The sequence below is a fragment of the Anopheles stephensi genome, chromosome 2, assembly GCF_013141755.1.
Source record: "Anopheles stephensi strain Indian chromosome 2, UCI_ANSTEP_V1.0, whole genome shotgun sequence".
NCBI classification, from domain to species: domain Eukaryota; kingdom Metazoa; phylum Arthropoda; class Insecta; order Diptera; family Culicidae; genus Anopheles; species Anopheles stephensi.
In genome coordinates this window covers 83597899-83839803 of record NC_050202.1, presented here as the reverse complement: position 1 = coordinate 83839803, position 241905 = coordinate 83597899, and the positions used below count along the sequence as shown (strand labels likewise).

At 47.4% G+C, this 241905-nt stretch overlaps 21 protein-coding genes across 42 annotated transcripts; 13 read left to right on the top strand and 8 right to left on the bottom strand.

Moving 5' to 3' along the window:
* The first annotated feature begins 76920 nt into the window (after window positions 1–76920).
* On the top strand, window positions 76921–105276 carry LOC118507359 (tyramine receptor 1). 5 transcript variants are annotated; one of them, XM_036045770.1, is made up of 3 exons: window positions 76932–77177; window positions 77874–79016; window positions 97607–105276. In XM_036045770.1, the coding sequence occupies exon 3, from the start codon at window positions 97776–97778 to the stop codon at window positions 99663–99665; it is 1890 nt and encodes a 629-aa protein (XP_035901663.1). In that variant the 5' UTR covers window positions 76932–77177; window positions 77874–79016; window positions 97607–97775; the 3' UTR covers window positions 99666–105276. The 5 variants fall into 5 exon arrangements, with proteins under 5 accessions (XP_035901659.1, XP_035901663.1, XP_035901664.1 ...); XM_036045771.1 differs by having other exon boundaries at window positions 77871–79016; XM_036045769.1 differs by having other exon boundaries at window positions 76932–77529.
* A 2592-nt stretch (window positions 105277–107868) lies between these two features.
* On the top strand, window positions 107869–117201 carry LOC118505324 (delta-1-pyrroline-5-carboxylate synthase). Its single transcript, XM_036040967.1, has 6 exons — window positions 107869–108300; window positions 114380–115370; window positions 115437–115678; window positions 115750–116233; window positions 116295–116576; window positions 116648–117201. Exons 1-6 carry the CDS (start codon window positions 108181–108183, stop codon window positions 116905–116907), a joined length of 2379 nt encoding a protein of 792 aa, XP_035896860.1. The 5' UTR covers window positions 107869–108180; the 3' UTR covers window positions 116908–117201.
* Window positions 117202–117514: 313 nt separating this feature from the next.
* LOC118505328 (nuclear receptor-binding factor 2-like) lies at window positions 117515–119524 on the bottom strand. Its single transcript, XM_036040974.1, has 2 exons — window positions 118638–119524; window positions 117515–118576 (listed from the first exon to the last, which is right to left on the bottom strand). The coding sequence occupies exons 1-2, from the start codon at window positions 118659–118661 to the stop codon at window positions 117827–117829; spliced, it is 774 nt and encodes a 257-aa protein (XP_035896867.1). The 5' UTR covers window positions 118662–119524; the 3' UTR covers window positions 117515–117826.
* On the top strand, window positions 118856–123165 carry LOC118505323. The gene is made up of 3 exons (XM_036040966.1): window positions 118856–119214; window positions 119320–122593; window positions 122749–123165. The coding sequence occupies exons 1-3, from the start codon at window positions 119118–119120 to the stop codon at window positions 122834–122836; spliced, it is 3459 nt and encodes a 1152-aa protein (XP_035896859.1). The 5' UTR covers window positions 118856–119117; the 3' UTR covers window positions 122837–123165.
* On the bottom strand, window positions 123016–125929 carry LOC118505325 (MAPK/MAK/MRK overlapping kinase-like). Of its 2 annotated transcripts, none has more exons than XM_036040969.1 (6): window positions 125788–125929; window positions 125513–125717; window positions 124159–124375; window positions 123631–124085; window positions 123437–123551; window positions 123016–123369 (listed from the first exon to the last, which is right to left on the bottom strand). In XM_036040969.1, exons 1-6 carry the CDS (start codon window positions 125807–125809, stop codon window positions 123151–123153), a joined length of 1233 nt encoding a protein of 410 aa, XP_035896862.1. In that variant the 5' UTR covers window positions 125810–125929; the 3' UTR covers window positions 123016–123150. The 2 variants fall into 2 exon arrangements, with proteins under 2 accessions (XP_035896862.1, XP_035896863.1); XM_036040970.1 differs by having other exon boundaries at window positions 123128–123369; window positions 123443–123551.
* LOC118505329 lies at window positions 125867–127072 on the bottom strand. The gene has a single exon (XM_036040975.1). The coding sequence runs from the start codon at window positions 126838–126840 to the stop codon at window positions 126235–126237; it is 606 nt and encodes a 201-aa protein (XP_035896868.1). The 5' UTR covers window positions 126841–127072; the 3' UTR covers window positions 125867–126234.
* Window positions 127073–127472: 400 nt separating this feature from the next.
* On the top strand, window positions 127473–132064 carry LOC118505326 (DCN1-like protein 4). 2 transcript variants are annotated; one of them, XM_036040972.1, is made up of 6 exons: window positions 127473–127710; window positions 128095–128546; window positions 129179–129276; window positions 129517–129770; window positions 129835–130042; window positions 130522–132064. In XM_036040972.1, the coding sequence occupies exons 2-6, from the start codon at window positions 128455–128457 to the stop codon at window positions 130587–130589; spliced, it is 720 nt and encodes a 239-aa protein (XP_035896865.1). In that variant the 5' UTR covers window positions 127473–127710; window positions 128095–128454; the 3' UTR covers window positions 130590–132064. The 2 variants fall into 2 exon arrangements, with proteins under 2 accessions (XP_035896865.1, XP_035896864.1); XM_036040971.1 differs by lacking the exons at window positions 127473–127710; window positions 128095–128546 and adding exons at window positions 128754–128932; window positions 129025–129069 and having other exon boundaries at window positions 130522–131916.
* On the bottom strand, window positions 132049–133134 carry LOC118505327 (protein FRG1 homolog). The gene is made up of 3 exons (XM_036040973.1): window positions 132975–133134; window positions 132326–132907; window positions 132049–132256 (listed from the first exon to the last, which is right to left on the bottom strand). The coding sequence occupies exons 1-3, from the start codon at window positions 133031–133033 to the stop codon at window positions 132109–132111; spliced, it is 789 nt and encodes a 262-aa protein (XP_035896866.1). The 5' UTR covers window positions 133034–133134; the 3' UTR covers window positions 132049–132108.
* A 2535-nt stretch (window positions 133135–135669) lies between these two features.
* LOC118505849 lies at window positions 135670–167032 on the top strand. 7 transcript variants are annotated; one of them, XM_036042227.1, is made up of 9 exons: window positions 135670–136338; window positions 138452–138717; window positions 157697–158203; window positions 158766–159857; window positions 160286–160416; window positions 163493–163988; window positions 164051–164806; window positions 164924–165015; window positions 165081–167032. In XM_036042227.1, the coding sequence occupies exons 3-9, from the start codon at window positions 158068–158070 to the stop codon at window positions 166068–166070; spliced, it is 3693 nt and encodes a 1230-aa protein (XP_035898120.1). In that variant the 5' UTR covers window positions 135670–136338; window positions 138452–138717; window positions 157697–158067; the 3' UTR covers window positions 166071–167032. The 7 variants fall into 7 exon arrangements, with proteins under 7 accessions (XP_035898120.1, XP_035898118.1, XP_035898116.1 ...); XM_036042225.1 differs by having other exon boundaries at window positions 138347–138717; XM_036042223.1 differs by having other exon boundaries at window positions 138107–138717.
* LOC118505852 (cilia- and flagella-associated protein 157) lies at window positions 160427–163393 on the top strand. Its single transcript, XM_036042231.1, has one exon. It carries the CDS (start codon window positions 161581–161583, stop codon window positions 163354–163356), a length of 1776 nt encoding a protein of 591 aa, XP_035898124.1. The 5' UTR covers window positions 160427–161580; the 3' UTR covers window positions 163357–163393.
* A 205-nt stretch (window positions 167033–167237) lies between the features above and the next one.
* Window positions 167238–172238, bottom strand: LOC118505851 (actin-interacting protein 1). Its single transcript, XM_036042230.1, has 5 exons — window positions 172071–172238; window positions 170285–170406; window positions 168800–170209; window positions 168578–168728; window positions 167238–168515 (listed from the first exon to the last, which is right to left on the bottom strand). The coding sequence occupies exons 1-5, from the start codon at window positions 172084–172086 to the stop codon at window positions 168403–168405; spliced, it is 1812 nt and encodes a 603-aa protein (XP_035898123.1). The 5' UTR covers window positions 172087–172238; the 3' UTR covers window positions 167238–168402.
* Window positions 172239–172363: 125 nt separating this feature from the next.
* Window positions 172364–174324, bottom strand: LOC118505853 (peroxisomal biogenesis factor 3). Of its 2 annotated transcripts, none has more exons than XM_036042232.1 (2): window positions 174139–174324; window positions 172364–174059 (listed from the first exon to the last, which is right to left on the bottom strand). In XM_036042232.1, the coding sequence occupies exon 2, from the start codon at window positions 174045–174047 to the stop codon at window positions 172887–172889; it is 1161 nt and encodes a 386-aa protein (XP_035898125.1). In that variant the 5' UTR covers window positions 174048–174059; window positions 174139–174324; the 3' UTR covers window positions 172364–172886. The 2 variants fall into 2 exon arrangements, with proteins under 2 accessions (XP_035898125.1, XP_035898126.1); XM_036042233.1 differs by having other exon boundaries at window positions 172366–174051; window positions 174139–174317.
* Window positions 174325–175282: 958 nt separating this feature from the next.
* LOC118503247 (protein lozenge-like) lies at window positions 175283–190626 on the bottom strand. Of its 3 annotated transcripts, none has more exons than XM_036036270.1 (6): window positions 189674–190626; window positions 187105–187344; window positions 183524–183637; window positions 179576–180019; window positions 177122–177286; window positions 175283–177046 (listed from the first exon to the last, which is right to left on the bottom strand). In XM_036036270.1, exons 1-6 carry the CDS (start codon window positions 190011–190013, stop codon window positions 176277–176279), a joined length of 2073 nt encoding a protein of 690 aa, XP_035892163.1. In that variant the 5' UTR covers window positions 190014–190626; the 3' UTR covers window positions 175283–176276. The 3 variants fall into 3 exon arrangements, with proteins under 3 accessions (XP_035892163.1, XP_035892164.1, XP_035892165.1); XM_036036271.1 differs by having other exon boundaries at window positions 175283–177037; XM_036036272.1 differs by lacking the exon at window positions 189674–190626 and adding an exon at window positions 188989–189542.
* Window positions 190627–192502: 1876 nt separating this feature from the next.
* On the top strand, window positions 192503–214343 carry LOC118503505 (voltage-dependent T-type calcium channel subunit alpha-1G). 6 transcript variants are annotated; one of them, XM_036036854.1, is made up of 27 exons: window positions 192503–193769; window positions 193913–194024; window positions 194099–194330; window positions 194417–194594; window positions 195275–195334; window positions 198764–198885; window positions 198969–199123; window positions 199198–199290; window positions 199362–199603; window positions 199975–200368; window positions 200453–200495; window positions 200562–200632; window positions 200713–201443; window positions 201535–201738; window positions 206727–206892; window positions 208103–208258; window positions 208338–208520; window positions 208591–208737; window positions 208841–209312; window positions 209394–209970; window positions 210035–210227; window positions 210310–210459; window positions 210536–210697; window positions 210785–211003; window positions 211082–211274; window positions 211334–211797; window positions 211905–214343. In XM_036036854.1, the coding sequence occupies exons 1-27, from the start codon at window positions 193357–193359 to the stop codon at window positions 213558–213560; spliced, it is 7788 nt and encodes a 2595-aa protein (XP_035892747.1). In that variant the 5' UTR covers window positions 192503–193356; the 3' UTR covers window positions 213561–214343. The 6 variants fall into 6 exon arrangements, with proteins under 6 accessions (XP_035892747.1, XP_035892744.1, XP_035892743.1 ...); XM_036036851.1 differs by lacking the exon at window positions 195275–195334 and adding an exon at window positions 196037–196078 and having other exon boundaries at window positions 200453–200632; XM_036036850.1 differs by having other exon boundaries at window positions 199362–199588; window positions 200453–200632.
* Window positions 214344–214626: 283 nt separating this feature from the next.
* Window positions 214627–217206, top strand: LOC118503508 (tRNA (cytosine(34)-C(5))-methyltransferase). The gene is made up of 5 exons (XM_036036858.1): window positions 214627–214802; window positions 214865–216281; window positions 216351–216695; window positions 216761–216910; window positions 216993–217206. The coding sequence occupies exons 1-5, from the start codon at window positions 214731–214733 to the stop codon at window positions 217112–217114; spliced, it is 2106 nt and encodes a 701-aa protein (XP_035892751.1). The 5' UTR covers window positions 214627–214730; the 3' UTR covers window positions 217115–217206.
* A 198-nt stretch (window positions 217207–217404) lies between these two features.
* Window positions 217405–232083, top strand: LOC118503510 (probable 4-coumarate--CoA ligase 1). Its single transcript, XM_036036860.1, has 7 exons — window positions 217405–217811; window positions 218312–218528; window positions 218594–218757; window positions 218818–219004; window positions 219098–219209; window positions 229363–229915; window positions 231705–232083. The coding sequence occupies exons 1-7, from the start codon at window positions 217578–217580 to the stop codon at window positions 231993–231995; spliced, it is 1758 nt and encodes a 585-aa protein (XP_035892753.1). The 5' UTR covers window positions 217405–217577; the 3' UTR covers window positions 231996–232083.
* LOC118503506 (eukaryotic translation initiation factor 4G) lies at window positions 219585–228689 on the top strand. Its single transcript, XM_036036855.1, has 3 exons — window positions 219585–220192; window positions 220608–221137; window positions 221257–228689. Exons 2-3 carry the CDS (start codon window positions 220679–220681, stop codon window positions 227560–227562), a joined length of 6765 nt encoding a protein of 2254 aa, XP_035892748.1. The 5' UTR covers window positions 219585–220192; window positions 220608–220678; the 3' UTR covers window positions 227563–228689.
* On the bottom strand, window positions 229934–232707 carry LOC118503509 (serine/threonine-protein phosphatase 4 regulatory subunit 2). Its single transcript, XM_036036859.1, has 3 exons — window positions 232374–232707; window positions 232102–232290; window positions 229934–231622 (listed from the first exon to the last, which is right to left on the bottom strand). The coding sequence occupies exons 1-3, from the start codon at window positions 232585–232587 to the stop codon at window positions 230133–230135; spliced, it is 1893 nt and encodes a 630-aa protein (XP_035892752.1). The 5' UTR covers window positions 232588–232707; the 3' UTR covers window positions 229934–230132.
* Window positions 232708–232800: 93 nt separating this feature from the next.
* LOC118503512 (glutaredoxin-related protein 5, mitochondrial) lies at window positions 232801–233469 on the top strand. Its single transcript, XM_036036863.1, has 2 exons — window positions 232801–233144; window positions 233216–233469. Exons 1-2 carry the CDS (start codon window positions 232874–232876, stop codon window positions 233380–233382), a joined length of 438 nt encoding a protein of 145 aa, XP_035892756.1. The 5' UTR covers window positions 232801–232873; the 3' UTR covers window positions 233383–233469.
* A 143-nt stretch (window positions 233470–233612) lies between these two features.
* Window positions 233613–237920, top strand: LOC118503511 (probable methylmalonate-semialdehyde dehydrogenase [acylating], mitochondrial). Of its 2 annotated transcripts, XM_036036862.1 has the most exons (5): window positions 233613–233847; window positions 234055–234209; window positions 236015–236218; window positions 236312–236465; window positions 236533–237920. In XM_036036862.1, the coding sequence occupies exons 2-5, from the start codon at window positions 234180–234182 to the stop codon at window positions 237708–237710; spliced, it is 1566 nt and encodes a 521-aa protein (XP_035892755.1). In that variant the 5' UTR covers window positions 233613–233847; window positions 234055–234179; the 3' UTR covers window positions 237711–237920. The 2 variants fall into 2 exon arrangements, with proteins under 2 accessions (XP_035892755.1, XP_035892754.1); XM_036036861.1 differs by lacking the exon at window positions 233613–233847 and having other exon boundaries at window positions 234008–234209.
* Window positions 237921–238271: 351 nt separating this feature from the next.
* LOC118503507 (vam6/Vps39-like protein) lies at window positions 238272–241677 on the top strand. Its single transcript, XM_036036856.1, has 7 exons — window positions 238272–238464; window positions 238566–238843; window positions 238918–239121; window positions 239192–239737; window positions 239812–240719; window positions 240788–240933; window positions 241017–241677. Exons 1-7 carry the CDS (start codon window positions 238395–238397, stop codon window positions 241571–241573), a joined length of 2709 nt encoding a protein of 902 aa, XP_035892749.1. The 5' UTR covers window positions 238272–238394; the 3' UTR covers window positions 241574–241677.
* Window positions 241678–241905: the final 228 nt, after the last annotated feature.

The window sequence follows — 241905 nt, the reverse complement described above, 5'->3', positions numbered from 1 at the left end:
CGATTCGCGAACTGGCACTCGCGTTATCCGGCTCGAAGGACCAAAATGTAGGGTACGGCCTACTCCGGGAGGGGGAAGGAAAAGGATAGACAATACGGCCTTTGGTGGTGGTGGACCGGTACCGGGAGAGAATCAGCAGCGACCGTTGGACACTGCCGAACAGATCCACTGCTGGGGAAGGAATGGCACGAGTTGATGATGAAACCAAGCAGGCCTCGTGCCAAGGGGGGAAAGGAATGGTGAGAACCGTTGGACAATGCCGAACTGGTCACACACCAGGAGTGGAAGGGAATGATGAAGACCGTTGGACAATGCCGAACAGGCCAACACCAGAAGGGAAGGAGAAGGAAGATGTAGCTCGAGCTCAAGGTGGGGTCGGAGAGCGCTAGAGAGTGTCCAATGTTGGTTGCCCGTCAAGGACCTTCAGAGGATTCTTTAGCTGGACTACCTTGGGATGCGAAATAAATTTCAATTCCTAAGCTCTTTGCCGTTTGTCTCAGTCTCCCCTGAATCGCATTTTATTTTCACATAGTCGCTCGAAGCAGCCGTGCTGTACTAGCGATGTTTAGTAAATTACATTCAGGTTCTTTATGGTTCCCTAATCGCACCATAGATGGCGCGACTCGTGTTTAAACAACCCCGGTGTAATGCGGGCGGTCTAACTTTAGGCGCGTTAAAACTCGAACACGTCGAATGCCGTTATCCATCGACATAAAGTGAACAAATGAACGGGAAAAAAGGGTCAGGCTGGCTTTAAGCTGGTAAGGACACACTGGCTGGTCCTTGGACGCGAACGTCCCTTCGGCACTGTCATCACTGCACTGCACACGCCGGAGGCTTTGCATGCGAATGAGATGCTAAGCTTAAATGGCCCATCCGCCACCACACCCCACCCCACTCCAGCCGACCAGCATAATGAAACGTGACGCTGACAGCAGCACAATGAAATTACAGAACCCGGCTTCACCGGGGCTGGGTATCGCACCATGACTTCGGCCGAAGAGGGTCCCGTGGGGCGAATTCTTTCCGTCCGCTCGCTGCAAGAACGCCGCTTGTCCCGCTGGGGGATAAAGCGTGTATGAAATAAAGCGAACTACTGCAAATGGCAACCTTTCCGTTGCAGGTCGTGAACATGCTTAATAGCTCGTACCGAACCTTGTTCACAACTTGATACGCGCCAAGGCGGCCAGTACGGTCATGCCGGTGGTGTATGTGTGTGTGTGTGCATCGAAATGCGCTTCTAGCTGCTGCGTTCCGTCGAACGATCGGTTCCGTCTGTTTCTTTCCCCCTTTTTTTTTTTGCTTCTTTCTCCCCACCGTCACAAAAGATTCAATTTAAACCAACTCTAAAAACCGTTCCCAGTACGCTTTGCATGTGATGTGATAAGATTAGGTGCTTACGGTTTAGTACTTGACGATGATACTTGGCCGGCGTTTCTTTCGACATACGACGCGTGCGAGTCATTCCGCAGCATTCCCCGGGTGGTGATGGAAATTCGATCGATTTGACACATTTCCGTTTGCTCGGATAGGGTGCGGGCAAGTAAGCTGATTTGCGCGCTCGGTTTTCGACATTTGGCAGTGTTCCCGTCTTAGCGTGTCGTTCGGGGCTGGTAGAAAGGATGCAACGCAGCTTCGTGTTTTGTTGGTTAGTACGCTTTCCTGTGAACCAGTCAACCACAAGACTTTTGTGTGTGCGTGTGTGATAACACCATTTATCGTGATCATTCTGGTGAACTGGTTCACATTATGAAACCATTTTAATCTACCCTCTTGGCTGTTGTGGAATGAAGAGGAGGGAAATTTGAATGTGTGGAAAGGGTGGGTTTTTTCCGGCCAAAAAGCTATATTAGTTCAATTGTTGGTAGGATAAGTTCAATAATTCTTATGATGGGGTGTATTGTTATGCGTTTTGCATACTTTAAGGCGTGCTGTTGGTTTTTCTTTCTGGTATGTAATATTACGCTCAGTTTGAAATTGAAATTGACCCATCCAGAAGATGAGCAACGACAAATATTGTGTATCAATATACATCTCTTTTTTGCAAGAATTGAATCGTCTAACATTAGTCTTTCTTTATGTGTTTGTTGGCTTTACAATTTCAAGAAATCTTCGCCTGCCATTACTGGCCTTCTTGAGTTAGTTTGTACCCGTAGATGGATGGTTTGAGCTGCTTACAGCGAGACAGTCCGGGCGGGATTCAAAACCCGGTCATGCCATGTCAGGGGAGCCATCGATTCCTTATCTTGCATAGGGGTATTCTCGATGCTCTTGATCAAGTTGGTCACACATTCGGTTTGGACATTTGGGACAAGAGAATGTCTCTTTCTAGCTTGTTGGAGAGTTTCAGAAAGGGTCATAACTAGAGTAAGAGGACACTGAAAGCTCTTGGAAGAGATTCCACAGAGAGGTCACAGATCTTAGAGCTGATATCAAGTCGGATTCTATCAGAATACTGTCCTCGACTGATGGGAAGCTCTCCTTGGAATCCTTTTTCTATCCTTTTTTGAATGATTCGTTTTGATTATTTGCTTACAATGCTTGCACAAATTGATTTCAATAATTTTTGTTTTCCTTTCCTTTTTTAAGCAAATAAAGGTTTATCCTCCGTTTTTTCTATCAAAATCGAATTAAATTTTTAAAACTTGTATTACGTGTTGCATACCTTTAGGCGCTTTTCGGGCTACTCTCCAGGAGCGAAGATTTTTGCACCGTTTTTGTTACACTTTTTCGCGTACAAAGTGTACGTTCAACAACAATTTTACCTAAAGTGATACAATCCTTACCCCACCAAGACCCATTTTTCATGATTATCAATTTTGCACCATTTGAAAGATGAACTCTGCGCAACAGCTTGAGCGTGGCCGCTTTCATCCATCTGGCCGGATTAACGCTCAATCAAAGATTAATTCATACGCAGTGCATTAACGTGTTGCGAATCTCCCGCGAGGGCCAGCCTTTTATTTCACGTAGACGGGGGGGCCTCAGATAAATTACACACACTCAATCACGCTTCCATGTAGCGTGGCTGAGAAACAGTATGGCGCATGCATGTGTAGGTTTAGCCGGGAGCCGGGTGTTTAATCCTTCCGTCGTTACGCCGTGCGTACGGGGTGCGTTGGGTAACCTTCCTTAAAATCACATAAATTATTGCCCTAACTCGTACGTTTTTGGTGTACGCGCGAGAGAGAGAGAGAAGGAGAGAGATCGCCGAAAGGATAAGTGTATTTAATCGAGTAAACAATCTGCAAGGGCAACAGAGCGCACCACCCCGGTAGGCACATTTAATTGTTGAAAAATAAATGTGATTCGAGTTTCCGGGCTCCACCCTCCCGGGGATGGGGGGGGGGGGGGGGTGAAAAAAGGTAGGTCGACCCTAACACATGAATTCAATTTTAAGGGTTTTTCGCAACTTGCCACCAAACAAACAAACAAACACGCACGCACGTGAGGATCGTTTCAAAGGACTTCAAGGAGGAGGAAAACACGCAGTGGAAAAGCCGGTTCAAGTGGTTTGGAGCACAAATGGAAAGCTTCCGTGTCGAACGAATTGCGAACGTGTGCGAGAGAAGAAAAATCGGAAACTTGCTTAATCCGAATTTTTACCCCTGATGATGTTACGGGAAATGGGAAGGGCAAAAGAAAAAAAAAGGTTTTTCCGATCTTTCCCTCTTCCGATGGGGTTGTGCTTCCGTGCTTCCAACATTTCCATGTCAAACATAATTGCCAAGTTTTCAGTAAATAAAATTTATGAATAAAACCCACCCAATCCACCTCACAGTAAGGGACTTTCTCCGGGTCTCCGGGTGTGTGTGTGTGAGGTTCGTCCGGGTTTTAACTTCGCCAATAAGCACGGGGAATGTTTGAACGTTTTGTAGGCCGTTTCCGGAATGCTTCACCGCGAAACAAATGCGAAATGCGGAAGCGGAACCCCATACACAAGCTTGCTTCTTCTACATTTTTGGGGATGGCGTGGGAAAATCCCGGAGACATAGCCGGGTCGACTTTTCTTCTGCTGCTAGGCTGCTGTTGCGAACCGGGCCGTGGGAAGAATGTTGCCTATTGAAATACTTTTGCCACAATTAAACCATGACTCGGACCTACTCTCTCTCTCTCTCTCTCTCTCTCTCACTGTGTTTTTTCGCCCAGGACTTAACGATCGCTCAAGCACGAACAAGCACGAAACGCATGAATGGCGAATTCATGTCCTCCGTGGGTATGTTCTGCTTTCTGTTTGCGGTGGAGCAAGTTTTCGCCCGCGTTTATGTACATTCCCAATTTTGTTGCGTACAAACTTTCGGAATAAGGGCCGCCGAGTACAAAAAAAAAAAAAACCCCCGCCCGGACGAGTTGCTTGCGGTGAAAGCAGGAGACTGAGTTGTAAGATTTGTAGCTGATTGTAAATTTTTCAACGTTTAAATTTCAATTCCTCAACCGTTTGACCCGTTCCTAGGGTTCGCTTTGTGATTTCTCACTCGGGGTGTCGGGGTTTTGTGGTTTGACCTCGGGCAAACTGGGGTCCCTAGTTTTTCCCCGGGCCCGATGAGAAGAATGAAAATTTATGTTACTCACGCCCGACCGCACTCAACGGGGACGGCGAGCCCATCGACGACGTGTTGTTTGTCCGCACACGGCTAACCGACGAATTGATGTGAGAGAGGAGTTGAAGGAGCGAGTGAAAAGTTTTCCCAATTCATCTTGTTGCGGTTTTCGGCTTGCTTCTGCTCGGACCACTTCTTATCGGACACACACACACACACACACACACACGCAGAAACTTATCCGACGAAGAACGGGCGGGCTCCGTGGGGGAAAAGGTGATACAAAAGGGCGAAACGAAAAGAAAAACGTCAATTAAACTTGGTCCTTTGGAGGTTCGGGTTGTGGGAAAAAAGTGTTGCGAAAGCCGCCATTCTAAGTTGCCTGCCTGCCCACCTAGAAGGAGGAGAAGGACCACTGCTGGAGCACTAGAAATGGTTCCAAAAATTCTCCGTTCAACCGATAAGTGGTTATTTTAGCACAGTTTCTTGTTGCCTTTATTTTATTTTTTCTCCGACTCGCTTGTTTGCCTTAAGGAAAGGCCCAGACCCACTAAGCGCATAAGCATAATCCGTACCGGATTGGGAGCAAGAAGGAAAGCAAAAAAAAACTTAGTCCCATGAGTTGATTGGGCAAATTGCAAAGTGTGTGGTGAGGGGTGGTTTTTGTGTTTTACTTAAGCGTAAAAATTTAATTTACCAACTATCTGGGAAAGAATTATCTGGTGGATGCTTTCAGGGGGTAGCCATTCCGTTTTTTTTTCTCGTCGTAAACTAATCCTAATGGAACCTAATGAGAGGACAAAAAAGAGCGGTGTGCCCAGTTTTCGATGGAAACACACAACCTTCTTCTAATTTAATGTAAGTAAACGGTATTCGAAGAAACACACTTGAAATACGACCGACCGGGCTCGCTGGCGCTCCAGTTTTATGAATCGTTTTCTTCGTACTCTCTGTCGGTTGGATATGGATGATGCACTCCAGCAGCAATGCGCTGCTCATGTTCGCTGCTGTTAAAAATGGCGCACGAATCTTGACACGAGGTTTAATAAAAATTGTTTCTCGTTTAATCTGACCCCCCGTGAAAGGTGTCTCGTATTAGGCACGGAAGGCACAAGCTCACCCAACTAACGTCGCCAGAAGAACGTTTGTGTTGATGTATTTGATAAGAGTACTTCGGCGATGGTCAGCCTCTTGTTTTGTTCATTTCATTTTAAGCTTCGCAATGCTTTATCTAACAAGTATCGTATGTCGAATGGAATTAATCGGAAGCGTCGGAAATAAATACGCCGAACCAGGAGATGTGACACGGACAGCTTTTAGTCGTTTGAGAAGCAATCGGATGTAATGAGGTTTGAAAGAAAATTCGTCGTAAATGAATTACGCTGGATTGGTTTTCCAATGCTTTGGTAGAAACAATTACTGAGAAAGTATTAAGATGTGTAACTTATTGCGTTGAGATTTTTTCGAGAACTTTACAAGATATGGTACGTTGAAAAATTTCTTAAAAGCAGTTAAACAACTTTCAAAATTTCAGGAGTTCTCAGGGAAACGAGTAAGGGCACTCAATCAGTTTAATGTGTTGCGATCCTGTCCCCAAAGAGGTATTTAAATGCAGAGTTCTTCTATTATTAATTTTGCATGTTGCCCATTCACCTCAGAAATTGTAAGGAGCGTTTTCCTGCATGCAGACGTTTAATTTAAAATAAATTGCATACTTTCAGGCGGTGATGTGTTGCTTTATGCACAGTTTTGCTTGATGGATTGTTTTCTTTTGTAGATGGTGTTAGTAATTTATTTATGTATGATGTTTCGAACGGATAAATATGAGGATTAAAAGAAAAGCGTCTGAAATATCTGAATTTGTACTGCTAGTGGCGTTATTCAGACGCTACTACTGCAGCGCCATCTGTGGGGAAAACAGATAAGCAGTATAAAGTTCGAAGCGTATTTTGCCTTGCTTGTTTCATAAAGTCTGCAAGTGTTTTTTTTTCTTGTAAATTTTGCTCTTGCCGCATATCTTGTTCCCAACTAGGTGCTCGTGTTTCGTTACTTATTTACATCCTTATTAGTCGCCACATTCACTTAGCGGATTAAGCATCCTGAAGAGTATTCTGTTCACGTACCTGTGTCAACTACAGCGAGCCAAAATCATCCTCAACGAACCTACGGGTAATAATGAACCATTCAACTGACCTTCAAGACAAAGCAAATTAAACACTACAACACTGCTTATCAGCCTTAATTATTGCTTCAAAACGACCGAAACACAAAACACATCCAACAGGACGTTACGAATGTGTGTGTGTGTTCATATTTTAATTTTAACAAAAAGCACAAGACACGCTCTCTTTAGCATGCGTTAAAACCCATCAACACAAACCCCGGGCACGACAATCAAAGTTTGCAAGATTGCGAATTTCCTCTTCACGTGTTTCGCGAGTGATGCAGTTTCGTGCTGCGGGACAAAGTTTGTAATTTAATTCCCTCCGACCGTAGGGACGGAGGCGCGGCTCCATTTCGAAGCCGTATGCGTATGAACCAGTTGCCAGTGGGCGTTAAATTAAGCTTCGCAGACTCGAGTCTCGGGACAGTAGTAAGCTGGTAGCGTGGATTGGAAGTGCTAAGTAATTTCACGTTGCACAATTGCACGAGCTGTGAAATTAGTGCTGCTGCAGTAGCGAGGGACTTTGTCACTTGAAGGAACAATGGAGACGAGACCTACATAATAGTGGCGAGTTAATTACTAGCCCGGGCAATGGGATTGAAAGCACACCTTGAATGCTAAGCATCGGATTTTTCTAAGAATTTCCCAGAATTTTGCTCCGAAATGTTACATTTAATTACTTTTTTTCCTTTAGCTCATACATTAACATACTGAGAACAAAAACCTTTAGCCTAAAGTGCTTACGACCACATGGCACTGATTTCCACTGGTTGTTCCTTTTTTTTTGGTTTTGTGTTCCTGCTCTTCTTTTTTATGTTGCTACTGCCACTTCTTCTCCTCCAGCCTGAATCATAATGATAATGGCTACCGTTTGGAAGAAAACAGCCTCAAGTGACTACTACGACGCTTGTGTGATGATGAATATTTTAATTGGATCGTTGCGCTCCACGGTCGAGTTCGTTCCGTTCGTTCGTCCCGAAATTCTGCTGGCTACATTAGTACGCTCATTGTTGTCGTTTTGTTTTGTGCTTGTGTGTTTCATCAAATAAAGGAAAAAATTTATGTTGGCAAGCGAAATGGAAAAAACGTAAGGAAAAAATTGCCATTTTGGTTCGTTACTTGTCTTTTGGGGCTTTTCGAGGGGCATCAAACGTGGCATTAGTGAGTGATGAGGTGAAAAGATGGAAAAGAAAATGAGCAAAACATACCAATTTATCCACAACTCATAGCCAGTGAGGTGTTGTTAATGGTGGATGGTTTGTTATTTGTTCTCGCTCGCAAAAGCTAACCTCGCTTATTTGACTATTTAATAAGAAGAAGGAGATAAGAAGCACGAAAATGGCCCCAATAAAATATTTCAAACCAATTTCTAGTTAGAAAGCAGTGCAATAAGAAGAAAACGATTTAAAACATGTAATTGCATACATTTGGGCGAACACCCTTACGAGCCGTTTTATCAGCCTGAAGAGTATGCAATTCGTGATGCAATCAGAGGATTGATGGATTTTTCATCTATTCCACCCGTTAATTAAATGAAAATTTGGTATGAATATCTTGCAATGTAAATCATCATTAGTTTTAAATTAAATAATGGCTTTGTGTTTGTTTGTGCCCACAAAAGCTTATCTCCATTATTCGACTTTCTAAGCCAGTACAACAGAAGCACGAAAATGGCTGCAATAAAATAAGTTGCACCCCAATTTGTAAATGGTAAAATATGTTAAAAATGGCATCCAAAAACAAAAAGGCGCACAAAAACTGTCACGCCGAGTTGTGCTTCATTTGCATTGTTGTGGCTGCTGGAAGGATCAAGTAAGGATGTGGTTGTTTGGAGCATCAACCGGGTGGGAACGAATCGGATGGGTGGTTGGTTGGTTGGTTTGTGATATCCTTCCAGGCGTACTTAAGTAATACTTTCACGTACACACGCAACACGCAAAATTGCACAAAGCATGTGGGTAGGTGATGGTAATGAACTTTGAGCCACAATGCCGTGTTCCCGTGTTTCTTGCGGGTTTCGCTTGCGGTGGTGGATTTAAGAGAATGCCACAGTGCCTCTCGGTGTGCGTACAAAATTGAATAATGTGAAGAGCACGCATGTTGCTCCAAAATGTGGAGATCATGAGAGCACGTGCTCGACGACGCACTCGGCACCATATCGGGCGCCAAACGCGAGCGCTAACAAACCGCAATCATTGACACACGCTTTACGTACAATGAATTTATAATTTGTTGTGCTCGTGCTGGCCGGGGCCACAGGTATTACCCGCGGTCGGGCAGGCTTATCTCGCAATGGATTTTCGGGGCGAAGCGTAAACAATAGAATATGTTTTACAGTTCCGACACCTTCATTACAGCCCCATTGCAACAATGGAGCGTGTTGGGGGGGTGTTTTGCTTCCATTTCGGTAGCTATTTCATTGTAAACAGACTGGCTGTGCTTACATTGTCGTTGATAGCGATGTTGCTATTTTAACAAGCTGGCAGCTGTAAGCAGCTTAAGCAGTGACGAGCAAGGTGAGTTTGTTTTTAAAATTACAATTAAAACGCATCTCCTAGGTGATTTGAGTGATGAGTGATGATTTCATCGTGTACGAAACTTTTAAGCTCGCTGTTTATCTTACCACCAGCTAGGTAGCAGGATGGTGCATTGCTGCTGTAATGAGCCTGGAACTCAGGGTGGACGGAGCGAGTGAAGCACTTATTTTTTATCGTCCTACCCTGCCAGATTTATTTCATGCTGCCGGTTCGTGCCCGGTGCAAACCACATCCGGATCAGCGTGTTACGAGTGGGTTCTAGTAAAATCAAGGACACAGCAAGCGCATGGAAGGCACGTGGCTTGGGATACTGAGCCACAACTACATCCGAATGTGTGGGTTGCGGGAAAGAATGCAATTTTCCGACAGATCACAACCACACACACACACACAGTCTCTCTCGAGAACACAGGATGGTCCAGCCATTATTCCCACCTAGGGGATCCGGTTCTGTCCGGCATGTTGCAACCATCCCGTGTTGGTAGTTGGTAACTATTATTTGTCAACTAAAAAAGGAAAACCAGCAACCCACCCAAGATCTAGCCGGTCTGTTTTGCTCTTATCGCGGACAATTTTACGACCGATCGTGCTGGGCAAGAGAGACACGCCAGAGAAAGAAAGAGAGAGAGAGGCAGGCCTTGGAATGGTTTCCATTATTAATGTCGCAATTATATCCTTGGCAACCGGTGCAGCATTCTGCACCCTGCTGTGCCACTGTGCCGGACGGTGTAATTTGATGCAAATGTATCGTTGCAATGGGACAACCAACTTTTGCTAACCGACGGGTGACCGACGGTGGCACAATCCGTTGCTAATGGCTACCGGTGGTGTCGGATTGTCAAATTGCAGGAAAAACCCCATCAGCGAAATGTGTTTTTGAAGATGGGAAAACCACAACAACAAATAAAAAAAAAAAAACGGGGAAAGGATATAATTTCGCGTTCTTTTTGTAGTTTTTGTGCGAGATGCTCGTTGACAGTCTTGTTTAGAGGGCAAAAGCGGCGCAGTTAGAAAACAGCACAATAACAAGCAACCGGTTCTAAGCATGTAATTGCATACATTTGGGCGAATCCTCATTCGAATCTTTCCATCAGCCTGAAGGGTATGCAATTTGCAATTCAATCTATGGATTGATGGATTTTTCATCTTTTGGAACCGTTAATTAAATGAAAAACGGGTTTAAATATCTTTCGGTGTAAATCATTGTAAGTTTTGAATTAAATTTTAAAAGCTTTTAAGTTTTTTTTCGTGCAAATCTTTTCCAGAACGGTAAACAAAATTGTTATCTACTGCTTTCCCATCACAGTTCGCGTTGGAATGTGAATGCACCGAGCTCGCACAACCAAGTCGGGCTCTGCTCAGTATGGTAATAGAACGGCTCCGTTGCTGATCTGATCTACAGATTTGCATAGTTATTCAATGTTTCTTTGGTTTAGAGTTTCCAGTCGGCACGATGATCTTTCCAACCGCAACCGAAACTTTGTTCCCGTCGAAAACCCACGTCCCTGTGCAAGTAATACGAAAGGTTCGAGGAATTTAGGATTAAAAATGAATCAGAAATATCGATAGGATGAAGGGGGTGTTTTGCATGTACAGAGTGGATTAAATGAAGTGGGTTGAACAATGCTGTAAACGAACGACACCAAACATTTTGCTGTGCTGAATGAATGCGTGGTGGAGCTTGAGTTTGGTGCAAATTAATTAAATGGGATGCTTATCTACTCGAGCGAGACTGTTCTGCTAATAATATTTTTGTTGTCTGGTAATCTTTCAATCCTTTCGATAGTAAGCAACATAAACTATTTTTGGAAGAAAGTTTTAGTTCATGGTGGGTTAAATGAAATGCTGTTTAAATAGCATAATACCAATTCATTATAACAGTGATTCTGTTACAGCTCAACACATCTACATTCATTTGTACTTCCTCATAATTGTTTGTAGCTACGAACTAAACTTTTCCTTCCTGTTCGCCAGCACGCGCAAAGTGTGGGGAAAGTCCCGCACAAAGGCTCAATTTATTTCAATTACACCCCATTCGGGTAGATATGGTCCAACTTTCGGTCGTACAATAAAATGCTGCCCAAACTTTCGGTTATGGTAGTTTGATACTTGTTACTGGAGCGAGCGCGCGGTCCAACATCCGGTGTGGCTGGCTCCCAGCTTTGGCCACACATTTGCGTAAGTTTGTGTAAATTTGATATCATACCAAAGCTAAATTTACGAACAAAGCGATTTCGGCCCATCCTTTCCGACGTGCGTGCGACAGGTACGTTTCCTGTAGGCTTCCCGAGAATCGATGACTTTAACGCAAGATTAACGACGGGACAAAGCTAACGCTCGCAAAGAATGGGAGCCAAACTGCTCGGCCGTATCTGACCGCTCGAAAAGATTCGCAATCGAAACCCGGTCGTTGGGCCGGCCGGTGGATATAAATTGCGAAGCGATAAAAGTCGATCGGTTCCATTCCCGGATGTTTGTTTTGTTTTCTTTTTGCATCATCTTTCCTCCGGTGCAACGATGTGTAAAAAGATCCCCACAAAAGGATGTCACGTAGAAAGATGGGGCGAACGGAAACCGGATCGGAGACACACGCCAAACTTCCCGAGGGGTGGATGGGGGAGGAACGAGGCAGGTTACAGGTTTGGTTGAAGTGTTCTTATTTAGGTTTTTGTTTCACTGACCCTCATCCCTCTGGGGGACGGTTCGGATGGCTGGTCGGCTGAGTGGAAAACGCACGCATAACACAATAAACGTCCATCGTTATCTTTAATGGTTGGTTGCGTTTTTGTCCCTCGTGCGACTTTGTTGCCGCCATGGTGACATTTGGTTTGAATAATTGTGCATCCGCTGTCATCGGCGATGAAGGGGGTGTTCGAACGTGAGAGCCCGTGCGTGCGTGAATGTGTGTGAGAGAGTGTTTTTGATGAAAAACAATATTCCACACCGATAAGAAAAACAAATCATCACTTCATCAGTTGGGGGAAATATTGTAACCACTTTGAGGAGAAAAAAAACCGGAAAGGGGGTGTTTTGTTTTTGTGTCTTGATGGCTGGTGGATCTTTTTCTGCAGTGAAGTAGTAGTTATCTATGAAAAAGAAACCAACAGTCCGGATCGCGTAACTGTCGGCAATAGCTAGTTGGTATAATAATCATTAAGTGGTTATCGCTTCCCATGGAGTGACTAGTGGCATTTAGAATGGTTCTGTTAACCACGGTAGCTGGTTAGATGGTCAATTTCATTGCACACTGGACATTTGGTTGCATGAAAGCTAAAAAATCATCCTTCAAATATCATAGAGAATTTTTTGTTTCAGATTCATACAGTCTGTTGCACCAGAATCACCAAGTACCAGGCGTCTCCATTGAAAGAATTGCTTATTTTGGGATTGATAATTAATTCTTGAACATTGTGGATTTAGCTCACGATAAATAACATAATACAATATTATTTCAATGAGAAAGTCTCAAATTTCGTTTTGGAAATGTTAGCTGCGTGAAACCCATTGGAACATCTTAAAATAATACTTAATTTAGCGCCATCTGGTAGAAAAAAATCAGAATTAAATTTAAGTGTACAGTGTTTTTAGATAAAAAAACTCAGGCATTTAAATTAATAAATGCTAAATACTGCTAAGCTAAAAAATTCCAAAATTCAGCTCAAACTTGCCCACTGTGCGTTGTGAAGATGATGCTAGGGAGCTATAATTAATGACAGCAAAGGCTAGTACACCACAGCAAAACCACAAACTGTGTGGTTAGGGATAGGGGTCTAATTGTGGAGTTGCTTTGTCATGCAGATACCTTCCTTGGTTTGAAGAATAGTTTTGAAGCGGAAGTTTGACCTGGGGGGAAGGCTGGCTGTGAACCACGAACTGCAATTAGAATTAAGATTTATTCTATCTGGGAGTTGAGTCCCGGCCGACAACAAGCTTTTGAAGCTAGGGACAGGGTCGTGTGTTGTGGATTTTTTTTATAAGACCATCGCCAATACTAGTTTTATCTTCACTTTTATTTTATTGACCCATAATAATTGAAGTTCTGAGTAGAAGTAACGATTAGGTGCCTTTGGAGAATTGAATAACGACTGAACTGTCAACTGTTATGCCTCCACTGCAGACACTTTCCGGATTGGTCTACTAAAAAATACTAAAAATAACTCCAAATGTGGGTATCGCTTCAAAACTTTAATTCTGCGTTTGACAACCATGAAAAAAAGCACTGGGGACTTTTGAACAGCAAGAGAGCACGCAAAGGATTTTGGAGATTGATTGAGTGTGTTGTTTTTCTGGATCAATCAATTCCCGTGACAAGGGTTCAATCGCCATTGGTTAAGAGCTGACCGACAGCAAACGGCAGACACACGTGTGGAGAAGGGAACCTCACGCACACACACACACTCGCACATGTTTTGCATTGCGTGGGACTAATTGGGTTATGGATAATCTAAAGAAGGGTCCGATTGAGGCCTGCTGGCGGGTTTGCCATGTGGGAGACTAAGCTTGGGCTTTCCGACAAACTGCTCCCGTTGCTGCTGATGATGATGATGGTGATGATGCTGATGGGGTAGATAGCCTCACAAGACACAACTCATCCACAGAACCACCTTCGATTCGCTTTTATTGCGGGTAGGGACATTAAAAGACATCCGTTTGGTCCGACCTCAGTCAGTGGAGCACGGGACAATACTAACATATTAAAGAGATTGTTGCCCGCACGGCATGCAGTTGACGCAGTTACCAAAAACTCGGCTCAAGCAAAGGGTTCGTGAGCATTCTCCAGAAACGGATAACTTTAGCCGACAATGCTGGATGTTGTTAAGTGTGCCATTTTATGGCTCATCCTCAATGCGGATACGTTCCGATACGAATGTACTCAAAGGAGAAACAGAGTGATCACATTTAAAAGCAGATTACTTAAAGTGCCAACACACCACTTGGAGGTTTCTTCGAGTCGGTTTCAGCTAAACAGGAAGCAAGCAAGCCTTTAAGACGAAAGCGCCAGGTGAAATCGAGCCCGATGTAACGAAACGGATACTAATGTCGAATAAACATCGCATAATGATACATATGGATGTAAAAAATGAAGTACCGTGCCCGTGCACATAGTGTCCAGTGGCTCAACAATAACGACAGACAGACGGAGAGTGGATTTCCGTAGCAGTACAGCATTGAACCGGTGTCTTCTTCTCGGCTTCCAGCCGTCAGTATCGTTACAGTTTATGAAGCGAAAGAAGTACGCGGAAGACGGTCCGGCATCAGAAAAAGAGAAGAACAAGGACGTGATTCAATATCGCATCGTACTCAATTCGATATCATCTTCAGCGATATGCTTCGCTCGAGCGGCCGGCCACACAGGAACAACGTCGGTCGTAACAACAACGGGCACGATGCGAGAGATTTTTGTAACGGAATTTGTTTATTTCCTGTCCTTCGCTGGGCGAGCCACGGACCCGGTAGGGCCGGCAGTTGGCGAGGTAAAAGTTTTATGCATTGCTTCTGGTGTGCTCATGTTTCACGCTGAAGATGGCGAGATGGGAGAGCTTTTTCCTAGAACAAATGTCTGCTAGTCACGTTCCAGCGGGATGTTTTTAGGTGTGTATTGTGCCATAGCTTAGATGTCTTAGGTTAATGGTGTAACAATTTAGCAAGGGCGCAGTCAAACAGTTGACAATGGCTTTTAGAATAGGAAAAAATCTAAGAAGCAAATTATCTAGGCCCACTATGCTTAAGAAAATCAAAAAAAAAAATATTATTTTCGCTCATGTTGAATGCCAATGTTGCTGCTTCTCCACAGAAATATGATGAGCACCTTCCCGGATGGTGGTTTGGGCAAGACTGTCCCAGCAAAACTGGTCTGGTGGTCGGTAAGAACTCGCCTGGAAGGTGCTCACGAAGCTAGTGAACTCACGCGTCTGCGTACAAGATACACTAAGGGGAACTCAAGTTCATCCGTGAGTGCCGTTGGCTGTCACTCAAAGCTTGAATGGAGCACTTTTTCTTTCTAAGCCTCTAACAATTTTTTTTATTTTGTATAATAAATTTTTAATGATACTAAGCATTAAAAAATCTCAAAAAAAGATTTTTTCCTCTTCTAAATTAATGTCCTAGCTCGTAAATAAAATCACGATCGTAAAGACCCTGATTACATGACAGATTATCTGTGTCTTACCATCGTCAAAGCTCACACCCAACTGCGTGTACGTGTGTGCTTCGGGATTGTTCGAAGCCATGTCTCAATTGCACAAATTACCGTAAAGCATGGTAAATCACTTTGTGTATGGCTTGCTTACCCTAGGACTCATCGTCCGGATGGAGATATCGAACGCACAGTCGATTCACAGCATGAAGACAGCCGAAACTACCGCCACTGGTTGGCTGCATACCCGCTTGCAGCATGCAGCCATATATCGTACCGTTGTTTCGAATGACGCCCCAGGCTGTGGATTGTGGGTTTTACAGAAATGGAAGGAAAAGGAAAAAGAAAATGCAATAAATTCAATTTCGGTGCTAGCGCAACGCTTCAAAGCGCATCACCCAATCCAGGTAATGACGATTTATCGAATTTCGAACGCTTCGATTGTGTATGGGGGCAACACGAGCTGAAGCTGGGATTCGGGATGAAAGCATTGCTGTCTGGCATCTCGGGTAACTGCATTTGCTGCCTGTGTGATTCGTAACGAACGCCACAGACAATAGTTCTGGTGCTGCTCGTTACACGGGATTGATCCACCAGAGCAGTATTGTTGTGCCGTCCGTTTGAAGGACGGATTGTTCGGAGCAGAAACGAGCCAGCTTCAATCAGGAAGATTATGAGAGGATATCATTAGGATTGTAACTGAGCTTGGGAGGGTTTCAAAGGGAGTAATTGTTGCTCTTAACACTACAAATTGACCTAGTTTTGTGCCCGGGAAGATACGGCAAGACATCAAACGGCTACGTAACGAGGGTTGCTGCCGGCGATGGTCGTGTAGGCAGCAGCATTTGTTTGAAAGTATTTAACCGGGAATCGTTTCAGAATGGTTCTAAAATTACAACAATTATGTCAAAAAGGGCAGGCAAAATGTGAACGTGCGGAACTATGTCTATCCGGCCCAACAACAGTATCCGGTTACAGTTTAAGCCCTGCTGTAGCGCTTCCTCCCTTCGAAGATATGTGATAAGTACTTCATGATTCATGATCTTCGCCCTGCGCGTCGATGATACCGATGCCGAAGCGAGGATAAACAACAATGGGAGCCGATAATAGCGAAAACTAATATGAAAAGTTTTCTTCGCATAGTTTGCAATAATTTGCGTCATCGAGAAACAGCGTCCCAGGGCAGCGATGGTTGGAAAGATCTCGAACAAACTTTATCCATCGCCGGCGTCGTGTGCTCGAGTGTATCGGTGTGTGTGTGTGTGTGGAAGCGTGGGCAAGCACTGAGCATAAAGGCGGAAATAATGATAATAAACAAAACTGCAAGACCAACAAAACTCCACAAGTGTTTTGAGTTTTAATCTAAATTGCTTTTCCGAGCTTCTCAACTGCTGTGTGCTCCACTCTTGATTAAGCCGTACTTGGAACAGAGACGAAATGGGCGAAAGCAATGTTTGCTCCGAAAAGGTGAGATTATGATATTAAAAGGCAAAGTAGATACCGGAACATTGATCTGAACAAACATCGGGACACACTCACTCACTCTCACACAAACACATAATTCGATTTTGTCATCTTCCATTATCGAGCGCTCTTCAAAGGATGGAAGAAAAATATTGACCCACATATTGAAGCACTCGGGCCGAACCGATCCGAGGAGATCCTTCCAGCAAACTTCCGATGGGTTGGGAGGCGCAGGAAAATACCTTCCGGAAAAAGGGCTAACAGATGTAGTTCCTCAACGTCCGATCAATCATCGTTCGAATCGGCTCTCACACACAAAGCGAGCCCCGAAAGAGTAAAGGGATATTTATTAATTTCTCTACTGCTGCTTCTTCTAAAGCCGCCATTGATTGAACCATTAAAAGGACACTGCTTTCGGGGGACCAAAGGGCGATAAGAGAACGTTCTGTCAAATATTGAATTTCGATCCGCTCGCTTACATCTTTGCAAAGCACCCGAAAAACCCGAGCACGAGCTCGACTCAGGTGTGTAAAGCACGGGACGACATCGAATATCGGGAAATCTGTGAGCGATGTAAGTCCGTTGCCCTCCAGGAAACTCACCTCCTCCGCTGGACAAACAGCAAAAGGTTTCGCAGCGTATTTGATCATTAGACGCAATGGTCCCTGAATCTTGGGGAGGCGAATTACGCCATGTTTGCTGCGAATCTCGTCTCCCGTCCTTTGCTTTTGCGCTTCGAAGTAACGGAATACGCTGAGCGTCGAGAATTGTGTTTATTCTTCGTCTTGAATTTCGCTAACGATTCCCTTTGGGCTGGCCAGTGAATCCTTCGTCTTTGAAATGAAGTCCGCCGCCAGAACGCCACTGGATGAGAACATTCTTTCGTGCAGCTTCAGTGTTGATTGGATGAAGTTTGTCGAATGGAGCGTTCATTATCCCGACTCGCTTGTAATGATGATAAAGAGGTCCGCCGAGGCCTCTTAATTCAATTTATCATTTGCTACAATTACACTGCACTTTGTACGATTCAAATCAGACGCACGAGCCTCTGTCCAGATACATCTGTAATTTAAAACTCGCTCAAAGAGACACTTGTCTTGTCGGATTGGAGGTGACATAATAGGTCATTTTGTTTGCCATGTCACCTCACGCATCACACCACCAGCACGAGATTCATGGCATGCGGTGCGTTCGGTTCCGGCATTTGTTACCTGAAGCCCCGAGATAAATAACCTCTCCAACCGCGCATTCGATCTGGGTTGATGAGAACGAACCTTGGAAAAACAGACAAGACCCTCGGATACGTTACATCGCATCAATAGCGTCAAGGCTTCTGGGAGTGTGATAATCTTCTTACAGCCTCGCTTATGTTACGCCACACAAAGTCGGACTGAATTTCATGGCGGAATTAATCACGACCAGGAAAAAGGTCTTTCGTGAGGTTGAGGACAATCTTCTGGGGACTTTTTTGCGAATGTTATTTTGGGAAGAGAACGCAGGTATCGTAGGAAGGAAAACACCGACAAACGTGGTTTCGCTCGACGGATCGTGACACATTTTCGTCAATAGGACGAAGACGGATTGCTGGATGCGAATATGCAAAGACATGGTGAATTACAATGAATTACTTACAAGTTCTCGAGAACATTGTTTTCTTTGGGCTGATGTTCGCTCCTGAAGGCCTTGATTACATATTGGCAAATCAAATGCAGTCTCATCTGTCATTTCTCCATTTCGATCGATCTCGTCCATGCTATGGCTCACTTTTCAGGAAATATTCATTCCATTTGTAGTTCTTCCGCGAGTCTCGACTGCCGCTCGTTCTCATAAAGATAACCTGATTCGGTGCACTTCACTGCAGATTTGATTGTACTATTCGCGTGCAATCTCCACTTTGCCCGTACTTCAGTCGAAACACGTCCACTTTGATTGCGTGGCGTGGCGACGGTGCCATTTCTCCTACGAGGACGACAGACGAGATCCCGGTTTCCATTGCTGTAATCAACCTGAGCAATTGCAATTTATTTCTGCAACCAATCCGTGGTGGACGCGATGCGAGCGAGGTGAACAATCAAATGAAATGAACATCCTGATGTTGGGGCATTCGTTGGTCAGCTTCAGTAGTTGGCATGCGAATAGTTGGAAAACTAGCTCTAGATTGAACAGCCAAATGGTCCGAAAGAAATAATCCACAAAATCAGAATGAATCCCACTGAAGTATTGGTTATATATCACGTTAAAGCTTTAATTAATTTGACTGATCTACCGTTTTCCCGGAAAAAGATGGAAAAACGTCCATCAAAGATATCGATTATGTTCCTTCTTTGTGCTCGTGTGGAGCTCGCAATCAAAGGAAGCTTTGTGCTTCCTGGAACGACTTCAGCACTATCTATCCAGCAAGGGTGTGTAGAAGAACGCATACTCGCTCTCCAGCATCTCGAATGTTGTTGTAAGAAGATTTCAATAGAATATTATTGATTTGATGAAAAGACGACGCTCCAGCATCATGGTAGTGTGACTGAAGGCATCATAATACTTTCGCTTTGATGTGAAACACCCGGAGAGTATGAATATGAACGTCGTAAATTAATTCTCCGTTGACAAGGAAAGATTTGAGCGACGTGTGCCACCGACCGGACCGCAACGAACGAATCGGAGTTCCGCCAGTTGATGTAATTATATGTAAGTGGTCGGTATCAGGAAACGACCGATACGCCATAATTATACCTAGAGAATATTCCCCGAATCCTCTCTTGTAAATTCAGCTGTAGTGTGTTATTTTATAATTAAAAAATACTGATCGAAGATAACGTGCTTCCAAACACAAAATACTCTTGCATCACTTCGCTTCGGGATGGAGCATGCTAATGATCATCAATTAGGATATCCGATGCTCCTTTTGTCCTTAAAAATGCTTGCATGCTTCATCCCAGTGGGAGCTCACTTTTTATCAGTCGAAGTGGAAAAGTTTAACCCGCCCCCGGTACGATGCGACCTTCCGCGTTTTCATCAAACTTTCACTGTCCCAAAAATGGATGGATTTCAATTTATTTTCACATTTTTCACGTACAAACGCACACACACGTGCGCATTTGCTGTCTGTCGCAACCAGCCCCCGGTTGCGGTGTGCTTCACATTTTGTTCATAAATATGAAACGATATACGACATTGGTGGAAAAGTTATCATCAGGAGAGAAGGCAACAAAAAAGAGCCCCATCTTTCAATACACATTTGACACGAGCCCTACGCGTTTTCCTTCCCTTTGCCATAGTCGAGCGGAAAAACTTTCACAACCGGTGGCACACTCTTACAGCAAGCTCCCGGTGCGTGTTTGGCCCGGTACAAAGCTCAAGGGACCGAAGGCAACGATGGGTGTGTCACTGTGAATGGAGGAGGAAAGTGTTTGGAGCGATAAAAAATTAAACTTACCCAGTGCGGGGACGGGACATGATCCGTAACGCACGGAAAACAACGTTATGACAGATGTAAGTCAAACGTGTCTTCAGCCATGACGGATGGATGGATGGTGCGAAAACCTGGGAAACCGAGCCACTCACTCACGGAGGCACGTTTTTGGCAGTGTATAAAATCGTACGACTCGACCAGTAGCTTTCAGTTTCATTTTCGATGGATTATTGCAGACGCACTGAAGGACTTGAGCAAATTGAATTGAAAAAAAAAGACTCACTGGGTGTGAAAGCCGATATTAGAAAGGGTTTAAAAATAATGATGATAATTCGAGCGGAAATTTTCAAACAATAATTAATTACAAACCCATTTCACCATAAACAACAACTGACACATTTGACAATTACAGCACACGCCCTCAAACACACACACACACACACACACACACACACACACACACACACACACGAGAAAAGAGCTCCACGATCGAACCGACAATCACCATGGAAACGAATCGCAACGGCAAGCAGCAGCTCTTTTATTTTCCTTCCAATTGCATCGAATCGAAAGCTTCGCTGCACCGGGAGATGGGCTCCATTGGTTGACCCCACTGTCCCGTTGCTTTTCCTGTCAACATTACACACTAATTCGAAAGCAGATTACCAACCGTTTACGCCTTCTTCACCGGAACCGGGCTCACTCCGACAGAGAAAAGATGGCGATGGTTTGGCGCTGCTCGTCTTATGGCCTTCTACATCGGTTATGCTGCGGGCGGCGTGTTTGCTGACAGATTTCGATTACCACGCGAATGCATTCCCAGAAGAAGGAGCCCACTGCAATCCCGAGTGCACTCCAAACACTCCGAGAGAGAGAGAGAGAGAGAGAGAGAGAGAGAGAGAGAGAGAGAGAGAGAGAGAGAGAGCAAGAGAACGAGGCTGTGTGTGTGTTTTGATTGAAAATGGCGCACTTTTCGTTCCATTTCCGTTCACAAACATTTTCTTGCGAGGCATTTCAACCCCTACCGCTCAGCAACAGGGAACCCCCCCTCTCCCCGCATCCCGCCCTTCCCCATCATTCTTTAGAGAAGAAAAATCACCGCACTCCCGGTTTTCTTCGTCGCGATTCAATCGAACGTCGAGTTCCACCCCGTGCGTGGTGGTTTTTGCGGATAGTTTGATTGCTTTTCCGAGCGGCTCGAGGCACCAAAGCCCCCAAATGAAGCTTCATCGGTGGTTCAATAATACACGAGCCTGGCGCAATGTTTCCAACGAAATGTGCATTCGATTTGCAACGACACAGCCAGAGGAAAGTTGGGACGAAGCGAAAAGGTTTCTGGTCTGCCGGTCGGGTGCAAATTGCAAAACTACAGCACTGCAAGTAAGAAACATTTCTTGAAGTGAGCATACGGTTCACATTGCAACGGTGCGGCTTGCAAACGGCGTCCTTGCCCGGCACTGGAGTTTTCCTGGAAAGTGAGATGAAAACCACAGTCTAAGAAAGCACTTTTTGAACCACATTTTCTCTGAATGCACTGTTGCAGCACGTGCCGGGGCACCAGCAGCCGCCTGGATCATATTGGAGGGTCGTTGCCGTGCCGTGCGGTAGCAAAACATGCTTGCCAAAGGTTTGCTTCTTAATTAATTTTATAAGACTTCTTTGAAGTGGATGTTTTCTATAGAACTTCGATACGCGATAAACTACACGGAGCGTGGTGCAAAGCTTGGCAAAGCAGCACCGAACAAGCTAAGCATGAGTACCAATCCATTTCTAAACAGCAAACGGTGAACCGATGTTAAACAAATTTCTTTCCGATGTCTTAAAGCTGTATCGGGAAAATGTTTTTCCCACTCGCTTTTTTTTCTACTCGCAGTCACTCTTCGCACAGCCCAACAAACCGCACCACAAACCGCATCAGCATCGGCCAATGTTACCATTCGCCGGAGCCATCCCATCCAAAGCCTTTTTCAACCGGGAACCTTTCGACCGGTTCGCCCTTTTCGAACGGTTTTGCTTGGCCGTTTCTTCAACGCGAGGCACCAGGTTTGTGTGTGCGTGCTTTGTACTGTTTGCTTCACCGGATCCGGCTGGTGCCGCTGCCGTTGGTCGGCATTCATACGAACTCCCGAATAATACCATGGGTGGGCCATGGGAAAAAGGAATCGTCCGACTGTCTCGAACCGAGGTTTGTATCGTGCTGGGTTTGTATTCACCAAATAAATGGGGTTTCGGTGGGTTCAAATTAAATTTCCTACTGCTGCTTGCTGCTGCCCGAGCGGCACGCTAGGAATGTATGTAAATGCAGTCCTGCAAGCTCGTTCATTTTGCTTCTAGGCCAGACCTGTCTGCTGAAGGTTTTCTGCACGCGTTCACGTTGAAGCGTAACATCTCATTCATTATTATCCCGGGTGCCCTTGTGGCGGACGAGATACCACTTCGCATTTACAGAAAAGCGAATATAATGAAGAAGAATGCAGTTGCGTGGGCTTCATTTACATACACCACTTATGGTACCGGGGGGGAGGATCCAAATGAAGCCGACAAATAGCAATGAGGATGGCCATTATGAGTAAAGCAGACCGGGCACGTTGGGCTAGCTACAAGCCCACAACCACAAGCTAACGAACGGAACCCAAACTGAGCGTTGGCTTCATTTACATTTTAGAAAATCGGTCTAAATAAAAAAATTGGTAATTGACTAGCAAGCTTGACTGAGTGCAAACAATCGGATTGGGATCAGTTCGCTGCATGGAAAGGGAAATTAAATTCTTAAAGGGCCTTATTTTAACCGTCAAATTGATCAAAATTTAAATAAGCTTCGTTTGCGCCTAAAAGTATGCAATGCACAGATAGCCGCCGCTACGATGCTTACCGGAATGAGACACTCCAATCGAGATAACACACTGTAAATAAATCATATCCTATTCAAACATTTGATGAATGTCAGTTCCTCATCTTCCCATCGGTCACAGTTTTCACCTGCTGGCGTTAAAAATTCCTAGCTCACATCACGTCACGCCACTGCACTGCTCGGGCAATCTAATGCTTTCATCAAAGGGACATATTCCGGGAAAGCTTCCATTTGGGGTAATCATCTGTTTTTCATGCAATTCGTGTGCTTTCCCGTGTGCTCGAATAACACACAACTCGTATCGCATGCCGAACTGAACCTGAAACTCTGTTCTAAATGCAACGAATGTAACGGAATTGCAAATGAAATACTGCACCGTGGAAGGTGCAGCAGAACGTGACACGTGAAAACCCAAGCAGAAAGTTAAGCTGGAGCATAAGCGAAATTAGTTGTGTAAAGTCTCGCACCGTGATGGCTCCCCGGGATGCAGAATATTTAAAAGAACATCAAAGCGTTCATGTTCATGTTTCATAACACTTGTCGCAAGGATGCGACATCATTTAGCCCGACAAGATAACAAATATCTTCTTACTCAAGTTGCAAAATGTTTCAAGAAGTTGTTTTGCCCAACACTGCAACCAATCGAGAGTGTGCCGACGCTCAGCTTGACCCAATCGTCGCTCGACGCTCGACAGCAGACATACTTCATTAAGTGCACAGTTTAGCGCACAACCGGCCGGGAATGACCCAACTCCGGCAACGTAATCGACAGTTTCTTCACAAATTAAATTACAAACTTTGTCTTTGTGTTGGGCGAAAATTCGGCTGCACTTTGCACAATGTCCCGGTTGCAGTGCAAACTGGTGCGGAGGGGGGCCATACGTACATGCCACACGGCCCACAGTTTTCATTTCCGTGGGTGGAAAGCTCTGGCGAACGCTCGGTAGTCGAGCCGAACCGAAAACCCAATTATGCAACAAGGGCGAATTGTGTAAATGTTCGTTTAAATAATCGGATGCTTCGTGCCGTGCCGTGCCGTACGGAACTACCGAATCATCAACCTCATCGTCGTCGAGGTGCAAGAGCAAATGTGACAATGTCAGCGAAACTGATCTTTTACATTCACCAAAAAACTCGGCTGCTCAATTTATTCCTGCTTCTGCTGAAATGTGACCTTGTACTGTGTGCAGGTCCTCGCATTCCCTCTACAGAGCAGCCCTCTTGACCGAATATTTTAACCTGCAGCTCCGGGAGCGTTGTTTTAAATTCGCCAAAACTTTGCCCAACGATCCATCAGCCGCACACCTGACCGGCTCCCCAAATGGCACATCAAAACTCTCAAGAAAAAGGAGTGGTGGGCTAAAAAACAAAAAACCGCTCGAATCAAACGACATCCAACGGGGGATCCGGCGGAGCCTCCGGCCCGGCTCCGGTCGAACAAAGAAAGGTAAATGAATGCAAATTATTCAACAAGCCGCAAGCCTGTCACAACGGCACAGCACCGAAACACTAATCTTGCCATCAAATTAATCGTCAGCCGGGCTGGGCTGTAACACACAATCGCTGCCGGGCTGACGGCCGTAAGCCGGCTACCGATAAAATGAACCAGAACTTCGGAAGCGAATGAAAGTATCATTTCACGCATAAATAACCATTGACCAGAACCTTTCCATTCCGGTCGGGGGGGTGTTCCGTCCAATCGTCGCCGGTCGCCAGACTCCCTTATCAATCCTCCCTGATGGTGCTCTGATCCCGGTGATGGTGAGGCGTGGGAGAGAGCCCGAGGTTAATGTTTGAATACATTTGAATCGCATCCCTTCGTGATAATTAATGTCCCGTCGTCGTACTGATCGGCAGAACTTTTCGAGGGTGGCCATTACCGATGAAGGACCCTTTATGTTTCTGGTCATTATTTGGGATTGCTTAATTTGTGTAAGAGCACGGCAGCTCGGCGGTAGATGTCATCGTTGATGGGCCGCCCAACGCGGGGATATTTTTGTTTTGTTTTTACACCCACCCACTAACCTTGAAACTGTTGATATAGGACGAACCGATCGCGCCAAAAAAGTGGTAATGGAAATATGGGAAAAAAGTTTTCACGGTGAGGCTGGTAATGTCGCAGGATAAAAAGAGCCCCCCTCTGCTCCCGCCCCCCGTTGGCTAAAAATAGTCAATTCATTAGAGTTTCGCTTTCGCCAAGTGCATGTTGTGTCGGTGAAAACACACACTCACACGGGTGGTTTTGCTCCATCCCCATTTTCCGATCGATCACATTGAATTGATCTGGCAGAACCGTCACAGAGCTGCCCTGCTGTCATTAGACATGACCCGACACCGAAATCGAAACCAGTTTTCGGGTGTCGCACTTGTACGTGCCCTTGAGTCTGAGGGGGGTTTCCGTAGGTGCATGCATGATTTATGTCGATTCATTCGTCTGCCGACAATCAATCATGGCGTCGAGTGGGTTCCGGGTCCTAGTCTAGTTCCTCGCCCCGGCCAAAGGATTGATTGGGCTTGTAGTGGCGTAAATTTTGGGTAATCTATTTTGAATGAGCAAGCAAGCCTTTGGGCCGGTCGGGTTGACTCTGCCATGGCAATTCACACATCCGCCTCGAATCATGTGAAAGTAAATTCACGACGCAATCGAACCGTAAAGCAGCCCTGCTTTAACTGCAGCGAACGAACGGCCCCATCGCTCAATCACTACACCCCCTTTGCGTTATGAATATAATCAATCATGAAGGAAATAAATTTATACTCATCGTTTTAGTGGACGAATTTAGCAAAACCTTTTTGGTGGAAGCTGTGCACATCATGCGTGGAAATGTCATGCCGTCGTGAGGGATGACAATAAAATTGGGGGGCCACAATTTCCACACGAAAGCTTCTGTAAATAATTCCATTTAACGGGTTTTATTTAACAATTTGCTCAACAGTATAATTTTAGTACTCAATGTAAACCGCAAAAAACTGAAAATCCTTTCCTTAATGCAAACACCCGATTTTCCCGACTGCGTTCCGCGATGGTAAATGTTGTATTTGCTGAGCAAACATAACTGTGCGAATAACTGAAGCATAGCCGCAACCGAAATCATCAAAACAAAATAGTCCAAACGTTGCGGATACCAAGGACGTATAACTTCGCACACACACACACATAAGATCGTAGAAAAATGAACAGTTGTTGCCCGGGCGACGGTCTCTGTCGGTTGCTTGATTTTAGATCGCTCACCCAGTGTCGTGGCGTGTCGTGTCGTGCGGAAGCTTTAGCGAAAACTTTTAACGAAGCGCAAACATTCCGACTCACAATGCACCACGAATAGTAGGGTGAAATGCAGGTGAAACGGCATTGCAATAGACTACCCTTAAATTGCATATCCGCTCGTGAGGTGCTTTGCAATATTAAATCCTAACATTTCAGCAACAACTAGTTGGAAAGTATTAAAACAACCAACACAAACTACCAAACTCGACCATTCTCACGTACGCAAGAAAGACCTCCCGGCGATGGCAAGGAAAAATGCAAGATTAGTAAAAAACTTCTTCTCCAACTTCGCAGCCTCGAACGCTCGAAAGGTAACATCGGCACGGACCGAACAAGTGCAAACGGAACGGCGAACGCAAACACTGCCCGTCTCTAACGCCGATGACTCACTTTCCAAGGCGTTCTGCTAAATGGTACGAAAATAAGCTTCAAACGTGTTGATTAGAGTCTGCGGCTGGCGAACCGAGTGTTTGTGTGTGTGTGTGGACGAAGCGAAACAAACAAACACGGATATTAACGTTAAGACCTGCTCCGGACGGCCGGACGGTGAAGCGGCTCTAGTGAGACAAATTGTGTAAGCCGCTTAGACGAGATGGATTGTGTTTGTCGTTTTAAACTCATTTGAAGCACGTTTGCATGGGAGGAATGTTTTTTTTTGTTCGTCGGGAAAGCGTGTTGCAGTTGATAAGCTAAGGAAGGAAATTTACTGGCCAATTCGTGTATTTTTTCCGGTTTCAACTCCCATGCCCCATCGGTATGCTGATTGAAGGCCGTGCTGGCTGAAGTATAATTTGTGGGGAATACATTTATCTACAGATCAGGATAAATGGCACTTTACGTTATTTATGACAACAGTTAAGCAACTTAACTCGTAACGTCCTTGGGGATTATGGGTGGCTGAAGATGGAGAAGATGCAGCATGGGATATTTATTTCTAACGCATGGCTTTGTGCTTTTTGCTTGGTCATAAAACCCATTTCCTATTATATTTTTTACGTGATGTACGATTAAAGCAGATGCCGTAATTGATGGGAAAGTCATAAATTTAGCTGGTGAGTCAATTCGTATGCAAATTTTCCATCGGTCAGTTTTAAGGCATGTCCAAAACACATTTTTCTTAGGTATTGATATCACGGATCGGCTAAGCCCCTAAAAGTAGGCTAATCCGAGTCGATGCTGACGTGCGCCCAAAGGTAGGCAGCATTTTTGTTTGTAGTTCATCATTCCAGGAAATCACCCGTGTCTTTGATAGATCAATGTTATTTCTTCCCAGTATCAGGCTAATTACAGGCTAGATTATTGTATCATTAATGCACAAAAATTCCAGCAACAGTGCACATTCCGTTTGTTGTGCATTTTCTGCAAAGTACAGATACACTACACCGCATCAACTTGGCAGGTGAGCTTTAATCCAATAACCGACTGCATTTTCTCCGTAATGTAACTTAATGAAGGATATTCGAAGAAAGTGGCAATGTTTTACGCCGGAAAAGAGTTAAAGAGGCGTGTTATATTGACTCGCTAATGAAACGCTCACCACACACGGTCTCGTAGAATTTAAACAACTTTTAATCCTCTAATTAGTAAAGCTCGTAATTCTTATTAACAAATACCCATGGATGTTTTTCAACTATTACCGCGAAATTCTACCGCACACCGTAAATATGATACGTGCCACGTGTACCAACGTTTCGAAAGTACGTGGCCGTTGCGTTAGTAAAGTGCACCGTAGGGATGCAATTCAGAGGAAATCATAATTTCATTACACAATGGCTCATTTATGTCCGCGGCTAAATGGGCGATGGGAAATGATATTTTCTGCAGTGCTGCAGTGCTACTGACATCATTTCGACAGTATTGTTTCGCGAGCTGCACCGTCTCGCTATTAGCTGCACTTTCGATCGAGTCAACTTTACCCTAATGTTGTACTATTCCGTACAGCCGTTCTGAATAGCTGAACGTCCACCGAACGGAACGAGTGTTCTGGGCCAGGATGTTCATTTCATTTGATTGTTCACTGCGCTCGCAACGCGTCCACCACGGATTGGTTGCAGAAATAAATTGCAATTGCTCAGGTTGATTACTGCAATGGAAACCGGGATCGCGTCTGTCGTCCACGTAGGAGAAATGGCACCGTCGCGACCACGCAATCAAAATGGACGTGTTTCGACTGAAGTACGGGCGAAGTGGAGATTGCACGCGAATAGTACAATCAAATCTGCAGTGAAGTGCACCGAATCAGGTTATCTTTATGAGAACGAGCGGCAGTCGAGACTCGCGGAAGAACTACAAATGGAATGAATATTTCCTGAAAAGTGAGCCAAAGCATGGAGGAGATCGATCGAAATGGAGAAATGACAGATGAGACTGCATTTGATCTGCCAATATTTAATCAAGGCCTTCAGGAGCGAACATCTGCCTAAAGAAAACAATGTTCTCGAGAGTTCAGTTCTGAGTGATTCCATGGCTGAAGTAATTCATTGTAATTCACCATGTCTTTGCATATTCGCATCCAGCAATCCGTCTTCGTCCTATTGACGAAAATGTGTCACGATCCGTCGAGCGAAACCACGTTTGTCGGTGTTTTCCTTCCTACGATACCTGCGTTCTCTTCCCAAAATAACATTCGCAAAAAAGTCCCCAGAAGATTGTCCTCAACCTCACGTAAGACCTTTTTCCTGGTCGTGATTAATTCCGCCATGAAATTCAGTCCGACTTTGTGTGGCGTGACATAAGCGAGGCTGTAAGAAGATTATCACACTCGTAGAAGCCTTGACGCAGTGGCGCTATTGATGCGATGTAACGTATCCGAGGGTGTTGTCTGTTTTTTTCCAAGGTTCATTCTCATCAACCCAGATCGAATGCGCGGTTCGAGAGGTTATTTATCTCGGGGCTTCAGGTAACAAATGCCGGAACTGAACGCACCTTACGCCATGAATCTCGTGCTGGTGGTGTGATGCGTGAGGTGACATGGCAAACAAAATGACCTATTATGTCACCTCCAATCCGACAAGACAAGTCGGTCTCTTTGAGCGAGTTTTAAATTACAGATGCCTCGTGCGTCCGATTTGAATCGTACAAAGTGCAGTGTAATTGTAGCAAATGATAAATTGAATTAAGAGGCCTCGACGGACCTCTTTATCATCATTACAACGAGCGAGTCGGGATAATGAACGCTCCATTCGACAAACTTCATCCAATCAACACTGAAGCTGCACGAAAGAATGTTCTCATCCAGTGGCGTTCTGACGGCGGACCTCATTTCAAAGGCGAAGGATTCACTGGCCAGCCCAAAGGGAATCGTTAGCGAAATTCAAGACGAAGAATAAACACAATTCTCGACGCTCGGCGTATTCCGTTACTTTGGAGCGCAGAAGCAAAGGACGGGAGACGAGATTCGCAGCAAACATGGCGTAATTCGCCCCCCACGATTCAGGGACCATTGCGTCTAATGATCAAATACACTGGGAAACCTTTTGCTGTTTGTCCAGCAGAGGAGGTGAGTTTACTGGAGGGCAACGGACTTACATCGCTCACAGATTTCCCGATATTCGATGTCGTCCCTTGCTTTACACACCTGAGTCGGTCTCGTGCTCGGGTTTTTTTCGGTGCTTTGCGAAGATGTAAGCGAGCGGATCATAATTCAATATTTGACAGAACGTTCTCTTATCGCCCTTTGGTCCCCCGAAAGCAGTGTCCTTTTAATGGTTCAATCAATGGCGGCTTTAGAAGCAGCAGCAGTAGAGAAATTAATAAATATCCCTTTACTCTTTCGGGGCTCGCTTTGTGTGTGAGAGCCGATTCGAACGATGATTGATCGGACGTTGAGGAACTACATCTGTTAACCCTTTTTCCGGAAGGTATTTCCCTGCGCCACCCAACCCATCGGAAGTTGGCTGGAAGGATCTCGTCGGATCGGTTCGGCCCGAGTGCTTCAATATGTGGGTCAATATTTTTCTTCCATCCTTTGAAGAGCGCTCGATAATGGAAGATGACAAAATCGAATTATGTGTTTGTGTGAGAGTGAGCGAGTGTGTCCCGATATTTGTTCAGATCAATGTTCCGGTATCTACTTTGCCTCTTAATATCATAATCTCACCTTTTCGGAGCACACATTGCTTTCGCCCATTTCGTCTCTGTTCCAAGTACGGTTTAATCAAGAATCAAGAAGACCTTCGGAAAAGTAACTTAGATTAAAATTCAAAAAGCTCTTCATAACTTTAATGGTTTATATGCAGTTTAAAGTACCTTTCTTTTAAAGTGTTTTGATAGAATGATTGAAAAGACAAAACCGATCAATTCAAGGGCAAGGCATCCAGCGCATTCTACATTATCTTGATTGAGCTCCACAAACAGCAGCAACCCATGCCCGACATACCTGTCAAACTTGACGTTTGAAAATAACAACATTTGACAGTTTGGAAGTGTTTTCAAACTGGGTGGGCAAACCGAAAAATCCAATCCTCTTGTTCTAGAACCATCCCTGCCAGCTGTCGGTTCTGTGGGCTGAGGGCCGTCCATAATTATAAGAAGAGCTTTCCAAGAAACACTATCCGTTTTTGTTGCAAACGGTGGCCAGACTTTATAGGGGTAAATATGACCCATGAAGACGGTGAAATATGATTCACCGGGGGCGTTAGTAGCAAAAGCACATAAGGACGCTTGCTTTCGGCTGTTTGGCCCGACCATGCAACACATGCAAAACCCGTCTCGGGAACCCTTGTCACGGGGAATGATTGATCCGTAAAAACAATAGACACGAGCCTGAGCGACCAGTCCCGACGGGGTCTCTGGTGGGTTTCACGTGTTTTTTTTTTGAGACCATCATGGACCATTTACGCTACGCTTAGCGTCCCAAGCAAACAATTCTACCGGGTTTGGAAATAAACATTTAAGAAACATTTCATTTGCCCGGCAAATGTAAGGAAAGGTCTTTTGTTTGCCAAGGAAGGGATGGAATGATATAAATATGCTTGCCTGGCTGGTATTAAAAGAAGGAAGTACGCAGTTAACAGACAAAGTACAGACCCTCACGTGCTCGCATCGCGAAACGGCATAAGGCGAAAGGTTGCGATAAGTCACGAAATTTAATAGCGTCACCTCGTTCCACGACCGTCACGCGTGTGGGTTGATGGAACGAGCAGTAAGCAGCGAAAAAGACTGCTTGCGCCATCGCTCAATCACGGAAGTCAATAAATGTCTCATCATTTTCGTATTTCGTTCTGCCACGACTGTTGTGCGGGGTCGCACTTTGCTTGCTTCCACGGGAAGATAAAGCTGTTTCCATCCATCATTTGGGAAATTCGGGAGATTAAGTGTGTTTTTTCCGGGGGGTTGTTGCTGCTGCTGTTGCTGCTGCGGCTAATAACACACATTGATGCTGGAACCGATCAGGTGAGTGGCGTGTTTTTGTAAACAAAGTCGGTAAGGTGTACTCACATCGTTGAGAAGGCAAGCAAATAACTCAGCTTATGAAGAGATTTTCCCACATTGCGATACAGTTGCTAGCGTGTCGGATGCTGTTTTTTGCTCATACTTTAGGATCTTTTTTATCTTGCGCTGGAACCCCGTTCCATGACGAAATTTAATAACCCAAAGGCTCGTAAGCACTCGTGTAATTTTGGTTGGCTAGAATTATCTTGCACCAAACTTCAACAGACGCAAATAAAAATAACATTACTGGGTCACATCTCTCGCCGTTCCATCCATCACTCCTCGCTTACGGTTCGTCCGCGCAACATTATCGTTTCTCTGTTAGTTTTCCACCGGTTCGCGGACTCAATTTCTTGCCGCCTTTCAGGAAATTATGTTCACCCCCGAAAAAACAAAAAAAAGGAAATGTCGGGCCTCGGAAGTGAAAGTTTAATGCTACGTTAAGAGCCGGTAATAAACTTTCCACCCCGGTGTAGTGGTCCTCGGCCGGCCGTCCACAGGTGCAGGCCTTTGCTAGTATGAAAAGTGAACCATAATACACTTTAAGCGAAGATTTGAAGGCAAACAGCTTGTTTAAATTATGGTCCATCATCACACGGCCCCAGGCATCCGGGCAGGCACGTTTCGATGAAGATAACGGACTCGCTAGTGGAGACTCGCTCCGGGTTTTGTTTTTTGTATTCGAGGCAATGGAAAATGTCTTACTTTTTCATCTTTTAAATGAACTCCTCCAAAAGGCGTGCTGAAGTAATGCTTTTCTTTCGGTGTTTCCTTATCTCCACTTTAACGGGAAAAAGCTCCTGCGTCCAACGGCAGGCAAAAACTATACCAATCCATTCTGCAGCGCATAAATAAAGTAAACACAGTAGCCACAGCTTCATGTGCTTCGAATTATGAGAGGCGAAAAAAAGAGGACCCAGAGAGAGAGAGAGAGATAGCGAACGAGAAAGAGCGAAAGAAGGAATCTGTTTTAAAAATTCCATGTTAATATTTAAATTCAGTGGCTTAAAATTCCGTTAAAAAAATGGTGTACACGTGTGCCCGACACATCTGGGACAACCTGGCTTAGGCTATTACCTGTTAGCTATCCCCAAGAAAAATATTTCTAGTTGAACATGGCGCCCAGTTTTTTGTGCACTTAAAAGCAAGTATAGCTTTCGGTTGTATAATTGAGCCATTTTTTCGGTCTTTTTGCTCTTCATATAGCCTTGAAACGCTGCAAAGGTCAGGAAGATGGAGAAGAGGTCTGTTTATTTGCGTTTGGGGCTAATGCAAAATTTCGAGAAGGACTTGGAAAACGTACCTTAAAGGCAGGATGGAGGATTTTTTTACATTCCCCAGTGTGTTTCTAGAGCCATAATTCCTTAAGAAACGTGAAACGATTTATAAAAAAATAATAATAATTTAATTTCGCTTTTGTATTCATAACACCAAGCTCGCGCCAAGTATTAGGCAATCCGCACGACACACGCTTAGTATACGAATTGCCCCCGTTAACGTTGTGAAATTTTAACTGCCAACCGATATTGCTCGTAACCATTCGAACAATGAGTTTATCATTGCGTCACAAATCGTTGGCCAGGCATGCTGGTTGGTAAAACTTTTGCAAAATACAAAACCTTTTCCGCTCTCGCTTATCGTTTTATCTGCACGGGACATTTATCGTCCGGCAAACCATCTCGACCATTTTGCTCTTGCTGCTCCTACCCGAACGAAAACGGCACGCAGCGTACCGCTGGAAAGCGTGAAACTTTCGGCCGGCTCTTATCCCTTCCGGCCGTACAAAGTTCATCTCGTTAAAACGACGGGTTAAAGCGCGACAATCTGCACGAGCGAAAAAAAAACACGAAGGGGGGAAAACTTTTCCACCGCCCCGGGGGAAGTTTTTCGTTTTCCTCGAGTGTTAGAAAACTGGTAAATATCACCTCGAAAGCTTATACGCAAGAATTAAACCATCAAACGGAACTTGAAGGTTCTAGGCGATGCTTCAAAACTGGAGAGAGCGGCGCCGAGCCAAGCCCAAAAAGGGACGACATCCGGACGACAAAGCAAAGGGCACGTAGAGCACAAAGCGCTTTCTCACTTAATTATGCGAACGTTTGCGTAATTAATGATTCTCCCCGCATTTTATTTTTGTTCTGCTCCCCTGTAACCCTTTCAAAAGCGCACGGCCGTAGGGGAGAGTCCGGGAAAATCTGAACAGAATCATTATCTGATTGTGCTTTTTTGCGTTTGGGTTCGGCTCGATCTACCTTTTGTCAGCGATATGGAATGGTTTTGACAATGCAATTTAAAAATCGTTTCGAGTTTAAGTTTTTCCATCTGTTATCGCAATCTTTCAGGTGCAAATTTTTCGCTTCGAGTTTCCCTCATTGAAACAGCGCAGCGAGTCGAGTGCTAATCAAATAGCTTTAAAGCCACTTCGGTTCGGAGGGGTTTATATTTCAGCAACGAGAAAAAGAAACATCGGAACAGCTTCTAATGGGCCTCTCTCGGTCGCTTATTGAAAGAGACGGCCCACAATTTACACCCTTAAAAGCGGCAGCTCTTAGGGGCCCGAGTAGCAACGGCGGACGCTGAAGATGATGCTTTCGACGCTCGAAGCTGCAGTTTCGTTGCAGCCCCCACCGCTCGCAAGCGCCCAGGGAGCGAGTTGAAGTTTGAAAAGAATTTTTCCCTCGCCCCCTTAACTCACCTCGTCTCGATCGGACGAAGCCGAGGCCGCCGGGTAGCTCAAGCATGCAGAAATGGATTTTCTATCGACCGCCTTTCGGGGATCGAGGAACGAACGGAACGTTGGCCGTATTTTTTTTTTTTGGGGTTGGTGTTCTTTCTCATCGACATTCATCGATTTCAACCAATGCTCAGGCATCTCAGAGCACCAACAAGTGCGCTGCGCAAGGGCACGTCCGAACAGAGCGACCGAACGCTTTAAGTGGATTTCAGCCGGAGCGAATCGATGGTTGATGCTTTCCGTTTGCTCCCCGGAACGGGTCTAGTACCCAGGGATCGGGCCAGGATAAATTCGATAAACGTGCAGGACGTAGGCTATGGCAGTGGTGAGCAGAACTCCGGAGAGGGGGAATAAGGATAAGCGGACGGTTTTGATTTTATTCGTTACAGTGAAAGCTTTTAAAGCAGCTTATCGTTTAACGAAGCGATAAAGTTCTTTTCGCATTATAAAATATTGCTAGTCTGCCGACAATGTGTAGTGAATATAAGTTAGCTTAGCTTAGAGGGGCAAATAAATCGAACCCTTTTGTAGGAAATAGTTGCAAGTAGCTTATAGAAGTTGCATGGCATACAAAAAATAATTCCATCATCCAAAAAAGCTTTTAATTGAATTCTAAATTAAGGATTTAGTCTGCCACAACTTCCCACTCTTAACGCACACACACACCTACAGGATTTTATTTGAGGCTTAACACCTGCCCCATCATCGAATCCTCGTGGCAGAGCTTATCTCCTATTGAACGTGCCTTCACCACTGCTAAAGCCATTTCAGTTCGAGGGCATCAATTAATTAATTCCACTCACACGCACACATTAATCAACTGGATCCTGTCCCATCGCAATTCGCCCCAGCAATTGGTAGCAATTTGATTTTCAATTTTCCCACAAAACCTATTGACACGTTGTCTAGCTCGCAAAAAGCTCCCGAGCAGCCAGTGAGGGCTGCGTGAGCCCCGTAACCACAAAACGTTATTTATTCCGTATAAAATTATCACCCACTCCGGCACAGTCATGCATGGGGCTGGAGCGTCTCGTTTTACCGCACGTTAGAGGCGTGCTAGAGTGATAATTATAAAATTGTTTTATGATAACCTTTAACCCCTGACGGCTGTGGCATTATTATTATACGGCTGTGGGCGAGCCAGCACAAAGTGGGTGCTAAACGATGCATAATTCATTGCGTCGTTTGAGCAAAAAACCGGTTGTAAAATGAATAATATTATTAAAACATTGAGACAGTTAATTGTAAATGTTTCTGTTTCTGAGTAAGTAATTAAAACAATCATAGAAAAAAGATTTAAAGAGAAATGAAAAGCGTTTGGAGACAGACTGGAGTACTTCAAATAGAGAAAAGGATCGTGAATCCCAATTTTTGTTATCATTTTTTAATTTCAGCAATATAAAACCCATTATTTCAAACTTCAAAAATAATATTTTACAAACGACTTTCAGTAATTTAAATTTAAGTCAGCAAAAAAAAAACCTCCGTAAGAAGCATTCAGCATAAATGCAAATGAAACTTCCCTCATAAACTATGCGCACATGAGTAACGCTTATTGCCCCATGTATTTACCCCATTTTTCATCATCGCCAACTCGTTCCACGCAAAACCGGCAAAGGAAAACTATTTCCAAAATGTTCTACCTTGCTAACACCTCGCCTTTTTCCCCACGGACCTGTTGCATCATGCTGCTGCAAACAGATAATTGTTTTTTTTTCACGAAATGGGGAACTTTCCAGCAACCATCTGTTCCGATTGTTTCAGCTACAGCAGCAGGAAAAGTGTGAGATGCCGTGAAACAAACTATTCGCCCTACCAACCGAACACTTTCTTTTCCAATTCATAACGGAACTGGTGGGCAGAGAAAAGAAGGGTGAGATGAAGAGGGAGGGACAGCGGGAGCATAAAAGTGGGAAACCTCACGATGGCACCCGGAAACGTGTTATATTTTTATGATCGTTGTTTTACTCCCAGTTTGTCGGACTTAAATTTACATTCCTTTGGGGTGGGGTTTTCCCACAAGTTGTTCCCGCGGCCGGGCGCAAACAGGAAGCGCAAAAAGCCCCCGTAGTTCAACAAAGATTACTAAAAGACAGCAAAAACGACACGACGAGTAAGCTTTTCATGGCTTGCTGTGGGCGAATTTGTGATTTTTGTCAGCACACTTCGATCTTGAGTAAGGAGCAAAACGTGCCCTTTGCCACTGTACTGCGGTGGATACGATTCGAATCTTAAGCCCAAATCGGGATTTTTGTGGACGTGTGGAAGGGTATAAGGAGAAGGGGCGATAGGAAGATAATCGAATGATAAAGTAGGTACGATTCGAAAGCTCTATCATTCGAACCATCTTCGGGGCTTTGTGTGTGAGGAATAGTATTTTTTCGCGTATTAAAGAGCTACAAAAACGGCAATCAAAATCGAATCTTTACAATGACAGTCGAAATGTTGTACTAATTCCAACAATTATTCTTCAGTTGACACTCCAAATAAGACAGAAAGAAATGGTAAAATCTTTAAAATAATGTTCCTTATGATTGCAAATATGGGCTGATGATATTGCATACCGACAGGCGCGTGGATGCGATTCGTTTCGAAACGGTTCGAGTTTTTCAGTTACTTGTTTGTAGTTGTATTATTATTTGAACAGATTATTTGAACAGAAAATTACATACTTTGCGCCGAGTGCAAATTAAATTCCCACAGAATGCCGGTGGTAAGCAATTCAGGGGTACAATACACTTCTATGAACAAACTAATGATAGAGGCATGCTTTTAGTACGCGTAAACACAAAAAGCACTCGTTTTGTCTTATCTAATAGCAAAAAAAAAATCAGCGCTGAAGTTTTGAGCGCTCCATTTCAAAAAACATCCATTTCGTCGGAAATGTTTATCCATGTTTGGAAGGCTGCCACTCTTCGGTACTGTTTAACTCATCTAAAGCATTTTATTTGCGGTTATGCATGACTTTTCCTGGATCATGCACGAGTTTGGATGCTTTCAGCACCGCAGTAGGGGGGGGGGGGGGGGGGGGGGGGGCACTCAGAAACCCGCATAAAATGAATCCGCATTCTCGGAACGCACGGTTACCCGGTGCCAGTAAGCAACCTCTTCATTTGTCAGATTTTTATCGTTCCAAGAGGAAGGTATGGGAAAAGTTTTAAAATTTTACCTCATTCACCGGGGCACATAAAATCATCTAATGAGTAGATTAATAATACTTTTAGTTGTAAAATGTTTAAGGTTTTTATGTTATTTCGGTGCTTTGTTCATCAATGTCCCTTGTCGTGAGTTGTTGAACCACTCATATTTTCCGAATCGAACCATGAAAACCACAACCAACCGTTTCTGCCAAAGGATTAACGTATTAGCGCATGAAAAATGTCGTTCTGCAAACAAGCACGCATGCCATCATTTTGTGTTGCGGTTGGCGGTTGTCATCAAACCGAGGCCAGGCTCATCGGTTCATCGTGAGTTTCGCTTTGATTACGTGATTTACACTCCGCTAAATTCAATCGGGTAAAGGAAAGAAATTTAATGTAATCTTTGCGGTTTGGTTCGTTCGTAACTCGCTCCATTACAGCACGGGTAAGCTTCCATTACGAAACAGAAAAAAACGACAAGCCAAACAAAAAAAAAAGGGCCTTATGATGTATCAACACACAAAACCACATCAAAATATGTTACACGATGCTGAATTTTATTCGGAAAAATCAGCCCACGTGAAGAACACCGCAGAACACAGCAAATACGCTGCTACCGGTGACAGAAAACGTAAAGAAAAATATCACCACCGGGCTTAATGGGTAACATGTACAGGGACTAATTTGATGTTGCTACGCCTTCGAAAGTTCGAGCGGCAAACGAGCTTTCATGTTACGGCACCATTTGTCAGCGTACGGGCACTCTGCTGTGGTGTAGTGCGTGAGTTGGCTCAAAGGAGAATATGGGAAAGCGAGGGTCAGCCATAAAAATGGCAGCATCTTCAACCATGTAAAGAATTTCTCCTAGTAATAGCTGGGTTTATACACTGTTGCGTTTGAGAAAATTTGTTTCCAATTGAATTAATTTTGAAAATTTTATAAAAACATACCGATTAGTTTTTCATTGGCAGCAAGAGAGTTAGAAGAATATTTTCTGGCCTTTTATTCGAAATTCCTTAGAGATACTCACAGTTGAATAAGCAATGTTTGATTTTTGGGTGTGCGAAATAAATAGAAACAAAATTCATTGAAGCTCATCTAACTTGCTCAACCGTATCGGCATGAGTTCCGTGAGATCGATCGTGTCTGGAGCCAACAGATAATTGTGCCCAAAATACAGAGAAAAAAAGATTAGGAAAAGCTATGCGTAGGATGTACCTTTGAATATTTCCTAACGAATTTATACGCCTGAAGATAGGCAATTTAACGCTTTATATGCTACACGTCAAGCAAGCTCAACAATTTTCCACTACAACCGATCCAAGTAACAAACGAATCAAGCGGAATGAAGAACATAATTCCGTTTTTATCAATCATAGCAATCAGCATCATTTATTTAAATTAGTTTTAAAATCGTAACGACAAATCAAACTGAAACAAACGCTGCGCAACCAACAACTCTTAATTACCACGAACAAACCATATCCACTTGTTCACCACAGCGTGATCACCATTGCAACACACAGCGGTAGTGGCCACCGTGAAGTTTACAACAACTTCACCATCCAACAACGCATCGATGGACGTACATGTGCTTCATTAAGTGTGCAATTTAACGCTTCACGTGGTTCAAACAGTTCGTACTCACACAACACAGCAACCCCGCAATTGACAGTTTTCTTCGACAGAAATGCAATAAGAAACTTTCTCCTTTGTCCTTTGGTGGCTGTGTGTGTGTGTGTGTGTGTCCCCGGTAGTAGCTTCATATGTTAGCTTAGAGTACACCGAAACTTTCACCTTCTGGCTAACTGTTGACTTATCTCGATCTCGACAGTCGGGCCGTTCGGTTTGCGGCGGGAAGCGATGGGCAGACAGACAAAGTGCGAGCACACTTGTTGGAGTAAATTCTACGTTTGGACAAGCAGAAGACATTTGGCGTCGGTTTTGTTGTAGCAAGTGCTAGCGATAAATTGCCAATTAAGTAATTTATCCAAAACAAACGAGACGCATAATTTATGAAATTTTAAGATAGCTTCGCGAAGGGCGGACGATTGCTGTTGTTTCGATCATTACTCATACGATAAAAACGTTAAAACTCAAACATAAATCAATTAAATCTGTTGTTTGATTGACAGTTGCAAAAAGCCACCGGAATCTGTCTATCGCTCTTTCTCTCTCTCCAGTCTGAGGCTGATTGAGATTTTATAAAGTAAATCTATTCCATAATCTTTCACTTCCACGTAATTTGTGTATCGTTGAGCCGCTTTCACGCAGCATGGCAGCATTATCGAGAGTAGAGATTTGCCCAAACATAATGATCAATTTTGCGTTTCCCCCCTAATGGGGAGTGGAGCAAATGATTTGAATTTCAAATCATCATTCAAATTGTGCCCGGTGGGATTCCGACTTACGATCGGTCGGTCCTAACCCTGGCATATTTTTCTTCTTGCATCTTCCCTCGTGATGTTACGATGATTGTTTCCCATTTTAGGAGAAATCATTCCATTCATTCACAATCGGTCAAAGGAGCGTAAGCGGGAGAAGTGGGCTTAAATTCCAGCCGGTAGCCCCATTTCCCAAGCGGTGGGACCAATGTCAAACGGATATGATTTGTGGGCAAGATTACTCCGGGATGCCTTCATTTGAATTTGTTTAATCAAGGTTAAACCGGAGTCAACAGCACAGCAGCGCCAGGAAGGAATTCATTTGAAAAAGCATTTCTCTTGGGGTGGATTTTTTGTCTCGTTTGTTGTTTGTTTTTTCTTTTCGATTTTGTTTTGCTGAAGGGTGCTTTGGATGGACAATTTGAGATTTATGGCAAGCGTCGTTTGGGATTGATTTTGTGCTCCGGTGAATAACACAACCGGTGAAGTGTTTCTGTCGCAGGAGAAGAATTATGAACTGGGAAAGAAAACTTTGTCGAGCCTATGTTTTAGAACTTAGTGTGAATTTTTAGCAATAAAAAAGGTCGAAATAAAATTTCCTATTTAATTCAATGATAAATCGTAATCGTATCTTAATACACCGATCGATCGTTATGTTAAGGTTTTAAAAATAAAAGCTGACACCTGTCCCTGTGAAAATTCTACACGCAATGTACTGTGGCGAAGCGAGCCCACTAGCTGTCAAACTTACAAACACTCACAAAAACAACAGTAAACAATGCGAGAAAATTAAATACGCTTCAAGGCAAGGTAACAAGATTGCGAAAAGGATCAAACAATGGCGTAAAATTGATATTGATCGTTGTGGCTTTTTATGAATTTCTTCGAATAAAGCAATATTTTTCTCTGTCTCCTAAATCTCCTCCATCCGGCACACGCACACAGAACCACAATGGCGACAGTGCGAAGCATCTGTTCCCTCCTGGCGTCCCTTTATCTCGATAGCCGCCTCGTAGAGAATTTATATTATTTTATAACAGCAAGCCCGAAAATATCCGATGGCAACGAGAGGTGGAATGAACTCTGGTCGTGATCCTGCGGCCACAAAGAAAAACCGAAGGAAAATACACTTTAATACAACCCACGTACACACACTAAGCTGGCCAAGCATCCCGCGACAGGAACGCAATCAACACCAGTGCTACCACCTTCCAGCGGGCACTTAAATCTCGGGTGTAGCAAAAGTCAACGGCAAGCGAAAAACAGCTCACTTGGGAGGGAAAGCGAGACAGTGGGGGGGGGGGTGGATAAGAAGGGAATGCATTTTTTTGCCAGTGTCCCTTTGCACCCGCATTTAACACCAGGAGACGCTGTGCCATTCTACACATAAAGCACTGCTACTTGTTATCACCCAACGTTAGCGCTTATCTAGCGGCGAGTTGTCCTGGCCGTGGCTTGCTGAAGGCAAAGTTTTTGCCGTTACGTTTTCGTGCTCCAAGGCATCGTCACACACCATCCGCGTGGACACGTACCGTCGTGTATCGCAGCCATGGGAAAAGTGCAGCGCAATGCTTATGAAGCGCGTTCTCGCGGAGGAAAGCGCGTTGGCGTAAAGGAAAAATGGTCTCTCCCGTCGTGAGTGAGTTTGCAATGAATGCAGCCAAAAAAAAAAGGAGACCACGTGCGTGAAGAGGGGTGGATTGGTGGATAAGCGAACGGAACCGTCATTTAGCTGTTGAAGTGGAAGCGTTAGATTACTTCTTCAACTCTTTTTTTCTTCTTTCGTTTTCTTTTCTTGCTCTCTCTCTCTCTGCTTCTCTTTCCCTCTCGCTCTTAATGCGCTGTGAATGTTACTGTAAAAAATGACGTTCAGTGTCACCAGTGTCAGCATGGCGCAAAACCACACCATTTTGTGCCAGATTTATAGATGATGGAGTACTGTCAGCGATGAATCAAATGAGATTTTAAGCGAGGGCAGGATTTTCTTCTCCACTTGGAGCGACATTGCACTTAATATTATTTTGCTGATTGATTGTTTTAGCTCGCCTTTTTCATGAAAGGTTGTATGAAGAGCGGGTTTTTTTTTTTAAATCATGGGCGATCATCCTTGATAATCATTTTGTTCGAGATGCTGACAGTGACAACACTCGTTCCATTTGTGACGTGGAAAAGTGAAGATTTTCGAGCGTCCCAGTAAAACAAAACAAAAATTTCACCTTCAACCTTACGCAGGACAGACTTATTCTATCAGGACCTACCTATCTACAGATCTCTGACGAAATGTTTTGCAACAAATGATGACAAACCAAATTTTTACTATAAATGATCATGAAAAATTAAGAGCTAGATAAGAGTATATTAGGATAGAAAAGAAAGAGAATTGTGAGAGAAATGAGAGGAGAATAAGAGCAGAATCTAGAGATAAATGAAAGAGAGAAAACATGTCAGAGTATCCAGAGGGAAATGAGAAAAAATGCAGAGAGAATCGAGAGTAAAATGAGTAAAAGGCGAGAGAAAATTGAGGGAGAAATGAAAGAGAATCGAGAAAGAAACAAGAAAAAAGCGAGCGATAAATGGGGAAGAAGTGAGAGAGAATCGAGAGAAGACTTGGAGGAAAATAAGAAAAAAAAAAAACGAGAGTGAAATGAGTGAACAATGAGCGAGAATCGAGCGAAAAACGACAGAGAATCGAGAGATAAATGAAAAAAGAAATGAGAGAGAATTGGGAGAGAATCGAATGAGAATGAGCGAGAAAAGAGAGAATCGAGAAAGAAATGAGAGAGAATCGAGAGAGAATTGAGAGATTTTCTCTTACTTTTATATCTCTCAACTCACTCTCATTTCTATTTCTCTTATTTCTCGCTCATTCATATTCTGATACGCTCTTGGTTTTTTCTTAATTCTTTCTCATTTCTCTCTCAACTTTCTCTCAATTCTCTGTCATTTTTCTCTCGATTCTCGCTCTTTCTTCCTTCATTTCTCTCTCGCTTTTTCTCTGTTGATTTTCACGCGATTCTCTCTTATTCCTCCCTTATTTTTCTCTCTCTTTTTATTATCATTTTTTGCTCGATTCTCTTAAATTCTGTTTTTATTCTCTCTGGTTTCTTTGTCATTTATCTAACATGTCTCTCCCGGTGCTCTCTCATTCCAAACTCATGTCTCTGCTTATTAAAGCTTATTTTGATCTCATATCTTTCTCGATTCTCTCTCAAATTTCTCGTTCAATTCTCCTTCATTTCTCCTAGATTTTCTTTCATTTCTCTCTCCATTATCGCTCATTTCTCTTTCATGTTTCTCTCGATTGTCTTTCATTTCTCTTTCAATTTTCTATCATTTCTTTCTCATTTTTCTTTAGATTTTCAATCATTTCATTCACATTTCTCTCTCATTCATCTCACGATTATCTTTCGGTTATCTCATGATTCTTCCTCATTTTTATCTTATTTATCTATCAATTCTCTCTCAATCTGCTCTCATTTATTTAATTTCTCTTGCAATTCTCTGTCATTCTCTCTTGATGCTTCTCATTTCGTTCTCGACTTGACTCCTCCTTGCCCCTCTCTCTCACTTCTATCGAAGCAGCAAAACAGTTCGGAAAAGTTTAACATTTTGTTTGCACTGTAAATCAAACTAACGTATGGATCTTACCGAGCGGAGCCAATTTGAGAACAGAAAATCAAAGCAAAACGAACCGACCAAAAAGCTTACTTTGTTTGACCAGTTCAATCTTAAATTACAGTTTTACGGTAGCAATGTGAAATTTAGCGTCCAGGCGCTGTGTAAACTCTGTCAACAATTTCGTTGTTCGATTTTAATTTTATTTCCCTACAAATATTTTAACCAAGCAATTGACAAATCAGCATTTAGCATCAAGCGAGTTTCGCTTAGCAAAACGGTCATTTTCAATTATCAAATTTACGACACGTTTTGCAACAAACTATCCCGCAACCGTGCCGTAAATTCTCCTTAATTATGCGTAACACCACTCATCCGATGGTTTATCGGCCTTCGCATTAATCCATTTATTAGGGTCAAAACACATCCCAATAGACTAAATGCAATTTATGTATTTATCACTGCATTCAAGGGCATGCGGCCTTGCTCAGTGGTTTTACTTACAACCCCCCCCCCCCCCCCCAACCTAAACCAAACCGAGCACCGTCGGTCACTACCCCGAACCGAATAACGGCCAGCTTCTAGCGCGCAGCAGCTAATGAACCACAAATACTTTTCCCCACGAGCAGGTCCCACACCCGCAAACAAGCACACGAAAAACCATGTGAACGTCGGTGTCGTCGGTGGAGCATTCGGCGAAAAAGGATACGGTTAAAAGTTATCGCCCTGCCTGCCGGCCAGTCCCGTCCTGTCCCGTCGGCTGCTCCGATGACTCCATTAGTTGTGCGGTGTAATTGAGTCAATGGTGTTGCATCGAGGGGAAGGCCCCAGCCCAAAATTCGGAGGTGATAACGTATCGCCACAACACCAACAACCGCCCGTAAATTGGCAGGTTTCAGTTAGGTGCTGACCACGCTGTTTGCATACAATCTAAAACCACTCGGACTTAACTCGGCGTCTCTCCCTCTCTTTCTCTTTCTCTGATTCGAAGGACAGAGTGAAATGAACTGCAGTTGCAGAGCTCGCCATCCATTACACGCCAAGCCACACCACGCTCCCTGGTGACCAAAACCGGACAGATATACACACTGTGCTAATGGTGTGCACTCCCACCCACACACACATCCAAACAAACCCTCACATTGACCGAGAGCATCATTTGGGGAAATATTTGGCCACGCGACACTAGACACTCTTTTCCACTTCCCTCTCCCCCCCCCATCCGAACCCAGCGGTTCCACTGGTTGATTTGGGAAAATTGTTGGGGCGTTCGAGGGCCCCATTAAACGCTAGTTTTGGACGTTCATGGTCGTGTACGGTACGTCGTGTCAGCAACACCACCAGATGGTACTAATGGGCACTTGTGTGTGTGGGGGGGAAATGTGGGAGGGGAGGGGCGAGGCAAGAAAGAATTGGACCAGAAAAAAGCGTTGTCGAAACCCATAAAAACTGGACAAAAAGCTGCGTCCGGGGAAGAAACAGTCGACGGCCACGGTCAACGTACGGTTCTGGTTGAGTTTGCTTCTCGTTTATTTATGCCACTCCAAAGGCCCGAAATGGACACCATTCATTCCCGGGACAGTAGCAGTAGCAGTAGCATTAGGACCAACGTGCTTTCTCATAGGTTCGTAGCAGCAAACGGTGGGACCTAGAATTTGATTACACACTCTCTCTCACACACACACGGGAAAAACGAGACAGAAAGAAAAAAAAACCCGTTCAACGTCAAGCGTACACGCACGGACCGCAGGGATATTCCTGCGGTAACGAGATTTTGGTTGATTGTAACCAAAGCAAGCGACCACCGGGACCGAGCGCTCCGAGAACGAATCATCCTACGCAACAAAGTTGTGGACCTCACATTTTCTGCCCCATTGTTCGGCAAGGTCATTTCCCGCATAAATAACCCCTTCTTTGGTCGGGCAACAAAAAAAAAAACGAAACCCCATGGTCTCGAACATTCCCGGGCTGCGATCGGGCAGGGTCCCTTCTTCAGGTCGGCCACGCCGACTGCCGAGTGATGTGATTTGTGGGTGCAAAATGGGCGCCCAATCGTGGGTTGGGTTTTTGAATACATTTAAATCAAAGTCAGTACCAGTCAGCCCGCCGGGTTGTACACACGCATCCCGCGCAAACCCTTCCGGGAAGATCGGCACCAGCGGCTGTCCCTTTGTGGCTTTGTCCCTTTGCGAACGGGCGGGCCGACGACGATTCTGCTGGCCGAACAAACGTGAGCGAGCATTGGAATTGTTGTGTTTTGTTTTTCTTTTCCTTTCAGGCGGGATGGGCACCCATTTACAAGTGTGGGCTAAAATTTGGCTCATTTTGTGTTCGGAGCCGCATCGGAGCCCGAATCGGGTGTGAATAATTTATGGACGCCCAAGTTGTCGGGACACGGTTTCTGTCACAGGGCCGTTTTGGCTAATAGACGGTTGGTGGGAAGATTTTTTTTTTTTTTTGGTAAAGGCGTGTACCACATTGAACCACATGGGTTATGTGCTGAAAAACACTAATTGGCTAATTCAAGCCTATTCAAAGTATTTGCGTGTGTTTAGGGAAATCAGGCGTATATTACGCGCTATAAAATGTTTGTCCAATGGTACAAGCAATCGACCAGCTAATGCAATCCGATGCAGATCGCTATTTCCCTATTCCCCTAAATCTCTCCACTGCACAGTGGGTAGGTTGGAATATGGATTGGTAAAAAAACTAGATGTATTTCTACATCTCGCGCTCAATTTATTCAAGAATGATGGGTGTACATTGCTCAAGATAAGGTCTCACCAAAGTCGCCAAACACCCGGATTCACCTGGTCAACTTTATCCACCGATAAGTACTGTAGTATATCTGCTACATCTGCTAACAGCATATTAGATCATCCCGTACCTGCCTCACAAACCAAGAAAAGGGCAAGAACCATAAAAGAAACAGAAATTAGCATAAACTACCGCATGCCGATGCGACAATCCAAACACGAAGCAAATAGGTCATAAACAAGCATAACGCAACATTTATTGTTGTCACTAGGGCCATACGCAAAACTGATACGGAAGAACCGCACTCTGTAAATAAGGAAAAAACATTGTAAACCCATAACCCGGAACAACTTAGCAGCCACACGTTTGCCAAACATATGATGGACAAATGTTGGCTGACCAACAAAGAAAGCTTCAAATAAAAAGAAGCGCTCGAGAAGCAAAGGTAGACAGTGCCGAGTTACAGACGAAGCATGTTGCTGATGCAACTCGAGACTCCAACGTCAGTAAAAGTAACCAACGTCCAGAGTCTCATATCAACCCGTCGTTGTTCAATCACTAAAGGGAAGCTCGATCCGACACCAGTTGTCTAAGTTCACCTCCGCCCGATGTGTCTTCGCGTAAAATTCCGAGTTAGCACTTTCCAATGAGTGCCGCGCACCAAATCGTACCGCGACCGTAAGCCATAGAATCGAACGTGTGCCGAAGCGTCATCCGAACGAACCACATTGTTTACCACAGTACTTAGAGTCTCCCTACTCAAAGTAATGTCTCGTTTCTATAAGGAAGATTATCTTTGAGCTGCCTGAATGGATGAATAGGAGGAAAACAATCTTTCTCTCAAACCAGGCTCTACTTCTTCTCTTTTTTGGCTCTAGGACCGTGAAAGATCTTGGCCTGTCATTGCTGGCTTTCCATGACTCAGTTTTACCCGCAGCTGCATATTTTGTTCTTCGTATGGGACAGCGTTTCGACTGGGACTTGAGCCTCGGTTCTGCCGTGTGAAGACCGTGACCCTTAACGCCTCGGTCATCGGTCGGTCATAGCCTGTCGTTAAATCGTTTGCTATTTTATATCACAATTTAGATCGACTAGTATTCAAAATAATGATTTTACATTAAAATATGTCAAAAAAGTGTGAGTTAAACAGGAGAACAGAAGTACAAAATAATTGCTGAAAATATAAAGATTTACTTTCTTCTCAGATTCAACTACCAGACCAAATCACAACCATTTCACATGCATTTTAGGCTACGAACCAGCTAAACTACCCAGTGTGAACAGCAAGCACAACATTAAATCGGATCGGTATTTGTTTTCTCCACGGCAGAGCACTAAACCCCATCCTATTAGCATTTATGCGCTTCATTACACAGCGATTTGGGAGCAGGAAATAAAAAAACCCCACCATATTCCAGCTTAATCAAACACTAGCAACACAAACAACGTGCAAGCGTGCTCGGATCACGCACAGCATTTGGTTAAGCATGCAGGATTGACCCACTGCACACCTGGGCCACCAAGGGCTGTTCCACTGACCCTGACCCTTAGGAAGCAGTAAATGTGGTGGCGTGTTTGTTGAATTAGCAATGAGCCATTCGAGATGGGCTCTTGGGTGCATACAGGTCCGGTGTGTTGATAATCTCATCCCAATCGGGGCCCCGGAACACGAAAACACATGACATGAAGCGGTTTCTGTTCCTTGGGTGCACGGGAAAACAAAATGCTACTTTAAGTTGCAATGTGCTGCAGGTTTCGTCTTTCGATTTTTTATTCCAAGCAGGGCAGAAACAGGAAAGAAGCAGCTATAAAACGCAAACCTTGTTTATGTGTCTTTAGCAACGGCCGTAAATAATAATACACTTATACTTGAACTGAGCTTGAAGTTTACGTCGAAAGAATTCCACTCTCCTCGGCTCACCTTTACCAAAAGGGCCCACAAGTTGATGCTCAGTTACATTCGTAAAGCAATGCTGCCGCTCGGTGTTAAACAAACGCCCCGAATGTAAGAGTGCTATAAATATTCCGGCTGAAATGCTATCCCACTCGTATGCCTGTTATGAGCGAGCGGAATCGACTGTTTCGCCAAACACGTCGACCCCGCCGTATCACATAGACAATAGACCGTTCTGAGAAAGAAAAAGCTCCTTTCCTTTCGATGGCCCGTAAAACACGTGAAACCGTACGCCGAGGCTTAAACTGTCGAAATCTGATCCGAGCTGCCGAGCGGAATGCTGGAAGTCCTCCAATGAACGCTCAGTGTTTCAAGTAGTTTGTTTTGTTTCGCCTCAACCTTCCCGGTGGCCGGCGATAAGCTTGCTTCCCGAGCTGCTTGAGCGGATCTTGAACTTTCACCTGGCTACACCCGGCCATATGCGTGGGTACTGTGCAAATATTGGCCCAACACATTCACTGGTCCTCCGACAGGCCGGGTTTTTCTTCCCGAACACTGCGCACACGTGTACGCTGCAAGCGACACGCGATGCCACGCGTGTTTAAATGTGTGGAAAAGCACCGAGCCAACCTCTTTTCCTGTAAGTGCGTGGCCGAAAGTGAATTCCAAAAAGCGTAAGCTCTCTCTGGGAAATGTTTTTTTCTTCCCCCATGCCGTCCGTCATTGTCTACCGACGGACCGACCACGGTTAGCTACGCATAAATATGTAAGATATTACATTACTAAAAGCTTTCGCTTTTCTTTTCCGTGTTTCGGTGGAAAGCTTAATCGATTGCGGGGAAAAGTGGCAACGCGTAAACGGTGAGACCGCGAACTCGAATTCCTCGGTAGGTTGACATATGGCATTCGTAGGAACAATTCGCCGGCAGAAGCATCACTGCTGATAATATTAATCCTTTTTTTTCCTCCATCTTGACACTCACAATGGAATGAATGCTTCCTGCGGCTATCAAAGTAAGCCATTTTGTCGCGACTTCTCGCGGATTGTGTACGCGCGCGTAGCATTTCAAGTCACTGTCTGTGGTCGGTACATAAATCTATGCAGATTCAATTTACAACCCGCCTCTGGTCCGTGGGTTTCGAATGTGACTCGATATATGTGTATGCGTGTGTGTGAGTATTTTTCCAATGAAAATTCCTGCACAATGAATGCTCTGTGGCTGCTTCAACATCACTCATGACACAATGTGTGCCGTACCCGGCAGGCTTATCACTCAGTCACACTGGGAAGCTTGCTGAAAATCTGACAAAATTCGAGCAATTCCTCGCATCGTTAGACTTGTTTGGGAAAAGGGGGGGGACGTGTTTCTCAACCTATCCAAACACGAACCCGATCCGTCCGTGACACGTGAGCTGAGAAAATAAGAGATAATTTCTTATTGTGTACTTTACACCAGCATGGTTCCTCTTCCGGCAGGGCTTTCAACAGTCATTTTCCTCCCCAAGCTAGGGAACTAGCTACCGGAGGGATTTTTCGGGCCGGTTTACTTTACGGGCTGGGTTTTTGTCGGGAGCGATTGAAAAGAATGGATTATAAATAAATGCTGCAAGACATCTGCCACTGTGACGTGTCAGTTAAATACACTCCGATAAGCCCAACAACACACACCCAGCTCACACTCACACACTCATCCGGTGATGCCCGGACAAGCTTATCTGTTGCCTCGGTAGTGGCTTTTCAGCTGTCGCTTTGGCTTTGCAATCAAGCGTCCTCCCGGTGGAAGCAGTCCGTTGTCAGCAGACCCGGATCACCACGGAAAATCGCAACCCTGTCCTGTCCAGAGACTCTTCAAACAAACGCCGACCGGTGGTACGGAAACTCATTACTCATCTGGCAAAAGCTCGACCCAAAGGCGGGGAAAACTGTGCGCTTGTGTGCTTGAAAAAGCTGTGCATCCGAGCCGAGTGCAGCTAATCATCCGATGATAAATGTGATAAGCTGCGGGATACCAGGGATCCAGGATTGTTTATGTGCTTTTCATACACAAACACAAACGACCGCAACAACGGTATGGTTCCATGGCAGCCCGTCTTCCCGTTTTGATTGTCTTTTTGCAAACAATAACCACAACCGTCTCTACCTTAGACGACGAGACGAGCTTTTTGCGGTGGTCCCGAAACTATTTCATCCCGCCCGTAAGTAGACAGCAGTTGCGTTTGATCAACATGGATAAATGTTATCTGCAAATGGCTTCATTTGCATTAATTACATCTTTCGGCAAAATCTCATTTCAATACACGCACACACACACACGAGAAACTCGATTGTCGTCTTCGGCGAAGGAAGCAATCAATCAAACCGTCTTCGAGAGGCTGTACTCTGGGTGATTCAATAGAAAATCTGCCGATTGCTCTCGGTTGACCCCTAATGAACCTCGCCATGCGTCTTAATCCACGGTGCGCGATGGTACGCTCCACACATGAAACGTCAATAATCAGTGAACGCGCGTACATGTTGGGCTCGCTCAGCCGAGTGATAATAACGCCCAATAGGTTGAGATTGCGAAACCTGTGCCAGTGGATTTCGAAGCGAAAACAATGGAATATTAGGCTGGCCTCACAGATGTATCGATATGAGGCTGAAATAGAGAGAGTGAAGCAAAGGAATTCAATCAATCATGTAGGATAGGCAAGACGGCGCACGGCGAAGATAGTTTGTGTGTTCGACGAAAGCAACGAATCACCATGATAATCAATCACTTTCGATGAAGTGATTCTACCTTACCATGCGCTCGTCGTGGTCGACGGTGGCTGAAAGTGTCGAAAGTGTTTCGAGAAAAGCGCTCGAGACGTTCTCGGATGATTATGAAGTTATTCGTTACATGTTACCTAACGGCCTAACGTGGAAGGATTGCTGATTGGAGCCGCAGAATGGCTTGCGTTACCTATTTTTAGCTACAAAACACCAGGCGTCTCCACCATGAGTGTGATGGAAATATTTTTTAAATTTAAACTATTGCTCAATTTTTTCTCATCCCACAGGAAACCTTTTATTTCTATTTTGAAGTGTCTCTTAAAATCAACGACATATCTTTTCTCATCAAAAACGCCCTTCGTTTAAAATTTCGTACAAAGCACCAGGCGCCTCCATCAAGCGTTGCGTTGCCGCCATTTGTTTGCAAACCAATTATAATTTTGACAACAAATGCTTCTCTGACAACTGTCTTTGGTTGGCAGTTTTCCAATTTTTCCATGTCATATTGACCCACCGTATAGCTGCGACAACAGATCAATCGTACATCAATCAAACGATACGCCAAATCCGTTGATTTCCCTCTGCGAATCAGTTTCCCTTTTCGGAACAACAGCAAAAAAAAACGAATGGGGGTTTGGCACTCAACAGCTGTGATTTGTGTATCGTATTTTGTCGACGCCTTCATTGTTCCAACCAGCGAGGCAACGAGGGCAAGAAATTGAACCATAAACTGTGCAGGCAAAGTCGTAAAATATCGGGCAGCGATACAAAACGAGGTGATCATTGCACAGCACCCTGCCCAAGGGCCAAACTACGAGCTGAACAATCACGGTACACTCAACAGATGATTTGACGGGGATGAGCCGGACGAAAAGCAACACACGGACAGTGTCGTACCAGTGACGAATCGCTTCAGGGGTTGAGCTTTTATTTCTGAAATTGAACAAACATCAGTAGCGTCGGACCACAACCACTCGTCGAACGGACGGACTGTATGCAGCACGCTGAAATCAATAGGAAACAGCACGAGAGAGATAACATTGCTTCCCTGTTTTCCTCTTGTGTTGTGCCGCAGAATGGGAAACCGATGGGAACGCCATCAGTTTCCTAACGAACGCGGTGTTGTTGATTTTTCTTGTTGATTTGTGCTACCATCAAACGGTTTTGTAACTGTTAAAGAGCTTCCGCTTCGATTCGTCCGAAACATGAAAAACGTTTCGCCCTCGAATGGAAACCCAACATAAAAAAGAAGCAGCTGAAAACCTTGAAAGGAAAGCAGCTGGGAACATGCAAAAACAAAGTAAAAGCTTTAAACAGTTTCATATTCATGCAACGCAGCATCCGAAAGTAGCAGAGGAAGATGGGTTTTTCCTTCAAGGTCACCATTGCTGAGAAAATTATGTTTCAGACAGCAAGTGTGCAGCTCTGTCACATCTTCTTCTTCGCTTGATATCGCGCTGGGTGGGTGAGGGTCGTTTTGGGAAAATTCTGTACTTCTTTCGCGTTTCTCCCGAAAGATGGCTCTTAGCATAAACATGCTCCAAAGGACGATACACGATGAATTCCATCAAAGACAGCATTACTTTCGACACGTGTTTAACTTGCCGTCTGCTCCTTTTTTGCAGTGTGAGGACGAAACCCATATAAAGAGGGAATAATAAGAGGTTCCACCGATGAGTGTTGATTGCAAATGCTTCAACAATTTTATAGTACAGAAATTTGAGTAAATTCAGTCTTAAAGTAAGTTTTAAATATTGGTACATGCTAGATCAGTCAGACAGCTTCACGAAGCAGCTCATAAATGATAACAAATCTCTCATGTCGCTGACGACACGCACACGATTCCCTCGTTTTTCATAACCTGTCCCATCAAAACGGAATCAAAAAACACATTTATGAAATTCAATCACCAGCAACGGTGACGAAGATACGTCCATCGTAGTACGTCCATGAGCGCAACCCAATAATCCCACGGGAGTGATGGTTCGTTCAACCTTTATCGCAGCTAAAAATAAAGAAAAGCTCATAACGAAAAGTCGATTATCTTACAACGATTTTGCTGCGTGGCGTATGTCGCTCCGGTACCGAAGCAACACCTTCCCAGCCGGGCTGTCCTTTGATACAGTGAAGATTTATGTTAATTTTCATCCCTTTTTTCAGCTCTCTCTCATGGCCTTACACCACCACCGGGATTGTTCGGGATAAGCCAACCAAGCTAACCTCGATGTATTAATATCTGTCTAGAAAATAAAATCCCCAAGATGAGTCCCCGCCATTACAATTCGATTCAATTTTGTGTTGGCAAGGAGGTGCGGAAATTTATTCAAAAAATAAATAAAAACCCACAGCACGATATATCTGCACTTGTGCGGCAAACGATTGAACGACAGACGGTCATGGAGCACGACGCCACAACAAAATCCATTACACATATTTGGGAAGTTGTCTTTTTTTTGTGGAGTTGCCGCTTCTCCTTTGCTGCAGATTGAAAAATCATAACAAATCCAAACATTTATAACTCACCACCATCAGGCCAGCCGCACCGGGATGTGCGTGAGGCTCTGATTGACAGCAGAAAATGCTTACCCCGGAAGCGAAATGTCAAAAACGCGTGCCTGATGTTGTTGTGCAAGCGAAAACTTAAAGCTTCTCTTGCCGGAAGCTTTCCTTACCAGTCGTGGTGGCGCGTTTGTTGCGCTCGGGAATGGGGACAATGTTATGCCCGACATTCTTCGAGTGGCAGGAATAGCACACGCTCATTTACATCCCCTGGCTGTGATTAACGATGTGCTCGTTTGATGGAACCCCGGTGCGCGACACGCTTCCGGGAACGGCTGCTTAAAAAAAATGCCAAAGAAAGCATCGTTTGAAGTTCGCACCGCTGCGCGAAGGAAACATGTGAAGAAAATCAATAGCTTACCAATCACTAAAAATAAATCAGCATTCAACAGGGAAAAGCGAAACTTGTGTTCGCTATAATTGTCCCATATTAAAGGATCGGGTAGATTTAAAGCCGAGCTCTCCCGTTTTCCTTTTCAAAACCATTCAGAGAATGACTTCACTAAATCACTTGAAGCATTATTCCGGACTCTATTTAAGTTTGATGGATAGCGTTCCGGCGATTCAAGCGGTGTGGATTTAACCCCTAACCTCGGACTACCCTGCGAAGAGATCAGGTTTGTGAAATTCCAACTCGCCAACACCAATTGCAACATTAACATGCGAACGGTATCGTGGCGCACCTTTTGCCGGTTGCCCTATTGTCCGTCCGTCCCCCACCCAGACGATGGCATGATACAATGGTTTGGCGTATGGGTCATAAATAGTTTCACTTTATTACAGCCACGGGACTCCGGGACGTGTAATGTGTAGCTTCGCATCCCGGTCTGGTCGGGCGGCTCGAGTTGAACACAAGCGCTTTACGGCATGCCACATCCGCCCGGGGTCGGTGCCGGGGCTAGAAGTCCGTGTGTGTGTGGGACGGAATTCTGGAAACACTTGCCGTAATGTATGAAATACATCTTTCCACCTACGAGGACATTATGGATGCTTCTCCTATTACCCATCGCCCCATTATTGTGTTGGCATTATGCACACTAGCATAACGAGCGGAGCATGGTATGTACCATATGCTTGCCGAGGCCCGTTGACATCCTTATTTATAGTTTGCCGATGCCCGGTTTACTGTCCCCGTCCAATAGTCGTGCAGGGAGGGTAAAAATAAAAACCCGGCCCACATTTGCCATGTAAAGCACCGTTTAATGGATTTTGTACTTTTTCCGCTTTTGCTCGGGGCCCTTTTATTGTTGCTCGTTGTAATTTTGTTGAATCACATTTCCTCGTACGTGTTTGAGCCTAACTCCCACTGTTGTATGTGGGTGGTCAAAGGAAAATTGTACAGCTTCGGGTTGTTACACAGGACATGTTCTTTGAAGCACAAAACATAAACTAAGAAACATCGCAAGAATCAATCACTTTAACTGCTATCGTATCAGAGATGTAAGGAAGTAAAAAAAACAGTTCCTTTTATTTCAATCTGAAACATCAAGCACTCTATTTTAAAGAAGGTTTCATTTTGTGTTTTAATAAAATTTAAAAAAATTGCCGAGAAAAAATGTTTGTTAAAATATTCATTTTTATCTGAACGTTGGTGGAGGCGCCCAGTACTTCAGCGAAGTAAGCAATAACATATTATTAATAATAATATTTTGTCTGGAAAGTAAAGTTTAATCGACCGACCGACTAGAGCTGGCTTTCTGTGACTTAATTTTACCCGGAGCAATGTAGTCAGCCCTACGTACGTGGGACAATACCTTGCAGTTCAATCGTTGTAGAGCGGCCTCTAGATGTCAAAAACTTTTAAATTTTGATTTTAACTTTTTTCTCAACAGAACCTCGTGAAACCTTTTTGACCTAAGCTTTTGCTAAAACACCCCATAGTGCCAAAACCTTGCTAACTAAGCTCTGTGTCTCTTGCAATATCCCGTTCCAGTAGGATGTACCGGGGTTTTTTTTATTCACCTCAATACGCTTACCGAGCCGATGATCTTTATCGGCAAAAAAAAAATCATTCACACACAAAACACAAACCATAACAAGAGCCGGACTCCTCCATTGGGATAGCCCTGCTCTTACAGGCACCACAAACACATCCCGAAATCGAAAGCAAAACAACATACACACACACACACACACACACACACACATCGATTGACAATTGCTTCTCATCAACCATTTCCATAGTCTGCCGTTGCCACGGCTTTTTACGACTGTCCACCATCGGTACGACCGTTCCACCGAGGTATTGCAACCTCGGTTCGGTTAGGGGCTTCGAAGCGAATCAAGTGCATGAATGTTTCATGAAATAATCTGCTTCGCTTTTTTGTGTCTTGTGCACCGATCCCATCACGGGATACTCCCCCAGCTGGGAATTGCATGAAGTAGATTGATTTCGAAAGCAGCTAGCTTTGCGTTTGTTCCGTCTTTCCTCGCCGTTCTCTCTTTCCTGTCCCCAGCAGTAGCAATTCGCTCGAAATGGGACGTTGGGAATATACGATCGCCAGTTTTTGTTTGAGTGCGATCGAATAAACGAAAGCATCAATTCATGCAAACGGATGCTTGAAGCTTGAAGGATTCGCTCCAAATGTGCTTGCTAGGGAAGGGGCTAGAGCATTGCATATTTATGGTGTGAGGCAGCATGCTGCTGCTGCCTGGCTTATTGGAAATTATTTTTGAGATAGTGGCAAAATTTATCAAATACGAAACCGAACCGAACCTAATGCATGTTTTATGAGCAGCCAACACCTTAACTGATTTATTGCAATTTATAACGATTTCGAGCTCGTTCCGGGTGGAGTTTTTTGTGTCGTTTTATGATAATATTCTTATTTAAATACACTTCTTTCCATTTAAATATGTACACAAAACGTGCATTTGACGTGGGGCAGAATTCACCACCCCACAAACAAATTTTCCTTCGATCGATCTGAGCTGTCACTGAATGAACGGAACGATTTATGATTGCCATTGTCAACACAGAACGGCGATGCGAGCCTGTCTGCATACCACCGCCATAATACCGGAGGATTCCAAAACGGACCGCTTAGTATTAATACGCGCCACTCGCTCTCTTGCTCTCACACACACATACGTGCGCCGTTACGCACAAGTTAGCCCAAGCTAGTAAGCAACCGGCCAAGAATCCGGTAGCAAGGAAAAGGCTTTCCACGGGGCTCGTGCCAGGAGCACCGTTGACATGGAACGCAAAGCCAGCGTGTATTGTCACCGGAGCCTCCGGGATCGGGTTCGGTCTGTAAGCAGATTAAGGGATATGCAGTGTGCAGACGACGTGTTGCTGGCATGTCTTCACATGCCGAGGGATGGTTCGAGTGGTGCTATGGCAGTTCGAGGAGCGCCTACACAAAAGAGCTATCCAATGCAATCGCATGTAGCAGCAGAGACGACCTTCTTTACGACTGCTTCCGCTTGCTAATGACAAATTGTCACCGGGAGGAAGCAGCGCTGAAAAAAAAAACGCACAGAAACTCCAGGAAGCATTCGAGCGCATTAATTCGGGCTTAAAGCGAAGGGCGGCTTTATACATGCATTGTGTGGTTTGGAGAAGTCACTCAAGCGTTCTGTTTGGTTCCTTTTTTTATGGGTTGAGATCAAAAGTTGGCCGATACGTTTGGGAGACGTTGGAATATCGGATTGCTCGGCTATTTTTAGGAGGTAGGAGAGCAAAAAATTTGCAAAATGTAGTAAATTTTTTAAAATAAAAACGTCAGAAAAATATTTGACAAATTCAATACGTATATAAATAAAATAACTATTTCTAGCTACTTCAACTAAATTTTTCCCTAAGAAAAACACGAAATGCAGACCTTTTTCGCTGTTCCTTGCCTTGGAGTTATTAAGAAAACTGTCCTTAACATCATTTTCCGATTCGTCCAGACACTATTTCACTTGTGTGCGGCTGATCCCCTAGAGTCCAGAAGACTACTGAAAGGCGGATATTTTAAAACCTTTTAGTTGGCAGCAATAGCGAACTCGGTGACAGTAATCCCTAAAACAAAAACTCTTTTTTCAAACCCCATTACCAGCAGACTATTTATTTACGGATAGTTTTAAATATCACACAAAGCTCCTTCAGCAAATGGAACGTTTTTGGAGTGTTCTCACGTTTTCACGATACTTCTTTTATTTCCACGTTCCAAACGTACCTCCACCGGTGGATTTGACTTGCAATATTACGGTAGCAGAGCAGCACTTAACAACTAAGTAAATCACGGAACGATTCACCGAACGAATCCGCTCACCAGAAACCGGAACAAGCGCAACAATGTACCGGCGTTTCTCCCCCCCTCCCCCTTGTACCTTTTTTTTGCCACTGTTATTGTTCAAATAGAAATTAAACATCCTTTTCCCGGTGATGCGCAGTTTTATCAGAAATGGAAAATAAATCTCTCGTTACCGACGGAGGCACTCCCTCACCATGCCCCAGCCCAACCACTTTGCCAATAAATTCCAGCGAAAACGGAAATGGAACCAGCCCCAGCCAGAACAGAAAGCCAACTGAAGTGGGATCACGAACGAAAAGAGCAAAACGAAAAACAAAGCCAGAAGCAACAGCAAACCCCGATTCAGCAGGCACCTCGTTTTGCAGCCCAAAAAATGAAAACACCCCGCGTGTCTCGGTTGGGCCACACGGTTGAGTGGTTTTTATCTGACAGAATGCATTTGCAACAGATTGTCCTACTGTCGGTTCGCCTGTTCGGATGCTCGGTTTGGATGGTTCAGCGAGCGTGGGAAAGATTGAGGGATAATTGGATAATGTTACTTACCACGGTAGCGCGCTTGGCAAGCGAACGAACGGTTGGGTGAAGAATGAGCAACGGTGCAGCAAACATGCCGACGCACAGCTACTGTCTGCACAGCCTACTGGCCTGTCAACGGCTGGCTGGTGTGTAAATAGCTGAGATATTTGAGAGCGACAAGTGCGTACGGTTGGGTGGGCTTTATTTAAATAATGGAAGAGCAACCGGACCGGTTCGGAGAACTTTCTGCTTGTGCAGTTTATCCCCAGGCAGGGCAAACACATATTTGGCCCAATTTTTCGAGTGGTCCAGTTCAAGTTTTTAATATTTTTTTAATTTTAAAGATATGTTTGCAGTTTGAAACTCTCGTTCTGATGGCATTTCAAAGTGCAAAAGGTCAATCTTCTTTGCGTTATTAAAATAGGCTTTATCTCCGAAGGCCTCATGCGGGATTATCAAGGTCTACTACAACATGCACCGAGCACTATAATGAGCAGGATGGACTTTTCTCGTCGTCGGTTTTGTTTAATAAGATTATTTGTATCTACGGCCGGTCTCGTTTTTTTTCGATGTGCCAACAATGTATCCAATTTGCTTCAAACATAAGGTCACTGGGAGTTTGGTATCTTTTTTCTTAGCTATAAAAATCTCAACCCAATCAAGGGTACCGTACCCTACCCTAAGACGCTGGACAGAAACACGGTCAACACGGTATTGTTCGCATCTAATCCTTTAACCTTTTCTTTGTAAAAAAACGCGCCCTTCAACTCATCGCTATTAGTGACCCCTACACACACACACACACACACACACACACACACACACACACACACACACACACAGCAATCGCCCTTTAATGAAGGAGAAAAACGCTGCTTGAAGAAGATGCTATAAGGGATTGGTTTCTCTTTCCCTTTTTTTGTCGTATAGCAAACTTTGGACGCTTCTTATAGCCACAAAAGGCGCTTGGTCTACCTCACGCTTCTCCAATGCCACTGTGACCATTACCTAGTCCACGGTTCCGTTGCCGGCTCATCAATCATATGAGACTGGGGCTTGTTTTGCGATTGTACGAATGAACGCGCCGCAGAAGAAAACCCCTCGCGTTTCGGCAAACTTTTTCCCGCCCAAACTTTGGCCGCACCACGAACAAACTTTATGAATTCCAATCCAATCGATTTTGCGTTGAAATTAATCCGGTACCGAAAACTTGCACATTGTTGCACAAGCGCTTCGTTCGCGTTGCTCAAACGCCCGCGTATGAGCTGCCGGGTGCTGCCGGGAGGCAAGTTGCTGCTAAACCACACCAGCCAACCCGCCTTTCTGTTTCGCCCATCATTCGCTTAATTGGTATCGTTTGCAACCCGAAGCCACCAATTGATTGTATCGATATTGCAATAAGTCTGTTGTGCTGTCGGTGAAGCGAACCACAGACAAATAGGGCTGGTTCAAAGAATCCGACAGCGCCTAAAGGTATGCTATGGTATTGGCTGATTGGCGCGCACGAAGCTGTTGGAGCAAAATTTTAAGTGTCTTGCCGAATTTGAAGCTTTTAATCGTGAGCTGCGTACAACGGTTGGTGGAGTTTGCGAGCGGCAGTATCTCAAATAAATAGCTCGAATATCTTGCCCGCTTCTGGGAAGGAATGTATTGCTATTAGAGTTATATCAAATGGCCTGAATTCCCATCCTTTTGGGCTGTACTTCGATGAATCCGTGTTTTTATTTCGTTATGTTAATAATTTATTCCGAGATGCGATTGGAATGTAGATTTGGAGAGGTAAAGAAAGGAGAAATTCCATACAATTATGTCCTCGAATTGAATTCTTGAGCAATCTTTTCCAGAAAGTACCTCTCAATAGAATCCGTCCACTTTTTTGGTAATATTTTAATTAAAAGATAAAGAAAAATCCTCAATCTAGTAAACCTCAAAGCTCCAAAGATATCGCAGGTTACATTAACACATTAAAGCAAAAGGATCACCAACACGAACATGGCCACACAATCTGTACAAAAGGCTTGTCCAGCTCACTCAAAGCTTCGCATTCGAGTGTGTGTTTGTATGTGGTTCCGCTGTTGTAAGTTTATTATCGTAATTATTATGCCTTCCGTTACGTTTGCCTACCAACAGCACACACACACACACTCTGGTGAGTTAATTGCATCGAAGGCAAGCATGAGGACCACGCACAGACGCCACAATAAAAAAAACAGCGAGAAGGCCAACGAGACCAAATGAGAATCGGAAGCCGAAGACCGCCGCCAGGCAGCTGGCTGTCGTGAATGTGTGCTATTAATTATGTTCTGTCCATTTGTTGCTGTCAGCTCGCCCACACACACTCACACACCGAGAGCGACTCCACAACCGGTTGTGACATCGACACGAAATGATGTCCATTCGTCGTGTCTGCGCGTCGTCCGCGTGGTGACCGCCATTCCGAGAAATGGCCGGCCGGGGGTCATTTGTTGGTTAGACCAGGGCCGGTTTCATATGCACACGCGAACCACACGTAAAGCCCACGGACCGTGGCTGAGCGAGCGAGACAAGGAACCGGGAACAAGATAAACAGGACATTAACTGGACCGTTTCCTTCCCATTCGGAATGGGTAAGTGAATGTTTGCGCTCTTCGTGATCTACATTTTGTGCATGCATTAAAAGTACAAGAGAAAAAAAAGCGAAAAGGAGTCATTTGCTGGTTCCGACGGGGAAATTAATCATCTCAGGTGTATGAATATTTAACACCACCTGCTAATTTATCATAAACGTCCAACAACAATTGTGGTGCAAAAGTAAATATTGTACCGGAATGATAAGAAAACAACACACCATTGGACACGGTGTCGGCTGCCGGCTAACCGCTTTTAAGTGCATCGTGAACGAATGGCAGGTGCGATAAAAAGGTGGCACTTCAATCCTGCGGTTTAAACACATCGCAAGTGACAAATGACAATTTAAAATGGTCGATTGTTTACGTTAATGGAGCTTCTGCAAAAAATTAAACTTGCACTCCCGCTGATAAGCGGATTGGAAGGAATTGCATTCCTTGCTCTGTACCTGTAACGATCACTGTTCACGAATCGCATCGAATCGATTTAAAGCCCATTTTCCACGTCTTAAACCACGCGTACGGGAAACCGCCGCTGGTTTATTGCTAATGGCACACGAAGCATCACCACTTTTACAGTTTCGTTTTGCATATCTTTCGCGTTCGCTCGGACCGTGCACGGGTGATGATTGCTCGCATCCTCGCTCATCCGCGCTTGGCCGGAAGCGGTGTTGTCGCGCCGGTCGTGGAGACAACTCCTGTGCGCGTCCTGGAGCGTCTTGTCGTAATCTTATTATCGCACTAGTTTGCACACTCACTAACAACTTCAGGCTGATATCAGCTTTAATTAGAGCATAAGTACGTAATAACTGTCGGCCAGGTACGCGTCGTGGCCCAGAAAGAAGCGGTGAAGAAAATATCTGTCTGTTCCCCCAGCACGTCCCCTTTCCCGGAGACCGCGGAATGAGCTTTTGCATACATTAAAATTAATAACATTTGCTTCACGCTAGCACGACAGGACGACGGTTTGCTGTGGCCTGGTTTTTCGGTCCGGCTTAGCACCATACACATGTACGGGGTAAGGAGAACGCTCGACAAACACAACCCCGGTCCTGTGTTGTCTGTGCGCGGAAAAACAACTTCCCGGGATGAAAGGATGCAGCGCCAGTAGCAGCCAGCAGTGGTTGAAGGAAAATGTAAATAGTATAAATCATCATTACCGTGCTGCTGCTGGTGCGATGCGACCCGATGCTGTTGCTGTCTGGAAAAGGGTTTTGTAAGTTTCTAACTGCGCTTTCCACACGCACATGAATGCTGTGCTAGTGGCTGCACATGAAGGGCAAATGAATAGCGATGAACGATGACGTACCAGGAGCTGCCTGCGTACGAAAGGAAACGGTTAAAGTGATTCATTCAGTATGTCTACATTAACGTGTTATCCTGCCTTGTCTGGCTGCAAAGATGGCTTACAGTTTTACAGAACAGAAAGATTCGTCTACTTCCGGATGCTGGCAGATAAACGAGGGGAAGAAAAAGCTGCCAATTATGTTTCCGGTGTGAACTGTATAAAGAAACAGGTTATGTGCTTAGGATGGGTATTGAAAATGGTTATTGTGGGTTACAGAAATTAGTTCCATTTGACTTCACGTTTAAAAGGCATCTCTTTTAATAGGATGATCTGACCTCTGACTTGTCTCTGTCTAGCCATTTTTTCCACTTAGCTGTGTAGCAGAAGGTCATCAGAATATTTAATAGACGCAACAAAAAACAGGGTAAAAGACTCGAGAAGGCCCCCCCTAGAATCTTTTGTGTGCAGCACTGTGGCCTGTCATTTTTGTTGTACAGTGGGATTTCTGTATGGTCAAAACCCATTTGATGTAAACATTGTACATTGTTCCTTAATACTTTTAATAGACAGCGAGTAGAACTTGATACAATACATTGTTACAAGTGGTTTGAGATTATGATATTCTTATGTTTCCTCCTTTGCTGAATATCAATGCAAGGTAACAAGTATTCATCGAATTACTGTTCCGTTACCGTCCGAGAACGCCGTGCATGTCTTAGGCCCGATTTTTCACCCCTAGTGCGACTGAAAACTAGTACGAAGCCCGTGTAACCCAAAATGAATGGTAGGGTTAGCGGAGAGGGGATTTTAATCAAATAATAACAATATTTTATTCGACTTTCTTCAACCAAATTTGACCACACTGAAAGCACACTGAAAGCTCACTGTGAAGCTCTCGCAACGTGTACTGCGGATTGCATACCTTTAGGCGTAAAACCTACAGCGCCTAACAAATTTTGTCAGGGGGGGGGCCTTCTCGAGTCTTTTACCAAAAACAGATTCTCAATTCTTCTTGAAGTCTGCAACGACAAGAGTATTGAAATTAAGGCAAGATCAAGGATTCATGCAGTAAACCGCCCATTCTAAAGCTCCATATCTTTACTGAAAGTATCTGAGCTCTTGAGAAGAACGTTAGCAGAAGATTCTGTACAGATGAGCGGTACAACATCCAAAATGTTGAGCAAATAAATTCAAATTGCTAGACAGCCATACCAAAGCGATTAAGTCCAATTAAGGTTTATATAGGTTCTTCATATAGCAAGTTTAGGCGTGGTAGGGCCACATTGAAATGAAGTGATGATGTCGATGAAGTAAGACCCTATGAACGAGTCTTCTTGGAAGATACCCGAGGCTTATAAGCTGCAGTCTCATAGCCATTATCCCTTAACATGACGAACCTTGAGGAAATCTGGGAAACCCTCAGAAAATCTCGAAGAAAATTACCCATAAATAATCAATCAGCATTAAGCCGAAAAAGGATAACTTCTTCTTATCCATGACTTAACCACCTGCTCGGTCACCCCGGCCATAAGATAAATGACCTGTTAGACTTATTGATATACGTAGTTAGAAATTTAGTCCTCACTACGATAGAACGGTTCGCATTGTATTCTAAGGGCTGTCAGAATGAATTAAATATTGAGAGACCTCACTGCTTCATAGACCATTCTGGTTGTACTTTCCTACGAGAGGTTGGTTCTGTTGAAATTAAGGCTAAGATATACTATTAAATTGTATTTCAGAGTCAAAAAATTGGAATTAATCATCACACTACATACCACTCAACCAAGAATTAAAAAAACGCTCCACTAATTCCAACCAACAACTATTTCTCAAGCCCTCACGTCTCTTTCCGCAATTCTTACATACGCCCTCCCCGAAAAAAAATACAATAATGCTTCAACTGCAAAGCCCACAAAGCCAATCTTCCACAAAACTGGCCACCAAAATTCGAAATTCGGTGTACACTTGATTAGCGATGCATTGAACCGTTGCGCCGCCAGTGGCACGTGTGCGCGAATGATTACAAATTAATTAAAATGTCACTCATGCAAAGAATTCTCCGCGTGCCTTTGGTGTGAAACGGAACTCGCAGACGTGTACTTCCTAGAATGTTGGCGGGAAAATCTGTTCCACTGCATGTCTGCTGTCCCGCCCGCTTCCCTCCCAACCGCTCGCTAAACTGTAGTCAAAGTCAGCAAATCATCGCTTCGTCACAAACAGCAACGGTCGGCCGTGGTCCAACGGTGTTGTCTCTCGGGAAGGCGGATATTTAAGTTATTGACAGTGCACGATTCGCGCGAAGCTGACCATTTGGCTCGGTGGCCAGTGTCTGTGTGTGGCAAACCAACCGGTTTCGACCGGTGGTACGTGAGGTACAGCTTCTCGTGGTCACACACACACGCGTGGGGACAGAGACAACCGATATGCATAAGGATGCACTGGACAGGGAGCTGGAGGCTGGTCAAATAAACGCAAGCACGTACGTCGCGTTGGTCCACCGTGTCCCAGAGGTTGCGGTTTTATCAATCCTCGATGACCTCCAGTGCTGACAGCTGTTGGCAGCTTTCTAGTCACTGGGCCGTTAAAGAGCGCAGTCCCTCGCGACTAACTAACCAGCCGTGTGGTTTCTGGTGACCGATAGCAGCGGCTGACGCTAGCCGGGTGTGTGTTGCGAGAGCAAATCACAACTCCCGCTCCGGAAGCTTTGGGGGAATTTGGTGCCAAAGACATGTAAGCAAAGGCTGGACGGTGCGGAACCGTCGACGAGGTCCACCATATGGGAAGGATTATATTTCGCAACAGTGCCACGGCCGCGAACGTTGCGAACCATTTCGACACGCTTGGTCGCTCGTTTATGGGCCTCCCAGATACGAGGGGCCATTCGCGGCGGTGGGTATAGAGGGGCCGGAAAAGGGCATGAAAAGGAATCAAAAACATATGCGATGTTGGAGGAGGACCAGAAGCTCCACGTTGATAGCAACACACACTCGCATATTTCGGTGGAGAGTTACCAAAAATAGGACCAGCAAAAAAGCAAGTTGCCCTTTGCAGGATGCCACTTTCGGGCGCTCGGGCAACCCATCCGCAGTAGGCACAGATTGTTATCGTACCGAATGTTTAGTTTGTTTGTTTGTCTTACCGCAAGCTCGGCCTCCTAACCTGCCCATCGCCCCCTGCTTAAATCCAAAAGGATTGGGCTTGTTTGGCGGATGGCGAGTTCTCCATACCGGCGATTCGCGGGAAGTCACAAATGAAGGGAAATAAATTTATGGTTTCAATACCGGGTACGCACAAGCTATCCTCGTGCTGCCAGTGCAAACTTTCTATTTATGTGGCCTATCTGATAAACATGTGCTTTTATTTATTAGTTTAATCTCACCACCAATCTGTAAAAAAAAACTGAGCAAAAAAAAACCCCCGACATTAAAAACTTCAACAAAGAAAAGCCTCAACAAGCTCTTGTACGAAAATATGGCCCAGCGGCAGGCGACCCTGCTTGCTTTTCCTTTTTCCTGCTGATTTACCTACTATCGACACGGGTTCGGGTGGGAGCAGAATTATCGCTTCATTAGTCCCACGGGGAGCTGGAAAACCTCCACTTGAAACCGCACATATAAGAGACCTCATCTTCGCATCGTCGGAACCGTCTAAAGCGACTGCCGTAACCGTGGCTCACCCCGTATCGCGATCATTATCGCCATTGTAATGAGCTGTAAGCCGAACAATGGAACTCGTTTGGAAGTGCTTCGGCCCTTAGCCGGGTGCTCCAAAACACACTGATTATCCTTCTGGGGAGTAAACTGTCCCCGGGGACCATCTTCACCGTCGTCGCCAGGTCTTGGAAAACCGCAGCTCGCAGTCACCGCTGCGGCTGCTATTAAGATCCCATTTTCATGCTCCGTTGCCGAATTGACTCGTACCGGAAAAAAGGGGAAGATAAATCTCGTTTACTTTACAAAAGCCACACACACACACTCGCAGGACCGAGGTCGTTTCCGCGACGCACGGTAGGCTCTCTGTCGTACAGATAGGTAAACCGTGGGAACAAGCGGATTCAAATTTAAAATTCATTACGTTACCATTCATATCGAGCCAGTATGGGGACAGAAAAAAAAGTACTTGCGAGGAAGTGGAATTAAGTTTTAGCGCAAAAATAGAAAGAAACTTTCATTTCGCCATTAGCCTCAGTAGATAGTGACGTTTGACGGCGTCAAACCGGTGGCGCCATCTATTTCTCAGAATTTGACATTTAACTTTTATCTTAAAATAAAACATTCTGTCTCCTGAACCTCGGAGTTGCACCAACGGTCGAAAACAAAAGGATTTCACGCTAAAATGTACTTAACAGAAAACCCACACGGAGCCGCTGCGCTCACACACAAGCACACCGGGCAAACAACTTTTCGAATGGCAGAAGTACACGCAAATAAAAAAAAAACACATTCTCCAAAAAATCTCTTTTCATGGCCACGGTTCGCAGAAATGCCAGGCCCCTCCAGCTCTGCTGCCTACGTATTCCATGCCTCGCCAGCAGCAGCAGCAGCACTTGACAAGGAGACGACAACTCTGCGAGCGTTGAAAAGGCTCCAGTACATCATAATTGACCTGCCTACTGTGATGGAGATTGTAAAACTTCACAAACATGCTGTGTGTGTGAGAGAGCGCGCGCGAGAGAGTGAGAGAAAAAGGGAATTAATTTTATTTGTTGCTTTCCCGAGTTCCTGCTCCTTGTTAGTATTTTTTTGTACTTTTTTGCCCAGTCTTCCCTAACCCCGTGTGAAGCTGTCGATAGAGTGTGGTTGACGCCGTAAGCTGCGAGAAGAACAGTAAAAATCCCTGGGTTTTTAGAGTGTAAGCTGTAAAAGTGAACTGTAACCTCCGCTAATAAGCTGCTTTTCATTCTTCCGCAGCGCAAACGATGCATAAACTGTACGCCATACACATTTGGGACCTATGAACTCTAAACTCTAAAGAACCTAACCATTTCATTAATAATTCCTGCGACCGTATACCACCAGCAGCAGCCGTAGGAACCATTTTTCCCATTGACGGGAAGATTTGCTCTAGCTCGTGTCTAGCGAGCAGCGGCACCAGCTGCATCGTTCCATGCCCAGGCTCTATATCGATTTCATCCCGAGCACGCAAGCTGCCGAACTGTTGGGGGAGCGGAGGACATCCGTGAGCTGCCGCAAGGGAAATTTTCAACTCCGAGCATGGTTTAGCGCGGTTTCATGTTCAACGGCACTAAATAGCGCTGGGAGTTGGGTTTCCCGACCGATGAGGGAAGCTGTTTCATTTCACCGAAAGGAAAAACAAAAAATGGAACGGGAAAAACGAAAACAGCTGAGAACATGTTCCAAATGGTTATGTTCTAGTAAATTTAACATGTTTTGCATTGCTTATTAGATGCTGTTTTTGCTGTTGCGCTGAAGCAACATTTCCACCCAGCACAATGCAACCATTGCGCCATTTAACGTGAAGCGGGTTTCTGTTCCATCACGTCACCGTCAGCTCCCGTAGCCGTAATGGCGTCATAGGGTTAATTAAATTTAAAAACAAACTTATTTCTAAACAATGCATTAACAACCCGCACCCACCCACGAGAAGCTTTCTAGACTTCCCGCCGTGCTGGAGGAAAATTGGGAAAGCTTATTAAGCGTCACCATAGCATCGCTATGGCTGTGAAAGAACTAACGCACCGAGAGGAGAAAAAAAAGAGATGGAAGCCGAAACGTCAAAATGGTGGTTGCCGGTCGCATTAAAATGACACAACGACCGTAATGCGGACGGAATGTTAATGGATCCTCCTATATTCGCGAAGTAGTTGAGTGGCGCATCCAATGAAAGGAATGAATTTCTCCGAATTGTTGAAAATTGGACGAACCGCGGTGAACATTCGGCAAGAACAACACATTTCGCTCCATTCGCCTAGACAAAAATACGCCATTGGCAGTTCCGGGGCGCTCCTATTCGGCCGTGATTTACATAAGCACTGCGAAAGGAGAGCTTTCCCCCCCCCCCTTTTCCGCTTCCCGCGCGGAACCCGATCCACCCGATGCTGCTGCTAATGGGCTGCGGAAAGCTGCCCAGCCCGGGTGCGATTCAATTTTCGACCGCCGCCGCCAGTCCTGCTGTCAATGCGACGAAAATGACCTGTCGTTTTCCACACATTTTCACTTGACTGACATTCGAGCGAACGGCCCAAGGGCCGGGAGGGGCCGGGCAGTGGCTCAATCATCCTCCACACCCGTCACTGACAGCGCAAGAAGGTGTAAGAGAAACCGTTTGCCGAATGATGATTTTTGCCCACACCACGGATGGTCCCCGGATGAACATCCGGTTGTCCTCCGTCTTCCTGCGTCCCATTCGCGTCATTCATGGATAGGAAGGTGTTTTTTTGTTGTTGTTTTGTTCCATGCGCTCGAATCTTCTTTCTGTGATGGTTCCCGTCTGAAGCATCGAGTGAAATTTCCCAGTGGCATTCGCACTTTCCACTTGCCGGAAATCTCATTTCTCGGCATGCAAATTTGCGTTCAACTCGCTCGCTATACTTTTCCACACACACACACCGAGAGTTTCGTTTGCTGCCTTCAAGTGCGTTCAAGTGCAAAGAAATCTGTCTTATTTCGCCCACACTCGGGAGAGGTCGTTCGTTCCTTTTCTTTTGGTTTGCTGTTGTGTCCTTCCTTATGTCTGTCACGGTCAGGGCCAAGCATCGATGGCGATGGTAGGAAGATGGAACCACACCTTCCAGCATGGCTGTTGTTTTGCTGGAGTCTGTACGGAAGGCACAGACCGCCTGCCCAGAGAGAAACAAACAAACGAAAATACAGAAGTGGGACGCTCGAAGATGCTCGATGCTAATTGGAGCAGAAATGGATTTTAACTCTATTTGCATCCTCGCCTTTCCAACCGGGCTGCAGCAAAAACCTACTCAAGCGAGTGGGGGAGCGTAAAATGCTTCTAATCATTCGCCCACAGAGTAGCCGCACTAATGCACCTAACTCTCGTCAAGGTTCAACCAGCGAAAGCTTCTTCGGGGCGTCCAAGTTGGCACAAACAAGCTGTATGGTGCCAATATTTATAATTCATCCTACCGATAGAATAGACCCACCAGGACCAGGACTAAGTGACAGAGCAATGTTTTTCCAACTGTCAATCTTCAGCCTTGTCCTTCAGCGAAACTGACAGCTCGGACAGCGGGACCTAACGACCGGCGCTTTAGGAATCAAAATCCTCACCCAGCCCCTCAGTCGCTAATCGTTCACGTTCGGGCCGTTTTTTTTTTAATGCCAGTAATTATTTATGAGGATTATCAAAGATCAATATGACAGCGGTTGTGCAAATATTCTCCATCGGGTGCATTAATTAATAATTAACCCAATGATTGATCTAATTTGGAGAGTTACGAAAGCTCTCGCTCGCTTTACCGGAGGGCGTAAAGCGAATGGCGATAATTGATATTGAATGGCAGCCAGCATTTATGGTAATTTTAATGCTCGCCTAATTAAAATGGATAATCGTTTCAATTTTTCATGAATACATTACACAGCCTATACATTTTATTACAATTGTTATCCATTATAATACAGGAGGGCTTAGAGAAATGTTATAGCAAAAAAAAAACCCGCCCAGCTGATAAGCGAATGGCCTGTCAAGTGCATCGCCAATCACTCGGCCGTTTCGATACCCAACCTCGTCCGCGCGTCTAAGTGGGCGAATGAACTGATGAAATATTTACATTCCCACTGCCAAACACCGAGATCGGCATCGATTTCCTGCCATATTTGTTCGCAACTCCTACACTCCGAAACGCAGGACATGATGCTTGTTTTCTTTCTGCTTTCCTATTTGTTCCTTGCCTTCTGAGACAATGCTCGATTCGGTGAACATGTCATTGGGATGGTATCGAAAAATAAACGTCTTCGATTGTGATGGGCAGGTCGGTATAAGCATCGGAGACGGCAGAAGTACACGTTTTCGGAAGGATGTGCTTTGTTGGCTGTGTTTAATCAGCTCTATATCGGTAGCTCTTCCGGTGGCCACAGCAGCTCCGTATGTGTTTGGCGTCCATCGTTAAACAAGTGAAATCAATTTTGGATTTTCCGGTTGATGGTGATAGTTTTTTTTGTTTGGAATTGCCTCCACTTTTATGGGTGAGTTTAACAGACGCATTAAGGCGTTTTTTTGTCCTGAGAAAAGAAAGAAATACGAAGAACGAGCTTCTCGAGGCTCTCGAATCCAAAAGACCAATGTGTTGCTTTAACGGGTATTTTTCATCTTACTTTTACGACCGTTCACGCCTGGCAAAGTGTGCAAACGCTTGGCTTGGGTCGTAATGAATCTTACATTCTTCGGAAATTCCTTTCACGCGGCGGAACATTTTTGGGCTTTCGTGCGTTGCCGCTCTTTTTAGGAGAGATTAATTGTAGGCGGATTTGCAATTTGTAAGAAGTAATAATTATTTTCTTCTTGAGAAAAGCTTCTTCAATAGCAATCGCATGTTCAACATTGTAAATACATTCTTAGGGGAGGTATACAATAACACAAACTTTAACGATAATTATGAAATTTTACAGCACTCAAAACAGGTCTCTAGCACACCCGCTGAGGCGGCATCGTTGCCTTCTTTCAAGATGTTTTATCTTCTACAAAACTTTCTCGTCGATCGACAAAACTTCTCGCTCAAGGAGTCTTGCCTTCCAAGAGATTTTTACACCAAGAAACCCAGCAATCATAGCGACATTATATATGAAGATAATTGGTTGTCAAAGGTGCCAACTGCGCGAACAGATCTTGTCGTCGAAGGGAGCTCATCGTCCAAAGGGGTTCAAAGGCCGTGAATAGAGCCTTATCTTCCGAGAGAGTTTGTCATCAACGATAAGAGATCTCTTAATTGTAGGGGGAACGTCGTTTGCAGACCCTCATCTATTAAGAGACAATCGCCCTCAGCAAGGACATCGTTCACTGAGATTCGATTCGATGAGATGATGATGGGTTGACAGATCTTCCAAAAATATTGTACCTTAATACTAACAAATGAAGCCGAAGAGATCAGCCAGCAAGAGACCTCGTGGTGGAAAGGGGCCTGATATACCTATACATCTTTAACTCCAAAGAACATCATCGTCTAGGAGGGCTCACCGTCGTCTTCAGTGGGATTTATCTTCTAAAAGACATTCTCGCCGGGGGGATCTTGCCGTTCATCGATCAAGAAACTTCGTAGTCGCAGGACCTCTTCTATTAGCAGACTCCTCAGAGAAAAAAGCATCATCTTCCTGTTTGCTCTCGTGGATAGCTTCTCATTCGACCTCGAGCATCGATTTGTCGCTGAAGGAACCTCATCTACCGAGAGCCTTCAAAGCTGAAAGGACCTCGTCTAGCCAAAGCCTAAGGGATCGCATCGAATGCTGGACTTCATTTGCCAAGAGTTCGCGTCATCTAAAGAGCTTTGAAAGTCTTATACCCTAAGAATCCTCCATGTCGTCCAAGAGTCCTTAGCCCAAAAAGTTCCTAAGGTCCTGCTGCAGGGCATTTCCACCGCAGGCCTCCTCAAGTCTTAATCCACCGCTGAACACAACATCATCAAACACAACGATTAGTTTGATCGGAGTGCTTCCGTTTGCTTAAGAGAAAAAATGAAAAAGAAACACCACCACCGGAAGTACCTATAAACTGTCCGTACAAAAATCTCCCAAAAACACCCACTTTGGCTTTTTTCGATACTCTCCCTCCCCATACATTGATACCGAAAATGCCAGCCAGACACGGTTTTTTCTTTGTTATTTGTTTGTTGATTGCAATATTTTATTGTTTACAAACCACCCATTCGAAGCTCGTCCGGAACAAATGAAGACGAAAAAAAAAATTAATGCTGCCGTTATTATTGTTCCGCGGACGCCGCCGTTTTTGGCTCCTACACAGTTTGTCTTGCTCTATTTACCCGTCTTCTTTGTACAAAGATTGCTATCGTTTAAAAACGCCAACGTGTGGCAGCCGTTTAGATTGCTTGCTTGCTTGCTTTCTTTTTTTTCCGCGATAGCTTAGAAAACATTCTATTTCCCTTTGTAAAGGTTGCAATCCATCGATACTGGAGGATACTTTATCACAAAACAGAACTGATGTCGCTCTCTCTCTCACCGCCGAGCCGTCGATAAGTGACACCGCGACGCGTCGTTGCGTCTAGCCGGCGTGGAAAGCGCGGAACGTAAGTAAAACCATAAAAAATGTCTACTTCACAATTGCTGCTTCCTTGCCCTGCGTAAATCGGTGTTGAATTTAAGGGTAAATAACGATCATCTCACCGAACCCGGGGCCGGATGGGTTCGGATTGTGCCATGAAGCCGTAACCGTCCGTCACACACGCACACACCTTCAACTACTATCTCCCCACGCCGGGCTCCGTTGGCAAAAAAAAGGCCATCCAAACACACTCGCACGCACAGCCACACAAAAAGAACAATGGCAGAACAAAAGGGTAAACGTAAGCAATGAAGCATATCTTTCTGGGGTTTTCTTGAGAAGGAAGTGAGCGCACACACAAAAGCAGCGTCAAACATAGTAAACACCAACATAAAAAAAAACATTCCATCGTGGTAAAAGATGGGATTCGGAGGAAAAAAAAATCACATCGCCATTTTCGGACGTGATTTTTCCCGTGAAGGAAAACAATTTTCAGATACGCCTAGTAGGTACGCTAGAAGGGCTTCTCTTATACGCACGTCTTCGGGTTTTGGCTTTTCGAATGTTCTATTGTATCAGCCGCAAAATCACCACAACATCAACCAACTTACAAAATCCACAGTTTCGTCAATTCCTGTTCCAGTGTTTCTTGCACCAAAAAAGAAGAAAAAATTGGACAGCCGTATCAAGTTGCATCATTTATCATCCTGATTTATTGGTAAACAGTACGGTGACGTTTCACCTTGTGCCAATTCGTTTACCGTGGTGGGCGCCATGCTTGTTTTTTTCTTCTTCGGTGACAGTTTTGACATTTGTGACAGCGATTTAAATTCGGCGCTGAAAAAAAAACGGCCTAACCTTCCGGCAAACCTTTCAAAATGATGCGTTTGAGCTGATGGCAACCTAATTAAAAGAGGGTCAAAGGACCTTCATGGTCAGCTTCGATCGAAAATGTCACCAGAGTAATTGAGTCAACAGAGTAATTTTACAACATTTTACGTACGGTTCCCAGTTCGGGCTTTCAAACTCCCATCGGAAAGCTTCGGTGGACAAATCTATACGAACCACTTAACTTAACGCTGACCAGTCCGGGCGGGGCCAAACGAAGGCCAGCATCTACCGGACCGAGCGCTTTATTTGCATTTTTGCTAATGAAATCAAATAAGACTAAACTTTTCCAATTACAATCATGTGCGACTGTGCGAGCGCCTCATCGTCAGCAGCACCAGCACCAAAGTTCGGGACCGATAGGGGCGCTTGTTAGCCTTTGTATATGTGTGTGTGTCTGTGTGTGTCGATTTAATGAGGGCCTGATTTTGAGGGTAGCCGAACGAGTAAAGCACGACTGACTACGGCCGTGCCCCGAAAGAAAACCCATAACTCATTAGCTAATCTTCAAGCAAAATATAATAAATTTAAATTCAATGCCTTAACGATTCAAGCGTCGTGGCGATTGCTCGGTTGTAGTTTGCCTCTCTCACACACATACATACACACACACACACACTAGCGTTGCAACTTGAAGCACGAAGAAAGAAGCTTTGTATAATTTATGTAAAATCTCTCGTAACAAGCTTCGCCTTTCGGAGAACAATCGGGTGAGTGAGATTAAAAAGATTTCAAAAGGGAAGCTTTTTTCCGTTAAGTAGCACTAATTATTTCGCCCAACAACTTCAAATGCTCCTCCCGAGCCAGAGAGCTACTCTTTTTTATCTTGCTTATATCTTTTTATCGATCGATTTCCCTGCAAAAGCGAGCATAAAAACACATACACACAAATCTTTATCTTAAGGGGGAAAAAGGGCTTTTAGCCACTAGCATACACACACACAGAGACGAGCGTGCCACTCGCGCACGAAGTCGTTCGTCGTTTGAATGACCCACAAAATGTGTTGCGTAATTAAAAATGGCGCCCATTCTATGCTCAAGCACCATTCCCATTTGCTGGTAGCGCACAACAGCTTAAGCCGTTGACAATTATTTCGACGAGCTTGACGAACAAGTGTGGCAACGACGAATAGGAATAGGGATGTGTCCTCACCCTTCTTCGCATCCTCCTTTTTTTGATGGTAATGATGTCTTCAAAATGGTTAGTTTTGTTTTCTAACGGCCCAGCACGGCTGGTGTTGGTACCACTTGCAGACACAAACACCCACCGTCAGTTGTCTTGCGGGATGCGTCTTCTCTTTGTGCTGACGGCATCATAAACACGACGGGTCGGTTGGTCGGTCGGTCGGTCGGTTGGGTTAGTGTACATAAAGCCCTTTTGCTGGATACCACAAAACTGGATCCCTTTTTTCCCTTTTTTTTCGTCCAAAGCGTAAAGGAGGTTGTCCTTTTTTTCTTCTCGTGGTTAAAGCTACGCCGCTGAGGCATGACGACAAGATCTGAAAGGTAGTTTGCTTTTTTACGAGGATGTCTTACCCTTATACTAGAGGGAAACGGAGCACGCAGGAACGGAGTTTGAAGTTAAGTCATGCCATTATCCTTGTGACTGCGCGGTACTAACCGTTCGGTAGAATAATGCAGACGGTGTGATTTATCTAGTACATCCAGCATGTCAACGTGTACTGGCCACGCTACTATACGTGGAGGATGTGCGTGAATGTAAATTATCAAATCACCAGCCAACGACCAATAACCCCGGATTGTTGCAAGCCGTGGAAATATATTTTATTCCCACGCTGCCGGTCACGCTGTTTACCCGGAATGCAGTAAAATTTATTTTTATTTCAAACCATACCGAAAATAATAACGATTTGCATCCATCACGCACCATCGTTTCAACGTGCAGTTACTTGCTACAAACCTCACTGCCATACCACTGCCACCCCAATGATCCCCCACGGTAAAAGTTGACGTCAGTTAGTTCTGCATTTTCGCCGAATTTTCTTTTCCACAGCAATCACGGCCATCACGGGGTTTGTGTGGAGCGGAAATACAAGATCCACCATTGGCAACGGGTGCATTGGTGCTGAAATTCGATTTCCCCTTTTTGGCAGCGTTCTACTCAATAGCTGCCACGAGCTTCCCATCTTCAATCGGCATTATTTGAATGGTTTACGGCACTCAAACTTCAAACCAACCCCGGTTTCTTCACTCGCACACACACACACACACAGAGTCGAGAATAATGGTCCGATATCAAACGTGTTCGAAACGACTGGAACGACTAAAACTATCGGAAAAGCGGGGTTCCTTCGCTCCACTGCCAGCGATGGATGGAATTCACATTTTAGTAACTTCCCTTTTCTTTCTTTTTCCTCACTGCATCGTGCAGTGCATCATTTGTAAGCGTGAGGTGTGCATTATGCATTTTGAATGATTTATTCCTGCTGACGTGGTATACAAATTCCTTCGATTCCGGGAACGGGCACAGCGATCGATCATTCGCTGCAAGTTTAATTAATTACTGCCGAAGAGTGCGCTCCGTTTGATCGCCGAGTGCAAATTGCAAAGATGACACTTTAGCGAGACACCACCATTTCTTTCCGGCTTAATTGAATTCGTAAAACACCACGCACAAGAGGGTTCATAAATAAATCAAAACGCACTTCAACGCGTCAGCGACCGGGCGCCTCCATTGATGGACGAATGAAAGACCGGGCGCCTCCATCCGGTTCGGGCTGCCTCGAAAGCGCAAAACATACCGGAAACAACTAAACCATTTTCGGTAGCGAATCACAACATGAACTTAAAGGAGGAAGGCACTCACGCAAACAAAAACCGACCGCGTCCCATTTCTAATCGAACAATGTCGTTCACTGTAGCGAAACCGGGGGCCGGGCACAATCGCCGCCAGGCTTTCACCAACGCAGCAAACGGTTATAAATGGATGGATTTTGTGCTTTTTTTTCTAGCTTTCTACCGGTCCAGTCCGCCGCTACTTCACGTCAATTGACGAACAAACGGGTCGATCACAATAATCTAGGGGTGGAACAAAAAATACAAATTCCAACCAACCGACGACATGGTTTTCTAATTTGGCCCGAGGGCCACGTGTTGGCGTATTGTCGCTAGGTTAGCGCGGACCGGCTCCTGTAAAAAAGTGCGTGCAAACAAATACACACACACGCACAAAACACACCCTTCGTTCCTGTCCATCAACGTCAGATGCAGTTGGCATCGGCTTTCTCTGCCGCCTCCCCGCATTTTGTTGTTGTTGCTCCTTTTCATCCTTAAGCTCCCGGAAAAGTAGACAAACTGAACACACTGGATGATGGGAAATGGGAGGTTTTTTTTGTGTGTGCAGGTTTTCCGTTCCTTTTTTGAATGGTTTCAACACCCGCGATGCACGGCCTCGGGTTCATTCTTCCAATGAGCACCGCGAGTGCTGTGGCGCCCGTGAGTTCCACCCGAACGAACTTGTAAACAACACGAGCACGATCACGAGTTGCGGCCACACGGCATCATCACTGGCAGCGGCCTGGCGTTTCCAGCGTCAGTTCGATTCTGTGTGTTTGCCGTGCCGGAAGTGTTTGCCTCGGTTCGGTTGCGCGCGTCACCGTTCTGCTGTGCACTGTTCCGTGCCCCGTGCACAGACAAACAAAAACCAAACTCGCAACGTTCGCGCGATCGTGGTGTATACGCAAGCCGAAAAACAAGGGGGAGGAAAGCACAAAACACATGCAACGAGAGTTTGTTTTTCCCTTTTGAATGAAAAGGAAAATTTGTTTTTCTTTACAAAAAAAAGCGACGCAGCAGTAGTGAGTAGAAAGTGTGTGCTGCGTGTGCGTTCGCATGCGGGGTGCGGTGTGATGTAAAATGATGTGTTCTGGCCAGGTGTGCTGATGCCATAGCTACGTCTTCAATTGTTTCCATCAGCATGCCGCTGTGCGTGGAGACGACGCACAAGTTGCACGGGACGAACGAATTCGGGCTAAAAGTAATCACAAATTGTATGGCGCTGGTGGCGTAATGGAGGCGCCCGGTGGTGGATCTGGTTTATCTCGGCCCTGCCGAACCACAGTTTGCCGTGCGTCGTCAGGTGGTCGTGTGGAGGCGCGGGAGTGGGAATGAAAAGATGATAAAGTCAGATCATTTCTGTTAATGCGTATGGTACGGTGAGCAAGCGTCTTTTGAAATGTGCGACTAGCAAAATATTACCATCCAGTTAGACAGGGGAAGCATTCCTTTGCTGCTGTTGTTGTTTTTGGTAGTGAGTGGAAATTGTAACAGAAAGTAAATAAAAAATTCCCCCACCCCCCACACATACACACATACACATATCCAATCTAATTCGCTTTAATGCTAACATTAACCTTTTTAATGAGGTATGAAATAACCGGCTCTAGACGAGCATAGCGAATGGATTATTATGATCGTAATGATCTCATTCAACCGAATTGTCGCCGAACGCGCGGAAAGTTTTCTGCAGTAACACTTCCCTAACCAAGCAGCAGCCATCGTTACCATCGTCACCGTCAAGCGTCACCCGTAGTGACACCGTACTCTGTGCGTGTGTTTTAGGAGAATTTGTGTGTGTGTGTGTCTGCGAGTGTGTGCGTAAGTCGACAGTGTGCAAAATGATGCAAAATTCAATCACTGCTGCTTGTGCTACCGTACCGAGAGGAAGCAGCCGACATCAGCCGACTATCACGTGTAAAAGGTCAACCGGAGCATCTTCGCTACGGTCGTCCTGTCGTGCCGCGCGTACCATACCCTTCGGTAGCGTGTGTCGATCGTGCCAGATGATTGAAAATGGGATGTAGTACATTTTATTCCATTTTTTTTCACTGCCTTCCGGTGAATAATTTATGCCGAGTGTTGATGCAGAAACACGACGAAATGTGAACGTAAGAAAAGCTGTTTTTGAACGAAAAAAAAAAAAAAGATACGCAAAACATAATACTATTCGAGCTCACACGTGTAGCAGACAATTCGATAACAAAACGGTTCGATTTCTTGCACTATGTAAGCCTACGTTCTATGATACAGCGTAGCCACGTGTCGATTCAATCAAACGAAACAAAGTAACCGTTGAAAGACCGAACCTGGAGACCGGCGTGTGTGTAACGAGCGTGAAGAATTCGTTCCAATCAGTTGTCAGTTCGAAGGTTCAACCGGTAAAAGTAATTCGTGTTCGTTCGTCGGTGTGTGTGTGTGTGTGTTTAATTGAGGTGAGTGATTTTCCAGCATCGCACAAAATTCTGCCCAGATGCGATTTCGCTCGAGAGATACACACGCCCTGAAACCGCAAAGTGAAAGTGGTGTCGAAAGGAAGCACCGTATCTCATTCAGCAAGCCTGCGGCTGTGCAACACATCTCCGGCCAGCACCTACACCTCGCACCGGAAGACTAATTTAACAGCGTACGACGCCGTGACTTATTGCCGAACGGTTTTCGGCCGCGCAGTCGATAAACGATGGCAGATTGGTGCGATGGCCGGTGTACCGGTACCGGTGGGTTATTTTCGTTGCCCGTTACATCATTGACCCGTCGTCGTCCGTGCTACAGGTCGTACCGTCGTCGGTACGCGTCACAGCGCCAGTCACAGTAACGCAGCCAGCTGTCCGTACCGTAAAGCAGGGGCAGCGCAATAGCGTGTGAGTTTGTTTGCAAGTATAAATAATTTTTATGATTTTCTATGTCTCTAGGCTATTTCCTCGGTTTTCCTGGGAATAAGGGAGGGGGAGGGAAGGAGCATTTCCTTCCCGAACTCGAGGGTTTCCCGATCTACCTTTGTTTGCGAGCTGCCCTTTCCTACCGCAATCAAGAAGCCGTGGTCAGTCGTCCGGAAGTCACAAGATAAATTGAAAAATTTACATCCCACCACGTGGACCACGCTGTTTGCAGCGTGGCGAGTGATTTGTTGAATGTGGGGAGCGTGGTGTACAAACAAACGAAAATAATATCAAAAAGCGGTAGCCCACCGCGCTGGACCCACCAAAAAAAAAACTCGGACTTGGACAGCTTTCCCAGCGAAGAAAAAGAAGGAAAACACATCTCATAATGTCAAAAGCAAACACTTCAGGTCGGTCCAACATTGACACTGATTGAAACAATTTCAAAACGTTCCTTTTGCCTATTCAAGCGCCCCATGCCCGGCGTCTATGGCCCGATTCGCAGAAACGATTCATGTCTCTCCCGTACCGAGCAGTCGGACGTTCCAACACAGACGGTGATCAGTATAACGGCCATGACCGATCGATCTTTCGACGGTTTGGAACAGATTGCCCCGTTTTTCAGGGACAGCGACTGGTTCACATACACCCAGACACACACACACACGCCAGAGAAATGGCATCTTAAGGCGAACGTGACTAGGAGAAATTGCTTTCTCGGAAAAAACTGGTCACTCGCCTCAGTTGGCTCGGTGTGCTACCGAAAGCGATGTGTAAAACTTAGTCTTTATCATTCCGGACCAAAGCGGACAAAGACAGGAAATAAACATATTCCGTTGCACAGAATTGTGCTCGCTCTTATGGCCGATTGGTGCTTCTGCTTGAGTGAAGCATAACGCTAAAGATGTGTATCGAACTGCGGACGAAACGATGTTGAAGCAAGTCTTTTTTTCTATTTTTTCCGATCCTTTTCCAAGTACTTCTTTTGCATCAAAAATTATAACGAGACTGGTATCTAAAAAAAGAAGCAAAAGACGGTGGTTTGATGCTGTACTACGGATATCTACTCTCCGTTACTGTTGAGCCACTGGGCACCATGTGCCAGCCGGTACTCCATTTTTGTATCATTCGTACCATTATGATGTTTGCTCGTTGCATTAGTATCCGTTTCATTACTTCGGTTTCCATTTCACCTGAGTCACTCCTTAAAGGCTTGTTGACTTACGCTGGTCATACCCAGGAAGACCAAAAAACAACAACTGTTATGTATCGCTTAAAGTAATCTCCCTTTAAATTTGATCACTCTGCTGCTTCCGCCGGCGAGAAGCACACATTCGTATCGGCGCGTATCCGCATTGAAGATGAGCCATAAAACGGTACACTTTACAACACCCAAAGACATATTTCTGCCACGGCTAGGGCAAGATTATGAATCGTCAGTTAAAGTTTACTGTCTCTGGAGGATACTTCGGAACTTCTTCCACGTGTCCTTCGTGACTGCTGAAAGTTCTGGTCGCTTTGCAGTCGTTTTGCACCAGCATCCTAACCAAACGATGATACGTGAAGTGTTTGACAGATAGTGAGCTGTCAGCACTGTATATTGTTTGGTGTATCTTTTTCACTGGGTGAAGCGTTACCGTTTGAAGTGTTTTAGTGTATGACCGTTACGAGCCACAACCACAATCTCTTTAATATTCTATTAAAACATTGTGACACTCACTAGAAGTTGATGCATACCGATGTCTTTTAATCTCCCTGTCGTACTAAAAGCGGTTCCGAGGATGAATAGTCTTGTGAGGCCATCTACCCCATCAGCATCATCGCCATCCTCGGGAGTCATTTGTTTGAAGCTTGAAAGTCTCCCACGTGCCAGCAGGCCTCAATCAGACCCTTCTTTAGATTATCCATAACCCAATTAGTCCCACGCAATGCAAAACATGTGTGTGTGTTTATGTTTCTCTTTTCCACACATGTGCTTCTGTATGTGTGTGTTTGCCGTTTGCTGTCGGTCAGCTCTTAACCAACGGCGATTGAACCCTTGTCAGGGGAATTGATTGAACCCGAGCAACCGGTGGAAGTGGACCGTTTTCCTTTTTACCCCGAATCTATCTATCCCGTTCTCCGTGTCACAAACAGCCGAGTGTCAAGTGGGGCAAGTGCAAATTTCACGCAAAGGAAGAACGGGCACAGAACAGAAGAAGGTTTTTACAAAACAATGTTTATCAAAACCCCTTTCCCACATGCACAGACAAGTACACGTGACGATAAAGAACAAACGCTTGAAGAACCTTTAATTTCTATCTACGCCCCCTTGAACTGGGTCTATTACACAAACACAAACACACACACACACACACAAAACTCTTGACAAAACCTCGAATTTGGAAGTCTGAATGCGCACCACATTGGGCCCGTTTCTCGGGTAAAAGTTTTCACCCCAAAAACAAGCCTCTTTCCGGGAAAATCTCCTCGGTGGGTTTTTCCGTTTCTTTTTCCTCCTTGGCGGTTTCCTTCAGTCTCCTATTTCCTGTGGCCGACAGGAAAACAAACAGTAGGTGAGAGGTGTACAACCTCCAAATTTGTCGTTATTTTTAAAACCTCCTCGAGTCGGCCGGAGCTCTCCCCCCCCCCCCCCCCTCCACTCCAGCAACGCCATTTTCTCTTGATTATGGTTTGGAAATTGTTTTCCGCTATTTAATCGGAATAAGTTATCTAGGACGATGATACTTTAATGTTTCAACCTGCCCGCGCCATTACGGAAAGTGGTTATTGCCGGGCGCGTTTTTTTTTGCTTTTGTTGGTCCTTTTTCTCCCAGAATGATGGATCAATTGGAAGTTATTTCATATTTTTAGCATCTGCCAGAAACAAGCTGTGTAAGCGTTGTAATGCGATACGATGATCGTTGCCTTAAAGCAGGACATTATTTGAAGAAGCACACTGTTTAAAGTGTACCGCCATACGCCATCAATTTAGCCGTAATAGCTATATTCTTGTTCTTGGTGAACCGTTTTGCGTAGGAGACGTACTTTTGCTAACTATGGGGCCTGTGAAGCCCACGTGGCTGGCTCGTAACTAAAATAAGCACGTTCGTTACGCTGGGATGAGGTAAAGTTCCAACCATCCTGCCAAGTTGATGATGGCTTATCGAGTTTCCTATTGAGCAGATTTTATGATAATAGTGTTCACTTTAACTTTCAAACGAGCGAGTGAGCCCAGCCGACGGGAGTGAAAGAATGCCTGACCTTTGGGAAACTTTCTCTCGAATCTTGTGTCGAATTTACGCTCCATTCTTTCAAGCTCTGAACCAGTTTCCCAGGTTGAATACTGAACAGTAATTCATTGCCATTTTAACTTTCACCCTACTTGGTCTGTCAAACTATCGATTTCAATTATCGGAAACAGCTTCACCGCGCCGTACCGTACCTTTGTCAAAAGTTGGCCGAACCGATCGAAAACTAATGCCACACGATTAAAGCCCTGCCCTGGTACGGGGTCCTGGAACGCTCCGCAAAGCGGACACGGAAGCCTTCTACACCGAAGAGGCGTTGCAGAGAAAGATCAAAGGCTAAACACGGGACACAACACGGCCAACAAACGCCAAGTCAGCAATGACAGTGCTTCCCTGGTTCTGGTGAGGTCCGGTCAGGTTCACGGCTTTTCCGGAATCGATAACCCGGCAGAAAATGTCCGTATGCTATGCTCGTGCGCTCCAACAAAAAAAAGGAAACCATTTCCATAGTCATCGCCATCATCGGCCGAGAGTGTTTGCCGATTGGTCTTTGACGGTTTGGCGTTATTTATGCGCACCGCGTAATGAAGCATACGGGGTTTGGGGTGAAATAAATCGGAATTAGGGCTTAGAGTAGAGCACAGCATGCAGCAGGATATGCGAGATATATTTCATTCCTCTCTTTGTGTGCCGTTGCGATTGTGTGCACGCAATTTTCATGCCCTGAATGTTTATTGACAGCCCAGGCGACCAGAAACTGAAATTAATGTACATCAATTAAACGCAAATCGACATATGAATGGGTGTCCGCAATAAAGCAAGTGGCCGAGAGATACTGACACGATCCCGATCCCGGCGCCCTCTAGCGGCAACACCGGTGAACTATCGGCGATTGAAATTAAATGTGGTCAAACGTGCGTGATGCTCTTAATGGGGATTTTATGACGATGCGGGCAAAAACCAATATTGTTCCGGTAGTAATGAATTTTGTAAAACTGTGCGCCGGCTCCCTCAGCTCTCAGCAAGCGCTTCGCCGGGAACGCAATATCGGTACTATTACAAATCCATCCAGCTTAAAACATGACGCCCTAACCTCACTTTGTCCCACGTCGCTTATGATTCTTTCGTAGCGAGCGCCCGCTTGCTTCATCCCAACGATCGGCTTTTAGCGCCGTTCGGTAGCAAATCCTTATCCTTCAATCTTCACGCTGCCAGAATCGTCGACCGGAGTATGGGCCGCCCTTGTCGAGCTTTTGATTGGAAAACAGATTGAACCCAATGTCTATGGCCGAGACTTCATCTAATCGACAGCGGCAGCAAAGACCTTTGCCAGAGTTCAGCCGGACCAGCAGGAAGACATCTAATTCAATATCGTGTCGCCTTCTGTCACGGGGAGCAACAGCTTGCACAAAGGAGCACCACGGACGCCACCCCTACCTAACGAACGGGTGGCACAACAAACCCCTTTTTTCATACGGTGATGTCGGTCGGCTGGGCAACGTAAGACCCAGCTTTTGAGGGGATATTGAAACGGCAAGCCGAGACGTACGCGTTACGCCGACCCTGGAGAAAAGTTCCTTCCGTCGATCCATCCCGTTTGCTTCAAGGTCTGTCCGCAGACGAAATAGGACAGACACGCACACGCTCGCCTCCCTTTGGAGGAAAAAGAGCCCGGGGAAAAAGTATTCTTATTTAAAAACTCCTCTAATGAAATTGCTAAAACATTGGACGTTGGACTACCGAACACTTTTCGCTTCACGCCAATGTTTTGGTCCGCTACGCGAGAGAGAGAGAGAGAGAGAGAGAGAGAGAGAGAGAGAGAGAACCAACACAGACTTCGCATCTGTTTTCACATAATCAAAGCAAATTAATTACCGACACAACTCGGTTTTCGTTGTTGCCTGATGCCCCTGTTCTTACATCAACACACACACACACACAGGCGCTTTTCAAACAGGAACCGGAAAACGCTTCCTGAAGCTTAAAACTTGTCCCTTGTATTCTGCTGTGCGTGCACGTGTTTTGCAATTAATTTGTCGCCTGTTTGTACAGAGGGGCTTTTTTCTAAATTTCTGCATCTTCATTCACATCTCAATCAGCGTCCAGACAGCCCCAGCAGGCCGTACACTTAATGTTGGGAAAATTAGCATTCTAATACGCTTACCGAGACCGAGCATGACAAGTCGTGGGGAGAATTGGACAGGCAACTTTTGGAATTAGTCGTTGAAGCGTACGGATCAAAAAAAAAATCCACAAAATCCACAGATTACCCAATGTCCACCGGCGGCCTCTGTCTGACGGTGATTAATGAGGTAAGGGGAATCCGTCCGTACGAGTAATCCCTGCTTATACATACAGACGCCAAACAAAAAAAATATTACCACAGCTGATGGTTGGTCACCAGGGGAGCTTAAAATTCATATCACGCTAGTTGCAGTAAAAGTTGATCCTCGGCGTCTGTCTCGCTCAAACGCATGCCAGACCAGAGCCTTTGGGGCAATTCGAGGCAATTCGGATATAGTGCGGATAAATTCCTGGACTCCTAAAAAAAAAAGTTAATGCCATGTTACACTCCACCACTGTTTTCCTTGCTGAGTGGTTTTGGCTTCATTTTTTTTTTTTTTTTGTTACTTTCAGGACTCTTGTAGACTTTTTTTTCGGAGACTCTGATTTAGCTGAGTGTCATACAGACAAAACACGCTTTTAACCATACGTATGCAATTTTCCCATTTTGTTATTTTCCACCTCATAGTTTTTTTCCCTCCTACTTTCGAGAAGCACTTTTTCAAAAACTTTCATCCACTTTTTGATTCTCTCTCCTTCGCTCTCTCTCTCTCTCTCTCTCTCTCTCTCTCTCTCGGTACAAATGGGGTAGTTTAAACTTTACGACCACATTCGCAAAATTTTGCACCAACCACCGCTTTAGTAAAGGAAAAAAAAATGCTACATCACATACGCGCACCATCGTTCGTGTAAAAACTGGTGCCGGATGAGATGAAAACTATGCCGAACCGGAAAACTGTGGCCGTGGAAACGTGCCAAAAAGCTACTATTAAATGCCTGAGCTGAACGAAATAGAGGGCGGTCGGGGTCGGTGTAAGTTGCAGGGGTTAGAGTGAAAAATAGGTAAAGAGCACTTTTCCACCGCACAAAGCGACCACATGGGAGAGGTGGATGAGAGCAGCAAAAAAAAAGAGACTGGAGGTCCCAAAACTGGAGAACCCACACGAAAAACACACACACACACACGAGTAGCTGTTGGTTTTTGGCCATTTTACAGAGTTTTTCTTTGCACCGAAAAGTGTCCTTCACAGCCGGTGCGTACTGGAGGCTTTTTTTGTATTGTTTTGGGGCTGTTCCCCTTTTTTCTTTACCCCGGTGTGGTCCGGTGTTGGGAAAACGTGCTTCAACTTTTCCTTCATTTTAGTGATGGGTTATGAAAGGGGGTTTTGTAGGGGGAAAAAACCCCCATCCTACCAAACCCCTACACTGTGCCTGACATACACGCGTGGGAACAAACCGGTGCATTCAAATGAGATTTATTACCCGACCTTGTACGCACGTGTGTGATGTGTGTCTGTCCGGAAAAGATTTGGTCATTAAAATTTAATTAACCACAACTCCGCCTCTTTAAATGTTAAAGCCTTCTTTTTATCTCACACATGAGAAGCTTGCCACCGAGAAAAACAAAACTGCTGCTTACTGATTTTCCGCCTTACTAAGCCGACTGTTATCAGTTCACATGTATGCAAATGTTGACACAGCTTCCGTCATCCGTGTAATAAGGCCGTCCATCATAATCATTCCGTGTGCCCGGGAGAAGATTTTCCATCTCAGATAGGAGCGAAGGTTAGGATGGGCGTCCCATTTATCTAGCTGCGGAACATCCCTTTCGCAAGATTTACATAAGTTACTTGCGAGCTGTTGGTCCTTTCCGTAAAAGCTAATATGAAAGCGCTAGCAACATCGGACGAAAGGCTTTTTTGATATAAACTGCTAGACATCTCAAATTAGTAGCTAACTTAAAATGATTTACCCCATGGGAGGAAATGGGAAGAAATCTGGCAAATAAAAATTTGAGAGCGATGATGCGCCCCAATCTGATTCAAAATAACGGTCCTAACACTAACAAATTCAAAACTGAACACTAACGCACTGACCTAGTGAAAAAACTACGCACTACATTTTATAAAGATGTACGCCCTCTAGTTGTCAAACTTACAAGCACAAAAATGTCAACAATGATTATTGCTCCAATAAAAAATCTGATTACAATTCTAAAAAATAGGTTAATAGTGAATACAAAAAAATACTCAACAATCTGAATGAACAACAATCTATACAATTAATAAAAATAAATTGATTGGAACACGAATGACTCCATCGTCTACATGGCGATCATAACGTTTAAACATCTTTTGCAACTAGTTCGAAATCGTCCTAGAAGTCTTGCCTTGGTGTGTGGGTGTGTTCCAAACGGTTATCGTCCACTAAACACCCATCAACGCATTAGGCGAGATTGTGAGGGCCGGTACGTGGGAGTTATCCTAATGTCCTTTCCCGCAGCGTCCTCGCTAGCAATAAAATGCGACCAATCGAATTCATTACCCAAAGCAGAATGTACATGAACATTATCGTAAGCATCGTGGAAATGGGTTTTTATTTCTTGTTCACCCATTTTCAATCAAAATGGGCCCCGGAAAAAGCTTGTTTTTCCAATCGTAATAGCCTCCAATCAGACCGTTACCGCCGGCGTTCTCCCACTCTCACCCACAAACGATCCGAACCATTCACTCGCTCGCTTAATCACATCGAACATGGAAATTTAATGAAAAAAGTTTTCTATTTTCCCTATTAGTAGCAGGAAAAAAAATAATCGGAAACCCGTTTCGCCCCCATAGCGTGCTTGTGTCAGCATACATTTTTAAATAATGTGAACGTACGCATTCGAACGATTGGCCAAACCGGCCGATATGTGCCAGGGAAGGATATGTTTCGACCATAAACTTTCACCATTTATCATCACCACTCCGTGATCCAATCGTTTGCAAACATTTTGCGAACAGAAAACGCGATCCGATGCAGTGCTAAACCCCGCTTTTCCACGAACTGAAAACATGGATGATTAGAAGCGAAAATTGTATTATTTGTAATGGTATATATCCCCATTTTCTGTCTGTCTCTCTCTCTCTCTCTCTCTCTCTCTCTCTCTGTCTATTTTCCATTCTCTATTGTTTGGTTTGTCCCCCATCTGCAATCAAACAGTAACGAGTAGATTAAAGACATCTCAATTGCTGCAGCATCACTTTCACTCGCCATGTGTTGTTGCTCCTTGCCGAGACGGCAACAGACGTTCCTCGGGAGTTCTTTCTTCCGCTTAATGGAGACACCGAACACCCTGCCGAACCAATCGGGAATGATTGGAATGACATTCCGATAAGTAGCAAACGGACTGGGTGTGGGAAATTCTTTCTCCCCCCTCCGTCATTTCCATCCTTCCGCAGCAGGGCGCCCGCTGGATGCCTTTTTTCCGCCCCTGCTGGCCTCATTCCCGAAGTGCCATTCAGATTCCACCGGATCTCTATCTCCATTGGCTATGCGCATAGAGCTGGAGAGCGGCGGTGCTAGAGCGATGTATATGTATATATATTCTGCGAAGTGTTTGATAAGCTGTTAGCAGCAGACAAGTCATTCGTCGATTCAATTCACGCCGTCAAGTGAAGGGCGAAATTAAATTGACGGTTTGGTCTGACGGTCGTGCCACACTGACGACGATGACGACGTTTGCCCCAGCAACAGCAGTAGCAGCAGCAGCAGCAGCAGTTTGCGCTTGTTGATGCTTTCTTCAGCTTCTTCGGTTAGAAATTAGAAATCAACCGAGTATTTGCTGTCGAGAACGCGAGCCTGCTATAAGCAGCGGCATCTCATTAGCCGGCATAATGAAAGAAGCTCGCCGGATAAGCGGATGTGACATCAATTATCAGCTCGCGTTAAATCTCATTACTGATAAGGTGAACTACAAATTGAACTTGACGTTGAAGATTATGAACGGTCGGTTTTCTTTAGTTCCTTTGTGGTAGTGAAGCTTTGAGGTAAGATAAAAATTGCATGTCAGAAACATATGCTATCAATATTGAGGAATGTTGGTTAACTATTAGAATAAAATTACTAAATTTTGCCAGAAACCTACACCTACAAACAGTACTCTTCAAAGTTAGTGACACTCCTTCCTGGTCGTTAGCGTTTTAAGGCCCTAGTCGTCAGATGATCCTCCATCTTGATCACAAAAGTAGATATACAAGATCTAAAAAAGTCCGTTTTTCGCTGCTAAGGACAGTCTCTTCTATTTCCATATTTTTTAGTATCCTCTTCACCATTTGACTCCAAATTTGAAACAACAAAGGTTCTCCAATTATGGTTTTTCCTAGTATCGATCGTTGGACGGCTGATCCGATCATCAAGTTCTAGATTTCGTGAGGAATATGGTTCAGGAAAGACCAGCACAGGAGAGTGTTCTTCAGGATCTAAGTCTGGGGATAAAATTTGCCATCGATAATCTGCAGGACTCAGTCACACAACTTCAATATTCACCAAAACCATTTAATTGCTATAATTTCGATGGATTGAGGATAACTTTGACTTCGAGGAACATTGTATAAGAAATGTCGATTTTGTCCAGATGATCCTCTACCATTTTGGAGTTTGATCTGAACTTCAAGCGCTAACAGGATCAAGTTTTCGCCTCAGGCTTAGATCGTTTAAAGGACCTTCCAGAATGGCGAATGTCTGGACACTACCCTGGATATCGATTTTATCCAGTAAAAGCCGAAATAACTAATAATAACCAACTTATTCACACGGAAATATCGCTGACGACACCAACGATACTTTCTGCTCCAAATCAACTAACTTCACAAACAAATCTGTTCTGTACAAAACAGATAACATACAAAACATACAAACAGTATATGTTGCTGGTCGATCTAGATATATAAAAACATCGTATGAAAAAAGCGTTGTTAACGCATACATTTAAAAGCAAAAACAAACACCTCGAAGCCTGCTCAATCAAAACGATAGGACAAATCGCTTTACATCAACCTGTTTTGCCGTAGTTCAATTGCACAACGCGGATTTCACAGCTTTTAACTTGCACACTACGGAGAAAAAATAAATGTAAAAAGTAAAATAAAACACTCACACACACACTCGATCCCCACAAATCACTGTCATCGGAAAGGAAGAAAAAAAATGTGTCACTGTGCTTACACAAGAGAGCACTCACGGAAATGAAGCGCGGGATTACCCGGTTGCGTTTTTCCCCAACTCGGGGGGGGTGCTTTTTTCCAGCTCGTCCTTTCAAAGGGTTGATGTTAATCCACAGCAACCTGCCTTGACCAGGCTACCACAGTTTGCCATACTCCACACCGCGTTGGGAATTGGGTTGCGTGACAACCGCATTATCTTTTCACTTTAGCCCCGTGTGCCCTGTTTTTTGGTTTGGTTGGTCTCGGCTGCCCTACTACTTGGCACCAATCGAGCCAGCCAACTGCTGCACAATTCCCACGGTTTTGCCGAACATCAGGCTCGTTTGGGTTTTTTTGTTTCCTTTTCGTTTTTCCCCATCGGAGTGGATGTGAATGTGCGTTTACACTCTTTTTTCCCACGACTCGTAAAGGGGAACCAACCAACGAACTCACCTTCGATTTGTTCGAGGAGCTTTGATTACGAATGGACGAGTGGACGTTTATTAATCACGCGAAAAGGCATATCGACGTCCCATGCCCATGTTCACGGCTGTGTGATACGAGTGTTTAACAACATTTTCCCTTTAACCAGTTTTTCACCTAACCGCGCCAAAGATTGCCTTCATCACACATCGCTTATCGCAAGCGGCTGCGATTGTATCATTCTGTTCGTTTCTAATCGAAAATTCATCATGCATTATGATTCAAAAATCGATCCTTGATGACCTCCACCATGGTGGGCCTTTTTTTTGTTTTCGTTTACTCTTTTTCCCCCTCGTCGAAACAAAGCTTAAGCGACATATTCCGATGTTTTGTTTCGGGTGTTTTTTTTTTAAATTTATTATCGTACGCATAATTTACGGCCCTTCGTGATGATAGCTATTTTCCGCTCATAATGGCGGTGTTTGTCGGTGTTTTTTTTTGTGTGAATGACAAAAAAAGGGCTACGACAACAGTTTACAGCCATTTGTAACGTTTGATAAAGGTTTACCGATTCAACCCCATGGCCGGGTAGCCTTCTCTGAACGCTGGTTTGATTTATTGCCACGTATGGAGTGCACGTGTAGGGAACCTCGGGCGTTCGATTGATTTTGTTCCCATAACCGGAAAAATCAAACCCATTTATATATGAACCATTCCCTATCAGCCTTTTAGATATGCGTTGTTTTTCCTCACGTTCTTTCCTACTCTCTCTCTCTCTCTCTCTCTCTCGTTCTCTCACTCTATAGGTCACGCTCGCTGGCACAATTCATTTTGCCCCGATGAAATCATATTTCATGTTTTATGATGTGAACAATAAATTGGTACGATTTTATGATGACAAACTGGCCACCAGTTCACCCGGGTCGGTTCGCCCCCCTTTTAGCCCATAAAACGGTGATCACTTTTCTTTGCCACAAAACCGTGTTTAGGTAGCACACTATAGAGGGAAGAGATTCTACTTCATAAAACGCCCGGCTCGATTACGATCTTCCACCTGGCTCGAAAAACTTTTCCCAACCACTTTTCGCGTTAATCAACTGGTCCATTTCGGATGGATTGATGTGCGATCCCCCGGTAGCATCGGCCATGATTTACACACCTTTTTTTCTCTGGCAGCGTGCCATCTCTTTATTTACGGAACCAATCAAAACCGACCGGTACAACGGTCAACCCCACAAAGCGTCGGTGCTCGTAAACAACCGAGGCGCACCCGATCGTCATTCAACCGGCAGCTTACCGATCCTTTTGCCAATGAGCCATTTGATGGGCGAGTTAAAATGGGATGAAAAGAAAAAGGAAAACCGTTTCGCATCCTCCATTTTTTGTCCCTCCTGCTGCCCCCTTTTCTTCTTTTCTTTTCACCGTGACATAATCAAGCTCGAAATGCGAAACGAGAAGCCTGCACACCAGGTGTCAAAACGTACCGCCGTCACCGAATTCTTTTGGGCGTTTGCTTGATGCTTTTATCCGCACACCACAAACAAGCTGATGCACAATTTTACGCAATTCACATTTGCGCCTGGCCCGTGGTTACGCTGGTGGTACTCGGCCCGAGCGAGCAAACTGGGCAACGAAAGGGAAACATCAACTTCATTACGTGCTGTGCGATACGCCTTGCCTTACGATCGTACGGCTTGCATCGGACGAAACACCGGCCAAGCAACGAAATTGCTTCTTGTCACGAAAATTTTCCCACCGCTCCCCATTTTCCCGACCCGAGCAAAACCCCCCTTTTTTCGTTGCGAACCAGAACGTGTTGTGTGGCTGTGTGTTTCGAAAAACATCAGCAATCGTTTTTGGCACTCACCAGAACGATGCGAACAACTTCATTAGTGCGGCACACCAAATGCACTTCTTGCTTGCACCAAACCTCCCCAGTGCGAACCTCTGCCCTCCCCCGAGAAGGTTAACGATCTTAGAGCAAGGTTAGATCACCCTTTTGGCGCTGCAGTCGAACATACCGTGCGAAGATGGACGGATTTCATCATTATCGGCACGGTACATCATTGGGAGAGTGGGGTGGGAGGCAAATATGCCATCATCGTCAGGTCGGAACAGCATCAGCAACATGCATGCAATATTATTTTCCATTCTTCGCTTTTCCAGATCGCCACAGTGATAGTGATGGCATGGAACCGGCATGGAAACGGGGCCAGTCACTAACGTCTTGCTTTGATCACGTTCTGATGGGTTGTAATAAAAGTGCCACACGTAGGGTGCCCCCTTCCATACGCTTTATTATATGTACCGGTCGAGTTGCCAAAGGCGCGTTTTTCCTTCCCAGTCGACGAGTGACGGTGTGCTGTATAGAAAATTATTTTATTTAATTGGTTTCAAGTTTCAGTTTAACCTTCCGTCCTCGGAGCTTCAATGGATTTTTTACTGAAAGCTGACAAGAAAAAAAACGGTTCAATTCCTCTTACTCGGTTATTCAACGACATTGGTATTGTATGTGGGAAAAGACAACGGAAAATTCGTGGAGAAAATATGTTGATAGAACTCCTTCATGAGAAAGGTTATCAAAACGCAGTCGGAAGCTAGCTTGTGGAAAGCCCTGGTTTAAGCCCACTAACTTTGAGACAAAATACTGAAAACTGAAGCATGAGCTCATGGAAGTCGCTATCTCGTTTGTCGACTCAGTAATTTAATAGAAAGAAATAAGTAATATTATTTCTGAGTAGCTTGAAGATTGTTGCTGCTGTGTTTCTACGATGTAACGTAAAGCAGGGTTTGCATCCATTAAACACGGAGTTCGGGGAATCAAGGAAGGAAAATGTATTGCAGAAAATATCAAGTTCGTTTCGCTTTATCGATATTGGTGGTGGTGAATATCATTGTATTTTTTCATTTTTGTTTTATTTTGATTTCGAAAGCATTATGAACAATACAGGGTTTTTCAGTTGATAAGGCAATAGTATCCATTTTTATTGTACGCACCTTCGATGAAATGGCAAACGAAGCTAAATGATATGGAAACGGCTGGAGATGAAAGGGGAAATCATTAGATCATAATCATAGTAGCCGTTGATATTGCACGCACTTAGCCGAGTGCTGAAAGCACGTGTACAATATCAACGGCTACTATGATAAAATCAACTGAGGACATCACAATAAAAGGTATTTGATTTCCCTGTCATACGAAGCCGTTTCCATATTAACTAGCTTTGTTTGCCGTTTCATCTAAGAAGCCTGCCATTAAAATGGATTATTATGGTTATTAAACAACAAAGGCCAGCCCTTTTACGGCCAGCTAAATCGTATAAAATTGATGTATTACATTTTATTCTATCATTTTTAAATCAAATTCAATTCTACGCCATGCAGTTTGTTGGGTTTTAAGGCTATTTATGCTTATGCCACTTTTGGCTATGCTATATCAATTGTTTGACAATGTTTTTCTATTGCAAAAAAATGCAAGAATTGTCATTTCAATTATATTAAATTGATCAAAAACTAGATGCTTGAACATCATATTTATGGCTGCCGCTTCTAGTACTATGGATTATCCTCAAATCCAAAACAGACAGACTCATTCCGACAGTTGATATTTGAACTGAATTCTTCAAAGCCGAAATAATCAACATAAACACGACCAAGTTTTCGAATGAGCTTGGTATTACTCACTGGCTTATTTGTGTGGCGCCACAACCGCCTAACAGATTTGTCCTTTTCCACGAGTCCTCTAAAAAGCTCATGGTCTAATTCCATTTCTGAGAAACCGCAACAAAGCCATCACTTCTACATGGACGCCCTAAAGCGACACGAACAAATCATAATCCACTGGTTATTAGGAACAACTTTTAAACCGAAACTTACTACAAAAAGTTGTAAAGAAAATTAAAACGACACTGCCTTTGCTCGCTTGACAAGGAAACAGATCGATTGTGTGACTGTCAGCACGTTTACAATCCCGATGATCGTGATCTTTGTACACGCCCGATGCACTCCCGGCCGCACCACTATCGCAAACTTTCAGCCCAACAGCAAACGGGGTAGTAAAAACTAAGTGCAAATTGGTTCCACGCTGATTACTTTTGCCAATAAAACGATTTCCCATCCCATCCCGGGGCACCCACATTCCCGGAACAAGTCGCGAGCTGTCGCTAATCATACAGCGCTATGGAAATTTCAACCCCCATCCAAACGGACGCCATAAAGTACGATAATCTTGGTCCGATTTTTGCCAGCTTCCCGAGCTCTCAAACCGAACATCGCGCACACGTACAATGGTAGGATTGGTTGAAAACTTTAATTTCCGTTCAACGGTTTCACTGTTGGCAGGCCAGGCCAGTCCATTGTTGAAACGACCTACTTGGAAAGGTCGACCTTCCGCCGGGATGATTTAATGCCAACACACGACGGAACGCGGCGACTTACGAAAGGAATGTTTAACTATTCACCGCCCAGACAAGTGTTCGAGAGCGAGATTTCAAGATTTAAGCCCACCAGGAAAAAAAAGGGACGCCCGTTTTCCTTTTTCCCCCCCAGCACCGGTTCCAGCATCCTTTAAAAGGGTCGAAGGGTTTTTGGGGCTGGAGAAGCGAACCCCGGTCGAGCCGGTCCACTCTCATACGTCATCGGGAAAACGATGGACAGATGGAACAAAAAAAAAAAACAGGAAAAAGCCGACCGGCGTGTCAGCTCTGTGTTTGCTCGGCCCGGCTCGACATCACCATGCGCTCTCTACGATTGCTATTTTCGATTCCCTCGGTTCGACTTTTGGCGCTCCTGCCAAGTGATACGTTGTTTACTATTTACCCTTTCCCGTTTGTAGAATCAACACGCGGACGGATCAAGCAAGCAAGGGGCCACGAAACGGTTTCTGCCACTCGCAGCTCATCTTATCCGTTCGTCATCCGTGCGCCGATTGAGTTTCCACTCGAGTGGAACCGAACTCCTCGTGCACGTGTTTTCCTAGGAAAACTGTCGAAACTCTTAAGCCTTCGTGCCGGTACACAAACACGCTCGGGGAATAAAATCTACCCCAGCCCACCCCGTTCCATTCCATCCCGCCACTTAATCCATCAACTCGACCAGATACTTTCACAGCTAATAATCTTAATCATTCCCGAGGGCAATTTATTTAGGCGCGATTGCCACAAAAACACTCACCCCGGCTAAGGCGGGCATGAAGTGGAGACCGACCATTAAAAACCTCCACGCGAGTGAGTGAGTGAGTGGAGCGTATTAAGTGTTAAATAAAATAATCAATAAAACCCATTCGTCTGTACCCGGGGACGGTACACGAATGACACGCACGCTCTTATCTGTAAATGCAAATCCTCTGCCTGTTCTAACAAACACAGTAATGGGCGAAAATACATCCCGGCTTAATGGGATCGGTTTCGCAAATGGTGTCTGGCAGCGATTGGTGGCCACCAATCGAAGATCCTCGTAATGCACGAATCGGATTTTCAATAGCAATTAATTAAAAGCACCGATAATTTTGTGCCAATAGAGACGAGAGAATGATGATGCTACCGACGACGACGACGATGATGATGACGATGATGATGAACCCCTTTTCGCCCATTGTGTGCACAGTCTCGATCGGTCTTTCTTCACCGCTCTACCATTAAAATCTCGACCGAGGGACTCTCGCAGCAGGGACTTATCAAATATTTGCCGTTCAATAAAACTCGTGAAATGATGAAGCTCTCGATGAAGCTCTTTGCAAATAGAAAACCAAAAAAACAAAAGCACACACAACTCCCCTTCGCCAGTTTGTGCTCCCCCTTCACCGAAACAAGCGGCCATTTATGTCGACGAGATTAAGGGAACAATAAGTGTGCGAATATCGACCAAACCCACCGAAATCCGGCAACCGGCTCTCCGCCAAGGCGCGGTATGTAATGTTGACAGGCGACGTTTCCATCGGTCTGTCATGCCTCAGGAGACAAATTATCCCCCACCCCCCTCCCAATGCTGTACTGGCTCCCGACAAAACCGCAAACGATCCTTCGTGCGAATATAATTTTCACCCAGCATCGTTGGGTTTATCACGAACACACCATCAGAACAATTACTGGCAATGGAGCCCAATGGGGATCGGTGGACGCGCGCTGGAGAAGTACCGCGAGAGGTGAGGTTTTAATGGGTAAAGGAAACCTTTCGGTCGGGTTATCGGGTACGCGGGTTTAAGTTATCGTCCGGGAAATGGCCACAAGCTTTGGTACGATTAGCCTCCCACACACACACACACACACACACACACACACACACACACACACACACACACACACTCACTCGGTCTAAAGTGGAGAGCCGCACGGAAGTTTGAGAGGTTCATCGCTCTGCAAACTTTAGGGGGACATTCATATTCATTTTCGCTACGGCAAAATGCTGCGTACAGTTAGAAACCGGAAAACCTGGAGGTTGTGGTGTGGTCCGGAATTTACACCTTTGCATCAGCTGGTCCCCAAAAGTTTGGCCAAACACCTTTGACCGCGTCCGCTCTCTCTGCCTGTCTGTCTGTCTCTGTCGCCAGTTTAAGTGCTAATGAAAACGAATCGGGCGTGAATATATAATTCACGGATTGGCATCATTCTGTTGGTGAGCTATTTGTTGGCTATTTTGGATGGCTTTAGGGAGCCGACGATGCCACGCCAGAGTGTTGTTGCTTCCGGCTGAACTGACCTGAAGCGATGAGCTTTACTGATATGTACATGAGATGTTTTTGTGTGATTCCATAGGCGATATATTTTTATTTTAATCTAATTGTGAGGCAAAAGGGCCCCAAAGTTGCTGGAGAAGCTCATCTTCGACGAGTACGATTGAACATAGTCCATATCTGAATTGATTCAAGGACGGGTATCGAATCCCATCAGGAACATTTCCCCATAACAATAAATAAGTCTAGAGGATAGTTAAATGACCGGCCGTTCAGTGAAAATGTCTATCTCCCTATGTCCTATGTCAAAATCTTGTTTGGCTAATAGATAATGATGCACAACATTTTCACCCTTGATTCTCGAGTGGTTTTCTCTAATACGAGGATTCAGACGGTGAGGCAAGCTCATTCCAAGAACACATACTAAACGAGCTCCAAACAGCATTGGAAAATTTCCATCCACTTGCACTTAATGTGAGACGGTCTCCAAGGAAACTCGAGAAATACACTCTTGTTATTGAGGTTGGTCAAGATTTTATTTTAAAGACTTCCCTGGAAAAGCGAGTCATTTTCCCTGAGACTTATCAATGAAGATCGATTTGAGAAACAATGACCAGGGAAGATGTTTCATCCGAGTGGATTAGTTTTACATTTGTTGAGTATCTTTTTGACTTCTCAACCTGCTAGGCCACGTACTTCGGGGGAATGGTCCCATCCCATCCCATTTAATTCTCGATCCTGCCGTTCGAAGACTAATTGCCAAGTATTTCTTTTACCAAAAGAACAATTTTATGCTGAAAAACTATAAAATAGCTGGTAGAGTGTCCGTTGGTATAATATCTTGGAGCCTACCTTCTACTCAGAAGTACCAATCTAGTCAACTCTGATTCAAATCAGCTATCAGCTATCAACAAAATGATTTGACTCCATCATCAGCAACATGATTATCAGCTATCACCAAAATGACTAATGATTCTCTTTCTTTGTTCTTCTCCATTTCAGGAATACTTCTTCAAAACAACATCACCAACAACTGCAAGCCATACCAACCGGTGAGGAATCGGACGAATTAAGTTGGTCTACGACCGCATGCGCTGAGTGTAACAGGCCGCGACGACGTCAAACGTCGTGGCCAAAGAAAAAAAAAACCCTCCGACCCCTCATCTTTACCATGGGTGCACTCTTACAAAACTTTAGCAATAGCACTGCTCACACAGCTGACGACCGTTACGGCCCCAACACATCGTCAGCCCGCGAGCTCGGCATGGTAGTTCGCACGCACGACGGCACGATTCCGGCCGTGTCCCTGGCAGGCCTAACCACAACGCTAGGGCTGGACGGGTCGCCGGCAGAGGTGATGGTCGGGTTCGGTGGGAACGGTTCCGACCCATCGCAGGACCTCGGCGATATGGTCGACGGTTGCCCGAAACCGGACGATCTGCTCTACCCAAGCATCTTCGGCATCGATCTCGCTGTACCGCAGTGGGAAGCGATCGGTACGGCACTCATCCTAACGCTCATCATCATCATCACGATCGTGGGAAACATTCTCGTCATACTGAGCGTGTTCACGTACAAGCCGCTCCGGATCGTGCAGAACTTCTTCATCGTATCGTTGGCTGTGGCGGATCTGACAGTAGCGATCCTCGTGCTACCGCTCAATGTGGCGTACTCGATCTTGGGAAGGTGGGAGTTTGGTATTCACGTGTGCAAGATGTGGCTTACGTCGGACGTGCTGTGCTGTACCGCTTCCATCCTGAACCTGTGCGCCATTGCGCTGGATCGATACTGGGCCATCACCGATCCGATCAACTACGCCCAGAAGCGAACGCTCGAGCGAGTCCTGGCGTTGATTGCGGGCGTATGGGTGCTGTCGTTGCTGATCAGCTCGCCACCGCTGATCGGCTGGAACGACTGGCCCGAGGAGTTCTCGAGCGAGTTCCCGTGTCAATTAACGAGCAATCAGGGCTACGTCATCTACTCGTCGCTCGGCTCGTTCTTCATCCCACTCGTCATCATGACGATCGTGTACATCGAAATCTACATCGCCACCCGGCGAAGGTTGCGCGAGCGTGCCCAAGCGTCCAAGATCAATACGCTGGCGACGCGCAGCATCGGCATGGTGGCCGGGAACGGTGAGAAAGAGCTCACCACAACGCTACAGCAGCAGCATCCTCAGCACCAACAGCTGATTCACCATCCGGATGTCCAGCAGCACGGGCCCGAGCATGGGGCGATCCAGCACGACCAAGAGTCAATCAGTAGTGAAACGAACAACCACAACGAAATCACCGACACGAGTAGTGCGGGCGCGCTGGCAGGCAAAAAGACAGACGGCAAGAAGAAGGGCCGACGGTTGGGCGCCTACTTCGGGCGGGCGTTGGTCGGTGGTGGTGGTGGCAACCGGAAAAAGCACCACCGGAAGCCGGGCGACGGTGGTCCAGCGGAGGACAGCCAGCACCACCAGAAACATCGGCTAACGGCGGCGCTGCATCAGCGCGAGGAAGACTCGGTCACGGACAACCCGGACAACTCCGGTTCGGGCGAAAGTGGTGGCAAAGCACCCGGGCCGGACGCGAATGTGTCCAGCGCCGGCAACTGTGATATTCCGCCGACCGAACCGACGGAACGGTCCCGGAACGGAGCGAACCATCGGGAGGTCGGCTTTCACGAGTCCACGACCGAGCTGGTGGCGAGTGGGACCGGCGGTAATGCACCGCCCGCCACCACCCGGATCGGTGGCCGGTTGAAACAATCGTTCCGCAAGCCGGGCGGCATTAATCAGTTTATCGAGGAAAAGCAGAAGATTTCCCTGTCCAAGGAACGGCGGGCGGCCCGTACGCTCGGCATCATCATGGGCGTGTTCGTCGTGTGCTGGCTGCCGTTCTTCCTCATGTACGTCATCCTGCCGTTCTGTCCGAGCTGCTGCCCGACGAATAAGTTAATTAATTTCATCACCTGGCTGGGCTACATCAACTCGGCGCTCAACCCGATTATTTACACCATATTCAATCTCGACTATCGGCGCGCCTTCAAGCGGCTGCTCGGCATTAAGCAGTGAGCATTAAGCGATGCATTATGGTGGCGTATCGCTCTGTCCCTCTGCTACGGTTACGGTTACGGTAATCATTTCCCGGAAATCAGTTCATCTTCCGTGAGCGTGTGTCCACTTGACGGGTAAAAACGTGCATACAAAACAGTAAGGCAAGCATAAAAAACTCCGGTGCCATCAACAAACGATCGGCCATTACATGCACACACACACACTACTGAATGATACCGGAATTCAGCACTCATCACAAGCGGCCACTAAGCAATACGGCCAGGCCGTCCTTTATGAATAAAAAAAAAAAAAAAAAAAAAAACAAGCGGCCACTAAGTGGAACTGCTCGAAAGCTTTTATGCCACGCAAGTGTCCTTTTTTTTACTTCTCTGCTCACTCTCTGCTTTCCTACTCGTCCTACTTGAGGCAAACAAGAAAAAAAAACGAAATGCACAAAATGGAGCTTTTCACTCGCCAGCGCTATTGATTTTTATCGTTCCTTTTTTCTTCTTCTTTTTGCTAATTAATCCCCGGGAGAAATCCGTACAAGAAGTACAAAAGAGGGGTTATTTTTTTTTTGCTTTGCTTACCCACCGACAACTCCCACCGGCCGCAACATCATTTATTTTATTCGCCCCGTTTTTCGAGCCCCTGTGCCGGAGTTTAAGCACAAGCAGTTAGGAGACGGGAACAGAAAGCATCGTTCGGACGATGGACAGATAACCCGGTACAAATAAACAACAAAACTACTGCTTTCTTTTGTCTTAAAGCTTCGAGTCACTCTCGTCGTCATATTTCATTCAAGGGCGGGAAATTTTCGGGAAAACCACCAGGCGCCTCCATTGACGTTTTGTGTTGCTCGTTTGGCTTTATTAGGTTCCACCGTTTCCACTTGAAGTGGCGTCTTTTTTTGCTGCTTTCTTTTGTGGTTAGAGTCCCTGTTTTTGTATTCACTCAATGCAACTCCACTCTAAAGTGCCCCCCCCCCCCGGATTTGTGATGAAAATCTTGCCAACGATATTCCACCACATCTGGCTGACTTCCGTAACCCGGAAGCAATCTTGCTATTTGGGCGGTCGTACCATTGCTAGCCCAGAATTGCTCTTCACGCTTCCTTCGAACGTGGACAATGCCGAGCAGTTCACGCTCATTCAACCGGTGCGCTCTTATCTTTGATCGTTGGCCATTTTCTTTTGCCCCGGTGTTACAGGCGGGCACCCGGCCACTGTGCGGACCGCTTGCGGACGGACGGGCGCTTGCAAACGAGTGGCCCTATTTTCTGCCACTTTTGGTGTTGTGGTTTGCCAACGTTTCCAGCTCTACTGCTCAAGCGAAACCACGACCGGAAACGGAACAGTCAGTTCCGCAGCTTTAAAGCGCTCGCTGCCCACGCCCAGTATTTTTTTCTTTGAGTGATGTTTTGATGCCTCCGAGGTTTGCCCCCATCTTCACGAATAACCGGTGTGTGGTGGTGTAATCAAACCAATCCAGCCGACAATAAATGCCTTTCCTCTATACTTCTAACCTCACCGAGCCAAACAGACGGGGCTGTTGTTGGTGTGGTGCGTTTCGGATGAAACCAAACCAAACGGTTCCACATCCGGTGGAAAACAAATCCTACGCGCACAGTCCGCCTTGATGTACGACAACAATAACAAGCCACTTTGTTCCCGTCACCAGTGAAAAGACAGCTGCACACTCACCGTCCGGTCGCCACAAAATGGCCGGAGGTGGTCCATTCTTCATCACCGTCGTCAGGGCGCTCCGAAATCGTTCCGACGGCGCAGAGGTGGTGGCGAAAAGAAACACAGTTTCAAAAACAAGCCCCAAGGGTTTGTGTGGCCAGCGCAGAGCGGCCCGCATACCGCATACCGCCTCCTTCCCTACAACAATAGCGCGGAGGGAAAGCATTTCCATCCGCCTTGGAAAATGCGAACCGGGAAATCATTTTGTACCGGTGGTGGAACATTCCAAAGCTGGTCATACCATGAGGAAGCCGGGCGAAGAGGAGCACCCACCTGCCCCCTGCCCCCATTATTTTCATGGGGGGATATGTTTTTCACCATGGGGATGGGGAGACACACTGAATGTAATCAGAACAATGCACAAGACTTGTGCGCATCGGTAAATAACGGTGTCCCCCCCCCCCATCCGTGGTGGGTGGATCGCAAGGAAAAGCTGGCCAAACTGGGAAAAGATGGAAAACTTTCGTCCTTTACAAAACTCCTTGCGCGACAAAACACTTCCTCCCGACACAACACACACCAAAGAGAGATTAAGCGAGCGCCCTCTGGTGGTGGGTAGTTGAACAGGGGAAATTATAATCTTTCACGACACCAACTGGGGACCTCTTCTTGTGAAAGCACAAACCATGTTACGAAAATTTTGCCCATTTTGTTCCATGTGCCATTGGGTCTTTTTTTTATTTTATAGCTTTTCTTTTAATGACCGTATTTTAAAATAAAATGCTCCCTTCCCTGACACAAGCTACACGCGCAGACAAAACCGAAAGGCGTAATTAGTAAAATGAAATCGTAAAACAGACACCGATGCACAAAAGACGCTTAAAACGCAAACCACCACCATCATCACCACCACCGCTAGCCGGAAAAGAAAAGATTTCGTTTTCGTTTTCCCTAGAAATAGCTTGCCATTCGAACAAGACAAACTTCTTCTGCCAACGTCTGTTACCCGTCAGGCCAGTCTATTTGCATTCCAATCATTTGCACCAGCCCTAGGAGAAACAATCATCCTCCGTTGCGCGAGACGATCCTCTGGCCGAACTATGATTATTATCATCTGTTCGTCTGCTACGTTGACTTCTTACTTGATTGCACTACAAAAAGGCATACCCGTTCTTGGTACTCCCGGCAAAGTCCAAAAACGCTGCCGAGAAGACACAACCTCACGAAGCTTGTTTTTGGTTTGGTTTGAAAGTTACTCCAGACGGTACAGCTTGCCAGTAGAGATGAGCAAAATTGGCAAAACAGGCGGAACAGGTTCCGGACGGTTACGAAAAAAAAATCGGGAACAGGTCCTATAGGTATGGGAAAACGAACTGTCCTTCGGAACTGTCAAAATCTTTCGGAACAGTCGGAACCATCGGAATCGTAGAAACCGTCGGAACCATCGGAACCGTCGAAATCGTTGAAATCGTTGATACTTTTAAAATTGTTGGGCCATCTACCAAAGGTGGGCTCATTCTCGCTAGTTCTGACCGGCTACGAATCCGTCTACGGTTCCGAACAGTTCCACTGATTCCAACGATTTTAATGGTTCCGACGGTTCCGAATAATTCCAACGATTCCAACGGCCGAATCCGGAGTCAAGCCGTAAGTGCATTCCAAAGAACCCATCACTACTTGCCATTAATCCATTGTTTATACTGCTTCTTCTGGCTGGCAATACATCCTTCCATCCACAATTGAAACACGATGCAGAAACATCTCCATCGTAGAGAGAGAGGGAGAGAGTGAGAAAGAAAAAAGAAATTTCGGAACTAGGAAAACCCAAACTTCACACAAAACTTTTGTCCTAGTTTTGAACGCAAGCAAGCAAGTGATGGTAAAAACAAAAACGGAACTGTTGAACTGGTTTCCCATGGAAATGAAAAGCAAAAGAAAAGCCGAAAGCCGAACAACCGGAAGTGGATGTTAAGAATCTCCCCCTACATCTAAGCGACGAGCGACCGTAAAAGATCTCGGTATGGCGCACCGGCCACCTCCAGCAGCTTCTTTTTACGAGCCCAAAGAGAAACCGCTGGACAAATGCCGCGCTGCACTGGACAGCGTCAACACCTATCGAAAGCTGGGAGAAGATGCGCTGGTTGATGTTTTGTTTTTCCTTTAGTTTGACCTTTCCGAAGGGACGGTCCTTCCTGTACAGAATTTCCAACCGAAAAACTGGGGCCCCACCCCAAACAAAAAAAAAAGGCAGAAAGACAGCCGGAGTGAGAGCATTGACTTGTCGATGCCTTTCGGAAGCGGAATGGAGTGTGTGAAACAAACTCGTACGATAGACGTTTTTCCTATGCTGCTGTAAAGTTTAGCTCCGGGAAAAAAAGGAGGAAAAAAAATTGCAACACATTTGTGAAACGGTTTCCGGAAGACGAATGCAGAAACATGGGGACGTAAAAAAAACGGAGAAGTTCGAGTTCGACAGCTTTTTTCCCGCGGAAAAAAAGGAAAAACTCGTTGTACAGTATAGTGATAGTGTTTTAAATTACTGCTGCGTCCCGTTCAGTGAGTTCCGGATGCTTCTGAATCGAGTCAAGTACAGACTGCAGCGGAAGTCTGTATGTGTGTGTGTGTGTTGGGTGTATGTGTGCGTGTGCGACAGCAGCAACAGTAGTAGTGTTAGTAAGAAGCAAATAGGAATTTCGTAACGTACCTGTTTGTAAATATTGTTTAACGCGATGTAATGTATTTTTTTAAACAATTCGTTCCGAACCTAGCGAAACTTTTTTCCCAAATGAGAAATTGAAAAAAGGAAAAATACACACAGACACACAAATACGTCCTCATATCGTTCCGATGGGAAAGGTTCATTCAAGTAGAGCCTTCCCCGGTGCTTGTAATGAATATTTTGTACATGTGCATAAAGAAATCAAACACAAAAAACAAAGTTCGGGCAAAAAGGGTCCAGAAAGAGAGAAAGAGAGAAAGGGAGAGAGACAGAGAGAGAGAGGAAGTGAAAGATAAGTAAAGTAGCAAATGAGCAAATAAAACAAACAAAAATACCCCCATTCTCATCATGGATGAGCTGGGAAAATCTAGTTAGTAGTCAAATGATCGTCAGGAGGCCATGATCGTGGCTGGCTTGGATTGTTTTTTATTTCCCATGTATGCACCGGGCGATGTTCCTGGTACCTGGTGCGACGTTACACCAGGTGTAACGTGCGTTAATTGTGTAGAGCGCTAGTAGCATAGCAAGTACGAATGAGAATAATCGAACGCCCGGCAGATGATTATTCTAAAACACGCGACTCTTCTGCGGCTAAAACCCCTCCCAAAAAACACACAGCTAACCGTGCTTATCTCGTTGTAACCCGTAGAACGGAAAATATTGTGCGAAAGGGAGAAAAAATGGACAACCAATGTAAATAAAACCTTTCAAATGCAATAGAACACTGCTTAACAAATGTCAAACCACAGCAGCGAACGCGAGCAAACCGAGAACCCTAAGAGGGTTTCCTTTCGTTGCGCTCACTGCTCCCTGGAAAGCGAGCTGAAACCCTCTATCGTTATCGAATTCTAAATGTGTATCCAAAAGCAAGACAAAAATTCCGACTGCGTAAAACCGAAACAGCAAAACTAATTCCCAACAGCAAAAGGGCATCCATTGTTGCTGCTAAATGTGTGTAAAAGCTTACAAACAAATCAAATAAAAAAAGTAATCAAAAAAGGATAAGCAAAACCTGTAAAAGTCAAAGGCCAATAAGTAGAAATCGAACGTTAATATCGAGCATAAATAAATCGAATCAAAAAAAAATCTCGCGAGGAAAACCGGGAAAAATGGGAAGCAAAGCAAAAACAAACAAAAACAAAACTCAACGGAATCGGAAACGGCTGCCTAGTTTTAGTTCGATTTGCAATAAAGAATCTGTTCGAACAAAGTGTAAACAAACAAAGAGGTGTGGGGGGGTGGGGTTGGTTGGTCCCCAATTGGCCAATAATTTGCTCCAAATCGCAATCCGAAAGATTCAGATAGCAGCGTCTCCGAGGGCCGAGAGTCTTCCCAACTGCATCAGGCACGGTCGGTTAAACCGGAAGCGTTACGAACGCTTAATTCCCGTCAATCAGTGTGTCCACTGGTGCTGCTGCTGCTGCTACCATTCCGTCACATGCCTCGCAATCTGTACCGGTGGGCACACCCACAGTCTCCCAGTGATGCCACCCAGACCGGGCAATAGAAACGCTTTTGCTCGTTTCTGATTTAATTACCATTTAATTAGAAGGGAAAATTAAAAATTAATTAGATTCACAGAGGCCGGGCCCCGTTCGGGCGACCGGTAGTCACCCACCGAGCTGTGTTCCCAGCTCTACCTAAAGGGCGATCGCCAACAGAAAGGGTGTGGCTGTGGAAAGTCGGTAAAAAAAACGTTACATTTTCTGCCCATTTTCCAACGAGTGCACACCTTGAATGAAAACATCGAACGGCCATGACCATGGGGGAAGGAAACTTTCGCCAGCGAATCCATTCCCAATTACTTCGGAACAGAAAGATCTTGGTCCGATTGCGAATCGAAACGATGCTTTGAACCGCTTGAAACACGTGGCCATTTTCCACACGGCAGCAAACTTTCCCTTTTGAATCAGTGTTGCAGAGATGTAAAACTTCCACCGGGATGGGTCAGATGATAAACTTTTTGAGAGGCGATTGATTTGATTACCATCAACCCGCTGACCGGTGGGGGGGTGAGGGGGTGGGGGGGAAATATGAACCATTCAACCCGACGACGACGACGACCGCGACCGTCGCGCTGTTTGCATTCACTTCGCATAAAGATACGGACGGATTGAGTTTTTCATCGAAGCAACAGCAATACGGGGTCTCTTCGAACAGTTCAAAGGCTTCCGGCGAATCGATAATCATCGGCCGGTTCCCTGGTCTGTTTGTGTCCGAGAAACTTTTCAGCGCATCGGAAGGTGAAATGTTTTGCCACTTGGCTGGGCACCAAACCACAACCTCTGAACGCTGAGCCTCCTTCGATCCGGGAGGAGTTGTTTTCATCCACATCTGCTAAAAGTCACAGGGAAATTGCGGAAAGCTCAAGGAAAGAAGGTAAGAGAGTTGGGGAAAAACAATTCAATCTATACCACGGATATCGGTAGAGGACCTTGTGTTTAGAGGGCAAGAAAGCTTCAATCATTCCAATGCTGATTGAGCACTCGGACTGCCTCCTCCTTGGTCCCTTTAACACTGTTCTCGCTATCTCATCCCATCCCAGCTAGCTTTGCGGTTTGTTTATCATCTCAACCAAAAACGAGAAAGAAAAATCTATTCATCCCGACACTGTTTTCGCCGTAATTTGATCCAGTTTCGATGGAAGTCTCGGCCCAGCAATCCGGTCGCTTAGGCTAGCTTTTCACACCAACCCGAGCGGCAAAACAAAAGCCAAACCGACACCACAGTATCAAGTTTGCGAGTGCGAGCCGGTCCGGTCTCGGGTGGCTTAGCCGTTCTCGGAAAGTTTTCCAGCCCTGTGGCACGGGCAGGCACCGAATCCGGATCCGTGCCATCCGAGAAAAAAAAACGAAAGGGACTGGCCTGAAAAACAACAATTAATAATACACCCACCACCATAATCCTCGCTTAGCCCCCAAGGACCGCCACCCACCCCTCCCATTTTCTAGCACTTTCTCCCGGTCCTCATCGACTTTCGGTAGTACACACGCGCGTGTGCGAGGCATTAAATTATGTTTCAATCAAGCACTGATAGTGGTGGCCACCTCTCTCTCTCTCTCTCTCGGCGTAATAATCAGTCCCGGGCCGCTGGGCCGGGTTATCAACGCCCTCCCCCAAAGATTGCACTGCGCACCATAATCATTACCGCATCACGTGACTCGATACCTCGAGCCGGGTATCGCATTGACACATTGTCACAACCGGCGGCCACCATTGTTGAGGAAGGCATCATCCCTAGCCGGGCTACGCATTTGCCGCATCTGACGCATCCCGTACTGACAGACGCCCGGACGCATCCCGACGATAGCTGATAAGCGCCCGGCATGCGTCACTGCGTGCGTCACCCGTGGACCTACTCGGAATGCTGTGCTTGCTGTACCTGCCCGTGGTGCAGCCACCGACCTGATGCGTACAGGTGCAAAGTCCGGCAAGGCCTGCGGTGACGGGTTTTAACACGGGCGCTTCTGTAGAGTTGTATTTGACTGTGGCAAATCACAACACCACGATCTACGACCGAACGGATCGCCGGAGGAGCTAGAAGAGGAGGCAGCAAACGTACGCGTAAAAGGAAAGATTTCAAACATCAGCTGAACAGGCCAAAACCGTGCTACCGCTGCTGATAAGGATGAGCTACGGATGCCCCAGTAAGGTTCTAGCCGTGCACGCTCGGCCGGAGCGGAAAAACACGTACCGGAGAGCAGGACAGCGATCTCTTATCACGGTGCGAGTGTCCCGGGTGAGCACGAACGAGCGAACGAAACGAACCGGGCAAGGAACGAAACGGCACGAAAGAAAAAACTTTCCTCTTCACCATTCGGACCGGCTAGCGATCAGTTGAGCCGTGTCGAATCGATCGGATAGACACGCACGCCGGACAGCTCCCAGCACAGTCGTACCCGGACACCGTTTCCGTCCAATTCCGGTGCCATACAAACTCCGCAACTTTGCCGTGTCGCGTTAGCTGTGAAAATGCTGTGAGCCCGTGTGTGTCTTCAAATCCGAACCGGTGTACTGCAAAGTGAAACAAACAAAAAAAAAAGGAACTGTAAACTGTGACCTGCAACGAGCTTCCGCTGTGTCCACCATCTTTTTTTAACACCCCCAAGCGAACGACCCTTACAGAGCGATGAATTACCTGTGGGCGCTCAATCAGACCGGAAGGATGCTACGCTCTGGACAGCAGCTACCGAAGCGCTACTTTTCCATCGTCGGCAGTCCGAACGTCAGTGCGTATCTTATGCAGCAGGTAAGTGTCCCGTTCGGAAGGACCCGATTCCGGTAACGTAAGAAATCGCTAGACAACATCTAGGACTCGGGCCAGAGTCCAAACAATCCCCAAGGATTGTTTTACCTTCGTCACCGGTGTGCGTCACAGGCCAAGCGTCCGCCAACAATAACGTGACTTGTTTTCCTTGGAATCAAGCACGCGAGAGTCAAGCTCTGGAGTACGAGCTCCAGTACTCCCCACCCCATTATAATCACAACCCTTGCGTCTAGGCGTGATAACCCCTCGGTGAGCCAAGCGAACACAATGTTTGGAGCTGTGCTTGGCCTGAATATTCAATCAGTACTGTAGTACTGGAGAGAGTCTGCCTGGTACGAACCGTTGACATTGTAGACCTTGTCCAAACTAAATCGGGCAAAGTCAGGGCAAATGTTGCTCCCTGCCAAGCGCATCAATTATCAAATCGAGTCCGCGGATCAGGATCAATTCCATTGTCCGGTTGCTGCCGAATAATAAGTCTCGCTCTGCAATGTCTCCCCTAATCTGCCGCGTGACGCGACAATAAATCTCACACGCCCGTGACCGCTGCTCGGTGCCGCGCTGCTGATTGATATTATCCGGCTGCCGGCTTCCCCTAATTAGCTAGCAAAAAGCGTGCCCGACCGGAATCGGATTATTGGTGGCACCGAATGATGCGGAGAAATAATCACCTGCAAATTATCAAAACACACCCCTCCCCCCGGAGGACGTTCCACCTGGTGGCGCCAGACCGGAGGGCACGCTTTGTTTGGACTGCACGATTGTTGCAGCGCTGTTGATGCTTGCTAAATTTAATTACCCTCACCGAATGGCCCCAACTTGGGCGGAACTTTGGAACTTTGAACCGGAGGCCTATGTTTGCACACGGCCATCCTCCAGCAAAAGCCAAAGTCTGCCTTCCCCTCCCTCTACTTCTCCTTCGAGACCCAACTCCAACTCCCGTGTTGTGCAGCAGCAGCTGTTTGCTTTCTTCCTGTTTGCGCACTCGTGTCCTCCCTGGGCCCGATCCCCGTCCCTCGGCTGCACACAATTGCTGATCGGGGCGCGATTGGTGTGGAAATTTATTTGATTTGAAATTACATTCGAACAACAACAGCGATTGATTGATCTTATCGCGCCAGCATCATCGCGAGACGCCCGCAAGATTCGCTCGGACCGAACAGCACGCGCACCGAGCTGTACCTTGGAACTCGAGAAGGGCGTGAGCGCCGGGAAGTTGGAAGTTTTTGTGTTTTGAAAGACCGACTGCAAAACAACCGCTATCGGGACAAAACACACACACACACCCGACCCATCCAATCCAAGGCGGACGGATTCATAATCAGAAATCGGCTGTCGGTTGCTGTGGAATAAAGTAACGGGCAAGGGCACGCATGTTTGGACTCGGGTGTATCGGAACACAAACACTTTCCAGTCACGTTCCACACGGCCCAGAACACTTCCCTCTTCCGCACGGTGATTGCCTGCCTGAGTGACATGCCAGGAACCCCGAGATTAGCCGTACGCCCGCCCCTTCTCCTGGGACAATCTAATTTCGTAACTTTCTAATCGTGATATCGTGGGCCGGTGGCAGACGCTTCTTTTGATGTGAACTGCCACGGCACTTGAAAGGATTTCCACCCACTACCCCCACCCCCTCCCCTCCCCTCACCTTCTACCTGACACCTGTGATGTGATCTATAAGGCAGCGGAGTGATGTGGTTTTATCTTGTACGACAACACAGTGGTGGACGTAAGTGTAAGGGTGCAATTGTTTTAAACAAGCCGTTTATTTGCTACATCTTGCCTTGAATTATTTTGGTCTAAGCTTTATGGCCTCAGGATGAGGTAAAATGGTGATCCACACACTTATTAGCTTATTCGTCTACTTATGGGACTTAAAATCGGCCAATGAATCTTCTTTAAAGTGACCAGTAATACAAGATGTTATTTCACTTAATTCAAAGTTTGAATCACCCAGAGGAATCGTGCATACAGTCAGGAGAGATTTGCAACGCTATAATGGAACTTTTGCACTCAGCTGTTTCTGATTTTCTGCCCTTGAATGTTTGGTCCAACTCAGTCAAACTGTAACATAGAATAATACCATTGGATCGCTTGTTCACAGCACTACACTCCTTAATTAATATTTGAACGTGTTTAACGCGTAAAATTAAGGTAAATTAGATGTGTTCCAAAATAGACCGCTTATTTGAAAGATTCCGCTGAGCGATTAAAAAGTTCAACTCAATGATCAAACCCCTGTTAAGCAACAGCGAAACTGGTATGGGTATGGTACTGAACAGGAACTATTTTCAATCTTGAAGGCCCAAGCATCTAAAGCATCCGATGGCCAAGGTGACAGCGGTATCAGTCTTCACATGGCAGGACTGGAGCTCAAATCCCATTTGAGTCGTTCCCCCATAGTGAGGGAAGTGACTATCCAACCATCCGGTATCAATAAGTCCAGTAAGCCAGAAATGGCAGGCATGACCTTAAGAGGCCTCGTTAGGCCAATAAAGAAGAACAAGCCTTTAATTCTGGTCTATTCATTTCGCGGGGCGGTCCGGTGGCCGAGCCGACAGTCTTCCCATGGCAGGGCTGGGGTTCAAATCCCATCCAGACCGCCTCCCCGTACGTAAGGCTTTTACTTTACTACGGGTAAAATTAAGTCACAGAAAGCCAAAAACGACAGGCCGAGACCTCTCCAGGTTGTAGTGCCAGGGAAGAAGAAGTGACTTGATTTTACCCGTAGCTGGATAGTCAGTCCTGCGTACGGGAAGGTCGTCTGGATGGAATTTGATCCCAGATCCAGCCTAGGGAAGACCGATAATGCAGATCTCCATAGTGCAAAATAACATCAATTTACATAGATATATTTAAAGCTTTCGTATGTTTACACTTATGCCCACCAGTGTGCCGTACGACAATATTATAAACCACAGCATCCGATACCTTTGCATGCAGGTTTTACCCGGCGAAGCATGACACAGATTAGATGAAACCGGTGTCTTGGTGGGATGGTTTGTGATAAAGCTTCCCGCGAGGGAGTTACAGGGCTAAACAATTGATCCTAGTTTATGTACCAGTATTTCAGGGAATTGTTTTACATCCCAGCTCTGCAATGGACGTCAAAGCGATAGTTTTTCATTAACCTCTCGCACCGTTTGCTTCAGCGTTGATGCTGAAACCACAAACACAAAGCATCGGGCAATTTATGGTACTGTTTACAATTTAACGTTAAAAAACTTTCGCTGCTGACACTGCTGTCAACAGTGATTGGCTTGCGAAAGCATTTCCTCTTATTTACAGTGGATTTCAATGCTGCTATTAAGCGATCGTAATAACTGGCCTCGGTGGTGGAGGAAATGCATCGCACATAAAGCAACAGCGAGCGAGCGAGCGAGTGCGTTAAAACAATCGTAAAATTTTAATAACGCTCCGCTCCGCTCGTCCCGGTACCGGCTAGCAAACAATTTGGCATAATTATAATTTATTGCAAAGCTGAGTTGTGTGTTGCATTTTTTTTTGCCCCCTACAGCACGGCGAACGCACGAGGTCGAGCTGCATTGGCCCGTTGCAATTCCGCCTCCCTCGCTAGAATCCGGGTGGAAATCAAATAAAATTTCAATTACTCCAGCAAACCCGGCTCGACACATTGTGTCGAAGGCACACCAGCAGCGTGGTGTACGCATTCGAACGAACCGAACCGAAGCGGGTCTCTCTCTCTGTCTATCCGAGCCCTAGCGTTACAGCGGGGCACAGTGACAATACGAAACGAATCAAAGTAATTATAATGCACATCGAAACATACCCCAACGGCCGCCAATGAGCTGACAAAGCTGAACAATTCGAGAAAATACAACCGAAACGAACAACAAAACCCATGGCTACGTACAGCGTGGAATGGAAAGTCAAATAATAATGAAAAATAATTTCCGCCACAATTGCTGCACAAAATTGCGCTACAGACAGCAGCGAGGCGTAAGCCAGCGAACCGAGCAACCCGTGTGCAAAGCTTTAAAACGGTCCTTGCCGAGCTTTGTTGGCCAGGATCGAACGGTCCGTGAATCGGGGAGTGTTAATTAACTTTGCGACCTGATTGTCTTTGTGTGGGACGGGCCTGAGGAGCTTTTGCACTACGTGCCAAGAAGTACTTCTGCTAGTTTTTTTTTTTTTCAAGTGCTTATAAGCTGCTTAGCTTAAGCTCTCTTTCCCTTAAGGATGTTCAAAACTAGATTTCTTTAGCAAGACCACTGTGTACGATGAGGTTTCCCTGGACAAGATATCGCAGGTCCATTTCAGGAGATGATTCTTGACAGATAAGGCCCCCTCGAGGCACCAGGCTCTCGTCAGTTGAGAGAGATCTCTTAGACGTTGTGGCAAGAACTTAGAACGCGGCGTCTCTTCATAAAAAAGGTACCCTCGATTAGGAGCCTTAGGAGCCAGACGAGTTGTCTTGGGCGATGAAACCCTTGAGATGAGGTCTTTTGTACGTTTTTAGCCGATTTATATGATTTAGATTTCTCTAACCGAGTCCAGTTGTCTTGGGCGATCTTTGCGTCTTCGATTACGAGGTCTCTTGGTAGACGAAGCTTCAACTATGACGAGGTCCCTTTGAGTACGAACTCACTTTATAGAAGTCTTGGGTCGTAGAATGACATCGGCCCCATCAACTACGATGCCCTCGGGGAGACGATGCCCTTTTGTTGACATAATTCACAAATAAAGGACAAGGCCACTTTGAACGCCATATTCGTCTCGTCAGCGAAGGGTGTTGGTTGACGCGCGACAAATGCCCTTGTTAGATGAGGTTCGTTGAACGACATGGTCTACTGGTAGATAAGGCGCCTTACACAACAAGGCCCTTCAAACGATGAGGGACCCACCGATTATGACGTCTCTCGATAGACGAGTCTACCTTGGACGACATGGTCCCTTTCATAGAGTAGTGTCTGGATGGGCAATGTCCCTTGGTAGGAAAAATGTCTAGTACGATTCTCCCCTTGAAGGACGAGTTATTTTCATCAGCCGCAGTGCTTGAGATCTCCGTTAATCCGGACGGACCGTTTTTAAAGAGATGGATTAACGTATTTCGCTGTTTGCTAATGAAGCTAAATACATTTTCTCAACGCAAATCGGGTCTCGCTCTTCCACCCCCTTCATCTCCTTGCGAATCCATTTTTAGTTCAAGACGTCCCGAAATGAATTTCAAACCGGGGTCCACCAAAACGAAACTTCCCAACCCGACACATAGAATCTTGGATTCTGTTCCTCCACGACATTAATGAGCGAAAAAGGATCCATTTTGGGATAAAGCAGTGGTCGCATGCTACAAATAATGATACCGAAATGCTTTGCCCACCCGAGCAAAGGCGTCCGGCTTCTTTTCCCGGACCTTCGCCCACCGACCAATAAGAAGAAGAAACATCAAAAATGGATGCTAATAGCGCCCGCAGCGGTGTGACGCGAAAACAAAAAAAAAACCGACCCAAAAGGGGAGATGAGTGCCAGACCTTAAAAACGCGAAGGACGGCGCAAAAGATCCCGGGACCCGAACTTCCGCGGGCACAGGAATTTGCAAGTACGCCTGGGCTTGAAACGTGCCCCCTTGCTAGCCTGGAATGGAAAAAGTTTTCGCCCGTTTTTTTTTGTTTTGGCGCTCACTCGAGGAATCTCAACGCGATCTGCCAGCCGTTTGATGAAAAAAGTTTCGATCGTTTTCCGATATGATATTGGCCCGCGTGTTCGCGTTATTACAGCGGGCGAAAGCGCACCCTTTTTTGTGAGGTTGGCGACACGTATGCGGAATACTAAAACCGGGCATTAGGGAAAGCCTCCCCTTTTTTGTGTTTGTTGTCCACCACGTGCCGGAGGCCAATTTGCCTCCATCGCACGGTGCTACATTCATGTAAATGCAATCAAAGCCATGTTAAACACCTACTTCGGTGTTTGTTTTGTCTCGGCCTTTGGTGGAATTGGTTTAAAATTTTATAACGTACGTCTGGCCGTACATACCGAGTAGAAAGCGTAGCAAGTGACCGTTCTTTTCCCTCAATTTTTCTATTTTCCCCACCTCCAGGCCAATAAAGCGAAAAATGTCAACCGTACCTTGCACGGTCTCCATGAACGGAAGCAGGCCACATTCGACGAGCGCAGCCAGCTCAAGTACGCCAGACGGCTGGTGGTGAAGCTGGGCAGTGCCGTCATTACGCGCGAGGACGAGCATGGCCTAGCGCTGGGTCGGCTAGCTTCGATCGTGGAACAGGTGGCCGAATATCACGTGGAGGGCCGCGAGTGCATTATGGTAACGAGCGGTGCCGTAGCGTTCGGCAAACAGAAGCTTACCCAGGAGCTGCTCATGTCGCTATCGATGCGTGAAACACTGTCCCCCACGGACCACACGCGCCAAGACGCCGGCACACTGCTGGAACCGCGGGCAGCCGCTGCCGTCGGCCAGTCCGGTCTGATGTCACTGTACGACGCAATGTTCGCCCAGTACGGCATCAAGATCGCACAGGTGCTGGTGACCGAGCCCGATTTCTACAACGAGGAGACGAGGAAGAATCTGTTCAGCACCCTGTCGGAGCTGATCAGTCTCAACATTGTGCCGATCATCAACACGAACGATGCCGTCGTGCCGCCAATGTTTATCGTCGATCAGGAGGTGTCGGCCACGGGCAAGAAGCGTGGCATACGCATCAAGGATAACGACAGTTTGGCCGCACTGCTCGCGGCCGAAATTCATGCCGATCTGTTGATCCTCATGTCGGACGTGGACGGCATCTACAACAAACCGCCCTGGGAGGATGGTGCGCGGCTGATGCACACGTACTGTGCCGGCGATAAGAATCTGATCAAGTTTGGCGAAAAGTCGAAGGTCGGTACCGGTGGCATGAACTCCAAGGTGATGGCGGCGACCTGGGCCCTCGATCGGGGCGTTAGCGTCGTGATCTGCAACGGTACGCAGGATAAGGCGATCAAAAGTATACTGACCGGGCGCAAGGTGGGCACGTTCTTTACGGAATCCACCACCGAGAAGGTGACTCCCGTTGAGCAGATCGCCGAAAATGGTAAGGCCACGTGCGACGACTTCGGATCGCTTGGTAGAATGATTTAAACGCAATGCTCTTCCCTAGCCCGCAATGGCAGCCGTATTCTTCAGAATCTCACCGCAAACGAACGTGCGCAGGCGGTCAACACACTGGCCGATCTGCTCGTATCGCGCCAATCTCAAATCCTGGAAGCAAACGCGAAAGACCTCGAGGAGGCTAAGAAGTCCGGTCTGGCGAAGCCGCTGCTGTCGCGTCTCTCGCTGACACCCTCCAAGCTGGAAAGTTTGGCCAAAGGACTGAAACAGATCGCAGACGACAGTCACAAGGTAAGCCCCGTTCAATTGCTGCCCAACAGAGCGTTTACAATGATGTTTTTTGCTTCCACCTAACTCCCCAGAACGTGGGCCGTATAGTGAAACGCACCAAGCTAGCCGATGGACTCGAGCTGAAGCAAGTCACCGTGCCGATCGGTGTGCTGCTGGTCATATTCGAATCCCGCCCAGACTCTCTGCCACAGGTAGCCGCGCTTGCGATGGCCTCCGGCAATGGTTTGCTGCTCAAGGGCGGCAAGGAAGCGGCACACAGCAACCGGGCGCTGATGGAGCTGGTCAAGGAATCGCTCGCCCCTACGGGAGCGTCCAACGCGATCTCGCTCGTATCGACGCGCGAAGAGATTAGCGATCTGCTTTCGATGGACGAACACATCGATCTGATCATACCGCGCGGATCGAGCGAGCTGGTGCGCAGCATCCAGGAGAAGGCCCAGCACATCCCGGTGATGGGACACGCGGAAGGTATCTGCCACGTGTACGTCGATCGGGAGGCCGATCTGGACAAGGCGCTGAAGATCATACGCGACTCCAAGTGTGACTATCCGGCGGGTAAGTTGATGGAAGTGGGAGGAAAGTTAGCGTCGATCCCCTCCTAACGAACTCTTTGCAGCCTGTAACGCAATGGAAACGCTGCTCATCCACGAGGACCTGCTGCAGAACACTGCCTTCTTCACCGACGTGTGCAATATGCTGAAGCGCGAAGGTGTCAAAATCAATTCCGGCCCGAAGCTAAACCAACAGCTGACGTTCGGTCCACCCCAGGCCAAGTCGCTCAAGTTCGAGTACGGTGCGTTGGAGTGTAGCATCGAGGTGGTGAAAAATCTCGAGGAAGCTATCGATCACGTCCACACGTATGGAAGCGGTCACACGGATGTTATCGTCACGGAAAATCGTACGTTGGAATACCTCTCGCGGCGCGCATGCGGATCACCATTTGCTAATCCACTTCTCTTCCCTTTGTAGCTGCGTCGGCCCACTACTTCCAGAGCAACGTGGACAGTGCTTGTGTGTTCCACAACGCTAGCAGCCGGTTTGCGGACGGATTCCGGTTTGGACTCGGGGCGGAGGTCGGTATTTCCACTGCCAGGATACACGCCCGCGGACCGGTCGGTGTCGAGGGTCTGCTGACGACGAAATGGATCCTTAGTGGCGTTGATCATACGGCTGCGGAATTTACCGACGGTTCCCGTGCCTGGGTACATCAGTCGCTACCGACCGAATAACACCGGACGGGACGTCCATCGCCCGGTTGTTTCAATCCTTGGCAAACGTGATCCCATTTGCAAAGTTTTCTTCAGCCGAATTGCACTGGCCAACATTTACAACTGCCAGCAGCGTTTGATGTGCCCGTGTGCATTACGGAGTAAAATCGAATAGTGTCGATCAATTATCCGTACCACCGCACCATCATACTAGCGGGCCTAAGGGAACGGGTGCGTAATTCGCATGGGTGGGCAGTGGGCAGCGTTTGGGTTGAACAGTGAAATAAAAGCCGCCTGTAAATAACGATAGTTTAATTCTTTCGCGTTCTGTTTCTGTCCATTCTCTTCCTTTCGGCCGGTTCAGCCGACAGGAGGCCGCTGTGCGCTAAAGTGTTTAAAAATTAAATTAATTTCGGCCGTGCCTAATGAGCGTGCAATAAATTATGTGCCGCAGCAGTTCGGGCCGAAACGGTTCGGTGGTTGATGTTACGATTCATTTCATTATCCGTGCCATTTTCCACGGAAACCGGGACCATTACGGATCACGCTAGGAAAATTTGTAAGGCGTAACGTCAGCGCACCACAGCCTTGCCGAACAGTTCCGTTCTAAACTCTCGGCATCCAGTTCACAATCTATCCGTCTGCAATAAATCTTTATTAGCGATAGTTACACATCGACCTAGCCAAGTAACACGCCACAAGCACACAGCAAAGCAGTATAGCGTCGGGGAAACAGGGCATTCTGTACAAAATATTTACAACTCCCCGGTGACCTCCTTCGCCTGTTCCGGGTCACCCACCCACCCACCAGCTATCTGTGTGTTTGTAGTTTTAAAGTAAATACGTAAGTAGTGTTATCACATCCTGCAACACTGTCCCATCACGCCGATCCAGGAAGGTACAAAGGTACGAGAGCAAGCTCGAAGCCACCGCTTCGCTACTAGTGATTATCAAAATCGGACAAATCAAACACGGGCATTTCGAGCGGTGCCAGTGTGGAAAGGTTGTCGTGCATCAGCCCTGGCGTATGCTTCTCCGTGCCGCTGCTCTGTCCACCACCTTTGCCCGTGTTTGGCGACGATTCCGCATCGAGTCCCTTGGCACCATCGGAACTGCCCGCTTCCTTTTCCCGCTCGTAGTAGCGCAACTTTTCCCGCAGCTCCTCATTTTCCGTCGCGTACTCGTCCACGTTCTGTGACATGCGCTGGATTAGGATGTGTAGCGAGTGATTGAGCGCGATCAGATCGTGTACGGTTTTCGTTCCGGGGCCGCTGGCATTAGCCACACCCAGCGCCGGGCTGTTGTTGTTGTTGGTGGTGGTGGTGGCAATGTTTCTGCCTAACGCTTCCAGCAAACCATCCGTATCGTCGAGATTGTGGTAGATCGCCACCTGCAGCTCGTTGTACTTGTCCATCTTTTCGATCTGTTGGGCCAGAAACTCGGGATTCTTGCGGCGCTGGTAATCGAGCGCCCGCAGGTACCGGTCGTACTGTTGCTTCTTCACCAGCAACCAGTCCACCTGCTTCAGGTGGTACTTGCGCTGCAGCTGTAGCGATTCCTGCACGATGGCATTCGTTTGCAGCTTCAGCGCTTCGCTAAAGTGCGACACGGCCTTCCGGTGGCATTCGATGGCGTCGTCGAATCGTCGGTTTTTTGCACAATTTTCCGCCCTCCGGCCGTACATGTGAGCCTGCGGAAGGTGTTGCGTTAGCAAAGCAAATTGAAATCTCGCCCAATTAAGTGCACCGTACCCTATTTAGGTGTGAATTTTCCATCGATGCGCAGCACAACCGTAAACAATGTACACAAACTTTCACCACCACCACTACTACCACCAGAAGGTTGCTTTGTTGTGAAGCGAACAAAACAGCTGATTCGCCCGACGGCCGGCAGTGTTGCCAGACGGCTCGCTTCGATGCCAGCTGTCACTTTTATTTCGCCACATTGTTCTATTTACGTGTTTGTTTTGACGACGTTTCTACAACTGAACGGTACGCAAAACGGCGCGTTTCCCTTTTTTTTTATGTAATTTATTGTGTGAGAAAGTTTGATCGTGCATCGGTGCATTGGTGCAATGGTATGAAGAGCAATCGGTTGACCGTACAGCAGCGTAGCAAAGAGACGGGACGCCCAAGGTGATACGAACGCAGAACCGCGCGCAAACCATACAGGACCAGCCGTATCCGAGATACATACCCCTAGAAGGACACCCACGAAATCATCGCTCCAGAATGAGTAGGGACGAAATTTTAGCGCACCTGACCGAAATGTTTGGTGACCATATCGAACAGCAGCGAATTATTGCGACGATCGAGCGATATGACGATTGTAAGTAGCACGGCTGCAACAACGTCCGGGTTGGACGGATTGCGCGTGTGTGTCCGTGTGTGTGTGAATGTGTGTGGTAACTATCCTTTCTCTTTTGCCTCGCAGTAAATGCCTGTGTGGAGGCACTGCTAAAGGACGAGGAACAGATAGCTTCCTTTCCGGAGCTGAGCAGCACTGCCGACAAACTGCCTAGCCAAGCCTTTCACACCGCCAGTGCCAGCGATTCCGTTGCCGGACCGGATCGTTCGACGGGTGCCACCCGTAAGCTGGTAAACGCTGCCAAGACCGACACCGCAGCAGAAATGACTTCCACCAGCTTCGCTTCGCTGCTGCAAAAAGGAAGCTTCCCGGTGCAGTTTCAGCAGCCCCCACCAGCCCCCAGCAACAGCACCACCGGACAGCGGCCACGCAGCGCCGGAAAGCATAAGCCCACCGAGCAGCCGGCCAACTTTCAAAACATCCTCGACATGGTGGCCCAAGGTTATCGCGTTATGGTGCTGATGCGTGGAGCACCGGGCAGCGGCAAATCGTACCTATCGCGAACGCTTATCGACCGCACCTCGGGAGGCGATTATCGTAATCACATTTTTAGCGCCGACGACTACTTCATGGTGAACGGCGTGTACAAATTTCAGCCCGATGCGCTCGATGCTGCCCACCGCTTTAATCAGCAAAACGTGCTCTCGAAGGCACGTGACGGTTGGAGCCCAATCGTCATAGACAATACCAACATTCGGCTGTGGGAGATGTACCCGTACGTGCAGATCGCTGCCGACCACGGCTACTTTCTCGAGGTGCTCGAACCGACGACACACTGGCGAAACAATAGCCGCAGTCTCGCTATAAGAAACACGCACGGTGTGCCCGAACCGAAGATTAGGAGCATGTTGCAAAACTTCGAGAAGCTCACGAATGTGCAGGAGCTGTATCGGTTGTGTAAGCTCGAGCATGCCCTTTACATTCCAGTCAAGATGCGCCACTATCCCATCCTGCCGAGCGATTGTGTGATCCGGGGCGAAACGAAACCGCTAGTTCCGGCGGAACCGTCGGCAAACGCCGCCGTATCGCTGGCCCCAACAAAGTGGGCCGAACCATGGACCGAAATGACGAAAGCAACGAAAGACAATCCGAAACAGCTGCCCAACGGCCGATTGACCGACCTGTCGGCTATACCGCCACCCAAACCGCCACGCGACCTGCAGAAAATCGGCACACCGGTCAAAGGGGCCAGCTCCCGGCACCAGAAACAACCGACCGACGACGAAACCGATCTCGGCGCAACGGGCGGACAGTGCAATACGTTTGACGAAGATGATTTTTCCTGGGATTTTACCGACGATTGGCGTAAGTCGGACACCAACTGGAAACCGTACGACACGGAAAGCAATCAGTTCTGGGGCAAAACGGCGTCCGAACAAAAGCAAAAGAAACAAGCTTCAACGCTGGACGTGCTGGCACTGGAAGCGCAACCACAGCGAACGACAAATCCGCACCACGAACCGATTGCCGCGTTTCTGCTGTCGAGCGTCAAGGAACCGACCAAGCTGCCGACGAAGTTTCCAGAGCCCGCCTCGCAAAAGCCTCCCCCACCAGCGAGCAAGGAAAAGCAGTCGAAAAAAACAGACAGCAAACGAATTGCGCTGGTGAAGCACAAACGCGGCTGTCCGAACGAGAATACGAGCTTTTCGGAGATCTGTAACCTCTACCCGAAGGTGCCGGAATCCTATCTGTGGGATCTGTTCGAAAAGTGCAGCGGCGATGGCGATTGGGTTGCGAACATACTGCTCGAGGAACAAAAGTTGGAAAACTTTGAAAACTCCTTCGACGCGTCGCAACAGCCGCAGCGTAACGTGGGAGCGGAAACCGTTGAAAGCACGACGGTTGATGCCCTAACTGACACCACGTTCAAGTGGAACTTGCTGGACTGTAACTGCAACGAGCAGATAGCAAAGCCTGTTGCTCCCCCGACTACTGCCACCACTTTGCTTAAGGTGAGCGCCGAAACAGACCAGGGCCCACAAGCCAGCAGCTTCGTGTCTACCGGCTCATCCGGATATCAGTCACCGCGGGATACGAACCGCCGTGGCCAGGGACAGCGTGAAACGGCACAGGCAATCAAGCGAGAAATTGAGGCCCGGTGCGTGGTTGGGAATGAACACTTTTCCGAACCGATTCGAAAGCTGCGTCTCGCCAGAAAGATCGTCACCGCATCCGATGAATCGCCGCCCGGCGAGATGCTCGATTTGGAAGCCACCGAGAAGGCAACGGACAGCGAGGTGGTGGAGCTGCAGCTTGGGACCGAGCTGGTGCAGCAGCTGCACACCATCTTCAAGGAAAAGCACTGTCCCAAATCGCTCGAGCTGGACGACCTACAGGCCGACCGTACGCGCGTATTTATGGCCACGGAAATGGCGGAACAGTTGTACCTGCTGTTCCTCGACTCGCTCTACAGCTACACCGAGGAGGAGAAGCTGCACAGCTTACGGGAGGACGCCCGTATGGCGCAGTTGATGCAGACGGAGGAAAAGTATCCCGCCATGTTCAAACCGCCCAATCCGTCCGGCGTGCCCAACCTCAAGGACATCATGGAGATGGAGGAAGCGCTCGCCGCCTACCAGAAGGAAACGAACGCCACCTGGCAGAAGGCGGGCCCGCCCGATCTGGCCCAGCAAATGTCACAGCAGAAGCTGAAGCAAATGTTTCCGCACGTGAACGGGGACGATTTGGTGCAGATACTGGCCGCACACAACAATCGCTTCGACGAGACGGTGCAGGTGCTGAACGCCTCCATCCCCGACACCGTCCGGCAGCAGATGCTCGAGAAGGAGGAGCTGCTCAAGCAGCGGGCCGAACACGAGAAGCAAAAGCTGCTCGATCTCTTCAGCTCGCCCACCTTCGTGTCGCCGTCCCCGACCGGATCGAGCCTGTCCGGCGAGGAGGCGATCAACTTCCATCTCATCAAGGCGGAGGAATGTCGCAATCTGGCCCAACATCATCTCGACCTGAAGAACGAATGTCACGAAAGATCGCGCCAAGCGATCCAGCGCAATGTGCCCGGGCTGGCCGACTACTACTCGCAGATTGCGCGCCTGCATCGGACCAAGATCGACATGTACAATAGCCGCGCCTCGAACTGCATCATGGAGGTGCACAAGCTGAAGCTTAACAATGACGCCGTGCTGGATCTGCACTATCTCCACTCGCAGGAAGCGTTGCGGTGCTTGGAGCTGTTCCTCGCCGAGCATGCCTCGAAGCTGCTCAACTCGCAGCAGCGCTTCAAGACGCTGTACATCATCACGGGCCGTGGGTTGCATTCGGCCGATGGTAAACCGATCATCAAGCAGCGCTGCAAAGCAATGCTTCGAACGAAGAACATCAGGTGAGTAAGCGGTAATTGATGCCATTCGAGGTCTACCGTGTCATCTGGTCAATCTTGTGAGCTTTAGTTTTCATCAAGAGCTAAATAAGCCTTCGTGTCAGTCTCCAGACAAACCCAACATGAACCGTACTTATGCTAATCTAACATTCCTCCAGATACACCGAGCTGAACCCAGGATTCCTGAAGATCAAGCTCTACAACCGGGACGATCTGGAGCAGCTGATGATGACGGACGAATCCTAACGAGAGCGGGAGCGAGCGCGACGGTGATCGATAGCCGCACAAAAGTGTACTTACAACCACCGGAAGCAGAACAAATCGATAGTGAAGAAAGCTCACAGAACCCGGAAACGGAAGCGCGCGAGAGAGAGAGAGGGAATCACGATGAACCCGAATGTACCTGATTTGAAAGTCATGAGTCATCCGCGAGTCATTTAGCGTTTATATGCGTAGGGAAAAAACAAGGAAAGAAGCCTCAAAGCACAAAACGATAGCAACTTTTTTTTGTAAATAGCTGTAAATGTGACAAAACAAAACGTGTATCAAATAAAAAGTGTTTACGACCAAACAGACCACTTGCCATCGACCAGCTTCATCTGCTTGCGGGCCGTTCTGAACGTGTGCTTTTGCTTTTCCATGCTGGCCGGGTTCATGTTCCACATGCGCTCCTTCTTCTTGTTTATCCTCTTTTGCTCCTCGACCGAAAGGATGTGGAAGGTGTTGTTCGTCTGGTAGCTGGCGACGCTCGAAACCGACGATCCCGGTATCTTTTGGTGCTGTGGAAAGAGAAAAGGGTGTAAATGCACGGGTCGAGAGTGTTGGTTTGCTTTGCACCGGTTCTACCTTTACATTGCTTTTTGCCTGGGACGGCTGCCTGGCGTGGCCGGTGCTCGGCTCATTCCCAACATACTGGATGCTCTGATGGCTCAATGAAAATTTCGATAGCTTTTTTCGTTTCCTACAAAATTTTCCAAAATAAATCCCTCCGTACAGTTAAAACCCACCCGAACAGGTGTGGGCCGAATCCTGCAACTTACAACATATCCTCAAAGTAAACGTGCTTGACCAGATTCTTTGCGCTGATACGCCGATCCGGACAGTACACCAACATCCGCTTCATCAAATCGATTCCGATCGCGTTCAACAGCGGAAGATGAAGCCGCAGCTCTATTCCTCGCCGGCTCGGAAACTTTAAATTGTTCACGTTCAATGGTTTGAAGCGCTCGAGCACCTGGCCGGACGGGGAGCCGAGCAGCGTATGTATCGCGTCCAACATTTCGAGCTCATTTTCACCTTGAAACAGTGGCTTCAGGGTGAGCATTTCGTAGAAACAGCATCCCACGGCCCAAACGTCCATCTTGGGCCCATAATGTCCCAACGATAGCATGCATTCCGGTGCCCGATACCAGCGGGTCGCTATGTAGATCGCAAACGGTGGACGGTTCGTGATGCGTGCCGCACTTCCAAAGTCTGCCAGCTGTAGAATTTCACGCTACAAAAGAAACAACCAAGCTCTTCATTACAATCCCCGGCGTGACCCGAGCTAGCGAGTGGCGCACACTTACTCTGCCTACGATTCCATCGCAAAATTTTACCAATATATTCTCCGGCTTCACATCCCGGTGGAATATGTCGTTTTGATGCAAATGTTCCAGCCCCAGCACGATCTGGTACAGCATCTTTCGGACACGGGCCTCCGAAAATGGCCGCGACCGGGTCTGCATGTACTCGTACAGGCTCATGTCCATCAGGTCCATTATTAGCGTTAGACTGCATTTCTCACTGGTAAGTTGGAAGAGATCGTTGGCAAACTATCAGAGAGGATGTCCGAAATAGGACTATGATGCGGCAAATCTTGGAGAAGATGGCGGAGCAGCTGCTGCACTCCTACCATCTCTTCATTGATTTTAAAGCCGCATATAACAGCATGGCCAGGGTAAATGACGCAATGAGCTCTTGGGGAATCCTGGCCAGTCCTGGTGGATGGAAAACTCTCAGGGCCCTCTTGCTACCACCGTGGCATCTTGGTCCCCGTCAGGGAGATCAGTTTGCTTGTCTTCTTTTCAATCGGGCGCTAGAGAGAGCCATCCGTGACTCGGAGGTGTAAGCTTCGGGGGCCATCGTCTCTAGGTCAATCCAGATCCTGACATACGCTGATGGCATAGACATCATTGGTTTGAGGCTCTCTTATGTAGCATTAGCTTACCAAAGGATCAAGCGAGCGGTAGTAATCCTCGGGATGGAGATTTACGAGGCGAAACCCAAAATGATGGTGGCACTGCCAAAGGCCCTACTAACAAACACTGATTTACGCTAGGGTAACAAAACCTATCTGGGGAATAAAATTCAGCAACGACAACAACATAGATGTTGAGTTACGGGCATGGGTGCTGGCTGTCAACCGGTCATACTGCAGCCTGAGAAAGCTTCTCCACAAAGCTGGAACTGTACGGAACATTTAAAGCCCACAGTACTCACAGTACACCTCTGAAACAAGGACGCTCTCCAAAAGTGATGAAAACGCTATTGGCCGCATTCGAGAGGAAGATGCTCGGCAGGATGTTTGGCCCCGTGAAAGTGTGGAAGGACGTGCTCTAGGAGCTGTACGATGTTCTCACCATCATGTAGCGAATTTGATTGGCCAGGCTTTGGTGGACTGATCATGCCGTGAGAATGACACCGGACGACCCAGACCCATAAAGTCTTTTTAGGCCATCAACACGGACAGAGGAGGCGCGATAGGCCTAAACTGAGATGGAGTGATAGCGTTGATGCGTCCTGTGGACCGTGAGCGGTATCAAGGATTGTTGCAGCAGGCCAAGACCGAGAAGCGGTTGTAGCGCCGGATATGTAAGTTTGAGAAGTAACCGTTTACGATCCCTGGATGCTTGCGGAATCCCCCAACGTCCTTACACTTACAATACGTAATCGAAAATGTGCATAATGTTCGGATGGCTGGGCACACATTTCATGAGCTGAATTTCGGGAAAGGCCACATCGCAATTCAAGTCCGAGCACGCATCGATCAGATGTTTGGCCGCATAGGATTTGCCCGATCGCCGACAGCGCACGTGATACACTTCCGAATAGGCACCGCTGCCGATCTGTTCGATGATGTCGTATCCTGAAACAGGGCGGAAGATTTCAATCACTTAATTGGTGTCCGATCCGATAAGCCAACCGTCGCGCCCTACCTGTAATGCTGATACCGCTCATCCTGCCATCGACCAGGCCTGTTTTCTTAATCTTAATAAAACGCGACTAACGCGATGCTTTCGATGGAAGTGCTAGGTAGTATTGCTACACATCGATCGATGCGTACTTGGATTGTGCGATATTTATTGGTTCGCGTTCCGATTCGCTCGAAAAAAGGCACGACGTTTCGCAGCTTATTTTAAAGTATTTTCACGGGTGTACAACTACGGTTTGGAATGAAAACTGAACCCCACATGGTGGTATTCTTCCGATCCGATCCTTTTAACTAACGCTTAGCCTACATGCACACACACACAGAAGAAGCTCAACCCTCGCCAGTGCAATTATCATATTGCAATCGTTTCAATACGGGATCAAAATTATTTAAACAAAACATTACACTATAAAAAAAACTCTTAACCGTCGCGGTGGTACAAACAATCTTCTCATGTCATGTTTTCCTTCTGATCGCCGGCCCGCTCACACAGCAACGCCCGGTTCCGTATCGAACGGCGGAACAGATTTCCCTTTGGCTGGAACTCTTTCTTTGGTGGCGTTTCCAGGAACACACCCTCGAAGATGGTTTCCAGGTTGAGTCGGGTTCGGCTTACATTCCCATCCGGTGGGGTCAATCCGATCCGGGCATGTATTTCGTCCAGCGTTACATACCCTTCGGCTGGTTGGCCACCACCACTGTTCGCTGCAAGATGGTGCTGTTGTGCCGCCAACGGTGGCGTCCCGTACATCGGTGTGCTGCAGCCCGAATAGCTTCGTCCGGATTTCGGTGTCGAGAACGGTGAATCAAACGGTTCCTGCTCGATCGGTGACAGTGATCGTGCCGATGGGGACATCGAACAGGCCGAGAATGGGGGCATCTCGTCCAGCAAACTGCCCTCCATCACGCCGCTTCCATCGTCTGATCCATTGAACGGCGACAGGTACCCATCCTCATCCGACGACGACGACGACAACGACATACCGTCGTAGTCCTTCTGGACGGGTGGTTCTTTTCGAAAAACCGAGCTTCTCGTTGGCGTTGTGACTTTATGCATGCTGATTTAGCGGGTAGTGCGAACGCGATACTTGGGTAAGCCGCTTGCCACAAAAGCAAGCGTGATCGTAATCAAACGGGTAAAAATCTCAGAAAACACAAACCAATTAAATGTGGCTACGCACAGCACGGGTACAGATCGTGTACGCAGGTAAACGAGCCAGGACGCGAAAGCGGTTCATATTTTTGGAAACACTTTGAATTTGTTTGACGTTTGGGCACGTTTGCTTCGTGCTCTCTCGCTCGCACTGTTCGATGCGCTTCTCGCTCACTCCCAAGGTTTATGTATGTGAGAAGGTGAGGTTTGGTCGACATCAAAGTCGACGTCAAAGTTTGTTTACATTATTCTTGAGGTCTCGAAGACCCAAAGCCTTTATAAATAAACGATTTTTATGGTTTCGGGGCTAAAGTCTCAATAGATACCCCCCTCCACTCACGTCACTCAATTTTCGCTATTGAGTTTCCTCAAATGCAGATAAAATTTAAGCAAAAATTAGATTTTTTTTGTAATAATGATTTAAAATAATGAGTTTTTGTCAACAGGGCCTGAGCACGAGACGATTTGACAGTTCAGTTGCATAGTCGCACCTCATGTCAATGGTTGATCGCAGCGCACGACGCACGCTAGGGCTGGGTTCGACTATGTGATTACCGTCGTTTGTCGTCGAGCTTCGTCGTTTCCCTTCCCATTGCGTTGTTGAAAACATGAAAGCATAACCATCATCATCATCAGCAGCAGCAGCAGCAGTAGTAGCAGCAGCAGCATCAGCACACGATAGCGACAAGTGTATACTTTTTACTGTACCTGCTGACTACGACGTTTTCCAATCGTGCTTTGCGCGATTGCCTGTAGCCCCCTTGAACCCACACGGTAAATATTGGTTCCAAACTTTCAGCCACCGTCATCCGCGTTCGCTGGGTACGGATTGCTGTGATATCGGGGCTGCATCTTGCTTCGCAGCACCATCGGCCAGCTTCGTGGAAGCGGGTCAGCCAGACGGACGGACTCAGCAATAGCCTGAGCCTTCTTTTATCCGGGTGAAAACCAACCCGGAGCCGCCGTCCTATAGTAAGGATAATGCACGTCGCCATCCCCGGGAACTTCCGAGAACGGAATCTGCAAGATCCGGATTAATATTGATTTTGCGTGACAGCGTATCGATTTTGCAAAACTTTACTGTTTACTGTTTCCCTTTTTGTCTTACGGGTTGCCCCACTCTCTTTTCATGGTGCGTTGCCGGTGCATGGTGATCAGCTGGTCCCGTTGAGGCCACTTGCCTTACAGCGACGCCAAGATCTCTACCTTCAAAGACTGATCGCAACAGTAGGCTGCTGGTGGTGGTGTTGGTGTGTCGTGTTTGGAGGTTAAGGTGATTTGCAAATCCACTGAGGGAGGACGGTTGAATTCTGCACCCCGGGGAAGGACCTGTCCTGATGCGTAAATAGTTGCTAAACTCACCGACACGCTACAGAGCGAGAGAGAGAGAGAGAGAGAGAAGGAAAGGTTCGTCTGCTTGCAACAGGACCGTCCCGGAACGAACCGGATCGCCATCGATCGCTCCATCCCCAGCATACAGGCGCACCCAGGAAAGGCCTCACAATTGACAAACTACAAATGCCCAGAGGTAAACGTCGTCACGCCATAGACATGCGGCCCAGCGAAGAAGACCAACAGTCGACCAAACGGCAACGAAACAGCTATCAAAGGTAAGGATTTCCGTGGTGCCCCGAGGCCAAAGATCATTCGGGAAGCGCGCGTGTGTGTGTGTGGGTGGGTGTGTGGCCGTCCAGGTTACCATTTTCACATTTCTTTCCACCGCCCACCGAGTGTGTGCCGGGGGGGGACACACGGACGGTTCGCGAAATCAGCGTGTACGTTACGCTTGCTTGCGGTGCTGCATGGCGCGTCTTTTTTAAAAAAAGATCAACATGATATTTTTAGCACAGCAGAGGGCAGACAGGCAGACAGGTTCGCTAGCGAACGAACTGCGCTTTCCCGTACCCAAATTTTCACTTGTCCATTTGTCAGCGAAACACCGTCCGCGGCGCACAGCCTCACCGCTGAGGGTGTGCAGCAGCGATAACAGTGATAAGTGTGTGCACAATATCGACGGCATTTGATCGCGACGACTGGCAAACGGCCGGTGCTTATATAGTGCCTTTTCTTTTTCGCCTACTCGATTAGGATCTGTCAGCGGGAGCAACGCAGATTAACGATGGGTGACGGAATGTACACAGCTGTGTTGCTTTGTGTCTATGGGGACACATTTTCTTCGCTACAATACAGAATAGTACTGACGATTGGTTTGTTTTGGTGGGTGCTTTTTTCGGTTTTTCAGCTCGAGACGGTACAGCAAATCGGAGGATGCGTTCAGCCAGAAGCGATGTCTTGCCTGGTTCCGGGAGTACACCACACCGGACGATACGGACACTTTAGGTAAGAGCGGCACCAGCCGAACCACCCGTGCTGAATGTATTAAGTAATCGGAATCGGTGATCGGGCTCGCTTTGTGTACCACCCCTTTCCGGGGCCGGGCTTGGTCCGTAAACAATAGATCTAATTATAGCAAAGCGGAACGGCGGAAGTGGCAGCTTTCGTTTTGTTTTTGTTGCGATCGATCTCGACTCGAAGTGCGTTCATTAACTCATCCTCTCACTCTCGCCCTATCACTTCTAGGGCCGGAAGGGATGGAAAAGTTCTGCGAAGACATTGGCGTCGAGCCGGAGAATGTGGCGATGCTCGTGCTGGCGTACAAGATGGGTGCCAAACAGATGGGCTTCTTTACGCAGAGCGAGTGGCTGAAGGGCCTTACCGATCTGCAGTGCGACACAGCGTCCAAGGTGCAGTGCAAGCTGGAGTATCTAAGAAACATGCTCAACGACCCGAACTCGTTTAAAATCATCTACAGATATGCGTACGACTTTGCACGGGTAAGTGTGCGTGCGGTGGTGTGTCCTTAAAGCTACTTACACTCATCTTTTGGTGACGTTCCAGGATAAAGACCAGCGGAGTATGGACATAGAGACGGCAAAGGCAATGCTACAGCTATTGCTCGGCAAGCATTGGCCACTGTACGCACAATTTGCCCAATTCCTAGAGCAGTCCAAGTACAAAGTGATCAACAAGGATCAGTGGTGTAATATACTAGAGTTTTCCCGCACCATCTCCAACGATCTAACAAACTACGACGTCGATGGAGCCTGTAAGTGTCTGCTTTCCGTTTCCAAACTACAAGCAACTGCAGGATATTTTCTAATGCGCGCCACAATCAATCTTAAGAGAGCCTTTTTCGGTGATCGGACGTTCAATCAGACGGCATAGTCGTTCACAATCGTAACCGATTCGGAATCGATAGCTTGATTTCCTGAACCTTTTAACATAAGAAGTTGGACTGGGTTTTCTTTGCGATGGCCCACGACGGTCCTAGTGATCCTAGTCTGCAAGCTAATTTTGGAGTTGATTGGCTACGACTGAAAGGTGTGCACCGTTCCAGTCGAGCCTATCCACCAGCGAAGTTGAACACACCTCAATTTAGAGGACCTTTTCAGAATACTTCTTTGGTCTGGAAAGAGCTTTGGATGCAGAATCTAAGCAAAAATGTATTCCATTGAGAAGGGACAGTTTTGGAAAGTGACGATTAAGGCCTGAATTTCTAATTTTGTTTTTCCTTATCTATTCCAGGGCCCGTAATGCTCGACGAGTTCGTAGAATGGTTAAGACAATTAAGAGCCCAGTCAACGATTAGCTGAGGCTTGCTGTTGCGTTAGAAGCCGTTCGTGGTTCGTGGGGTTCCGGCAACCGTAGCACGGCGACTGCCGGACACCTAGAGGATATAAGGAGCAACAAACCAGGAACCCCCAGCACCCTCAACCCATCCCCCAAGGAAACCCTTACAAACAGACGTCTAACAATATCGATTTGTATGCCCACCACACACACTCCGTCTGTCTGTCTCCCTCTCCGAAACGCTCGTAGAATCTCCTCCGTCAAGAGGGTCACACACACACACACACATGCCATGCCAGCAGAGGGAGCTACAAACGACGCACGTACGTAAATGATGTCAATCCTAACGTAACTGCTCTTCCCACAATGGTGGGTTGGTTGGGACAGAAAGTGATACAGTTGTGTTTTGCTAGAGGAGCAGGACCGTCATCATTCGCTGTCGAGGATTGCCGTTTTCGTTTCTCTATTCTATTGCTTTCCCTTTCTCTACTGTAGATATATCGTTGCGTATCGAAATTGTGAACCGTATCGTTGTACATTGTACCGAGAACCGTGGCCGAGACAGCAGGGGCAGTAGTAGTCCATCACGACTTAAATATATTTTTATCCTTTATGTTTATAATACGTTTTTTTTAGGAAAGTACGGCCTCATGACAGCTTCTTCTACTCCTTAGTGCGGTGCGCCTTTCGCACCATCTAACTGCACGCAGCACAAGCCTCAGACGAAACCAAAAAAGAAACACAAATGGTTTGCAGGGATCTTTTTTTCTTCAAATTACACACACACACACACACACTTTCTTAGCAATGTGCAACACGATGAGTTTAGGGTAGGTTAGGCAGACGAACTGCATGCAAAAGGAGGGAAGGCTGCTAGCAGAAGCAGCAGATTGGTTGTATGTAATATGAATGAACTGAAGTGTGAACGACGATGTGCGTGTGAGTGAGTTTACAAGGCAAAGAACAATAAACGAAATTGTTAAATGATAGATCAGAAGGGCCCCACGCCCGCACTCGAAGCGAAGGTCCTCGTCCTCCTCCTGCTAACACGTACCGCTGGGTGGGACCGGACGAACTGATATTCCAATAACGTAAAAGAGTCAGCCAAGTGTGGTGGGTGGTGATGATGGGGAGTGATGATCGGTAACCTCACCCGTAGGTTCACCAGAGAGTAATCCAAACAAATAGAAGCAAACGCAATTATCACAAACATTCAAACAGTTCGACTATCAAAATTCGGTTTAGAGCTCTTGGGAAGAAAACAAAAATCGCATGTAATTTGGCACCCAGACATGTGCCGATAAACACGTACAGCAAATGGCGCAAACAAATTCATTATTAACGAAAAAACAAAACAAACTATACTCACCAAAATCAAACTATCAGCAAAAGAAACAACAAAAAAAGAACGACACGAAATAACCGAGGCAAAGAGAGAGAGAGAAGCTCGGCAGTAATTACGCATAATAAAAGTCCAAACCATACTTTATCTTACAAACCACACCGGTCACACACAATTTATTGCGCGACGAGAGGGCGGTTTTATTTGCAGTATCGATCGGCTTTCATCTTGCTTCGTCGGTCGAGCAACGCTTCGTGCAGCGCTCCTTCGTCCTTTGCCTTTTTCAGTGCAACTTTGTCCTCCTTGCTGACGCGTACCTTTTTGTCCTGGAACTTTTGGAACTTTTTGCTGCAATCAGGAAAGGAAGAGAGATGAATTCCCCCGGCATGTAATATATCCTCTCCTTCCCACACTTACACATAGTTAAGCTCCACCTGATCGAGATCGCCCGACTCTTCCACCGGCAGCTCTTTGCTGGAGATGTCTTCCCTTCCGGCACAGCTTCTTATCACACACACCTCATCGCTGCCGACCTTCTTCTTGATGGCCACCAGCGCGTCATCCTCCGGATCGACCGATACGAAGCATCCGTTCGCCGCGAGCAGCGCCATCTTACCCTGGTCGAACACCGGCTCAAACTGTTCCAGCGCCGAAACCGCATCCGACCGGCCCGTTATCATACCATCCTTTTCCACCTTCAGATACTTCCCGTACCCCGACTTGAACGCTACCTTTTCCTCGTTGATCAGTACGGCACTGAATATTTCTTCCGGATCCGGTGGATCACCTTCGTTGTGCGGTGCACCGAGCGTAAACAACCCATTATCCAGCGCCTTTATGTACGCTTGCTTATCAAACTGGAGCGCAATCGAGCCGGTAATGTCGCCGGTTTTTGTGACCATCCACCAACCGCCATGCTTTACCGCATCCGTATCGACGACGAGCGCCCGCTTCGCTTCCTTATCCTTCTTGTCCTTTTTGTGCTTACGCTTGGTGCCTCTGCAAAAGGAGGAGTGCTGTTTGTTAGAATTTTCGGTGATATATTCGATAGCCCGTTGTAACCTACTTGGAACTTTCACCCTTCAGGACCAGTTTGCTTATTTTTGCCTTGTTATATTCAGCCATTTAGTAATATAAAAGGATTTCCTTTTTTATTTCAGTACAATATAAATCTAGAAGTAAACAAACAGTTGCGATTGGATTGCGTTTGACAGCGGGATTTGTTTACATCGTAGGGCTGTTGTTTATACTGTTCACTGCAAGTGCTGTTTTTGCTCTAGAGCAACTGGCGTTGCTATCTTTGCTAAGAGTATTTTTCAAATTCAAAGGATTTTGAAGGTTGGAAATGTAAATTGTTTTTTAATATTTTCAGAATTTCAGTCATTATGAGGAATATTTGTTGGACTTATGTGTTTTAGAGCAGAATAAAACGGGAGAGAGGAATAAAGTTCTTCCTATGTCTCAAATATTTTTTTCATCTTTAGCGTACTGAAACGCCTTGTGACGGATTGGTCTGGATGATGATGAAAGGAATAGTTTTATGAATAGAGCACCTACTTAGCAAAGTTTTCACAACAAACTTCCATTGAATCTATGCGGCACAGTACAGCCAGTCACCAACCGTAATTCCGTAAACTGTGCAGACTAACAACTTCCGCTAGCTGCAGGAGGTCTCCCCAGCTTTTCCTTCTTGCTGCCCACCTCTCTCCCTACCTGTGCGGCGGTATCTCCGTCGTGTACATACTGTTACGTCCATCCCAGATGAGCCAAGCCTCCCAGCGATGATTGGCGCTATCTGATGGCACTAACCTTGGCGGAACCGTGCAGTAGATGAAGTAGAACACGGTACCCGAACCCAACCCCCTGCGCTACGCTAATAACGCACAATGAACTTCCTTTTAGAACACAGGCCGCAAACAAGAACAACGGAAACACCACGACAACAACAAAAAACCCGATCTCGGTTGGAGAGTTTTAAGCTTCAGCTTAAACCACCCAGCAGCACATTTTTTAAGGCTCGCTGAAGCAGAATAACAAAACATCCGTAACGTCAGGCGGGGTTTCATGGCGCTCAACAAAAAAAAAAACTGCAAAGGAATAGCTCGCTTCCATTAATTTTATCCAGTTGGTCGCACAGTTTGAAGTGTGCCTGTTTTTGAGCTCAACCATAGCCTGTCGCCTTTACGCCTCGACACAGCCACACACCGCGGAGACGGACGGACACACTTTGACTTCCGCGTCCACCGCGACATCCACTCCGTCCACCAACCAACCGACGGCATTATGTTCTTTGCTCGCACCATTGTTTCTCGCGCCATGACGTTAGATCTTCCGAGCCCTCGATGCCTAAAACACTCCATTCATTACCACGGGTTGCTCGGACAACGGTGACTTCGGATGAGCGGGAAAGGTGGCCGTGAAGGATGCTTCAAATCGAGCGACAACGGTTTTGCGAAAAGTACCCGCAACGACGATAAGAAAGGCGACCGTGGCGTACTCGATGGGTTATATGTGTACTTCAGAGCGATTTTACGACTGCTCAGCCGGATTGTGGATCATCATCATCAAGCACCCGACCGAAGGGGTTCTTTGTCCTGTGGCAGACGAGATACACTTGTTGCCTTGGAAGCGAAAGTCTTGGCCATGTACAGCCCTTTCCACGGTGAAAGCTTCCAATCAAACTCAAACGGCAAGGGAACATCCGACCGAACGCGATCATCCGAAGCGGGATGGATGTCCATAAATCGGAAAATCGTTGCGACAAGATTTATGAAACCCATTACAAACAGACAGCAAAAGCACGGGACGGTAAAACCTCGGTACCACGGATGAGGTCATAAAAATACGGTTCAAAATGAATTGCACACAACCGTTCGAGCCGTTCTCGAAGCGGGATAAATGTGTTACAATTTGTCCCCACAAAGTGTCGCTAGGCACTTCCTTTAACATGCATTAACTGCCCGTGTTTGTTTAAACGCTGTAAAATTCAGTCCATTGGAATTTGTTGGCGGTTTTTCGTCTTCTCTACCAACGATTCGACCATTCGGCCTTAACCCTCATCATGCCATTTGTCACGCTACTCCGCTAGTGCTTTTGTTCCACACTTTCCTCTGATGTTTTCAATGCAATCCATTCAAGCGCAAAACGCGCTTTGGCCACGCGCTTCGTACGCGGTGATGATCCCTGCTTTCCCGTTCGGTACAGGGACAAACACACACCCGCACACACTCACGCAAATACACGCACACTTCCTGGTTCGTCCTGGCGCTAAGTCGGTCGTGTTGTACAGTGCTTAGCATAACTATACGGGCGCCTTAACGATTCCTTAATTATGGTTAGTTTTGGCTTGTAAAATTGTTTGAAAACTTGTTAGATTTTTGTGTCAGGTTTTTATAAGACAATTTTCAAATAAATCAAATTAGAAAATAATAATAAAATAACTAAACAGAAAAATTAATTTTATCTCAAATAACGTAGCTGACAACATCCTTAGCTTGCTCAAGACTTTAACTATGATAAAGCCTGACTGGAACTTCCCATGTCCATGTTCCAAGTAAATTTGAAAGAGTTCAGCTATCGTGCCTACTACGAGATCTACAATCTCCTATGATCTGACTCCTCAATGGAATCATGCGGTTGCGGTTTATGATACCTGTGATGCCCAGAAGCCTTCTCGGCTGAAGTCGTGCGTCTAATCCCATCCGTAGTGTAACTCGTATACATTCTTGTCAAAATTGACCAAAGGACTTCGACAGGGTTAAGCAGTTTGTCGACTCATTAAAAAAAAATGTGAAAAAAATTGTGATCCTAAATCTTTGGCGGTAGCTGTCTATATGGAGAAGGAGTTTTCCTTAAACAAATTGACTAGTGAATCATTTTTATCATATGGAACTTAACCTCACACGGACAAAGATGTTGTACAAGATCGTCAACCAGATGAAAAAAGAATCTCTAATAATTAACCAATACATACAATCCAATTCATTATTGAACAAATCTATCCTCCTCCTGTTTTATTTATTTGCAAAAAAAAAACAAACGTTCCTATAGCTACGTCAAGCACTGTATGCCACTGTTCGGACGCGAAATAGAAGGATAGAAAGAAAAAAGACAAGCAGTAGGGGTGTTAATTTAGGGCACATGCGCACATCGAACCCACGCGCACGCGACCCACAATTTGATTCGCCCGGTTCGACCGAAGAAAAACAAGCGGGGCGGGAAAATGGGTTGCGTGTTGCCGGGTCGGTAGCCAGTTTTCCCCCTCATTCATAAAAACATCCCACCGGTCCGAAGCGCCCGAGACAGCGAACACAAAACGCACACACGAATCCTTGCCGGCACGCTACCAACAGGACGCGCTAACCCATGCTAACAAAGTTGGCCAGTCTACGCTTGGCGTGCGTAGGATTCGTACACGGTTCAGCTACCCGGTGAGTCGGAGTTTTGCGAGGAAACTGAATGTCGTCGATTGGCGCGCTGTGAGTGCATCCGGCGTGTGCAGTGCGGGTGACGTGATTTACCGTTTCGGTGCTGTCGGTTGCTTAGCGACCACCATCAGTGTGGCAGACGGTGGAAAATCAAGCACCGGGCAAAAACCACACAAAAGTAGTGTATGTCGAGGAAGAGGAAACACCGGCTAACCGGGTGTGTGTGTGTGTGTGTGTGTGTAGTGTAGATATTTTACGGTGGCTTGAGTTTACGGGGTTTTCCAATTCATTTTCCCGGTGTGGGGGAGGGGAGGTGAGACGGGAGGATCGTGGAGGTGGATTGAAGTGAAAGCTAAAAATTAGCTTAAATGAAGTAACTACACTGTGGGATTTTTATCGACAGTAGGTGAATTTTAAAAGTCGACACGAGTGAATAGCTTCCAAGAAGAAGAGGATAATCGTTTAAAAGTGAAAAATTTCTTATGTGACTACTTCCTGGAACTAGAAAAAAGGGGAAGTTTGGTCTGCAATTTCCGGGGTTTTCTAGAATCTTTTATACTCGCAACTACGTACAGAAAGAAGTGATCCAGACTGGATTTGATACAGGTCTTATCGTGTTATCTTCATCTTCATCGTGAGCACTGCAATCTCGAGAGGTTTTGACCTGCCGTTCTTGACTTCGTTGACTTCTGGTGATTCTCAGCCATTTCTTAGACATTAAATAAGTATCTCCAGCAATACGGCCAGACCGATAAAACAAGTGTTTCCAGGTTTAAAAAGCAAACCAGTGGATTTGATATTATTAAAACACGCTAATAACGTCTTATCGTTGTTAAAATAGTTTTAAATACTGAAACATTTGCTTTATATCCTGAGAAAACTCAGAAAACTGACTCAAAAACCCCTGCTTACTGATTGGATTCGATGCCGGACCTTTCGTGCTACTTACTGACGCCGCTATCAACTAAACCACCGAGCCGCCAGCAAAAAGCTCTCTAGCGACCCTTTTTAAAGCGTCCAACCGTTCAAATCTCTTCTATTTAAACAACTAATTTTCTCCTAAAGTTTATTCAAAACATATGATAAAGAAAAGCGAAAGCATTGTATAAATATTGCCTTAAAAAAAAAACAAAACAAAACCTTTTCTCCCAACCCAACATTGCGCGTTGGTTGTGGTTTTGGAATTTTTGGGGTTTTGTTTTTCTAAACCCAACACACACACACGCCTCCTGCTCGCCACTTTTAACCTTTTTATCCCGTTTTAACTAAGAACAATCCGCCCCATTTTCCCTCCCTCCCTCGACCCCCTCCCTTCCTTTTTCACCCCACTCGTCACCACCGTTTTATGATCAGGGATGTAAATGAGACCTGCCAGTGGAGTGAGCTTCATTTGCAAAAGCCTTTACACGGCAGTGGTGGATTATATGCAAGCTGCGTGTGTGTGTGTCTACGTGTTCACACAATACGAAAGACAAAGGAAACAAAACTCCCTTTCGATTGCATGTCTGGCTCTCTGGGAGGTGAGATAGACGGTGGAGGGGGGGATGAATCGAGCGTCACCGTAACGTGATTTTCGTTTAAACAATTGGAAATTTGACACTACACGCACACACACACACACACACTCTCAGACGACATTGCACAGCAGCGCAGTAGGCCGGGGCTGTCACCGCGTGATCTTTCTCGTTTAATCTCCGCTAGAGTAACGCAATCGAATCAACTTCAACTCGCTTCCCCATGTTTTTCTTTCTGGTGTCCGTGTGCGCGACAGACGGCTGTAGTCAGTTTTCCACGCCATAGAATGTCGCTCCCCTTTCTCGTCGCATTCATCTCAGCACAACAATGCGGTTAAAGTAGTGAAGCCTTTATCCGACCTCGGAGTCTGCTTTGATCTTGCTGTGCTTCATATTCTACGCTGGTCCGTACAGCAGTGTGGTGGTTGGCTGCGTGTTGGCTCCACATACCATGTCCTAAAAGTGCAGTTTTCCTCACAGTTTAACTATAATTACAGTGCATAAAATTACGTCCAAAGTGCAATCCGTGTTATCAAAACAATAACCCCCGCCCGCAGAAAGGGAAAAGGCATTCAAAAATCTCATCCAACCATCATCCTTAGATCATCACAAGTGCGGTCGCGGAAAAACTGGCTTCCCATCGTTAACGGTCGCGTGTTTTTTTTCGCGGAAAATGGATTAGCGTGTGTGTGTGTGTGGACGTGCTTTCTTGTGTCCGTTTATTGCGCTCGAGTGTCGGGCAATACTGCCCGTAATCGCACGAAAAGTTGGGCCACAACTTGGAGGAAGGAAAATTGAAAATCTGCAACACCCGTAGCCGAAAGGTCCACGCGGTGCTTCACCATCGCAAGCAAGAGGAAGTTCTAAGGTAAATAAACGTGCTTTTCCACGAAAAAACAAACCCAAAACTGTAGAACGGGTCCTGTAGGGTGGTGGGTGGGGGTACGTTTTACGGTTCTTTGTTTGAATTTGGCGCTCCGGCGGTCCGAGCGTCGAGTCATCCGCTTTTACCGGGAAATCGTGCTGTCGTGACGGGTAGGCGGTCCAACAAATCAACTTCATGGAATGCGAGAGGGGGGGGGGGGAAACAGGAAGAAACGCACACAAGGTTGCCGGCAAAGGTAGCGACCGAGCATATGCGTGAAAAAGGTACGAATTATTCGACACTCACCACCGTGGTAGCAAGCGCCAAGCAGGAACGGTAGGACCTCGCAAGGATTAAATCATAAAAACGTAACTACATTTACCGAGGCCTCCCCTTCCGTTTCCCCACCTCAGCCCGTTCTCTCCTGTCGTCAAATTTTCGGCACGATAATTTTCTCCAAGGTTGGATTGGTGTGTGTGTGAGACTCGGCTGCTTTTTTTTTGTTGCGCCTTGTTTCATTTTATTTTCATTTTGCGTGATACTGACACGAACGCACCAAACTTGATGAAATACGCACCGAAGAAGCAAAACACACAAAAAAAAAACACAGCGGAAGATGCTTGGCTTTTATCTCACTTCCGAAGATCGGTTGTACTAAAATGTGGTACCTTGTGCGCTGAGGGATAAACATCGAGTACGTGCCGGATTGTTTCATCATCAGCCGAGACTGGGAAAGTTGCAATTCGAAGCCTACCACGACCATCAATTATGTAGGCCTACACTTTGCACGCGAACTACCTTGCGTGTGCGTGTGTGAGGTGTGTTCTGAAAGGGTTGGATGGTGCGCTCAATTACCAGGCGAAATTAAAATTAGCACTTTGGAAAATGTAATTTTGAGGATGTAAAATTCGTCTTAATTTGACGTCGCCGTTGATGTGTTCTGGGTAAAACGGGTGAGATGTTATTATAGCTTGGATGGATCTATTTTTTTGCCAATCCATTATACTTTGTCCTTCGGGTAACTGATTGACAGCAAACGGCCATCCGCAAAGCTAAGAGTTCCAAAACACCTCTGTCCTTGTGAGCAAGTGATTTAGGTTCTCTGTTCAATATTTAGTCCTCAATATCCTTTCCCGAAAATGGAGCCCAAAATGCGCTTCTGGGTGTCTCCACTCCAACAGGACTAATATGTTTTCATCAACTTCCAGGACTCACGTCCAGACAAAGACCAGATCTCTGAGCCATGTTGGAGACTGGGATGGTTAATGTTCTAAAAGGTTTCAGCTCTATCTGGATGACATCAGTAAGACTGTATTAAGTGAACAAAACCGTCTCAAGTTATAGCTCCTTTTGATACCTCTGGCGTAAATCAGTATTTATTGGCATGGCCATTGTTGCTATCAACATCATTTTGGATTTCGGTCCTTTAATCGCCAATATAGCAACTTGACTTATAGAAGATGGACTCCTCACCAATTCTACTCCCGAGTCCTAGATGGCTCTCTGCTGCTCTAGGTTGACAAGAAGCTAGGCAAATCCTTCATCGAGACGTAGGCTTCTGGTGATAGCAAGGAACATTGAGCGTTGAGCAAAAGAGCTCATGACGTCGTCCTCTCACATCTTCTTCAAGACTTCACGCATGGTGAAGATCTAACCAGTAGTAACAGTGCCAACTGGCGATATTCTGAGTGCTAGCTATCCAAGTCTAACATCTCTTGACTCCTCAGAATCAAACTCTTGGATCCCTATTCAGATTTAAGCCAATTTTAGCCTATCATTATTTTTGAGATATCGCCAACTTCTTCCATCTCTGTCTAACAAAATAACTTCACTCAATGATTCAATTTCTTCAATCTCTCCAGTTAGTTAGCGTTAATTTACAACACAATTTTATTTTACAAACTACAATAAAGGACAATAGCAACAAACACTATTTCATTTCAAGAACACGATCCCTTCTCAATTCCATTCCCAAATAAAAAAAGCAGGAAACCCTAAAATGCTACCCAATTACTTAAGACTCCTTCTAGCCAACTTCTTGCGACAGGAAAAAATAAAAACGTTTCCGCTTGTGCATAAATAAATGATTCAACCCGACGTCATTGCACTGTGAGGAAACAGAACCCTCACCGAAACAAAATCGAATACATCAAATGTTTTGGGGTGACTGGTCCTGCTCAACTACAACAATGTTTCCGCCCTGTATGATGTACAGTGCAGTGCGTTACGATAATTAAGCGAACGAACGATTGAACCGCACCCCCCGTATCATTATCCCACCCGCTCGACACCCATGGATCACCGGTCGACCCTTTTCGCCGAATGTGTCCGCCAAGCCAATAAAGCCGCTTATGTTGTTAGAAGCTCACTAACTGTCACCATAACAGAACGAGCTCGCGCGTTTCCCTGTGCCCGAACCGAACAGGGAAAGTATCAACGCCACCAGCACTACGCTCTGCCACCGCTAGCCAGAGCACGGAATGCCTCGCGTTTGCCCATTAATTCCAGCTAATGGCCATCGGAAACCGAAAAAGGTCGAAAGCACCCTGTTACGTTTTCCCCCAGTCCTCCCGGGCGTCACACAATTTGCTCGTGTCCGGGTTTTCCTTCGGATGCCGCCGTGTGTTCCCGATCACTGTAAACCCCAAGTGCCAAGCCTACCCCAGGGTGGATAAACAGAGGATAAACAAGGCGCAATTGTTTGGGGCACAGTTTTCCACTGATGGGTTACGCGGGATAAAGCTGGAAAGCTGGTAGCTGGGATAAGTATTGGAAATGTGTCACATAAAAAGGTGAAGCGAACGATATCATAATATCCACTGTTTTATTTATTCACTTGAAGTAAAAACTGCTTGCTACAGAACCCCACCATCCGACCCGGGCTGGGGCACAGTGTTCAAGTGCAATTGTTGATAGGAATAAGTGTCGCCAGCGTAATTGGCCCTTGAACGCACAAAAACCATCGTCACTCGACGGAAAAGTGGCCCTTAATGACAGAAATGATCCACGAAAGACTCTTACCCTGAGAGCCTATGGCCTGGTGAGAAGGATCGTGACGCTTTCCAGGAACGAAGACGACGACGATGAAAAATTAATCGTGTGGAAAACGCAAAAATTACATCCCGTGTGCCAGTTGGTACCGTTTTGCACCTAATGTGTGGGTGAAATGTCTGAAAATTCAGAATAGGAAAATCCATTCTCAGAATCAGATAGAGCTGTTGAAAGCATCTGATGAAGATTTATCCCCCAAACGTCAGTATAGCTTATTTCTACGAAAGTCAACTGTAAAGAAAATACATCTAACCAGAAAAACTATTTTTTCCTTCCCATCACGTAATGTGCGGAAAGTCCTGGAGGCTGTGGCGATGAGTGCATTTTACTGATGAACTTTAGATAGCGGAAAAATCGCAACTTTCCTGGACCCGTTTTTTTTCTTTATGAAGCAATTTCGTTCATGGAAAAATGAAGAAAGAGAAACACTCCCTGACGGCGTCAACTATTTAAACCGTTTACCCAAGCTTGATTTGATATTAAAATGCAAACTGACTGCTACGAAGAAGAAAATCACATTTACTCCTATCCTGCGGTTAGACCTCCATCTCGGGTAATGTACGGACTAGTGAGTGTCCTTTTTTTTCCTAGGGTCTCTCTGTACACCGAGAACCTCCCGGGAAGGGTACGAAACAAAGGCTGCTCTGTCTAAAATTGGGTTGGGTTGAGAAAGGACAGTTGGTTGCGTTTCGTTTGATCTCGGGAAGTGGATTAAAGTGTACAAAAGGAGACGGCCTCGTTACAGCAGAAATTACACCCCGTTTAGCGTTGTCCTTTTTGGGAGGTCTCATCCCTTGCCCACTTCCGTCTTTCCACCCTCTCACCCCATGTCCACCCACAAAAGGGACGTGACTAACGTGCGATTCACTTTCTCCACCTTTTTTGGCTTCACACGTGTGGCAATTGGCATTTGTTTTCCGTTTTTTTTTTCGTCACCTTCCGCCGGGCATCGACCATTAATTACGAAACGGAGAAATTTCGCATTTACGATCAATTTTGTAAATTAAACATACGTGATGTAGAGTCACCTAAGATCGTGTTGGATTAAAAAAATTATATTTGGAGTAAAAAAAATATTGAAGCTAGGGATAATGTCTGTGCCTTATGAAGAAAAGGTCTAAAAGGTTCTCTCTTAGCTGTATTACAGTTTTATGGGACTTTGACAGATCTGACTGTACGGCTAATTCCAATATACGGCCATACTAAGTACGGACGACGAGTGTTTGCTCCAAAAATAGTTATTGATTTAAATTGAGAATTGATTAAAGCAGTTGAAGAACATATCAAAAGATGGTTTGGAATACTTACTCTTAAAAGGAATTCCATATGAAGTCAGCTGCTCTTCAACAATGTTTTTTTTGCTTGGCATTACAACCAGGAGAGGTCTGTGACTTAATGTTACCCATAGCAAAAAAAGTCAGCCCTTCGTTCGGGTAGGCAGTCTGGATGGAATTTGAACTCCAGTTCTGCCGTGTGAAGACCGGCGCCGTTATCGCATCGCCCACCGGACCGTCCCTGGAAATGATTTTACCGGCCGATAATTAGCTAGGATCAAATGTCGAATTCTGTCTGAGCCGTATTCCTATATGCTGGACTGACTATCTAGCTATGGACAAAATTAAGTCAAGGATGCCAGAAATGGCTGGCATGGACAAAACTCGTCTTGAAGTAGTAGCTCCATTCCTGTGCTTTGGATTTGATTGTATTCTCTTATTTCGATAGTTGTTGGGTTGAGATTCTATAGAATCGTTAAGTCAAGCTGATTTCGATTCTCTAGAGTCTTAGCGACCGGAATTAGAATTTTTATGCATCTTAGTATTGGGTCCATGTTGATAAACTCTTTTTCTATACAATGTTATGAATCTTTTTTTGTTTTTAATATTCTCTTCAATTTTCTTAATGCTAAAACCGCTCTTGATCGCCCGGCAGATTCAATTGAAATAGCGCATACTTCTAATTTGTTTCAATTTCCTCACTAAATCTCAGTTCATTTTCGCCGCACAATTCGAAGTCTCTAACGCCGCATTCGATTTGCCTAACTTTAGGCTTTAACAGCAATCCTCAACAGGCAATCAATTACTCTCACTCAGAACGTTTCGTATCGTGTGGACGACACCTTCCCGCCATTCACTTCAACTCTTATCAGCCACCGTTATTTGGAGCCATGTTTTTTTTTTCTCGGTCAGGCATTCCTGCTTTACCTCCACGACAAATTGATACACTTTATCATCGATGAAATAGATACGGCACACAGGTTGGATTTCACATTTGCACCATAAATCGAACAGCAAAACAAACAAAAGGTAAACGCAACCCTTCATCGATACGGTCGGGTTTATCACGATCGGGTAGCATTTTCACGGGAATTTGGATTTCCAAACGGGGCAATTCAACACCTTCAGTAATCGATCTCAGTTTTTTGTTTCGGGAAGCCAACAAGGCCGGAGAGTTAAAGGCCAAAAGCGCAAAGTGTTCCCGTTTAATGGAAACATGAGCAGCGGGAACCGCACGGAAAGATCACGAGCTATCGAATGTCAATTGATTGGTGGAGCACCCACGGGCACGTTTTGTGTGGAATAGCGGACATCACGGCTTTTCGCGACAAGGTTTGACAGCCCGGGAGGTTCGAATAACAACGGTCCATTTGAACTCGTCGAAGCTCACAATTCACAACGCGAGGCTGGGTCTCCCGGTTAGAAAAGTGACTCAAAAACACACACAACGCACCACCATCATTGCTTTGCCATTTCCTGACACACATGTGCCTTTCGTCCGTCGCCAACGCCTGCCAGTTCCTCGCAACGTCAAACGATGCATGCAAATGAGAGGCAGCCCTGGGAGACCACCCCTATTCCGGCGAATCCCATTTGTTACGCCGTAGTGCAAAATAACACATAAAGCTGAAATGAAGAGACTTTGGAGGATGAAAAAAGGGGCAACCGAGGGACCATAAAATGGGCCGAGCTTTATGGGGTCGGCCCCAACCGAAGATGAGGAGTTTTTTTTTGTTTTTGTAGCGTCCTTGTTGTTTGCTCCACAGCGGAAGGCCGAGAAAATGATGATCGTCAACTAACCGACGCCTCGCCAGTCCCTCTTCAGTGGCTGCAAAATAGCTGGAAATATTGCAAACTTCATGAGCTGGACCTGGTGGGTGTGGACCTGGTCGTAATTTGTTGAAACAGACGGTACGTCCGTCGTGAAGGCAGGCATCAATGAAATGACCCATCGTCTTCTTCTTTGCCCCTTGCGTTCCGTTTTCGTTCCGAGGACAAAATTACTTCCGTGCAGGGGGAAGGCTTGTTATGTTCCGTGCCATCGTTCTAAAAGCCCACCATTGTATGCCTATGTGTGTGTGCGTGTGCGTGTGTGTGCGTTGGTGTGGATAAAGGACATACCACAGGCACGCACCGGGGACCGAGGGAAAGTTCCCCGGCTCTCCCAGCATTCGGTTTTCCGATAATCCACAGAAATGAAAGGAATGCCATCGGTTTTGATGGGTTCCGTTCTGTCGGTGCAGTGGAGATCCCTGGCGCTAGGGCGCTAGCTTTAGTGTTCCCTGGGTACCGATTTTGGGTCAGAATAATTTCCACACACTCGCGTACCATTCCCGCCGACGCAGCATTCGCCATTCGCCCGTTCGCCTTACCAATCCGTGCTGCGGCTGTGTATTTGACGAGCGTCACCATCCTACGCTGCTGGTCGCCATGTTTTGTGCAGAAACTTCAAACATGGAACTATTCTGCACCACATTCCTGCTACGGGCATCCTGCCATTCTCCTTCTTACCAACCGATGTAACAAATGATCAAACGCTCGGTTTGGGTCCCTTTCATGCCACCCTAGTTATGTGTCACCGACCGGTTCGCAATCTATTTTTCTGCAACAACAAGCACGAATCTTTGCTCGCCCTTGGACTGCCTTGTTTGTGTCACGGTGCAAAGAAAGAAAGTGCAAAGGACAAGTGCAATCGAGAAGCCAGCGCACGGGCACGGGCAATGTGGATATTGGTAGAAGGTGCCGGCAAAATAACATGCAGTGAATCATTGAAATTGGTCCGAAATCTCGCCCAGAGCAGCAGCTTGTTTACTCGCCGGTGTTTTGCTTTGGTTTGGGCAGTTTTTGGCAGCGTCCCCTGCTGAGCTGGAGACGGATCAACAAATAAAAAGGGCCAGGATGCTGCATTCAGATTCGATACTCTGGCTATCGCCCTGGAATGGACTACTTTCGGCAAATGCGGTATACTTTTAGCTCAGAGACTGTTTACACACGGACGGAGGGAAAAAGCTTTAAAATAGTTTTGCTCCACTAATTCATATTGGATTGATATTTCTCATCTAGCACAACGATTTTCCTCATGATAGTCAATATTTGGGAAGCCCCAAAACTACCTCGTACCTGGAATTGAAGTGGAATTGCTACAAGTCTAGCAGTGATATTATCTGAAAGCTGTAGTTATACAATAAATATCTGCAGAAATCCCAACAGTTCCTAGAAGGTAATGTTTGAAGGTTCTAACGATGGAAACCAACTCAAAATGAAAGCTCAACACAATGTATCCCAACCGTTGGAGTAGCTTTGTTGTCCGTTCTTTCCAAGAGCTATTGTATATTTGGTAGAATTTGTAGGAAGTTACTTGGGACGACTCAATAGAATTAAACTAGACTAAACCGCATAGTTATGTCAGATGATTTTTTGGCTAAATTTTGTACGAACAGGTAATTCATTTTTAATAGGGAAATCTGATGATCCTGGTAACTTCATCTAGCAGGTTATGTGGCCATCCTGGCCGTTCTGGCGATTTGTTGATAGTGGCACTAATCCTTAATGTATCAGAATCCCTATCAATTGCTCTCTGGGGGAGTTAATCTTATTTAAGGCAATAATACCTTAATTAATAATAATACCTAATATTGGCAGCAATAACCAAAGCTCATACCTTGAGTATTAAAGTATTAAAGAAGAATCGGAAATCAGTAGAAGCTACATTATCTTGAGGAGTCAGAGTACCAGGAAACAGCTCAGGACCTTCTATCAGCTTGCACCATCAAGCTGCAATACAACGCTTGTATGAGAGTTGAATGAACACTTAAAAAACAATGAACCTCTGAAGCTTGATTATCGTAAACGAACTTTCCCCGACGACTGATTGCCGTTTAATAACAGACCATGCTCATCAACTCCAACAGGTGTATTTCGATAGCGAGCATTGTGCGGCTTAAACAGCTTCAAAGAGCCATGAAGTGAAAGAGTTTATTTGGACAGACCCAGCGTTTGGGCCATGGCCTAGATAAGCATTTTTTTTGGAATATCTCTACTACTCAACTGGCCTAACAAACACTTTACTCACTTATATTTTTTAATAAAATAGTTCTTGAGGATCTCCGCAAACTCCAGTATCACGGATGTTGTAGAAGCATGTTTTTCAACATCTCCAATATCTGCACAAGCTTGTATCAATATTAATCCACCAAATAACCCAACATGTTTTGAATACACAAATGGGCCCACAAAAAATCCACAGTGAGCCTGGTTCCTTCAGAGTAAACATTACGACTTCGCTTACGACTCCATCATTCAGTATCATCCGTTAATGTTGATCTGTGTCTCTGTTGAAATCCAGACCATAAAACTACACATCATTCACACCGCTTCCATTCTATCCTAACACCGCTCAACCACCTTGTTTATTTTCATTTTACATCAATTTAGTTTAACGCTTTCTTGCTGTTCCAACTTGCTGGCCGGGTTCGCTTGATGAACGCTCGTCAATTATTTCCAACCCATCCCGGTACTTATTATCCATTTATGGTCACATAATTGAAGAACGACGCTACAAAAGGTCCTTTCGCTCAACTCAACGGTCAACGTGTCCCGGGACAACGTGTCCTTTTCTTCCATCTCTCGCTCCAGAAGTTACACCCCAAAGAACAACCTTAACACAGGCGTGGAAAAGTGGACGAAACGGTGGAATAATAAATTCCTTTTTTGGGGTGTGTTTGTGTGCAAAAAAGGTAGTTTTGGGCGGCATAATACACCTTTACGCAAACAACCGATATAAGCTTCTTCCTTGGACTTTGCCGCTTCGGAGGAACTGGTGAAAACGGGGACCCCATTTTGTGGCCGGACCCAATGAAACACGGGCAACAATAAGCGAACAAACACCAAGGGAAGCCCTCCCCCGGGAAGAGGCAACCGGAACGGAGCAGTAGTAGCTGGAAAAATAGTAAAAACACGAATCAAACGGGTAACGGTCGATTGAGCGGCATGAAAGTCAGTTTTCCGGGTGGAAACAGAACAGAAAAAAAAATCTCATCCCAAACCGAAATTCACTCGAGCGAGTGGACGAAGAAACATCCACAGAGAGGAGGAGGTATGTTTGGCTGGCTGGCTGGCTGGCGCCTACGTCCTCCTGCCTTTTGCGTACGATTGAGGGTGGAAATTGGGTAACCCTCGCCACTTCTTGTCTTCCCACTGAATGTGGCTGTGTGTGAGTGTATCGATATATAGCAAAACCTCATCCTCATCATGTGCCTGCCAATGTGTTCCAAACCCAGCCGTTCACGCTGTCGGAGGATATATTGAGTTCTTGGGCGCTCGACGACTGCCAGGCACATTCCCCTGGCGGTCGGCGATATCTATCGAGTCTTCCGGGCCCACACATGAGTCATCCTTCCGCGTTCCCGGTGTTGTTTTACCCATTAAAAATATATCACTCCCGTGTCAGTGTCGAAGCCCCGAAAAACGGCACCGAGCCCGACTGCGGCACTTTCCTCGTGCGGAACTGACAGGGATGAAATTGCCCCTGTAGCAAGGGAGAGAGAGAGAGGGAGGGACAGAGAACAAACGAAGTTCCTGTATACAATAACTAAGGGTTGCCGTCCGGAATACCCGTACCCTGTCGTGGGTTCAGCCTTCCAACAAGTTCGATGACTTCTGACGACGGCCCCGTGTGGCTGTGAGCGAATTGGTTAAAAATCGTACATGCAAAGGATAGGGAAGGACAGCGGAAAGGTGGCATTGGTCGCGTGCAGGAAAAAGATAAGGAAACTCAGATCTCCATCCAACCGTTTTCACTTTCACCCTCGCGGCCGACTACCCAAAACGCAAAATTGGGACAGAACGACCCAAAACGCTCGACTGATCCTGTCATTCTTTCCCATTTGCCATACTCTAGCTCCACTCCCGGGGTTTTCGGATGGCGTTGCGATTTGTTTTCATTTTTTCACCAGAAGGACAGGTCTTCGAGGGGGGGTTGTGATAACAATCGCCTTCGTGGGGAAAACCCTGATGGGATACTATCCGTATCAGGTGAGAATCAGCAAGGCTCCGATATGAACAACACACCGTCTCCTCCTCCCTTTGGCGCTTATCCTGAGCAGATACGATACAGGGGAGGGAAAAAAATGGTTCGCAATGGCATACAAGAGGGCACAAAACTCGGGATTTGATTTCCACTTCCTTCCTTCCTTCCGTTTTGCGATTCGCTTCTGCACCCCAAAGCCCGATTAGTGGTGGTTTCTTTCTGGGAAGTGAAATCTGAGGCCCGTTTTTGAAGCTGTGTGTGTTTTTTTTATCTCCCTTTCAACGCTTTTAAACTGAACACAAATATTCAATTTCACTGCAGTGAATGGTGTAAAAGGTGCGAAACCTACCTACCGACCTTCACACTAGCGCACGCACACCAGAGAGGCTATATCTGGCGGGTTTTTTCTTCATTCGGGGAAGCTAATTTTTGCCATAAAGATGTCTTCCGAACTTTGAGCTCAGATTGAACATTTCGGGGTAGAGCTTCTCCCTGTGTTTCGGAGTGGAGCAACTTCCCAACTTACTAAATTAGCAAAAGCTTTCTGGTCCTGTTCGCCCGGCCGAATTAGTCCAGAAATCGGTGATCCATTACACGCTGGCAAAAGAAAAAACGTATAGCCTAACTTTAGGCGCTATCAAGCTATGGGATTGCTCTACGCGGCGTCCTGCCAACTCCGGGCGGGAAATTGTTTTCTTATTGATTGCTGTAATTTTCTAGTTAATGATAGCTTCATTACCATTAGCGGCGCAATTGTAGTCGTTGTAGTGGCCACAGCCGAAGCGACTGAAAAAATATTTATTATAGCAGCAGTGAGAGAGAGGGCACTCGAACGACGAGGGGTTGGATTTTTTCATTTTTTTTTTTGTTTTGCTTTGCCCCTGCCCCTTCTAATGGTCGGCGAATGAATTGAACACGCGCGCACAGCAGGACTCCGATGCCGATCCGTACGCCGGTCGGCACCAACACCAGCACACCATGCTCAAGTACTGCTGAGCTTCTCCAGCCAGAGCCCTCAACAGGATGCAAAGGTGGCGCAGGTTGCAGGTTTTCCCGGGATGCATCGGCGAGCCAGCTCGAACACTGCCGCCTGCAATCAATCCCTGCACTGGCGGCAAGAACAAAACGAAGCATTGGCTGAAATGACTCGTGCATCACGCACAGACACGCAGGCCTGCAAATGCAAACTTAAAGGGTAGCGTAATCTCTCCCTTCTTTACGGTGCGCGCAACACTACTACCGCCACACTGGCCATTATTTTCCGCGCCTAGTTTTCCCCCTGATGGCAGAGGGTGAACGTGGATGAAATCTTCCTCACCACGTCGATCGATTCCCGGGGATGGTTTTCTTTTTTCTTCTTTATACTCTGTCCCCTCTGTCCCGGTGAGCTGGTCTGGTCGAGTTGCAGATTTAACGTAATGGCAGTGTGTGTGTGTGTGTGTGCGGGATTTATAATTCCATTCCCTTGGTTTTCCATCGGCAGACAGAGTTCCGCCGCATTCAGGACGCTCCCGGCATCGGGCACCAACACACGGAAACACGGACACAGTAACAGGGATGGGAGTCCGTGCATCCGGTGGGCGTATTTGCCCCCTTCATTTGGCTGTGTGGCCTGTGAGTTATTGGTACCGTTTGAGCGAGACGCGCGCGCAAACTTATTGCCGTGCAACAACAGAAAACACGGAAGGAAGACTCTTGAGGCTTTCTTCTGCTCGAAACCCCTTTTCGGCTACAGCAGATACCGATCCGGAGAGCGCCACGGTGGGCCATTTCATTTAATTTGCATCCCTTGTGCCTTGTGTGTCTTACGTATCCTTTGGAGATGTGTTACGGCGGGGGGGTTAAGGAACGGGTGGTGGGATGTTGTAGAGTGCCACTCTTGTACAAGCTGCACTTATAGCTCCAAGTAGCAAATCTTCATTTCACGGTACGGTACGGTGTGGTCCGCCGAGTTGAGAAATTCGAAGAGGTGTCCTTCGTGTCATGCTGGTAGCCAGTGTCTTCCTGGCCCGTTGTAAGGCTGATGTATTGCTACTACACTGCGTCTAATTTCTACAGCGCCACAGTGAAGAGAGTATTTCAGTTCGTTGGTCCTAAAAGTCTTAGTAAGAAGTCTAATAATCCATTAGATGGCCGGCGTGACCTACCCGCTCGTTAAGCTCAGAAGAAGACGAGTCCTAGCAATGGGTGAAAAGTCTGAATGGAATTAGATATCCGTACCCGTTGAAGAATAGGACCAAAGTTGAGGTACACGATGGTTCATAGTAGCCAGAGAATCGAGGACTAATTCAAAGAACATAGAATACATCATCACAGTTGGCCAACAGGATCACCGAAACCAGTTTAAAAGTTCGAAATTGCTGATAGTATTAGGACCTTGTATTTCTGATATCTGTAGGCCTTAAGAACGAAGGTGACGTTCGTATCAAGATGCATTCGAAAAGTACTGAATAAAACATGTTACTACACTTGGAATGTTTTCGACCCCTTCGACAACAAAGCCTCTAGATCTTCGAGGCCCCGTAGACGTCTAAGTCTTCTGGGCGATAACATCAGTCGGATAACTAGGGCTCTTGGAGGAGACCCCTTGAGCAACAATTCTAGTAAACGAGCACTCTTTCACAATGAGGTCCCCTTCAGCCAAGAGAACCCACAAGGATACCTCGCCCACCGTTAAACCCACCCTCGGTGGCCTTAAACCAAGGGTGGTCCTATAGAACCAGGACGCAGTGTATAGACAAAATAGGAATCATCCTCCCCATCGGAGCACCTCAAAACGTGGGGCGTTATTTCATGTTATTGAAATCATTCCGGCATCCACCAACAGTCGGCAAAGTACTCTTGGAGAGGGGAGAGACGACCTTCTGACGCCAGCCACCAGCCACCACCACCACAACAACAAAAAGTGAAAACCGTTGGGGACGAACACACCGTTTATTGGGCGATGTTGTTTGCAGTCCTGTTGTAGTCCTTCCTTCAAACAATCTCCCCTACATCACAACACACGCACGTAGCGAAGACATCGAGCCATCAAGTGGATAATAGCAGACACAGGAAGGACGTCCGTTCACCGACGCCCAGCATCCCTCTCCTGTTAAGGACATTACCTTTCATTTCGTCACGGTTTAGGTGACTCGTCCTCTTCCTCGCCAGCCGGCTGTGTCCTTCTTCCGGACTTTCTCAGCTAAAGGATTTTGCTACCGCGTAGCAAATTGTAACGCAATATTTGTGTTAATTCTGGTCCCAAATTAATAATTTATTGCGCAGTGGGTACGGGTGGCGACCATGGTAGCGAGCGCCAGTGTCACCGTGTACCACGTCGAACTGATGGAGTGGATAGAATTTACGAAGTTTTTGCACCCTCTCGGCGAGGGACAAACTCTGTGTGGGTGACTTCGGGTCGGGGTATGTTTTCACACCAATATCTACCACAAGAAAGGCGCGCCTTGTTTGCCCTAGTTGTGTATGCGTATGTTTACACACCAACCGCGAAGATTCTGTGCTACCAAGAAAAGAAAGGCAAACGAGAGAAGCCCTCCACAAGAAACTCGGCCCAGGAGCGAATGGTGGAGCATGAATGTTTGCATGAAATTTATAGCCTGCCTAAAACTTTTCCCGCCAAATGATTGCACTCACTTAGCACGCACCCGGTTCCGTGGGTGGGTGGATTGGGGTTTTTTTTTCCGTGGGTGGCTTGTATTGTCATCGAGGCTTTCCACGGCCACGAGGATAGGCTCCGATCGAGGATAGTTTTCGGTAAGATAATATAAAACGAATTACTTTTGCTGCATCTTCTTCGTCTTCTTCTACGAAGGGGGGTGGGGGGAGGGTGATAAAGTGTGATTGTTTTTCTTCTCCTTTCGGTTTTCCGACTTTTTACATCGACCACAGTGATTAATGCAGCTACGGAGAGGAAAACCCGGAAACCCAGTAACTGTGTCCGCCGTTCTTTATGTGCAAACCAGTCGCAAGCAAATTGCACTACATTTTTTTAAATGTTTTTGTTACTTTAACATCTAAACCAACAGCCTTTCGAGGGCCGCTTTCTTTCGGTGCCCTTCGTTCGGTACTCAGCAACGCCCACACCCACCGATACCCGATCTCTAAGCGAATTACGTTTCCGGTGTGCTCAAATCGTCTTTTGTCCCACTGTTTTTGGGGTGTAGTGTGTGTGTGTGTGTTGACATAAAATAATTGAATTCCCATTTTTTTTGGTGTCCTCTCTCTTCGTGTGAATGGGTGGAAAACTTTAGAAATAGCTTTGTTTTTCGGATTTTCCTTTTCCGTCCTTCACCTTTTTTCCCCGGTTTATGCGTGTTCAATAGCAATGTCGCAACGTTTGTCGAACTTTTTGCCCATCCCACGTACAGACGTGTGTGTGTGTGTGTGGTTGGTTTGGGGGTTTTAAAGAATGTTCTCTTTAATGTCAGTTTCCTCTATCGTACCGTCTGCCTCACGCTGGGGTGGACAAACGTGTCAATAATTGGGATAACTATTGCACCGTCTTTATGCCGTGTCGCACGATAGTTGGAAATTATGCTGTCAGATTAAAATGTGCTGACGGAAAAAAAGTTTTCCCCGGGTCGGGGGTTCGGTCGCTAATCATGCGCTTCTCATCAGACATGGCGACGTCTGCATGGTGTTGGGTTTGGTGTTTGTTACAGGCAAGATAAAATGTTGATTTATTGTGTTTAGGGAAAGCATAGGACGTAGGAAGACTAAGTACGCGATGGTTAGATGAAATAAATAGGTAAGGATGCGTAATTGGAATTTTTCTGCTAAATATAATTCAAGTAGATAAAAACATTTTTTAAACAAAAATTTAAAACACTTTGGTCCAAAAATAGTAAAAACAAAACAATAAATAACAGATAAAAAATCATAAATAAAATTTACTAGAGATTATATAAAAAATGAATGAAAATCTAAATTCACAAAAAAAGAAATAAAAGAATAATAAAATAAATAGATAATTATGTATAGTTAAGAGAAGAAACTAAAATAAAAAATAGGTAAAAAAGATAGAAAATCAAGAAACATATTAATAATTTAATAAAAAATAAATAAATTAAGAAGTAGAAAAATGAACAAAACAATAGAAGAGAAAAGAAGAAGTAATTAAGTTCATAAACAGTCGAAAAATTAGAAATATTAGATGCAGAAATTAAAAGGTAAATAAATGAATCAAAATGGCTACTTCTCTATTTAGTTATCTTTACAATTTGTTTCATTTAACTATTTTTTTTACTTATTTTTCTAATAAGTAATATAAACCATTCGAGCGGTCCGGTGGCCGAGGCGACAACGGCGCAGGTCTTCACACGGCAGGAGCCAGGGTTCACATCCCATCCAGACCGTCTCCCCGTACGCAGGGTTGACTACCTTGCTAAGGGGTAAAATCAAGTCCCAGAAAGCCAGAAATGGCAGACCGAGACCTTTCGAGGTTGTAGTGCCACCGAAGAAGAAGAAGAGAACCATAATATCGTCTCATCACAATATAATAGAATATAAACCATAATATCGTCTCATCACAATTTGAAAACTGTATGATTTAAAAAAAGTCATACAATTCATTTACAATTTCAATTACGCATCTCTCCTTCAGTTTTCGCAGAAAATTCATTACAGCAACATTGGAACGTACCGATTAGAAAACATAACCTAAATCGGAGTAAACTCTTTCCCCCCTCCCGAAATGGTTCATCCGACAGGTGGATGGATTAACATTCCCAGCTGGCTAATCTTATCAATCTTGCATCACCGATGAAAACTTCCAAGAATCCGACGAAAGCGGCTCCGAGGCTCCAAAGACAGTGGGAATGATCGGTTTGAAATATGAAATCGATATTTATACAACTTTCACTCAACCGAAAGGATGCGCGTGACAGGATCCTTTCGCCTTTATCCCTGCTCGACGCTCCACGCTCACCTAATGACGTTTTGAACGACCATTCGCGAATGATTTGCCATTAAAGTTGATTGTGCATTTGATTTTTATCTTCCACCATTTTGACACGTGACTTGAAGGTTGATTAAATTCCTGCCAGCTTTCTCTCTCTCTCGCTCGGGTGCTTTCTTCTTGTTCATAAAAGGGGTAGGATAATTTGTTTACGTTCGTAATGCGTGTTTATGAAGATTTACAATCGATTTGCAAAATGAGCTGAACAAGAGCTTCCTTCCGTACGATCAAGCACTCGCAAAGAGATACGGTCGGGTCGGAGAGTAATTGGAGAAGATTAAATTAAACACATAAATCAATTCTTGGACTGCTCTGGTCCTCCCACCAGGCTTCGGTGTACATGGTGTACGCTGAACACAACAATGGACTTAAACAAAACATTCCCTTCTCCGGCTGTGTTACTGTAAATATCTCGATGATAGATCGATGGAAGATGCTTCCGGTTCGATTTGCCATCGACGTTTTGCCGGCAAACAAAGCGAAGCCAAAAGCAACGTCACCACGCCACGTTCTCCTCTCATAACTTGCTACGTGCACTGTAGGACGGTCACGTTTGTCGTACCAGTTGTTGGCAGCACTGAAACCTATGATTAATTAATTTTACACTTTGACCTCTCCTCGTCTCGGGGTCTTCCGATCCCAACCAGCCCTAAACATATCGTCCTTCCGATGTCACCAACGTGCACAAATACGGCTGGAGCGTCTTTGTCCCTGACCGATGGTTTCAGCTTTCAGCCTGCCGAGTACCGGGAAACCGTTGCGTATCCGTTTGCAAATTGTAAATGAAAAGTATCAATGCTCGTTACACAAATTCTTTCACCAGGTGTTGCCGGTGTTCCACTTCGACTTCACGCTCGCGCTCAGGCTAATGTTACACAATCGCTTGATAAGGATTCCCGTTCCTATCTCTCGAGTTACAGCGAACTTCAGCACCGGAAAGTTACAAGAAATGCTTCTTCGGATGCCATGTGCCGTTTGACAGGAAGGCACTCTCTCACACACACACTCTCTATCTCGGATGAGTGCAGCAATGGCGTTGTCGAATGTCGAATCTTGGGTTCTAAATTAATTTTGCCTCCGCCTTGCTTGCACCGTCGTCTCGGGCAAAGCTCATTGAGTGGCATTTCCTTCTGACGGTGGCACACATAAGTTAATTCCGACCCAAACGCTCCGTAGCGCGTAGGATTTCCCAATTTCCGTGTTGCTACGCTAGTCGGATAAACAAGGCGTATTAGCGGGAAGGTTCTCTATCTGCGGGGACATTTTATTGCACGAGCTTTAAATGCTAATAGATGTTTAATCTGGTTTAAGGATTAAGGAGGAAATCGTTTAGGCTACACACAACAAAAAAGGGACATGAGCACATGAAAAACTTTACACTATATTTGTTGGTCTAATTGCCCGTCCCATAGGAAAATCCTCGAGACTTTCGACCGAGGACCAGAGCTTTGTCAACTTAGCCATGGCTGTCGTCACTAGCTTTTGCTGTGCCTTGCCGATCAGTTGATACTCTGTCTTGCATGCAGAATGATATGATCCTCCGACATTGGTGTAGCCAAAATATTCTAAAGGCCACTGTTGTTACTCGACGTCAGAATGGATTCTTCTCTGTTGATCTTGTCTAGCATATTCATCAACATTCAAACATATGTTCTTACCCTTGATTGGTTATCTAGCGCTGGTCTTCACTGAGCAAGATTGGAGTTCAAACCTCATCTGGATGCTTCCTCGGTAGTGAGGACTGCCTATAAAACTACGTGAACTATGATTAAGTACAGCAATCAGCATGAGCATTCCAGCAAGACAACGCAGACAGTTCAACCATGAACAAGGAGAACCTTTGATTCCAAGATTTAAATCTATAAACCCTCCAGACAATAAAGTCTGGATTTCTCCTTCAACTTGTGCCTCATTGGTATCATTCACGCAGAATCTATGCCTTGTGGTTTTTGAACTCATTAATAGTGAATCACTGGGCAGTCCTAGCTAGCTGGTGAACGTCATGTGGATTGATCTTGTAAGAATATCGACCTTTTCATCTAGAAATAGGTCTCATCATTGGAATCGATTCCAGCTACCAGATTATTTCTGCGTGCGTAGAGCTAGCCAGCGACAAGTAAGCTAGATCAAGAGAGCTAGTAATGGTTCTAACTGCAAACGCTAATTGGTCCACACTGGAAAACTTACTGAATGGTTCCCAGTAGTAGATTCTTGCAACCGTCCTTTGTGAGCCCGATTAAAAAGACGCGAGAGCCATCTCGTATGATTGACATGTCTGCTCTCTTAGAAGTCAGATGTTGTAACACTCAGCTATAACACTTGTGTTGGTGGAATGCAAGGGCAAACAGCCATCGAGAAAAGGCATCGAAAATGTTTTTAAAACCCTTTTTTGTTTGACCAACACTTTGCGTTACTCATACCTATCCAGGCAGAAGGTCCCCTATGAACGAGCACTTCCCAGCAGAACTTATAAAGCAAAGCAGATGTCCCGGCTGTCAACTGTTGTTGTCTATTCGATAACATCACTCACAGCAATTATGTCCCATTTGCTCTTGCTCCCATTTAAGCGTTATTGCTAATTCCTCGTCACATTCCCGTCCCGTACTTGGATTTCAATTTAACTTTTTTTCATCTCTCTCTCTCTCTCTCTCTCTCTCTTTTCAATTGCAGAAATTGTCGTTGGAAATCTGTGCCTTATCATCGGACGGGCGCGTACCAACCCGGATTCATTTCCATTCCCCGGGTTTGTTTTTTTGTTTTGTTTTTGCCCGGGAAAAGGATTCCCACCGGAAGGAAGCACCCGGCAGTTCCCGGAAACCCGTACCAGTCGGTGGGCGGCCCCCCATCACCTGCCTGCCTAGCGTAAAAGCCACCAGTATATGTCCCTCGTGCGCAGGCCGTGAAAGCGACGAGAATGTAGAATGAACATTCCGGGTTCCGTCTGCTTTCCTGCTGCTCTCCGGAGGCACCTGATGCGTTGTCCCGATGCCTACCGGCCCGGCCATTCCCAGTAGTGGAGCGTGGCAGCGGCGACAGCGAGTATGCAGATTACAGTTGGCCCACCGACCGGTTGCAGCGGTTGGAGCGCCGGCAGACGACGACGACAACTGTGGGCGTATGGGAGCACATCCGGAAAATTCCTCTACATAAATATTCTGCTCGTACTGCTGCACAACGGTATGTATAGGAGGGGGGGGGGGAGGGAGTGAAAGAGATAACCCCACCCCACTTTGTGTCCCCACTTGGTACATGCTCCGGCGATGGCGGTCGGTCTGTGGTGCATTGTTCTACTCGTAATTTAAAACTTTGCCAACGAGTCAGAAGAAGCGGTTAAGGTCCGCGACTGTGTGCTGGGCTGCTGGGCTGTTCCATGTGGATGGACACGGACTATACAAACACACGCATAGGGCAAAATAAAATAAAAAGGCCCCTGTGCTCGTTGTTCCACTGTACGCGGTCATAAAAACCGGTGGGACCCATATAGGTTTGATTTATCGCACACACCAGCCCCATTGCCAGCCCGGTAAATCCCGTCCATGGATGGATGGTGTCAGATGGGAATGAATTGCTGTCCCTCAAGACCGATGGGAAGCGAAAGAGAATGCAAAAAAAAAAAAACATTCCAAAGCACGCACTCACAAATTGGAGAGCCTTGTCCCTATTTAAACATCCCTTTTGTGTTGGAGCCACCAGTTTTTGTTTTTTTGTCAACCTGTTCCTCTTTTGTTTTGTATTGCAGCACTTTTCGTTGGTGGACTGCGCAAAGGCAAGCTGGTACTGCCAAGCTCCTATACCGCCCTCGGGGACGATCTGGACGTGCAGCTGCATGCCGATCCACTGGAGCTGGCGACGGTGGAACGGCTAAAGCTGGAGATATCGCGCCACCTGCCGGGTTCGGCCGGGACCGTTGCCACAACGCTCGACATACGGGTGGACGTGAACCACAACGTGACACAGATCAAGGTCCCGTGCCATCACTTCCTGCACGGTGGACATTACGAGCTGGCAGTGCTGGAAGAGAACGCGAGCCATACGCGGCTGGGACAGGTGATGGACGAGCGACTGCGACAACCGCTGGAAGTTAGTTGGCCCTCCGTACGGCTGGCGATCGTCCCGAACCGAACCGACACCTATCCGGAGTTGAAGATCCAAGGAATGCTCGAGTTCCGCGAGGTGCGTTGTCAACTCCCGCCGCAAACCGTCGATTCGCTCGATCTCCCCGAGCTGTGGCTGGAACTGTTCTACTGTGGTAAATCCATCGAATCGTGCAGCCACGGCAACAGCTCGCAACCCTTCTCCCAAGCGCAGGTCCTCTACACGGAACAGGTGCGAGGACTTCCGCCCAGCCGGGTGGTCGACTTTCGGTGCGACCTCTTCGGGCTGGCCGGGTACTATGGGTTGCATCTGAAGTCACGAACGGGCGAACCGGACGATCCGTCGATGGCACCACTGTTGCAGGCCCGTGCCCTGCTGCAAGCCGACTGGAGCAAGCAGTACGTGTTCACGGTACACACGCGCAGTATCTTTCCCTGTGATCCGCACGGTGCTGGAATACGGGTGCTGTTCCAGTATCCGGCTTGCATTCTGAACCAAGCGGACCGGGTACGGGTGTACGCCAAGCTGCGGGCGGATGTACTCTCGCTCGCACCACCGACCTCACTCCATTACCTCGCGGAGCAGCGGGTCAGCAAGGGTCAACATTCGCTGTACTTCGAGTGTGATCTGTTCTACGAGAAGTTCGTCGAGTATTGCTTCGTGTACGTGAGTCAGGCGATATCGGGTGCGGTCGCGGACATACGGATGGACTGTGTGCCAACGCTGCCGGTGTCGGGTGAGTAATAGCACCCATCATCTCCGCAAGATTAGCTTGGTAACCGTCCGGCGGTTAATAGGCAGACACCGCTGGAAGGCAAAACATCGTCATCATAATGATGATGATGATGAGCAGGAGCAAGACTTCAGGACTTTGAGCGTGGTGGATTATGTTCCTTGCCCCGTGTTTCGTTGGTCCAAAATTAAATTTTAATCGAACACTTTCGGTTCGTTTGGCCCGGCGTTGGTGTTACGGGTGACGCGACGCTGTCGAAAATGAGTGACGGATGAATTAATCTAATTTTGATTGAATCGTTTCCAACTCGGCCCTGCCGTTGTGTGGTCTGGCTATCGCTGTTTTCGGGGCCTATTAACATCTCTTTTTCTCGTCGTTTCATTGTTTTTTCTTTCCTTCCTTTCCCGCGGCACGACTCGGTCACTTAATAGCTTCCGATTCCGGTGGATGGGGACCCTGGAGCAACTGGACGCACTGTTCGACCACATGCCGGGGTGGCATAAGAAATCGCTATCGATTTTGTGACTCGCCGCCACCACGGTACGGTGCAAAGTTTTGCGAGGTAAGTAAGGTTTGCTTCAACCGTTAAAAACTTTATCCCCACCCTGTCACTTCCTCCCCACCCTGCTAGGAGGGGGGGGTTGGGAAGTGAACTACGGTACAGTACACCAGCTGCAGGTATTGATTTTCTTACTCCGGTACGATGATGGTGGGTCACCTCTTCCCGACATGCAACAAGGTTTTTGGTGCGGCGGCCAGACCCGTACAGCGCATTATAATTTCTGCTTATCCACCACTGCAACACATGTAACGATAATTCAAGGTACGGGTCGGCCCTCCCAACCACTGCAAGCATTTAATTTTCCTCCCGCACGTCACGGTCTGGAGGCACGTGGACTACAGGACGGCTCCTAATGGATCACCGCCGGACGGTTCGATACCTCTACTCCCGGGGGTTGTTCGTGTGTTTGTGCGAGTGTGAACGACGAGCGGTCATAAAATGGATTCCAGTAAAGTTGAAATTACTTTAGCGAGCCCCATGCCCTGCATCTTCACCGGCGTTAAGGTACACTCCGACATGCCAGACCCGGTGTGGTTAGAACTTTCCTGCCTAGTTGCGTTTTTTTTGTTGCAATGGAATAAAAATAGCATAAATTTAGGCGAAGCTTTTCCAACCCGGGCTAAGTAGTACTCACTGTGCGGTGTGCATGGCTGGTTGTAATGCGGGCTCGGCGTGAATGTAATCAACGTTCTGAATGACTCGCCTGCAGCAACACGAACGAACCTTCCCTCCGAACCAGACGTTGCGTGTATGTGTGTCGATTCCGAACCATTGAACGTTGCTTTAAACGGCGGGAAAGCAACAAAAAACGCCCGGTGAACTGAACGTAGTAGCTTCATAAAGTTCAGGTGTCTGGACACTCGCTGACGTGCACAATATGTGGCAATCAAGTCCTGTCCGGTGAGTTGCCTTTGCTTTTTGCTATCGCGTGCAGCACCTCTTTTCCCGGTGAAAATAGTATCGCAATTGAAGGGGGTAGACAATCATTCGCCCGATGGGAATACTACCTAGATACGGCTGTAATTTAATCGATATAGCATCGATTCCCGTTGCTAGGAGGAACGCGAGGAAAACTTCGCCCAACGATAGTGGACGCTCTGCTTAGGCAAACAGTTGCATTTCGTTTGCCGTTAGTGTTTGGTCCCAAATTTACCGTGCAGCACAATGCCGAAGGAAAAGAAGCCGAAAAAACCGAAAAAAGCCGTCCCGGAGATACAGCCCGTCGATGGCTTAAGTGCGGTGGATCGTCAGTTCTACGAAATCACCATCAACGATCTGAACCAAAAGTTGGCCCGTCTCCGCACGCACAATGTGAAGATTGAGGAGCGCAACGAGGACCTCGAAAGTCGGCTCAAACAAATCGAGGAAGACCGGGCCGATGTGACGGCCTACCTGGACCGAACGCTGCAGGAAAAGGTGGGCACCATCGTGGAGCTGGAGGACAAGCTGAGCGAGCTGTCGAAGGTGCGGGATCAGGAGAATGAAGAGTGCCGCAAGCAGATTAACGCTCTCGACGGGAAGTATAAGGCGATGCACGAACAGCTCACGTCCGAGATAAAGCTGCTGACCGGCAAGCTAAACTCGATGGAAGAGTTCCGACTGCAGCGCGACGAGCTGATGGCCAAGTTCGATGCACAGGACAGTGAGCTGAAGGAGCAAAACAAGCGGCACAAGTCCACCCTCTACGAGATGGAACGCAAGGTGATACTGGATAAGGACCGGCTACGTAAGGATGTGGAGAACAAGCTACTTCAGCTATCGACCGAGTTCACAAAGTCGTCTGAAATTCGAGTAGCCGCTCACACGCAGCGCTTGGTGCGAGAAAACATCGCCCTAAACAACGAGATGGATCGCATGATCTACACCCAGGAACGCATGCAAAAACAATTCACCGAACTCCGCAAACAGAACACGGAGCTTCGAAACCAGGCGGAGATAGATCTGGTCGAGAAGCAGCGACTGATGCAGACCTGCCAAGAGCGGCTAGAAACGATCAAGCAGCTGACGGATCAGTTCGAAACCGTGCTGCAGAAGAATGGCGAGCTGAACGCGTTCCGGCTGCGTGCCGAAGAGCTGGAGACGGAGAACAAGACCACCCGCAAGGACTACAACCAGCTGCGGCAGAAGGTGCGTGTACTGGAGCAGTACATCCACTACATCAACTCCGATCGGCAGGGTTTGCGCTCGGACTCGGATCACCACCGGCGAGAGTTTGAGCGCATCTCGGACATTCTGAAGACGGTCCGCTACACCGTACGGTCAGCGTTCAAGGGCGAAGAGGAAGACTCCGACCTACCGTACCAGGAGATCAAGCGAAAGCGGCTCATTGCCGACCTGCTCAACACACTGAACGAGCTGGAGATGCAATCGAAGGCGGACCAATCGGTTGAGACGATCGTCGCCTCGCTGACGGACGTGTACGATCAGGGTGATCTTGGCGTTATCCCCCGCGAATCCATGGACACCATCCTGAGGAAAACGCAGGGCTGCGAGGAAGCAAGCGAATCGGCCATTATCAGCTCCAGCACGACTGCTTCGTCGGTGGGCGAAGGAGATCGTGCGGAGGGCGTCAGCAAAACGACACTCGCTGGAGCCAGCGAGGACGAGGCGGCCATTATTGATGTTGTCAGTGGTTCGCGGCTCGTGTTTCTGGGTTCGAACGAATCGCTCGAGGAGGAGGAGGAGGGTGACGGTGAGGGTGGGGAAGGCGCCAGCGAGGAGGAGGAGGAGGGTGACGATGAGGATGGCGCAGGTGGCCAGGCGAAGAAGAAAGACGATGAAGTGGAGGATGATGGAGAGTTTGGAGATGAGGAGGAAAGTCAGCAACAGCAGCGGCAAGGTTCGGCCATGGACGATAAGGACGGCATCATTGTCGACGCACCGGAGTCGATCGAGGACGAAACGATCGAGTTTGCTGGTTCGAAGAGTGATTCGGATTGAGAATAAAGATCCGACCTTGGGTGGATCGGCCAATAAAGTCTCCGGTTGATATTCCCTTTGACACTGATGACAACTGTTTCTGCCGTATCTCTTATGTCCTTATCTTTCATGAATATGAATGAAACTCTCCTTGCAGGGTCCTTCGGTACAGACGGAACGTTGCGGATTGGACACGGCCGGTGATTCTTGGGAGTGCATGTTCAGTCCCGCCATCGGTGGCATCAACCTGCCCCTGGAGATAGAGGATGTCAACACGGAGATAGGACCCGGATGTCGCTGTGGTTGCGTTATCCATCTCGGGATGGTAAAACCGAAACGATTGCTCGGGTCTTCCTCGCACAGCTGTCCCGACCGTAGCCTGTGGCTAATAAAGGGAGACGAAGGATGTCGCGTGCGTATGTCGATCGATTTCCAAAAGTTTCCCTGCGATGGACAGTGGCTGAAGATACGGGACGGTGACTCGGTTGCCGACGAGCTCCTGCTACAGTTCGGTGCCGATCGAGCAGCGGAAACTGCAAGTGCAATGGCGGAAGCGACCGGCAACATGTTGCTGGTGGAGTTCTTCTCGCGTAAAACGGACCAGTACGATGAGGCGTGCAATGCGGGATTCTTGGGCCAGGCGGAGCAGATCAGTAAGTCCCTGCAGAATATTTTTAAGTTAGATAAAGCTCTTATTGGGATATGTCTTTTGTAGAACTGCCGCACACAGCGCTTCAACCGACGGAAAACGATACTTCGATGGCGAGCAAGGTGATAATGCCGATTGTCGCCGGTCTGCAGAGCTATGCCAGCTTTACGATCGCACACGTGTGCGCGATACTGTTCATCTGTTTCATCGTGTTCGTTAGCTTCCTGCTCGTGGTGCAGTACATCTTCCGGTATCGGAAGTACGAGCTGGCCACTAGCAGGATGGAGGCAGCCGACTCTCCCGCTCACACACTGTTCGGGTCGAATCAATCGATCGAGCAGGGTGCACCGATACAGGCCCGTTCCCGGGCCGTCTCGACGACCACGCTCATATCCGAGATTGTGTCGTACGTCAAGTTGCGTCCAAGGGTGACCACTTCCATCCGGCACGAACGCTTCCGGGAAAGTGTGGAGTATGCGCTTGAGTCATCGAACAACAGTCGTTCGGAGGCAGTACGTTCGGATGGAAGCTCGGAAATCGTTATGGAGCTGCAGGATCGAAACGCAACGGACGTGGAGGATCGGGAACAGCACGGAGAGGGTGGCGAGGAGACGCCACTTCAAAGTCTTAACGATCTAAACCATCCAAAGGAAGGATCGACGGAAGTTACTCCCAAGGAATGTGTTGCGCCGAGCAAGGACGTTCCGGAGTCGGATGACGAACGGTCCACAACGGTCAGCTCTGCGTACTCATCGTTAAACCGTGAGAGCACTCCGCTCGTAGGAGGAAGGTCCAACAAATCCAACGTGGAGGTGCTGAGAAGTAAGCGACCGAATGAACAAGCTCCCGATTAAGATAAAGTTTTGCTTTACAAATTCTGGCCCCCGTTAAGGTAGTGAGTAAATCAAACTAATTTTTTGTTTGTTTCGTATTTCCTAGCTGGCGATCAACTCGTTAAGAGCGCTACTTGTCTGATGGCTACGTCCAGCACCAGCACAGCCACACTCACCAACGTTAGTCCGTCGGATGCTGTAAGTCTTCAAGCCACTCTATTACGGAACGGATATTAAACTCATTTCTAATCGCTTCCAATTAGGAGTGTTGCTCGCCGGCAGAGCTGAGCATCCGGAGTCCCTTGGCAAGACGCAACACCGGCACCTCGATAAGGACACGAAACGCGAAGGAAAGCAAAGAGAAACGGAACCTTCAGAAGCTGTTGGCCGGGTCGGACTATTCGCTCGGTGCACCATCCGAGCAGGACATGGAGCTAGACTACTACGACTACAATGTGATTAATGCGGGCGCTGCTCCAGGGTCCTATCTCGGGATGGATCCAGCCTTTCTCGTTTGGATCCCCCCACTGGACGATGGTTCGGACGAGGATGCAAAGCCGCACCAAGCGCCACCATCCGACGATGACGATGACGAGCTGACAGAGCTTGCGAATCGTGCCGCCGAGCGAATGGGACCCGATTCACGGTGCGGCAGTGTAACGCCAAGCGAAGAACTTATCCGCCAGCTGGCCGAACAGAAACGGAACGATTACGTGATCGTTTCCAACAGCATCTCCAAGAGTGACATCTGTTCCGAAAGTGACGGTGCGTCAACGGATGGGAAGCAACCGGTAACGGAGCGACGGAGGCGAAAGCTGCACGAGCTAATACTAGTGCGGCGGAACGTTGGCCACGGCAGTGGTGGTGGTCCGGGTGAAACGGGATCTGGATCATCGGTACGGAAAAGCTCCTCCGACGAGTCTACCGAGGAAAGGGAGAAGGAAACGTCCTTCACGAAGTCTCCGGTGGACAACAAACAGATTAGTGATTTCTACGAAATGGCCGACATAGCGTTTGCGGACGATGAAGCAGACGAGGAGGAGGAGGAGGAACAACCGGAGGGTGAAGATGCTCATTCGGGAGGCGGGTTTTGTGTGGATCGTCCAAAGGGCGGTACGATCCTTGCAGCGACGGCAGGAAGAGGAAAGCAAGAACCGGGCAGCTTAGTACCAACGGAATCCAACAAGTATCAGCACGTAGTGACGACAGCGGGCTCTCCGCTCTATCGGGAGGGCGATAAGATGGTTCAGTAGATGATGTGGTCCATAGTTTTGTCTAATTTCAACACACATATGAACACACACTGGAATTGCGAAAAGTACAACTCACTGTAGCACGAAAAACCATATCGGTCGGCATTCGGACACCTACCCCAGGACACACACCTTCACAACAACCCGCAACAACACTATTCTAGTCAAACTCGTCAGGAACAAACCTACTACTGTATAGTGTGATAGATCGACCACAGGACAACCAGATACCTGCATCTTCTCCTCCGTTCTTTAGATCTTCTTCTTTAGAATTTTCGGTTGCATTCGCCGTAGAATTCGTGTAGTGACACTACCTGTGTACTGAGAGACTGATCAAGGTGTATATAGATAGGGTTAGAGTGAACGGCGTCCGATTCCTTTCCCCGGGACGGAACTCCCTTTAGTGGCGGCGGCTCTCTTTCTTTGATGGCTTTACGGATATACCAAAAAAAAACCCCGTGGAAAAAGCCTTTGCTTTAAATTAGCTTAGGCCGCATTATAGCTGTACGATCGCGGAACCCTCTATACAGGGTTTCCCAACAACGAGACACAGAGCGAGAGAGCGAGAAGGAAATTATTTAATCTAAAAATGAAAAGATCAGAACATTCTGCAAAAACAAAACCCCCTAAAAGCTTACTTTCGATGCGCTTAATGATTCTATATATATACGCTCTAGGATAAAGATATACCGATGTATATGTACGAATACGAATGTGTACGTGTATGTATATGCATCTTGCCTCTCGGTTTGCAAAGGTTGCTTTTTGCTAAGGCAGTAGTGCATTAATAGCTTGGTAGCTGAGTTTTAAAATGGTGTTTCGTTTCGTTTAGCAACATTAGCGGGCAAGGCAAAATCAACCACACACACACACACTCTTTGGGAATCAATCAAAAACTAAGTATTTATAGTATACATGAATACTAAATAAAAAATTTATGTGCAAAAGACAAAGCGAAGAAAAAGAACAGAATTCTAGCAAAAAGAAAACACGTTGCGTTATTCGTTATAAATGTAAAAGGAGGCGGTAAAGCTTCTCGTTTTTCGGGCAAATTTTGTAACGATACAGAAAATAAAGAGAAACAAACACACATACCAAACAAGGTGGCAAACCATTTTTTTTTTCTTTCTTTCTTTCTTTACTCGCTCACTTCGGTCCGAAACGGCATTGGCTATTGAAAAAAAAAACTCCACTTTATTAGCTTAAAAAAATTGCTTGTATATGTAGGACAAGATTGATCATGATTTTTTGCGTTTTGCTTTCGTCCGCTTACTATGTTCGCTTTTGGAGCAAATTCATCGATAGTCCGTTATCAAATCAACATGGATCCGATGTATGCCGTTCCGATAACCTCCACCGAGCTCTAGATGGAAGGATACGTAGATGAAGCGCCAGGCTATGGGTGTTTGAAGTTTTCTTTTTTTTTTCGATAAAACAAACAGATAATAAATTAAATGCAATTTCTAGCGCGATGCTACTTCCCTGTTTCTTTTTTTGTTACTGTTCCTTTAAGCCTCTCTCTCTTTTTCTCTCGAGAAACCCCTGCCCGATAAGACTTTTGGTAGTTATTGGTGTGCAAAACATGGCAAGGAGTTTTGTTGGTGGTAGTGAAAAAGGCATGAAATCAGTAGAAAAATCAAGGGCTATGCAAGATACGGGACGAACCTTGGCAAATGTCTTCAGAGGTACAATTTTCTACATGGTTAAAACAATGCACCGTTTCCGATGAGACATTAATAAGTCGTAACTTGCTAATATTGCATTTTATCACGAAATGGGCATTGTTATAATCAGGTGGAACCATGTAAAAACAGTTATTTTGAAAATCAACCTTTAAAGGACTAAACAAAACGAGGAAGGAAAACCCTGCAAAACTAGCATAGCAGCACGGCAAATCGCTTCCAATTTTTCCTGGTTGCTAGGATGCAAAGAATTCTCTGCAAACTCGATTTTCTGCAATACTCGGGCTGGCAAATACGGAACGGTAATAATACGATGATTAAATCAACAACCAGAATGGATAAACGAGAGAACGAAGAGGAACACAAATTCAAACTCACGCACACACACAGACACACACTCAAAAACACTGTTTTTTTTTCCTATTGACGCATCCTTCCCAACCGCGTGCGAGCGGTGTGGTGATGCGGTAACACAAAAATGTTTCACAAAATAAATACAAAAGTGTATGCGTATGTAACCACTATGTGACAATCCCTAACTCTCGTCCGTTCTTTAGCAAGTGAAAATGTGTTTGTAACCCCTAGCCTAGCTAGCTATCCGCACGCGCAGGAGCTGGGGGGGGGATCTATTGCGGGAGGTATCTTTTGGCTTATGCGACATTCTCAATGTTCCAAACCTTCGTGTTGCAGTCCTGCCCGGTCGAGATGAGCGTTTCGTTGTCCAGCCAAACCAGGCCCGTAATTTGCGACTGTGGATGGGCATCTACGAGCAAAGGGGACGTTAAATTAGATCCTCTATCCGCTTGCTTAATGAAAGTTACTTACTCTTAATGATCGTGTGCTGGGCCGGTTTGTTCACGAACCAAATGATGATGGTCGTATCGAGCGAACCGCTCGCCACGAGCTCCGAGTTGGGCGAGAACGCTACACAGTTGACACGCGCATTATGGAAGCCCCATTCTTTGTTGTGCGGAGGCTGTAATTAGAGCAATGCGGGGCGTGTTATTGAAGTACCTTCCGGTGGCGCTTACATCCCATCCTCCTCACCTTATACTCAGCCACACTGTAAAGGATCACCTTCCGATTGGCATCGCAAGCCACCAGCAGCTTGTTGTCCGGCGAGTAGCGCACATCCGTCACCGGGCCCAAATGCTCCAAATCCAGCTTGTGCGTCAGCTGGCCCTCGTGCAGCGTGTACACGTGCACCTTACTATCGTCCCCACCGACGGCCACGTCCATCGTTTCCGGGTTAATGCTGACGCTGCTCGATTCGTAGCTAATCGGCACGGACGACACCTTCCGGTTGTCCTGCAGCACCGTAATGTCCTTCACGCACCCAACCACGATCGTGTTGCTTTCCTTCAGTATATCCATGCCCCGGGGCTGGCAGGCCAGCTTCGAATCGACGCCCGTGTACGTATTCCCCTCGACGCTGATCTGCTTGATCGAATCATCGATACCGGCCGTGTACACAAAGTCTCCGGCAGCCCGGATATCGTTGATCTGGTTACCGTGCCCGACACCCGCCACCCGATCGTTGGTTCCGCTGCCCGAATTCCAGTTGGTGACGGCACCGTCATGGCTGCCGGTATAGATCGTGCTACGATCGTCGCTAAGCGTCAGCACCGTGATCGGTTTGTTGTGACCCTTCACGACGCGCAGCGGTTTGGTGGGATTGTTCACATCGAGGTAGTTAATGAAACCGGACAGCGACACCGACAGGATGTGGTTTCCCTGCCACAAGCACGACACCTGCTGATCGTCCACCGTGCTACCCATCGGGAACTCGCTAATAAGCGTGCGCGTCTCAACGTCCCACAGCTTGCACGACTTGTCGCCGGAGCAGGTGAGCAGCTGCGTACCGTCCGGCTTCCAGGCCACCCCATACACACCGCCACTGTGGGCCGGCGAACCAACCTCGCCGACCAGCTCGGACGTCGTACCGTCGTACATGAACACCTTTCCATCGAACCCGGCCGACGCAAACAGATGACCGCTCGGCGAGTAACGGACGGCCTGCACGAACCGCGTGTGGTCCTGCTTCGTCATCTTGAACTTAAACGGCGGTCCTTCGAACACACCGATCGTGTTATCTTCGCTGCCGGTAATGATCCGGAATGGGCGCGCCGGCCGGAAATCGCACGAGTTGATCGGTTTCGACTGGCCCGAAATCTCGCCCACCGAGGTGCCCGTTTCCGCCATAAACACATGCCCGAACCGCTCACGACCCTCGCCCACAATCACGATCCGCTGGCTGTCCGGCGACCAGGAAATGTCCTTGATCGGTCCACCGATCGGTTGGAACTCGTTCTTCAGTATGTGCTCCTTGTTCACCGTGTCCCAGATGCGTATCTTGCCCGACTGGTCGCCGGAAGCGATGTAAAACCCGCTCGGCGAGTACTTGGCCACATTCACCGCGCACGAGTGTTCCGTGTAGATGTCCGCAATTTCGGGATTCTGTAAAAAAAACATACACACACACACACACACAAATTACTCTGGATTACCATGGCAATTACTATGCATACTCACATCAATGTTGCGAATGATCACCGAATGGCCATTCGTGTAGAGGAAGTTCTTGCCCTTCGGATCACCGCCCAGCACGATCGGTTGGCCACGCTGTGTCCGGGGCAAAGTCGCGTAAATAAACTCTGGCGCGTGGAAAGAAGGAAATTGAGAGAGAAAACGAATTAAAGTACTGCACGGTGTTTTTTGTTTTCTTCTTCTTTCGATTCAATCGTGTTAACAAGATTGCACTCGGCGATACGCTTTGCTGCACACCATGAATGGCTCGGTGGGCGAGTGGTTTACGAGGGCGTGTCGAAGATAAATGCGTCTCAGTAGTATTCCCGTTTCCATAGACACGATTTCTATGACCTGAACGACAAAATCGATGGCTAACCTGTCGAAACCTTAGCGGATGGAAGTATTTATTCAACGTGGTGGGGCTACTAATGTTAACGGATCGAAGTATTAATGTTAGCGCATTGAACAGCTTCGGTCACCCGCCACGGAGAGCGCTACTGTTCGTAAAGAGATAAATTTTGTTTTTTGCTTAGCGATTAGATGCACTCAACAAATGGTCTTACAATTAACGATTTCCTAGGAAAAGCCCATAAATTCTGGATTATTGGAGTGCTCCTTGATAAGGTTAGGGGAATATTCGGTTGAATTTCAACATATTTAACATAAGTTGTTGTATAATCGTGATATCTCATCCTGTTCCCATTATACAATTTTAAATAATTTATGTGAAATAAATCCGCTTTGATGTTTTTATCTACACGGTACACACATATTTCTGCTCCGCTCCGATGAGATAGAAATTGTTTTGATTCAGCGTGGAAAAGGAAAGCCGTAAGTTTTGCTCTGCGGGAAGTTTCGCAAGGTGTGCCATAAAACACTGTGTACGAATCGTCGACCAAAACATACCACCGACTACATCACCCTAAACGGCGAAAATGCTTCCTTTATTGGCTAATCAACCAACAACCTCTCGCGAGAACATTGTAAACAGCGATTTCGACCTTTTCGAAACCGTTCTTGTGGAGTTTTGCAAGTGCATCCGGATTTCGTTCCGGGTGCATTCTGTTGCAACCACCGGCACACCGGCACTCGCAACGAGTGTGAGTTTTATTTATAAAACTCAACACCCGTTCCCCCCCCCACCAAAGACCGGCTTATGGGGAACACGGGTGGAAAAAGGCCATCAGCAAGCACTTTTTCTCTAAATACAGCAAATTGATGAGGCAAAGCAACCGACAAAAAATACAGCTGCCTGTGCATAAAAATGCCGAGTTCATTGCCATCCTGCTGCGTGTGAGACGAGCTTACATCAATGTCTCTCGATTACTCATCGTTTCCGCAGGCCGATAAGGCAATAAAAACAGGGAGTCGTTGGTTCGAAGGGTTGACGAATTTGGATTGGGATGGTGGGAGGGGAGGGGGTGGGGGCGATGGGTAAGTGCCATCTTGCAACCGGGCCTGTTCTGTTCTATTTAATATCTTCAACGGTGATAGACTAGTAGATGGATTGATAACGGGGCCACACATTCCCGTAAAAGGCAAAACGGTACACGGTTCCACCCGCTTCCGGCCGGTTTTGGGGCGGAAGGGCAGACCTCGCCGCGGGGTGATCAACACAATTTCCTTATTTGGTAACAACTTTTTTCCCGGCACACAATCCGTTTCGCTTGTTCCAAAACCAACCCAACGCATATGGTCGTGGGGCGGAGAATGATTGGCAAATGACTCACGCACCACACACTAACCTACACTGCAATCTTTTCTTAAAAGTAATTTACTAAATACTCACTATTTGAATAGGCCATGATGTAGTTAAAAAATGGGCTTAATTCCAGTAAAATAGATCGCGAATTTGTTGCACACGGAGAAATTAGTTGTTGTTGGCACAAATAGCATACACGCACACACACACACTCGCATACGCACGAGCCGTCAAAGCACGGGAAAGCCGAAAAGCGCACTGTCAAACTTCGGTGACGTTCGTGCAGCAGCTAAGGCGCAGTTTACACACGGCGCGATAATGTATTGTCAATACCGTTCTCTCAATTCACAAACAGAACGTTATTTTTTCAACTCGTTCGGTGTGAGATAAAAATTTCCCTTTTATTCCGATCGTTTTCGTCTCGTTATGTTTGCACTATTCTTGAGCCACTACCACTCCAAAAACCTGCACCATACCGCTTTTATAAACGACTTGACCGTTGATAAGCAGATAAGAGATCCCCGTTATCGGACACCACCTCCCTTATGTTTTAATCAAACGCGACCAAAAAAAAATCCGCACCTATTTCCAACTTAACAAAAAAGAAACTCTGTAACCATCACATTTATTGATCAAAGCCTTACCTGCCCGGCCCCAGGCTTTGCTCCCAAATTAAAACCTAAGCTAGCGAATGTGTGTATGTATGTATGTTTTGTTTTTCTTTTGCTGCTGCCACTCCGGCCGGACTCGCAATAGAAGCGCAAAGAAGCCTCATCTTACTGTGACGCTCTGTCGTACGTATGCAATCTCACCCGGCTTCCTCTAAAGCTAGTTAGGGAAACACTAAATCTACTCATCTAAAATGATACAGAATGTTAGAGCTGTGACACTACTGCTGTGCCGTTACTGGCAGAATGTTTCGTAAACGTTGGCCCCGAGCGTTCGTAGCTTTTCCGAGTGCAGAAAATGCACAATCATTGACGACACCAGGTCCGTCTCGTCCGGTAGCGATGGCACTAGCCCGTTGCTGACCGTTCCGTCGGCGTTCGCTGACAGTCCCCCGTTGCTCGCCAACCCGTTCACGATCGGAATGAGCTTGGCGAGCGAAATTTTAATCCCATTAATGTTGGTGATGCTTTCCACGTTCAGGTTCGATTTGGAGCTTTTGCTGGCAGCCCCGCTAGACGTCACGTAATAGTCGGCCAGTTTGTCCATAATCTTCGAAAAGCCGATACTGACGTTCGAGAGGCCCACTTGCGTTGATTCCACGCTTTCCAGCACATCCAGCGTTTCCTGAAACATGGTGCCGATAACGCCGTCACTGCTGGTCAGCGTAGCGTCGGCATTGGGAAGGGTGTACGTAGCGATAGCATCGATCGGATTTCCCTTCTCATCGTTCAGCGCCATCTCGATCGACCAGAGCAGCGTTTCCGTGTCTGCCAAAGTGAGCTGCTGCTTTAAGCTGTACCGCTGCATCACGGTCGTCACGTTCTTGCGGATGATTTCGATCAAACGTTCGAGGCCGTCCCGCATAAAGTGCTGTATCAGGGACAGATAAGCCGTTTGTACCTCCTTCGATATCGTCTGTTGCTGTTGCTGTCGCTGGTTGCTCGATTGTTGATCATCCTCCACCGTTGCTTTGTACAAATACCCGCCAAGGATGTTGATCTGCACCCGCAGCGTGACGGCCAGCATCGAGGCGCTGTACACGAGCGTTACGAGCCGCGTGAACGCAACGATACGCAGCTCTTCCCACAGTTCCAACTTGTTGCCCGGATTGGTGCGCAGCTTCAACAGAATATCGTCGGTGTTGAGGCTTTGAAACACTCGCTTCGACATGGCCTGTACCAACCCGAGCGTCGTTTGATTGCACGTACGATCGGTACTCTCGTAATGCTGCATTCGCTTTAGCTTCTCACCAATCTCCTTCGCCTGGCGTTCCTGCAGTTCCCGCAGCTTGTACTGTAACCATTTCAGCAGGAAGACACTGCCACCGATAACGACGCCGGTTGTGATGAATTTCCTTCGATGTCGATGGAGAAAATCTTTTATTCTCGACAACATGGTGCTGCCGTGCTGGAATAGGCCAATGGACGGTGGTTAACAGTAAAACGCAATTCATTGGTACCGTATGCGCGGACGGAAATATGCTTACCCGCTTTAACTCGTTCGCCAACAGGGGTTATTTCCGCTCCAAAGGTCAGATGGTTAAAGATCACTCAAGTAAACGAAAAGTCGATTGTTTTTTCACCACAAGAAGTTGCAGAAAAGAATATGCGCTATCAAAATACAATCCCACTTTTCTTCTGTGTTTTTGTTTTCTTCTTCTGTGACAGATTGTGACTGACAGTTGGACACGGTTACAGGGTTCGTATGCGTGATGCCAAGGTGACAAAAATAAACTTTTGTAAATCATGTTTTCCGTTTTATTTGTGTTTTCAACGTGAAAAAGTTCTGCATAGCTCGCTTGTGGTTGAAAATAATGCTTTGTTTTCGTTCCGAACTCATATTTGTGCAATTTTAGCAATTAAGGAAAAAAAAACATTTTACGATTTGCTACCAGCCCTGCAAGTTAAACCGGTTCACGTGAAAGCCGAATCGAAACGGTTCAATTTGCACCACATGGTTTTCAAATATTGATTTTCCGTTACATATTTTTTACTTTTATTGCAATGAGTAATTTATGTTAAAAACGAGCAAACACAGTTGAAAATTTGAGTGTTTTTCTCTTGTCAGAAGCTTCAGAACTAAAGGAGATTTTTTCTACCCGGTTTGGCTTTTTGGACTTTGGCGGTATCGGTTACCGGTTCAGCGTATGTATAGACGATAGACGGGACGAATTAGCTACCGGGCCTTTCTTGTTTAGCATCGTTAGCTTCTTCTCCTTTGCAACTATAAAGCATTCCTTGACTTGATTTGGACCTGTAACTGGAACTGTCTTGCGTACGGCGAAACGATCGCAGACGAGATTCGATACCCGGTCCTGCCGTTTGAAGAGCGGCGCCGCTAACGTCTCTGCCACTAGAGTACCTCAATCGTTTTAAATACAAATAATGTTAGACATAAACATTTTAACTTCAACGTTTTTCGTACGGAAATTCGTAAAATCACACAAATTTCACAAATAAAGAAATTATAATCAAAATTCTAAATTTGTAATCTGCATTTTCGGATAATATAATAGCAAAGAATTGAAAATATATTAAGTAAAAGAAATCATCCGTTCCATTAGTCTAAGCACAGTTCAACCACCGCTGGCTATGCTTCCATTTCAGCATTGTATAGATGTGACTGTACATCACATAGAACGACCGCACTGGCAACAAGTGGTGTAATACGACCCAGCAGTGTAATGCAAGCCAAACCAAACCAATTATCCTCCGATGAAAATGTGTACCCTTGATTGATTTTATATAGTTTATTGAAATTTGTCTATCTCTTACACTTCATTACAACCTTAATTCATTCAATACGTTCCACTGTTATTGAAGTCAATCAATTCATTTACGATAAAGTAGCGTTGTTTGTCTCGGGACAACGATCCCTTAAATTATTCGAATTACTTCTTTTATTATTTATACAAACAGACAGTAAGGTTGTTCTAGTTATGTTTCGGGACAGTGTTGATTGTCGCATATAAGTGTGTGCGTTATGTTACCAATCACAATATACATTCGCTCTACAGTGTTTCCTTTTCACACCCATATATTCATCAGATGAGACACACAGACACACAGGGAGATTTTTATTTTAATAAACACACATACACTGCACAAGAGACACAATAAGTAGCGAATTTGGAATATGTTCAAGGATTAGCCCTTCCTACAAGCGAAAAAACGCACAAACACCGTTTACACCGCATCTACAGCACACACGGTCTTTTAAAATTTGTAATCATAAATACACACCGAGTAGACCGACAGGTTGGGTAGCAAATCAGATCTAACTACGCTTAATTATTATCCGAAAAAATCAAACTAGTTCAGAGAAAACTCCACGTGACAAGTAGGATCGTTCCGTTGTAGATGCCGGGATTGTAAGGCACTGTCGTAAATCGATTCGGTCGAATGTAACAAACCATTTACCATTTCAAATGAATCTCCGTCCCGTTCCGTTTCCTAACTCACGATCCTCAAACCCTGTACCGTAAGATAGTGGAACCTACGACCTACAGACCTCAGTTTTTCTTCCTTAAAACAGAATGATGCCTTCGTCTGGTTGAGTAATTACATTGAATTTGTAGAATTGGGCTTCGTTCCCGGGCGTAAGCGATAGATGCCGACAGGAGGATCAATAAGGTCGCCACACGCTGCTCGGATCGCCGGACACACCGGATTCTTCCTGACCGCGGGCTTCTTCCTGCTGTTGCTGTTCCTGACCACCGCCCGTGTGCTGCGGATCCTCGTGATGGGCCGAAAGTAGCGCCGTTAGCGTATCGTTCGCCGGCCCCACAGGCCCACTGTCCTGATGGTGTGAACCGATACCGCCGCCAATGTCTACGGATGAGCCGGACAGGGAGGATGTGACCGGTGCCGGCACTGATCGAATGCTTGGTCCGGGAAACGAATTAATCGTGAAGCCGTTGTCCGCTGCGCCGAAATAGTGTTCGAACTTTTCGCTTCCCGATCCGTGCAGATGGACGTGGATTTGGTTCTGGTTGACTGTGCTGAACATCTGTGGACAGAGCACCATGGGGGGCGGTGGCGGTGGAGGTGGAGCGGCCGGTGTGTGGAAGCTGGCGGCGGATGGCTGGGTGGCCACGGCTGCTAGGGAAGAGGCGCACCCGGGAGCGGCAGCCACCGACGGATGGTTGTACGGGGAATGATGATAGCTACCGTGGTACCCGTTGGTCCATTGGGTGTGGTGAGGGTAGGTGGGATAAATGCTCGCCTCCACCAGTTCACTGGCTTTGGCCACGTACGAACTGCCACCGGACGCAAGCTGAGCACCGAGTTGGGCTTGCGAGTTGACGGTCGGTGCCACTACCGAAGCTGGCGGTGGTGGAGGTGGCCCAGAAAGTCCGTAATAGTCTTGGTACGGTTGAATGTTATCTAAAACGACTGGCAAAAGTTATTAACGATGAAACCGAAGTGTTGGTGAACAAAACCGGGACAGTGCTCGTCGATGTTGCTTACCTCCGGACGCCGTCAGACTGTAATTGGGGTGGTCCACCATCGGGCAGGACTCGTACGCCACGTACGACGGCGGGCTAGCCTGCAGTGGCGAGAAGGTGTTCATGTAGGACGTGCTCGAAGGCGCTCCCAACCCATTCGTCCAGTCGGGGCCAGCATTGGAGTAGTCTGCAGTGAAGAAATCGAACAAGCGAAGAAACCGATATATGACACTGGAGCAAGAATCGATCCAGAGAATACCTATCATCATCGACCATCATCGTTAGATCGTGAGGCCGGCTCGAAGGAAGAATTATTACAGCCCCGCAAGAGAATGCATCACAAAAGAAGACATCTGTAGCTCTGGGGAGATTACTGCATGATGCTGGATGGCCCACAGTCTGCCGACACTTCACCGTTCCAGGTGAGTGCGTCTAGCCTTAGGCCATCTCGATTGACACTTTTATAAGCTCTTTCGGTAAAGGGAGCAATGCAATTCTTGCATCTTCCTCATCGAAACTGCATCGGTCATCGTCCAACGCCCCATATCGAACCAGGGACAGTCGCATTCCCAATCGATAATATCCGTCTAATCGTTTTGCCATCAGCAACCAGCCGGAATGGCCGGGGACATACCTCATTCGCACATTATCCGGTCGTGCACTTCCGGCAGACATGTGTGGACTTCCGGGGGAGCACCTGCACTTCTAATCGATTTTGGCTTACTTATTCATCTGGCCATCGTCCAGAACGTGATCCATCGATTCCAGGCATTCCAAAAATGCATCCACCCCGCCTTTGCTGATCGGGGATGGGGATGAGTTTTTAGAAAACTAATCGACAGCAACTACCTATTTAGCCTACGTCTCCAGAACGGAGGAGACGAGAACTCGCAAGCCCCCCCCCCCCCCCTCCCCATCCAACGGGTTGAACGAAGAATTGCCAACACCCAGGCTGCTACTAGGAGCTACCGACGGAGCAGGATCCCGATGACAGGATTATTGAAAAGTTAATCATAAAGTATGTGCTCCCGTCGGAAATGTCTCCAGCATGCGCTGTCGTATCCTCCCCCCAGCAAAGAGCCACGGTACACAACTTTTACGCACCCAATGCCAGGATAATTAATTAGTAATTTTGCCTTAAATTGATTGACAATGTTTTGACAATGTTTTGCGCACAAAAACACGCGAACCGGAGCAGCAGCAGCAAAGCGCTCCAGAACCATGCCGGCCATGAGAAGGGGACTAATGTACACGTGCGTGCCGTACAACGTGATGACGTCGGTGCGTCTGATTTCCGCCAGATTGATTAATTAAGAAGATTAATTTACTCCGTTCGTACTTGTACGGTGAAGGTTCGCGTGTGCAAAACTAGCTCACGATTTATCATACTGCTTGCCGGTTTGGGAAAAAAGCACATCACTAGCTTATCGCCAAGAACTTCACAGTAAACATCAAGAGCTCGCCAAACTCTTCAAGCAATACCTCCAAAGCAGCCTCCAAGTAAAAAAATGCTTCTTCTCGATTGAGCTGTCGCACACGTACTCGATCGTCGGTTGCCATGGTTACCATGGTGAAATTCCATTCAGCATCAGCAGCAGGAAGTGCAACCGATGGGAGGATCGGGGGTAAAACAATTTGAATTTCTGCATTTCCTTCCCATGCTACCGAGCGATCATCTGATCGAGACGGGCGTTTGAAATGGGACTGGAAATCAATTTTGCCATTACCGGGGTGCGCACACACACACACACACAAGCGGCGGATGCGGCCGACTGGACGCGTACATTACGCGTGATTAGCAATCGCCGTACGTGGGGTTCGTGCGGGGTTGGTGCAATTTTCCCAGAACGTTCACCGTGCGACAGAAAAATCCGAAAGAAGAAGGAACTGGAGCAAAAAAGTGGTCTCATCACCTCCTCACCATCATCGCGGGAGATCGGTTTTTGCTTGCTTGCTTTGCGCTTGATTTGCATCCACCTTGATGCACCTTACCCGCCGATACTGCCAGCTGCCGATCGATCCCTCGCCCGATGGTTAGAAGCGAAAAATTGCGAAAAGCAATTTAGAACATGAAGCTAATTTCTGACAAAAACAAAACTTCCGCCGGTTGCTGTTCGCCGCTCATCAAACTTGATGAACCGTGGCCCGGGAATAGGTTGCGCCCGATAGCCGATAAAGCGTTATCACCTATTGCTAGGGTTGCAGCTAGAACGCACAGCTTTACATAACCATAATTCACCACAATTAAAACGTTTCGGGTTCCCTAGCTTTTTGGCCCCCCTCCCCTTTTTTTGTTGTTGTTTGTTTCTTCCACTTGCATAACGGTACAAAGCGAAACGGTCGAGCCAAACGAACCAGCAACGCAAAACACTTGTAACAAATCGTCTCCCAAAAACCGTCAACTTCGGTCGCTCCACCGGGCTGCAACGCACTCTAACCCTTCAAACCGAACGGACAAACATAGGCTACACGTTACCTGAAAGCGCGAGATTAGGTTTGTAATCACTGCTCGATTCGGCACTGGTATTGATGGTCATATTGCCACCCGGTCCCGCACCATTGCCACCGCCCGGCCCGCCAGCTCCATGATGATGATGATGATGGTGGTGATGCGCATGAAGACTCTGACTACTGCTCCCGGTACCGTTGTTGCTGTAGTTGACAGAAGAGGATTTGCCGTTTCCGCTCCCGAGCCCGGTTCCACCGCTCCCAGCACCGACGCCTATGTTACCACCACCGCCACCACCACCCCCGGTAGCCCCGGGCCCTGTGCCGATGCCGTTACTGCCGAGGCCGGCATTGCCGCCACCACCACCACCACCACCGAAGGATGACGGCCGGCCCGGATAGTGATGATGATGGTTGAACGCGGGCTGCTCCAAAAACCGATGCAACGGTGGTGGACGCATCTGCGGTGTATCTGTTGAATGAAATGGACAACAACAACAAGAGCGTGGGATGAGTGAAACGGAACCAAAAACCAGCACACAAAAATAAAAGACGAAAACGATTGGATTAGATACGGGAGGCAGGAGCGACCGGCATACCGGATTGGAATGAAAAGACCCATCACAACACACACCCACACACACAGCCAAAATAAAGAGATCTCATGTTACTCTCTACCGGGGGCCAGGATTCAAACCAGCCCTTGGTGTGCCTTCGCCAAAGAAGCATGCGAGGTACGACGACGACAACGACACAAAATTGAGAATATAAAAGGGAATTCGGTTGCGGTTACGCTTGCGGGAAGCGAACGCAGCGAGTGAGTGAGTGAAGGGATCATTAGCTCCGGAGACGACGGTGTCCTCACGGTGTTGCAGTTGCTGAAGTGCATATGCATAACGGAGCTACTTGCTGCTGCTGTTGGATGCCGTTTTTTTGTTGTTGTGTTTGGCCATCCTTCGATTTGATCCTCCCGAGAAGCCATGTGCGACATGATATTGAATGGCTCGCATTTATTTTTACGTGTCCGTATATATCCCGGGCCGCACCGTCACCCGAGGTTTTCTGGCTGGACGATGCAGGCCAGCTTCTTGCCCGGGGTTGACTAAATTTCCGTTTGCTGAGAGCACGGAACGGCACCACACAACGACATTATGTAATTGTGTTTCTAATTGGCTTTCGCCAACACCGAAAACAACACTGCCGTACGCAGACCAGCTCGTGCCATCTTCGCCAGCATCGTATTTCCGATGGCTACAGCCATCTGGAGCGACTTTTATGCCGTTTGCGTTTGTTTGTTTGAAGCTAATAAATATTTTTACGTGTGTGTGTGTGTGTCCTTCGGTCGTTCGAAAACGGACGAGCCCACGGAACGGCCGAACGAGCCTATAACTATCGCAAAATTGAAGTTTAGCCCATTGGCCAAACGTTTGAAAGGAGAGAAGAAATGGGACACTCAGTGCAACTCCGTTCCGGCGCAAGGATTCCTGGACAAGTTAACTAATTTCAACTACGACATGCACGTCCGACTGGTCTACAATGTAGGAGGTTGAAGTAGTATTTTTAACACATGCCATAAATGCTAGTCCCAGTTGCAAACAAGTCAACACAGGGACAGGGCTCTAAATCACTTACAAGCACGCTCCCTTGTTCTGGGCGAAGAAGGACCGTAAAATTCCATTAATTGATCTTGGCTCCTCACGCACATGGTACCGAGCTACACCTACCACGTGTTAATCGCAGCACGTGTTAGAACGCATCGTCAGAGGCCCGGCTGGCATCCCGCACACACGGGATAATCATAACCTGTCAAAACAATGCCTTCTTGGCCCGCATGGACGTGAGTCGGGATAATTACAAAATGATTTCGGTCCATCATAATCACGCGTTGAATCTTTGCTTTCTTAACTATAAACTCGTTCAAAAATCGTTAGTTCTAGAATCAGATCTGATTCCTTGCTCTTCATCCCTCATCCTATATCGCTCCGTCGCTCTGGCGCCGTTATCCGAAGTAACTCCTTCCCAAGCGCAGCATATCAGCACATTAGAAGCGGCCATCAAGTGACCGTACAGAATGTGTGACCGTACACCGTGAGAATTTTTTCGCCACCCCTCGACTACCACCCCTCCCCTACCTCCCCCCCCCCCTCGCAGCGCATGCAACACCCAGCTCCGGCAGCTCCGGGTTCTGCGCTGGTTCTTATCCCGCCGCCCGTCATGCCTTAACTGATAAAGCGGTTCAACGCGCAGTGTGTCGCGTTCGCAGTACGATAAGCACGCAAAACCGACCGTCCGATATCTGTTCGCTGTTTGTGTGCTGGACCGTTCGCAACAAATGCGCGCCCCGTGCCGCGTTTAAGTAGCTCTGGCCCCTCGTTACTGGCCGCCTTGCCCGCTCGACCAGCGTGTCGAATTTTGGTGTGTGCGGTTAGTGTGTAGGCTGCGGCCGTACGAAAACAAACATGATTTTTCAAACAGATTCTCGTTGCAGATAATTGTGGACAACAAATCGACCGAGCTACAGCGTGATTGCTGCTGGGGGAAAGTGGTCCGGGTCGGATTATTTTAGATTGTTAATGAGAACAAAAAACCCATAGTTTTAAGCATTTTTACAAATAAATTGAGTCATTTTTTTATATTGAGGAAGATTTTGAGAAATATTTAATAAAAGAATCTGATCCAAATTTTAAAAAAACGAGACGCAAAATTGCTATCAAAACGATAATTTTAAAACCTTTCACTTGCGCCTAAAATTAGGCAACTCGCTATGTACGACTTGCATTGATGCATTTTTCTATGGCTTTTCAGTTGTTATTTTGTTTTGCATTCGTCATACAATATTTTTAAATTTTCTACGGCGGTTTACGGCCTAAAATTGCATAAAAATAAATAGAAAAAATCCAGAGACGCAGTTTTAAGCACCTTTGATTACAATGAATGCTTAGTAAGCTGTGAAATTAAATTAACCAAAGAAGTACAAACTTTATTTTGTGATAAGAAGAGGAAGCTTTAATAATTTTTTTGAATCCTTTAGCAGAGGCGGATTTTTTTTTTGGCGGTCCGGTGGCCGAGGCGACAGCGGCGCCGATCTTCATACGGCAGGGCCGAGGTTCAAATCCCATCCAGACCGCCTCCCCGTACGTAAGGCTGACTACTTTACTACGGGTAAAATTAAGTCATAGAAAGTCTGAAATGGCAGGCCGAAAACTCTCGAGGTTGTAATGCCAAGGAAGAAGAAGCAGAGGCTTAGTGTCGACAATAGATCATCAACATCGTCTAAGATTGAAGCCTTAAGCTGATCTTCTTTTTTCTTGGCCTAACGACCTCTTAGGTCATGCCTGCCATTTCTGGCTTACTAGACTCATTGTTACCGCATGGTTGGATAGTCAATTCTCACAATGGAGGAACGGCCCAGATGAGACTTGAACTTCGGTCTTGCCGTGTGAAGACCGGCGTCACTGTCGCATCTACCACCGGGCCGCCCTATAGCGGATATTGTTAGTTTATTACTCAGTGTTGTTTTTTGGAAAGTGTTAAGATTAAATCATTACGCCTCCAAACGTTACTCAAATTATTTGTTCCATTTCTCTATCATCTTCTTTACATTAAATCTTTTTCAAAGCATATTGCACTCATAGAACACTTTTGAATTTTAAAGAAAGGAAACTCAGATCTCACCAACTTCGATTGCAAAATTAATTTGAATAGGAATTTTAAGCTTACATTTAAGTTTAAAGTACATTTTAAAGTACGCCTAAATTTAGGCAACGCATCATCATACTCCTGCAGTGGGGTGATTCGCATGTTTTTTAAATGCCATTAACCACTTAAACAAAAAGCGAAAGTCATACTATTTAGCCAATTTTGTTACAAGTTGCCTTATTTGAAATCATTTTTGGTGTAATAAATATCTCTTGCTCTCCTTTTTTTAACAACAATAAGTTACGTTTCGTGTTTTAAGCGATGCGGCGATACTTACTCGTTTTCGATCGTGGTTCCCTTGGCCCATCCACCGTCACCTTTATCGCCTTGCAGTACGTGGTGACCTGTGGCAGCGTCGTGCAGATCGTAATGGTAAGCGTAAAACTTTTCCCTGCGAAATTGTGAAAAACCATAAACATTAGAAAAGGAGGAGCAAAAACAAAAAAACACGGGCGTTAATGGAAATGCTGCTGGTATTTAAACAAACTAACTTAACCCATTCCCCCTTCTGTCAGGTGTTTTGCCTGGGACAAAACATCAAAGTGAAAAGCCCCGATCGATCACTAGCCAGGCAAATGCAGTTGCTCCGTGAGCCCCTCTATCTGCGCCCTCGTCGATGTCTCTTTGTTTGCAAACTTTACTGTCCCTGCTGGGGTTTGAAGATTACCACTCGAAAATCGCCTAAAAGCCCACCCACAAACGAAACACACACACACAATGCAAAACAATGCGCAACATATTAAAAATGTAATCCGCTTTACTGGGAACCGGCCCAGAAACACACACACACACAAAAACACATCGTGCACATTAAGTGACCCAAGTAACAAAAAAGGCGAAAAACCAACGGAAGTAACCCAAAAATCATAAACGAGAGATAAGTATATAAGATTATTATGGTGCCCTTTTTTTTGTTTGCTAGACTTGTCCAGCTTGTCCAGCTTGGCCACAAGTCCCTCGTGGAAAACAAACGCCCGGCCCGGTGGAAAACGTTAACGCAACCGGTGGGAAAACCTGAGCTGGGGAAGCTGTTAATGAACTTATTATGCTCTTTCGGTGGCCACCGTGCACCGCCGCGCTTTACGCGCCTCGCCCAGGGAGCTCCAGGGACTCGGATCGGATGTCCTTCCTGTAAATGTCACGTGCAGACGGACCGAAAGGGGGGCCTTAAAGAACGACCGAACCGAGCCCGTGCCCGGTGGGTGGCCTGAACGGTTTGACGATACAATTAAAACGATGCGATGCCCGGACAGTTAACTAAGGGCAACATCATCGCCATCCGCAGGCAGACAGCCGGGCAGGCAAGCATAGAAATTAAATTTTGTCCAGCTGCGTAAGTGATTGGCCACGAGTACTGTTTCGCTGTTGCGAGCGAAATGCGGCCCATGATGCGTTTGTTTACTCGGGGCCGGTCGTTTAACAGTCGAACCATTTGGAGTATTGTGCTGCTACATTCCGTGATCGATTTCAACAACAAAAAAGCTCCCTCTCTCTCTCTCGCTCTCTCCCTCGGCTCATAATAATTAATTTGCATTCTACATTTTATTCCCACCACGCGCTAAGCTGTCGTTAAAACTATTGGCCCCCGGCCGGATCTAGCGTCATCCTGGATATTGGACCCCGTCGGTCTCGGTCGGTCCACTGACACGCAGCAGCCGTATGATGCATGCCGCCATGTCATAAATATGATTTAACCGACAATTTAAATGTATTAAAGGCATATTAACACTTCGTTTTAACGATTTTCTTTAACCTTTTCTGGTTCGGGCCTGTTTTGGGGTTTTGCCGTCGGGTCGTGCCGGTCGGACCGATCTCCCAAGACAGTACCCCGACGTAAACCGGGAATCCCGCCACACACTGCCGTAATAATTTATGTTCACAGCCTCGACAAAGCCTCACCCGGGCATGCACCTTGGGCCGTGGGGGACCCACCAAGGTTTTAGAACGAACGTCCAAAGGATTCGAGACGCGGGAGACGATTTCTGCAACTACAATGTTGTCCCTTTAATGTGTTACGATGCAGGGCAGGCCACGGACGAGCAGGACCGGACGGGGGGAAGGGGACGGGAGATTCGGTTTTGTGGCGCACTTTAGTGGTTACCGAAGGCACTCTCCGTTCAAACTCTTCACCCCATCCACCGGGTTGCTTTCACCGACTGGAATGGCAGCATACAACCATTCTCACTCACTCACTCGAACCCATCCATCGTCCGACGGCTTTATGACACATTTTGTGTGTAATATACTCGTTTATAGCCGTACTGCGCCCGTAAGATCCACCACCATGGACACCATGGCCCAGGAGGGATGTCCTCTCGTATGGGGGCACAAACACAATAAGCAACACGAAGCTCCAGACCATCATAGCACAGACAAACCCCTTACCCCAGGATCGGTCCAATGTGAGCGTCACAACAACAGCAACAACAGAAGAAAACCCCCTTCCCGAAGTCTCCGTCTAATGTCTCATTAATATTCTCACTGTCCGGCCAGCGGGCTGCTTTATTTGTTTGTCCATGTGGACAGGCCGAGCGCGTCACGATGCTCCAACCTTCAACGCTGGCCTGCTCTAATCGGCTCAAGGACTTCGCGTGTGCCGCGTCCGGATTTATGCAGATAAAAGTGACCAACCGATGAGCGATGGGCACGATGAGCTTGTGTCTTTCTTTTAACCCCTTTTTTTTAACCCGATGAAGACATCAGTACCGAGCGCAGTTACCTGCGTCCGAACACATCAAAAGGAATCTCCAAACCCGTAGCCCGGTAATGAGCGGCAAATGAAGAACAACTCACGGGGCTCGTGACCTCTTTTGTTAAGCACGAAAAGGGTTTGGCGCGATTTTATTAATGACGCGTGTCGGAAGTATTTGTCGAGATACTGGAAGTTCATCAAGTCCAAAATCGCCGCCGCCGGGTTGCCCGGTGTCGGTGTACGAAGCGCGGACCCGACGGGCCGACGAAGCGTGCAGCGATTTATCACGTGATGAATAAATGAAGCCCGGGCAACTGATGCTCGGGGATCTCGAGATCTGTTTGTTTCTGGCGGGATCTTCAACCCAGCAAGCCAGCTTGATAAATTGACGCGGGAAGAACATTCCTGAGGCGCGCACGTCGACACACCGTCTATATACCGACGGAGTCTCGCACCCATCCCCGCCGAGTGTTGGCAGCAGCAGCGGGGTAAAAAAAACATCTAAGGAGCACGGGTTTTCTCTCACACAGGTAATGTGATCGCCGAGCGTGAGCAAGGGGACATCTAGAAACCATAGGAACGATCCCGACGAACAGGAAGCCCCGTCAGGCCTGATCTGGTTGAATGTCAAACGTTACTCGCTGCAGGAACTTGTTGCTATCGATTTCTCGGCAACAACCTCAGGAACACGGAGTGGTCCACACGCTCACATCGCCACCCGTTGCATGCGACCGAAAATGCAAACGCTGTTCGGCCACTTTTGCGCCATAATGCAGATAAGCCCCGCCGACATGTGTTTGAGAAGAATAGAACAATAACCTGCTACCGGCAGCGTTTGAAAGAACCGGCCGTCCGGCGTCTTTTGGACTAATCGGTCTCAAAACAGAAAAAATACACTCCTGGCACGATCGGGACAACAGATGCACTCCGGATGCATGCATGCATCGTATCGACACTTTTGTATCGGGCCTACCTACCTTCGCCACGCCAAAAAGACGCTTCCGAATTCGTTAATAAAATATAATTGCAATTCTTGCCGTATGAATGCGAATGAATTGGTGCCATAATTATCGGGTGCAGCCGTATGGCACCATATGGTGCGCTGCTGCCAGCACGGAAGCAAAAGGATCCACCCTCGGGCGCCCTACACTCGCTCAAACGCTTACCTCGGCCACTGCGGCCCACAAACCGGAGATCGTTGAATTTGGCCACCTGATTGCGCATCACGGCCGTACAGTTGCGCAGCTCGGCACAGAAGTTCTCGTCGTTGCCGGCCCGGATGGTGACCATCGTGCCGTCGCTGACGTCCCCGAGCGAGATCACCTTGAACGCGCTCGGGAGCGTTTTGTTCGAGCGCCAGTGGTTCGGCAGGGCGGAACACAGGAAGTAAGGACTGTCCGTGCGCACTGGAAGTAGAGTAGTGGGTGCAGAATAATTACTACGGCGTTCTGGCTCCAAGTACGAGATACTGTAATGCAGGTTTTGTCACTGGGAAATGGGACACTTGGCACTTGATGGGCTCCCTTTTGCTAGCAGATAACAATTATTAATCGGTAACCGGATAGTGTGTGACAGCTTTAACGATCTTGGGTGCATTTTGCAAGGGTGAATTGGTTGTAAAATTTTAATTTCCCTACTTGTAACTTAGAATTAGTACCTTAATAGTTAACCCTTGTTAACAGCATGTGATTATATTTGTGGACAATATTGCTATTAAGAGAGATAAAAACAGGTTGGTACGGGTCACTTGTCAATCACTCAGGATACTTTAGTTAATTCGATCGTGCAGGAAATGTTTCTTCCATCATTTAAGAAGTCCGTCCGATGTCTGTCTATCGTGCGGGACTCGTGACGATGTCTGTCACGATAGTGCGGCTGTCTATCGTGGTAAGTTGTTATCAGTGTTTTGTGTTGAATATTAAGCTCTCCCTAGATCACAGCTAATGATCGTTCCCACGTACACTGGGCTGACAATCTAGCTGTGAGCAGTTTAAGTCAAATTTTAAGCCAGAAAGAGTGGATGCCAAAGTTCTAAAACTTAACTTCTCATTGATTGAGATGCTTGAAGGCCAATTATTTGAAATTCTAACAGTGTGAACTGCAACTGATGCTTCAGCCCACGATTAGATGCCTTCTGACTGCTGGGAGGAAGAGGTTTTAGGTGGTTGATTTGCTACTCGTCAGAAACGAATCAAGATGTCCCGTGGGCAATATTCTCAATAATTAAAATTTAAAATAAATAATATACTAACGTGGCCTTACAGTTTATCAAAAACCTATAAAAAATGGATCTTTTGCTAAATATTGGCAAACGAAGCACAACATTTTGTGAGGTTGACGGTAAGGTTCGAATATTAAAATCTGATTTAAAATAAAAGTATTTGCCTCCACACACATCGATAAAAGCTCTAACATCATTTACTGTTTAACGGCTAATGTCACTCATGCCTGATTTGCAAACTAATGCTGTGTGTATTGAGCGTCGTTAAATTTGATTAACAAAAATTGTAAGGCAATACATTAAATGTACTGATCCTTAGCCTAAAGGCATTTAAATTTAGGTGTTACTTAAGAAAAGTAAGCATAAGGCACTGAGACTGGTGCGGTATGCTAAAATTTGATAACTTCTACAAATAACGGTTGGATATTTTTCTTTATAATTGGCCTTACAAATTGATCCCAAAAAGAATATTGAAAATGGTAAAATGAATCATTGGAAGGCGTAATTTCGACCAAAAATAAATCAGAGTTTTCTTTTAGGGGTAAACGGGGACGATCGTTTAAGCTTAATAGTGAATTTTGTATGTCACTGCCAACGTATAATTAATTTTTCTAAAAATCCTTAGCCTATAACGCTAATATAAAAAAAGCCTAAACACATTTGCTAAAAGTGACGATCGATCCGGGAACGGTCAAATTCAAGTAAAGCTCTATAACTCTGTTGTTTAAATTATTATTTTCTATAACAAGAAATTTTGATAAAAAATAACCATAAAACTCTTTAAAAACTTCACACACCCCGTTCCCGTTTTTTTCACCCCCGGGCTTACCCGTTTTTTTTCCTTGTAGCATATTCACTTTGTTCACTGTGCGCCTAGCGACTCATTCAAGCGCCTCATTCAACATTCGAGAGTCTGATCTTGTGAAACGATACCTAAAGAATGTTTTCATTCAAAAAATAGTTTCAGACAAAAAAAAAACACACACACACACACACAAACTCTGGTACACTTTCCCACATCGGACACAGGCCTGGACCTGGAAGCATTTCCTTACATTCTACCAAAGGTATAAATTACACCTGCGACCGATCCGGTCCTCGGAAAAATCCAAAAATGAATCCCAAATTCTATCACACTATCACCAAGAACATGACTTTGGCCCCAATAACAACAAAAAAATATGACGTCGGAGCGTATGAAACCCAGCAGAGCGAACGTATCAGAAGCAACAACAACAAAAAAAACAATCTTTTTGCCCCGTCTAGCACGACCCGATTGAAGCGATCAATCGTGTGTATGTAATCCTATCCGATCGAACCCCGTAGAACAATATTTAAGGCTTCTATCTGTCGCACCAATATACGCACTGGTCGATGCTGCGGTATCTAATGAAATGGATCGACACCCATACACGTACGCGTACGATCGAAATTATGCATGAGTGCACGATCAAAATGAAAATCTAACCCCCCTGTGCTGGATCAAATTGCCCACCGTGCACCGAAACCCTCACCTAGCTCCCCGGGGTATTGCTGTTCGGCCTCCATCACCATCCGCTCGATCCAGCGCAGTCCGTCCGGGATGGGATTATCGTCGGTGTTGCTACTGCCACCGCCGCCGCCGCCGCCGTTGTTGTTGTTGTTGTTGTAGCTGTGCTGGCTGTTGGACGGTTGCAGTACCGACGATCCGCGGCAGCTTCCGGTGCCCGGATCTGTCGGGGTCGCCCCCGAATGGCTCGTTTCCAGCATCGGTCCGGATCGTCCGACGGTGTGCTTCCTTCGGCACCGTGTCCGCTCGGTGGTCGTTCCCGGAAGCAGACTCGCTGATCGTAACCCGCACGTCACCAAACTCATCGAATGTGCCCGATCGAATCTGCATCGGTGCACCTTAGACGGTGCATCCACGCAATGCCACTGCAACACACACACACGCACACACGCACACTCAACAGTATTTAGCACACGGACAGGCAAAGATCACTATCACCGCACCAATCACTCACACGACGCGAATTTCATCACCAAACTTGCATTCCAGCCGTGCCACAAGGCAAAGCACAAACGTTGCCTTCCTGCAACAACTTCACACGAGTAAAGCTAGTCACTGAGCCGCTGCCCCGGTTCGATTTGCTTCACTCACTCCATCACATCGACAAACGACGGCAAGCAACGACGAATTTAATACCCTAGCCGCGATCGGCCTGCTTGCTCAAGCGTGAAATCAGGAACGCGCTGGATTAACCGTACACTCCGTAGCGACGACAATAACAACAAATGATCGCTCCTAGTTTTATGCAATGCAATTTTCCTTCCTCTTTTTTCCTCCCACCTTTAATTTTTCCAAATGCACCGAATGTGCAGTTTTGCACTTGAACGATCACAGTCGCACAGCGCCGTTGCGTCGAGCGACGACGAGTTTCCGAGTTCGAGCACGTGCTACACGGAGCAAAGTCAGCGCGCAAATGAACAGCCAGCCAGTTTGGCAGCCAGCCTTCCACTCACGACACGGTGGCGCAACCGCGAGAAGCAGCTGATTCTGGTGAGATGCCGTTCGTTGCCAATGCGGGTGCTTAGCTTCCCATGCTTCGCAGCAAAGAAAAATGGCGATCTTACCAGCACTTACAGTAACGTTGGAACGTTAAAATTTTAACGTTGGTAGTTTCTGTTTTAAAATTAATTCACTTAATGGGTGAAGATTTGAATTCTCGAACAAATGGGAAACAGCAAACATGCTTCTATTTTTATATTATTTATTCATCCGCCTTTCAGGGTTTCAAAATTAAAAATAAACGTGCAATAATTCTGCATAAAAGTACTGCACTGCTTCATGTGATCCGTCTTGATAAAAGTCCAAATGTTCTTTTAAAAAGTGGTAGATTCCTATAGAAAAATAAATTTTGCCTAAAACGCATGCGAGCCGCTTGCATTGTGCGGAGAGCATTGTACGCGCTCTCTCGCTTCCTGCGCTTCACTTTGTGCTCTCATTCGCCGATTAGCTCCGCCTACTTTTTGTCCCATACACAGCTTACACTATGTGACGACATTGAACAGATAAATGAAGCAATATGAATGAAGAAAGAAAAAATGGCTTAAAAAATGTTAAAAATAGGCCGTAAAGGAAGGATTGCATTGTTAAATTCTTGTTAAATGAAATGAGTCAAAATCTCATCACCTGCAGTTTTGATTGGTTTCGATCGATTTGTTACTAATTTATATTAATTTTGTTCTTCGTCAGCACATTGTCGAATTATTGCTCTAGCCAACAAAACCTCTTAAACTCCATGGACAATTAGGACTCTCCCCTTTTATAAGAGTTATAAAACGAGGCCCCTGGAAGAAGACCCCTGGGAAAAGCGAGGTCCTATGCACGAGCTCGCTTGAACGAGAGTTCTGGGATAGAGAAGCCCACAGAATGAGATTCGTTTAATGATACATTGTTGGAGGCGAAACCTCTTAGGCCCGCCTGGACAGCCAGGCCTAGAGAACAAGGCTCGTGAAATGAACTTCCTAAAATGTGGGGAGGCTCCTTGAGGAAGATCGCATTATCGAATCACCTTGTACGACGAAGAGCTTAAAGCAGATCATGTAGCAGGTGCCTTGGAAGAGATTCCTTGGACAAAACCCCTTCTAGACATTCTAGACTTTAGACCCTTTAAATGACGAGGGTTTTTGGACAAGACTAGGACGTAGAATCTTGGATCTTTTAGCTAGGACCCCGTTGAACGTGTCCCCTGCTACCACGCAAGTATCCTTCTGTGTTTTTATTTATTCTACTATGAAACCAAATAATTTTCTCAATGATTTATTATCCTTTAAACAAGATGATGAATGAAAATTATTGATTTTTCACTCAAATACATACAATTATTTAAAACCACGTTCTTCAAACACATTATACAGTAGCTGAAGATATCCTTGAGGTGATTTCCCGCACGGCATTTCCAAATGAATTCGAAACCGTATCCCAACTATCACGGAAAAATGATCCCACCTGGCGGAAAATCTACCATGCCGCTCACTCCCTAGCTCTCAATCTGTCTTCCCACCTACCTCCCTGCGGCACGAGTGGGCCACGTGCGTTTTCCCAAACCATTTGCCCCAAAACAGACACACGCACACACGGACACGCCGGCCCTTCCCTGAAACACCCTGTGTCCGCCGCATTTTCATCTGTTGCACTGCAACACCATCGTCGTCGTCGTCGTCGTCCGTTTGTTTACATCAACTGCCAAACTGTTCGGGAGTGCGGGAAACCTGGTGCGCATGCCCACAGAAAACCCTGTGAACACGGTCTCTCGGATAGGGTATTTTCAGATTCCGGAGCACAGCGTCTCAATGTGTGTTTCGCGTTTGGCACGAACGGACGGGAAAATTTGTGCTCGCTGTCGTCTCACTGTTGCTGCTGCTGCTGGAAGCTAGCTGTGTGTGCGCGCGTGTGTGTGTGTGCGTGCGGAAAAGTTGCTCCCCGAAAAGGGTGCTCCTGCTAGATGGGCGCTGTGTGCATACGCTGCCCGATATTGTGGTGGGATTAATGACGGTGCAGTGAAAATTGATCGACAATTGGCAACGGCATCGTGAAAATATTCCACCCCATCCGAAGGCCACAAAAACCCGTCGTCCACATCTTTCCCCCTTCCCCACACAGCCAAGGGCGTTTTGTTCCGAATTTTCCGCAACGTTCGACCCAGCAGGCCATGTTGGTTTTTTCACCAGACTATTGATTGAGCGAAACGTCGTCGAGTTCGAGTGTGGAGAGCCGTCAAAGGAAAAAAAAGGAAAAAAAACGAAGGTGAACAGAAAAGAAGAAGCAGAGCGAACGGGAAAACAACAGCATCATCATCTGGGTGTAATTGAGATGATATCGAGTCCGTGCAATAGCGAGTGATATAGGGAGAAAGAAGAAAAAGGCAAAGCCAGAAAAAAGAAAAGGAAATCGTTTGCCGTTTAATTTAACTACGCTCTCGTGCGCCCGTGTGTGTGTGTTGGTAGTGGCGCCGTTTTGCGTTGGCTAGTGTAGTAGTGGATTAGTGGCGCGTGTGTGTGTGTGTGGTGAAAATAAATAGTAATCACTCGTTCGATCTGTGGTGCGAATCACGGGGGTCCCAGTTGCATGCTGTACATGGTGGAATCGCACCAGCCTTAGTGGGCAGGCCGCAGCTCTCGGGGCACCAGGGGCACCATCCGTTCCGGTGCCGCCATGAGAAACGCCACGAAGGATACTGCCGCAACGCAGCAAACCGTGTACACCGATAAGGTCAATTATGGTGGTGTGATTGATTCGTTGAATCTGAAGAATGAACCAAGCGGTCCACCGACCGCGACGGTACAGCATCGGAACAGTGTGCGGCAGCAGCAGCAGCAGAAGCGGCCCTCGGTCGCGAAGGGCGGTGGAGGAGGAGGAGGAGGAGGAGGAGCTGCACCAGCAGGACGTGTGTCCACATCCAGCGATGGTACCGACACGTCCGGGAGCAGCTGCAGCGATGGTGACACGTCGTCCTCGTCGTACGACGAGCCGAACCTCCCGTACCCGGGCTTCACCGAGTTCTCGCTCAAGTACCTTGCTCAGGAAACGAAGCCACGCATCTGGTGCCTGCAGCTCATCACTAATCCATATCCTTTTCAAAAACGGCTAGTCTCTTCTCTGCTCTTTGTTCTTCTTCTTCGATTGCTTAAATATTAAATGTCGCCCCAGGGCGCGAAGTATTTTTTGTTTCTTTTCCTTAACTCCACGGTTTATCTTGCGACTCGAGCACGTGGTTCGAGCGTATCTCGATGATAGTCATTCTGCTTAACTGCGTCACACTGGGCATGTATCAGCCGTGTGTGGATGATGCTTGCGTTACCAATCGCTGCAAGATACTGCAGGTACGGTCGACTGTTCGGCACCCGCTCCCAAACTCCCCGCGACTCACGCACATCGCCACCGTTTCACTTTCCAGATATTCGATGACATCATCTTTGCCTTCTTCTCGCTCGAGATGACAATCAAGATTGTGGCGATGGGTGCCTGGGGCAAGGGTACGTATCTGGCCGATTCGTGGAATCGGCTCGACTTTTTCATCGTGCTTGCCGGTGCGCTCGAGTACTGTCTGCAGGTGGAGAACCTTAACCTAACCGCCATCCGTACCATACGCGTACTGCGGCCATTGCGTGCCATCAATCGCATTCCGAGTAAGTGTCGGCCGAGGGTGTCCTTAATGTCGTTGAAGAAGAATTCCCAACTCCAATGTGTGTTTGTGTGTGTGTCTCACCGCTAGGCATGCGAATTCTGGTGATGCTGCTGCTGGACACGCTGCCCATGCTCGGCAACGTTCTGCTGCTGTGTTTCTTCGTGTTTTTCATCTTCGGCATTGTCGGGGTGCAGCTGTGGGAAGGTATCCTGCGCCAGCGGTGCGTCATTAAGCTGCCGGACAATGTGTCACCGCCGTCCTACCTGTAAGTAGCTGGCACCAGCCGTCCAGCGACCAGCGTTTCCCCGTTTTCCCGTTTGACTTGGTTTACTTTTTGCTCCACATTCTACCTTTTTCGATAGCGACCTTTGTAGTTAGCGAACTTTTTTCTTATAATCCAAAACCAAAAAAAAAGCAAATCAACAATTTAGCGTTATTTATCATGTCTCTCTCTCTCTCTTTCTCTCCTGTTTGGAGATGTCGTGATCCTAAGCCCCATTTGTCCCTCCTGTTCTTCCCTGATTTCCTTTCCCATGAAGAACTAAACGAAGTCGCGTCCCGAAAAATTGTACAGTTCCTTTGTAATTTTTTCCCCCACCAATGTCCTTTCGTTTTATCGTCTGTCCCTCGTCGAACTGTATAGTGTATAGTTTTTCACCCGACACACCCGTATTCGCGCCTTAAGCTTGAGCCTCCAGAAGCTAGACAGGAGCGTGGTTCTATCGTACCAAGAAACCCCCCCCCCCCCCGAAAAATGCCCACGAGCAGGATGTGAATAATTAAATTCACTCCCTTACGCCTAACTGCCCCATTACAAGCCACCCCGTGAACGTTGTGTCCCCCACCTTCCACCCTACCCCATCTCGCGTCCCAACCTGATCGTTTGTTTTCTTTTTTGTTTTGTTTTGTATATAAACTTTTGTACATTTTCTTTTTCTGTTTTAGCACGTCGTCTCCGCGTAACATTTACTACCGAATTGTTAACCAGAAAAAAATCAAAACAGAGTAATTGCGTCTCCAATACGTATTTCGTTTTCCATTTGTTTTTGGGTTTTTGTTTGGCATTTCCCGCCCTTGTAGAGTTGTGGCTGGGTCCACGGGCGGGTGAAATACTAACCTTAGCCTTACTCTGTGGCTGTAATAAGTGGCTGGCTCACAGGCTTCACGAAACTGCTATAACTGCTCGCCGTATGGAGGCTGAACTTAAGAAATGTCCAGTGCGCTGTACTAAACCCCCCCCCCCCCCCAAACAACGCCTGACACACACACTTACTCTCCCCCGGCCAACTAATGCTGCTCACTTACTCGCTTACGTTTCTGTGTGTTTCACGGCTGTGTGTGTCTCTCTCTCTCTCTTTCTCTCTGTTTCTCTCGCGATCAGCCCTAGCCCGCCCTTCCGTTCCCGTACTCCGTTCGTCCTTGTCGTTTTCATAAAATGCGAAAATACCTATTTTTATGTTCATTTCTGTGCAACATGTTATGTTATGTTCGATTTTCGGTTCGATCTCAAACTCTGCAAACCGACAACACAGCTCAACAAACATCAACCCCACCCCCCACTCAGACCACCAACAGACGCCGTACCGGAGGACGCTCAACTTCCCACTTTCCACCCACTTACACCCATTTACCCCACCACCACCACCAACCCCATGCGTGCCTACCATGTGCAGTAATGTAATCCAAAACTAACACACTTCATTACAGGCCCCTTCCAGATGAGTACAGAGTTCGCGTACGCTTGAATTCGTAAGGAATTTCCCACTTTTTGACCAATTCAGATGCCTTCTTCAATTATCCATTTTGTGATCTCTCATCTCTACGTTTTTCGTTTGATTTCCGTTCCGGTTTCTCCTAGATACATATCTTTCGCTGTCCACACATGTTGTGCTACATTTGCGTTGGTTTGGTTTATTATTGGTAATTTTTTGTTTTGTTTCTTGTTTTTTTTTTTTGAATATGTGTGTGTATGTGTTACAGTCTATTCCATCAAGAGCGTGCACGCTGCTGGTTTTCCAACGAAATTCAAAAGTTTATTACTGAAATTAGTAATCGAGACAACCATTTGAACTGGTCCCATGACAAATAACCAAGCCCAAAATGTGAAAACACGCCATTTGCTACGCCTAAATGTATGCAATAACGATTTTCTAGATCACTGGGGAGTGCCACTAGTGGGGGACCTAAGAGGAGAGTAAAACTGTTCCATCGAATGTGATAGTTGTGAGTGCTAAGCTCCATCCAATGAGCTACCAGCCACAAAAAAACCCGCTAGATGGCGCTCAGATGCGTCAGGAGAAATCTACTTAGCTCGATCAGCTGCTTGAACGGAAGAGTGCCGAAAAGCAGTCCTACTACTATCTACTATCTCTGCCTGTTTGTAAACATAATTGGAAAAGCCGATTGTACTTTGAACTTGTTTGGTCAACATTCAAATTGACAGTTGACTTGTCTTTTCCAAAACTCGTTTCGCTTAAGATCTTCAACCACCGTGCACGCTCCAGCCGGATGGACTGTAGCTTTTCCTTTTTTTATGTTTCGAAAAATGGAACACCGCCCCACCGTGAGCAGGATGGCGGAGCAAACCAATGCCACTATTGCTAGCCGATCGATGTTGCCGGGTGGTTCTAGCTAGTAGAACTGTTTTGCTGTGTATTACGTTTCCTTCATGTTTCGAACATCATTTGAACAGGGTCCTGTTTTTCGTTTCCCCTTTTGTTCGTTTGTTTTTCGTTCGTTCTACACAAAAGCGATAATTGAACCTTCTTACCTACTTCTTCACTTCAAACTGGTGCATCCCTCTGTAGCACACTATCTCTCGATAGAGACATCTGCTCACTAGCCGGGTAGCTAGTTTACCTTTCTCCCCCGCCCCCCTTTTCTATCGAACCGTGTGAGAAAAAAGCGTCACAGAAGATATGCTCAAGCCATTCTGTCCCCTTCAGTTGACAATCCCAATACCCCACTATTTGCGCGCGTTTTGTAACTTAATTCGCCGCTCAACTCTGCCTTAACTACTCAACAAAGCCAGGGTCAACAAAGCCTGATAGTAAAACAAGCAACCACAATCAAATACATTATATGATCACCAGAACAAGATACCACTCGCGCTCCTCCTACGCTACCCCCATCAGAATGCTCACTCAGAAACACATGTCCACTGTAAAATACATGTTCACCTCCAAGCCAACAACAACAAAAAAAGTAACAGCATCTGCATCTGTATACATATTTGTACACCCCTTAACTTCCTTCTTTCCGCATAGTTGTTACCAGTTACCAGCATTGCTTATTGCATCCAAACAGTAAAAATAGGTATTTTCGGTTCAATAAGATCGCACCGCGAATGCGGCTCCGGGAAGTCCAAGCATTCTTCTCTGTATTCCTTCGCGTACGAGTCGCCTCGTTACGCAGGTTCTATCTATCGTGCTTACGTGAGTCTGGACGGTTGCGCGATTCCACTTGCTTCGATCGCCACAGTCAGGCTTTGTTGCTGTATGCTATACGCGTGTATGGTTTTTCTGTTTTTCTGTACAAAAAAAAAGAAACGAGCGATCCTTGCCACTCTGCGAACATCAGGATATCAAACACTGCAGTCTGTCTCTGTGACAATTTTTACCACCAACCTTGAAACTGTTTTCCAACTGTTTTCACGCAAAACCTTTCAGTTCACGTTTCGATGTACTTAGAGTAGTGCGCGTGTTTCGGTGTGTACCTGTGTGTGTTGTGTGTGTGTGTGTGTGTAAGTAGTAATACATCCGAGATGAAACAGGGTAGGCAACAGGCGTTCGACTCGCCCTCTTTTCATCCTGGAGCATCTAGTAGTGGTAGTAGCAGTCCACTGACACGAGGAACTTTCTACTAAATGGATCCCTGCGATGACTTCTCCATACCTGCGATGTGTGTGCTTGGCTGTCTTTCGGTGGCTGTCCGTGTGTAGTTTCAATTAGAGTAGTTCCCCAACAGTTGGTAGAATTCCCCCAGAAGATGTAGTCACGATTGGCGTGTCCACCTTTAATCCCATACTACTCCGACTCCACCCGATGGTATCCGTATAGTAGCTGTACCTGTGTTTCATTCTACCTTCCATTGTGTATATATGTGTACGTACGTGTGTGTCTCTGTGTGTGTGTGTGTGTCAGTAAGGACTCTGCTGGCAAACTAGTGTTATAGTTAGACACCACCATAGATAGAATCTAATCATATAGATATATTGTACAATGTTTTGATTTTATCTTTTTCGTTTGTTTTTCCTTTTTGATATTCTGACATTTCACCGATCATTATTCTTGGCGATTAATACTCTTCTTTCTTTTCCCTTGCGTCTGTCTGTGTGTGTGTGTGCGTATTTATTGTGCGTGTGTGTGCGTGTGTGCCTCCGTCATTGTCGCCGCTGCGCTACCGATGTGCCCTAAAAACACTGCGAACTTTTAGTGTTTCCTTTTACTACGAGTTCTCCAAGGAGCAGGACTACATCTGCTCCAAGCCAGAAGACTCCGGAATGCACCTGTGCCAGAATCTACCACCCTATCGATTAGGACCGCTCGTATGCAATGGTAATGCTAGCAAACTGTTTGCCAATCTTCCACGGTACTAAACCGTCTTCCGTCTTCCATCTTCCAACTCCATTCGCTCACAGACACGGCATTGCCCTACTCGGAGAATGAACCCACTGCTACGGCCTGTGTGAACTGGAACCAGTACTACACGAACTGTACGCAGCTCGGCAACAATCCGTTCCAGGGGACAATATCGTTCGACAACATAGGACTCGCGTGGGTTGCAATATTTCTTGTAAGAAAACCTGACATTTACGTTTGAGAGAGAGAGAGCCTAGGTAATCGAAACGGTATATCCCCCTCCACCAGGTCATATCTCTCGAAGGCTGGACCGACATCATGTACTACGTGCAAGACGCGCACAGTTTCTGGGATTGGATCTACTTCGTGCTACTGATAGTGGTAAGTGCAATGGCGCCGAGCAATCATACGTGAATGTTGTGTTGAACAATCCTCAATTCCATCCCCAACAGATTGGCTCGTTCTTCATGATCAACCTCTGCCTGGTCGTCATCGCGACACAGTTCTCCGAGACGAAGAAGCGCGAGATGGAGCGGATGCGACAGGAGCGGGCCCGATTTACATCCTCCTCCACACTTGCGTCCAGCACAAACAACTCGGAACCGACGACCTGCTACGCCGAGATCGTCAAGTACATCGGCCATCTTTACCGCCGTCTCAAGCGCCGCATCATTAAGAAGTTACGATTGTATAAGTATGAATGAGCTGTTTTACGACTAACTACGCACCCTAGCGAGTAGCATCACGTCCGACGGCAGGATGTCGTCGCTCTGTGGTTCTGTTACTAGTTTCCCGCGTGATGCTTGATCAGTCAGCACACGCACTGTCAGGCTTACTGCTTCATGTCTGTCTGTCTGTCTGCCAAGTAGAACTCTCACTCCCTCCCCCCCTCGAAGCGCCCTTTGCATGCCAAAAGTGTTGGCACCCTTCTTTCCAGGCAACACCTTCTTCCCGACGGTGCACAACTATGCACAACTACAAACGTACACTAACCAAACCGCACAGCTCCAAACCATTACTGCACATACGAATCTTTCTGCCGTCTTCGTCTCGTCCCCAACACAGATACCACATGCAAAGGCGCAAGGAAGGTCTCATACCGTGCACACCGGAAACGATCACACTGTCGCCGAACAAAATCAAAGCCCATCACCCAAAGTGTCCGCGCATGGGCGCCCTGCTGCAGCACGCTTCGATCACCAATCTGCAGCAGCAAAAGAACAAGCACGATCTGCAGTCCAATCTGTCGATCAATCGGACGGGCGTCGCGGCGCTTAACCACCCGGAGACGGGCACTGTCCCGGTGGACAATCAGGTTTCATCACCCGAGGTTTCGGAGATTGTATCGCTGGAGAACATCAAAAACAATGCACTAAACAATTCGACCAACTATCTGAACGAGGATCGCCAGAAAGTGTTACTGCTCAAGATCAACAATGAGGATCAATCAAACGGACAAGTAAGCTCTGTGTGTGTGTGTGTGGTGAAGGAAGGCAGCATTTACTAAGGCTCAACTATTGACCGTTCGTCTCTTTCACCGCAGGATCACCACTGTATGCCGAGCTTGCTAAGCCCGCCGTCAGCAGGTAGACGAAGATCGTCCGTTATGTTTAACGAATATGTAGTGCTTCATACGCCTCCAACCATTACAGAACCACCGCAAGATAAGAATGTGTACTGTTTGGAGAAAATGACCCAAGCGGGTGATGGAAGCATCTGGCAGGTACGGTGGTGCTGTGCATTCGGCTCAGCGAGCTAACCGAGCTTCCGTGGTACTAAAAACGATTTCCTACCGTCCCACAGGTTAACTTGCCACACTCGCTGCAAACAGTGAGCACCGTGTTTAATGAGTACTCCGATCTCTGTCTAACGGACGCGATGACCTGTCAGGAGCTGTTGGCATTCTCGGTAGCCTTCTCGGCCGCCCTGCCCACAGGTCAAACGACGCTCGAATCGTTCTACACGTCGCTGAAGCGTGCCAAGGGTACGGAACCGGCCCGCTTCCTTACCAACCAACCGGGCGGTCAACAGACGAACGCGAATTTGCCTCTGCCCGAGATAGAGCGGCTGAGCAGCAAGTCCAGCAACGAACCTTCGCGGGCCAGCTTCGATCCAGTCTCGACGGGCATTAACAACATCAACATGGAGGAGTTTGCCTGCTGTTACGAGTACTATCAGAACCAAGGTCTGGCGGAGGAGAAGCCCGCTCAGCGCTCCAAGTGTGCGAGGGTGCTGATTGGCGTGTGGCGTTGCTTCCGCCGCTCGTGCCACGTGACGCGCGTCCTCGTGAAGAAGCTGGTCGATCACAAGTACTTCCAGCAGGGCATACTGCTCGCGATCCTCATCAACACGCTCTCGATGGGCATCGAGTATCACGATCAACCGGCAGAGCTGACCGCCATCGTCGAGACGAGCAACATCGTGTTCTCCGCCATCTTTGCGGTGGAAATGATCCTCAAGGTGATCGCCGAAGGACCCTTCCGGTATGTCGCCAACGGGTTCAACGTGTTCGATGGTGTGATTGTCATACTCAGGTATATGCGTTGCGATTTGCTTCCGAGATGTAGCGCGTACGATTACAATATCTCTGTGTGTGTGTTTGTGTTCTGATCCTCTTCGACGTAGCGTGGTGGAGTTAGCGCAAGCTTACCTTGGCGAGGGACAGGGCAGCTCGGGCTTGAGCGTGCTGCGCACCTTCCGGCTGCTGCGAATACTGAAGCTCGTGCGCTTCATGCCCAATCTGCGCCGGCAGCTGTTTGTCATGCTGCGCACCATGGACAATGTGGCAATCTTTTTCAGCCTGCTGATACTCTTCATATTCATATTCAGGTAGGTGACGCATTCCATTCTTTCCTCCAAAACTCCCCATTAGCATGTAGTAGTCGATCCGTCCCGTCGCTGGGGACCGTAGAAATCCCTGACAAACAAACAACAACAAAAAAACCGAAAAAGCTAAGCAAGCCCCTTAAACAAAAATCGTACCTGAACAAAAGAGAACAAAAAAAACAGGAAGCAAAGCAAAACGAGATCGAAACAAAATGCTAGGCCTGAAAAAAAGGAACAGAGCGCCATATCTATATCTGTATTATATTGGTTATTAATCAAGGAAGGACGGTCATACGTCGCCGCTAGTCTCGAGCGGAGTGGTTGGTCTGCCAGCCCCGTAGAGGAGTCAGGTTCGAGCACAGGAGCAAGAGATACAGGAGTAGATTATATTTCTGGAGCTGTTGGTGTGTCTCCAGAAGTCGAATTCGAAACCCGTCTTTCGTTCGCTAGTTCGCTTACGTTTACGACTGTGATCAAGGTGTCCTGGTAGCAGCGGTGTACAGTGCTAACTATGCTAAGACACTAGTCGGGTTCACCGCACCACTTTCGCCGCAACTGTCGATGGCCCCTCTGTTGGGGAAGCTGTTTATAATAGCAGATCGTTGTCTCACCCAAGCGTTCTTCTCATACCATCTCTATCTTTCCTTCCCGCTGTACAATATATACCAACACTGTTGATCAACCACCATCACACCATCCACATATCTCTGTCTCTCTTTCTCTCTGTATACTTATATCTATCTGTTAAGACAGCCACAAGACTTGAGCACTTGCTGCCACCTACCATATGCCTATACATAGCGCGGTTCGCGTTGCCTTTCGCTCACCTAGTACAAAAAGCAACATGCTGTACAGTGGTTTGCTCTGCAACACTCTAGCCTTCTAGACACAAACCCCCGTCAGATCTCCCCCGCCACCCACACACCCACCATTCTCCCCCCTCACCAAAAACGGGTGTATGTAAAGTGTGGAGTTCAGCTACCAGATATAGCCTTTTTCCTGTTTGCCGACAAACTAACACCGTGATACACCATCCCATGCCTAGCCTCTTCTGTCTTCCTATACTATTATACTTCTGATCGTGTTCTTCCCCTTTTGCTCAACTCCCACCCTGTTGCTCTCTCACCATATTGCCGCAAAACCGATTATATACTTAAACCGTACCGAATGTGCTTTTTCCCCCCCTAAAAAAAAAACAAATTGCCTATGATAAAAAAAAAACCAAAATAATCAACTCAAACCTCATCATCACCTGTGTTTTCCCAAGTATACTTGGAATGAATCTGTTTGGCTGCAAGTTCTGCGAAAAAAACGAGACCGCCGGAGAGGTGGAGTGTGATAGAAAAAATTTTGACAGCCTCCTGTGGGCCCTGGTGACCGTGTTTCAGGTATTTAAATACGCAACCCCACTATCTACCTTTCGTCTTTCTCTTGTACACTTTCTTGTTTCTCGCCATCCCGTCTCCCGTATGCTTTTGTTTCTTTTCTTTCTAAGTTATCTGACCACTCCCCCCGTTCCGCCCTCTAATCCCCTCAAAACTTCCTTGTAATGATACGTTTTCTTCTAACTAATAGCCATATTCGCTTCAAACTGTAAATGCATTCACAGCCCCTATTTGTTCGGTTTTGGTTGTTATCTGGGAAAGTATGCGATTGTTTTTGTTTGTTTCTGTTTTGATTTTTGTTTCTTCCATTGTGTTGGTTTGATTGTTTGCAATATAGAAACAAAAAAAAAAACGACTGCCATGTTAACTTTACCTGAACTTCTATATCTCCACTGCTGTGCACCATGTTCCGTTTGTCCTTTGTGTTTGCCGCATTTACGTTTTGACATTTGATAGTTTTGAGTTTTGTTGTGCTGTATGCGTTTTTGTTGATTTGTTTTTTTTTTCTTTCATTAACTCCTTTCTTACGCGAACCGCCAACATGTTCCTGATCCGCTTGTCGATCGAGCTAACGAGCGAGAGTCCCAGCCTAGTCGCGCAAACACTCACTCAAATAACCCTGGAACCCCCGTTTATATGGCCTAGTTCAGTGTTCAGTGTGAACAGAGTAGATCCTTCGCGATCGTTTCTAGTCGCACAAACGGTTTTCCCGGTACCGATCGCCCGGTCGCTAACCTTAGCATTAGATCCAGTGTACAGCAAGTGTGTATGCTACTAATTACGACTCCTTATAGTATATTCCACCCCCGTTGGCTCAATTCGATACGCGTTATCCCTAATCTAGTTTAGTTTAGTTTCTTCTCACTTCCGTTTATTAACACCTGGTTTTGTTTTCTGCTCCTGGCAATCCAATCCTTCCGTTCCTTCTGCTCCTCAACCTTTGAACGATAACAAAGTTTTTGGATGCGAATGTTACCGGTATAAACACACACACGTACGTCTGAGTATTATGCATCGTATTCTTCTAATGTGCGCAGGTTGACGCCAGAGTGTTTTTGCATTGTTTGATTTTCGTTTCTTTTCTTTCTTTTTTGGTGGAATTTTGTATAATATAACTCACTCAGTGTACAAAACAAACCCGATACACATACATACATTTCAAACAGCTCAATACTGTATGTAGATAATTAAACGCAACGAAAAACAAAGAAATATTATTGATAGTAACCAAAAACAATACCAAACTATACGCTCCTACTAGTCTCCATTATCCCTTCCATCCCGAAAATAAAGGTAAGTCTGAGCCAGTTTTCTTTTCCAAGCTGCAAGTTTGCAAACCAAACCCGAAAAAAAAATCCAAACTACTAATATTCAGCACGAATTGCCCGAATTTGCTCGAATTGTTTCAATTTGTTTCGTTTTGTACATCAAATTCAAAAACCCACCTGGACTCTGGATGTGTATGTTAAGCTGGATTATTGGTCGAGCTACACGACGACACCCACTGTTGTACACTGTAATGCTACTTCATCCTTCCTGTCTGTACATGCGTTCAACCGAGTATCATATTAATCCGGTATTGTTTTTTTATATAATTCCCTCTCTTTACTGTGTAAATTTGAAAAGGGGCGAAACGGTCCTATGTCCTGTTTCTCTTGCGCATGAGTTTTTCGTTGTATCATAAAGTAACGCAGTAACGTAACCAGCTCTAAATTGCAACTAAAAACAACCGTCCAGCGTTCGAACACCGCACTCTACACGGTTAGGAGCAGTACTTGGATACTTAACCATGCCACCATGTTGTTGTAACCTCTCATGCGGTGTACTTCACAAAGATGAAATATATACACACACACACACGCACAGACGCGAGCCATACACACCAAACAACCATCCAAGTGCAAGATCTCTCTGTCACTGGTCGGTGTGCAAGAAAGACCACTTCTACTGCATTTGTTCGCTCGTGCATGTATCGTGTTTGCCTTCTTATTCGCCTTTTTCCATCTCTGTTTTCTTCTTCTTCATGCTCTCTTTACTTTGATCCTACCGCTACCAGATTACCACTCATTGCGATCCGTTCCGATCACACGCAGCTAAGGCGCAACACTCATATCACGCAGCATATCTGTCAGGTTGTCAGGTTAGGGCTACCGAAACAGAACCCTATACATGGCGTCAAAGATCCACACCCGCGGTGCATACTACTTCCAACACGAAACTGAGCCTCCAGCAGCCTAATGCTAGTAGTACCAGTAGTAGTAGTAGTCTTAGTACCACCAGCAGCAGCAGTAGTGGCAGTAACAGATTGGCCACTTTTGCTTCACAACTAACTACAAACTGCCACTAGTCTGCCGGGCAACTTTAGAAGGCGGCAAGGAACAGACAACAACAAAAAAACATAATCCACCCTTCCAAATACAGTACATCAAAAGACAAGATAGGGAGAGAGAGAGAGAGATGATAGCAGCTCAGCTAAACCACACACACACACATACTCACTGCCCAAGGGTGGAGACACTACTACTACAATTTTGGCTAGAACCAAACCAGTCTAGAAACCAGAAAAGAAAATTATACATTCATCTCGCTGTACGATGACCTTCCAATTAATACACCAATTAATACACCAAAAAAAAATGGAAACAAAAAACCAGCCACAAATAACTACAAACCCCGTTCAGATAAACGAAAACCACTTAAATACCCATAACAGTAAATCAACACCCCAATCAACAATCTCCATACTGGTCAGGTAGTCAAGAAAGATGAGTTATCAAACCATAGTGTCACACACACACACACACACACACACACACACACACACACACACACACACACACACACACACACACACACACACACACACACACACACACACACACACACACACACACACACACACACACACACACACACACACACACACACACACACACACACACACACACACACACACACACACACACACACACACACACACACACACACACAAGAAAAACAGACACACTCACACAAAGAACAGCCAGTACAGTACAGATGTGAAGTAGTGTGAAGTTAGTATTGCGGCTTCCATTACTTCCATACGTATACACACGGCATACATCGGTCTAGCTTTATAGGCGAGGGGGGGAACTGCATTTGCATGTGGGACAGTGGGACATAAACATACGTACGACCCGTGCTGTATGCCGCGCTAGTATACCACTAACACCGTCAGGTCAGAACAAATCAGACATACAGTCAAACAATATATAGCGAATCAAATTAATACAAAACATAATACAATATACAGTTCCGACGATCGTGCCAACGCCGTCTGTTCTGCAGCGAACAGGTGAGCCACCATTGTAAAGCGAATCAAGTCAATGTGTACTATGCTTTGACCGACGGTTGACGTTTGAGCAACCGTTTGTTTGAATTGACCGTTAGAGCTTACCGTTTCACGTGCAGTACAGGCGGCGTGGTGCGGTAGCCATAGAAACTCGTTACCAAATACTCATATAGTCGGTGATAAATGAATGCTTTAGTTATATATTGGTTCTTGCATCGTTTTTGAAAGCATAATTATATATATATATATACATACATGTATACCACAATTTATAGCATTCTTGGCATGTACCTTTTTGGAGGTAAGTTCTGTAAGTTTGTCGAAGAAGGCGGGAAAGAAAGGGAATGTACTTGTCCAGAAATTGTCTCCAAGCATCCGCAATGTGAATGCGACCGTAAGCATTTCAACAATATCCTCTGGGCCACTGTAACCGTGTTTCAAGTAAGTGACGCCATCCTCCACGCACGCTGTACCGTGTTCCGTAGCGCGCTACTACTACGCGCTCCCCATTCATTCTCCTGTGTGTGTGTGCGTGTGTGTGTTTTTTATGTGTGACCGTGTGTATGTGTTTTTGTGTGGGTTTAAGTATGTACGATTCCCAGTTCAACGTGTTGCGGGCGTAGGTGCCCTGTAAAGCTATACTACTGTTGATGTTGTTCATTTATCTTTCTCGTCCAACTCGAGCGTTTAATACTACCTGTACAAGTTTGTATACCCCTTACTGTGTTACACTATCCTACACTCTCTACCATCTTCTGTACACAATCTCTCTAAACTGATCGGTTCGTGATCGTACACATGCTTCACAGTCGAAACGAACCAAAGCACATCTGGCATGACTGTGCACGGTGAACTCAGGACGAGCAGCCGCCATTTGCTCGTTTCGGCTAGTCTATGTGCAACGCTACAACACTGTTTTTGCTTTTTTAACCTTTCTGTATGTGAAACACAACTTAAAGTACACTATCTACCAAGTTATCGCATCGCTTGAACCACCTCTGTCCAGCTGTCTTTTCTTGCGACGCAGAAGGATAGCATGATCCTCGGCGATCCTCATTTTCGTTCACACCTCGTTCCTTTCTTCATGTAACACTCTGTTTCGTTGGGTTCGATCGTTGGCACCCTTCATCGTTCTCATGGTATTGTTTCTTTCTTTACTGTCGTTTTCCGTTACCGTACGCTCTATGTTTAGTGCTCCATTGGTTCGATTTGTTAGTAGTTCGGCGCAGTTCTGCGCTTCATCGTCCATGTGCACCTTGCTCCGTCGATTCCGACTGAATATGAACGAATTTTGTCTATTCTATCGTTACATCCTTCCAAACTGTTACCTAATCTTTGGTTTTGTATCGTAGTACTGTAGCTGTAGTGTTGGTAATATACGTTGGAATGCAACTTGTACTCATAATCCAGTACCCAGCCTGATCCCGATCCCGCCTTATCCCCCTGATTTGATTATGCTCTGTAGCCGTGTGTTGTTCGTACCATCTCGATGTTATACTTCCGCTACTGTGAACCTCTATCCCTCTTACCGAACTGTCCATTTGTTGTGTCGTGTATTGCGTTGGCCAGTTGATACCGCGAAACCGTCTTACACCAGCCCCTCTCGGCAACCGTCACTCTGTTGTCTTTCCCCCGTTCTTTCCCCGTCTAGATACTCACGCAGGAGGACTGGAATGTGGTGCTGTTCAATGGCATGGAAAAGACAAGCCATTGGGCCGCACTCTACTTTGTCACGCTCATGACGTTCGGTAATTATGTGCTGTTCAATCTGTTAGTCGCTATTCTGGTGGAGGGCTTCAGCTCGGAGGTACGTGTCTTACATTGGGCAGCGCCCATGCGCAAACATTTCCTAACACGGTTTTGTCTGACTCGGTGCTTAACCGTAGCGTAACGAGAGGCGCGAAAGAGAGCAGCGAGAGCTGGTGAAGGCTAAGCTGAACGCCGAAGCCCTGGCACAGGAGCAAAGCATGGAGGTGTACGACGATCAGCGCAGTTTTTCCGAATCTTCCACCACGGACAGCTACAATGGGTCCCGGGGCAAGTGGTACAGCGTCGAGGAGCTCAGCAAGGTACGTACTGTGAGGTGATCGTTTCTGTACAGGTCATCCCATGATCCGCGACTCCATCTCCCCACCGCAGGTACGCAATCTGGATATAAAGTGCAACATTCAGAAGCAACGTTTGCTGCAACCCAACTACGAAGATCCGAAAAACGTGGCCCAGAAAAACAAACGCGAGAAGGACGTCTCAAAGCCGGAACCTAGCGCAGGCAAAAAGAATAGGGGGGTACGTTTGTTGCTTCTTTTTTGCAAGAGATCCTTATCGTTTCCCGCTCCCACAACCATAGTAACTGGGTGCCTTTGCTTTGCGTGTTTACCTTCCTTTCTAGAAAAAGACCGAATCACTGAAGCTGTACAACATCCAGGTTCAGGATCCGCCGATTATTACCACCACGGCGGCAACGCCCCAAGATTCGCCGAGCGGCACGATGGAGTCGGGCACGAGCTTCAAGGACTGGGATCAGGCAGACTTTGAGAAGTACGAGCGGGAAAACTCTTCCCTGCTGAAGCCGCCCTCCATACTAGGGTCGCTGAAAACACTGGACGATCGCACGTTCTTCGAGGGTACGCCCGTGCTGAATGAGATGCGCAAGAAGCACGACAAGAACCACACCACCTCGTCCGACAGCCGGTTGGCGGTGGCGGAAAAGCACCAGAAAAAGTCGGATAAACCGCTCACCGAGTCGGTCAGTGCACCGAAAGCCGTTGGGAAGGAGGAAACAGCCAATGGTGGCCTTCATCGGCAGGTCTCCACAGAGGAGGGTGTTCTGAACAATGGAAAGATTTTATCTCAGCCTAAAGGTGAGCACCCGCGACCGTTTGGATGCAGCGGCTGCCCTGTGCGGTGGGTTAATATGTCTGCATTCGTTTCGTATTCCGTAGGGTTCGGTGCAAGTGATCGCCGCAGAACGCATGATCCGCTGTTGGAAAAAAGCAACCGGATACAGAACGATACGCAAGGTTCGAGGACGCCGAATCGCAGGCGCAGCTCGGTAAGACGATCGTCCTCGGTCAAGGTCGACAGTGGGGCGAGCAGCATTGCTAGCAACCTCAGCCTAACGTCACACCCTCGCTGCTACTACAACAATGGCAGCACGAAGTACTACTTCGATCGCAAAAACTCGCTACGATTGTGCGACATTAGGACGCCGAACAATCGGCGCCGTATGTCCTCGTTCGAGCAAGCCTACCACAAACAGTCGCCGATGAGCAGCATCCGCAATCTCGAAATCAAACAGCTGCAGGACGAGCTGGACAAGGGTAAGCTGGACAAGTCGTCGAACGCTTTCAAGATTGCGGGAAACAGTACCGAGCTGGGCGGCAAGACGACCAGAAACGACGGGACGCCGAAGAAGAAGGGCAAGGGCAGACTGAAGCAGTTCTTCCGCATGGTCACGCCGTACCATTTCGTGGAGGATCACGAAACGTACACGCTGTACCTGTTTCCCGAACACAACAGGTAACACAACATCGCATCCGGATGATCATGCCCGAACCTGATCAATATCGATCCGCTGTTTCAGATTTCGACAGGTTTGCACGTGGTTTGTCAACCAGAAATGGTTCGACAACGTCATTCTGCTGTTTATCGCGCTCAACTGCATCACGCTGGCGATGGAACGTCCCAACATTCCACCCAACTGCACCGAACGATACTTTCTCTCCACTGCCAACTATGTTTTCACTGTCGTGTTTGCAGTGGAAATGTTCATCAAGGTAAGCGTTGACCGCCCGGGGAAAGGGGTATTGCATACATTCAGGGCGTTACAAATCGCTGATCACGCGCACGTTCCTTCAGGTGGTTTCAGCCGGACTGTTCTACGGACCGGACGCCTACTTCACCTCGGGATGGAACATCATGGACGGTTCGCTGGTGATTATCTCGATCGTTGATCTGCTGATGTCGCTGATTAGCGAATCGAGTCCCCGGATCTTTGGTATCTTGCGGGTAAGTGTCAAGTGACGTGAGAGGGCGTAACTGTGATGCGTCCAACAAGTAAACCCCGTTTTGCTATCCGTTCCAGGTGTTCAGACTGCTGCGATCGTTGCGCCCGCTGCGGGTGATAAATCGTGCGCCAGGGCTGAAGCTAGTCGTTCAGACACTCCTCTCTTCGTTACGCCCGATCGGTAACATTGTGCTGATTTGCTGTACATTTTTCATCATCTTTGGTATTTTGGGAGTGCAGGTCGGCAATCAAACACCGCCCGGAGAGGCCACCGCGTTTTTGTGTTACATCTTACTACACTGTTCCGTTTCCATTTCTCCACGGCAGCTCTTCAAGGGTACGTTCTACTACTGCGAGGGCGAAAACATTAAGGATGTCAAGAACAAACAGGACTGTTTGAAATACGAGGGGAACGTCTGGATCAACAGAAAGTACAACTTTGACGATCTGGGCAAAGCACTCATGTCCTTGTTCGTGCTGTCGTCGCGCGACGGTTGGGTTAACATCATGTACACCGGGCTCGATGCGGTTGGCGTGGACCAGCAGGTACGGAGTGAACTAGCATTATGCCTACCGTTGGTAGCCGTTTCATCAACAACTCTCTTAACACACACACACATACAGCCGATCGTCAACTACAACGAGTGGCGCCTGCTGTACTTTATTGCCTTCATACTGCTCGTCGGATTCTTTGTGCTGAACATGTTCGTCGGAGTGGTCGTCGAGAACTTCCATCGCTGCCGCGAGGAGCAGGAGAAGGAGGAAAAGATCCGGCGGGCAGCTAAACGAGCACTGCAGATGGAGAAAAAGCGCAAAAGTATGCGTAGTGCACTAACTTTTCGTTCCATTAATACTGTTACTTGGTTACCCCCACAGGAATGCATGAGCCACCGTACTACACGAACTATTCGCCGATGCGCCTTTTCGTGCACAACGTGGTCACCTCGAAGTACTTCGATTTGGCGATCGCTGCCGTCATAGGGCTGAACGTGGTGACGATGGCGATGGAGTACTACATGATGCCGCTGGCGCTGGAGTATGCGCTGAAGATTTTTAACTACTTCTTCACCGCCGTGTTCATACTCGAGGCGGCGATGAAGTTGCTTGCGCTAGGTGTTAAGATATACATGAAAGATCGCTGGAACCAGCTGGACGTCGCGATCGTGATACTGTCGATCGTGGGTATTGTGTTGGAGGAGCTCGAGACGAACATTATACCGATCAATCCGACCATCATTCGTGTGATGCGCGTCCTGCGGATCGCTCGCGTACTAAAGCTGCTGAAGATGGCCAAGGGTATCCGTGCTCTCCTGGACACCGTAATGCAGGCGTTACCACAGGTAAGCTCCATACCACCGAAGGACGCCGACCGGGCGACTGTGTTAACTAACACGCACTGACCAATCTGTCCGTTTGTTTTGGTTTGTTTTTCCGGATTCTCCCGTAGGTTGGTAACCTGGGCCTGCTGTTTTTCCTGCTATTCTTTATCTTTGCCGCACTCGGTGTAGAGCTGTTCGGGCGGCTCGAATGCTCCGAGGAAGTACCGTGCCAGGGTTTGGGAGAGCATGCACACTTTGCCAACTTCGGTATGGCCTTCTTGACGCTGTTCCGTGTGGCCACCGGTGACAACTGGAACGGCATCATGAAGGACACGCTGCGGGACGATTGCGACGACGCGGCCGATTGCGTGAAAAATTGCTGCGTGAGCACGATCATAGCGCCGATCTTCTTCGTCATCTTCGTGCTGATGGCACAGTTCGTATTGGTGAATGTGGTTGTGGCCGTGCTGATGAAGCATCTGGAAGAAAGCCACAAGCAGATGGAAGATGAATTGGATATTGACACGGAGCTGGAACGCGAATTCGAAAGAGAGCAAGAGTTTGAGGAGGAACAAGCGCTTTGCATGCAGCTGAACGACGATAACAAGCAAGTTCACAAACGCCCACTAACCAAAGTTTCTTCCTTGCCTTCGAATTTCACGTACAGTACTCCGATCTTGGAGAAGAAGAGCAATATTCAACGTCGTCAGACCATACAGTATTTCAACCAGAATCTAGGCCTCTCGGTTTTCAACTCATACACCAATAACAATTCCTATGACGAAACGGCGGAAAATAACATTAACGCCGAGGGCGAAGAAATTGTGGAGCCGGGCTGCCGGGACGACGGCAGTGGCGGCGGTGGTGGTGGTAGTGGCGTTGCTGTTGGTGTTGGTGGGAGCGTTTGCGGCGACGAGAAGAAGATGAAGAAGATTGGCGAGGGGCCGGAGGGCAAAGGGATGGAAGGGTTGAACTCTGCCAAGGAGTACAACTCCAAAAACGTTAACAAGAAAATTTTGATCAACAAGACGAACCTTTTCAGCAAGTCTTGCGATGGTCGGCCCTCGGGCGAAGGTAAGCGGAAGGGGTTCAAGGATGATGGGTGTCTCAACATTACTCTACCGGGTGCCATGGTGGGCGGTGGTACCGGTAAGGGAGAACCCCCCAGGACGGAGGATCCTCGCCGAGGATCGTCCGGGCCAGTCGGTCCGGTTGATGGTGCGGAGGGCGATCCGGTGGAATCGCAATGCTCGACAATCACCTCGTCAAGTCGATCGCGGCATCAAGCCGGTGGCAAGCTGGAATCACGTCAATTGAGTTTAGACTACGATCCAACCAGAACCCCGAAAGCGTCCTCGGACGGGCACGACGGAGCGCCGCTGGCCACCGATGGTTGTCTGTCAGTGACGACGCTTGGCGCAAGTACGACGCCCACCGCTATCGGGAACAGTGGCAGCAGCAACACGACGGCCAGTGGTAGCACTGTTTCGAACAAATCGTTTCTCTCGGTTCCTAAGCTGCAGCCCAAAAGCAGATCCGGCAGCACCAAGCAGCTGTTCAAACAGACTGCCCTGGACGAGGACGGTGAGACGAATGATGAGAGCTCCCTGCTGCTTCCGGTGGCCACCGTCGCCGATAGTGGCAGTCCTGGCAGCAACCATTGTCTCGGGGCCGGCGCTCTGCTCAGTATACCGGGCGAGGGCGGCGGGTTCGGTGCGGAATCGGTCAAAAATTCGGAATCGTGCGAAATTATTCGCATCATTTCCGAGCGACGCAAAATCTAGTAAGCAGCGCAAATAGAGAGTCTGTGTGTGTGTGAGTAAGAAAGAGAGAAGGAGAGAGAGCGAGAGAGAGAGAGAGAGAGAGAGAGAGAGAGAGATATTTCTCTAACCTCGTTTGCGTGCACACACCATAAGCAATTGATTGATTACATTCGTAGGTTTGTTGAAAATGGTAAAACTGTTCATTATTACATCAAAGTATTATAATTAGATGGTCTTTAGATAGTGATTTTATGCAAACAAACAGTGCCAACTCCAAATCTCGAGCCGAGCGAAGTACGGCGGTAGGGGAAAAAAGCAATTACATCACTTACATACGCCGGCTAAGCGGCCGCGGCGGAATGGACCGAGACGTTTCGGAACCTTTCACTCTTTTCACACACTGGTTTCTCCAATGGTGTCCTCTTGGTTATCTTTTGGTAGAGCCGGAACTGAGGGGCTGCCAAGCAGCCTAACAATCCGCTGCGTAGGTGCAAGTCGGCCAGCAGTGAGGGCAATTATTCAACTTCTACAAGGACAAGCTAAAAACATGGATCAAAAAGGACAATCTTAGAGTATCGCCTTTATAGAAGAGAATTTAGCGGGACGCAGAACTATGAAGTTTTGTATTCATATTGAATTTATGGTGTTTTAGGTCTAGTGAAACAGAAACAAAAAAACAAAGGGAAAGCTTAGCAAATCCTCAAGCGTAACAAACAAGCGTGTACTCTCGTTATTATGGAAAGTAGCACTCTTCGATTTATCTATTACTATTGTTCCAGGTAATAAAGAAATAGTATACGTAAATGAGGTGATTGCACTATTGAACCATGAGACGTCATGGTGGATGTATTCCGAAACAGTCCAAGAAAGCAGTTCACGTTGCGTTATTTAACGTTGCGTTATTACGCAGGCCTGCGTAATTTGGCGTTGGCTGGATTTAGTACGTTTCAAATTGCAACCGATCTTCTGCAACTACTTGTTTGAAATTAACGGAAAACGATGAATTTTATAGCGAACCATGGGTTTATAGCACTAGCCCGAACCTCGCTCCGATGACACTGCCGAAGTTTGACAGCTGCCTCGCGATGTTTTCTTCCTCTTGGCTGCTGTTTGTGCCGGCATCTTCACTCGCGGAAAGTTTACGATTTTTTTTTTGCAGCAGAAAACAACGTGTCTAGCTAGTTGGAAACGATGGGCAAACCGAAGCATATGACGAACAAACAGAACCCGTTTGCTAAAAAGAAGCGCAACAACAAGGAGAAGGTAATGTCGGTGGCAAGTGGGAAAACAAATGGTTTCACCGTTTCTTCATATCATTGTTGCAGGGCGCTGAACCACCGGCGCGTAGAGACAAGCCGTACGAGAGCATTGTGCTTGAGAATGAATCGTTCGAGACGTACTACAAACACCAGCAGATCTGCGGCAGCGATGCAGAGTGGGACCAATTTTTGGCACACATGAGAAGGAACTTGCCGGTAACATTCCGCATCACCGGCTCGAAGGCGCAAGCATCGCTGCTGCTGAAGCTGATCAAGCAAGACTTCTTCGAAGAGTACATCCGTGCGGTGAAGGAGCTGCGCAACGAAGACGCGGACGCACTGGTGGAACCACCCCAATGTCTCGCATGGTACCCGCGGGAAATGGCCTGGCAGTTGGAGCTGTCCCGGAAGGACATTCGTCGCTCGGAGCCACTGTTTAAGCTGCACAATTTTCTCATCTCGGAAACCAGCTCCGGGTACATCAGTCGGCAGGAGGCAGTGTCGATGATTCCTCCGCTGGTGCTCGGCGTGGAGTCGCACCACAAGGTGCTGGACATGTGTGCCGCACCTGGCTCCAAAACGGCGCAGCTAATCGAATCGCTGCACGCGAACGATGGTGGTACCACCCCGTCCGGGTTCGTGATGGCGAACGATGTGGACAACAACCGGTGTTACATGCTGGTGCACCAAACGAAGCGCCTGAACTCACCGTGCTTTCTGGTGACGAACGGGGACAGCTCCACGTTTCCTGCGATGCAATACACGAAGGACGGCACGGTGAGTCCGCTAAAGTTCGACCGGGTGCTCTGCGACGTTCCCTGCTCGGGTGACGGGACACTGAGGAAAAATGCCGACATCTGGAACAAGTGGAACCTGGCGCAGGCATCCAATCTGCATGGGCTGCAGTACCGCATACTGAAGCGTGGCGCAGAACTGCTCGAGGTAGGTGGACGGGTCGTTTACTCAACCTGCTCGTTGAATCCGATCGAAAACGAAGCCGTACTGCACCATCTGCTGCAGGAGGCCGACGGTGCGCTGGAGATTGTCGAGTGTAGCGATAAGCTACCGACGCTCAAGTATTCTAACGGCATGACCTACTGGGAACCGGCCTCGAAGGATCTTACGTTCTACAAAACGTTCGACGATGTGCCCGAATCTCAGCGAACCGTCATTAGGCCCGGCATGTTCCCACCGTCGAAGGAGGAAGCGGTCGACAAGTACCATCTCGACCGGTGTTTGCGCATTTTGCCACATCAGCAGAACACGGGCGGGTTCTTTGTGGCGCTGTTGCAGAAAACGAAACCACTGCCGTGGGAAGCGGTGGTGGCCGATGGACAGGAGACGCCCGACAGCACCCCGATCGTTGAGCCTCCGCCGAAGAAAGCGAAGTACATGCGGGGCTTTAAAGAAGATCCTTTTGTGTTTTTCGAAGAGAAGGAGGAGGTGTTTGATTCGCTCAACCAGTTCTTCCAGCTGCGTGAAGGTAAGAGGCTCGGGGCGGGTTTCGTTTTCCTCCCAACACCTAAACCTGATCGACGATCTCTTTCTACAGACTTTGAGCCACGAAACCTGCTGACCCGGTGTAAGGTGGGAAAGAAGAAGAACGTGTACTTCTGCACGAGTGTGGTGCGCGATATTGTGAAGCTGAACGAGAAGCGCATCAAGATCATCAATCTGGGCGTAAAATCCTTCGTCCGGTGCGCTACGCGTAACATCGAGTGTGACTTCCGTCTCGCTAGTGAGGGTTTGGCGAGCGTAAACCCGTACATAGGCAGCCAGCGCCGTGTGATGGTGCAGAGGAAGGATCTGATAGAGCTGCTGTCCTGTACCGATCCCACAAAGCCGCCCGAAATTTCTTCGCTGTGCGCTGAAACGCAACAGAACCTGAAGAATGTTGGTAAGTGCGCGCGCCACGGCACGATAGTAGATAGTAGAAGAAAATGATAAATCATCGCTTTCCAGCTTCCGGTAGCTGCGTGCTAGAATGCATGGTGGATGACGTAAAGCTCGCCACAGTAGGATGGAAGGGCGCCATGAGCTTGAGGGCGTACGTCGATCAGTACGATACGATGCACATGCTGCGGCTGCTCGGTGGAGATCTTTCGAAATTCGGTAAGTCAATGCTCATTGCTCGCGCCCCTTTCGTCACTGTACCGTGTGTTAATTCGTAACAACGTTGTGGTTCTGGGGGCAGAAAAAAATAAATTCCAGGACAAGCGTGCAGCAGAAGAAGTAGCAGAGGAGGACGAGTTGGACGAGAATGATCCTGCTGCCGATGCCGAGGCGACCACGGTACAAGAATCGAACGACAATTAACTTTCCAACGAGCGAGCAATTGTACTAGGGTGCACAGAAAACATTTAAACGTTGTTGATAATAAAAAGAACATTTTTTAAAACAATTACTAATACACAGCCTTGCCAGCATTGGTTCATTATTCCGACACCTGGCACGGGCGAAATGGAAGAAGAAACGCGTGTCGACAAAGTAGTATCGCTGCCCCAACTGCTTCTGTGCCACAAGCCGATTCAATTTCTAATCTACTTAAGGGTGGGTTGAAACACATACATACCGCGAACACACCGCTGCCGATTGATAACGGAAACTGCATCGCCCTATTAATCAAGCTTCTCGGGCGCGTGATCGAAACGTAGCTTCCTTGTACCGGCAATAATCAGCCGATCAGTTGACCAAAAGCTTTGCTACGGTTAGGAAATACAGTGCAATCGAACCAATTTGAATTTCACACCCGCTCCGAAGCCACAGCAACACGACGGCGATGATTTCACGAATTTTAAACTCCACCGCACCGCAGTACTACCGGCTTGGTAAGGGTGTTGTGTTTGAGGGAGCCATCCGAAACACCGCCAGCGCTACTGTGGTGCACCGGCGGCATGCGAGCCACGAACGGAACGTAGTACAATCGCCCTTCGGCACCGTGGACATCCCTGCGAAGAACGTTACCGACTACATCTTCGAAGGATACGAAAAGTATGCGGATAAACCGGCCGTTGTAAGTAAAAAAAGGGGCAAGCCACGCAAACGGGTGTCTAAATTTAGGAAAAACAATAAGGAACCGTTCCTCCATTATCTCAAAACACGCGCGCGGCATGACTGTGAGTAAAAAAATAATCTTTCGTGAAAATTGTGTGGTGTGGACAGCTAAAGCCGAAAAGAGGCCCCCAACAACGTTGCTAGTAGGTCATTTTAGAATTTGATAAGCTTTGATAAGACGGTCCCATATTTTGGTCCGTGCTCAATCAACCATGGTACAGCCTGTACTTTGATCCTGAGATCATAATCAGGCGGAAATGAAACAGGAACACACTGGGTTGGTTGGCAGAAGCCGAGCGTACACGGCTTCAAGATCGTCTGATAATACGATTACAAAATAGGCGCGCGGCCATCTGTTGACACTGTTGTTGGTTTTTTTTTTTAATTTGATCGCGCAACAACTATCGCTCAGAAATTACATTAATTTAAATTGCGATTTTTTTTTACCTCTCCCGAAAGACATGTGGCGCTACGAAACGATCGTACACGTACGGTATGACGTACGAGATGACGAATCGAATGGCGCGTGGCTTACTGTCGCAGAAGGGATGCGCCATGCGCAAGAACGATGTGCTTGGGCTGCTGCTGCCGAACATACCGGAGTTCGTTCCAGCGCTGCACGGTGGACTGCTGGCCGGCCTGTCCGTTACATTCGCTAATCCTTTGTACACGGCAGGTAAGTGCATGCTCGCTCGATGGTTGTGCCGTGTGCCCTTTCTCAATTGCTTTTTCTTTCCGCAGAGGAAGTTTGCCGCCAGTTTGAAAATGCCGGTGTGACGGCCATCGTCACGCTGCCGATGTTGCTTCCGGTAGCGGAAATGTTTCGCACCAAGGTGAAACAGTACAAAGGAACGATCTGCATCGGGGGAAAGCACGATCTCGATAAGAACATTTACGGGTTTGAGGTAAGCTTGCGGGTGTGCTGCTGATCTTACGATCCACTTACCATTGCACGTGTTCCGTAGCAATTTTTGAAAGAAAACCATCGCAGTGAGCTCCCGGAGATCGATTGCCACAAAACGGCCATTCTGCCCTATTCGTCCGGCACGACGGGACTGCCGAAGGGGGTGGAACTGTCGCACTACAACCTTGTGGCCAACCTAGCGCAAGGATCACACCCGGCGATATCGAAATATTATCAACCAGAGTATAGTAAGTGATGCGCTACCGTTTGCTCCTCTCCCTCCTTAACTGCAACAACTAATCTTCCGTGTCTCCTCACTCTTTTCTGTCTTTCAATTGCAGTCGATAAGAAGGAGACCATATTGACCATTCCGCCCTACTTCCATATATACGGATTGAACGCTATTCTGCATTCTGTGCTCAAGTCCAAAAACCACATTGTTTCAATTCCCAGGTATTTATCTCATTTTTGTGTACGTACTTGCCGCTCAAGACCCTACCGCCGTGCTTATCTGGGATTATATTATTTTTTATGTATTTCTGTCAATTACTGTCAACCGTTTTCATATCGCGCTTTTTCGAGAGGAAAAAGATTTGAGAAACCCCGGTTAAAATTTTCAAAACCACACACACCGAACGTCGCTTCGCTGCAAACCGTTCAGCACTGAACCGTATGTAGTAAACGCGTTTTGCATCACCGAAGGGATCGACATTTACCCCTTGAGGTCAGCTGAAGGTTAGTCAAATTCAAACAAACAACCCGGCGACCGTTACAAGCTCACTGTTTGCGACGAAAATTAACCAACGGAGGGCCTGTAGCTCCGGGAATTGTAATTGCTAGCAATGAGTAAAAATGTTATGAATTATTTTACATTCAATACTCACTGCATTGCGCCCTGACATTGGCTCACAATCAGTACGCTCCGTGCTGCCAATGGGAGCAGTGCTGCCAGCACGACAGAAGCATTTTTTACGTAATCAATCGATTTCGTTAAACGTCACTAGCTGTCAAACCGTTCCACGGCCTAATTTTTTTACTGAACGGGATGAATTTGTGGTGAAAATAATTGTCTCACACGAAAAACGCTGCTGAAAAATTGAACTCGAACGCGTGTTAAAGCCGCGTTACGGAAGCAGAACTGCGCGGATTGTACCGGTGTTGCACGACATCACCGACGACCGACGATTCCGGCGACGGAAAGTGCACCGCCGCAGCAAGCTAGCTGGCACAAGCAGCAGCAGCAGCAGCAGCAGCATTAGCAGCAGCAGCAGGTGCCTGGTTGGTTCACCGTCAGATAACCTATATTTGCTTCTATTTTCTCCTTCCGTGACGACGACGACGACGACGACGACTGGCACTTTTACGGTGCGGTGTCTCGTGTCCGGCTTCGCAATTGATCATTCTCAATGGGATTTCTAAGGTTCCAGTTAGGCTAGGTAAGAGCAAATGGAAGCTTCTGAGGGGGGTTTCCATTTCTTTTTTTGTTTGTTATTTGTGCCCCGAGCCATGCGTGCGTGTGCGATTCTGGTGGTAACGTGTCGCCTGTCGGCGCCTTGGTACTAACTAAGCCGGGTGAAAATTCCGCCGAATCCACCCAACCGCTAGCGCATCGCTCGCCTCCACCAGACGCCTCTTCATCCTAGCTGGGTAAAGAGCGTGGGGAGAGGAAGTGCAATAAGAAGAAGAAAGTGCCAACATGATCTGATCAGTCAATTTCCTCCCTTTCGCCAATTCCTACCATGCGTGCGTGTGTGTGTGTGTGAATGGGGGAAAATCAATCCTCATTCCTGCATGTTTGGATGTGTGCCTGTTTATATGTGTGTGTGTGTGTGTGTCAATTATTATTTGCAGTGTTTCAATGAAACTTCCGCGTGACAAGCAAAGAAGTATGCTCTGTCTGGTGTGACGTCTGGAAATACAAAATGCAAAGTGGAGGAGGGCCGTTGCCACCCGGTACGGTCATACGTAACATGGCATCGGGGACCCCCACGTCCCAGCAGCAGCAGCAGCAGCAGCAGCAACAACAACAACAGCAGCAGCAACAGCAGCAGCAGCAGCAGCAGCAGCAGCAAGCGGACATGAAACTCACATCGCAGCAAGCAGCGATGATGAATCAGCAGCAACAGCAGAACGCGCTCTACACGCCGCAGCCCGTGTATCGCGGTGCGGGCGGTGGTCAATCTGCGCGGCCACGAGGTACGATGCAAATCGGCCCCTACCACCAGATGCAGATGACCTTCAACCTGATGCCGCCGATGCCCCGAATACAGGCTCCGTGGGGAAATATGAGCAACTTGCAAGTGCTGTACCCACAGTACATGCTGTATCCGCCGGCGGCCGGTGGTCGCCGTCAAGCGGGAGGAGACAGCAACCTAGTAAATGTAAGTATCCGTGTGCTTGTGCGTTCGCAATGAAGAACTTAAATACTTAGTGGCAAACAAAGGAGAAATGATCCCCCCATTTGCATCGGGTAATGACATATGCTTCCGTTCCTCGATAGATCTCGCAAGTGCCGCTGCCTCAGCACGCTCATTCTAATCAGCAGCCGGCACCGATGCAGGTGGCACACGAAATGATGCAGCACATGCATCCACCGCAGGCACCGCAACAAGTTGCCGCTACCCACGTTGCACCGCTCGAGCAACATCCACAGGCCGGTACCCCGGCACAGGTGGCGGTAGTATCATCGCAACCGCACACTTCCTATTCGCAGATGTCGAATCTGATTGCGGCACCGCCGCCGCACATGCAACCCGGTGCAGCCGGTGCCGGTGTGGGCGTCGGTATCGGGGGAGTCGGTATGGGCGTCGGTCACGGTGGGCCGACTGGGGAGTTAACCAAACAACCGGCCAAACGGGAGAAGCGTAAGCATGCCCTTCGCATCATCGATCCCAGCACGAACGAGGATATTTTGGCGAACATGTTCAATGATACGACGTCGAACGCGAGTGGTGGAAGTGGGGTTGGTGCTGGCGGGGGAAATGCTTCCTCCGCAACTGCTGGCTCGAGTGCGGCTTCATCGGCCGGTACACCGGGACCACCATCGGTGCCAATTGGTGCGGAGCCCGTCGCTATGGTGGAATCGGATTATCCTGATTATCCACCATCACAGCAGCAGCAGCAGCAGCAGCCACCGCCGCCACAGCAACAAGAGATGGTCGTTCCTGCGCCGATGGTTCCGCAGATGCCACCACCGCAACACCACCATCATCAACCGCCACCTCAGATGCTTCTTACCGGGCACGATTTAAGTGGCCGCGTTCCGAACCAGCATCAGCAGCAGGTTCCACCGCCGCCACAGCAGCAATCGGTCGTCCCAGGGGGACACCCGCACGATTTGTACGTCAGTGGAGGACTGAAAATGATGAACCATTCGCACCCTCCGCCCCATTTACCGCCGCACCTAGCGAATGACATGACCACGGTGACGGGCACGCCCGTCGTGTCCGCCATGTCCGATGGTCCCTCGGTGGAGATACCGAACTCGTACATTAAAAAGAAAAAACCTATCCCGGACGGAGCAATGCATCATTCGCAACAGCAGCAGCAACAACATCCGCACGCGAAGCAGCAACAGCAGCTCCATCATTACCATCCGCATCAGCAGCAACAGCAGCAGCAGCAGCAGCAGCAGCATCAACAGCAGCAGCACCAACAGATGCATCACCACCACCAGCAGCAGCAGCAGCAGCAGTCGCATCATCACTCGCATCAAAGACACCAACAGCATCAGCAACACTTGCAGCACCAGCAGCAGCAACAACAGCAGCAACAACAACAACAACATTCGTATGCAGTACAACAATCGCAGCAAGCCGTGGCTGTAGCTCAAGCAGCAGCAGCAGCAGCAGCCGCAGCCGCTGCAGCACACGCCCAGGCGCAGGTCAATGCTCAGGCCCAAGCTCAGGCAGCAGCAGCAGCAGCGGCAGCGGCAGCGGCAGCAGCAGCCGTAAACGTCTCCTCCGTTCCTCCCAACAACCACTCCGGTGCCGTGATTGCGGACGGCGACATGATGCCGCCGCAGCATAATGCGGCGATCGCTGTGCAGCAGCAGCAGCACCCGCACCACCACCACCATAATGCTACTCCGTTAGTCGGGGCCGCTAACTACATGACGGAACCACCGCCACCGATCATTACGCCCAATAATGACCGACGGTTCCGTACGGTTTCGGAAAAATCCGTCACCGAATCCAACCTCTCCTCGGACGCAGAACCGTTCGTGTACACCGGTAGCAGCAGCAGCAGCGCTAGCAGCACCACTATTGCCCCCAACCTACTGCAAGGTCCGCCTCCTTCCACTCCGTCTGTTGTTGCTTCTTCCACGGTGGAAACTACCTCGGAAAAGGTGGAAGCAATGGAAGCGAGAAAGGAGCCGGAAAGTAGTTTGTCCGCAGCGGTCGTTGATAAGCCGCAGGAACAGAGTATGCTGGAGGAGGACACAATGATGGTGGCGCAGCAGCAGCAGCAGCATGAAGACGCGCAGAATGCGAACGTGAACGTGCCTCCGAGGGAAAGTAATTCCGACCAGCTTAGCATCGATGATGGTGGCGTCATCGCCACTGCCGATAAGCTTGTGGAAGGTGTAGCGAATTTGAACATTGGCGGCGATGATGAAAAGGAAACAGAAGGGCGGTCGGCAGGGGCCCAGTTGATGGGTGAGGCAGAAGTCGACGCGGATGTGGCTGCCTCGGACGAAACGGATCGAGCGGCTGTGGTTGCGTCCGATGTGGTGGTTGCCACTACTGCCAATAGCATGAGTACAGATTCGGCGGCTGCGGTCCAGCAGGCAAACTTTTTAAATAAGGAATGTAGCGTTAAGCCTCTAGATAATGATTATATTAATAATAACAGTGTGGATTACACCAGACGCTTAAGCTCGATAGATGGACTCGTCGACGGTAAGGGTGCCGCACCGTCGGTCGATAACAACGGCAAGGAAGCGACCAGTGTGATGCCGAAGGCAACGGACGAGGATCGCGAACGGAAGCCCGCAGCGGAACAGCGCCAGAGCGGCGGTGGCGAAACTGATCAAATCGTCCCACAAGACCGTACCAAGCACGCGCAAAGCGGTAGCAATAGCAATGAAGCTGTCACGCTCTCAGCCGCAGCTTCCACGACGAGCAGTAGTTTGGACGATAATCGTAACGTAGTTACAGAGAGCACGTCCTCTCCTTCGCTGGAAGTCGACGCCGAAGCAAAACCGGTCCCGGTAGCGACCACTGCAGCGCCAGCAACAACAGCACCAACAGCTGAGGAGAGCAGTAAGCAGGAGGAGGAATCGTCTGCATCGAAAACGGCGACAACGGTGGCGGCTGCATCGAAAGCGAAAAGCGTTGCTCCCACTTCCATGGCACCGCCAGCGGTAAAGAAAAGCAAATCAATCACGCTGATCGTGTACGATCCCGACCAGTGGAGCCCGGAGAATCCGACCGGCAAGAAAAAGTATTCCCGTGAGCAGCTGATGATGCTGAAGGACATTGGACCCGCGCTCGAGAAGCCGCTGAACCTGCCAAACAGTTTGGAAAATTTGCTGCGCACGAATTACTCGATGGGGGGCATGGGCGGTGGCGGTGGTAATATGTACGGTAACAGCTTGAAGGGCAACGAGTTTTCGCTGATGCCGAACTTTATGAAGAGCGGGGGAGGAGGCGGTGGGGGTGGCATGGGCGGCCACCACAATCCAGTGCGGCAGCCGTACATGAAGCGTTCGTCGCAGCAGGGAAGCGCGGGCGGGAATCAGTCGGGCGGAGCGCAGCCCAACAAGCAATCGCAGCAGGGCCTCAGCAAGACCGGGTCCAAGATCATCAAGCTGAACCTGCAGCTGAACGAGGAGGTGAAGCTGAACTCGAGCGCCAACGCGTGGAAACCGAGCCAGCTGCAGAAGAGCGAAAATGTCGAACAGGACGAAACGCAGAAGCTGCTCAAGTCGATGCGCAGCATCCTGAACAAGCTGACGCCCGACAATCTGACCAAGCTGGTCGAGCAGGTGAAGAAACTGCCGATCAAGACGTTCGAACAGTTCGATGGCTGCATTCAGCTCGTGTTCGAGAAAGCGATCTCGGAACCGAACTTTTCCGAAGCGTACGCAAAGATGTGCCGTGAGATTGGATCGATGAGCAACCCGGAAATCCAGAACCGGAACACGGACTTCTGCTCCAACCTGGTCAAACGGTGCCACCACGAGTTCATGAAGTGGCGCGAAGATCAGGCGAACGCGGTGAGCGAGCGGCGGGCGAAGCTGAAGAACAAAAAGCTGACCAATGACGAGCTGGAAGAACTGAAGGAACAGCTCGAAGAGGAGGAGCTCAAAGTGCGGCGGAGAGCGGTCGGCATCGTGCGGTTCATCGGTGAGCTGTATAAGGAGGGTTTGCTGTCGAACAAACCGATCCTCACGTGTTTCGATATGTTGCTCAAGGATCTGCACGAATCGTCGCTGGAGTGTTTGTGCAAGCTGCTGACGACGGTCGGCTCGAAGCTGGAGCGGACGCGCCCCACGAGTCCGCTCATGGTCGACGGGAAGCTGGAAAAGCCGCGCGAAGCGCCGATATCGCTCAAGAACTACTTCGAGCAGCTGAAGAGCATTGTGCGCGAGTACGAGAAGCACAAGATTTCGAGCCGCATCCGGTTCATGATACAGGACGTGATCGATCTGCGCAACAACCATTGGGTGCCGCGGCGCCAGGAGCTCAACCCTAAAACGATCTCGCAGATTGCGCTCGAGGCCGAGTCGGAGCAGAATCGCATAAATATGCTGAACTTTATGCCCTCGAAGGACAGCTACTCGGGCAGTGATATGGGCGGCCGGTCCGGTGGAGGACGAAGTGGCGGTGGAGGCGGTGGTGGTGGAGGAGGTGGCGGAGGAGGAGGAGGATCTGGACTGTACGGAAAGTCATCGAGCGGGGGGCCTGGCTACAATCAGGGAAGCTTCGGGCGAGGTAGTAGCGGCCGAGGCGGTGACGGAGGAGGTGGCGGCGGTGGCGGTGGCGGTGGCAGCGGCTCCAGCAAAGGTGGTCGGTTGCAGCAGGACGAAGATGGTTTTCTGGCGGTGTCGAACAGCCGCAGCAGCAATCGTCCGTTCTCGATAGATCCAAAGAAGCTGCCAATGCTGACGGTCAACGTTGACACGACGCAGCTGGGCCGGGCATCGAACTATCAAACAAACAAATGGAAGAAGAACATGTACGCGGAGCTCGGCAACGAAGAAGGAACGGCATCGTCGTCGTCGTCTTCCAGCGCGTTGCCAGATCGTGATGAGCGGGACAGTGACCGCGACAGAGACCGGAACCGCGATCGAGACCGGGAACGCGATCGTGATAGAGACCGGGATCGTGACCGTGACCGTGATCGTGATCGCGACCGTGGCTCGAACAAGGAACCGTACCACATGAAAACGGCCGAACGGGATCGATATGGACGGTACGGTAGCAGTAGCAGTCAGAACGAGGATCGCTATAACCGCTCCTCCCGCGAGCCTTCCTCCTCTTCCGGTGGTGGCGAGTGGGAACGGAAGATGGGAGCGTCCTCGATGCAGAGCCGTCAGTCACAGTCGCAGCAACCGCCACGCATGGCACGGATGGGCCAATCGTCCTCCACTTCGGGAGCGTTCCACCAGCAGCTGCAGATGCCTACCGGACCGCCATCCTCCTCCTCGTTGTCGGCAGGAGCTTGGAAGGGTTCAGCCGGCTCAGCAGCAGCAGCAGCGACGAGCAGCGAAGCAGTCGCGCCGAAACCGAACGAGCCGTTCGACGAGCGTATGGAGAACCTGGTGTACGAACTGGCGGGCAAGATCGAGGTCGCCAGCAGTTCGCCCGAGTTTTACTACACGGTAGCGTACAGGCTCGTCCGGAACCAGTTCAACTCCGCTCAGTCAAAGCGTCGGACGGCTGCCACAGTCTTGACGGACATGCTGCGCCTCACAATGATCAGCCGCGCCGACTTCCAGCTCGCGCTGCACAATCTGCTGAAGGCAGTCGACGATCTGCTGCTCGATGTGCCGAAGCTGTGGGAGTACTTGGCGGACTTTTTCGTGCCCCCGTTGCACGAGCGGCTGATAACGCTGCAGGACGTGCGGCAGGTTGCGACCGGCACGTTCAACCCGGAGGACGGATACAGTTGGCCGCTGCTGAAGGCGATCCTGCGCAGCTACGAAGCGACGCACGGCAGGGATGCGACCGCTAAGCTTTGGTTCGAGGGTCCGCTCGAGTGGAGGGAATTTTTCTCCAGCTCGGCAGACGAGGCCGCAATCAGGCGGCAGGTTACCGAGGGTTCGCTGGGCTACCTGCTCGACATGCGAGCGCTTTGGCCCGCGATCCGCCAGTTCCTGGAGCGGGATGCGCTGAACGAGGAGATCTTCGCCTTCATCGATGCGCACTGCAGTTCCGAGCAGCAGCTCGACACGCCGGAGTTTATCCGCCCGCTAACGACGGTCGTGTTCGAGCACTGCATCCACAACAAAAAGCTCGACCAGAAGAAGATGGAACGGTGGCACCAGCTGCTGCAGCGATACCTGTACGGGAAGGCGGAGCGCGAGCTGGAGGCGCTGTACGCGATCCAGCGGCTGGTGGTGGGGCTACAGCATCCGCCGAATCTGCTGCAGACGATCTTCCACCAGCTGCTCGATTTGGGCGTCATCATGGACGGGTTCAAGCGCTGGATCGAGGACAAAAATGATCACGAGCCGGAGGGTCGTGGGGTGTGCGTCAAATCGACCACCCAGTTCTTCGTGCAGCTGATGGAACCGGACAGCGAGGATGGCGGGAAGGATGGCGACAGTGACGACGGTGGGAAGGACAGCGAAAACTAATTAAGCCGCATGTGGTGGGTTTTGACGGACGCATAGAAGTAGGGCTAGCAAGGAAGGGAGGAAAACCTTCGGGTTTGTGTTTACTGTGCTGGTTCGTTCAATCCGTGTACGATTCGTGTATGATTCGTCTTTTTATACAAATACATCCACAGCCACCTCCGCACACTAAACACCCAGCCAAAAAACACAGGCGAGCCGACGACGCTACCCTAATTATTACCAAGTACATATTCGATTCTAGAGTACACCGCGTCCTCCGTCCTGCGCGCTTTCGGGGGACCGGGTCGGACAGTGTTGTCGGCGCAGGCGGCGGTAGTAGTGAAAAGTGAAAGAGGGCGAACGTGAGCAGAGTGTTTAGTGTGTACACAACAGGACGGTAGTAGAGAGATTCCGCGAGATGAGCTCTTGTTTTTGCTATGCGTTCGTATGTGCGCGTGTGTGTGTGTGTGTGTATTTCGAGTTGTGCGTGTGTGTCTGTGTTGGTGTGTGGTGCTGTGCCGGTCTGGAAATGGGATCTGGAATGATGAAATTGCAAGGTAATGATGGGTGGTCGGTCAAACTAAAATATGAGCTGCTGCAAACAAACAATTCCGACGATCCACTTGCCGCGTTCTTCGTTCCGGTGTCCTCGCGACCGTGCCACACGCCACGACATTTGATGAGCAGGATCGCTGATGATCGACAGACAAACCACGAGAAGGACGATAATTGCTGCTGGTGCGAAATATAGCGATGTATTGTTTATGCTGCAAACAATAATAAACTACTATTACGAAATACGACGAACAGTCTGCTGCTGTCGTGCGGTCCAGCGCGCGCGCACTCACACACACACACACATCTCACACGATGCGCTTACTAGGAGGAGGTTCGTAGCCTCTCGAGCATCCTAGTAAGCTGGTACACACACACACACACACTCACACATAGAGAGAGTGTACGAGATGATCAACAACACAACACAGCAAAGACACACATACACACACCCTCTCAAAAATTACATAAACACACAAGTAATGATTAAACGATAAACTATAATTAATAAATATGGAATACCGTTAAGATCAACATTTATTTACATGCATAAATATATACATATACATATATATATATTTATAAATAATTATCGAATAAAGTATCTGGTGAACCACACAACAACAACAACAAAAAAACTTCCCCCGGTCGCCAAGCGATCGTTTTCTTTTGCAAGTGAGGCAGAGGACTGTTGCGCACCATTCGCCTACCTTGCGTTTGGAGAAGAGCAAATGTGTGTGTGTGTGTGGTTCGGTTCTGGATTACGATTCTGTCGGTCGATACCCGAAAGATGCATAAAGGCCGAGCTATGGCTGTGTCATCCTTGAAGCCCAATTGTTAGCAAAATGGTTCACTGCCAAACGAGCTGTGTGGAAGGATGCTTTTTCTAGTCCATTTGCCTGATTGCAATGTGATGGGGCAGCGTTCGCTTAGCGAGGCCACCGTTGGAGCCCTATTGATCGATTAACGCATGCTGCCGCTGTAAGCTCGATCGATTGTCGATATACGTTCAGCGCGTAACTACCTAAAACGAATTGCTTATCAAGTGCCCTTCAAACGCGACGCGCTCATGAGTCAGGTGTGACTGGTGCAGGTGAGTAAATGAGATTGATGCCGATTGTGCTTAAGCTAGATTAAAGCACGTCCCCGACGACCCCTGTTACCAATTGCGGCTAGCGGTTCTTGAGCAAAGATCGTAAGACAGCGCCTAGGACTTGTTCCGACAATGACGCTCACGACACTCTCGCCCCTCCCCCTTCATTGTAGATTCATCCCGGAAGATTACATCCAGTGTTTGGCCGAATTCCGGCCCCAGTTTCTGTTCGTGGTCCCGTCGCTACTGCTCTTCCTCGCTACCCATCCGAAGGTGACGCCCGACCTGCTGTCCAGCGTCGACTCGGTCCTGGTCGGTGCTGCGCCCGCTTCGCTCCAGCTGCAGGAAAAGTTCCGCACCAAGGTCGGGCGCGACATCGACATTGCGCAGGGTTACGGCATGACGGAAAGCTCCCCGGTTACGCTCTGCACGCCGCACCGTTACGACCAGTCGAAGGTCGGTACGTGCGGTCAGCTGTATCCCAGCACGGAGGCGAAGATTGTATCGCTCACGGACGGCAGCAACCTGGGTCCGCATCAGACGGGCGAGCTGTACCTGCGCGGACCGCAAATCATGAAGGGCTATCTGAACAATGAGGCCGCCACGAAGGAGACGCTCGTTGAGGACGGGTTCCTGCGAACGGGGGATGTGGCGTACTACGACAAGGAGGGATTCTTCTTCATCGTCGACCGCACGAAGGAATTGATCAAGGTGAAGGGAAACCAGGTAAGCGGGTGCCGCCGGTTGACGTTTGGTGAAGTTATTTGAGTTTATTTGTCCGGTTTAAAAAATCGATTCCATTAAGATTAGCGTTAATACAACAGAGAGAGAGAGAGAGACGTCGGGTTAACCGCTTCCGCAGAGCACACCATCGTCACCCCGTCCCCCTCGTCCCATCACGGCCGTGGGGAGGATTCCTCGGGAGATCGAGCTGCCGCTACTACTACTGATCCATCATCTCGACGCTCGATTCGTCAATGTCCATCACGTTATCGTCCGGCTTGGCGTCCTCCTCGGCGGCCATCTCTGTCGGTTGGCCCGGTTCGCCTGCCATGTCCACCTCTTCCACCACGACATTTTCGGAAGCGGCAGCAGCTGCAGCTGGGGCCGGCGCGGAAGTGAGACCAGCGACCGTTGCCAGTTCCATTTCTAGCTCTTGCGAGGTGGTCGGCGCAACATCGGCGGCTTCTACGACTTGGCTCGTCGTCGGTTCTACGCAGGACGATGATGCTTCCATCTCGGCCAAAGCTGCCTGCGTTGTGGTGGAAGTTGTTGGTTCGGTTGGTTCGCCGGCTTTTTGCTGCGGAACCACCTCCGCAGTTGGTTCTGGTGCGACGGAAGTTGGCACTGTTGCTGCCACTGATTCGGCTTCGTCACTTTTGGAATGTTCTTTAAGATCAGAATTGTTGCCGACGGCCGGTTCGCCGCTTGGGATCGCTCCGTCTGCCTCCGGTTCCACCGCGTCAGGTACGACGACCGATTCCACCGTCGCGGCGCGGTCGCCATCGGCTTTTATTACTTCGTCCACGACTGCTTTCGAGTTGGTTAAGGGGTCGTCAGCCGGCGCTTCATCGACAACATCGGACGCATGGACATCGGCTTTGATTACGCTGGTGGTGCCGGACGAGACCGATGACGCTGCAACCTGCGCGTCATCGTCGTCGTACTTGATCATTTTGGCTTTCGGCTCATCATCGTCTTCCTGAGCCACTTCCGCCGTTGTACTGCCGGCCTTTTCATCTACTCCGGCGGCACCCTCCGGCGGAACAGGTTGAGATTTGATTTGTTCCACCTTCTCCTCATGCTCCCCTTCCACGGCTCCCTTTACTGAGTCTTCCTGGTGTGGTTCTTTAGCTGCTGCTTCGTCCAAACCTTCCGGCGCGGCCGTGATTTCTTCCTCCCGAACCGTCTGTGCGGTGGGTGGTGTGTCCGTGTTGTTGACCGCTTCATCCACGTTCTGTGGTGTCTCTTTTGGCGGGGCAGCTCTTTCGTTTTCCTCTTCCTTTCCGGTTGGTTCGTGAGTTGTCGTGGAGGATGATTCAACGGAAGCCTCAAGCATTGGTGCGGCTATATCGCCGTCGGTAGCGTTTTCGTTCGTATCAATAACGCTCTGATGACCGTCCGAGTTCAGCCCACTTTTTCCGATGGTTTGACTGCCGGCGTCGGTCGTGCTCATGAAGCCGCCGCCGCCGTTCAGTTCGCTTCCGACTTCGCCCGATCGCTGCGACGACCCAACCGAGTCCGCGAGCGAACTGTGCAGCGAGCTGACAGGGTCGCTCGAGTCCGGCAGCAGGGCGTCCGCTTCGAGATGGAACTGCTCGTTGTCCATTTCGATGTCAACGTTCACCTCCAGATCACCGTTCACGATCGAGTCGAGCGAATCGCCGTTCTCGCTGTCACTGCGGCGGCGACCCGGTTCCTGCGTGCTTACGACTGCAATGAAAAAGAGCAGGGAAAATGGTTGGATATCCGATAATGACCCGCACATCCTCTTTCCCCTTCCCCCTCTACACAGGTTTCACCGACGGAGCTGGAAAACATTGTTCTCGAACTACCCGAGGTGAGCGATGTGGCGGTGGCCGGCGTACCGGACGAAACGGCCGGCGAGCTGCCGCGCGCATTCGTCGTCGTTAAGCCGGGTGCGGACCTGACCGAGAAGGAGGTGCAGGAGCACGTGAAGGAGCGTGTCGTCAAGTACAAACAGCTTGCCGGCGGAGTCATCTTCGTCAAGGAGATTCCTCGCAACGCTGCCGGCAAGGTTATACGGCAGCAGCTCCACATGATTGCCGCCCAGTTCGAGGACTGAATGGCTCCACTGAACGCTCGCCCGCGCGATTCTTGTACAGCAATAAAGTAGTCCATTTTGTTTTTTACTCTTCCTTCGTCTCCCCCTATTTGCGTGTTTTACTCACCCAAAATATTCTTTTCCACCGCGCGCATAAACTTATCAATGCGTGTGTACTGTTTGCGTGGTTCCGTCAGCAGCTCGCAGATACGCTGCACCGTGAACGGTGCGGAATTGAAGGAGTCGAGCCGCTCCAGCAGCGCTCGCTTCATTCGTTCGAAGTTGAACGGATCGACGTTGGGACATTGGGGAATATCTGTCCACAAGAAAAGGAAAAACAACAGGGGAACCAATTAATCCGAAATCCGGGCGACAACTTGTCTCGCCGTGTACACCCACCTGCGATGCTTGGCGTGCTGTGATGAAAGTCCGTAATTACGTTGACCAGCTTTTCCCGGAACAGCGGCTTCACCAGCACCCAACGGTACAGCGTATCGCCCGTCCGGGCGACAAAGTTCAGATAGTCCTCGAGCTCGCGCGGTATGTCCTTCTGCTTCGATTTGGTAAAGCGCTCCAGCAGCATCAAAATTTCTTCCTGATTTTCCATCGTCATTGAAAGCTTGGCTTTGCGGGCTTGAAAAGGAAATAACTACCACCAAACGGCTGACAAAGATGCACCCTCAGTCTGCGTGTGTCAATCGTTTTCCTTTTTTTTTGTGCTGTCGTCCGCTACCCGGTACCAAGCGCTCGTTCGTCCGGGCAGCCCGGATAATCGGAACCGGTTCGTTCTTTGTCAACCGTTTGACAGTTCGCCCAAGGTGCATGCCGGCACACACCGCTCTAACAACCTTGTGCGCCTCTATTAGATAACAAACAATACAGAACGAAAACAACACGAAATGAACGTCCTGACGCGAAATTTAGCTCAAAATCTGTTCAAATACAATGGTGCCGGGCTTATTCAGGCGGCGGCAAGAAGCTTCAGCACCCCGGCACTGGACGGAAAGGAAATTGAGAAGCTGGTGAACAACAGTAAGGTGGTCATTTTCATGAAAGGCAACCCGGACGCACCGCGCTGCGGGTTCAGTAATGCGGTGGTGCAGATTCTACGGATGCATTCGGTGAAGTACGACAGCCACGACGTGCTACAGAATGAAGCGCTCCGGCAAGGTAAGTGGCCCGGCAAACCTAGCTGTGAGGTGAAAAGAACACTTACACTTACCTACACTCTCTATCTGCAGGCATCAAGGACTTTTCGAACTGGCCCACTATACCGCAAGTTTTCATCAACGGGGAGTTTGTCGGCGGGTGCGACATTCTGCTGCAGATGCACCAAAACGGAGAGCTTATCGATGAGCTGAAAAAGGCCGGCATCGAGAGTGCGCTGGCGAAGGAGGGCGAGAAGTAGGGAATACTGTAAGACATAAGCGTGTGCGTGCGGGGGTTTCGCGGGATTAAGTGCGGCAATAAAAACCAGTTTGTTATTAAAGCCATAGTCGGTGAGCCTCCTACGATGTGTAAATTAGAATACAATGCCAGCCGCAGCCGGACGCTTTTACTTTCATCCGGGGATTGCATTTCATGTTGAAATGTGCTGAACCATCATCACGTTGGCCGATGAGTGCTACGATTCAGTTTGCGATAACCGTTCCGTCGTTTTTTTTTGTGTGTTTTGCACGTCTCTAAACATGTCACACTAAATCTAAGCATTTTCATGACGTACAGTCGCCAACGTTTGGTCGCTTATCTAGGTGAAATGTGTGGTGTGTACCCCGTCCATTGCCGCAAATCACGACACGGCAACCGGTCAAGAGGAGCCGTCTATTCTCTGTGTGTGCGTGCGCCACCAGGTCGCGTACTTCTTTGAAACAATGTAAGTATTCGCAACAGCTGTGTGTGTGAGTCGCCGGCCGCTGCTGTTCATGCTGATATTATTCATCACACACACACACACACACACACACACACGTGCGCGTTCTATAGCAACAAATTCAAGTTCATTAAATCGGGGGGTCTGTGTCACTGCGGCTGTTTTTTTTTTCTTCCTGCAATCGCTCTATCCCCATCACTTTCGATTCAGTTATTTTAGATCCGCAGACCAGACAGAACGTGCTGGGCAAAAGCAAGCGCCGACAAGCTCCGTCGTCGTTGTGTAGCTGATAATTTGTGTGCCGAACAGTGAGAGGTGTGTCTGTTTTTAGCAAAATGGCTCTTCTGCGACTTGTTGCTACCGAGGTAAGTGGAAAACGTTGTTCGCTTTTGGGGTGCTGTTTCAGATCGCATTTCCCTTGCGCTGGATAGGCTAATGCGTGCTTTTGCTTAATATCGATTGCGTAACGTCACAAGCTTGGAGACGTGTTCCCCATCTATTAATATTTTAGAAGGAGGTTCAAGGTCATTATGGGCCGCATAACCGGCTACGTACAACATTCCGCAATTTGAAGATTATTGACCCACGTGTCTGTGTCGTCCACTACGCCATTTTCGAGGCACAAAGTAAGATCGTACGATCTTTTTCTTTTTTTTTTGCTTGGTTGGTGCCAACACCGGTGCGGACAATTTGCTTACGTGCGAGCATCGTCCTTCACGCTCGTGTACGTGGTGGTGATGTGGAGGATGGGTTGTTTTGTTGCCCAAATTTTAGCTCAACGTTTCATTATCGACGGCACTGATATGTCGCACGATATCGGGCAAGGTGTGGGTTTATGATATCTACGCATCATCATCCCCATCACATGGGGCTCGTCGTCTCAAAGTCGTGGTTTTACATTTTAGTCCAGCTTGCTAGCCGGACTGGTGACGTAGAGTTAGCGAAGCCGATATCAATCCAGTATGCGTGGAAGCTACCATGACAACACACACGCGTGCGCGCCCGTATTCTGCTTTAACTAACACCAATCGTGCTCGCTGGATGTTTTGGGTAGTGTGATCGCTTTCGCGCCCTGCTGATGAATTTCAATTGGATCCTCGTGTGCTGCGCCTCCATGCCCCGGGGGTCGTTCTAATGATCGGTGCAACCTTACGCGCGATCTGGCCCTTGGGAAGGTCGGAACATTCTGTACAGAATAAATTGAAAAACAAGCGCCGGGGGGGAAATTCAACCTGTTGGTCGTTTAACATTAAAATGATGTGGAAATTTACTGATTTGCAAAGCAAATGTGGTATTAAATGAAGCTTGGATTGAAGGTGAACAGAAGCAGAAAATAGTGGTAGAGGCGTCAGTTCCTAACACGACCAAACCGAGGCAAATTCGGACTATTTTTTTCAGACGGGTAAAGTAAATAAATCGGGGCGGTCCGGTGGCCGAGGCGACAGCGGCGCCGGTCTTCACACGGCAGGGCCGGGGTTCAAATCCCATCCAGACCGCCTCCCCGTACGAAAGGCTGACTACTTTTCTACGGGTAAAATTAAGTCACAGAAAGCCAGAAATGGCAGGCCGAGACCTCTCGAGGTTGTAGTGCCACAGAAAAAAAAAGTAAATAAATCAGGCCGCATTCGAAGCTCGTGACGAGACTTTTCGAAGTTGTAATGCCAACGAATGGCAAAGAAAAAAAAACATGGGAAAATATGGGAAATCTGGAAAGTAAACCCAAACAGCAATCAATTCATGGCATGCATTTGCGGGAGATGCGTAGTTGTTCACGGCCCTTCAAAAGGTTTCCCAATTTTCACCATTCCCGTCATGTGCCACCATTATTTACGATCTGTTACTACTGTTTTGTATAAGAGGATACATCTTCATTTTGCACACATAAAAGAAGACGAATTCTTCGACAGAATCGGTTTTCTGCAGCTGGTTAGCATATACCTGCGACTTGACACCAGCATGGAAGGATAACTCCATCCCCGCACAGTTTGGGCTAGAAGAAGTGGGTAATTGTAGATCTGAAGTGTAGGTGCTCATATCATGATCAAGGTGCAATCACGCACAAACTCTTTGCCAGCCGTGGCCAAATTCGATAGATGGACATATACCATCCCATCGCGAATACTCAGTGTGGCATTTGCTTTAATGTTTTATTTTCCCTCTCCGAAACCAGTGCCGCAATGTACTGCAGCGTGGCTACAGCACAGCCTCTGTGCCGACCACGAAGATGTTCATCGATGGCAAGTTCGTCGAGTCCAAGACGAACGATTGGATCGATCTGCACGATCCGGCCACGAACGAGGTGGTAACGCGCGTCCCCAAGTGCACTCAGGACGAAATGCAAAGCGCAGTAGAATCGTCCAAGAAGGCGTTCAAGGTACGTACCCCTCATCCCGATCGCTGGATGAACATCATGTACGCAGGGCATATTTATATAGAGATCGTTCTTCTTCACGCTACTACACCACAGACCTGGCGCCAGTCATCCATCCTGAGCAGACAACAGGTAATGTTCAAGCTGCAGCACATTATCCGCAACAACATGTCGGAGCTGGCGAAAAACATCACCAAGGAGCAGGGCAAGACACTGATCGATGCCGAGGGCGACGTTCTGCGTGGACTGCGTAAGTAGTTGCTGTGACGATTTGCCGCTGCGAAAAATGCTAAACTTCCGCTCAATCTTTTCAACAGAGGTGGTCGAGCACTGCTGCAGCATCACGTCCCTGCAGATGGGTGAAACCGTGAACAACATTGCGAAGGACATGGACACGTACTCGTACACCCTGCCGCTCGGTGTGACGGCTGGCATTGCTCCGTTCAACTTCCCGGCCATGATTCCGCTGTGGATGTTCCCGGTGGCGATCACGTGCGGCAACACGAGCATCATCAAGCCATCGGAACGTGTCCCCGGCGCGACGATGCTGCTGATGGAGATGCTGAACGAGGCGGGCTGCCCGCCCGGTGTGGTGAACGTGATCCACGGCGCCCACGATTCGGTCAACTTTATCTGCGACAATCCGGACATTCGGGCCGTGTCGTTCGTCGGTTCCGATCAGGCCGGCAAGTACATTTACGAGCGAGCCGGGCGCAATGGCAAGCGCGTACAGGCCAACATGGGTGCCAAGAACCACGGTGTCATTATGGCTGACGCGAACAAGGAAAACACGCTGAATCAGCTGGCTGGTGCCGCGTTCGGGGCTGCCGGACAGCGTTGCATGGCCCTGTCGACCGCCGTGTTTGTTGGCGAGGCACGGAACTGGATTCCCGACCTGGTGGACCGCGCCCGCAAGCTGAAGGTTAACGCTGGCCACGTACCCGGAACGGATCTGGGCCCGGTCATCTCGCCACAGTCGAAGCAGCGCATCCACGAGCTGGTCGAGTCGGGTGTGAAGGAAGGCGCCAAGATCGTGCTGGATGGGCGCGACATTAAGGTGGAAAAGTTCGAGAAGGGTAACTTTGTCGGACCGACCATCATTAGCGACGTGAAGCCAAACATGAAGTGCTACACGGAGGAAATCTTTGGCCCGGTGCTGGTGTGCCTGTCGGTCGACACGATCGACGAGGCGATCGAGCTGATCAACGGCAACCCGTACGGCAATGGAACGGCCATCTTCACCACGAACGGTGCCACGGCACGGAAGTTCGTCAACGAGATCGATGTGGGACAGGTCGGTGTGAACGTGCCGATTCCGGTGCCGCTGCCCATGTTCTCGTTCACCGGCAGCCGGGGCAGCTTCCTGGGCGATTGCCATTTCTACGGCAAGCAGGGCATCAAGTTCTACACGCAGACGAAAACGGTCACGCAGCTGTGGCGTGAGGGCGATGTGAGCCACACCAAGGCGGCCGTTGCCATGCCAACGATGAAGTAAGCAGCTCGCACGTGTGAACGTGTAAGTGAGTGTGCGTGTTTCTGAGTGTTTTGTGCCATTGCCAGAGCTACGGAACAATGAACACACTGGCCCGATAACGACAGCGACAACGAACGTCTTCCAGATAAAGTGCATTTAAAATGATTAGTTTTTATAAAACAAATCGAACTAGTGGAATAAAGATGCCTATATAATGCTTTGCTCGTAAAAGGGGGCTTGTCTTACTTTAAACTCGGCTGATCTATCACATCCGACCCTGGATGATACCTTTAGCGTTCTACGGTGTGAAGGATGGCTTTCCTGATGCCTATCTTTACCAAAGCCAACGTTTGTCAACTATCCTAGTGTTCTATTTCAATCCTAGCGTTCCACTCAACCATCCACCATCTTTTGTGCAGTGTTATCAGTTGATTTGGCGATAAAACAGTTAAACAGAAGTCTCCCAACCAGAGGACTCCAACCAGAGTCGCAAATTGCACACAATCGAAGCAGGTTGTATGCAATGCCGCAATGCTTGCAATGTGTTGCAAGCTTCTGTCAAACCGCGGAACGTCAAAGCAAACGCATCAAAACAATAACAAAAGCAACTGATCGATCGTGTACGTTTTATCGTTCGCGGACGGCCGACAAATTGTAGCTTTTTCGTGCGTGTGTGAGAATCAATCGCATCCTTCGGCCACAGCCATGCATGAGGCTTACATTGTGTATCCGCCGGAGAAAATCTCCGTGCAAATCGAATCGATGGCCGGGTTCGGTAAGTCATGTTCCACCTCGCTCGCGCAAGCTTTTCCACCGCGGAGATGAAGCTGACTCATTGCGCTTGCTACGGCCCACAATTGCTTTCTCTACCGATAGATAACAAACTCATCCTCGGCACCAGGCAGGGCCACCTGCTGATGTATTCGTTCGAGCCGAACGCGGAAACGAACAAGCTCGACCTGCAGCTGCTGCAGTATGATAAAAACTTTAGCAAAAAGCCCATCACGCAGATCGATGTCATTCCGGAATACACGCTGCTGTTCAGCCTGACCGATGGGCTGCTGAACGTGAACGATTTCAGCCGGCACGGCTTTCCTCTGATTCATTCCGCCCAGCGCACAAAGGGTGCGAATGTGTTCGCGCTGGACATTAAGGTGAGCGGGGAGGGAGAGGGGGCTAGTACCACCGGAAACGAGCTGTTCTGATTCTGTTTTTTTTCCTGCTTTAGCGATCGAAATCATTGACGAGCGAAATAAAGATTGTTTGTCGCGTGTGCGTGGCGGTGAAGCGGAAGCTGCAGTGCTACTACTGGAAGCAGCACGAGCTACTTTCGCTCGACAGTGAGATCGATTTGAACGATGTCCCGAAGACGGTGGCGTGGAACAACAACTTCATCTGCGTCGGGTACAAGACGGAGTACGTGCTGTACGATGTGAGTATACGGTCCGTCCAGGAAGCGCCCGACCAATCGGTTACGATACTGCGTTCTTCTTCACCACTAGATGTCCGCGTCACAGCCCCGCAAGGTGGACCTGTTTCCGACGAGCTCGTCCAAAACGATTGAACCCTGCATTACGCTGATCGAGGACAGTGTGTTTGCCGTGGTAAAGGACGAGTTCCTGATCACGATCTACACCGAAAAGTATCGGGTCGATGATCGGGATGGGCCCGGAAACAGTATGTCCGGGTCGGTAAAGCCGGCCGAAGCGCTCGCCTCGGTGAAGGCCGATGCGGCCAAGCGAACCATGAACCTAAAGTCCCTCATCTGGAGCGAACCGTTCCAGTGTTTGGCGTGGGACGAACCGTACGCCGTCGGGCTGATAAACGATGCCATCGAGGTGCGCGTGTTTGACAACGTGCAGGAGAAGGGCACACTCATACAGACCATTCCACAGCTGCAAAAAGCAAGGTTCCTGGTGCGTGGCAAGCAGGGTCTGCTGTATGCGGCGTCCGTGTCCCATTTGTGGTGCATTCAAGCGGTGGACATTTCCAAGCAGCGGGAACACTTGCTGCAGGAGGAAAACTTCCAGCTAGCATTGAAACTGACGGCAAGTATCGGCGACATTTGCGCCATACTTCATTCCAACGTTTAAATTGATTTTTCACCACCATTTCCCTGCAGCACATTTCCGACGAAAGTCCCGAGTTTAAGGCCACCAAAATCAACGAAATTCAAACCCGCCACGCGTACAATCTGTTCGTGAACAAACACTTTCGCGAATCGATGCAAGAGTTTGCCCAGCTCGATACCGATCCGATCGATGTGATCCGCCTGTTTCCGGACCTGCTGCCGGACAGTGGTAAAAACAAGCTGAGCCACTACTCCGACAAGCCGGCCCCGGTGCTGGATGAGAAGGAGCTGGAAAATGCGATCCTGGCGCTGATCGACTACCTAACGGATAAACGGTTCCCGTTGCGAAAGCTGGGCACCAAATCGAACGCGGATGGACCGACGGACAAAAATATGTCCGCACTGCTCGCCATCATCGATACGACGCTGCTGAAGTGCTATCTGCTCACGAACGATTCGCTGATTGCACCGGTGCTCCGGATGAACCACTGCTATCTGGAAGAATCCGAACGGGTGCTGAAGAAGCACGAAAAGTACGTCGAACTGATCATCCTGTACCAGACCAAGGGCCAGCACAAGCGCGCCCTGCAGCTGCTGCACATGCAGGCGGAAGTGCCAGGCTCTCCGCTGCACGGGCACGATCGTACGGTGCAGTATCTGCAGCAGCTGGGGTCCGACCACAAGCAGCTGATCTTTGAATTTGCCGGCTGGGTGCTGCAAAAGCATCCGGACGATGGGCTGAAGGTGTTTACGGAAGAGATGCCGGAAGTGAAGAATCTACCGCGGGCGGAAGTGCTCGACTATCTGCTGAAAGACCATCGGGCGTTGGTCGTCCGCTATCTGGAGCACATCGTAAACGTATGGCACGAGGAGAAAGCTCTCTTTCACAACATCCTCATTCAGCAGTACCGGGAAAAGCTCATCACACTGAAAAATGATAAGGAGATCGAGAGTGACCCGTAAGTGTTGGCTCGTAGGGAAGGAGGGTGTATACTGATTGCTTTTATTTTGTCCTTTCGCCTGGCAGCCAAAAGAGAGAAGCGCTCGAGGAAGTTAGAGGGAAATTGTTGACGTTTCTGAAAAAGTCCAAGTACTACCACGCGGAGAAGGTGCTCGGCGAATTTCCCTACACGGACATGTTCGAGGAGCGGGCCATTATTTTGGGACGATTGGGTAAGCGGCTTTGGTTTTGTCTTTTTGTTGTCGTTCTTTCCCCCGTTGCAATCAGAACCTAATTTGACCGGCGGGTTTTGCAGGAAAACACGAGAAGGCGCTGGCCATTTTCGTGCAAATACTCGGCGACTTTGAGAAGGGACTCGCGTACTGTGACGACGTGTACGACGTGAACGATCCGCAGAACTGTGACGTGTACGTGACGCTGATGAAAATCATTCTCACACCACCGACCGCCCCGCCGTACAGTGATGTGCCGCTGCACCCGCGCTGCCTCGTGCCCGACCACGAGATGGTGGTGACCATTCTCGAGAAGCACGCGGAAAAAATCAACCCCTACACGGCACTGCAGATCCTGCCGGACAGCATTCCGCTGGTGCGCATCAAACACTTCCTGGAGAACTCGCTCAAGCTCTACCTCGAGAAGAAGCAGCGGGCGCAGGTGCTGAAGGGTTTGTACTACGCGGAGCATTTGCAAATCATGGAGCAGAAAATGCTGTGCGAAGCGAAACATTTTCTCGTGACCGATTTGAGCGTGTGCGCGGTGTGCAAGAAGAAGTTTAGCAATCAGAGTGCGTTCGTGCGCCTGCCGGACGGTGTTATAGTGCACTTTTCCTGCCAGGATCGGATGTTTAGCTGAGCTGGTGCGGTGTCTGGATGCAGGCCGAGGATCGCTAATGCATTGTAATGCTACATAGAAGGTATTAAGGTAATAAAATCATACCCAATTGTTATGAATATAAAGATTGGTGTGCCCTACTTTCGTCACCGTCACAGACGAGTCTGCCAGGCTGTTTGTATTCGTTAGCGATTCTTTATTCTTTAATCTGGCTTGGTATCAAGCTGCACTTTTTATGAAACTGCAAGCAGTCTTGGTCTGACATCCTTCACTTGATTTTCCTTAGCTGAAAAGCCTGTCTTGCTTAGAGGGAAAGGTCTAAATTAGTGATGGGACATGCGACTCTTCTCACG

What these genes read in the sequence shown, in the direction of transcription:
- LOC118505325 (XM_036040969.1), bottom strand. Translation starts at nt 125,809, where the DNA reads ATGAGCGGTATCAGCATTACAG. An exon ending in GAGCGGTATCAGCATTACAG is followed by an intron (nt 125,718 to 125,787) that starts GTAGGGCGCGAC and finishes GCCCTGTTTCAG; the next exon opens with GATACGACATCATCGAACAG. An exon ending in AGGCAAAAAGCAATGTAAAG is followed by an intron (nt 123,370 to 123,436) that starts GTAGAACCGGTG and finishes CTCTTTCCACAG; the next exon opens with CACCAAAAGATACCGGGATC.
- LOC118505324 (XM_036040967.1), top strand. Translation starts at nt 108,181, where the DNA reads ATGAATTACCTGTGGGCGCTCAATCAGACCGGAAGGATGCTACGCTCT. An exon ending in TGAGCAGATCGCCGAAAATG is followed by an intron (nt 115,371 to 115,436) that starts GTAAGGCCACGT and finishes GCTCTTCCCTAG; the next exon opens with CCCGCAATGGCAGCCGTATT. An exon ending in TGTTATCGTCACGGAAAATC is followed by an intron (nt 116,577 to 116,647) that starts GTACGTTGGAAT and finishes TTCCCTTTGTAG; the next exon opens with CTGCGTCGGCCCACTACTTC.
- LOC118505851 (XM_036042230.1), bottom strand. An exon ending in TGATCATTCGCAACATTGAT is followed by an intron (nt 170,210 to 170,284) that starts GTGAGTATGCAT and finishes TTTTTTTTACAG; the next exon opens with AATCCCGAAATTGCGGACAT. An exon ending in CCAGCACACGATCATTAAGA is followed by an intron (nt 168,516 to 168,577) that starts GTAAGTAACTTT and finishes CTTTGCTCGTAG; the next exon opens with ATGCCCATCCACAGTCGCAA.
- LOC118505323 (XM_036040966.1), top strand. Translation starts at nt 119,118, where the DNA reads ATGAGTAGGGACGAAATTTTAGCGCACCTGACCGAAATGTTTGGTGAC. An exon ending in GATCGAGCGATATGACGATT is followed by an intron (nt 119,215 to 119,319) that starts GTAAGTAGCACG and finishes TTTGCCTCGCAG; the next exon opens with TAAATGCCTGTGTGGAGGCA. An exon ending in CTTCGAACGAAGAACATCAG is followed by an intron (nt 122,594 to 122,748) that starts GTGAGTAAGCGG and finishes ACATTCCTCCAG; the next exon opens with ATACACCGAGCTGAACCCAG.
- LOC118505327 (XM_036040973.1), bottom strand. Translation starts at nt 133,033, where the DNA reads ATGGCTGAATATAACAAGGCAAAAATAAGCAAACTGGTCCTGAAGGGT. An exon ending in CTGAAGGGTGAAAGTTCCAA is followed by an intron (nt 132,908 to 132,974) that starts GTAGGTTACAAC and finishes CTCCTTTTGCAG; the next exon opens with AGGCACCAAGCGTAAGCACA. An exon ending in CAGGTGGAGCTTAACTATGT is followed by an intron (nt 132,257 to 132,325) that starts GTAAGTGTGGGA and finishes TCCTGATTGCAG; the next exon opens with CAAAAAGTTCCAAAAGTTCC.
- LOC118503506 (XM_036036855.1), top strand. Translation starts at nt 220,679, where the DNA reads ATGCAAAGTGGAGGAGGGCCGTTGCCACCCGGTACGGTCATACGTAAC. An exon ending in GAGACAGCAACCTAGTAAAT is followed by an intron (nt 221,138 to 221,256) that starts GTAAGTATCCGT and finishes GTTCCTCGATAG; the next exon opens with ATCTCGCAAGTGCCGCTGCC.
- LOC118503512 (XM_036036863.1), top strand. Translation starts at nt 232,874, where the DNA reads ATGAACGTCCTGACGCGAAATTTAGCTCAAAATCTGTTCAAATACAAT. An exon ending in GAATGAAGCGCTCCGGCAAG is followed by an intron (nt 233,145 to 233,215) that starts GTAAGTGGCCCG and finishes CTCTATCTGCAG; the next exon opens with GCATCAAGGACTTTTCGAAC.
- LOC118505849 (XM_036042227.1), top strand. Translation starts at nt 158,068, where the DNA reads ATGCAGATTACAGTTGGCCCACCGACCGGTTGCAGCGGTTGGAGCGCC. An exon ending in GGGCCAGGCGGAGCAGATCA is followed by an intron (nt 163,989 to 164,050) that starts GTAAGTCCCTGC and finishes TGTCTTTTGTAG; the next exon opens with AACTGCCGCACACAGCGCTT. An exon ending in CAACGTGGAGGTGCTGAGAA is followed by an intron (nt 164,807 to 164,923) that starts GTAAGCGACCGA and finishes CGTATTTCCTAG; the next exon opens with CTGGCGATCAACTCGTTAAG.
- LOC118505326 (XM_036040971.1), top strand. Translation starts at nt 128,769, where the DNA reads ATGATATTTTTAGCACAGCAGAGGGCAGACAGGCAGACAGGTTCGCTA. An exon ending in GGACGATACGGACACTTTAG is followed by an intron (nt 129,277 to 129,516) that starts GTAAGAGCGGCA and finishes TATCACTTCTAG; the next exon opens with GGCCGGAAGGGATGGAAAAG. An exon ending in CTACGACGTCGATGGAGCCT is followed by an intron (nt 130,043 to 130,521) that starts GTAAGTGTCTGC and finishes TATCTATTCCAG; the next exon opens with GGCCCGTAATGCTCGACGAG.
- LOC118503507 (XM_036036856.1), top strand. Translation starts at nt 238,395, where the DNA reads ATGCATGAGGCTTACATTGTGTATCCGCCGGAGAAAATCTCCGTGCAA. An exon ending in CGGAGTACGTGCTGTACGAT is followed by an intron (nt 239,122 to 239,191) that starts GTGAGTATACGG and finishes CTTCACCACTAG; the next exon opens with ATGTCCGCGTCACAGCCCCG. An exon ending in CATTATTTTGGGACGATTGG is followed by an intron (nt 240,934 to 241,016) that starts GTAAGCGGCTTT and finishes CGGGTTTTGCAG; the next exon opens with GAAAACACGAGAAGGCGCTG.
- LOC118503511 (XM_036036862.1), top strand. Translation starts at nt 234,180, where the DNA reads ATGGCTCTTCTGCGACTTGTTGCTACCGAG. An exon ending in TGCGACTTGTTGCTACCGAG is followed by an intron (nt 234,210 to 236,014) that starts GTAAGTGGAAAA and finishes CTCCGAAACCAG; the next exon opens with TGCCGCAATGTACTGCAGCG. An exon ending in CGTCCAAGAAGGCGTTCAAG is followed by an intron (nt 236,219 to 236,311) that starts GTACGTACCCCT and finishes ACTACACCACAG; the next exon opens with ACCTGGCGCCAGTCATCCAT.
- LOC118503247 (XM_036036270.1), bottom strand. Translation starts at nt 190,013, where the DNA reads ATGAGTTTGGTGACGTGCGGGTTACGATCAGCGAGTCTGCTTCCGGGA. An exon ending in GCAATACCCCGGGGAGCTAG is followed by an intron (nt 187,345 to 189,673) that starts GTGAGGGTTTCG and finishes CTCTACTTCCAG; the next exon opens with TGCGCACGGACAGTCCTTAC. An exon ending in CAGTCTGACGGCGTCCGGAG is followed by an intron (nt 177,047 to 177,121) that starts GTAAGCAACATC and finishes AACTTTTGCCAG; the next exon opens with TCGTTTTAGATAACATTCAA.
- LOC118505852 (XM_036042231.1), top strand. Translation starts at nt 161,581, where the DNA reads ATGCCGAAGGAAAAGAAGCCGAAAAAACCGAAAAAAGCCGTCCCGGAG.
- LOC118505853 (XM_036042232.1), bottom strand. Translation starts at nt 174,047, where the DNA reads ATGTTGTCGAGAATAAAAGATTTTCTCCATCGACATCGAAGGAAATTC.
- LOC118503508 (XM_036036858.1), top strand. Translation starts at nt 214,731, where the DNA reads ATGGGCAAACCGAAGCATATGACGAACAAACAGAACCCGTTTGCTAAA. An exon ending in AGCGCAACAACAAGGAGAAG is followed by an intron (nt 214,803 to 214,864) that starts GTAATGTCGGTG and finishes TCATTGTTGCAG; the next exon opens with GGCGCTGAACCACCGGCGCG. An exon ending in TGGAGATCTTTCGAAATTCG is followed by an intron (nt 216,911 to 216,992) that starts GTAAGTCAATGC and finishes TTCTGGGGGCAG; the next exon opens with AAAAAAATAAATTCCAGGAC.
- LOC118505328 (XM_036040974.1), bottom strand. Translation starts at nt 118,661, where the DNA reads ATGGAAAATTCACACCTAAATAGG. An exon ending in AAAATTCACACCTAAATAGG is followed by an intron (nt 118,577 to 118,637) that starts GTACGGTGCACT and finishes CACCTTCCGCAG; the next exon opens with GCTCACATGTACGGCCGGAG.
- LOC118503505 (XM_036036849.1), top strand. Translation starts at nt 193,357, where the DNA reads ATGAGAAACGCCACGAAGGATACTGCCGCAACGCAGCAAACCGTGTAC. An exon ending in AGGATCAATCAAACGGACAA is followed by an intron (nt 200,369 to 200,452) that starts GTAAGCTCTGTG and finishes CTTTCACCGCAG; the next exon opens with GATCACCACTGTATGCCGAG. An exon ending in GGATCTTTGGTATCTTGCGG is followed by an intron (nt 210,460 to 210,535) that starts GTAAGTGTCAAG and finishes TATCCGTTCCAG; the next exon opens with GTGTTCAGACTGCTGCGATC.
- LOC118503509 (XM_036036859.1), bottom strand. Translation starts at nt 232,587, where the DNA reads ATGACGATGGAAAATCAGGAAGAAATTTTGATGCTGCTGGAGCGCTTT. An exon ending in CAGCACGCCAAGCATCGCAG is followed by an intron (nt 232,291 to 232,373) that starts GTGGGTGTACAC and finishes TCTTGTGGACAG; the next exon opens with ATATTCCCCAATGTCCCAAC. An exon ending in GGTGGAAAAGAATATTTTGG is followed by an intron (nt 231,623 to 232,101) that starts GTGAGTAAAACA and finishes TTTTCATTGCAG; the next exon opens with TCGTAAGCACGCAGGAACCG.
- LOC118507359 (XM_036045766.1), top strand. Translation starts at nt 97,776, where the DNA reads ATGGGTGCACTCTTACAAAACTTTAGCAATAGCACTGCTCACACAGCT.
- LOC118503510 (XM_036036860.1), top strand. Translation starts at nt 217,578, where the DNA reads ATGATTTCACGAATTTTAAACTCCACCGCACCGCAGTACTACCGGCTT. An exon ending in TAATCCTTTGTACACGGCAG is followed by an intron (nt 218,529 to 218,593) that starts GTAAGTGCATGC and finishes TTCTTTCCGCAG; the next exon opens with AGGAAGTTTGCCGCCAGTTT. An exon ending in ATATTATCAACCAGAGTATA is followed by an intron (nt 219,005 to 219,097) that starts GTAAGTGATGCG and finishes TTTCAATTGCAG; the next exon opens with TCGATAAGAAGGAGACCATA.
- LOC118505329 (XM_036040975.1), bottom strand. Translation starts at nt 126,840, where the DNA reads ATGCATAAAGTCACAACGCCAACGAGAAGCTCGGTTTTTCGAAAAGAA.